This window comes from Pholcus phalangioides, unplaced genomic scaffold, assembly GCF_987345545.1.
Source record: "Pholcus phalangioides strain wild (caught in Gottingen) unplaced genomic scaffold, Ppha-v1.0 ptg000042l_1, whole genome shotgun sequence".
Taxonomy (NCBI): Eukaryota; Metazoa; Arthropoda; class Arachnida; order Araneae; family Pholcidae; genus Pholcus; species Pholcus phalangioides.
This window is the reverse complement of record NW_028301628.1, coordinates 29,333,598-29,621,955: the sequence shown is the minus strand read 5'-3', so window position 1 is coordinate 29,621,955 and position 288,358 is coordinate 29,333,598. Positions and strand designations below refer to the sequence as shown.

The window sequence follows — 288,358 nt, the reverse complement described above, 5'->3', positions numbered from 1 at the left end:
ACATTTACTGGACTTAAATGCATTTCATTGTAAAAATTATTTCTCATTATTATAATTAATGCTTAAAATAACTTCACGTAACAGTGATTCACGCAATCCTCTAAAAAATGATGCTTAATACATAAAGTTTTAATATAAATCATCATCTGAATCTGCCTTGTCACTACTGAGACTGTTGATATGATTAAATCCAGCCAGCTTCCAATCTTATTTGTTTTACACCCCTTGTCAGAATTTATTTACCCTATTCTGCCCTCCTTTTATTCACATAAGATACGTATTTTCATTAAATTAGTTTGTTTTTTTTTCACTTTTTTTCAGTGAACATTGGTGGATATGGCTATGAAATGCAAATTATATAAAAAAAACATTTAATCTCAGCTAAATGCTTTTATTATTTTTTTAAATTTCTATTTTTAGCAGTTGTGTTTGAGCCTACACATGCTGTGATCATGTGTAGGCTCAAACGCTGATGTATATTTGTGCATTACAATTTCTTTCAGGGAGATTGAAGTGTTTCCAAGAAATCAACCGATTCCAGTCTCCAAGTTCTTGACTTATTTCAAAACTGAAAATTTCACCCTAGATGCTTATTATGGTGAGGTGAGCGATACTCCCAACAAGGCAAACAAAATTGGTATGTGATTTGTTTCAATTGTCTATTTGACAATTTAAATCAAATAGCTTGATTTAAATCTTTTCTTTTTTCTTTTTGGTTTTTATAAAATGTTCTTTTTGATTTAAAATGGTCAATGCTAATATTTGTAACCAGCTAAAACTCCTGAGTCATTTGAAACATGAATATGTAGCTTATCAATTGAAAATCCAGTTATAGGAACACATATTCTTTGGGATGTCACATGTGATTAATTCCTGATATCCCAGCAGCAGAACAAATTCAGTTTATAACCCTGAAATCACAATTATTATGAATGTGCTGACAGATTAGACAAAATTTGAGTTCCATTACTTGGATTGTTACATTTCTTTTTGAATTCATTATTTAGGAAGCTTTACTGTCTGTGGAATCACTCGATCCCCATCAGGTGAAAGTTCAAAGGTTCAGATAAAGGTTAGAATAGATATTCATGGTATCTTCTCAGTACGTTCTGCGTGTATCTTAGATGCTGATGTCAATGACACTGAACCTCCGGACCAGAATGCTGAGAATCTATTTGATGTTCGGCAAGCAATGAATCCATCAGGGAACAATGAGGTAGTTTGCCATACCACACTCATGCTTTCGTAATTTCTTGTTGAGCTTTTTTAAATTTAGTTTAAGGAGGGTTGATATTCAGATATCATCCCTATCGTGCTAGAAGCATGAATATGGAAATTTTAATTTTTGGGTGTTTATCAGCTGGTTGGATTCTTTATTTTGCTATCTAAGTTTTATCAGAAACACGAATTTTTAACACCTATTAGTTTAAGGAGGGTTGATATTCAGATAATATTCATGTTACAAAGCATTTTAGGGAAATGATACTCATAGAGTAAACATTCAAATTTTTCACGTCATTTTTCCACGCTTTGGAAATTTGTATATTCATGCTTCTGACATGGGGGGGGGGGGATGATATGCCATGCCAATACTATTGGGGGAAAAATGTGTAGATTTTTTTCTATTAAAAAAAATTGACCCAGTTGTCTATTTTCTATAACTTGGATGCTTAAACCATAATTTTATAATGGTTATGTGATTTTATATTAATTTTACTTTCATGCTCTATTGCCTCAAATGCGTATGAGGTTTATCAATTTCAAACTTTCTTAAAGTAAAGCACAAGCAATAATGATAGTCAATTAACCCCTTCCACACTAGGAAGGGTTTAATTTATTTATCGTAATGATTTTAATACAGGGTAATATGGGGGAATAGAGGTAATTTAACATCACATAGCAGCATAGAGTTCAATTACATATGTCAATCACGTAATATACTCTCATTTGTATTTGCAGTGAAATATTCAATGCTTCCTGTCAACAGATATAACATACAATGTTGGCTTGCTTTATTTTTATTTTCTTCTGATATTTGCATGTGCATCCATGGTATTAATGCCCATGAACACTTAGACATATGCACATATGTCTGATGGGAAAGAGGCTAATGACTTGATTGAAAGTCAACTTGGATGTAGTACAATCTTACGCTACAGCGGGCACATTACGTTACTTACGCCTTCTCCCTTCTTGAGTCGCACTGCCGTGTCGGGATTGGTCTGTTAAGCCAGTCTGTTTTCCCCATTGGCGAAGTTGTTCTTACGGGCTCTGGATAGTGCTTGGGTTTCAATTTCATCATTTTTAAAATGGGAAACCAAGCACTGTTGATTTTCATCCTCTCTTCCTTTCTGTTGAAGCAGTTCTTGTGCCACCTACTCTGAAATAGATGTGTCATATTATTTAATAACATATTGTATTTAATTGTCAATATTTATGTTAATTTTTACAGATGCCTCCACTTAAAGCAAAATCGGACAAAAAAGATGGGAAGAGCCCAAAAATCATTGATCTCGCTATTCAATCCAATGTATCAGTCTTATCCAATAATGACATGACAAAGTTTATTGCTGAAGAGGTCAGTTGTTTTTGAATATGTTATAGGTTCACGTTCTTATCCAATTCACATTAAACTCTTTGTGCTATTCCCGCTGCGGTTTTCATAAAATAAAAATATCAGCTATCTTCTCTTGTCTAGATCATGGTTCCATAGAGATTTTTCTCAAACATATTAATGATTTCTTCGAGAAAATTTTCTTATAACCTTGCAACATGCTGATATGAAGTCAGTGATGAACAGGTTTTTAAGTTTTTAAGATTTTTTTTCCACTTATTCTAAATTGTTTGTCTACAGTGGAACAGGCATTCTGAAATGAATTTGCATTAACAAAGCAGAAATTAATGCAAAAATATAGTGAGTGCCTATGATTTACATGCTCTTTGATCAAGGATGCTGGAGTAAGCACCAATCAAAAATGTTGCCCTACTTAACAGCAAAAAATAGCTGATTGTATTGGAAGATGACTCTTATCTATTAAAGCAGTGTTTCTCAAAGTGTGTGTGTCGCAGCTCTTAGAGGGTGTCGCCAACCTTTGTCAGGGGTGTCACGGTGAGCTAGAAATATTAATTTGTGTTTTTATTTATGCATTGAAGTATTCTTTTATGTAGGAAAATATCTACCAAACTATTCTGGTAAGCCGCAGGAGATAAAATTTTAAGAACCACTATATTAAAAAATAAATGTCCATGAATATAAGGATTATAGCACAGTACTGCATATTTTTCTAGTAATATTTTTTTAGTAATATTTATGGAATGTGCTTGTGCATAATTCTTATTAAAATTAATGTGTTTGACTTGAACATTGAAATTCATTGAAAAACAATCTTCTGAAAATAGTTCCTTCAATGTATATTAATTCTTTATATCGAATGATGCAGCAGGTTAATTTATTTCTGTGTTAGATTAAAATATAAAAAAAAAGTTATGTTTGTAATTTGCAAAGTCAGATTTTAATTTCATTGTACATTTTCACCCGTTAATTTCAATACAGACGTCAATGGGGCAAATCGATAAACTTGAAGAGGAGAGAGTGAATGCAAAGAATGCTTTGGAGGAGTTCATATATGAAATTAGAAGCTCACTTGAACATGAATTGAAAGATTATATTGAAACAAAGGTATAAATTTATATTAAAATTGTACAATTTTTCTAATTAATGTCCCCAATTTCAACTGAAAAAAAGCTTATTGCATGCCAAATAGTGTGCTGTATTTAATTATTTTATTCTTGTTTTTCTTGTTTGCTATGCTGTCTGAAGGAGTATTGTTTATATTTTGATATGTGCATAATATATGTTGACAATTTTTTTTTCAGGACTCTGAAAACTTTATCAACAGGTTAGGCTTGGTAGAGAATTGGTTATATGGTGAAGGGGAAGAACAAAACAAAAACGTTTACATCAAAGAACATACAGAACTGAAGGTACAGAATATTAATTTTAGCATAATTTCCTCCATACTACATATATTTACATGATTTCCTAAATCCACACATGCAAATTTCACTACGTTGAGGGGGAAAAAGTCATAGTTCAAATCGCAGTGCAGTATAATCTGCATGTTCAGATTTTATTTACCAATAATATAATCTGCATTAAGAAATCAATATGGTTTTTAAATGTATTATCCGCAGATTACGTGCAGGAAATTATGATAATTATCGAATAGAGATACCAATATGCAAGTTATGAAATTTAAAATTCTTTTGAGTACACCAGGGGTCTTCAACCCGTTACCCTCAGGCGTAATGTGGCCCATCGAGCCTGCTGACCATTTATAGAAAATAGCTACTTTACATAGAAAAAATATTCCAAAAAACAAGTTAAATAGTTCTGGCCATTGAAATCTGTACGACTGCATTTGATACATTAAATTAAAAGGACTGCCGTAACAAATTAGGGGGACCCTGTGCCAAAACAGTTTTTGAAGCGTATGATTTCATATAGTCTACATGTTATTCGGCATACAAAAAGTATACATAATTACAGAATTTACAGAAATGCTAAAAAACACCTTAATGAAATAATTTCAGAATTATTGAGAGTAATTGATAAAAGTAATAATTCATGAAAAAATTAACAATTTTGTAAGAAATAATTTCATAAAATTATTTTAATTTCATAAATTTAATTTAAAATTAGTTAAAAAATCATTTCAGAATTGTTAGGCCAAATTTCAGGTTTAATGAAAGAAATAATTTATTGAAATTAATTAAGTAATTAAAGGAAATTATTTTCAAATAAACAGAGATTCAATGAAAGAAATTAATTCAGAGTGACTAAAAGTGTTCAATAACTTTAGGAAACCTGGTTTAATAACCGAGAATACCACGGTGTGACTGGGTGGCCCACAGGCTTCGTGGAAAGTTTAAATTGGTCCACAATGTCTGAAAGGTTAAAAATCCCTGGAATGAACTATTCCCCTTCCCTTTTCAAATACTTTCTTTGCTTTCAATTGTTCCATTTCTGCTTTGCTGATCATAATATGTTGTTTAATCTTCCTATTATGTGCCATTGGTCTTGAAATCCAAATTACTGTAATCTCTCTTATTTTCTGACTTTCCATTCAATGTCTTGCAGGGAGTATAATGTTTGTGCATAATTTTTTATTAAGCTTTTAAAGTTGGGTGTTTTATAGAAATTTTGTTAAATATTTACCCTATCAGAGATAAATGTTGATCTTAAAAAGGCAGGCATAATATAGATATGGGAGCAGTAGCCCAGAGGTTGATAAAAAACTCACATACTGTGCCAAAGGACGTTCAGAGGTGTCACAAGTTCAATACCTGAATAATCCTTGTTAGAATCATTCTTGATGCCAATGTACAACAGAAATTAGCGATAAAATGACCAGAGAACACATTGCTACTGCAAGAAAACCCCCCTCCTGAAATTAGTATGCTAACCTTTCTGCAAGGCATATGAAAAAAAGTCAAACCTTTTTCTTTGAATTTGGCAATAAGCTGTAGGTCTCAAAACCCTCATGTGCAAAAAAATTACCATTGGGCAACAAAAATTATCATATCGTAACTGAATACTCGCTAGTTTTTCTCTCTCTCTCTAAAAATATTATTCCAACATTTGAATGTCAAAAGTAGTGCATAATTCGTAATAAAAATAAGTTTTTACTAAAAGGGTGAAATTTGTGTTTGCAAAATTTTGGACACAAAGAATTTTCATGATTGGTTGGCAAAATAGGCAAATTCGCCACCAATGATGTAATTGCTGTTCAGTATTTATGTTCTCCATACAATAGCATCAGTTGTTTGAGATGCCTTGAGCCACAACAAGCAGCTCTGAAAAAGTAAATAGAATGTTAAAGTTGAAATCAGAAGGGTAGACTCTTTCGGAAATTGTAGCTCTCTCACAATGCTCTAAAATGTCTGTCTACCAAGTAATATCTGGAAATGGTATACGTAGTGCCCAAAATCAATCAGGAACACCACATGTTACAAATAAAAGAGATGATAGAAGAATCTAAAGACTGGTATTTATGCAAAGGATGACCACACAGTAATTTAAAAGCTTGGGTGGAGGAGAGAAACAGGTATGGTTGTATTTTTAAAAATTATGAAAAAACCAGCTTTTGCGCTCAGGTTTCAACTTGAACCCAAATGGTATTCAGTTATTTTCAGCGATGAGAAAAAGTAGAGCCTAGATGAGTCAGATAGATGAGGATAATATTTTTATGATGTGTGCAAGAAACCATGAACTAATTGTAGTCATAGACAAGGTGGTGGTTCACTGATGATTTGAGCAGATATCAATAGCCTTTCTTAGAGGCTATTGCCAAAATGCTCAGTATTACATACAGACATTAGGGCACGATCAATTACTATCTGGTAGACCTCTAACTGGTCTCCAGTAGAAGTTTCAGCAATAAAATAATGCAGGGAGGTTATAGTAGTAAGCAGGTTGGGCACACAGCAGGTCGTGCTAAAGTCTAGTTTAATGCATAAAATATTGAAGTTTTTGACTGGGCAGCATGTGGTCCCGATCTGAAATCTATTGAGAATCTTTGTGGCATTTTGTTGAGAGGTTTATGAATAACTCTTGACAAAGTATTTGTCTGTAAAAGATCTTGGAGCTTCCATTTAGAATTATTAGCATAATTTTGAGCTGCAGATAATGCACTAATTGATTTATTCAATGGAAAAGACATTAACTTACTTATTAATGGAAAGGGACATCAGACCAGATTTTAGGTAATTTTTATTTTTCTGAAAATTTGACTTTGTCTAAACTTTTGCGTTGATTGTTTGTATGCTATTTTTGTTCATCTTGTCATTATGTTGTCTATAAAATGTATTGTCTAATTTTATTACTTTAAAAATAAAGAACATGTTCACACCCTAATAAGTGGTAATTAATTTGTGATTTTGCAATTAGTAGTTTTCATATACTCTGTAATCTCCAACAGTATCTAAACTTTTGTGGTGCATTTTGATTACTAAAAGTCTCAGTGATGCTCGGGTTGTAAGTTTGAATTTGGTTTGTTTTTCCGAATATAATTTCAATAAACTTTTTTTTAAATTGTGATTTCAGAGTGTTGTGGATCCAGTGATTTTACGCAAACAAGAGTTTGAAAACATCAAAGATGCCATAAATGGTTTCAATCATGAGCTGCAGAATGCAGAAAGACTAATCAAACTGTACTCTGTAAAAGATCAAGAATATGCTCACTTAGACACAAATGAAATCGAAGAAGTAATTTTAATTCTTGAATACTTCATTATTATTCTGGTTTATTTTCAAGAAACATTTTAATGATGAAAGAAAACAATGTCACCTTCTGCTGTGCATACAAAGTAAGACAAACTGGTTATCAAGCAGAGATGAGTTCCAAAAAGAAAATTCACATGCTGCTGCAGGGTATCGAACCTCCATCCCTCCGCAGCAGTCTGGGCAAGTGCTTTACCATCTGGCTATAGAGGATGGATGTTTTCTTTCCTTAGAGCATATATGTACATTGAATGGAATCATGCACGGGCAGCTTCAGTGTAGTGAAAAAAATGTGTTGGTTAAGGCATTTCTGGCCTTGTTCTCAAATGGCTTGATCAGTTGCATCACTGTGTGCTCTGAAAGAGAGATTCATTGAAAGCTGATCCTTCTCAAGGTTTGAAAATTCGTTCAAACTGTATTTGGTTCAAGCCAGAATTTTATTCTTTTTCTGTGACATTGTTTGCCTACAGAAATTTCAGCGACACGTTTTCTCTAGAGTTACGCTTTTACTTTCCCAAAACCTTTTTTGAGTCCCGTCAGAATTCCAAGTATTCAAGTTTACAAAGGGAAAAAATATTTAGCTGTACTTGCCTTTTCTTCATTGAAGAAAAAGATAATTTCCTCAGACAAGAAACTGGCCCTGACCTTAAAAGACCATTATTCTTCACTATCTTCATTTAGAAATACTTTTTAGAAAGGGTAACTACTTCCAAGAAAATTATACACCCCTTTTTCCTATAGAATAGTACGTTGGTTAAAAAGACCCAAACCGCGGTTCTAGGTGTAAGTGCTTATAGCTTGAAACATGAAATGTGAAGACAATAAAATTTTCTTGAATTAATATTCATATGATATCATGAAAAGTCACAAAATTTTTTTATCATCTGAGCTTAAGTTTATGAGATAAATGAAAACGAAATTTGATTTGGGTCAAATTGACCTACTCTGTATGTTCTAGTGTTAAACCACTGTGTTTTCAATCTTGATGAGCATCTATCTGTCAGTTATGGTCCTTTATAAAAAGGTAATCTTGAATCGATGCAATTCTCATTCCAATTTAATTTTTCAAGATAATGCATCGGTATCTAAATAATTTTTTTGTGTTTTGTAAATGCATACAGTGTGTATTACATTTCATTTTGACTGTTATTTTTTATATTCTGATATCTCTTTCCTCTTTTTTTCATAGCTCCAATCAATCATCAATAGCAAGAGGGCATTTCTAGAATCAAAAATTTTGCAATTGTCACAAGCCATTTTGTACAAAGACCCACCATTTTTAGCCAAGCATTTATCAACTGAAAGAGAGGTTAGTTCTGTTTTAACTAAGTCTAATGTAAAACCAAATTGAAAGCAGAAAATGTATTGATTTTTTTTAACCCTTGAACTGGCAAAGCAGAAATCTCACTAACCCCCACCTTGCCCGTAAAGTGTCAAATCCCTTGTTATGAAATAGGTTTTATTCTGATTTTCATCAGGTGCAAAACAAGAGGAATAGGAAAATGTGTTCCATTGAGAAATCAGCTTTGCAAAATATGTGGGGGACTTGTTATTGCTGAAATAAAAAAGGCTTTTAGCCAGTCATCTGGCCAATTAATTTCTCTGTGTGTTACCAACGGTACCCCCCCTTTAATGAAGATGCACACGCTTTTTTCCCTTTTCTTAATAAAATATATTTTATTAAAGAAGCTGATAAAATATGTTTTTCGGTTGAAATTTTTTATGAATACATTATAATACATAAAGTCCTGTTTTTGTGAAAATGTTCTTTATTTTTGTGAAAAATAAGTAATTTTGTAGAAAATAAAATAATCTAGTTCATTTTTCACAAAAGAAATGTCAAATTTATATTTCCGTTAATTTGTATTTTGTGAAGGGTCTCGAAAATGGACCCAAGTTTTGGCTGGGCGGATGGGTCCCTGGTAAACCATTGATCATTAATGAAAAAAATTCATGACTTGTTGAGAAATATGATAAAAAATAAGTAAAAGTGGAGCTTTATAATCAGTACTGTTGAGATTTTTGCACTTAGTATAATATTTATGTATTTCAATCTGTTTTGTCTCATTGGTCTTTTCAGTCCATAGTACGCATGGTCAGTTCGCTGCTGAACAAAGGAAGACAAGATTCAACTGACAACGTAACGAAATGAGATGCGCTGTTCAGTATATATATTTGAAAGATCGAACTGTATATATACATATATATATTTTATTGTTTAGTGTTTTATGCTATGACATTATGTGATTGAAAGCAAATTTTAGTCGCACAGAATATTAGTCAAGACGAAAGAAAATAAAGGACTCTTGTTTGTTTCGTAACAAAATTGATTAGTAGCCTTTGCGGAATTTCAACATATCTATTTGTTGTTGATATACGTTGTTTTGAATTCTGTATTTATTGCATGTAAATAATGTACAAGTAATGTTATGGTCTTTAATATTTATTTAGTGGAAAATGCATGTATTCAAAGACAAAGACTCGCCACAATATTGGGTTCAGTTTGAAAGTGATTTTATTATGGTGCAGATGTTTGGATGAAGCTAAATCAACCATACATAATTATTATTAAATGTCCAAAGTTGATATGTGAAAAGAAAATTGAGAAAACATGCGTGTGCGAAGAAAATTATATCGATTCAAACATTAAATGTGCCTTATGGTTTTTGGAATGTGTTTTATTATTTTCATGCTTTTTTTTATTTCTTTTTGGAATTTTTTGTTCTGTTAGTGATAATGTTTTCTTTTGTATTTTGTAATGAAAATATCAAAAATATGAAGGTTTTTTTTTCAACCATCCCTAGTTATGTAATGAGAAAAATATGTAATAAGGGTTTGTTCTATATAAAGGAAGAATGAAAATATATCGAATTTATTCATCACTGCAGTTATAAGTATGCAGTTATATCTGGAAAGCTTTTTGGCAGTTGTGCAGGTAGCATATGGGCCCTCTAGGTTAGGTGGTCTGAGTTTGAATCCTAATACAGCCATGGACGTATTGGCAATCAGATTCTCTCGTCTAATTTATCCTTGTTTACATAAAATGGCTATGCTCTAAAAAATAGATCAAATGTTGTATGTAGAATGGTAATATTTTCAGGAAAAAGAATGATTGTTAACACCAATCAGAGAAGTGTATGTTGTTTTAAAATTATATTGTTATATACTGGCATATACTAATTTTATGGCATCACTACTAAATCTATCATGTAGGTGCCATTGACATAGTTGTTTGAAGAGCTTTTTTGATTTGAGAAATAACTTTTTTTAGAAATATGGTATTGATTGAATTTTTCGTCCGAGATGTTATATACCTTTGCTTGTGGCTCGAAGTATAACCAGACTGGTAATTTGAAAGTGTAACAGATATCATCTGTGGGTGTAATGATCTGCAATCAAAAAGCAGAGTGTGGTCAGATTTTCCATCTGCATTATGTGCTTTTGAAACTATGTTCGAAAATGTCTGTGGATTTTCATAATAAGTTGAGTGTCGTAAAAATATATAGGTTGGTTGTTCAGACCATTTATTTTTGAAGAAAACCAGTGGTTTTCAGAATGTGTTTTATTATTTTTATGCTTTTTTTTTTAAATTTCTTTTTGGAATTTTTTGTTCTGAAAGTGATTTTTTTTTTTTTTTTTTTTTTTTGTATTTTGTATTGTAAATGTGAAGTTTGTTTTTTTTCAACCATCCCTAGTTAACAAGAAAAATGTATGGGGTTTGGTCTGTATAAAGAAAGAATCAAACTATATTGAATTTATTAATCATTGGCACAGTTATAAGTTTGCTGTTATATCTGGAAAGCTACTTGGCAGTTAAGACAATTGAACAACCAACATTATTTGAACCCAAAATTTCAAAAGAACCATGGCTATACGCGTTTCGTATAGGAAGTTCCTTCATCAGTAGCAGAAACAAAACATAAGAAAAATATCGAAAAGGCACTCCTTATAGCGGGAGTTACTCGCTGTTGTAGACAAAAGAGTCGAATGGATAGCCGTGGTTCTTTTGCAATTTTGGGTTCAAATAACATTGGTTGTTCAATTGTCTTATCTAACCCAAAAGGTAATTCATTTTCTACTTGGCAGTTGTGTGGTTAACGTATTGGTCTCTAATTTAGGTCTTAGTCTGAATCCTGATGCAGTCTTGGATGTATTCAATGATATCCTCGCATTGAATTTAGAGAAATACACATGAAATGTTTATGCTCCAAAAAAAATTGAGCAAATGTATGTAGAGTCAGGGCCTTAACTAGGATTTTTGCCACCCCAATAGCCTTAAAATTAGATAATTCTATAATGGTGTTCTTTGTTCCCACCTCTAAAACTGCCGCCCCATAAATTTTGCTGCCCAGAACAGTTGCCCACCATTCTGTCCCCTCTAGTTCCAGCCCTGTGTAGAGTGGTAGTATTTTCGGAAAGAAAAATGATTGTAAACAATGATCAAAGGTATATATGTTGTTATGAATTGTTACGTACACACATTTTATGGTATTGCTGCTAAATCCATTGTGCAGGTGCAATTGATGTCTTCATTTAAAAATCTCTTGTGATTTTGAAATAATTTTTCTAGAAACACAATATTGATTAGATTTTTTTTTTAGATACTATGCCTTTGTTCGGGGCTTGAAGCATAAACAAAAATTTGAAAGTGTAACGGACATAATCTGTGGGTATAATGATCTGTTATTGAATAGCATTATGGTTAGATTTGAAATCTACTTTATACGTTTTTGAAGCTGTTTGAAAATATCTGTGGATTTTCATAACTTCGACGAATGAAATAGTGCGTTGAGTTCTGTATAAATATATGTTGGGTTCTGTTCAGTTGTTCAGGTCATATTTTTAAAGGAAGAGTGTTCAAAATCTGTTTTGAAGACACTATGTTTTCTCTATAATGGCATTCTGAATCATGCCGTAATCCATTTTTACATTGCGTTCCACTTGAATTCAGAGGAAGAACTGCCTGAACATTCTGATCCAGTACTATAGAAGGAAACTGTTCATTCATTCATCCATGTGGTTGATTGGTTCATGATTAGTTTATAACCATTTATATCTGGCATGATCCCGTATAATACTTTTGAAATTTTGATTATATTTCTACCTTTGGATCGCAGTGTATTACAAAAACTTGCATTTATTAGTATGCGAGCTATAAAAACTTAGTAACGCTTCAAGTATGATGTTAGCATTATCTGAATATTTATATGAAAAAAAATGTTTACTGAACTTTTTTTGTTTTCTTACAGTTTTCTTCAAGGTTTTTTAATGATTTGCATTGTTATTCATTAGTTAAATATGTTATTTTGTGTTTTTTAGACACATTTTGAGAAAAATATCTGAGATATATACAAGGTATTCATAGCTAAAATTTGGATATTCTGTAGCTTTGATAAGCTAATTGATTCTGTTAATAAAACTGACTATAGTCGAGTCCAGTAAAAATGAAATCACACAGGAATGTCAAAAGTTAGAAACATTCATAGCAGCTGATATTTGCTGTAATGAGACATGAGATAAATCAGGTTTTTTTGGGAGAAATATAATTGAAGCAGTGTTTCTTAACTTGTGGTCCGTGGACTGAAGGTGATTGACTTGAGAATTTAATTATAATTAAATTGAAAATGATTTACACGTGACATAAATATTAATGATATTCAAATGGATTTGAATCAAATCATTAATCAAAGTGTGCATTGTGGTTGTTAGGGGAGTGTCGCCAACTTAACCAACCTATGTCAGAGGCAAACTTTTGATATTGGTGTGTGCCTGTTCAGTGCTTTGAAGTGATTTTCTTTATTCTGGGGAGCCGCGAATAAGTGTTGACCGAAGCGAGGGAGCTGTATGGATGACAGAAAGTTAAAGAACCACTGCTGTAAATGGCTGTCGAATTGTTACAGATATTTTAATGGTCCTGAGGTTCAAAAGGAACTGAAAAATGCTGACATAAACGAAACTGTGGTTATGCCGATCTCTCTTAATCAAGTGGTTCTGAGCATTCACAAAACCAGAGCTATGTATAACTGAATGAATGATCTATCTGTAGCTAGAGATCGTCATCTAGCTATAGACTGGGACTGACAGAACATACCTATAGCCTTTCTCTGAATATTGCGCGGTAGTACTACTTCACAATCTGATTTCGTTTCTGAAAGAGAATTTCTGATTTTATTGAGCTTAATCCCATTAAAAAAAATTTGTTTTGATCAAAAACTTCATTTTATCTGATATTTATAAATATGGCAATTCGTTACAAGCAATATTTTTAACACTGTTTGGTATTGTAGGTTCACTAATATGGGAACTTTTTTTTATAACTGATACTTTGTAATATATGCCAGTGAGATTTGTTCTCGCAGCCATGGAATTTTCATACCGATGTAAACCATGTTGGATTTATTTTACAGCACCATATTTGTTTCACTATGTTTATTTCCTCCTGATATTGTCTATTCCCAGTGGAATTATTCATGATTGTTATGGACAGGGTAGCATACTGGTGATTTAATGGCTCTACAGTGAGTATCTGGGTCTACAGCATGGGTTCTTAACCTTGTTTTTAGCTGCCACCCGTGGAATTTTTTATACATGCTCTTCTGTCTTTATTCCATACATTTTTCTTATTAATACTTTGACTGCTTTATGATCCTCTCCGTTTCATTCCAACTGTCTCGTATGAGAATCAGCGATGTGAATGATGAAAAGAAAAAAAAATCTTCACAAAAAAATGGGTTAGTATGTTCTGTGGTTGTTTCCCCCTCCCCCCATGGTGCTAATAAAGGTGTTAACTCAGGCAGTTTTTTTTTTTTTTGTTATAGTAAATGTGAGTATCCTTTACTTTGATTTGAAAAATATCCTGCGATTATTATTATTATTTTTATTTCTTTAGATAGAAGAAATTTTCCCTATTTACTTTGTTTCTGAAAATTTTTAAAGTGCATAAATTTTTGAACAGGGTACAGAAAAGCTTACCAATAGCCTCTGAATAATCTTTACATTAATAGCATAATATCTGCTGTAACGTACATCAAACCTCATCTTATGCTGAGCTCCATGGAATCAAAATAGGTTTCAAATATTTTCCTATCTTAACATTTTACTGGCCAAATTCAGATTTGAATTGATTTTTCTTAATTTTTTCCTGATATTTTCCTTTCTTACCCTTTAGTTTAGAGATATCAACCATAAAATTCCGGGACTTTCCCATGTTCCTCGAAACAACATTAAAATTAGAAATAATGATAGGACAAATAGTGCTTTGGCCGAATATGTGCTTTTCAATAAACCTTGTAAAATGCCATATGCCGTGTTACCTGTGCATTCTGTATATTCTTGCTGACTTCCACCTTATTGCTGTAGGATTCTATTTTCAGTTTCATATTTTCCTTATCCTAGAAATTCACCCTGACATAACCTCTTTCAGAGAAACACACAATAAAATTTGATTAGTAAATTTTTAATTTATAAGAAAAATTCTAATTGTAATTTTTAAAAATTGTTTATTTACTTAGATTTATGCAAATATTCGGCTGAATACGAAATAACAGCCGAATATTCGTCCCATCTCTAACTAGCAACAAAAAATTAAATTTTATCCTTTGAAAAAATAGGTGATTTGAAAAAATCAAATTTATGGCACATAAGTGCTGAAATGAATGAAATTTTGTAATTAAGTAAATTTTTGTAAATTAAGTTTGGAATTTGACACATTCAAGGAAAAACAAGTGCTTTCATGTGAGAAACTTATTTCTTAAATTAATAAAACTGAATGTATATATGTATGTGTGTGTTCCCAAGGAACATTTTATCGTTAAAATGTTAATGAAGGATCGACAGAGTAATTCAGACTTATGAGTTAACAGTATTTCTATAGGTGTATATCTAAATTTTCTGCTTTTAGTACTGCTTGGGGTTTTTTGTTATCAGTTATCAATCCTGTATAATTATGTTAAGTGCTCATTTTCTGATTTGGGGGGGGGGGGCAGAGGTTGTATAGAGAAAAACTGAAATATTCCCCGAGTGTTATGCATAATTATGTGTAGATAGATAATTTTGTAATAATTTCTGCTGCTTATTTTATACAATATAATATTCCCATCCTGTCCTTCCGTTCAAAGATTAATTAATTAAAAAAAAAATCTCTTCACACAACCAAACCCTTTATTAAAAAAGTATTTTTATTCATGTTTGAAGTGATACGAAGATCCCAAGTTAAATACGGGGTGATTTGACAAAAAAGACTGATTTTTGTTGAAAGAACTTTTATTATTTCTCCCACTTTATTTAATACAATTTTTTTAAAGGTGTTAAATGGCAAACAAGCAAAATATCTGTATCATAGGCGAAATATGTATTATAACTAACTGGTTTTCACAAAAGAAAAGCTCAAAATGCGTGCATGTTACATAGATATTTCTATTAAGTCATGGTATTCAAAACATTCTACTTTGGAGGTTAATTTTTTTGTGAGTTTATCAAGAAAACTCCATAAACAGGGCTGTAACTAGGCACATAAACGTATCATTCAACATATTGCGGTCTCCTCTTCACAATGTGAAACAACTAGGCAAAATGTAAATCTGTGTTCCCTCATCAGCAGATCCATCCGTCTTCCCCCCAGTTGCTACCCTGTTCACAAACAGATTTTATCAATGTTGTATTATTTTCTAGATGGATAATATGTATGTATATAAACATAGAAATAGAGATATGTGAAGTGTTTTTGAAACCCAGTATTTTTACTTTTTTTATTTATTTATTATTATTATTTTATTATATATTTTTTTTGTGAGCTTTAAGCCACAGCCTCCTAATGTCCAGGGGTGAGGCCCTTTCCACTTGATTTCTGGGTAAATTTATAGTGTACAAAATTTTTTGTGAATACTGTAAAGTAAGTAATTGCCTGCTATGCCCCTCCCATAATATTTCAGGTGCTGCAAGGAGGAAGGTTCATATGGCTCCAGTTTAGCATTGAAATATTTAAAGTCTTTCTTTTGTGTTTCAGAATGCTGCCATCTATGTAATTAGTTTTTGCAAAGCATCTACGGTTGAGCATTTGTTTTGATATACACACATTTTAGTTTACGTATCTCTAACGTATTATACAACTGCCATCAGCGTTATTTTCCACTTTGGATTCTTGCTATAATTTATTGCTTTTTTGTTGTGCTATATATTATCATTGTACTGATGATCAATGTGCATATCGTCACCTTATAATGAAAATCTTGTACATCGAAAATTCCCAACTTCACTGGAAGAATAAAAAAGGGATGGGACGTCCCATTGAATACACATGTGGTACCTATTTTTCCTGCTTAGAAAGCAGATCATTGCCAATTATTTTTTAATAGCTGTAATTGGTGGGATATGATGTTCGCAATCTAAAACTAACAAAAAGTCATTTCTAAGAAGAATTTATTTATGTTTTCATTATTAGATGATGATATGTTGTGTTTAACGAGCCAAGAGAATTATCATTTGAAACGCTATATTTAAAAAAAAAAGTTGAGCTTCTAAAAATGTGAGAGATAAACGCTCAAGAAACCGAAAAAGTACTTATGTAGTTTAAATTTTTGGTTTTCTCCCCTATGTTTGTAGTCATTAGGACGCGGTTGTTTGTGGCGAAGTTTATTTATGTTTTAATAGCTTCTCTCTGGATTGACTGAAGATATTAATTATTGTTATCCTAATAAAGTTTGTTTACATTTGACACTATAGATGTGTGCATTCAAGTATTGTGTTGAAGGAAATACAGAGTAAAATTCCTCTTAATGGACACTTCTCAGATGTGGTAATCCACTCTTTTACGGGCAAATAATGTATAATTGCCCATCTATAATAAAGGTATGCATTTGAAACCCCTGATTAAGTCACCCCTCTTTTATGGATGAATTTTTTTTTGTCCCAGCTGGTGTCTGTAAAAGAGGTTGACTGTAAAATCTTTTTTTTGGAAGAAATCAATTTTGGTAAATGTTTTTGGAGATGCTAAATCGGCCCGTATTTACATTGCAAGCAAAAATTTATGAATGAACAAAAACAGCTTGAAAATTTTCAAAATACCTCAATACCATTCACACTATTGTTGAGCTGTCCATGTGTGTTTTTTTTTTTTTTTTCGCTCCAGAAAAAATTTAATACCATTTTAAAATTTTACAATTTTCTAGCAAAGAAATTGAAGTTTAGTTGTTTTAGTGGAGCCATCTGTAGGAGGCAGAGAAAATCGAATTAAGTACTACCAAATTTCCTCACTAATGTAGGTTACCAACCGACCTCCTTTTCGATGTCATTTCAAGCGTCCTCCTACGTTTCGGAAAATTCGACCTTTTGTTTCCCTTTTCAGGTTACCGGAATTATTTCATTTTTTTCTGGGAAATTTTTTTTCTCCACATTGATATGAGTGTTTTATTTTTCCTCCACGCATTCACCAATAGCCGTCGAAATTCCCAGAATTTTTTCTAGTTTTGCTTCTTTTTTTTTAGCAGCTCTGTTTTAGAGTTGGGAAAAATTATTATGACCGGTTTTATTGGTCGGAATAGTGGTGTCATCTATTGTGGGAATTGGGGAAAATGACGTTACTGAGGGTGCGTGCGCAGACATCTCAGTTTTCGAAACTGGCAACCCTAGAGTAAGAAAGATTACCAGAACCGAAGACAGAAAAGAGGCACTCATTTCAATGAAGAAATAAATAGATATGTTTCAAAGTGGAGGCGAAGGTAAATTTCCCCAGAAAAAATTAAAAATAATTCCGGAAACCTAAAAAGCAGTAAGTACCTTGTATTGTAAATAGTAATTTAACTATTTGCAAAATGCAATGATTCTGTAATATAATTCCAGCAGAATAAAATGTAGAATATACCAATATATTGAGACTGGGCGAAAATCTGTAGCATTCCCAGGACTTTTTTAAGGTGCAGCTTGACACTTGCGTACACTTCATAGTGGTGGTTGGTCACATACCACTTTCTGTGGTTTTTAGATTTCAAGTTCGCTATTCCTTTGAAAAAAATAAATAAAAGTTGCCATGGGAATCACAGCAGACCTATAACTTATCTATCGCTATAGCTTAATTGGTAGAGCGCTCGACTGGAATTCGAGTGACTCGTGTTCGTGTCCCGGTAGCGGCAGAGATGAAATTTATGCTAAAATTGCCCGGCGGTGATAGAGCATGGACCGTGTTCCGGTTCTAAAGAAAGCAGACCTTTAACAAATATACGCCCAGTTACATATCTTGGCATCGCGATTTGGAAGACAGGTGCAGGGCCGCAACTAGGGGGGGAGCAGGCGGGTCTAGTGCCCCGGCGCTGGACCCGAAGGGACTCCAAGTTCCCCCTTTAATTGCTTCTTCTACATTACAAAGGGCGCTAAAATGCCGGCTTGCCCCGGATGACAAAATATCTAGTTGCGGCCCTGCACAGGTGGCACCAACTACTACTGTACACAAAAGTATAAAAAATATCTAAAGTTAAGATTTTCTATTCAATAAATTACTAATTTAAGGAAGAAAAAATTCAAAGGTTATAGAAATGGCTATTTGGCTATTTTTTCAGGCTATTTTTTTTAAGCTGCTGCTGTTCTAGACAACAAATGATGCCCTCAAACAAAAACTTTTTCAATCAAAAAGCGTGAGTCATCTTTAAATGGACTAGTGTGGAAAGTTTGTCAAGAAAATATGGGCTGCTTTTTTTAAAAATATATTATTTTTTGTTGTTTAACAATCCCAAATATTCTGTTGCTTTAATTCATTCTTTTTTTTTTCTTCTAACAATAATTTTGTTGCTCTAATTTATACATCATTACTTCAAAACTTAATTTTTGCTGCACCGAAAACTGCTCAAAATGAACTTCATTCCTTACTCCCACCCCTGGAGATGATTTTAGGAAGAAAATTCATCTCTGCCTCCACGGGCGCTCGAACCCCCGGGTCTCTCGTTTGCCGGACGAGTGCTCTACCCGTACGCTATGGAAACATGAATTATTTCTTCCTTGGCGCAATATATATATATATGTTGAATACAGTAGCGGCTCGTGGTTGAATGTTCTGGAGGGCACCAAAACAAAATTTCATTCAAAGATACCAGTAGTCAATTTTCACAAATATGTTTTTTTTGTAATTTTTTTTTTTTATTTCTCAAATACAAAAATGTGTTACACAAATACAAACATAATACACAAAAAAAGAAAAATAGATGCACACATATTACAAACAAACACTTTATAGCCTCAAGGGACTGAAAAGTCCTTCCAACAGGCCTAAAAATATAAGCTATGGAATATTTTTTTTTTTGCAACAGCATTATTATATTTATTAGACGTGTGCAAATGTCTTTCCGCTTATTTATAATCTGAATAATGTTCACAATTAAGTTGCTTTCCATGAAGCTCAATATATGATGCTCTAACTCAGCGGTTCTCAACCGGTGCTCCGCGGCGACTCAAGGAAAATAAATATGTAAATTTGACAGATACATAAAAAAAAGAGGCCTACGGAGTTCCGCCATAAAAATTATATACAGAAAAGGCTCCTCGAGTCAAACAGAGCTCCGATGTAAAAACTATGTACCGAAAAGGGCTCCGCGAGTCAAAAAAGGTTGAGAACCGCTGGTCTAGATCGTAATCGAACACGATCCATTGAGAGGGAATGGCGTTTAAATTAATTTTACAAAATTCATAAATTATTAATAATAATCAGCGTGGTCCACCTGCCGTATTGTGGCTCGAACCGTATTGAACAGACATAAATTTTGCCATACTTGTAAAGCGCTTCATCATCTCGTTGTCAAATATACGTTGCAATTCGATAACTTTTACCATTTTTCGAATTTTTTATTGCTATTTTTGTTTAATTAATGTAAATTAATAGAAGTAAAGGGCAAATCAAGCAATGGAATTCCATGACCCCCTCCAAGGGTGGGGCTGACAGGCAGGATCGTCTTAGGAGCATCATGGGCCCCCCGAGCGAAGGGATTTTTTCGAGGCCCTATCTGAAAAATTCAACTACGTCTCGTTTTTCTGAGGCACCTCTTCTCTTGAGGCACTTCGGGCACGGCCGGGGGTGGTGGAAGCATGCGTTAAGACGGCACTGTCTAAGATTCGCACCAGGCGTCCTCTTTTTTCAGTTTTGAATCTGGTAACCCTATTTGAAGACCACATAATCGGTATTTGCACTTATTTGTTCGATCATCCATATTGTCCGAATGTTTTTGTGGAAAGAAATAATTATTTTTTCTACATAAAATCGATTGTTACAAATGCACAATTTTTGTTACCAAAATTTTCGTCTTAATGAAAGAAAATATTCCAGAGTTAATGTAAGAGATAATTTCAGCATTGATAAAAGTGATAATTCCAAAATTGATGAAAGAATTGATGAATAATAAAACTTATGAAAGATAATTCCAGAATGAAGGAAAGAGATAATTCCGAATTTAATGAAAGAGACAATTCCAGAATTAATGAGATATAATTTCAGAATCAATGAAAGAAATAATTTCAGCATTAATAAAAATAATTTCAGCATTAATAAAAAATAATTTCAGCATTAATAAAAAATAATTTCAGCATTAATGGAAAAAAAATCCAGAATTGATGAAAGCAATTACTGTAGAAGTAATGAAAGAAATAATAATTAATAAAGGAAAAATTCCAGACTTAATGGAGGAAAAAATTCCAGAATTAATGGAGGAAAATCCAGAATTGATTAAGGAAAATTCAAGAATTGATGAAAGAAATGATATTCCAGTATTAATGAAAGAAATAACTTAATCTTTTTTCACCTTTAGATGAGTTCCCAATCCTTTTTTTAATCTTTAAAACCTAATATTTAGAGACCGAACTGTACATTTCTATGTGTAAATTGCCAGGCGGGAACTTTGTTTTCATCGAGTCACGTGATTTCCTTGCATTTGATGTCGCGGCGGCTGGAAGCTCCCTCCAGTAATATATGCTCGATGCAAGCCTCGGAATCTCTGTCGTCTGCTTCTCTCTATGTTACTTGTTTTGGACGGCTCCTTGTGTCCTGAGAAAATTACTGAACTGGCAGTTCAAACTTCCAGTTCTGTTTGTGAGCTCAGCTTGTAGGGAACCGAACAAACCGTCTGTCGTCTGCTCATTAAGAGGTTCTTCGTTTTGGACGTCTCCTTATGCTCAGATAAAATAACCGAACTTTCAGTTTGAATTTCCAGTTCAGTTTATGAGCTTTGTTTATAAGGAACTGAGCGGAATAAAGAATGTGTTTTTTTTACTTTGAACTTCATTATCACCACATGAGTCACTTTTAAATTTGACATTAGATGGCAGCACATTATTATAAAGTAGAGTGTGGAAAAATTCATTTTTTACGATCTTACCTGTCGTCTGCTTGTGTGGAGGTCCTTTGTTATTACTGAAAATTACTGAACTGTTACTAATTACCACTGTTTGATCTTTCAGGTCAGTTTACAAGGAACAAAGAATTTAGTTTTTTATACATGAGCTTCGTCATCACCACATAAGGCACTTCCGATTTTCAAAGTACCAACAATATTTTTAAAAATGAATGTCTTAAAGTATTCTAGAGCAGCGGTTCTCAACCGGTGCTCCGTGTGCACTTCCCAGGGGCTCCGCGGCCACTCGAGAATAATAAAATAAATCAATAAATTCGATAAACAAACAAAAAAGAGGCCTAAATGGTACCGACATATAAATGATATACTAAAAAGGGCTCTTCGAGTTAAACAGGGCTCCGCCAGAGAAATTATTCACTGAATAGTCAGAAAAGGTTGAGAACCGCTGCTCTAACTAATTAAATAATCTGCGTATTGAAGTTTTATTTAAAATACGTCTGTTCAAATAGAATGTCTTTTCAGATAGATATACGTCTCAACCTGGCTGAATTGCATATTATGTTCATTTTTTTGCGTATGCAAAGGTTTTTAAATCAACTTCTATATATTTAAATTCTCACGGCTATATTTTCTATATCCAAAAAATGGAACAACCTCTGAATGAATTTTTTGAAAACACTGAAATTGAAAGCTTCCGTACTACAAGGTGGGCAAAAAGTCCGCAGAAACTTTAAAAATTCATAAAAACTGGAAAAATTAACAGAAATAAAAAACGGTTAGCACATCACTGTCACGGGAATTTTTTTGATGGGGGGGGGGGAAACAACTCAAAAACAGCCAATAGGTGACGCTGACGTACACAAGTCAAAGAAAAGATACGCAAATAACGAAAAGAATGCCTCCGAATCGTTTATTACATCAGTATGTGTTCCACATGACCACTACCACAGGGGATAACACATTGCAGGCGAGTCACACAAATCCAGCAACGACAGAGTGCAGCAGATCCACATACACGGTTTACAACGGTAAACTGATTGTGGATTAGGAGCGCAAGTTCTTATATCCGTCTCATTTGCATATTTCCACCGAAGCCGCTCGTACTAGCAGGGGCGTCGGAAGTGTTTCGAACCTGTGGGTGCCCGTCTTGAGATTCATGTAGGAAATTTCGATTTTGAATCAATTCTGTGGGTGCTCAAACCCGCTCTACAAACTTCCGTGGGTGCTCGAGCACCCACAGCACCCCCGGCTCCGACGCCACTGCGTACCAGCACCACCTATCGGCTGTTTTTGAGTGACAAACTTGTTTTTTTCGTAATATAAGCAAGGTCTCGGATTCAACTTATTTTATTCTGGAATTTTCATCAATATCTGCGATTTTTTTCTTTCATTAATTCTAAATATTCATTGGTGATAGATATTTTTCAGCGTTGCTGTATGTTCTGTGATAACTCATGAATATTTGGATATCCAATCCCCCCCCCCTTCCACAAAATATATGAAACCGTGGCTAGGGAACCCCGAAATTATCCTCGCGTCTGATAAGGACACCCTGTATGTCAGCAATTGGCGATGACAAATTAACGGCTCACCGAAGAAAAAACGTATTCTGACTATTAAAATTCCAAAGTCGGTAGAGGGCACCAAAATCATCCTGTCATCTTTCTAAGAAACAGCAGAAAAAAAAAAACAGTGAGTATCCTTCGTGATCTCTCAGGAATTATTCCATAAATGTAAGCAACCTCGTTTTTACCGGCGTATAAAGACGCACCCTGGTTTCGCCCGCCCTCCAGATCTATTTTCAAATGCACAAAAGAAAAGTCTAAAAAAGCCGGTAAATGCGACGATACTTCCCGTCGATCCCAGTAGATTCTCGGAAAAAGTTCTCTGCCTCCATGGGCGTATACTCTTCATTGTTTGTTCCGATAACACCCATTACATCAATTGACATTGAATTTGCAAGACGGCTACCCACGTGTTTCCTGTCATGAGATAATCGAATGAGCGAAATAAATCGCTTATCCTCTTAATATGAAACGATTATCAATCAATTTTTAGACTATATCACCTCTTATCATCTACATCAGGGGGGGGGGGGGTGCACAACCTTTTCAGTCCGCTGGGCCTGATATGAGGTAGTTTTGCCTCTCGTGGGGACCGAAACTTGTATATATACGGATGACTATAAGACCCGTATTTTACGGGACATTCCCGTAATTTTGTCCGTCCAAAGCTATTTTTATAAAATGTCCCGTTTGTTTCCGTATTTTCAACGAGGCTTGCTCTTTTGATCTTTTATTCTTCACTGAAATCTAGAATTAAGAATATTTATCAATTAATTATGACCCTATCACATAATTAACTTTTGCCATATAAATTTGTCATATAACGTATAATAAATGTTATGGTAAATGAGGTAAATCGGTTATAATGCATACGTGCCAATCGTCTTGGTAAGTTTGATAAATCTATCACCTTTACCGGCGAATATGCATGATAACCCAAGAATTGTTTGGTAAATTTGATAAATACTTGAAATTTATCTCATTTATTTGTGATTATGCGTAACATCTATATTGTAATTGGTGAGTTTTATAATTACAAAAAAAATATAAAATGAGTCTAGTATGTGTGATGAAAAAAAAAGTCGGACCAAGATACAATGATAACAAATTTTACGATCGTACCCCGATTTAGTGATGCAATGCATGTATTACCATGTATAGTACGATTTATCATGTTTGCCAACAACGCGACGCTTGGGTATTATGCATAATCTCCGGTAAAAGTGATCATTTTTTTTAGTGCTTATTAAATTTACCAACGACGCTTGGGTACTATGCACAACCGTTAGTAAAATCGATAAATTTTGGGAAATTTATGCTCGGCGATTATGCATAATAACCGATTATTATGCATTTAAAAAAAACCGTATATATGTTATGGTAAATGTTGTAAATCCGGTTGTTATGCATAATAACCGACTATTATGCATAACAACCGGATTTACAACATTTCCCATAACATATATACGGTTGTTTTTTTTTTGGGTGAATTACATTTTAACACATTACGAATTGCTGTAGCCCTCTATTTCCCATCACTGACGATTTTTCAGCAAATTTTTGCGGTAGTTGGCAACTTCACAAACTTTTAACAATTTTATTGGCTATAAATGACAACTTTACTTGCCTTTACCAAATTTTCTTGGCTATAAACGACAACTTTACTTTGCCTTCGACAAATCTTCTTGGCTATAAATTTTGGGAAATTTATCACTTACCAAAATGCTCGGCGATTATACATAATAACCGAATATTATGCATAACAACCGGATGTATCACATTCACCATGACATATATACGTTTTTTTTCTGGTGAATTACATTTTAATACATCGAGAGTATGTATTGATAATAATAATAATACTCTTGTATTCAAATTACATTTTTAATACAGGAGCTTACTTGACTTTGACAATTTTTGGCTATAATTGACACTTTTACTTGCCTTTGAGAATGTTTTTGTCGATAATTTGTGATTACTCGTACAGATCACGATTTCCCGTAGTTTTATCCCTTTTGCTGGCCGTATTAGGCCCACCGCGGGCCGGAGATTATGCATTTTCTGATATAAATATAAAAAATAATCAAAAAATTATCCTTTTTTTTTTCTATCTCGAGAGAGAGAGATTATCCATTGTGTCCATCTTTTCCAAAAAGATCATGTAATTTCAAATATAACCTGATTTTTAATTGGAAATGATTATTTTTTATATCCAATTCCAATGATGTGAGGGCTAGCGCGTTTTTGTGAGAAGGGCGTTTGCGTGTTCCTGTGGCGGGGCCACGCCGGTGCCCCAAATCAGTCAACAAACAAAAAACAACAATAGGGGGAGCTAAAAATTATATGCCTTTGTATTGTAAATTGAAAAGAGTTTTTATTACGCAATCTGTTTGATTGAGAATTCAGATTACAATGACGGAGACTTGATTTCTTTGAGTGTCTGTTTGCGTGATATGAGCTGGAATATACGGCTGATCCCGCCTATAACGTTCCCACTTTGAACGTTTTCCCGTTTAGAATACGCTTACGGAACCAACTCTCAATAATTCCAATATAATACTCTTATATATACAACTCTCAATAATTTCATTAAGATTTCCAGTTTGCAACGTTTTTCATGGGAGTTTTCCGCAAAAACGTTACAAGCGGGATCCACTGTATACGGGGTGCATAGCAAACGTGGGGTATAGATAGCGCTTTACCGGCGAACCGTTGATCCTACAGGTATACTCCAACTGGAAAGAGTTTTCAAATAACGTGTAATACTCAGATATGCCATTCATGTTTTAGGCCGGCATTACACTATAAAATTTTGATAAAACGTCTTTTACAAAACTTTTATACTATAACGCTGATCTGAAGCACAGAATCGCCAGGGGCCGGATATATTTTCAAAGTGGGACATGTTTCCGCATTATCAAAATTTTTCTATGAATAAAAATCAGTGGCGAGACAGTTCTTGGATTTATAATTCATGAAGATATCAATGTTTCCGAAAGAACAAAAAATGTGTGTGTGTGCGTGTGCGCAATCGATAAATAATATTAAATCCGCGTTATATGCGTATTTTAAACACTTTCCGCTATATACGGGGTTTTCTCTGTATCCAATTGCATACTGAAGGGAGAATGGGGAAGCTGCTAATTCCTCGATGAAGTTATGAATACACCTAATTTCGTTCAGTGTATGAAAAAATGTATTTAGTTGAATTTTCTCTCAATCAATCTCACGGGGACACCCCGAAATGCTCTCACGGACCCCTGGTTAAGAAACCATGGGTTAGATAGAACGCCATTTTTTCACAAATGGTGTGTCGGGTAATATAGAATACTTACTATATGTTATTATTTGAGTTTAGTGTTTCCCAAAGTGGGCAATATCGTCCCCGGTGTGTAATGGAATGGTCCTGTGGGGGGGGGGGGGGGGCGATAAAAGCAACTGGTTTAACATAGGATCCTATGGGTTCGCTTGAGTAGGGGGGCAATGAGAGAAAAAATTTCTGAAGAAGGGGACGATGGAACAAAACTATGGGCTAGAACAGCCGCTGTGGTGGTCGAGTGGTTATAGTGACGGACTCGCGATGCGAGGATCCGGGTTCGAACCCCACAGTGGTGGTCGGCTGAAGTTGGTTTTCTGTGGTTCCCAACTTCAAGGCGCAAATGCGAGCCGATCTCCCCGTTAAAAAGTCTCGCCACAGAGAGCAACAGTCCTACAACGATAAATCATTCAATCATAACACTTCACTCATAGTTAGAAAAACTGGTGGCAGATGGCAGCACTACACATAACAAGCATTACAGAGAAACAAAAAAAAACTTCACGTCAGGTTTCACTACACGCACATTCCGGTATGTACCGATTCGTTGGGGGGGGGGGTTCCGTGGGGGGAGTGCATGTGTGGTGTAGCAGTAATAGGTAGGGCCTCCAAAAAATGGCTCAGGGATCCATGATGTTCTTAAGTCAGTCACCTCGTTGGGCAATTTGCCTCTTGTGGCGTTGTATTTGTAACAGTGTTTCTTAACCTTCTTTTGCCCGTGGCCCCCCTTGAAATATCCCAGTACCACAAGGTGGGGGTGGGGCATATGGTCCTCCGTTAAGAACCACTGGGCTAGAATACCTTTTCAAGATGGAAAGTTTAGAACGATAGAAGAAGGAAGTTCTACAAAAAAACGTGTCTTGTTCCCTGCGGGCCCACCTTGGCGATTTTGGGGCAGAATAGGAAGACTGCATTTGTGACTCTTCTAAACGGACTAGAACAAATGCCAGAATTGGTGAAAATTCAGAGAATTAATGAAAGAAAAATGCCAGAGTTGGTGAAAATTTAGATTTTTATGAAAGAAGTAATTCTAGAATTGATGAAAATCCATAATTTATGGGAGATATAATTCCAGAATTGTGGAAAAATTCATGAAAAAAAAAAAATTCTAAAATAAAAATAATTATAAATATATTTATATATTTCCAACTTTTATCACAGCAAGTGAGAGGGCCATAGGCTGACATTGGCTCCAGCCCTATTATTATTGGCCAAGGACAATTATCATCATTTTTTTTTTGTTTTTCATAGTATAAATTCACTACGTAAATAGACTGGCTATGGGGTGGGGGCTGAAGATCCCAGCGTAGGGTCCCGCTCTAGGATTTGGGAGCCATGGTGGGGCCCCAGAAAACCCGGGGGGCTAGTGTGACCACACCTGCAGCACAGCGCGGCGGTTTTGCGTAAAATCTCCAAAAAATTTCTATTTGAGGTCCCACGCAGAAAATGAAATGCTCTTGTGAGATTCACGTATCTGTATAAAACGCACGATTCATCTTTAATTGGTCCCAAGACACCAATTGAAGTTGTGTATTGACTTCTCACGAGACATCGAAGCACCACCACCACCATGTGTTTGAACTCGACTCGAAGTGTTATTTTCCAGATGTGATGTGTTTGTGCATGTGAATCATGCCCGCGATCACTCTATATAGGAAAGTCGCCTCCAATGTTCTATGTACACAAGCAGTAAATCATCGTGCCAACTTGATTTCTTTTCATGTTTTGTTTGGTTCCCGATTGGAATTGGAGAACAGCGTGAAGTCCCCATGTTTATACTAAAAAAAAAATGAAATGAAAACATGGAAAATGTTCTTCTTCTTCACCCGAGGCGGGAATTAATCATTAGTTTGGAATTTTTTCGTCGTTTCACTATTTTTTTCTCTATCTTCGTCACGACATGATAAGGATGTTACACCCTCTTCAAGGGGGGAAAAAAAGAAAGATTGCTTTTTTTTCCCTTTTTTTAGGGAAAAACTTTCTAATTTTTTTGTCCCTAAATTTGAAAAAGTGGTGGGAAAAAGCGCGGATGCGGTGAAATTTTTTTTAGTTCACGGAAAATTCATCGACAGCAATTCAAAACTAGGAAAATTCACTGTTTAACTTTCACCAAATAGTTAGTGAATAAATGGCAGAGTGGTTTGTGCGTTGTGAGTGAGCCACCTAGAAATAGAGTAAGTGACCTAATGAGTGAGTGAGTGTCATGATGAGCGACCCAATGGTAGATTGAGGGATCTGGTCTTCTAGTGAGTGAGCGAGTATGTGCGTGACTGGGTGATTGAGTGCGTGGCAGACATAGGCGGATATAGACTTGAAAGTCTCCGGGCGGGGGTGAACGGTCTATATTGCTGGGGGGGGGGGCACGATGATGTTGTTGTGTGTGTCAATTCATATATACACATATGCATTAGATCAGTCGACTCCACCTTTGAAGCTGCCCCCCCCCCATAATTCCGCATAGTGACATTGTGAGTGAGTGAGTGACCCAGTCAGTGAGTAAACAATCTGGCGATGGAGTGCGTGTGACAAAGTGAGCGACCTAGTCGGAAAGTAACAGAGTGAATGACGTGTAGTTAGTGAGTAAACGAGTGAGACCGAGCGACTTAGTTGGTGAGTGAGAGATTGACAGAGTGAACGAACCCCCCCTCCCCCCGGTGAATTAGTGATAGAATGATTGACCTAGTCAGGGAGCAACAAAGTGAGCGACCAGTGATTGAGCGTATAGCAGTGTGAGCAACCTAGTGACCTAGTGAATGAGTGATGTAATTAGCGACCTAGTGAGTGTGAGCTACTTATATATACTAATAAATCATAGATATACCTCGTACATATTCCTCTGCGGAACCTCTAACGAATAGGCACACGTTGGAATGTGCGTTGGTGATAATACCTCGTACGTGTAGTGAACCCTGACGTGAAATTTGCTTCTTTGTAATGCTTGTTATGTGTAGTGCTGCCATCTGTCACCAGTTTTTTCTAACTATGAGTGAAGTGTAATGATTGAATAATTGTATCGTTGTAGGCCTGTTGCGTTGTCTGTGCTTTCGTGATGGGGAAATTGGCTCGCTTTTGCGCCTCGAAGTTGGGAACCACAGGAAACCAACTTCAGCCGACCAGCACTGCGGCGACGGTGGGGTTCGAACCCGGATCTTCGCGATGCGAGTCCGTCACTATGACCACTCGACCACCACAGCGGCTACTTATAAACATAGTGATTGACTGAGTGACATCGTGAGTGAGTAATTGAGAGCAAGCTAGCTCTAGGTTTCGCTCACTCATTGACTCACTCGATCGCTCATTCACTCGCTTATTCGTTCACTCACACGTCAACTCTTGTTCACTCGATCATCCACTCATGTTGAACTTGTTTGTCCGTGAATTATCCATTCCATGAATTGTTGGCCGATGTATTTCCCTGGCGGTGAATTTTCCAGACACGAATTTTCTTGGCAGAATTCACTCAGATAACAAATTATTCAATTAAATTTTAATTAATGAATAATTTATTCAATTGGTGATTTATTATTTTTGAAATTCTCATTGTCGAAATTAGTTGTAATAACCTAATTTCCGGATTAAATTTTAATTAATCAATTAATTATTTATTATAGTTAGTAATTGGAGGTTTCTTTAAATTTCACTGGCAAAATTCGTACAATTTCAATCAATGAATTGGTTATTAGCGAAACTGGTATTTAATTATTTTTGAAATTTATAGGCTACACGGCAAAGGGATAGACGGTCTCGGAGAGCACAAAGACAGAGAAATAATTTTATATATACAGGGTGATTCAAAAAATAATCATCGGATTTCAAAATAATATATTTATAGTATTACACAGATAGCACAAGATACAGTAGATAATACCTCGTAAGCAGCAGATATCATTTCAGTTTTTTTTCTCACTTCTTACAAGTGTCCTGTATGTCCTCCTTTTGTTACGCGGCACACACGCATATACACGGCACAGTTCAATTCATCCCCGATACAGCACGTCAGTAGCCTATCGATGTTCGCAAAAGCGGTGATAATTCCATTCTTGATCTCATTCAAAGTGCCTGTTGACCACTCATTTCCCAAATTTGCTGCCCTCTCCGATCTCACCGTCACCGTCCTGGGCCATTGCCCTTGGCCCCCTTCCCCGTAAATACGCCCATGGCCCCCACATCCTGATGCGGAGCCCCTAGGATGGGACCTTCGGCGGGCCCCCAGACCAGACTTTTCACGGGTCAATTTATGGTGAATTTATGGCGTGAAAAAACAAAAAAAAAAGATGAGAATCGTCCCGGGCCCCAGGGCTGGAGCCCTGTCAGCCTCCCCTTGTGGGGGGCCATGAATACGCCTCTGAATCCGGTACGGGTAAAGATATCACAATCAGTCTCCAGCTCTAATTAGTTTCCTCTTACAAGCATGTAAAATGGCCAGAAATGACAACTAAATGGAAGAAAATCCCCCACAAGAATGTCAAAAAAACCCGAAAAATGTCTAAATGGACTGGACGAAACTAGACACCAAAAAATAAGTCAGTGAGTCATCGGATCGCCATCATGACAGTAAAAAAATGGTGGTGGTCACCATGTTGCATAATAATAATGCACAATTGAAAGAGGCAGAAACGAAGTGATTTCTTGTATCTATTCCCGAGACACGCTTCCAGAGGACCCGACATTGATATGAGGGGCGCCGCTAGACAAAGCAGGAATTAGGGGACCTCCCTCCCTCCCTCCCCTCCCGCCGCGGCTGGTGTCAAAGATCTTTGGTTAGTCAGAAAAAATGTATTGTGTACATTTTAGGGCCTTGGATATTTCATTCACATGAGTGCACTGTTTTGTTCACTTCCATGCTTGTATGCTGTTTTGTCTAGGTAACTCATACGCTTGCGCACTCTCTAGATCACTCATACGCTTGCGCTCTCTATAGGTCATTCACATGTTTGCACACGTTCTTAGTCACTCATTTTGGTCACTCACATGCTTGCACTCTTTAGATTGCTCCCTGACCTAGGTCTTCACTCTGTAAATCACTGTTTTAGCCATTCACATGCATGCACAATCTCGAAGTCATTCTTTTGTCATTCACACGCTTTTGAACTGTTTTGTTTACTCATGCGCTTGCACAATCTCTATAGGACACTCTTTTGTCAATCACACGCTCGCACTCTCTTGGTCACTCATTGACCTAGTTCCTCGCTCTCTTGGCAGATTTATTTATGGTTTAGTAGCCCTTCTTCAAGTCTATTCTAATTTACAAGTTCGCCACCCTGAGCTATAAATCCCCCCCCCCTCCCGTATGCATCTGCACGGCCGTAGATCGCGCATAATCAGTTTCTTGGGGGGGGGGGGGTCATTCAAGTATTACGTCAGTATTGGGGGGGGGGGAGGTTCGGACTTGCTGACTTTTGATGACAAGGGGAGGGGGTCAAAAATGACCGAAAATCTGCTTACGTAATACTTGAATGCGCCCCCCGCCCCCTTATCTCCAAAGGCCGCTTCTGGACATGTAAGCGAATAATATTTTGGTGGGGAAAAAATCACCCCTCTCCCCTTCAGTTGGCAAACTAAAAAATCACCCCCCCCCCCCCACATCAGCTGGCGCCTTCTGCGGCAACGTAGTTCGCAGAGTTCAAGATCCAGCCCTGCTTAGCTCTAATTAGTCTCTCTCGCAAGTGCATGAAACGACAATTGAATGGGAACGAATCACCGACAAGAATGTCAAAACAAAAAAGGGGGGGGGGGGGAGTCTAAATGTGGACTGGACAAAACAAGACACCAACAGATCAGTCAATGAGTCATCGGATCGCCATCGTAACAATAAAAAATAAAAAAAAAATGGCGTTGGTCGCCATGTTGCATAATAGTAGCAATAATAATGCACAATTGAAACAGGCAGAAACGGAAGTGTTTTGTATCTTGTCCCGAAACACGCTTCGGTGACTCATGCCTTTATATTACCAATAATATAATACATATATATTACATTATTATATATTATTAATGTACTTATTTATATTTATTTCCGCAATATTTTTACGCGTGATCCATAATATAAAGATGACCTTCGCGATAAATACTTCGAATCTAATTTTCCGCGTAAAAAGAAAAATGGCGCCTGTCAATAATAATAATGTCTGCTGCGTTGCGCGACTATCCTAAAGAAATATTTTATTTTAGCCTATTATTTATATATCATTGCATATTTCGATTAATATTATGAAGTGTTAAAAGAAAATTGAGTCGTCAGTTTATGACTTTAAGTCACCCATGGCCCGCGGGCCAAATTAGCCCTTGGAGTCACCTGCTGTGGCCCGCGATTTATAATAATTTTGTAAAAATGAGCCAATCAGCACGTCTCCAGATCATTTGAGTGACCCCCCCCCCTCCCCCGTGGTGCCGATCCACATAACTTGATTGGCCCGCGACATATTCTTAGATCACTTAAGTAACCCGCGGCATATTTAAAGATCACCGCGGCAGAGTTCCACACCACTTAAGTAGCCACGTGATCGCTCAAATGACCAGAGGTATATTCACAGATCATCGTGGTCCAGGTCACTTGAGTCACCCGCGACGTATTTACAGATTAGTTGAGTGACCTGTGTGGCGCAGTTCCAGAGCACATATGGGCCCGCGGCACGGTTCCAGATCATTTAAGAGGCCCGCGGCTCATTTACAGATCATCTAAGAGGCCCGCGGCTCATTTACAGATCATCTAAGTGATCCGAGACGCACATTATTAGATCGCTTAAGTGGCTCGTGGCATAGTTACAGATCGCCACGGCACCCAAGTGACCCGTGGAACATTTACAAATCATTCAAGTGACCCGTGGAACATTTACAAATCATTCAAGTGACCCGAGACACATTCCCAGATCATTTTAGTGACCCACGGCCTACTCACAGATCAACGCGGCACAGTTCCAGAGAGCTTAAGCAATCATGGCGCATTTACACATCGCTTAATTCAAATCAGGCAAGCTGCCAGCGGTGCATTTCCAGATCGCCAAAGTGACCCGTGGTGCATTTAGGGGGGACCCGCAAATTCTGAAATTTTCATCATTTGAAATTTTTTTCTTTCATCATTTGAAATTTTTTTCTTTCATCAATTCTGAAATTTTCATCAATTCTGAAATTTTTTCTTTCATCAATTCTGAAATTTTTTCTTTCATAAATTCTGAAATTTTCATCATTTGAAATTTTTTTCTTTCATCAATTCTGAAATTTTCATCAATTCTGAAATTTTTTCTTTCATCAATTCTGAAATTTTTTCTTTCATCAATTCTGAAATTTTTTCTTTCATCAATTCTGAAATTTTCATCAATTCTGAAATTTTTTCTTTCATAAATTCTGAAATTTTCATCATTTGAAATTTTTTTCTTTCATAAATTCTGAAATTTTCATCAATTCTGAAATTTTTTCTTTCATAAATTCTGAAATTTTTTCTTTCATAAATTCTGAAATTTTTTCTTTCATCAATTCTGAAATTTTCATCAATTCTGAAATTTTTTCTTTCATAAATTCTGAAATTTTCATCAATTCTGAAATTTTTTCTTTCATCAATTCTGAAATTTTTTCTTTCATCAATTCTGAAATTTTTTCTTTCATTAATTCTGAATTTTCACTAAATATATGTATATACATATAAAAATTTCCGGAATATTTCCCTTCCATAAATTTAAAATTTTTACCAGTTGTTTCAGGAATTTGTTTCTTCCGTAAATTCTGAATTTTCATTAAAAAAAAAAACTCTCGAATTATTTCTTCCAATTATTTTTAATTCACATCCGTTGTGAAATTAATCATTATTTCCAGGCCTTGTTCCGCTCATTAGTTTAAAATTGCTTTTAGTGCTAAATTTTCATCAATTTTTGAGTTAATTCGCATTCAATTGTGTGGTTTAAAATTTTTTGCATGTATATTTCTCAGTATTCCCGTCTATTCTGAAATGATAGATGTCGATTCCTCGCCCCAGAAAATAAATAAAATTGGGGCAAAGGGGGGGGGGCCTAAGCATTTTTTGTGCCCTCTGCCATTTTGGTGAGACGCACCTAGCCAACACCTTCTAGAGCTTTAGAAGGTGTTGACCTGTCCCCGCGATTATTCTCGTACCGGGCCTCGCGTCTGGTGAGTGGGAGGGGGCCGGTTAACAACACTGATGTAAAGGGCCGCAAAATTGTTTTTGCACTGGGCCACAAACTATTTATTCACACAGCTTCAAAATGTCTAAGCCCGGCCCCATAACATGCCTATTCCCATAAAAAAAGAAACATCACTCTGTCCTGTTAACATTACAAAGGACACCGAAACAACCACATGCTTCTCCCGTTACTGATCACCAAAAATGATAAGAACAGGAAATGGGATTAAGGAAAAAATGGAGGGGTCCCCTTTTTTTTTTCTGTGAAAATTACGGACTTTTCATCATTTCCCCGCCCCCCCCCCCCACCAATAATTTTTTTCTGGCACCTCTCAATTCCGAGTATTCTGTGGTGGTCCCGTGTAATACGATAACCTTCAACAACGAACCGTTATTATACGCAAGTCCGCGGGATCGTGGTTTTTTCGCCCAAAAATGTCTTTTTGAAAGAGCCTTTTCACATTGTATAACTGTGCATATATGGTACAAAAAATTTTTGTGGGAGGAATCGATCACAAAATGGCAGCCAAATGCAATGGGGGAAGGGGGGGAGGGTCCCAAAAAAAAAAAGGTTTTCTCACCCTATTCATTTACATAGATACATATCAGCCAGCATTACTTGTATACATAAATACTAACGCTCGTTGTGAATTTATTTTTCACTGCGGTGCCGTAAATACTCAAAGGCGGTGCCAGTGGGAGACATTGCCCTCGATCGGACCTCCCGTGGACACCTAAGTGAGGAAATTGGTGCCTTTTTTTCCCTTTGAACCTAAAGCTTTACCTCAATATGGGGAAGATTTTTGACTCCCCGATGGGAACCGTTCGTGTACGTGTGGTCCTGGGATATTCTAAAGAAGCCCCGGGTGTAGTGGGAGAGGAGTCGTAAAAGGTGGTTAAGGGGGCTCACAGAGAACTGTGAAAAAATTAGGTTTTTTAGTGTAAAATTACCATAGAAAACCAGAGCCAGTTTAAAGCTCATCATTGGGGCTCGGATTTCTGTCTTGGCACTTTTTTTTTTGCTTTTTTCAAGTGATAGAGCATATTTTCATAATTTCAACACATATTTTGTATATTTCAATAATTCCAATTATATATTCCAATTCGATAATTCCAATCCCATTTCAGACTGGTTTTTTTTCAACGAGCCCAACGAGTTACGGCTACGATTTTTACGCACTAAAAGTGGAACATCGTTGCTGATTGGTAAAAAAATCCCGAATTTTTCAACCAATCAGCAATGACATCAAATTTTTTTAGCACAAAATACTAGCCCTTCAACGTCACTGGCGTGTGGCTGTAAATAGATTAATCATCTGAATCGGTGTCAGTGATGGTAACTGGTGGGGACAATCGGCTAAAATTGGTTCATGGGGGAATTTTTTAGCGTTTGTGGGAAATTTTTTTTCTGAGAGTTTTTATCAAATAAAAAAAAGAATTTTTCAAACATTTTTTTTTAATTTTGTGCAATACTTTTCTAAAGCTCGGTTTACAGTACTTACTCGGCTTACTTTCCTACAGTACTTAGCTAAGTACTTTTACCTATAGATGGCAGCACATTCATTCTGAATTTGTGGGGTGGGGGGAAACACTCTAAAGTTAAATTTCAGCTCGATGACATTATCATTAATTACTACATCTGATCATGCTTGAGCAGGTCCAGATATAAAAGCCATAGGGGATTTTTGAAGTTCTTCGAAAGTTACCCTTCTACTAACTCTAAATAATTTTTGTGTCGATTGTTAATGTTATATTGTGTAATCAAATTTTCAACGTGCCTGGAGAAATTCGTTTCTGACTATGGTGAGAAAAAATGCTCTGTACAGATGAAGCAATATTGTTTCTCTAACTGTGGAAAGGAAATTCCCTGTGTTGCTGCACACATCAACACCGAAATACATAAACATTTTAATTGATTTAATCAACGTTGCCGTTGCTAGTTGATGCGAAGTACCGAGCAATGAGCTCTCGTCTTCTTGGTCTTGGTTTCTCTACTTAGGTAGAGATATTGATCAGTCAATGGCAAAATGGTTGCTTAAAAACAACCACCAGTGAATTTTTTTAAAAATTATATATAACCCTTTATATATAAAATATTCTCACTAATACAAAACAATATCAATACACTGTTAACAGTTTTCAGGGGTTAAAAAATCTTATACCCCATCAGATTACACTTACTTTCAAAAATAAATCTCGTCGATTGCAAATATTCTCAATATCTACAATATTAAACAAATCAGTTTCACAAAGTGATGAACACAACATAAGTTTACAGCATATTTTGCAATATATTTCCATTTAGACAAAAAATGATATGTGTATATACATGAAAACTCCAACAATGTCACCAAAACCATTCAATATGATTGCTGAACATTTGACAAACATATTTAAAAATAAATGATTATAAAATAGAAAAATAGAGTAGAAGGTTACAAATGGTCATTAGAATTTACAGAACATTAATACACTCCTCATAGTCTCATCAGAATCATATTACGTAACTTTTGAACATCTGACAATTATATTAGATTAAGAAATCTGTGCTGATTAGGTCACATAACAAATGGTTATATAAATCATAAAGCGTTCATATCATATAACTTTCAATTAATATTTAATTTAAAGAATGACTGTATTTACATAAACTATTCTCACTCTACCAATGTTAAAAATGGAATTGACCGGTAATGATTAACATTTCCATCATTTCACAAAAATTTGAAAATTTAATCAATGAACATTAAAAAGTTTCTGTGTATGTGTCTGTTTTCTACACATATTAACTGTAAAAAAAAATAATAATAATTGGAAGTTATTTTATTGATTCTCTATGATTCTCGTAGTAAGGTTTTTAGTATTTGTGGGAAATTTAATTTCGAGATTTTTTTTATCAAAAATAAAAATAATTAATTATTTATTTATTTTTTAATTTTTATTTTGTGTAATGCTTTTCTGAAGCTAAATTCTGTAATTTGCTAAGTACTTTTACCTATAGATGGCAGCGCATTAATTCTAAATTTGTGGAGGGAAAAACTCAACCTACAAAGGGAAATCTTTGAGGGAAATTTTGACTCCATGATATTGGTTAGTAAAACGAAAATTTTTTGTTTTTACAATAAGGCCGGTATTACATTGTAAAAGTTTGATAAAATCCCTCTTATAAAAGTTAAAAAATCCAACCAATAAAACTCATAGGTTACATTCGAGCAAATGCAACACATAAGCTTATTGGTTGAATTTTTTGTTTTATAAAAGGAATTTTATCAAACTTTTACAGTGTAATACCAGCCTAAGTAATGGTTACAGTTTAGACTGCATCAACACTTCTCATTATCATGTTATTTTGCTGAAACTAATGTTATTTTTGAGATATACTCGGGCTTTAAGAAGAATTCCTTTTTTGGCCCGCAATGTTTGAAAGGTTGAAGAGACTCCCCAGTTCTAAAAAAATGTCTAAAAAACACTGCCCTAGACAGCGACCTTCAGATTAGGAATGGAAAAATTTTTAGGACATAATTTTTTGTTTTCTAGGGCATATCTACAGTTTTTTTAAGAGCATAAATGCTTATTTTATAGAGCATTTTTTTAAAGTTTTCAGGGCATAAAAATTCTCTAGTTCTATTCATCATCATCTGACGAACATCACGTTTGTTCGGAGACCCACTAGAAGGAAGGTCACTGAAGTTTAGCCCAGGGCGGTCCATCTTATCAGCATCGTGGGGCCCCCGGGTTCTGGGGTACTATGCCAGGATGGAAGTAATTATCTACTGTACTCGATTCTTAGTCTAAAAAATTACAGTATTAGAAGCCTCTGGGGGGCGTGCTCGGTTTGTTCCGTGTTTTAAGATAACGCTGGCCCAGGGTTCTCATCTCTAGAAGGGACTGAATTGTGGATTTTGAACTACTTGCAAAATCAACCAAAGCTACCATAGAACCTGGGCATTCTCAACGCATGAGTGAGTCCATCCGGACATGATTCGGTAGCGTACATGGTGAGATCTGGGTACTATGATCTTCGCGAGTGAGTTTGAGAATATAGTATATCAACTGTTACTTCCAGCAAAGTATGGGGTCTCTCCCCCCCCCCTCACCAGAGCATCACTTTGCCCAGGGACCACATGTCATAGAGAAGCCCCCCCCCCTAATAGCACTTAGAAACTTGGAATTTTTTTCTGTTGGCACCAGGAGAGACAGGGCGACAACTTTTAATCGGAAGTCAAGAAAACGGGGGACCGTATAAAAATTTAGATTTCTTATTTCGTGGTAACTGGTACAAAGTAATTTTTGAACGCATTTTTGAGCATTTTTTAAATTGGAAACTATACCTCTACCACGGACGGTTAGATAAAGGCAGCATACATTAGTACTTACAGTACACCCCTACTACAACTATTACTGAACCACACACACATGCACCTCGTTCATATTCCTCTGAGGAATTTCTAATTGGTGCATATTGGAATGTGTATATGTGTAGTGGTGGACCTGACGTAAAGTTTGTTTCTGTGTAATCCTTGTTGTGTGTGTAGTGCTTCCATCTGCCATTACATGACATCATGCAAATTTTTTTTTTATTTTCGTGATACATGCTTTTATATGGAACTGCTGTATTTTGGTTATATTTGACATCCGTATTTTTTATGGGCACGTTTTTTCAGCCTCCTCGTGGGACAATTTGGCTGTTGTGGCCTTTGTGTTTGTATTCGTATTCAATTCATATTTAATCTCAGAAAAAAAATAAAATTCTACAATAATATTAGATCCCATTGGGCCCACCCATCAAGACGCCACTTTGTGAATCTACATACCGCAATTGTTGGCCCCCCGGGCTTTAAGGGAATTCCTTTTTGGTCCGCAATGTCTGAATGGTCGAAGGACCCCCGCCCCCCCCAGGTCTAAAAAAAATGCTTAAGAAACACTGCCGTAGACTGCAACCTCCAGATTAGTTCTTTGTAGGAATTACAGTCCACAAGTCCACAAACACTTGAAGTTTCAAGGACGCCATCAGAGACCCCCAAGTAACCAGTCAGCTTGGAGACTCTCTACAAAAGTAGGGAGTACTACTTCTCCTATCTGAAGAAAGTCGTTCGATTCTCTGTGTTATCTTTCCGTAGAATTTCTATAAGTGATTGGCTTTCGGGCCAGTTGGTGTCAGACCCCAATATTCGTTCTTACCCTGAAGGTACTTAATGCACAGTATCTATGTAGGCCATAAATAAATAAAAAAGAAAGCTTTGGGGAATTCCCCGTGCATTTCTTTTTTTTTTGGAGTGGATACGTGACTTCTCTTTTTCCTTTCAAAAAGAACTACAACACACTCATTTATAATATACGTACTGTAGTTGAAAGGGAAGGACCTGTTGAAGATGGAAGAGGACTGTGTTGTGTGTGTGTAATGATTGGTTCGTGACTCGTGAAAGCTGCCGTGTGTGAGAAAGAAAAGTCACTATATATCAGTGATTAGAGAGAGAGAGTTGTCTGGAGCGTGCGTGTGTGTGTGTGTGGAGAGCTCCTCACATTTCTCTTTCCTCCTCATATCTAGTTTTAGGACCGTCAGCTCAGCTCCACGGGCAATGAATAGCTTATTTGAGACAGGGATATTATTTTGTATTATATACTCCTGAAATGATTATCATTATATACCAAAGAAATGATTCGTTTAATTGGTCATCAAACTGGGAAACCATTTGGTGTGTAAGTTACAGCAAGGGTGCTCAGCTTTTAGGAGAGCGCGGAGCACTTCATTTGTTTGAAAGCGTGCCGCGGGTCCCTTAAATTATCTGGAACAGCCCAAGTGATCTGCAAATGTGCTGTGCTGATGGCCGCTTGAGTGATCTGAAACTGTATTGCTGGTTACTCAGGCAGTGACGCGGGATCCTGTGGGTTCTCGGACCCCCCCGGGGATTTGTGACATGAGTCTAAGCAACCCTCCAATTGATTCAGAAATCAAAATTTCCTACATAAAACTCAGGACGAGGCCCTCGGGTTCGAAATACTTCCGACGCCCCTGTGCTCAAGTGATCTGTAATTATGCCGCAAGTCATTCAAGTAATCTGTAAATGTGCCGCGGGTCCCTTGAGTGATCTGGGAATGTGAAACTGTCGGTTCATTTTTACAAAATTGAGTTTGAGGCAGCGGGCTACATTTGGTCCAAGGGCAAGGCCATCTTAAGAGTATCATGGGCCCCCGGGCCAATTGATTTTTCTGAGGCCCTATCAAGCAAATTCTCGAAAATTTCGATCAGATCTCATTTTTGTGAGGCCCTTCTTCGATTGAGGTCCCCGGACCGTGCCCGGGTGGGCCCATGCCTTATGACGGCGCTGTCCACGGGCCACGGGTTGAGCATGTACGGGGTGTCCAATGAACTCTACCGTTAAATTTAGAGTAGGTGTGCGTGTCGAGAAAAACTTTTTTTTTGCAATGGAACCTTGTTTTTTACTTGGCGCATGCTGATATGATATTTCTGCTACGATGCCAAAAAGGGGAGGAACGGTATGGGTTTTAAAGTAACCCTAAAAGTGAGAGGGAAATTATGTTATTTTCTTTCCTCCGTGAATTACCTGTCGTTCGTCATGACATGAGCAAGGTTGCTATATTTCGGTGACTTATGAATTAGGTTATTACACGTATCTTCCGAATAAGTGGGTATCAATCTTGGATTTTACTAGAAAAATTGTTTGCTTCAGAAGTTGTACTACTTCACCAACTCTGGCTATATTGCAATTTACTGCCATTAATGAGATGGGTTGGAAATGAAGACGCTGGTCACCTCAAGTTCGTTACGGAAAATATCTATAGTCTTCCCTCGGGTTTGAACCCGTGACAGCAACCTTCACGGTGGTAAACGAGCACCTTACCGCCACGCCCCTCGGGCGGGAGAAGCTGCATTGTCACCTCTCTTTCACATCAGTGGTAGAGTGCTGGGACGCCCTGTCTTAAATAACCCTGGTAACCCCAAGATACGCCTGAAGTCCCGTTCTAAGATCCTAAAGCAAGAGTGCACAACCTTTGCAGTCCGTGGGCCAGAAACTTGTATGTATAAGGTGACCATATGGCTTGTATTTTACGGGATATTCCCTTATATTGATCATCCCACCTTTTTTTCATATAAAATGCCTCTTTTTCCCCTTATTTTCAACACGGCATAATCAAATTTTTGAAATCAAGAATTAAGATTGTAGCTTATACATTATATTATGGTAATTATGACTTGATCACAACTATTTGTAGTCATATAAATATATTTATTTCGCATATTTGTCAAACACATCACGCGTAGTTAGCATTTGTCTCATTTTGGCAACCTGGCACGGATAATGAGTAAGTACCAGCGTTTTTTTTTTCTGGTGAACTACATTTTTACCCATTTCGACCTGTAGTAGCACTATATTTCCGCCACTGACCATTTTTTTAGAAATTTCATCGGTAGATAGCAACTTCATTTGGATTTGACAATTTTTTTTTGGCTGTAATTGGCCATTTTATAGCCGATATATATATTTTTTAACGTTATAAGCAAAGCAATTCTGAAATGATTTCCGAAGCATAATATTTATCTAATATTTAAGTCATGGCCCCCACATCCTAGAGCGGGGCCCATAGACTTGAATCTTTTGCGGGCCCCTCGGTCAGACTTTTAACGGGCCCGTTCTGTAGTTAATTTATAGCGTGAAAAGTAAAAAATGATGATAACCGTCCCGGGCCCAGAGCTAGAGCCCTGTCGACCCCCATGTGGGGGCCATGATCCAAGTTGTAGAGAAAACTTTGACAATTTTTTTTTCTGCTGTAATTAGCAATTTCACTAACATTAAAAAAAATTTTTTTTTGGTTGTAATTGGCAACTTTACTTGTCTTTGATAATAGTTTTGGCTGTAATTGACAACTTTACTTGTCTCTGACAATTTTTTTGCAATGATTGGTGATATCCCGTTGTTGTACTACTTCACCAACTCTGGCTATATTGCAATTTACTGCCATTAATGAGATGGGTTGGAAAATGAAGACGCTGGTCACCTCAAGTTCGTTACGGAAAATATCTATAGTCTTCCCTCGGGTTTGAACCCGTGACAGCAACCTTCACGGTGGTAAACGAGCACCTTACCGCCACGTGGATCTTGATTTCCCACATTCTTATGAAGGAAATACCTATATACAATATAGGCATTCATCCTGTTTTGAGTATTGGCACTTTTCTACAGGAACACCTTTTGCGGGACGCATGGCACTGTACCCCTGGCCACATTTCGACCGTGGGCTGCGGGTTGAGCACCTATATCCTGAAGGGGTAACTCTGTGAAGTAAGAGAGATAACATTTCCTCCACACATAAATGATAATGTTACGTAATTCAACGTCATGTGAGCAAGGTTGCCATATTTTTGGCGACTTCTAAAGTGGGGTCAACGCACGTATTCTGCGGATAAGTGGGTTGTGACTCTGGGGGTTCCCATTACAAAAACGTTTTGCCTCGATCTTCTAGAATAGATTTCTGGGACATCTTTTGATTCTCATTTGCATAGCGAAGTACTCTGCTAAACTATCTAGCACTGGAATCAGTTTCTGCCGGTTATCTGACAATTTTTAGGACATGGACCTCTCGGGTAACATTTGATTATTTTCTTACGAAAATATCATCCGAATGATCAAAAAAAAGAAAGAAAAAAAGAAGTCAATACCCTGCTCCTCCCCGTAATTATAGGTAAGTATAAACCTCATTAGAACAACACAAAATTGTTAACGACTTTCCCCTTCAAGCATATTCGATTATCCCCCTCGCCCCAAACGTAACGGATGCATCATTGAGAATTTCGTGAAACGTCAGTGCAGTCGAACTCGGTTATAGCGATATTCAAGGAACATGTTGAAATCAGAAAATTTCGTCTTTTTTTTTTTCTCTAAGTAGAGGTCTCTATTATCAGATGCTATATCACGAAGTACATACTTGTTACACTCTAATATGAATTATAGAGAAACAAATTAATCAATTTCCACAAGGCCGTCTTAACGCATGGGCTTAATAACACGGCCTCGGAGGAGACCTGAAGTGCATGGGGGGGGGGGCTCATTGACGTACGCAAAAGGGCGGGAGGGAGAGGTTGACCGGGAAGAAAGAAAACGTGAAACCCCCCTGAGAAAAGCTTGCGTCCGCTATTCGGAGGGCCTCGAGATTTGTTAGTATGATTTTTCAAGAGTAAATTTGTGAATTGACAGGCACACAGTTTCAGCTTGGCTGAGTCCGCTTAACACAATTTTTCCTGGTCCTCTTGGAATTTCGGTGCAGACTGCCTTACTCCTGCTCTATACACAATGGTAGAAACTTAAAAACGATCTATGCAATCATGTAATTTTGTTGTCATATGATTTACGAAAAATTCACCAATAACAGTTCACAGAAAAAAAATTCACTGACAGCAGTTAGGCATGAGTGATTGAGCAAGAGAGAGAGAGAAAGGGCGAGTGAGAGCGAGTGACCACTTAGTGAGTGGATGAGAGAGTTAGTGACAGAGTAAGTACTATGCGAGCTAGTGAGTAGAGCCGACTAGCTAAGTGGGGGGGGGGGGGGCACAGTGTGTATATGCGAGCGAATGTAGTGAGTGAGATACCGAGTGAGCTATTAAGAGAGCGAGCCAGTGAGTAACAATGCGAGTGATCAAGCGCGTAGGTGAGGAGGCGCGAGGGATGGAATGAATGAGACAGTGAGTGACAGGGTGAATGATCAAACGAGTGACTAAGTGACAGAGAAAGTGAGAGACATAGCTACAGAATGAGCGAGTAAGTGAGTGACGGAGTGACTGAGTGAGAGATTGAGCGAGAGCGTGAATAAGTCAGTGAGTGATCGAAAAAGTGAGTAAATGACTGAGCGTTTTGATTGAGGCAAATGCACCGACATGATTGAAAACATTGGGAGAGGGGGACTGAGAGTTGCAAATCGTTGCGAATATGGTGACCATGCGGAAGGAAGAGAGTAAGCATTGAATTTTACGTATAGTCATTAATTATCATTCCCCCCCTCACAAAATTTGGGGCGAGGCTCCAACAGCCTCAGCCCCACGTTTCAGCGCCTATGACTGAGGGATTTTTCTAACTCGCTTACCTGCTGCTTGCCTCACTTGCTCACTCGCTCTTGCTCATTTGTTCATTCACTCGCTCACTTACTTGCTCACTCACTCACATGCTCGTTCAATAGGTCACTAACTATTGTCAATGAATGGTGTCGGTGAATTTTTCCCGACGTGGAAAAATATTTTTTAAACGTGTTGAATTCAGATTTTATACCAATCAGCTTGCTGAATGGTAAAAAATCTTAAAATTCAGGTTTTTCAACCAATGAACAATGACATTGAATTGTTAGAGCATGAAAATACTAGCCCTTCAACGACACTGGTGTATGGCTGTAAATAGATCAATCATCTGTATCGGTGTCGGTCATAGTAACTTGTAGGAAAAATTGGCTAAAATTGGTAAATGGGAAGGGGAGGGGGACTTTTTAGGGTTTGTAGGAAATTTTGAGAGTTTTTATCAAATAAAAAGAATTGTTTATTTATTTTTTTTAATTTTGTATTTTTCTAAAGCCGAATACACTACTTGGCGAGTTATTTTTACCTGTAGATGGCACTACATTAATTCTGAATTTGGAAGGAAAAACTTGCTCAAAAGGGAAATTTTTGAGGGAAATTTTGGCTCGATGAGGTTAGTTAGTAAAACGAAGAATTTCTGTTCATACAATAAGTAATGGTTCAAAATAGTTTAGACAGCATCAACACTTCTCTCATTATCACATTATTTTGCTAAAACTAATGTTATTTGAGATAGGAATGAAAAAAGTTTTAGGACATATTTTTCGTTTTATAGTTTTGTATAGTTGTATAGTTCGTATTTACAGTTTTTTAAGAACATAAACGCATATTTTATAGAGCATTTTTTACAAGTTTTTAAGATGAGGATCGTAGAGCATAATATTAATGTAATATTCAAGTTGAACAGATAGAGAAAACCAAGTTTGACTGAATTTCAAAGGAAGCTAAAAAAGGGATTTTTATTAATTGGCAAGAGAGGGAAAACTAATTAAGCTAATGAGCAGAAAAACCGACTCGTGATTCGGTTTTTTTCTGCAATGAGGTATGATGACGTCATTGCCGGAAGAACCCGAAAAAAAAAAATCAAAATTATCTGAACACAAACCCACAAAAAACAAGTTCACTTTTCTCCTAAAAAAAAAACCTATCTTTTTTCCCTACACTATAAGCAGCAAAATTTCCCTTTTCCCCTATTTGGGAAAAACTTTTTCCCTACGCTAGGGATTATTTTTTCTTCATCTCTCTTTCACTGGATCACTGTGTTAAAAACTTCTATCATCCAGTTGGGAAAAAAAGTCAAAGGACGTATAGTGTGTGTTCCGAAATATCGCGCGCTTATTGAACGGTTCTTTCACCTGGAAAAAGAAATTTAGTGATGTGATTTTTTTTTTAGTGATTTAGAAAATTATTCAAATATTCAGTGGATATAAATGTGAAAATAACAGTGAGTAGCTATTTCGTTATTATTATTTTTTTAAGTTCGTTGTAGATAGAATTATTCGAAAATTCTATAAAAGTATCTTTTAATATTTAATTTTTTTGATGAAATAATGTCAAAATTAGTTTAAAAATTTGAATTTTTTTTTTTAAAACGCAAATTTATTCGTTAGATATTCATAAAAAAGTATTAAAAATTTATGTAAGGTGACATTTAATCAGTTGATATAAATGTTAAAAAAAAATGCTTGTTCATGTAATGATTTCATTATTTTTAAACATCACCGTAGATAAAATTTAATTTAATTTCTGATAGAATAATGTCAAAATTATCGTCAAAAATTCAATTTTTTAAAACTAATTTATTCGTTTGGTGTCAATATAAATATTAAAAATTTAATTTTTGTGAGTTTTCCCCCCTTGAGCAGAGTTCCCCCCCATACCTTGAAAATTTCATTTTTATATTGTTTTAGATATTATTCAATAGGTGATTTTATTGTTTTCCTTTCTTTCCTGAGCCAGTTCAGATATGTCAGTTCTAGTTGTTGGGCTATTTTTCACTTTCTAAAGCGGCCCATTCCGGAGAAAGATAGTTTGTTACTTCTAACTGTAAATTTAGTAATTTTGTGGAAATGAACCCTTTTGAAAATAAGCTCAGCCCAACTATGGTTTTCAACCTCAAAGATAGCCTCTATCAAGCAAATTTCAAACTCAGATGGCGATTGTTTTCTTACAGATTTCTTGGACTATTGAAAATGATTTTCGGATGTCAATCGGATGGCTTCTCCTCCCTGCAGAAGTAATTATAACCAATAATGACTCAATTCGGATGACAATTGCCAGTTCTAGAACGATATTATACAGTGAAACCTCTCATTTGCTGTCACTGGCGGGGGTGACCATTAATCAGGGGCTTTGAAATGCAGTTTTATTATACTCAGTGAAATTATTATTCGGCCGTAAAAGAGGGATGAACGCATCTGTGGGGGTGTCCGTTTTAAGAGGGGGTTTTACTAAATACAGTCAAACCTCGTTAGTGCGTCACCCGGTTAACACGTGAAGTCACTAGGCTAACACGTCACTCAGCTTACCGGATCACTTTTTGGAAGTCCCAATTCTCCTCAGGCAGGAATTCGCACAGCTATGGCTTACTCTGTTCAACGAGTCACTCCGCGTACCAAGTCATATTTTTGCTCTCCCAAGAGTGACTCATTAACGAGGTTTGACTGTTCTCACTCACACATACAGGAGTCTTGAACATTTTGCGACTTAGTTATTTTCTTTCTTTTTCAATCAGAGCAAAACCAACCCCTTTCTATAGCAGAAAGCCTCCGCGCGAAGCTCTCGTGACGCCACTGAAGTCGTCCATTTCACCTATAGTCATTGAATTTACTGCAAAAAAAGGTAAAAATTTCGCGTACGTCGTACAGCTATATCAATGGCACGAACATCACTGTGGTGCCGGTGGGGTCCGAACTCGGGATTTCGCGATGCGACGAGTCCGTCACTATGACCATGACTTATGTTATTTCAGCATGAAAAGTTACAAAAATCTGGAAAGTTAAACCATTGGCGAAAAATGGCACTGAAAAATGTTTCAGTACAATTACAAAAAATGGCCGTATAGAAATTGTTATTTTCATATTTTCTCTCCAACTTTTTTACGGAAATGTCGCTATTATCTTCTCTTGGCCGATAATGTTTTTTAATGTTTTATTTTCTTCTTCAATTCTGAATTTTAGAATCAAAATTTTGATGATTCAAAGCTCCAGAACCAACCGTAGAATTTTTATTCCTCTCAGACACTCTTCGTGAAACACCCGGAATTCATAGCGTGTACAGGGAGTTTTTCGCATGGGCAAGTGGCGCTCGTGCTCTGGGGCCCACTTATTTTTGCGGCCCCAAAATTTGCTGACTTTTGTATTTTAGGCATAGCTCGCGTGACTACTTTCCCTGTCTCTGACTCAATGAAGAAGGCTGCATATAAAGGGCCAGAGCCGTCCTTAGGGGTGTGCGACCGGTGCGTTCGCACCGAGACCCGCACTTACGGAAACGGAAGTGGAAAAAAATATTATATCTTCAATTCTGGGATATTTTCTTTCATTAATTCCGAATTTCCATCAGCTCTGGCATCTGAATTTCGACGAATTCTTGGACTTTTCTCTTATTAATTCTAAGTTTCCATCAATTCTAGGATTTTTTTTACTAATTAATTCTGAATTTCAATCGATTTTCTGGGATATTATGAAGATATCCTCCTCCGCGACATTATCAGCTGGAGATGTCTGCCTTAGCTTTATTCGCAGCTGGAGATGTCTGCCTTAGCTTTATTCACAGCTGGAGATGTCTTCCTCGGCTACATTCACAGCTGGAGATGTCTGTCTCTGATACATTCACAGCTGGAGATGTCTGCCTCGGCTACATTCACAGCTCGAGATGTCTGCCTCGGCTACATTCACAGCTCGAGATGTCTTCCTCGGCTACATTCACAGCTGGAGATGTCTGCCTTAGCTTTATTCATAGCTGGAGATGTTTGCCTTAGCTTTATTCACAGCTGGAGATGTTTGCCTTAGCTTTATTCACAGCTGGAGATGTCTTCCTCGGCTACATTCACAGCTGGAGATGTCTGCCTCTGCTACATTCACAGCTGGAGATGTCTACCTCTGCTACATTCACAGCTGGAGATGTCTGCCTCGGCTACATTCACAGCTGGAGATGTCTACCTCCACTTCATTTTAGACTGAAGATGTCCGCCTCCATTTCATTTTTAGCTGAAGATGCCGCCTCAGCTTTATTTAGTATACTATTCATTCGTAGCTGAAAATATCTGCCTAGGCTTTATTTATTCACAGCTGAAGATGTCTGCCTCGGCTTATGCGTATATCCGGCGGGGGTGGCGATGGAGCAACCGCCCCTTTAAAGAGCCAAAAATTAGAATAAATTTATCTGTACCGTAAAATACGGGACGATTCAATGAACTGAACAATAAATAGCCCCACCCCACCCATTGTCCTAGATCCGCACCTGAGTGTGGGCCCAGCTTTAAGTCATGAGCACGGTGCACGGCTCTGGGTAACCATTTTTGACATTAAAAAATTGTCATCCGAATTGAGTCATTGTTGATTATAATTATTTCCGCAGGGAAGAAAAGCCATCCGATTGACATTCGGAAATCATTTTCAATAGTCCAAGCAATCTGTAAGAAAACAATTGCCATCTGAGTTTGAAATTTGCTTGACAGAAGTTATCTTTGAGGTTATAGTTGGGCTGAGCTTATTTTCAAAAGGGTTCATTTCCACAAAATTACCAAATTTACAGTTAGAAGTAACAAACTTTCTTTCTCCGGAATGGGCCGCTTTACAAAAGTGAAAAATAGCCCAATCGGTAACAGACGAGAGTGGTATAAGAGAGATTAAATATTATGTTTCCTGATCAACATTCAAGGTAGTTATATATCTACATTTTAAATTATGGAAATGTTCCGTCTTGAAAGAAAATTAGTGGATGTGTTACCTTTTGATCAAAATTGGAGCCGTTCAAGTCCGAAAAATTAGAAATTTATACCCCACCTGTTGATTCCTTCCTAGTCAAGGAAGGTACCCTTACTACTCTCTTGTAAATAACATAAAAAAAGCACGATCATTCTACAGTGGAACCTCTTATAACGGACACACTCCCGTTACCCGACACCTCCACTAACGGACACTTTTTTTAATCACATCGATGGGGGCTCAATGTATTTTATTACCCATTAACGGGCACTCCTCGTTAACATACAAATTGCCGGTCCCATTGGTTTCCGTCATCGTCAGGTTAAACCATAGTTTCCCAAAATTTTTGGTCCACCGCCCTGTTCTTCAAAAAGTTTTTCTTCTCATCGCCCCCCAACCCATAGGATCCTATACTAAACCCAAAGCTTCTACTGCCATCCTGGACCTTTCCATCGGCCCCTCTGACTTATCATGTGTATATATATATATATATATATATTTTAGTTTTTATAATTGAATTTTTAATTGGGTTGCTGTATTTTAAAAGTATATGGCATCCATATTTGTTATAAGCATCTTTTTTCAACCACCTCGTTGGACATTTTGCTTGTTGTAGCCTTGTATGTAAAAACATCGAAGTAAATTAACAAAGTGGATATGTCCCTTTTTGGTAGGAACGACCAACTTTGCATTGCAGTTTCTACCAAAAATATTCCCGTTTCAGTAAACCCTATTGCATAATCCGGCAGAGCTCATCCCAAAGATTCAGAAACCGTCGGAAAGTACATTTAAAAAAAAAGTGGAAATGTTCCCCTTCGAAAATGAGCTCCTGAATTACCGGAATATTTTCGTATAAGAAATAAATTGTAACTGTTAAGGAAATGTTGGTTTTTATTCCATGAGAAACGTCAACGGAATATCTTTCAAGGAAAAAAGTAGAATAAATAGAAAAGAATATCGTAGGAAAGAGGGAGAGAGAGAGAGAGAGAGAGAGAGATACGCGATTTTGTACTTACCGTAAAAATGCGCATTGCCAACTGCAATTACATCACTAGCCGCATACTATTTGCAGTTCAACGCGTGGCACTCACCTGAATCTTTTATCATTGAGTCACCGAGCGAGTAATGTTGATAACGAAAAACATACGGTAAATAAAAACGTCAACGTTTATATCCGTCCGTCGCGTCGGTCGTAATAAGAAATGGCGGCAGCTCCCGTGTGTGTTTGTACGGGACACAATCGTAACTATATTTGTAATCTACACTTTAAAAGTTGATAGCAATAAGGAAAGAAAAAAAAAATCTTAATGATGATAATAATACTCTTGAAAAAGAATTTTCGTTGTTTATGTCCCTATATAAACGGCTTGAAAATAAGTGTCAATTGTAGGAAAACGTTTTCGGAATAATTATGATCCAAAATAAATTATTAATCGTCAATGCTGCTTTCAAAAAAAGAATTTACAGGGTGCCCCTTACCAGAGGCGGGACCCAGAGCGTAAATAATAGCAAGGTCAGGCTGCGTCCCAACAGTTTCGGGGCACCAAAAATGTTTAGGATTCCCCTCTTTTCTCCGATTTCATATATTTTGTGTGGGGGAGAGGAATCACGGAATCCATTAATTCAGAATATATATGTGCAGGAGTACTGAGATATATCTACACAAAAAATTTCAAACACACAATTAAACATAAATTAGCACGAAAATTGATGAAAATTCAGCACTGAAGGTAATTTTAAACTAATGAGAGAAATAATTACCGAAATTGATGAAAAAATTTACGCTTGGTGAATTAAAAATAATTAAAAGTAATAATTCCAGAATTAATGAAAACTTAGAATTTAAGGAAGAAATAAGTTAAGAATTGATGAAAATTCAGAATTAACGGGGAAAAAAAATTCCAGAATTGATGAAAGTTCATAATCAATGGAAGTGATAATTCCAGAATGGATGAAAATTTTCAGAATTAACGGAAGCAATAATTCCGGAATTGATAAAAATTCCGCATTAACAATAAAAACAAATATCACCGGATAAACGGAAATTCAGAATTAATTAATGCAAGACATTTCAGAATTGGTGCAAGCAAGCCTCCAATAATTTAACGTGAGTGAAGGGCGGGACTGACAGGGCCCGGGACAATTTTCATAATTGTTTTGCTTTTTCACGCTATACATGAACTATAGAAGGGCCCGTGAGAAATCTGACTAGGGGGCCCGCGAAAGACCCGAGCCTAAGGGCCCTACTCCCGGATGTGGGAACCATAGCAGCTCCCCCCCCCCCCACAAAGCGCGAGGAGCGGTGCGACCACACCTGTCGCACACTTCTAAGGGCGGCTCTGAGAGTTGGCGGATATTGCTATGTAGTTATGACTTCCGAAGGTATCCTTGTGAACTTTCCGGCCCAAATGTTGAATGTATTCCGAACATATCCTCGGATAAGCATCTTCAATCTGTTGCTCTCGAGTACCATTGCTCACTTGCCCCACACGAGGCATCCACATCGCATTCTTCAGGAAACTTCTAATAACGCAAGGGTTTTTTACCTTTTCCAGCCGTTACTCAAAATCAACAAACAAATCAGCTTCGCGACACCAATGGGAATTGGTTTTTTTTCCTTTCGAAATTAGTGACACCAGTGACGCAACAGGTGCATTTATAACAGTAGGATTTAAGTGGATTTGTATGACTCATCTTGGAAGCTCCTGTGAATCAAGTTTGGGTCATGACCCATAGATCAGAAATTCCTGTCTGTAAGTGGATTTGTGCTACCCTTGTCATAAACCCCCCCCCCCCTGCGAATCAAGTTCGAGTCGTGACCCATAGCTCAATGCTCGAGAATCCCTTGCTGCGAATTTATCTCGGAAGCCACTGCGAATCAATTGTGGGTCAAAACCCATAACTGAAGAATCCTGACTTTGGGTGAATTTGTACGATCTATCTCGGAAGAGTCCACGTGTCCCATATTTCGACCCATAACCGGTAATTAGAGCGAAGCCCTGATTTATAGAAAACCATCTTTATCCGACACCATCGCACATTTCCATGTACAACAGAACCTCTGAATAACGGACACCATTGGGACCGAAAAAAGTGTCCGCTAACGGGGAATGACCGTTAATAGATAGAAAAGTACATTGAAGCCAGTTTTTTGACGTAATCTTTATTTCTTTTATATATCAATTCTAGAATTAACCGTTTTCCACACACAATATTTTCAACCATTTTCTAAAAACGATCGGTGGGCCACGACGAAAAGATCCGAGAGCCGAATGTGGCCCGCAGGCTATTCATTGGAGTTCCCCTGGTCTACCCCTTTCGCATTCGACAACAAACCGTAGGACTCTGGTCGCGATATTAGATGATTATGAAATAACTTCCATTTGAATGAAATCATCATTTTATTTTATGCATACGATGAGAGTTAATTAGAGCAGGTTATACAGGGTGTCCTGTAAATCCTAGTTCGGCCTTTATCTCGACAACCGTTCGTCGCAGAGGTATGGTTCCCAGTTTAAAAAATGCTCAAAATGTGTTCAAAATTCATCTTATAGTTTGGAGAGTGAAAATAGCGTCACTAAACAAAAAAGAAATCTAAATTTTCATATGGCCACCCTGAAAAAAAAAAAAATGTCCGTTAGTTTATGCTGTTCTTTCCCAACTTTTCTCCGATTTTTGAAAGCGAATATCTTAGCGGATATTGGACTCGCAAAAGTGGAATTTCTTTTGCTAGCCTCGGAAGAGACAGGGCAACAACTTTCTCTCTTTTTAATTGCGTTTTTTAGGATAGGGTGTCCATACGAAAATTTAGTTATTTATTTTGGTGACACACTGTATTTTCACTCTCAAAAATGGTACAAAGTCATTTTTGAACATATTTTGAGCATTTTGTAAATTTGAACCATTCGTCTGCAACGAACGGTTGATGAGGTAAAGGCCGAATCAGGACTTACAAGACACGCTGTCTACAGACTTTCCACTCACTAGAGAAAATCAACCAAAGGTTGATAAAATGAAGGCTTCCAAAGGTTGATAACCAAAGGTACCAAACCTACCTTCGATAACCAGTAGTCTAAACACGGGGTCCCTCCGGGTAAAAGACTTCCGGTATACTAAGTGGATGTGTAATCGGCCTCGCCTACGGGATCCCGTATTTTAAGTGTTTCGGATAGTTTTGAATTAAATTATTTGAACTCAGCTCTGGGTCAGAAAACCCACCTCCTCAAAACCCGGCACCAACTAGCACAGTGACTAGAAGACACTAGCCCGTGTTACCATTGCCACGACGATGTTGAGTGTAAGTGACTGAGCAACTGACCTCCAATGATGCGAGAGATATTCGAGAACACAAAGGGTTCTCGACTCAACCAGCCAGGAGGTCAGGAAACTCGGTACCTCGCTGATCCACAGAGCTGAGCCCCATCTAACAGGGACAAGACAACGAGCCACGAAAACGTCAAACAGAAACATTGGGAAACCCTTCCAAAGCTACCTAACCATGTCAATACCCAAGCCCAAGAAACTGTTATACTTACTTCAGTCTAGGTTAGACCCAAAAGAGAGGCCTTTCCTTGGAGGCCAGACGCGAACGCGTCTTGCCGGAGTGAAATCCGCAATTCGAATGATCTTCACAACAGACGTTTCAATACTACAGAACGCATTGTAAGATTTTACTCAATATTTAGAATGATGCATTTGTTGAATGGCATTGTTGCTGCCACCCGGTAGATGAGTGATTATCACTCGAACCTGAGTTTTATCTTTTTTTTATTCATTAGGATGAACTAATTCAGGGGTTCTTAACTTTTTTCAGTCACGTCCCAAAATCAACAAGATCAGCTTTCCGACCGATGGGACTGTTTGTTCTTCGAAATTAATGAAACCAGTGACACAGTGCATTTATAATAGACTGTGAATGGATTTGTACGACTCATCTCGGAAGCCCTCGAGAATCAAGATTTTGTAGGGACCCATAGCTCAAGAATCCCTGGCTGTAAGTGGATTTGTATGACCCATCTCGGAAGCCCTTGCGACCCAGTGCCTAATCCAAGTTGAAAGGGTTAAAAAAATGCTTTATCGAGATCGAAAAGAATGTAGTCAGGGGGCGCGAGAAATGGGTCCTGCACGAGTAGAGGTTTTTTGTTGAGCCGCCAAAGACGAACTGGTCTAATTAGCCTCGGGGGGTGGGGGCGTGCCCCCAGCGTCAAAGGTGAAGTCGACTGATCTAATGCATATATGTATAGATGAATTGACATCGTCATCATCGTGCCCCCCCCCCCCAGACTTCCAAGTCTATCTCCGCCTATGGCTCAAAGAAGCATCTAAGAGTGCTCGATGCTTGTACCTAATTGTGTTTTCTCGAGGTCTTGATCGACACCCAAAGTAACCAATTCTAGTTTCATATTTCGCTGATCTTCAGAAAATGCTTTTCAGTCAGCAAAAAATAACGGTCTCCAAGGCTTGACAGGGCCGTCTTTACCAGACGCGGGGCCCGGTGAGAAAATAATAGTAGGGCCAGATGCATCTCAACAATTTCGGAGAATGAAAAAATTTTTAGGATCCCCCTTTGCCCGATGTTGTATATTTCGATGAAAGAAATAATTCCGTAATTGATGAAAGAAATAATTTCAGAATTCATGAAAATTTCCAGAATTAACGGGAGAAAAAAATTCTAGAATCGATGAGAGAGAAAATTCGGAATTAACGGAAATAATAATACCAAAATTAATGAAAATCCAGAACCAATGAAAGAAATAATTCCAGAATTGATGAAATCAATAATTTCGCGCATTGATGAAATCAGAGAGATTCACCTGAGGTGGATTCGGGGTATTACCGATTGTGGCCACAAATTTCGCCGCTCCCATTCTACTAATTTTCTTAACCAATTATTCCTCAAATTTTCCGCCCTGGGCTATAGCCCACTAAGATGCCCCCCCCCACCCCCGTAAATACACTTCTGACCCTGGACGCAGGTTAATAGCCAAAACCTAGGTCCTGTGCTAGAACGCCAAGTCAGTAATGGGCCAATGTGCTACTGATCAATAGTATTTCGCTAGTCTGCATATAATTGTTACAATATTAACACTTTATTTTTGTGTTACCATACCCAAGGTCCCCCAAGGTATGACAGCCGTAAAAAAATTATCATGGACTTCACCCACACTGTTTTCAATGCACATTAATTGATGATTATTTCTCGTGTGTGTCATCCTCAGAGAGAAATACAGTACATGAAAAAACCTATGATAATCTTTCATTCAGATATTTCATTGAAGGAGAGTCAAAGCGTTCATTTCTCTCATTACAAGACGTTTTCGTGCGAATAGTGATAAACATCGTCGACGTCTACTTTCATACCTCACGCACGATGCATGTGTCACTCCATTGAGGATAATAATAATAAAATAAAAACAATGCGATTGTTATTATTATTATTATTATTTCTAGTTATCATCACCACCAATCTTGTATGGTCTATTTTCTCCCGTCTTTATAATCCCCCTTGAGGTCTTCCTTCAAATTATCTTCTTATATGAGGGCATTTGGATGCTTTCATTAGGATCTGTTTGAATAAATTGATCCGTATTGTAATCACACATATTTTCTCGTGTAATTTTCCAATGCAGCTGTATTTAGTCATTTTGATAAACTACTATGAGTAGCTAATCCGTTAAGGTCGTAAACCCGACAGTCTGAATTCCGACAAGCGATAATTTCGAAACTCTCCTTAATCCCTTCAGGGAAAATTCCGTCAGCCTGAAATCTGGTCCAACCAAAATTCAAACTGCCTGAAATTCCGTCTGGTCAAAGTCCATACAGCTCGAAATTTCGATTAGCCAAAATCCCGACGCTACCGGAATTCTGGCAAGCAAAGGTCCTGACACGAGCTGAATAAAGTCTAGCCGAAATCCCTACAGAAATCATGACAAACGAAAATCTTGGCACTACTCAGTAATTTCCCTTACAGCTAAAATTATTGCAGACTAAAATTCCAACATTATCGGAATATCGAGGCTAACTTTAGGTAATCCTGTCTAGCTGAAATTCGTAAAATCCGAAAATCCCGACACTAACTAAATACCATCAGGTCACAATCCTTACAGAATGAAATTCCGACAAGCAACAAATATCTTAACACCACTGAAATGCATTCAAGATGTTATTTCTACATCCTGGAATCCTGACAGGCAAAATTGAAAGATTCCTATAGCTAAAAATTTTACTTATTCACTAAAATTTTTACTTGACTAAAACTCCTACAGCCTAAAATCCCAGCAATATCAAAATCATCAGGCCAGAATTAGGCAATAATCCTGATATCCGTCTGGCAGAAAATTCCTACAGCCTGAAATGTCGTCAAGCAAAAATCCTGGCACTACCGGAATCCCGGTAACACCTAAATTCAATCTAGCTAAAATTCTTTCAGCCTAAAATCCCAAATATACCAATATCATCAAGCCAGAATCGAGAAAAATCCTGGTATTCATCATTATCATAAGTTATTCATCTAGCTGCAATTCCTGCAGCCTGAAGTTCCAGCAAGCGAAAATCGTGACGTTACCGAAATCCTGACATCACCTAAATTCCATCTGGATAAAATTCTTGGAGCCTGAAATCTTAAAATTATCAGGTCAGGATCAAGCAAAAAATCTTGATATCCGTCTGCACAGAAAATTCCTGCAGCCTGTAAATCCGGCAAGCGAAAATCGTTACACTACCTGGAATCCCGCCACTACCTAAATTTCATCTAGGTGAAATTCATTACAGCGTAAAAATCCCAAAATCAAAATCCCGACACTACTTACACTACTACTTAACCGTATATTCACATGTGTCGCGGGCCGCACCAGGAACAAAGCTTCGGCATATAAGCCGCACACAGTATGATTGCTTGTGTGGCATCACGGGCCACATTTTGACGGTATTTCTTAACTAATTAACAAACTCTTCATTCAATTAAATACTGATTATAAATAATTATTAATGAATTATTAACTGAGCTCTTCATTTTTTGGAAAAGAGTATTTATACGTTCTCTCGTAGACATTGGAATCAGGAAAGAAGGAACTGCGTAAACAGCTGCAGCGTGGACTACAACTTCTTACCAGACCAAACAAATGTTTGTCCCCATGCCCAGCTCTCAGGGATGATGGTGGGGTTACAGATGGGTTAGTAAACAGCCTAGGAAGGTGTATCTAATGTATGCCAGTGAGTATGTGCTTGTGATGCCCCCCCCCCCGAAAAGTGGGGCTGACAGGCTTCCAGCCCTGGGGCCCACGTCAATTTTCGTCATTTTTTGTTTTTTTTACGCTATAAATTCATCACAAAGGGGCCAGTGAAAGTATGGTCTCGGAGGCCAGCAAAAGATCCCCTACCAAGGGCCCTGCTGAAGGAGGAGCCATAGTGTGCATGAGAAATATATATAGTCAAAATCTCTCGGGAAATTGAAAATTATTGAAAATTTAGTGTCAAAAATTACTTAGAAGAAAAGTTTATAGAATTCAAATCGGCAACTCTTGGCTCAAAGTCACATCACTTGTCGAGAACAGTTCCAGCTACAGTGAGGAACTTGTCTAGGATAGCTTTTTTATCCTTCTTTGAGCAACACTTCATAATAACCTCCAGGCAGGACTTTGGAAACTCGAACATATGATATGTTGAGTTGGAACTGGACGCGGAATCATCAGCAGAGTCAAGAAAATGTGAGGAAAAAAAAAAAAAAAAAAAAAGAGTCCCCCCGTCATAAGGATTGCTGGTGTGCTAGTTACAGCTTTGCTGGTGTATTAGTTACAGCTTTGCTGGTGTATTAGTTACAGCTTTGATGGTGTATTAGTTACAGCTTTGCCGGTGAACTTGGTTTGGTTCTTAATGACCGGGCTGCTTCCGGCTAAGCTCTCACTGGATAGAATATTTCTAGAGTTTTGATCAAAGTCGGGAGAGATCCACTCCGCAAAACTGGACATGAGGGAAAAATTTTTGGGGTTTGTGTAAGTCTGATTTTTTCCAAGTCTCACGGCAACTCATTAGATTCAGCGAAGTCAGTAGATCCTTTACGTGCGGTCTCAGCGAAACTTTTCTCAAGCACTTTTCGCGATGGAAATGTGGTGTTGGTGTATCTTTCCTTGATTTTTTTCAAACGTGGTTGAACTTAATCTTCTCTCGAGATTTTCCTGGTTGAGGTTTTTAAGCTCTCGAGTTGATGTTATCAGTTGAGGCTCACAGCTCTCGGCCCAATATCTTTCGTGTGATTTGCATATTTTTTTTTTTTTTTTTAGTTTTGTTTTGACTACAATTTCTTAGTTGTTAAGAAAATTTTTCATCTTTCTTTTCTTTCAGCAAATTGTGAATATTGATGCTCTAACCAGAATGGGGAATGTGTTACTTCCTAAAACGTTTAAACTTTATCAAACGAAAAAAAAAAAATTGATTATTTTGAATTTTTTTTCCGAATCGTGCGATGCTTTTCTAGTTTGATTCTTTTCTTGAGAAGTACTTCACTGAATATTAGTATATTGCACATTAGTTTTGAATTTTTATGAAAAAACTTAAAAGGGAAAATTTTAAGGGAAATTTTGCTCCACGAGATTACCATCACTGACCCCTACGATATTTGCGCAAAAAAATTACTGCTACTTTCACGGCTGGTTTTTCAAATCAATCATGGGACTGACCTATGCGTTTAAAGAGTTTCGTGTGTTGAAAATACAATTTTTTTTTTTGTCAAATCAGAAATAGGTTTTTTTTTTCACATTAACTACAATTTCGTAAATCGAAACTAATGTCAAAAGAACTATATAATATCTTTCGTCCCGTGGGCCAGCTGTTGGTTACCCCTGATCTATTGGAATTGAAAATTCCAACACTACACCCAAATCCAGTCAGGCTGAAACTCGGACAGCTTGAAATCCCGATAGCCAATAAAAGTGTATATCGGAATACAGCCGAATCCCGTTATAACGAACTCCAAGAGACCGGAGAAATCACTTCGACGAAATTTCGTTATAAATGAATTCCAGGTTTTTTGTATTGTTTCTATGTAAACTTATCTGAGGGATTAGAAAAGTGTTCGCGTTAAAACGAGATTTTCACTATAACGGTATTCGTTAAAACGGGATTCGACTGTATTAGGAATTGGGCTTTCTTCACCTGGCGGCAGAAAGAAGAACGAACCCGACGTCAAAAAAAAAAAAAAGCCAAGAAACAACATATGAAATCCACTATTATCATTACTTTTTCCTCCCCTCAACTCACCACGGAATGCGCACGTGATCACACATAAATCCCATGTTATTTATTCGCCCCCAAAAAAACACATAGTTTCTACCCATGCGAAAAAAAGCCCCCCCCCCCTTCTCCCCATATAATAACACATAACTCGGAAACTACTTTCTAAAGAAAGTTCCAGAACACATATCGGCTATGCGTGTAACTAAAAAGCTGCTCTTTCTTTCTGGAGCTATTTTATCTCATTTCTTACATTTTTATCTTTTTCTGTTCTTATTTCTCCACCATTTTTTTTTCTTTATATATGCTCTCTCTCTCTCTTATGGTGCATTTAATTGACTACACACGGGTGTGCAAACATAAGTGTGTGCACACGCACACACATAACCGTTTTTATTTATTCACATAGTACATAAATTTTCCTTCCTAACTACATAAATATGCGTTTTCTGGTGAGAGGCCATTTTCTACATTTTTATTAAGTCGTCCCGAAAGTTCTCAGCGTTTTTTTTTTTCCTTCGGCAGACGTATGTTTTAGCTGTTACTGTGTTTTTTCATCAACATTAAATGGCAACGCGAGGAAGTTTTTATGGAAGTCTGGGAGTTTTTTTTTAATATCAAAACCATTATGTATTTAATGCAGTCAAACTTGGTTATAACGACATCGAAGGTTCCAGGAAATTTTGTCGTTACAAACGAGGGTGATGTTTTTAAAACCTTATTAATGACGAAAAAATTAATAATACTGTGCATTAAGTTTTTATTTCTTTTCTTAATAATTAGGGTGATCATATTCGGTCGAGAAAATACGGGAAGTTGGGGTAATTAATACTACTCTGCTACTAAACCCCACATGCACCCCTCGTCCATATTCTTCCGCGGAACTTCTTTCTGAATTGATATATGTTGGAACGTGTGTGTATGTGTTATGAACCTTGCGTTAAGTTTGTTTCTGTGTAATGCTTGTTATGTGGAGTGCTGCCATCTGCGGTCAATTTTCCTAACCATGAGTGTGAAGGGTAATAATTGATTAATTGCACTGTTGTAGGTCTGTTGCTCTATGTGGGTGAGACTTTCTAACGGGGAGATGAGCTCGCATTTTCGCATCGAAGTTGGGAACCACAGAGACCCAACTTCAGCCGATCACCACTGTGACGACGGTGGGGGATAATTAACGCAGGATATCACCGATTCTCGCTTAATATGTTGTCATAAATCAGCGAAATTGCCAAACATTGCTTATATGCAGGGCCAGGATGTTGAAAAAAAAATTTCTGCACTTTTTCGCTTCAAAATCATTTTCGAAGTTTTAAGGCATACATTTTTTCCCCTTTTTTTTTGGTATTTTAAGGATATTTTTTTCACCTTTTAAATTTTTTTAGAATAAGAAAAGGTTAAAAAAATTATAAATGTGTGCAATTAAAATTTAACTACTAATTATTATAAAATGTATGAAGTATTTTATAGTAATGAAAAACTAGACCATATATATATATATATATATATATACACACACACAGGGTGGTAACTATCGACCGCCCATTAATTACACACGTGATTCCTTGTGAAAAACTGATATGAAAAAATGTTCTCAGTTTTTTGATTTGACCCATAATTAATGAGTTATAACGCTTTAAAAATTGATGACGTCACTTCAAAATCCGGCCAAATTCACCAAACGTACACACCGATCAGATATCGAGGTTCGAGGTTCATCTTTTATTAAAACATGTCGTATAAATATTCCTACTAAATTTCAAAATTTTCGATGGAATAGTTTTTTTCCCCTCCTCAAAAACTGCAATTTGAGGAAATCGCGCTTAAACTGTTCACGTTTACACTATAATTAATTAATTTTTTTAATTTTATTTAAAAAAAACTAATTAACCCGATCGACACGAAATTTTTTGCATTTCATTTTCACAATTGAATGAAATATTTTTTAGTGTTTGAAAATCGACTTCAGTGGTCAATGACAGCCCTTAAATGAATAAAGTATAGTCAACAATTTTGAGATGACATTTTTTTTCGAGTTCCAATTCAGAAATTTTGGAAGATTTACATCTTCCATAACAGCTTTTGATTGTAATTCTGGAACACAATTCAATTAATTTGATTAACGCAATAAACTTGTTGAATGAATTCGACCACAGTTACAAATTGTAATGAGGAAGTCTAACGATTAGAGTTTAAAATTTTTACGGCATCTCAAAATGTTATGAATATGTGCGTATGAAACAGTAGGCCACTACTCAAAACTATATTTCAAAGAACACGCATTGAAGACATGGCTTTCATTTTGAAAATTGAGAGCTATGGGGTACGCATGATTTTTCGGGAAAAAAATTGAGAACCAAGAAGCCAAATACATAAAGGAGCAGCATCTCAGAGGGGAGGCAAAATTAGTAGTGCCTAGGATGGCGACACCCTAAAGTCCGTCTCTGTTAAGAGGAGCCCGGGGCAATCTTATAAATTCGCCCCATAATAAAACTTCATCTGAAAAATGGCCAAGTTCTGCGCGAATCATGCAGGCTGGAAAAAATCTTTCTTGTAAAAAGGTGAAGTGAAAATTTATGAATATTTCAGTGCAATAAAAATCAATTGCATTCAAAAGGAAATTAAAATATTCATTGCAACATGCAGAAATCGGTATGAAAATGCGACTCGATGAATGATCAATAGAAAAAACCACTAATTATTTTGAATATGTCAATTCATAAAATAATTTGATTGAATCGTTGCTATTATTTTACTGTTTCCACGAGTCACCTTCCTCAAGCTACCATTTTCGCAATCTTCGTTGAAGCTTTTTACACGTAACTGTTTCGATGATATTTTAAAATTACTCAAAAACTATTGCCCTGTTTTATTGATCAATATGTATGTAATTTGATTAACATGACAGCGTAGAAAAACGATCACGCATTAAACTCTACGCACTGTATATATATGCACCTTCCCTCAAGAAATATTCAAATTACCACATTTTGGACAAAAAGTGTTGATTTGGTTTTAAAAAAAATTCACATAGATCTCATTTGGCTAACACTTTACAAATGGGGTGATAAGTTTGCCAATATAGTTTATGAAGCTAATACATATTTCCACGTAAGCAAGACGTAATATCAAGGTTATAACATCATACTACATAGAGAGAAAAAGCGCCAATTGTGAAAGAAGAAGGCCGAACTTAGCTTTTCTAATGGGATTGAATATTTCAGTTCATTTTGAAGAAGTGACAACCCGCTGCTGGCGGACAAATTTACTTTCGTTGGGTTTTTGGCAAGTAACTAACCGTTAGAAAAATGACGCGCCACAAAAATTAAAAGCGTTTGTAACTCATTAAATATTCGTCGGATCGAAAAACGGAAAAAGTTTTCCTGTATTAGTTTTTCACAAGGAATCACGTAACTATTGGGCGGTCAATAGTTACCACCCTGTATATATTTTTAAAGATGCATTTTTTTTCATCACATTTGTATCCCTCTGTATACATAACAGGCAAAGTTTAGTAGTAGTATATACAGTGGAATCCCATTCAAACGAATACTGTTATAGCGAAAATTTCGTTTTAACAAAAACTTTTCTAATCCCCCAGATAAGTTTACATAGGAACAATGCAAAAACCTGGAATTCCTTTATAGCAAAATTTCGTTATAACGAAGTGATTTCACCGGTCTCTTGGAGTTCGTTATAACGGGATTCAACTGTAATTCAAAGTTAATTTAGTAAAAATTTCTAGAGTTAGCTACTTCATGAAGCAGTGAATAAAAATTAATTGAAGGAATTCTGATCCCATGAGAGAGAAGACCTTTTTAACTTATTTAAAACTATTTATAAGACATGAAAAATACATGCATGTATTACAAAAGAAAATTGTCAAATCTTCTCAAATTCATGTTAAATGATTTTAATACGTATGATGCTGCATGCATTGAGAATTCGCATTCTTTGTTTGGACAGGGTAATATAGAAGGGCAGTTGGCGTACAGTATTTTGGGGTTTCACTGTTCAATCCTTACAGAAAGAACGCAAGGAACTTATCGATGTTATGTCAGTGATGCTCTTCAGTTGTGCTAAAGCTATGCTAGGCCAATTTGCTGCTGCGCAATTCGACAAAATGGTTTAAAAAAAGTGGAAAAATTTCAAATGTCTTGACAGGAATAGCTAAAAATTTTGAAATTAAAGATTAGAATATTAACTTTGGATAATTTTTTTCAAGTGCAGTCGAATCCCGTTTTAACGAATACCATTATAGCGAAAATCTCGTTTTAACGAACACTTTTCTAATCCCTCAGATAAGTTTGCATAGGAACAATGCAAAAACCTGGAATTAGTTTGTTACGAAATTTCGTTATAACGAAATGATTTCTCTGGTCTCTTGGAGTTCGTTATAATGGGATTCGACTGTATCTCCAGTAGAAGAAATCTATGTTGGGAGAGGTTTATCTCGATATAAAACTTCACACTTGCAGAAATTTATACATTTTGTCTTTTAGATTTCCGAAATTCACTCATAAGTTAGAAATTTTTTATTTGAAAAATTCCACTGGCAGTTCTTGATGAAATTTTGTGTTGAGAAAGAATTTACGTGTGATTTTTTCAATACCATAGAAAGAAAATTTCCCTTTCACTTTGAAACATAATCGGCTTTCAAAAGAAATTTGTTTTGTTATTTTAATAGTAGATTTATTTCTTAAAAGTTTTTAGGGCATTTTTTCGAAATTTTCGGAGCATTTATTCGAGTTTTCGGGCCATTTTTTATGATCATCTTATGGGATTTTTTATGTCAACAACATCCGAGCCTTGTTTATAAGTAACCTTTGGCGAGAAATGCAGTGATACAGCAAGTTTGTTAAAATGTTTTTCACGAGATATACATGAACTTGTGTTTGAACCTTGGGAGGCTCTCACAGCTGCGACCGCCAGGTCGAGATTTCCGTGGGATCCCAGAGTTGAGGGTTTATCACAGTCATAATAAATTTATGATGTAAAAAAAAACGAAACAACAGAAAAAATCGATTGTTATGAATTATGTTGGGGGGCAATGAGACACTCGATTCCTACTTTTTTCCATAATGGGATCAAATTCGAAATACTGGCATTACTTATGCACCAAAACTTTTTCCAGCCGTAGAAATCCAGCAAAAAAACACACTGATAAATACAGTATTACTCTGATTACCACGTCATAATAATAATAATTATCATCAATATTACGATCATAATTATTCGGAAAGACGCAATTTTTCCCGTGAACATTGACCGCACCCGTGTTTTGTTTGATATTTCTCGAATATATATATATAATAAAAATATCGATTATAATAAATGCCCCGAATGACGTATCATGAATGATTACAGGGCGCGTATATAAATATTTTTATTTTTCACATTTATTACTTCATTTGCATATCCGTCGACAAGGTCCGGAATGAATTATCGGGTGAGGTGAGAGAGGTCGGAAAAAAATAACAATCGACGTCCAACAACAGCTGGTGGATGATCAACAACAACAACACGTGCAGCACAACAATCGGAATAGCTGATGTAATAATATGAAAAATGGTGTTCTTTAAAAAAACTCTTTTCCTTTCCTTAATATAAAAGAAAATAGAAGTATATTTTCCTCATCCGGAATGTTTGTTTGAAACAAAAGGCTTTTCTTTCAAAGAAAAAAGGAAAAATAAATACCGCAGCATATTTTTCTGGTTCTGCGAGTTGCAGATGGGCTTGCCTATTTTAATGACCATTTGATTGGCCCGGTGTAAAACTCATTCTCATTCATTGATCTCGTTTCCCTTCCTTATTTTATTGATTCTTTATTTTTTCTGTTCAAGTACGTGAATGCGCCACTCCCGTCAATGTCAATGAATGGTGCGGAAGAACTCCAGCGTACATTGCCTTTGTTTTGCTGTTTCTACATCAGAGGTTTCCAATGTAAGTAACCTCGTAGAGCCCTTAGTGGTTGTAAAGCTGTTCCGAGGAATCCTTGATGGGTTTGGTGCAGGGGAATCTTCAACCTATTGCCCGAGGGGCAAAATGTGGCCCTCCTAGCGTTTTCAGAAGATAGTTACTTTACATAGAAAAATGATTAGAGTAAAAAAATAATCCGTTAAAGAGCTTTGGCTGTTGAAATCTGTACTGCGTGTTTAGAACTGAGAGATAATTTCCAGATTCAATAGCAATGTATTTGATACATTAAGCCCTTTAACATCAGGGACGTAATACCGCGTCCAAACGCCAGTGGAATAAATTCAATCCAGCTGACTGTTTCCTATATTTTTTCCCTTGTGGCACCCCTATCTCAACTTCAAGGGCTCTATATCAATATTCTTAAACCGCTGGTCCGCCAAACATTTCGTATAGCAGCTATACATAATTTTGGTTGATGAAATAATTTCATGCCGTCTCTATATTGGTTTTTACTCCTCTTAACCGTAAGGGTCAGTGGATTATTTCTATTCATTCATTTTTTCCATCGAGTCATTTCATCTATTTATTTCATCTATTCATTTCATCTATTTATTTCATCTATTCATTTCATCTATTTATTTCATCTATTCATTTCATCTATTTATTTCATCTATTCATTTCATCTATTTATTTCATCTATTCATTTTTTCCATCGAGTCATTTCTCCTATTCATTTTGCACAACAGCTATGGGCGTGAGCGGTCATCAATCAATCCCCTATTCATTCATTTCTTTTTCCTCGAGTCATTTCCCCTATTCATTCATTTCTTTTTCCTCGAGTCATTTCCCCTATTCATTCATTTCTTTTTCCTCGAGTCATTTCCCCTATTCATTCATTTTTCCCCTCGTGTCATTTCTCCTATTCATTTATTTTTTGCCGATAGTGTTTGCAAACACTGTCACTGACACATCTCACAAACAAGAGCTGATGGGGGAAAACTCGCATCATATTTGTTTTTAGCATATGAAAGAAATATACATAAAATAATTTAAAAACCCCCGGGCACCAAATTATGTGTTGCCTTGTGTAATTGTTGTCGTCGCTGTAGCAATGCCTCAAAGAACGCTGTATGAAAAAAGGCCCCCGAAAATTCGTTTGCGCTAGGCCCGAACACTTATGTAGAACAGGCCCTGTCCGTGAGCTTGGACTGGAAAAAGTTTTATGGACTGAGGTAGCGCCCTTATAGATGTGAACTTATATATAGGAAGAACTTCCAGACCAGAAAAAAATGGCATTGTTTGCCTATGGCCAGTGGCGTCGGAGCTGGGGCTGTTGTAGGTACTCGGAAATTTGTGGCATGGGTCCGAGCACCCTCAGTCAGAAATAAAAATTTTCTACACTTAGCTCAAGACGAACACGCACAGAATGGGGCAGCTCTTGGGCAGTGTGACTCGTGTTTCTGCCGGGGGGGGGGCGCCACTGCGACTCCAAATCCGAACTGAAAGGGCCAAGAAAACGTAGACAGCGGTCGCCTAAAGTAGGCCCCGAACAAAGTAGTTTTCTCTCGAACCACCCCTGAGCACAAAACGCTTGCAATGCCCCTGCTTCTGACACTTTAATGAAGTTAGCCATACTGAGAGGTTTCATTCTAATAGTATAGGAATCACGTAAATGGCATCTGTTCGAATGTCGTAAACACACCCGACCTACTGTGTACCATCATCACCATCATACAGTGAGATACTGTTAAAAAAAACAGTAGCCAATTTGTCGTTTTTAACGACGTAAACACAGGATATACACTCAACAATAAAAAGATCGTTCATCCCTTGAGTTAACGACACACACACACAACACAGATTAGCCGACATGCTTACACTAAATTGATGTATAGAGTCATACACTTCTGGTATTAAATTTATTTATTAGTCTCGTCCAATTCGGGATAATCACCGCCAGTTGGGTTCCTCACTGTATATAAGAAAAAGAGTAATAATAAATGGCGATAGGGTGTCCACTGTACATGCGTGTGGGATCGGATTTCGCCATTTTGGAAGTTTATTGCACCCGTTTTTTTTGTTTTTTCTTGTGGGGGAGAGAGAGAGAGAGAGAGTGTCTGTCATTTTTTTCTTGAGTATCCGGTCGTATAGGAATCTTGTCTGTTTTATAATGTATGAAAAGACCCTTGTTTTGAAGGTTTTCTGCTGTTCGAAGAGAATACAGAGAAAAGAGAATAGCTGTAGAGATAATAAACTTGGAGTTAAAGAGCAATTGGAACTATAGTCATATTTGCTCTAGAAAAATATCGTGAATAATAATCAGATATGTAACTGAGAAATGGTCATTAATATTACTTTAAATAACTTATTTTAAAGTAATTTCACACATTGACAAAAATTAAATTTCAATTTACAAATCACAGTATAACACATACGCATGTATTTCGAACTCAAATTCAGAAATGGAAGATTACTCCAAATACTTTCCATTGCGGAAGGTATAGATTTTTCTCTTTATTTACACTATTGAATGGTCATCTCTCAGTGGCGTATACAGGATGTCCTATGAATTCGTATATAAATAGTTTTAAAAATTCATAAAAATTGAAGGAATTGGTGTATTTGAATGCGGTTTGTGAAAAAAGTTATCCTCACGAAGGCGGATTTTTTTTTTTTTTTTGTACATAAAATGTATTAGTTTAAATTTTTGTTGACAGAGGGTGCTGTACGATATAAAATCGTTTAATTCTGGACGAATCTTTCTCTTCTTCAGTCTCTTCTGTGTCCGAAACGTTCGTAATGGCCGGCGATTCGTGGCTGAGGTAAAACAACTTCACCAATAGTGCTTTATCTACCAAAAAAAATCACAATGAAAACCTTATGTAATCATCAGTAACATCAAAATTCAGAAATGAGCTGCTAATCGTACACCCTGCATTTTATATGACTCTAATTTGCATATTTCCAGTTATTTACTTCCATGCAGCGCTTTCTACCGATAAAAATTTGTACTACATTTTTTTCGGTACCAAAAAAAAAAATCCCCTCTTCATGAGAAAAACTTTGCAAACCACTCAAATACGCCAATTTCTTCATTCTTTAAATTCTTACGAATTTATGGGCCACCCTGTATTTCGAACTCAAATTCAAAAATGAAAGATTGTACTCCAAATACTCCATTGCGGAAGGATAGGCTTTTCCTTATTGCACCATTGAATGGTCATCATCTCTCAGTGATGTAGATATAAAAGGTGTATGATGCATATATGCGTGTCACGTTGGCGTGCGTGATGACGCGGATGAATCATCATTATCGAGAATGCCTAATTAGTTATGGAGAAGAATATAAAGAAGCAAAATACACTAAAATGGCCGCGGAGAATATATAAACCATATAAGTATCTTTGTCTATGGTGGACATCTAAAGAAAGAGAGAGTAATGACCATTTGCGGACATTAGACAGAACTGGATTGATGGAACTGGAGTGCGATGATCTCTGGTATGGAGATGGACTCGAGATAAATCTGTGGCGCCGCGCGATCCCGATCGCTTTCTCGCATCTCCAAAAAAAACGTCCGAATCAACCCTTTGTGCTCATTAATAGTAGCCCAGTAAGGAGTGTCTCATGAAAACATGCTCAATTTCATTTTGGGTTCTCAAATAATTATTGGTAGGAGGTGTAGTGGAGGGGGGGGGGAGAGAGAGGGCAGAACTTTTGGGCCCAAATCTCGGTGTGGATGCTGATGTTCATTCTTATGGCTTGACCACATGATTATTCATTTCGGGGTAAGATGACTAGTATTTCGGGGGCGATCAAATTGATAGAACAGTAGATTTAACCACGCTATTCCATAAGAATCAATCATTTTCTAACATTTTTGAGGGCGGACTCCCAGGTCCCTCCCCTTCCCTCGCGCTATGGCTTTGGATAGCCATACAATGAAGTTCACGTATAACGAATGTTTTAGCTGTTTTACCCGACTTCGTTATAGGTGGGTCCTCCTCCTCCTCCTCCTAACCAGATCATGGCCCACCGTTCTGTCTCAGTGAAAAGATTGTAGCAGGTGGTCGAAGAAGTCCTGGGCCATGCTACTTCGCCACACACCAACTCTATCGCTATACCGAAAATTACTGCCATTGACGAGTTTGGGTTGGAAATGAAGACACATGGCCCCCACATCCTGTAGCGGGACCCCTAGGCTGGGATCTTTTGCGGGACCCTCGGTCAGACTTTTAACGGGCCCCTTCTGTAGTTAATCTATAGCGTGAAAAAGCAAAAAAATGATGATAACCATCCCGGGCCCCAGGTTTAGAGCCCTGTCAGCCCCCCCCCCTTCTATGTGGGGGCCATGTGAAGACACTATCTGTCCGTGGTCGCGCTCAGGCTCGTCAGGGAAAATATCTTATTGCATATTCTTCCTCCGGCTCGAATTCGGGACCTGACGGTAACCGTCCCGGTGGTAGAGGGGAATTTTACCACCACGCCACTCGGGCCATGCTGGGAAATGTGCGCGTATGTACTTTGAACCTAACGTGAAGTTTGTTTCTGTGTAATACTTGTTATAGTGCTGCTATCTACCATCAATCATAAGTGAGCCCGACTGTATGATGTACTTTTTCCCAATCTTTGACCATTTTTCTGTGTAATTTTAACAATAATTGCGCGTGCGCGTGTGTGTGGGGCAACTTTTCCCACATGTAGCGCCATTTTTGGGGCGACAAATGGTGATTTTTTGTAATTTTCGCGGGAAACATAGTCAGCTTAGTTATTCTAGAATCGATCTGAAATCTTTCGGCTGTTGTCAATATTAATATCACGAGCATCAACAAGGGTGGGACTGACAGGGTTCTAGTCCAGGGAGCTCAGGTAGGGTATCTAGTCACTCTGGAACGATAAATTTTTTGTACGTGGCGTGCGTGATCTCTGTGTCCGAGAAGTCGGTGGTGGTTAGATAGCTTTGTAGCTATCAATTATGTCTTGTCTGAAAAAAACCCCTAAAAAATGGTCCACCAGATGGGATTTAACCAAATCCGGTGTCTCCTACCTAGTGCAGTCTTGACGAGTTCGGGGCGCCCTTTGGGCACCAATTTCTAATAAAAAAGTAGACGGGAGGTAAGTTAGCTAACAGTAGTCAATACATATACAGGGTGGGCAAAAAGTCCGTTGAAACTTTAAAAATGAATGAAAACCGGAAAAATAACCGAAATGAAAAACGGTTTGCAGGTTTAGCATCGCTAAGGTTAAGGGAATTTTTTTAAGGCAGGAAAAAACTCAAAAAACAGCCGATAGGTGTACGAACGATTTTGGTAGAAATATGCAAATGAGACAGTTATAAGAACTTGCGCTCCTAATCCACAATCAGGTCACCGTTGTAAACCGTGTATGTGGACCTGCTGCACTCTGCCGTCGCTGGATTTGCGACTCGCCCCGCAATGTGTTATCCCTGTGGTGGTGGTCACGTGGAACACATACTGCTGTAATAAACGATTTGGAGGCATTCTGTTCGTTATTTGCGCATCTTTTCTTTGACTTGTGTACGTCAGCGACACCTATGGGCTGTTTTTTTTCCTGTCTATTTTTCCGGTTTTTATGAATTTTTAAAGTTTCTATTGGACTTTTTGCCTCCCTTAATCCTGGTGAATTGTTGATCCAAGAAGCTTCGAGAGAGAAAGATAATCCCATGAGAAAAGTTACCCATATAACGAGAAGACTTCAGATACGTCATTCATATTGCAAGGGAATTGTATAGTTATTAATATTTGAAAAAAAAATTTTTTATTTGGTCAGTTCCTCAAAAATTTAGAAACTTGTTGACCTGTCTCCCCCCCCCCCCCCTGATGCCAACAGGGAAAAAAATTGCACGTTTCTAAGTGCACTATTCGCTGAGATATTTGAATTCAAATATCGCAGAAAAGTTTTGAGAGAACAGCGCAAACAAACGGACAACGCTTCATTCCCCTCATTTATGCCGTCCTTTCCCAACTTTGTTCCGATGTTCGAATTCAAATATCTCTGCGAATATCGCACTTTGAAACGTGGAATTTTTTTTTTCGTGTTAGCATCAAGGGAGACAGGACAGGACAACAACTTTCTCTAATTAGGATTTTTGAGAAAGGGTGGCCAAATGAAAAAAATTGTTCTTTTTTTTATACATATATTAATAACCATACAATCCCTTGCAACATAAATGACATATATGAAGCCTTCTCGTTATGTCTTTTTCTAATTGGAAGTATGCCCCTATGATTAATGGTTATACAGTAATTTGCTGCAAGGGACTTTCCTATGCACTCTTGGATATCTAAAGAGATATAGCCTATGTATACAGCATGGTTTCCCAAAAAAACTTTTCATTCCATCGCCCCCTTCTTCAGAAATTTTTTACCCCTTATCGCCCCCCCCCCAAATCAAGTGAACTCCTAAGATCCCATGTTAAATCCGTAACTTCTATCACCCCCCCCCCCCACGGATTATTCCATCTCCCACCAGGGGGCGATATTGCCCACTTTAGGAAACACTGGTATACAGGAATCCTGGGGAAAAAAATTCCAAATTAAAAAATATAAGCGTATTGAACGAAAGTTGATTAGAATTCAGAATTTATTAGGATTTATAAAATAAATAATTTCAGGATTAAAGAAAAAAAAAAAATTAATTTCGGGAATTTCAGGATTAAGAGATAAAATTTCAGGATTATGGAATGCTAAAATTCATTAAAGAAATAATATTAGAATTGATTGAAGTTGAAAAGTAATGAAAAAGATAATTTCAAAATTAAACCTTACAGCGGAAATCCCGAGATATTTCGTCAAACTTGATCTGCTTTATTTCGGTCACCCCGAAATATTTCGGGTTCGTAACTTTCACTGTCACTGCGAAATGGTGACTACATGGTGGCACCATGGTGATGCCACCATTGTCTTCATCCAGCCGGCGGTTGACGCCAACTGGCCATCGCGTTCAGTGCGCTTTGTTGTGGGACTATAAAATGCTAGCGGTTAGTTTCCGCAGTGAAAGTGAGCTTTTATTTCCAATGTGTTAGTTATAATGCGGTGCGGGAAAATTTTAAAAACTGCTTAAAGGGTTACTGAAACTTCAGAATTTATGAAACGATATTAATTTTAGAGTTAATGAAAAAATTTAGAATGGCACTCATTTGACTCGAACTACGTTGTGATCACTGCCCCCCCCCCCTCCAGACGGTGAGCATACTTATTATTTTTTGCTTTTCGCGCAACAATCTCACTATAGAGCAGTGCTTCTCAAACTTTTGTGACACACAGCTCCCTTGCCCAAGTTATCGCTAGAATAATCCAGTAGATATTCTAAATTCATAAAAGAACCACATCAAAGCACAGAGAACAGAACAAAACACAGAACACAACAATATGGACAGCATGTCGCGACGCCCCTAACAAGTATTGGCGATGCACACTTAGAGGACCACTGTTATAAAGGGAGGCCTTAGAGAAATTCTGATTTTAGATTGAACCAAAGATTCCAGCGAAAAAACTCAATGTGAAACAAATTAAAATGTAGCTTATTCAATTGTAAAAAAAATGAAAATTCTTCGGAAATTATTATTTTTTTTTTTTTTGTTGGTGGATATTGTTCAACTCAGAGTTGCCCTTAGGGGTGTGCGAAAGGTGCGATCGAAACGGGCCCCGTGGTTTGGGGGCCCCCCTCACTTATGATAATAGAACTGAAAAAATATACGTACATCAAATACCTTTTTTTCGCAGTTGAACAAGGAGTCCGAGCTCAAATTGATTTGATTTGGGAATTTTCATCAATTTTGGAATTATGTCTGTCATTAATTTTGAATTTCAATCACACATAAAATTCTATAGAATTATTTCTCTCTCATTAATTCTTGGTTCTCATCAATTCTGGGATTTTTTCTCTCATCAATTCTGGGATTTTTCTCTCATTAATTCTGGGATTTTTTTCTCATTAATTCTGGGATTTTTTCTCTCATCAATTTTCTGGGATGGTTTTTTCTTTTTTTTCCCCTCATTAATTCTGGATTTTCTTCAACTCGGATTTTCTCTCCCTTTAATTCTGGATTTTCATCAATTCTAGGATTTCTTGTCATTAGTTGTGGATTTTCATTGGTGAATATATACATCTTTTTAGCATTCATGAATATTTTGTGACAATACTAGAATCACTATGTGCCCGATTACCCTCCCCACAAAATATATAAAATCGGGGGCTAAGGAGCCTCGATATTGCTTTCGCGCCGGGGCCCCACGTCTGGTAAGGGCGGCCCTGGTTCTCAACTTGTACATCATATCTAAGTAAGATAGAGAACGTGGAGTTTTTTTGTGGCGAGGGTGGAAGAAGATCCTTGAATGGTATTAGTATGAAGGATGACGATACATAAGAAAAGAAATAAGACATACAAAACTCTCGCAAGTCTTTCTTTTATGTAGAGTGTTGACTTTTCTCAGTTATAAAAATCCTCCCAGTATGAGAAACTTTCTCTTTTCTCCATTTATGCGGATGATACTCAGCAAAGATGGTCATATCTCACCACTTGAATAGGTTGTTTTCATAGGTTTATTTCGCCAAGAATGAATGAATGAATGACTCAACGGAATTTAAGGAGTAAACGGCTTTCTCTCTTTCTCCCTTTTGATTTGTTCTGTGAATGGCAGCACTATGTTTGACAGTTTGGTGGGGAGGAGGATATGTTTCAGAGGTTATGCGAGGATATATCCGACGTTGTGTATGGCATAGCCCTTTTTTTTGCCTTCTCAAGAACCTCGATCTGTTTCTCATCACCTTCTTGGCGGCTGTTGTTTTTCCTCTTCCTCATCTCTTATTTCTTCTGTGTCTCAATAGTTGTTTTTTGCTCACGTATTTTCTCTGTCTTTAGGTCAGGGGTGTTCAACTGGTTTTTTTTTTGGTCCATATAGGCAGAAGAACTGTTTTATTGGCATATAGAAACTGTTTTGGGCTGCATTGGTGGGAACTGCTTCGAACCACGTTGGCCAGAAATGGGGTTTTTTTTGGACTGCATTGGCAAAAAATAATGTTTTATAGTCCATTGGCAAAAAATGCTTAATTATGAGTTATGACATATGAACAGTGCCGTTTTAACGCATCGGCTTACCCGGGCACGGCCCGGGGACCTCACAAAAGTGAGATCTGGTTGAAATTTTCCATAATTTGCCACTAGGGCCTCGGAAAAACCACTTGGCAAGGGGGCCCATGATCCTCTTAAGACGGTCCTGCATATGAATTGCGATTTATTACTCGGTAACGAAGATTTTTTCGTGATTTTTCTGCCTCGGCTAACGAATACGGATTCGGCTAACAAACATTTTCGTTGATATGAATGCATGCGCTAACATAAAATAGCCGCTCCATATGAGGTGAATATATTATCCTCCTCCAATCCGGGTTCTGGGAATTTTAAGGGTTCAATGGTGTTTGATCATGAGGAACCCCCCAAGAATACTGTCACGGAACCCCAGGGTTCCACGGAACACCAGTTGGAAACCTATACTTCAGAGAACTAAAGAGAAAAGTAGGAAATACCAGACACTAGCGATGACAGGCCATATTTTGTAAAAGTTTTATATTGCCTTCATGGAAGATTATTCCTTCAAAACGACGACAACGCGAAAATAGGCCTCTTCTTTATTCACAGGCTGGCATAGCCGGTAGTATTAGCATGTATCATGTGTATAACCGCCATCATCCTGTCACAACGATTTTGTTCCGTGTTTGTGTGATATATTCCAAAAGAGCCGGAAATTGCTATCCATATATCTAGAATTTTTATTTATTTTTTGGTCTCGTTTAATCCTTTTGGATCATTTTCCAGAAAAATAGATGGCGTGAAGTCCGTTTTGTTTTGGATGAATATGGAATGAGATTTTCCGTTAACTTCCTGCTTTTTTTTGTGAATTTTTTTGTGTTTTAAATGTCATTGTGATGCATCCGTCACAAATCTTTTTTTTTGCATATTAAGTGAAGGCCACCATGTTGGGATTTTCTTTTTGGGATTAATACGATAAAAACCTGGTGTTGCTGTTATTTTTTTAGTTTTTTAACCGCAGCTGCAGATGATTATCCTCCTCGTATTTGTGTGTGTGTGTGTATGATCAGCTGTTGACGTATGTGTCAGCTGTTATTTTCTCACAAGTACACCCCTGTGAGAGAAATGTTTTTTTATTTCTCTTTCTTAACACTGGTGCACAGTCAAACTCAGTTGTAACAACACCTCGGCTATAACGTCAATAGTTGGTGGTGGTGGTGCGGACTGATTTTCATAGAGCAGGGGTGTCAAACTCGCGGGCAACATGCTGTCCTGGAAGGAACTGTTGGCGATCCTCGACGATTATAGAAACAGAACGAATCGGCTACATATTTGCAAAAAAATTCCAAGTTCAGTTCCTTTTTAATGAAATGCTGCAGAAAATATCTTAAATATATGCAAGCATTTCATGATATTTTTTTATACCGAGACACATATTGTGGTACAAATAATAACAGCAATAGCTAATAATTTGAGTGACCAGTAGGAAGTAATATCCTCTAAAATGTACAGTGGTTTTTCAATAGGTCTCAACGAAATTTCGAGTATTCAAGACGTGGCTCGAATAACTCTGTTGCTTTGAGATGTGAACATCACTGAAGAATGTTTAGAACTGTTTTTCTATTTTTATGAAACTGCAACAAAGGGAGATACTTCTGCCATTGTGGAAAAAAAGTATGAATGAATCTATGCACTTGAGATAAATATTAATTTCTTTTGAACAAATTCGTAGCCGTGAGAAAAGGTCGTATGTCTGCAATGCCTGGCAAAAATATAAATTCTGCTTCAAAACTCCAAGCAAAATTGAAGATTTTGTATTTAGTGTTTGTAGATTATTTATGTATTAGATTTGTATTAGACTTTCTGTATGAATTTAGACTTTGTATTTAGACTTTCTCAAACTACAATCTGAACATTTCGTCATTTCTCAGCAGGTCCTTGTAACTGCAAAAAGTTACAAATAAGCAGCGTTCTCAAGTCTGTGACGAACACTTTGAACTTTAGCTGATCCAGGGGCCCCTCAAGCAGCGCTTATTCCCGCGATTTGTTGTAAACTTGGAAAACAAATTCAATGTGTTGCTTCATTACATAGAAATTCGTTTGTTGTCGTGTCATAAAATTCTAAAAATTATTTTTATTTTTAATTTTAAACGAGGTAAAACTGTTTTTATGGTAAGACACGGGTACGATAACTAGCATTCTTAATCTACATTACAGAACATTTGAATGATTTAAATAACAAACTTTAAGGGAAAGATAAGATGTTAACATCTATACACACACACATGATGTATTGACAAGTTTTAATGTGTAAACTGGATTCGCTAAAAAGCCACTCAGAGGAGAATATTTTCAATTAATTATACTTTTCTATACGTCAGCAGGTTGATCAATAAAAATTTTGCTCGGTAAGTAGAATTAATTTTATGGTTTTTATTTATAACTAGCTATAATACCCGGCGCTGCCTGGGTTTTCTTCAATTCGTGGGAGGATTGAAAAAGTGACAAACCATTACAAAGGAATGAACTATTATACATAATACGGGCAGCATTAAAGAAGGGACGAACCATTGTAACGACATGTGAATGTCTGAAACGTATTTTCAGACATTCAGGGAGCCACGGTAACCAAAGTAAACATTGCGAAAGTGATTGTTGAGGCTCAGAAACTGCTGTTGCCCGATTGTTTTTTTGCCCGTTTGGGGCATTTGCCCAGCTTTGAAGAACTTTTAAAATAACCTATCATTCAAGTCGGGTTCCGTTTCGTTTATATGCAAAATTTGACGACGATCGATCGAAAATTGTACATATGTATAGAAAACACACACACACACAGAAAAAAATCAATTTTATATAGATTCTCCTTTCACTTCCCTTCTATTAAAATTGAACAGTTTTTTAAGTGTTACAATTAGTTTTAATTAATATTAATAATTACTAATTAATAATTGTTAATTACTAATTAATAATTGTTAATTACTAATTAATAATTGTTAATTACTAATTAATAATTGTTAATTACTAATTAATAATTGTTAATTACTAATTAATAATTGTTAATTACTAATTAATAATTTTTTTTTATTAATTAATACGATTTTTTAATAATAAAATTTTCATAATTGGTGGCTCACTTGAGAGATAATTTTGAAGCAAAATGGCACATGGTCCGATTGAGTTTGACACCCCTTCCATAAAGGGTTGTTTCTCAACCTTTCTGAGAACAAGTATCAGAGAAATGTCTGAAAAAATTTGGCAGACCACTTGCGTCCTGTATTACGGGACACTCCTGTAATTTTCGTTGCTCAGGCTTTTTTTTTATAAATTTGTCCCATTCTCTCAATGATGCGTGTATGAATTTGTACAATTGACTCAAGCCGTGAATACACAGCGTTTTCATGATATAAATTATATTATGATAATTAGGGCGAAAATTAAAGTTATTCACACATTTGTCAGGGTCGACTTTTTTCCGCAATTTTTCAGCTATTTTAATTGCGATTGTGCTTATTTTCTGGCAATGTTTTGATGAAATTAACAATGTCCCGTATTTTATGGTTTATTATTTAAGGTCTCAGTTTCCGTATTTTTCTCAATGAAATATGGTCATCATATCATGTGGACATTCTTTCGTGAAATACATTTTTTATAGCGACCATTTCCCCCTTCAGCAATTTTAACAACAATTAGCAAATTGCATTTAAGGCAATAAATTGAATTTTTTGAGACGAAATTTAGTGATATCCCGTATTTAGAATCGGAATTTCCTATATTTTCCCCCGATGATGTATGGAGGAAAACCTTCATGATCATCGAAGGTTTTTTGAAGGTATACAAATGATACTCTTTCAAAACCTAAGTATTACATGTACGATTTTTATCTGAAGCCATATAAATACAATAAAACCCCTCCTAATGTTCACTCCCTCTTTTACGGCAAAATAATAATAACCCCCTTGAATAATAAAAGCACGTACTGCATTTCCAATCCCTGATTGACGGTCACCTCTCTTTCACGGGCGAACTTTTTTGTCTCGTTGGTGTCCGTAAAAAGGGGATTAACTGTATTATTAATAATTAATTACAGAAGTTAAATAAATTCTTATTCAATTAGAATTAAATTGTCAATTCTGCCTGCGGACCACCTATACCATCGCCTCAAATCTGTAATTCCGGCGTTTCGTGATTTTCAATGGGATTTTATACAACCAAATGTTATACGATTTTTACTTGTATTATTTTACATCAAATAAATATCAACTGTTAAAGTTTTGTAAAAAATTTACTAATTTAATTTATATTATTGCTTAAAAAAAATATTTACTAATACCACACTGTTTTTTTTCTAATGCAGCGCATTAATTGACAACTGGTCACCCATTTCCATCGATGAATTATAACAGTTTTTAATCAGATAGGTGACAGTAGTTCTAGTTCACTGATGTGTTTTTTACACGTAATACAAATACCTGTACTACATAGTTATTTTAAATATTTTCTAGAAGGCATATGATAAAATTTTATTATAACCCGTTTGCTGGTTATGAACAAAAGTAGCTAAAAAAGCGCCATTTTTTTTCATTTGGTGAATAAGTTTACCAAATTTGGGCATTTAGAGTATGAGAATGCTTCCGTATACATAGAGTTTTTTTGCACAGAAAAAAATCCTCAAATTGTATAAGGTAGTACATGTTATTTTTTCATTCCGCACAGAAATTGATTCTATGCGCAGAGAAACAGGTCTGTCCATATGACATAAAAGATAATGTGCTCCCTATTCCAGAAAAAAAAAATTACAGAGCGCATTTCATGTTGAAATAATTTTTTTCTTTCATCCGTGAGCACTCGGTGCTCATCATGCCCCCCTCTCTCCCATCGTGGAACCAGACCCCCCTCCCCTGACTGAGTTAATAGGTGGGGGGGGGCCTTCTATTAAATTTATAGTGTAAACAAACAAGAATAGTGCGATTTGTCCCAGACCCTCATGCTAGAGCCCGGCAAGCCCTACCCTTTGAGGAAGGGGGGGTTGTCATGGTGCTCACTTAACCATTAAGGATAGATACTTGATTTTGTACTCAGGAAATATTCACCGGCAACTGAGACGAACGCCTTGCAATTAAATGATTAGCATCATGATTATTTCAGTTAAAGCATGTCCCAGAGTTCGCTTGCAGGAGCTTTTCTGCTGTAGTTATGTTATAATCAGAGCCCTTGACTCGTGAATATGCCTCCCAATAGTCTGGCAGGGCTCCAACCTCATGAGTTCAACCGGCCGGGGCATGGAATCCCATAATTCCCCTACATCCCGCAGATGTGGTTGAGATCTTTTGGTGGTCAGATTCTTCACGGGGCCCCTCTATTATGAATTTATTGTGTGAAAAAAAAAAGTGATGAGAATCTTCACGGGATGCTGGGCTGGAGTCGGGGGGCCATGCGGGACTTCAGTTGAATATGGGCTTCCACGTAAGATCTGACACAAAGATTTATGACAATAAATGAGCGAGAGCCGTCGGCCTTCAATGTCTAAAACATCTTGATGAATCTATCCATCGTTTCATACGTATGTTACGGTAAATGAGATAAATCGGTTATTATAAACAATTACCGGCTATTATGCATACTTACCAATCGTCTTGGTAAGTTTGATAAATTTGTCATTTTTATACCGGAGATCACGCATAACACCCAAACGTCGTGGGTAAATTTGGTAAATACTAAAAAATTATAAATTTTATCGGTTTTATGCAAAATAACCAAGTATCGTTGGTAAACTTGATAAATGCAGTGGAACCTCGATATACTTATACTCTGTGAAACAACAAAAAATAAAAAAATAATCGCTGTAGAGGGATCATCGTTATATCAAGAGGCATTGTTATATAAAGATAGCTTCTTTTAACATTATACTATAGACATTTCTAAACAAGACTAAAAAAAAATATCGTTAAACAGGGATTTATCGTTATATCGAGTATTGTTGTAGCCAGCTTTCACTGTACTTGAAATTTATTTGTTTATCTGTGATTATGCATAACGCTCTACTTTAATTGATGAATTTTTTTTTTCAAAATTGTATGAATTATCATGTATAATGCATAGTACGATTTGTCATGCTTACCAATGACGCGATGATTGGGTATTATGCATAATAATAGGAAAGAGCAATTAATTTAGGGATATTTATCACATTTACCAACGACGCTTACGTGGGTACTATGCCGGTAAAAATAATTATTTACCATAAAAGTAATAATTTTATACTATTAAAAGTAATAATTTTATACTATTAAAAGTAATAATTTTATACTATTAAAAGTAATAATTTTATACTATTAAAAGTAATAATTTTATACTATTAAAAGTAATAATTTTATACTATTAAAAGTAATAATTTTATACTATTAAAAGTAATAATTTTATACTATTAAAAGTAATTATTGACTATCGCCGACAAAAGTAATTAATTTAGGGATATTTATCAAATTCACCACCGACCTTAGGTGCTATGCATAATCACCGGTAAAAGGGATAAATTTGAGGGAAATTTATCAAAATGTTCGGCGATTATGCATAATAACAGGTTGTTATGTATAATAACCGGATTTATCACAGTTACCGTAACACATATATTCAAAGATTAAATAAACTTTAGTGGCTTGCTTTCAAACGAGGGTCACGAACGGGGTCGCAGACGAATCTTTTGCTAGCCCCATGAGAAAGAAGGCATAACACTGTACCCATAATAATGAACACATATATCTATGGTGCATAAGATAAGTGGTTTCATGGATGGGAAGGATTTAAACTTGATGCATTGGTTACAACATGTCAAACCTCCCTGAAAATCGCCTCTCGATATAACGTCTTTTTTCTTTTTTTTATTCTATACAACGTTATAATCTTGAAATAATCCTTTGAAAGTAAGAAAGAAAATAACGGACTAAATATCTTTTATACTCTTTGTCGGTTTCTTAAGTGGTTACATGTGGTGAATGGTGTTTTTTTTTCTTCTCTTATTCCAGACTCGATCCTCTGATGAATCGCAAAGATTCGTGGTCTTCAGTGTTGAGAACCGTCGATTCTAGATTCTTTTGCGTGTATATACGCCATTCGGTTGGTTTGTCCGGAAATAACGGCCTCCTAGATGTTGGACATGCACAAGCCGTTGTGCGGGGAGCTGCGCAAGAACCTCGACAACACCGAATGGGGAGCCAAGGAGTTCGTGAGTCTGGAAGGAGTCGCTCTCCTCTTGGACTCACTGCAACGTCTCAAGGATAAGGAGAACGGTGGTGGTGGTGGTAGTGATGGACGGCTTTACATCGAGTCCGTGGATAACATGGTCATCATGGACAATAGGATCGAACTGGATTATATTGTCGAGAATCCTGACTACGTTGTCAAGTTGGCATCAGGTATGTTTTCGCTTTATTTTCGTGTTCAATTCTTTGAAACAGCTCGTACTTGAACATATCAAGTATGGATGGTGGGTAACCGGTGTTTAGTGCATGCTAACATGGGAATTTGAACCATTGGCGCCAAAAAAGGCTCCTGGGAGTAAGAGGATAAAAATGTCCTACTAGGGAAAAAAGTGTGGGGACGACGACACAATGTTTTCCCCTCAATAATTGTCAGAAACTGGAAGGAAGGAATTTTCCTGTCGCTCCTTATTATATTACGTGAGTAGGACTCCCATATTTTGGTGACTTTTAAAGTGATGTAATTCACGCATTCTCTGAAAAATGGATTGTGGCCCTGGGTTTCATTGCAAAAATTGTTCATCTTAGGCCGGATCCACATCAGCAGTACTGTGCAGAATTCGCCAGCTTAAAACCCGTATTTGAGATGTGACGGATGATTCTAATGCAACTCGATCGATTGCCCTCAAAATGGAAAGGTTGGAATTTTTAACGTGTTCTCGCAATATTGCCCCAGTCTGATTTTCGTCATCGTAAGTGGGGGAGATTTAAAACATTTCAAACATATTTTATATATATATATATATATAAGTAACTAGAAATCATATGTAAAATTTACGCGCAATTTGATGGAGAAATTGCAAAAGCGAACGAAATGTATTCACACGAGTACAAAGAAAAATGTTTTTGTTAGCGCTCTCTGCTGTTGAATTAAAACATTAATTTCTGAATTTATGCGTATTATAGGAATATGTTAATCTCTTTTTTGGAAAAATTTATGTGTTATTAGACACCACTATCTGTTAAGGCCCGTTTACAACGCATAAAGTACTTTACAATTGATGCAGACGTTAAGGGTCGTATTCGTATTCAGTCCAGTTGTCAAGTTATCAAGTGATTTAGTTCTCAAGTAGACACATAAGATAGAATCCGGTTTATTTTTGTGGTTAAGTAGGCTGTATGCTCATGCGCCAGTAGGTGAGACCTGGTATTATCCAATGAGTGATCACTGTAGACTCTGGACTATCCAGCGTAATGTGGCGGAAGGGCGGGACGGATAGGCCGGAGTTCTGTAAATGCTTACTTCCTACCTCCACCCATAAAGTCAAAAACACTCTTTTTTTATACCAAAACCCGCTCCTATTCATATTTTCTGACCTCTAAGTGCAGGCGAGTATTAAATTAATGTAAGTTATGTACTGAACTAGCTATAAGTTTTAAAAATTTACGACAGAATTATTGATCCGAGAATAAAACACATTTTAGGTTTAAAAATAAATTCTTTTGTGTCTATCTTGATTGCAGGACCCATAAAATGTACACTGTACAATATGAGCACATACCGTACGTTCAAAATAAACAAAACATTAACGTAAAGCACAAGTTCTCGCAAAAGTTAACTTTTTGCCACTCTTCATTGATAAATGATGATAAAAATGTCAAAAGGTAGGCCTAAGATGAGAGAGTCAAAACTCGCAGTTTTTAGTTTCCAAGTCCTTGATGTAGATGACTGAAAGCTTCTCCCTTTTAGCCCTCTTCCACCCTGTCGTTGCACTTACGCTCCAAGGCCACGCACATAGTGGGACGAAAATATACGAGGTACCAGATTTGGGAATAGGAAGAAAAAATCGCAAAAGGATGGAAGAACAGATATCCGCACGTAGTCAAGATGAGAAGGAAAGCTAAAATCAGCAGACCGAGGCAACAACAAACTTGTTTGTTCCAGTCGCGCATTTGGTGAAAAGAGTTGCCTCTCTCTCTCCTTAGTCTCGCTCTTCCTGTATATGCAATGTATAACAAAACAATACAGCTGTTTTCTCCACTAATCCCTATTATACACTCTCATACCTGTTGATCACCTCACTGGGTGCGCAGCCTAACCCACGGGAAAAAAACAGTTTTGAGGTGTGATTAGCACAGTGTGGGAGATTATAATACTCGATTTTGAATAGCCACACCCCATTTTTTATGCAGCTCGGAATCACGAAGAATTATTATGTATTAATTTCTAACCACCCCGGATAGTCGAGAGTCTACTTAACAATTTAATCACTTGACTAATAAACAACTTGACTCGTGTAAACGGACCTTTATGTTTCAATAAAATTTCGACTTAATTTACTTCTTCTGGAGAACACAAAGTAGTAGTTTTTGCGGACGATCGGTGAAGTTATGCCCCTGAAAAATTAACCTGTGATCAGAACTGTATCAGTTACAGCAACAAATGAAATCTCGATTGACTTAACTCTTTAAGTGCCATTGACGAGATATCTCGCCTTCTTAAAGGCTTCTTATTTAAGCATTGACAAACCCAGATATTTTGTAGAGTCGATTTCTCAATAGAAAACCCTGTACCCCTAACTTCCCATCTGTTGCAAATCGGAAGAAAGCCGACTTGATAAAAAAAGATATGGCACTCTATAAGGGCTTTAGTGATCAATGATATGCCGCTTAAAGGGTGAAAATGGAAATTTTCAGAACGTATTAGTCACGTGACCAATAAAAAAACATGAGAAATATCATTGCGAGAAACAGAAAAGAACAATAGCCTTTCTGCCAACCACCCGGTGGTTAATCAATCGATAACAAAGATACGAAACCATAACGTCGTCATTCGAGACAAAGTTAAAGGCTGAAACCATTCCGTAATATTATTGTAACGATACCAAGAAAAATGTTTAAAAAAAAGTGTTTGGGGTTCACGGTCGCGATATACACGCAAAAAGCAGGTGCAAAATGGCGTATTTAACTATTTTTTTTTTCGTTCTGTCGTCGTTATAATATAGAGAAGTCGAGCTTAGAATATGTATATTATAAGTTATTATAGCCTTGTGACCTTTTTGTTTTATGCGAGCATGCTATTTCGTGTGTACGCGATTAGGGTTCTTATGAATCATCACGATTCAGCTCGAGCATGAATTTACTTTCCTTTTGAAAGAGTCTCAGTCCACAATGAAATGAATATTACATGTTTAGTTACCATATCTGGTTACTTCGAAGAATTTTGCGAGTGGTAAATAGTGCTTTTACGTCACTGGGAAAGCTTTCGATGTCGATGACAGCCGTGGAATTCTACCGGAGATCATCGCAAATATAGATTAGTTTCTTTGTTGTTATGAATATGTAATGATTATTTGGTGTTGAGGATTCATTGGAATTTTTTGAAATCTGACTTTTTTTGCAAGAATTTTTTGAAGTAAAAAGACTCACGTGAGAGTTTTTAACATTTAGATATTTAAAAAAAAAAGAGAGAAATTATTATAGAATTTTTCGAAGTAAAGATTCAAGAGAATTTTTAAAATCTAGAAATTACGAGAATTTTTAAAATCTAGAAATTACGAGAATTTTTAAAATCTAGAAATTACGAGAATTTTTCAAAGCAAAGAGTTGTGAGAAATTTTGAAATCTGGAAATTACGAGAATTCTTAAAATCTAGGAATTACGAGAATTCTTAAAATCCAGGAATTACGAGAATTTTTAAAATCTAGAAATTACGAGAATTTTTCAAAGCAAAGAGTTGTGAGAAATTTTGAAATCTGGAAATTACGAGAATTCTTAAAACCTAGGAATTACGAGAATTCTTAAAATCTAGGAATTACGGGAATTCTTAAAATCTAGGAATTACGAGAATTCTTAAAATCTAGGAATTACGAGAATTCTTAAAATCGTGGAATTACGAGAATTTTTAAAATCGTGGAATTACGAGAATTCTTAAAATCGTGGAATTACGAGAATTCTTAAAATCGTGGAATTACGAGAATTCTTAAAATCTAGGAATTACGAGAACTCTTCACCATGTATAAAAAGCTATATCGATGCTGCAGCAATTTACATAGGCAAAATCTTGATGGCAAATGAAATTTCCATCTCCATGCGAGTCTTCAACTTCTGTAATCAAAGGATAGAGGGCCTAATTAATCTATCTACACCTCCATCCAGAGAAGTCTTCTGATTCGTTGGTCTCTATTTTTTTGGTTCCAGCAGCTGAAGGATTCATTTGGAGATGAAAAAACGAAGATTAGATCAAGAATTCCGCAATGTCCATCAAACATTGTTGTGCGTGATATCTGATGATTGCACCTACTTCTGATTCTACCAGGATATTGTGGAGTCGTGCTAAAAATAAGAAAGCTAATCAATTGCGAACCGGCTACGATCTGCTCTAAAATAGTAACGATGACTCATGGTTGAGGTTCAATCCAGATCTGTGCTGGAGACATCAATTCAATGTCTTGACGTCCAAAATCCATAGTCAAAGCCAAAGGTGGCCTCAATGTAATGTTTTCGTATGATTTCCTCACGTGTTTCCTCATACTGTCCTACAAAATACACATGTAATTTTGCGTTTATAATGTCCCGTTTTTCTACCTGTATTAAGAAGATTGAACTATTCTTGATTCGCATACATAACCAGGAAAGACAAAACAAAATTTATTCGATCAAGTTGATGTAAATTTGAATGAAAATATTTATGTAGCAATCCATTTTTAGTCAGATGTTCTAATTTTTTGAAACAACTTTCGGAAGGACGTTTACTCAATATAAAAGTATATATATGTATCACGAAAGAAAAACGAATAGTTAATACTATATAATATATTGCCTATAAAAAAAAACATTATGGATGTTTTATCTAAGATAGCTTCTCGATTTATCACATTGTGTTTATCGCACTTCTTTTCAAACGTGTCAATTGTGATCGAATTCACGACCACCGGAGTTGAGCTATTCCATTTATTAACAAACCTATTAGAGAAAAACTCGATACAACAACCTGTAGTTGCCCCTTACTAACGGATACTGGTGTCCCCTTGTCGAAGCACTTGATTGACGGTGTATTAATAACTCAAGAGTTCATCCTTTCCATCCCGTTGAAAACTGTAAACACTTCAATCTCATACCTTCCCCACCCCCCGCAACATGCGTTTTTCCAATGTGAACATATTCAAGAGATCAGGTCTTTTTTCATAGCTTAAGCCTTGTGTGCCCACAAATAGAGCATGCGTATATCTCTTCTCTGCAGCCACCATCCAACCAAGTCTATGTCCCTCTGTAGTTATGGTTTCCGAAACCTTACGGCCAGGACGGACTGAGCCTCAGAAAAGCTGAAGAATGGATTTATGGGAACGCGAAGAGACAAAAAAAATCTCAAAATTTTTTTTTTTTTAAATCAAATCAAATTTATTCATTTTCATTCACACAGAATTTTTGTTAGGATTTTCTGAAACAATGATTTTATGAGAGAATTCCCAAAAATTCTTGTAAGAATTTTCTGACATATCATCAGCGGATGCCGAAAAATTCGTTTATACGAGAGAGAACCAAACGCTAGCCTATTTTATGTAAATATGCCTTTAATTTTGGACCAGTTATCCCTTACTGTCCAAAATACAAAAGAGTGTCAATGACACAGTTTTTTTTTGACACAGGAAAATTTTTTTTCCTGCAATTATAGATCATAACAGCTCTTCAAATACTTAAAATTTTATTTTTATAATGCTGTTTTAATGGATAGACTCCATTAAAAACGAACCGAAAATTGAGATCACAATCTGTATTTCCAGAATTGTATTTCTATTAAGGGCTTTGGATTATTAAAATAAATATTTTTTGATAATTTAAATTTTTAATAATACTTTTTAAATTAAAATTTGATTATAATATTCGAATTCCCATTTTTAAATTACGCATTTATACTGTTTATAAATGAGCTTTTCTCAAGATGAATTATTCTTATGTGTATTTTATACGAAAGGGTTTTTTTCTTGAAAAAAGCTATTATTTAACGTTGATTCAGCTGCGTAAACAAAGGAAGTCGAACAGGTTTTCTCCAAGCCTTTATTGGTATTATACTACTGCTATATATTGTTATTCAAAGAGTGGGAACTCGCGCATATATACCACACATATTATAGGTACCACACCGCTTTAAACTACACCATATATATATAATTTATTACTCTTTTTTCTTTAAATCTATTTTGCTACTTCCTCGACTGGTGTCGAGGGCAATAGAAAATTCTATTTCCAGGTATGAAAGAAAAATTCCCAACCCTTGTGAACGTGTCTCTAACCAACACCTACGTATAGCGGTCAAACAGATGCTAGAGAAAGAGTTGTCAAATAATTCTTTAATGCTATTTCCACATACATTAAATAAAAAGAATGGTGCTTAAAAACCAGCAGGGAATGTCCTTTTTATTATTTCTCAGGGAAGTTCAACATTAGCGGTCATTGGCTGATACAAAAGCGCATACTAGCTATCACATGGGAATCCACTGACCATAAATCTCGATGTTATCCCCCCTTAGGGACGTTTGAAGAATATCTTCAGACATTGTATACACAAGTCTACTTTATATAATATAATACAGTGGACCCTCGTTTATATGACTTTCAAGAAGCCGAGTCAAAACGTCGTAGTGCAAATGTGTAACAATTGAATAACATAGACTTTTTTTTTTTTTAAATTACTTCGCCCATCCCACAAACATACAAAATATTATAAAATTCAATGTGTTTAATTGCATCTCACTCATTTCAATCATGAGGGAGGGGGGGGGGAAATTAATCGCATTTCAAATCACATAAAGAAGTAAAATTCAGTAGAACATTACCTTCGCGAGACATGACATTAGGTGAAAAAATTGCAACAAAAAATCTTCTAGACTTGGAAAAATTTCCCATCGTGGACTTTAATTCTTTTGGCAATAGATGATTTGCAACCAACAGCTTGGTATTCGATTTAATTTCTCTGCTTTATGATCGTTTTTAAAGTTGATACAGAAATATTCAACGGTTTTGCCAGATCAATTTTCGTCTTTGAATTGAAATTCTTGCCGGATTCTTCCGAAATTTCCAGTTTTCGTTTAGAGAAAGCGCTTTTTCGTTTTCTCAACATTACGAACGGCGGATTTAACACAGCCAGCAAGCAAAGCATCATTAACGGAAGAAAATTCTATAGGAAATGGTCAAAAGAATTTACTGTGTATCATATGTGTTTCCTATTAGCAGACCTGTACCCTCCAAATGCTTACAATGTGTGGACTTCCTTATCCTCTGGGGGTAACACTGAAAACAATTGGAGAAAAAATTCTGAAAGGACATATGACCGTCAAAACAATTAGAACCCGTTTCTTTGGGGCTTGCAGCGTCTGCGCATTCTCAGAAACAAGCAGTATAAACGAATCACTTAAGTGTTCACTCCAAATGGCCATCAGCTAGCTCAATGACTATTTTCGTATGCGAAAGCAATCAACCTAAAATTTATATCTTTTGCGGGGACAATATGCAAGAAGAACTGTGTGCAGTAACGCGTTTCAGTGAGTTCAAAAATTGTGTGTATTGGATGGATATAAATGACGTTCTTTTTCCAAAAGATTCGGGGTTCGAGTCGAAGTGAAAACGTCGAATAAATGAATTATTTTAACATTAAAATGTAGGAACCAATTGCGACCAAAGCCAAAGGTCTTATAAATGTGAAAATCGTATAACTCAGAGACTTCTGAACGAGGGTCCGCTGTACGATATACGGGATGAGCGAAAAATAAGTTCCCACTTCAGAGTGCTCTGGGGTGCGTTCTACTGCTCCAAATGAGACAAAATTTGTACTACTGATAATTAGTTCAGATAATTAGTACCTTATGTGAACCTAGTACACATTCCTCTGCAGAATTTCTAACGAATCGGTTGATGCCGGAATGTGTATTCTGAGTATAAGTGTGGTATCTAAAGTATGTATGGTGTAAAGTAGTGCTTGTTTCGTGCTCTTGCTAGTGCTGCCATCTATCTCTTATATTTTAAAGAGAAGGTGCCGGAAAACCAACCTCAGCCAATTGTGGCATGGCCATGCTGACAGTCAGCGCAATTGCTGCGAGAACCCTCTCAAAGCAGCTATCGACAGTGAGCATGCGTGACTTTGGTTAAAAACTTGAAGTAATCATCTAGTACCGGGGTTCCACACACGAAAGCACCTGCCAAAGATTACTTGGTGCACCGTGAAGAGATCGGTGCATATAAATGCAAAAATATATATTTTTAAAACCAACCATACGATTGAATGGAGCAAACGGCGAATAGAACCAAGGGAACTTCACTCTATGTATTGTGAAATGTTCATATCAGAACTACGAGAGACACTTTATCTGTCGCGAGATATAAATATACCAGAATGAGCATGAGAGCAATTCTCTATCGTGAGATGTACATAGCAGGACCACGGAAACCACACTCCATCTATCATGAAATGTGAATATAGCAGGAGGGAAGGGGCATGGAGAAGCATCAACATCTCTGTCCCACCCTTAAGGTTTTCAGGTAAATCAGCAAATCAGACGCCGCCATCCTACTCAGTACAGATCTGGCGAGACGGAAATAATTCCCATATCGAGAGCCAGTGGAGCCAGATTCGAGGGGTGGTGCTAGCCCTCTTAATGTCCGTCGTGTGGTTTTTAGCCATAGCTACAGAGCTACTGCCATTGACCAGCACAGGTCGATGGCACACGTAGCACTAAGCCCCCGTGCTACGTGCACCAAGCTGAAGCCTCACTACAGTGCATCGATCTGGAGAACCCCCACCAGTAGGATAAAACTGTCTCAAGACGGTCGAAAGGGTATAGTATTCTATCGGGATGTGAAAAGCAGAATGACTACGCGAACCATATTGCATCTATCAAGAGATTTATCTAGCAGAAGGACCACGGGAATCAAACCCTATCTATCGCGCGGTGCGTATTGCAGAAGGGCCACGGAAACCACAATCTATCTCGAGACATACATGCCAGAATGGCCACGTAGAACCCTACCTATATATCACGCGATGCGCATAGCAGAAGGACCACGTGAATCCAACCCTATCGATCGCGCGATACATTGCAGAAGGATCACGGAAACCACATTCTATTTTCATGGCAGAAGGACCACGGGAACCACACTCTATTTTCATGGCAGAAGGACCACGGGAACCACACTTTATCGCAACATGTACATGGCAGAAGGACCACGGGAACCGCCCTCTATCTATCGCAAGATGTATAGCAGAAGGATCACGGGAACCAGTCTATCAATCACGAAATGCGCATTGCAGAAGGACCACAGAAACCACACTATCTATCACAAGATGTATAGCAGAAGGTTCACGGGAGCCAGTCTATCGATCACGAAATGCGCATAGCAGAAGGACCACGGGAATCAAACCCTATCTATCGCGCGGTGCGTATTGCAGAAGGGCCACGGAAACCACAATCTATCTCGAGACGTACATGCTAGAATGGCCACGTAGAACCCTACCTATATATCACGCGATGCGCATAGCAGAAGGACCACGTGAATCCAACCCTATCGATCGCGCGATACATTGCAGAAGGATCACGGAAACCACATTCTATTTTCATGGCAGAAGGACCACGGGAACCACACTCTATTTTCATGGCAGAAGGACCACGGGAACCACACTTTATCGCAACATGTACATGGCAGAAGGACCACGGGAACCGCCCTCTATCTATCGCAAGATGTATAGCAGAAGGATCACGGGAACCAGTCTATCAATCACGAAATGCGCATTGCAGAAGGACCACAGAAACCACACTATCTATCACAAGATGTATAGCAGAAGGTTCACGGGAGCCAGTCTATCGATCACGAAATGCGCATAGCAGAAGGACCACGGGAATCAAACCCCATCTATCGCGCGGTGCGTATTGCAGAAGGGCCACGGAAACCACAATCTATCTCGAGACGTACATGCTAGAATGGCCACGTAGAACCCTACCTATATATCACGCGATGCGCATAGCAGAAGGACCACGTGAATCCAACCCTATCGATCGCGCGATACATTGCAGAAGGATCACGGAAACCACACTCTACTTTCATGGCAGAAGGACCACGGGAACCACACTTTATCGCAACATGTACATGGCAGAAGGACCACGGGAACCGCCCTCTATCTATCGCAAGATGTATAGCAGAAGGATCACGGGAACCAGTCTATCAATCACGAACTGCGCATTGCAGAAGGACCACAGAAACCACACTCTATCTATCACAAGATGTATAGCAGAAGGTTCACGGGAGCCAGTCTATCGATCACGAAATGCGCATAGCAGAAGGACCACGGGAATCAAACCCTATCTATCGCGCGGTGCGTATTGCAGAAGGGCCACGGAAACCACAATCTATCTCGAGACGTACATGCCAGAATGGCCACGTAGAACCCTACCTATATATCACGCGATGCGCATAGCAGAAGGACCACGTGAATCCAACCCTATCGATCGCGCGATACATTGCAGAAGGATCACGGAAACCACACTCTACTTTCATGGCAGAAGGACCACGGGAACCACACTTTATCGCAACATGTACATGGCAGAAGGACCACGGGAACCGCCCTCTATCTATCGCAAGATGTATAGCAGAAGGATCACGGGAACCAGTCTATCAATCACGAAATGCGCATTGCAGAAGGACCACAGAAACCACACTATCTATCACAAGATGTATAGCAGAAGGTTCACGGGAGCCAGTCTATCGATCACGAAATGCGCATAGCAGAAGGACCACGGGAATCAAACCCTATCTATCGCGCGGTGCGTATTGCAGAAGGGCCACGGAAACCACAATCTATCTCGAGACGTACATGCTAGAATGGCCACGTAGAACCCTACCTATATATCACGCGATGCGCATAGCAGAAGGACCACGTGAATCCAACCCTATCGATCGCGCGATACATTGCAGAAGGATCACGGAAACCACACTCTACTTTCATGGCAGAAGGACCACGGGAACCACACTTTATCGCAACATGTACATGGCAGAAGGACCACGGGAACCGCCCTCTATCTATCGCAAGATGTATAGCAGAAGGATCACGGGAACCAGTCTATCAATCACGAAATGCGCATTGCAGAAGGACCACAGAAACCACACTCTATCTATCACAAGATGTATAGCAGAAGGTTCACGGGAGCCAGTCTATCGATCACGAAATGCGCATAGCAGAAGGACCACGGGAATCAAACCCTATCTATCGCGCGGTGCGTATTGCAGAAGGGCCACGGAAACCACAATCTATCTCGAGACGTACATGCCAGAATGGCCACGTAGAACCCTACCTATATATCACGCGATGCGCATAGCAGAAGGACCACGTGAATCCAACCCTATCGATCGCGCGATACATTGCAGAAGGATCACTGAAACCACACTCTACTTTCATGGCAGAAGGACCACGGGAACCACACTTTATCGCAACATGTACATGGCAGAAGGACCACGGGAACCGCCCTCTATCTATCGCAAGATGTATAGCAGAAGGATCACGGGAACCAGTCTATCAATCACGAAATGCGCATTGCAGAAGGACCACAGAAACCACACTATCTATCACAAGATGTATAGCAGAAGGTTCACGGGAGCCAGTCTATCGATCACGAAATGCGCATAGCAGAAGGACCACGGGAATCAAACCCTATCTATCGCGCGGTGCGTATTGCAGAAGGGCCACGGAAACCACAATCTATCTCGAGACGTACATGCTAGAATGGCCACGTAGAACCCTACCTATATATCACGCGATGCGCATAGCAGAAGGACCACGTGAATCCAACCCTATCGATCGCGCGATACATTGCAGAAGGATCACGGAAACCACATTCTATTTTCATGGCAGAAGGACCACGGGAACCACACTCTATTTTCATGGCAGAAGGACCACGGGAACCACACTTTATCGCAACATGTACATGGCAGAAGGACCACGGGAACCGCCCTCTATCTATCGCAAGATGTATAGCAGAAGGATCACGGGAACCAGTCTATCAATCACGAAATGCGCATTGCAGAAGGACCACAGAAACCACACTATCTATCACAAGATGTATAGCAGAAGGTTCACGGGAGCCAGTCTATCGATCACGAAATGCGCATAGCAGAAGGACCACGGGAATCAAACCCTATCTATCGCGCGGTGCGTATTGCAGAAGGGCCACGGAAACCACAATCTATCTCGAGACGTACATGCTAGAATGGCCACGTAGAACCCTACCTATATATCACGCGATGCGCATAGCAGAAGGACCACGTGAATCCAACCCTATCGATCGCGCGATACATTGCAGAAGGATCACGGAAACCACACTCTACTTTCATGGCAGAAGGACCACGGGAACCACACTTTATCGCAACATGTACATGGCAGAAGGACCACGGGAACCGCCCTCTATCTATCGCAAGATGTATAGCAGAAGGATCACGGGAACCAGTCTATCAATCACGAAATGCGCATTGCAGAAGGACCACAGAAACCACACTCTATCTATCACAAGATGTATAGCAGAAGGTTCACGGGAGCCAGTCTATCGATCACGAAATGCGCATAGCAGAAGGACCACGGGAATCAAACCCTATCTATCGCGCGGTGCGTATTGCAGAAGGGCCACGGAAACCACAATCTATCTCGAGACGTACATGCCAGAATGGCCACGTAGAACCCTACCTATATATCACGCGATGCGCATAGCAGAAGGACCACGTGAATCCAACCCTATCGATCGCGCGATACATTGCAGAAGGATCACGGAAACCACACTCTACTTTCATGGCAGAAGGACCACGGAAACCACACTTTATCGCAACATGTACATGGCAGAAGGACCACGGGAACCGCCCTCTATCTATCGCAAGATGTATAGCAGAAGGATCACGGGAACCAGTCTATCAATCACGAAATGCGCGTTGCAGAAGGACCACAGAAACCACACTCTATCTATCACAAGATGTATAGCAGAAGGTTCACGGGAGCCAGTCTATCGATCACGAAATGCGCATAGCAGAAGGACCACGGGAATCAAACCCTATCTATCGCGCGATACATTGCAGAAGGATCACGGAAACCACACTCTACTTTCATGGCAGAAGGACCACGGGAACCACACTTTATCGCAACATGTACATGGCAGAAGGACCACGGGAACCGCCCTCTATCTATCGCAAGATGTATAGCAGAAGGATCACGGGAACCAGTCTATCAATCACGAAATGCGCATTGCAGAAGGACCACAGAAACCACACTCTATCTATCACAAGATGTATAGCAGAAGGTTCACGGGAGCCAGTCTATCGATCACGAAATGCGCATAGCAGAAGGACCACGGGAATCAAACCCTATCTATCGCGCGGTGCGTATTGCAGAAGGGCCACGGAAACCACAATCTATCTCGAGACGTACATGCCAGAATGGCCACGTAGAACCCTACCTATATATCACGCGATGCGCATAGCAGAAGGACCACGTGAATCCAACCCTATCGATCGCGCGATACATTGCAGAAGGATCACGGAAACCACACTCTACTTTCATGGCAGAAGGACCACGGGAACCACACTTTATCGCAACATGTACATGGCAGAAGGACCACGGGAACCGCCCTCTATCTATCGCAAGATGTATAGCAGAAGGATCACGGGAACCAGTCTATCAATCACGAAATGCGCATTGCAGAAGGACTACTACTGCTATATATTGTTATTCAAAGAGTGGGAACTCGCGCATATATACCACACATATTATAGGTACCACACCGCTTTAAACTACACCATATATATATAATTTATTACTCTTTTTTCTTTAAATCTATTTTGCTACTTCCTCGACTGGTGTCGAGGGCAATAGAAAATTCTATTTCCAGATATGAAAGAAAAATTCCCAACCCTTGTGAACGTGTCTCTAACCAACACCTACGTATAGCGGTCAAACAGATGCTAGAGAAAGAGTTGTCAAATAATTCTTTAATGCTATTTCCACATACATTAAATAAAAAGAATGGTGCTTAAAAACCAGCAGGGAATGTCCTTTTTATTATTTCTCAGGGAAGTTCAACATTAGCGGTCATTGGCTGATACAAAAGCGCATACTAGCTATCACATGGGAATCCACTGACCATAAATCTCGATGTTATCCCCCCTTAGGGACGTTTGAAGAATATCTTCAGACATTGTATACACAAGTCTACTTTATATAATATAATACAGTGGACCCTCGTTTATATGACTTTCAAGAAGCCGAGTCAAAACGTCGTAGTGCAAATGTGTAACAATTGAATAACATAGACTTTTTTTTTTTTTAAATTACTTCGCCCATCCCACAAACATACAAAATATTATAAAATTCAATGTGTTTAATTGCATCTCACTCATTTCAATCATGAGGGAGGGGGGGGGGAAATTAATCGCATTTCAAATCACATAAAGAAGTAAAATTCAGTAGAACATTACCTTCGCGAGACATGACATTAGGTGAAAAAATTGCAACAAAAAATCTTCTAGACTTGGAAAAATTTCCCATCGTGGACTTTAATTCTTTTGGCAATAGATGATTTGCAACCAACAGCTTGGTATTCGATTTAATTTCTCTGCTTTATGATCGTTTTTAAAGTTGATACAGAAATATTCAACGGTTTTGCCAGATCAATTTTCGTCTTTGAATTGAAATTCTTGCCAGATTCTTCCGAAATTTCCAGTTTTCGTTTAGAGAAAGCGCTTTTTCGTTTTCTCAACATTACGAACGGCGGATTTAACACAGCCAGCAAGCAAAGCATCATTAACGGAAGAAAATTCTATAGGAAATGGTCAAAAGAATTTACTGTGTATCATATGTGTTTCCTATTAGCAGACCTGTACCCTCCAAATGCTTACAATGTGTGGACTTCCTTATCCTCTGGGGGTAACACTGAAAACAATTGGAGAAAAAATTCTGAAAGGACATATGACCGTCAAAACAATTAGAACCCGTTTCTTTGGGGCTTGCAGCGTCTGCGCATTCTCAGAAACAAGCAGTATAAACGAATCACTTAAGTGTTCACTCCAAATGGCCATCAGCTAGCTCAATGACTATTTTCGTATGCGAAAGCAATCAACCTAAAATTTATATCTTTTGCGGGGACAATATGCAAGAAGAACTGTGTGCAGTAACGCGTTTCAGTGAGTTCAAAAATTGTGTGTATTGGATGGATATAAATGACGTTCTTTTTCCAAAAGATTCGGGGTTCGAGTCGAAGTGAAAACGTCGAATAAATGAATTATTTTAACATTAAAATGTAGGAACCAATTGCGACCAAAGCCAAAGGTCTTATAAATGTGAAAATCGTATAACTCAGAGACTTCTGAACGAGGGTCCGCTGTACGATATACGGGATGAGCGAAAAATAAGTTCCCACTTCAGAGTGCTCTGGGGTGCGTTCTACTGCTCCAAATGAGACAAAATTTGTACTACTGATAATTAGTTCAGATAATTAGTACCTTATGTGAACCTAGTACACATTCCTCTGCAGAATTTCTAACGAATCGGTTGATGCCGGAATGTGTATTCTGAGTATAAGTGTGGTATCTAAAGTATGTATGGTGTAAAGTAGTGCTTGTTTCGTGCTCTTGCTAGTGCTGCCATCTATCTCTTATATTTTAAAGAGAAGGTGCCGGAAAACCAACCTCAGCCAATTGTGGCATGGCCATGCTGACAGTCAGCGCAATTGCTGCGAGAACCCTCTCAAAGCAGCTATCGACAGTGAGCATGCGTGACTTTGGTTAAAAACTTGAAGTAATCATCTAGTACCGGGGTTCCACACACGAAAGCACCTGCCAAAGATTACTTGGTGCACCGTGAAGAGATCGGTGCATATAAATGCAAAAATATATATTTTTAAAACCAACCATACGATTGAATGGAGCAAACGGCGAATAGAACCAAGGGAACTTCACTCTATGTATTGTGAAATGTTCATATCAGAACTACGAGAGACACTTTATCTGTCGCGAGATATAAATATACCAGAATGAGCATGAGAGCAATTCTCTATCGTGAGATGTACATAGCAGGACCACGGAAACCACACTCCATCTATCATGAAATGTGAATATAGCAGGAGGGAAGGGGCATGGAGAAGCATCAACATCTCTGTCCCACCCTTAAGGTTTTCAGGTAAATCAGCAAATCAGACGCCGCCATCCTACTCAGTACAGATCTGGCGAGACGGAAATAATTCCCATATCGAGAGCCAGTGGAGCCAGATTCGAGGGGTGGTGCTAGCCCTCTTAATGTCCGTCGTGTGGTTTTTAGCCATAGCTACAGAGCTACTGCCATTGACCAGCACAGGTCGATGGCACACGTAGCACTAAGCCCCCGTGCTACGTGCACCAAGCTGAAGCCTCACTACAGTGCATCGATCTGGAGAACCCCCACCAGTAGGATAAAACTGTCTCAAGACGGTCGAAAGGGTATAGTATTCTATCGGGATGTGAAAAGCAGAATGACTACGCGAACCATATTGCATCTATCAAGAGATTTATCTAGCAGAAGGACCACGGGAATCAAACCCTATCTATCGCGCGGTGCGTATTGCAGAAGGGCCACGGAAACCACAATCTATCTCGAGACATACATGCCAGAATGGCCACGTAGAACCCTACCTATATATCACGCGATGCGCATAGCAGAAGGACCACGTGAATCCAACCCTATCGATCGCGCGATACATTGCAGAAGGATCACGGAAACCACATTCTATTTTCATGGCAGAAGGACCACGGGAACCACACTCTATTTTCATGGCAGAAGGACCACGGGAACCACACTTTATCGCAACATGTACATGGCAGAAGGACCACGGGAACCGCCCTCTATCTATCGCAAGATGTATAGCAGAAGGATCACGGGAACCAGTCTATCAATCACGAAATGCGCATTGCAGAAGGACCACAGAAACCACACTATCTATCACAAGATGTATAGCAGAAGGTTCACGGGAGCCAGTCTATCGATCACGAAATGCGCATAGCAGAAGGACCACGGGAATCAAACCCTATCTATCGCGCGGTGCGTATTGCAGAAGGGCCACGGAAACCACAATCTATCTCGAGACGTACATGCTAGAATGGCCACGTAGAACCCTACCTATATATCACGCGATGCGCATAGCAGAAGGACCACGTGAATCCAACCCTATCGATCGCGCGATACATTGCAGAAGGATCACGGAAACCACATTCTATTTTCATGGCAGAAGGACCACGGGAACCACACTCTATTTTCATGGCAGAAGGACCACGGGAACCACACTTTATCGCAACATGTACATGGCAGAAGGACCACGGGAACCGCCCTCTATCTATCGCAAGATGTATAGCAGAAGGATCACGGGAACCAGTCTATCAATCACGAAATGCGCATTGCAGAAGGACCACAGAAACCACACTATCTATCACAAGATGTATAGCAGAAGGTTCACGGGAGCCAGTCTATCGATCACGAAATGCGCATAGCAGAAGGACCACGGGAATCAAACCCTATCTATCGCGCGGTGCGTATTGCAGAAGGGCCACGGAAACCACAATCTATCTCGAGACGTACATGCTAGAATGGCCACGTAGAACCCTACCTATATATCACGCGATGCGCATAGCAGAAGGACCACGTGAATCCAACCCTATCGATCGCGCGATACATTGCAGAAGGATCACGGAAACCACACTCTACTTTCATGGCAGAAGGACCACGGGAACCACACTTTATCGCAACATGTACATGGCAGAAGGACCACGGGAACCGCCCTCTATCTATCGCAAGATGTATAGCAGAAGGATCACGGGAACCAGTCTATCAATCACGAACTGCGCATTGCAGAAGGACCACAGAAACCACACTCTATCTATCACAAGATGTATAGCAGAAGGTTCACGGGAGCCAGTCTATCGATCACGAAATGCGCATAGCAGAAGGACCACGGGAATCAAACCCTATCTATCGCGCGGTGCGTATTGCAGAAGGGCCACGGAAACCACAATCTATCTCGAGACGTACATGCCAGAATGGCCACGTAGAACCCTACCTATATATCACGCGATGCGCATAGCAGAAGGACCACGTGAATCCAACCCTATCGATCGCGCGATACATTGCAGAAGGATCACGGAAACCACACTCTACTTTCATGGCAGAAGGACCACGGGAACCACACTTTATCGCAACATGTACATGGCAGAAGGACCACGGGAACCGCCCTCTATCTATCGCAAGATGTATAGCAGAAGGATCACGGGAACCAGTCTATCAATCACGAAATGCGCATTGCAGAAGGACCACAGAAACCACACTATCTATCACAAGATGTATAGCAGAAGGTTCACGGGAGCCAGTCTATCGATCACGAAATGCGCATAGCAGAAGGACCACGGGAATCAAACCCTATCTATCGCGCGGTGCGTATTGCAGAAGGGCCACGGAAACCACAATCTATCTCGAGACGTACATGCTAGAATGGCCACGTAGAACCCTACCTATATATCACGCGATGCGCATAGCAGAAGGACCACGTGAATCCAACCCTATCGATCGCGCGATACATTGCAGAAGGATCACGGAAACCACACTCTACTTTCATGGCAGAAGGACCACGGGAACCACACTTTATCGCAACATGTACATGGCAGAAGGACCACGGGAACCGCCCTCTATCTATCGCAAGATGTATAGCAGAAGGATCACGGGAACCAGTCTATCAATCACGAAATGCGCATTGCAGAAGGACCACAGAAACCACACTCTATCTATCACAAGATGTATAGCAGAAGGTTCACGGGAGCCAGTCTATCGATCACGAAATGCGCATAGCAGAAGGACCACGGGAATCAAACCCTATCTATCGCGCGGTGCGTATTGCAGAAGGGCCACGGAAACCACAATCTATCTCGAGACGTACATGCCAGAATGGCCACGTAGAATCCTACCTATATATCACGCGATGCGCATAGCAGAAGGACCACGTGAATCCAACCCTATCGATCGCGCGATACATTGCAGAAGGATCACGGAAACCACACTCTACTTTCATGGCAGAAGGACCACGGGAACCACACTTTATCGCAACATGTACATGGCAGAAGGACCACGGGAACCGCCCTCTATCTATCGCAAGATGTATAGCAGAAGGATCACGGGAACCAGTCTATCAATCACGAAATGCGCATTGCAGAAGGACCACAGAAACCACACTATCTATCACAAGATGTATAGCAGAAGGTTCACGGGAGCCAGTCTATCGATCACGAAATGCGCATAGCAGAAGGACCACGGGAATCAAACCCTATCTATCGCGCGGTGCGTATTGCAGAAGGGCCACGGAAACCACAATCTATCTCGAGACGTACATGCTAGAATGGCCACGTAGAACCCTACCTATATATCACGCGATGCGCATAGCAGAAGGACCACGTGAATCCAACCCTATCGATCGCGCGATACATTGCAGAAGGATCACGGAAACCACATTCTATTTTCATGGCAGAAGGACCACGGGAACCACACTCTATTTTCATGGCAGAAGGACCACGGGAACCACACTTTATCGCAACATGTACATGGCAGAAGGACCACGGGAACCGCCCTCTATCTATCGCAAGATGTATAGCAGAAGGATCACGGGAACCAGTCTATCAATCACGAAATGCGCATTGCAGAAGGACCACAGAAACCACACTATCTATCACAAGATGTATAGCAGAAGGTTCACGGGAGCCAGTCTATCGATCACGAAATGCGCATAGCAGAAGGACCACGGGAATCAAACCCTATCTATCGCGCGGTGCGTATTGCAGAAGGGCCACGGAAACCACAATCTATCTCGAGACGTACATGCCAGAATGGCCACGTAGAACCCTACCTATATATCACGCGATGCGCATAGCAGAAGGACCACGTGAATCCAACCCTATCGATCGCGCGATACATTGCAGAAGGATCACGGAAACCACACTCTACTTTCATGGCAGAAGGACCACGGGAACCACACTTTATCGCAACATGTACATGGCAGAAGGACCACGGGAACCGCCCTCTATCTATCGCAAGATGTATAGCAGAAGGATCACGGGAACCAGTCTATCAATCACGAAATGCGCGTTGCAGAAGGACCACAGAAACCACACTCTATCTATCACAAGATGTATAGCAGAAGGTTCACGGGAGCCAGTCTATCGATCACGAAATGCGCATAGCAGAAGGACCACGGGAATCAAACCCTATCTATCGCGCGGTGCGTATTGCAGAAGGGCCACGGAAACCACAATCTATCTCGAGACGTACATGCCAGAATGGCCACGTAGAACCCTACCTATATATCACGCGATGCGCATAGCAGAAGGACCACGTGAATCCAACCCTATCGATCGCGCGATACATTGCAGAAGGATCACGGAAACCACACTCTACTTTCATGGCAGAAGGACCACGGGAACCACACTTTATCGCAACATGTACATGGCAGAAGGACCACGGGAACCGCCCTCTATCTATCGCAAGATGTATAGCAGAAGGATCACGGGAACCAGTCTATCAATCACGAAATGCGCATTGCAGAAGGACCACAGAAACCACACTCTATCTATCACAAGATGTATAGCAGAAGGTTCACGGGAGCCAGTCTATCGATCACGAAATGCGCATAGCAGAAGGACCACGGGAATCAAACCCTATCTATCGCGCGGTGCGTATTGCAGAAGGGCCACGGAAACCACAATCTATCTCGAGACGTACATGCCAGAATGGCCACGTAGAACCCTACCTATATATCACGCGATGCGCATAGCAGAAGGACCACGTGAATCCAACCCTATCGATCGCGCGATACATTGCAGAAGGATCACGGAAACCACACTCTACTTTCATGGCAGAAGGACCACGGGAACCACACTTTATCGCAACATGTACATGGCAGAAGGACCACGGGAACCGCCCTCTATCTATCGCAAGATGTATAGCAGAAGGATCACGGGAACCAGTCTATCAATCACGAAATGCGCATTGCAGAAGGACCACAGAAACCACACTCTATCTATCACAAGATGTATAGCAGAAGGTTCACGGGAGCCAGTCTATCGATCACGAAATGCGCATAGCAGAAGGACCACGGGAATCAAACCCTATCTATCGCGCGGTGCGTATTGCAGAAGGGCCACGGAAACCACAATCTATCTCGAGACGTACATGCCAGAATGGCCACGTAGAACCCTACCTATATATCACGCGATGCGCATAGCAGAAGGACCACGTGAATCCAACCCTATCGATCGCGCGATACATTGCAGAAGGATCACGGAAACCACACTCTACTTTCATGGCAGAAGGACCACGGGAACCACACTTTATCGCAACATGTACATGGCAGAAGGACCACGGGAACCGCCCTCTATCTATCGCAAGATGTATAGCAGAAGGATCACGGGAACCAGTCTATCAATCACGAAATGCGCGTTGCAGAAGGACCACAGAAACCACACTCTATCTATCACAAGATGTATAGCAGAAGGTTCACGGGAGCCAGTCTATCGATCACGAAATGCGCATAGCAGAAGGACCACGGGAATCAAACCCTATCTATCGCGCGGTGCGTATTGCAGAAGGGCCACGGAAACCACAATCTATCTCGAGACGTACATGCCAGAATGGCCACGTAGAACCCTACCTATATATCACGCGATGCGCATAGCAGAAGGACCACGTGAATCCAACCCTATCGATCGCGCGATACATTGCAGAAGGATCACGGAAACCACACTCTACTTTCATGGCAGAAGGACCACGGGAACCACACTTTATCGCAACATGTACATGGCAGAAGGACCACGGGAACCGCCCTCTATCTATCGCAAGATGTATAGCAGAAGGTTCACGGGAGCCAGTCTATCGATCACGAAATGCGCATAGCAGAAGGACCACGGGAATCAAACCCTATCTATCGCGCGGTGCGTATTGCAGAAGGGCCACGGAAACCACAATCTATCTCGAGACGTACATGCCAGAATGGCCACGTAGAACCCTACCTATATATCACGCGATGCGCATAGCAGAAGGACCACGTGAATCCAACCCTATCGATCGCGCGATACATTGCAGAAGGATCACGGAAACCACATTCTATTTTCATGGCAGAAGGACCACGGGAACCACACTCTATTTTCATGGCAGAAGGACCACGGGAACCACACTTTATCGCAACATGTACATGGCAGAAGGACCACGGGAACCGCCCTCTATCTATCGCAAGATGTATAGCAGAAGGATCACGGGAACCAGTCTATCAATCACGAAATGCGCATTGCAGAAGGACCACACTATCTATCACAAGATGTATAGCAGAAGGTTCACGGGAGCCAGTCTATCGATCACGAAATGCGCATAGCAGAAGGACTACGGGAATCAAACCCTATCTATCGCGCGGTGCGTATTGCAGAAGGGCCACGGAAACCACAATCTATCTCGAGACGTACATGCTAGAATGGCCACGTAGAACCCTACCTATATATCACGCGATGCGCATAGCAGAAGGACCACGTGAATCCAACCCTATCGATCGCGCGATACATTGCAGAAGGATCACGGAAACCACACTCTACTTTCATGGCAGAAGGACCACGGGAACCACACTTTATCGCAACATGTACATGGCAGAAGGACCACGGGAACCGCCCTCTATCTATCGCAAGATGTATAGCAGAAGGATCACGGGAACCAGTCTATCAATCACGAAATGCGCATTGCAGAAGGACCACAGAAACCACACTCTATCTATCACAAGATGTATAGCAGAAGGTTCACGGGAGCCAGTCTATCGATCACGAAATGCGCATAGCAGAAGGACCACGGGAATCAAACCCTATCTATCGCGCGGTGCGTATTGCAGAAGGGCCACGGAAACCACAATCTATCTCGAGACGTACATGCCAGAATGGCCACGTAGAACCCTACCTATATATCACGCGATGCGCATAGCAGAAGGACCACGTGAATCCAACCCTATCGATCGCGCGATACATTGCAGAAGGATCACGGAAACCACACTCTACTTTCATGGCAGAAGGACCACGGGAACCACACTTTATCGCAACATGTACATGGCAGAAGGACCACGGGAACCGCCCTCTATCTATCGCAAGATGTATAGCAGAAGGATCACGGGAACCAGTCTATCAATCACGAAATGCGCATTGCAGAAGGACCACAGAAACCACACTCTATCTATCACAAGATGTATAGCAGAAGGTTCACGGGAGCCAGTCTATCGATCACGAAATGCGCATAGCAGAAGGACCACGGGAATCAAACCCTATCTATCGCGCGGTGCGTATTGCAGAAGGGCCACGGAAACCACAATCTATCTCGAGACGTACATGCCAGAATGGCCACGTAGAACCCTACCTATATATCACGCGATGCGCATAGCAGAAGGACCACGGGAACCGCCCTCTATCTATCGCAAGATGTAAATGGCAGAAGGACCACGGGAACCGCCCTCTATCTATCGCAAGATGTATAGCAGAAGGATCACGGGAGCCAGTCTATCGATCACGAAATGCGCATTGCAGAAGGACCACGGAAACCGCCCTCTATCTATCGCAAGATGTATAGCAGAAGGATCACGGGAGCCAGTCTATCGATCACGAAATGCGCATAGCAGAAGGACCACGTGAATCCATCCCTATCTATCACGCGATACATTGCAGAAGGACTACGGAAACCAGACTCTATTTTCATGGCAGAAGGACCACGGAAACCCAACTCTATCTTTCGCGAGATGTACATACCAGAAGGACCACGGGAACCGCCCTCTATCTATCGCAAGATGTATAGGAGAAGGATCACGGGAACCAGTCTATCAATCACGAAATGCGCATAGCAGAAGGACCACGGGAACCGCCCTCTATCAATCGCAAGATGTATAGCAGAAGGATCACGGAAAACTAGTCTATCGATCACGAAATGCGCATAGCAGAAGGACCACGTGAATCGAACCCTATCTATCGCAAGATGTACATGGCAGAAGGACCACGGGAACCACACTTTATCGCAAGATGTACATGGCAGAAGGACCACGGAAACCACACTCTATCTATCGCAAGATTTATAGCAGAAGGTTCACGGCAACTAGTCTATCGATCACGAAATGCTCAAAGCAGAAGGATCACGTGAATCCAGCCCTATCTATCGCGCGATGCGCATTACAGAAAGACCACGGAAACCACACTGTATCTACATCTACCACATCTGGAGATGTACATGGCAAAAAGACCACGGAAACCACACTGTATCTACATCTACCACATCTGGAGATGTACATGGCAAAAAGACCACGGAAACCACAGTCTATCTATCGCGAGATGTACATAGAAAGACGTGAGCCATACCCTATTTATCTCGAGATGTACATAGCAGAAGGACCACGTAAACCCCACTCTACACTATCGCGAGATGTACATAACAGAAGGACCACGTGAACCTTACCCTATCAATCAAGAAATGCGCATAGCAGAAGGAAAACGAGAACCACACTCTATGACAAGATTGTGATTAATTGGTAGGCAAAATGATTGCGTCATAAAACCTTGTAATGTGAAATCGTGCAAAGGGATGGTCACTCATAACACAAATACGGGACATAGGAACAAAATTGCGCATAAATGGAGGACCGGAATTTGTGTATCAAAATGAAGATCGATCTGAACTGCTTCACGGCAACTAAAAAGTGGGGTGGTGGAGGAGAGACAGAGTATCGGAATAGATGATGATACGAACTTCGAAAGTAGTTATGGGGCGGAGTGTCAAATGAGAGGAGTTTAGGAGCAACGCTTGAGATAGCGCTACGAGACTCGAAATTGTCAGACTTTCTCTATTAAGATTCGTGCCAGGACCGTCGTAATAGCGTCATTGACCCCCGGCCAATTGACTTCTTTGAGGCCCTACCTGGAAAATTCTCGGTCCCTCTCCTCTTGGGTCCGCCGTGCCCGGGTGGGCCCTTGCGTTAAGACTGCACTGGTTCGTTCTGAACTGCAAGCCCATCATATCTAAGGTTTTGATAGTGTGCCGCCTCCGCTAGTTAGAATGATAGTTGCTGTGCAGTCACGCATAGGAGACTAAAAAGTCGCCCTTAAGCGGCTGTCGGAGCCTTTCTAAGATGAACGGTAGTGCAAGCTAGCACGGAAGGGTCTTTCCGAAGCCCTTCCATATAGAAGCGGTTGTCCTAGCCCTTCGAACCCGAATGGAAGCGCTTGTCCCAAGACCTTGCAAACAAATCGGAAGCGCAAAAATAATGAAAGCAGCTGTATAAGCTCTTCAGAACGGTATTGTAAGCCATTTAAAATTGCTGCAACTTATTGATTACCGTGGGGCTCTGTCACTTTAAAGGGGAAACTCATTGAGAGGTGCTGGAAATTTTCGGAGTGGCCCTCGCACACGTGTACAGAATTTTTTCACTTTCCGATGCTTTTCGAGGAACACCTTGTATATGTTACGGTAATCTGTAGATGCGTATAATCTGCGATTTATATGCATAATCATCGACCATTTTGGTCGGTGGTTGTGCATATAATCACCGAATTATCACATTTACCGTAACATATACGCGAGACAACGTATAAGTGTTGTCGAAAAATTAGTGCTCCGGGATAAAATTTTCTTCTGAAAAGTTCTCCGTGACGTAAAATGTTTAGGATCCACTGCTCTAATGACATACAGTAAAACCTCTCTTTTGCGGAGTCCAGTGGGACAAAAAAAATGCATCCATAAAATGGGGGTGACGATAATCAGGGGTTTGAAATGTCTACTTTTATTATATTGAGGGGAATTATTATATAGCCGTAAAAGAGCAGTGACTGCATCTGAGGGGTTGTCCGTTAAAAGGGGGTTTTACACTTCCATCACTTAGCGTGTGTGGTTCTCTCAGTATACGTCATTACTTTTGTATACCTTTAGCCCAGACAACTTGAATTGAACTGAAAATTTTATGGCAATATAGGGAATTCACAATTCCATTGAGATATAAAGTTCATCTTCCATCGTAATTTGTGAATTTCGATTTCGGCAAAATATCTCCGAAGGGCCACCTCTATTAAGAGGCCGCCATTACTTTTTCCAGTCTGGAAATTACTCCTATAGATACATGTGTTAGTTTTCCTTCCATCACAAGGATACCTGTTTTTTCCATTAATAGCACTTTCATTCTGTTTTCTCGTTTAACCCTTTAAGAGGTTTTTAAAATTTTCCTGATCCACATTATAACCGCCACAATAGAAATTACTAAACTTTCCAGAAATTGACACCTATTTTCAAGAAGAATTTCTTTTCTGATTGCGAGCTGATAAATGTTCCCTCACCCCCAAAACTGAGAATAATCATAATAAAAAAGGAAGATGAAAAAAAAAATATCGTTTTCTGTTATTTTTGCTGTATGGAATAATCCTATACTACCTCGAAGGAAGAGGAAAAACATCGTCTTCCTCCCTTGCTGTTATCAGACTTTGACAAAAGCTGACTCCGCCCACTGGCATTTGAAAGACAGGACGAGGTGGGGGAGGAAAACGTGCTATCAGGAGAAAAAAACCTTACAGAGCTATGTGGGCTTGTGGTTGCCGGAATGAGAGCGTTTTAAGAACCCGAGATATCTTGGAATTGCCACTGTTAAGCTGGGTTTTCCTAGGAGCAGGTTTCTACAGCGCGCGCAGTGTGAAAACGCTGATTGGTAAAAAAAAACCTGAATTTCAGGTTTTTAACCAATCAGCATTTTCACGCTGCATACGGCGCAAAAGTTCTACTCCTAGGAAAACCCGGTTTAAGGGTTAAGGATCTGTCGTGAAAAAGATTTCACAATCAGATGAAGACTATGTATGCTCTTCAGGCTTCTAGATGGTATTTTACGCTGAGAAATATACCACTGGTTACTTTCGTGATGTTGTATAAATATCATGTACAGAATTATATGATGGAAATAATTCATTTTGTATATAATGTATGGGTGCCCAAATATATATATATATATATATATATATATATATATATATTTGGGCACCCATACATTATATACAAAATGAATTATATATATATATATAAAATTGGGGCTAAAAAGAGGCCCTAACATTTTTGATGCAACAAAATTATTAAGACGTCCCCCTTTTCCCCCGCTATTGTTTTCGCATCGGGCCTTGTGTCAGTTGAAGATTTCTTTGCTTTTATGATCCTTTTTAATGTTTAAATTATCCAATTATTCTTCAAATGTTGACAGAACGCTTGTGATTATCAATTATTTTGCATTTTTGAGCAGATCTTCTCATAAGATTCAAACTTGTTCAGAGTTGGAATGCTTTCATTGTTGTTTTCTATCTGTTGATCAGTGGAATTATTGTTTTCGTTTTCTTCTCTATCCATTGGACCATTTTTTGCGACTCGTTCCATATATGTGTCATCGCTGTCATAATCAGTTTGGTTTTCACCGAAAAGGACCCACTTTTGAGGTCCTATTTTTCTTCAGTCTTTCCAAACAGATTTCATGAGATAGGATATGGGATGCTTTATCAAATTCACAATACTAACCAGACATCGCATTGTTTCACTTTCATTAGTTTCACTCGATTCAAAATGGAAAAATCATTCTCTAATGTAGATGCTGCCAAAAATCCCCGTAATTTATATCATTCAATTCTATTTATTCATTTATTACTTCTTTTTTGTTGTTTAATTTTGCCTCTAAACTAGCTACCTGAATATAATACGCATATGCGAATTTCATTCACTGTATATGAAAATTCATTAAATAAGAAATCTCAAGGAATGGAACGGGTTATTGAGTCACATATGTGTAGAAAAAAAAAATGCCCATTATGTGGAAAAAATACCTACTTACATGTATACGCCATCTATAAATTTATAAAAAAATGTATTTTTGAATATTAAATTTTGAAATATTCATTTCTATTCCGGCTTCTCAAAGAAAAAAACAAGATTTTTTACAAAAAAGGAGTGTCATATTATTCATTTTTCCTTTTATTTCCCTTTCTTATCCATTAGTTTAGAGATATCAACCAAAAAATTCATGGGGAAAAAAAAATTTCCAGTATGTTTTCTGGACTTGCCCATGCCCATCGGAACAACATTAAAATTGAAAACAAAAAAAATATGTTTTATTCTTCCGTAAAAATAGGTGATTTAAAACAGTTTTTTTTTTAAGATTGGTTTTCTTCGGATTTTCAACGGGTGCAAAAAATAAGGAGTATAGAAAAATGCGTTCCATTGAGAAAATTTTATGAAATACTATCTGGGCGTCTCATTGTGCTGACATATAAGGCTTTTAAGAAGGCGAGATATCTCGTTAAAACCAGTGAGACGGTTAAGAAACTTTGATGTATTTTTAACTTGTTCCGGGAATTACACGCAAAAACTGCGGAATGCAATGATAGAATTTTCGAAAATGATGAACAATGATAAAGTCCATGTGGAAAAAATATACTACAACTTCGAAGAATGCACAGGCTGTCCCAAATTGTTTGTACAGCGGGTATCTCCGCAACCGTTGGCATTAGAAACATACTTTCGGTTACAATGAGTTTTCATGTGACGTGCAGTTACTTGAAATTTCAAAATTTGTTTGAGGGGTAATGCATAAAAAGAAAAAAGGGATTAACTTTTTAACCGATCCCCATGTGCTAAAACTTCCAGTTATTGACGCGTAGATAACGCTCTGAAAAGTCATTTGCAAAAAAATTTATATTTTTTAAATGCCAATTGATGATAGTTTTATTAAATGTAATATTTATCGAGCTATTAATTATATAAAATCACTATATTTTGGCAACTTATCACTGTGCTGGCAAGTCTTCATTGGCTTAAAAGTTGCCATTTTTAGGGACTGTACACAAATAGAATGGACACGACAATTTTGTTTGTTTTTTCACAATAAAAAGACCAATTACATTTTTTGACAATTATATAGATTATTACTTAATTTTAACAACTTTGAATGAATTAAATTTATGTTTCATGTATATAATTTGTGAACCACATCCTCGGTCATTAGTGATAGTGACAGGAACCGAGAGACACCCAGGCTTTGTCACATTCAGTGATATAAGCACATTGTCCCTGGGGACTCGGGTGCCTCCGGGGAAACCTAACCATTTATTGATCTTGAGAAAGATATATTACATACTTGGGCAGGTGCCATTACGCACCTCGCCAGTAAACAAGTATAAAATTTGTAATCGAAAAATGGTGATTCATGTAAATAAATCACAATTGTAAATCACAGGTTATAAATCACATAATAATCGTGATAATCGGGAATAGTTCTTGATAAAATTTGATCTGCTTCTCTTCAGGGATTTTCATTGGATCAGTAACTATCACATCAATGAAAGCTGTGAATCTACTGCTGGGTTGATCTAATCGCTGCACCGTGTAGTTTGATTTGGTCCAAAGACATTCGTCAGTAATTGCTGCCTGTATCCAGCTTTTCGATAAGCCAGCGTGGATCAAACTATTCTCGACTACTCAGGCTCCTCTTCTTCTTCCTCCTCTCTAAACAGATGTACGAGATCGCTGTCTGGGTGTAGTTGACGTCGTAGTCTAGTGGATCTCCTAACTGGCATAGGTGGCTCTCTATCTGGTTCTGGCTCCGGGACTGTAGTTCTGATATCCTCAGGGTGCTGCTCTAGAAAGCGGACCAGTTTACGTATTTTACTTTTCGAATCCTCCCGCTTCAGGATGCACTCAAGCCAAGGTATTCGCAAATGTTCAGCTGGCTCTCTGAAGTGGAAAGCCGGTTCTACCTTCTGGCAAATCTGGTACTACCTTCAACTATAATTGGGCGTTCTAGCACGCATGGTCTACATGAAAAGTTAATTTATTTTTTCTTGTATACGACCCCTTGGAAAATTGAAAGTATTTTGAGTAACCGCATTTCATTTGGAAACTTAACAGGTCCACAGAAAAACACTGTTTGAAAGCTTTTTTAGTTTTGATATATCTGGATTTCTATATTATTTTCAGTGCTGATTCCGAAAATGCGATCCATTTTTTTTTCTATCACTTAGGGTTTTCCCACGAAACGATTTCATATGCTGGGGAAAACAACTCTCCAAATATTTTGAAATTTTTATTTTATCACCTCATAAATGCATACTTCACATTTATATCCTAGCTCTGTCATTATAATGGTAAGCCCTAAAGTCAATGAAATATCTTTCGCAATGATTTACTATATTTATTCATAACGCACAGTTTCAATGTGATTTGCGGCGTGCTCCTTATACTATACAACTTAACAATTGAACGTACCATTGAAATTTGATTTTTGCTTTATCTCAAAAATTAGGGCCGATCTGACAAAACCTATGTCAGATTCCGAATCAACGCCCAAATATCACCCCAAAACTTTTGAATAATTTTTGGCAATGATTTGCTTTATTTGTTTATTGCTAACACTTTCAATGTTATTCATATGCTGCTTATGAATTACCATTGAAATTTGAGATTTTGATTTTATCTAAAAAAAGTAGAACCAATATGAAACAAAGTACAAACCAATACCGGATTCGGAATCAGAACCCCAAAATGACTCTAAAATCACTGAAATATCTTTGGCCATGATTTACTATGTTTGTTTATAACGCACAGTTTCAATGTGATTTGTATACTGCCTATGCATTGCTATTGAGAAATTTAATTTTCATTTTATCTCAAAAACTAGACGTGATAGACTTTAATAATCATGTTTCCAGTAATCAGCACTGAAAAAAACTATAAGAAACAGTAATTATTTTTAAGAAAGCTTTTTTTTTCATCGCAGTCCTGTGCTTTTTTGTAATTGAAAGTGCCTTTCTAAAGCCAACGATTGCAGACATATTCACTGCGCAAACAATTTGTGACAGCCTGAATTTAACTTTTCCTCTTTCACTCAAAAAACTTACTAGAAAATAATATCAGGAATTTCAAGACGGTCCAATAGCGTTCGTATTTGACCACCAACGGTCTCACCGTCTAGGAAAATATCTACGGAGTAGCTCAAGGCCTTAATCTAGTCAATAAAACAAACAGACTTTATACTATGTATAAAGAAAAGCCACTATATCTAATCCCATGTATGCGAGGTTTTACCATGACGTATCGAGTAATAGACATAACAAAACTCTTCTCTCTATTTTATTTTTTTTATTATTGATGTCTATCGCTCATCAGTATTCACAAGAGCTTCAAAAATGGAGATTGAATAAATTCTACGAGAAGAAGAAGAAGACGTTATAGGGCGTTGTATGTGAGTAGATATTTATCAGCGTGGGAAACTTCAACCATTACAAGATGGTACTTTTTTTTACATGTATATATTCGTATGCGTATATCGTTTTCTTGTCTTGTCGAATTATGTAATCTTATTTTGTTTTCTTCTTCTTGTACGATGATGTACGATAAAAACTTTAGAAGATCCCTCCGAGCAACAAATGGAATCTTTTGATCCGTGAACGTATTAATGTGCATACCGCCATTGGGTAGGAGGGGGTGCCGTTTCCATTGCCCGCAAAAGCGTAATTATCTACAGTCCAATGGTTTTGCTTATTCTATTTACGAGTTAATGTGAGATGGTATAACGAAAGTGGAAGTATTGTATCTCGTATTGCCTGTAGTTGTTGAGTTTGTACTGATGCTATGTTGTTGCCACTGAGTGGTTAGTTTGACAAGTCAGGGTATAATTATATCAGAAGATTGTTAGAAGTCAATTTGATATTGTTGGTCCCGGTCATGGTATTTTTACGAGAATTTTAGGATTGAAAAGAATTTTTTTTTTAAATCCAGAAATTACGAGGTTTCTCAAAAACTTAAGATTTATACCGAGAATATTTTCAAATCAAAAATTATAGAGCGTGAATTTTCAGAAATGAGGATTTTTTATAAGAATTGTTAAAAACAAACAAAGGTTTCACAAAGGTTTTTTTGTGAAAATATTTTTGAAATCAATAATTTTATCGTTAATTTTCGGAGATTTTAAGATTTTATAAGAAATTTCGGGAAAATAATTGTGTATAAGAATTTTTAAAAACAGTTATTTTATGAGAAATTTTGAATATAAGAACTCTTTCGAGAATATCTTCAAAATCAAAAACTCTCAAGTGTGAATATTTAAAAATAAGGATTTCATGAGAATTTTCAAAAATAAAAATTTTATAAGAATTTTAGAAAACAAGGATTTTATGAGAACTCTTGAAAAGAAAGATTTATGCAGGAATATTTTAGAAATCGTGAATTTTAGCTTGAAGTTTCGGAAATAATGTTTTTTTTTTTAAGAATTTCTCTCGGAAACAATGACTTTTTAAACAGTTTCAGAAATAACAGTCTTGTAAGAATTTAAAAAAAAATTCGAAAAAAATTTTCTAAAATAAGATTATAAAAGAACTTTCGAAAACATGATTTTGTAAGAATTTTCGAAAAAAAAAAAAGATTTAATAAGACTACAAAAACAAAGATAAAAGAAATTGAAGAATAAAAAATAAATTAAGACCATTAAAAAGAAAAAAATCGAGAAATTCGATTGAAAAAAAAAGGGAAAAGGAATGTAAGAAAACAAAAAAAAAGGTGAAAAAAAATTGACAAAATTGAATGGGAGAACTTGCAATATTTAATGAAGGAAAAAAAAATGAATTAGAAAAACCAAATTGCTTAAATTCTTGAATTTCATGTAATGGTTTCAATATAAAATGAAAAAAATGTATTCAAAATTATAAAAAAAATTTGCAAAAATATAAATTTAATTAATAAAATTATAAAATTAAAAAGAAAATGATGGTAGAGATAGAATTGAAAACTAATGAAATAAAAATAGATGAAATTAAACAAATAAGAGTTGGAAATGAAATAAAATTCAAACTCAAAACGGAGGGTAAATAAACGCCTCAACAAAGGACAAATTAAGCTTCTCGCAAATTATTCTGAATAGCGTAAGAACTAGAAAGTATTTCCTCTTATTTCTTTTTCACGCATACATTACGACACCTTCTTGTAACACATGGTATCTCTGAAACCGGGAAAAAATCTAAGCAAAAGGATTCAAGAAGAATCTAAGCAACAGAATTCAATAAGAATCTAAGAAACAGGATTCAATAAGAATCTAAGAAACAGGATTCAATAAGAATCTAAGTAACAGGATTCAATAAGAATCTAAGAAACAGGATACAAGTAGAAATTTTAAGAACAGAGTTTAAATAGAAATTTTGAAAACGATTTAAATGGAAATTTTGAAAACAGGATATAATGAAAAATTTTCAAAAAAATATTTAATGAGAAGTTTTGAGAACAAAGACTCAAAGAGTATTTTCAAAAGTGAGAGTATTTTCAAAATTAAGAATTTTAGCGCTAAATTTCGGAAATGCGCGGATTTTAGTGTGAAATTTTCGTAGCAATAATTTCATAAGAATTTTCGCAAACAAATATATAATAAATTGAAGAATAAAAAAATAAATGAAGAACTTTAAAGAAGGAGAAATTGAGCAATTTACGTGAAGAAAAAAAGAGGAAAATTTTCGAATGGAAGAAAAATAAGATGAAAACATTGACAAAACAAGAAAGAAATTGACAAAATTGACTGGAAAAAAAAATCCAAAAATTGCAATATTAAAATATTAAATGAAAGAAAAAAATTGAATTACAAAAACAAAATTTTTCTGAAAATTTTTAACCAATCAATATCTTGAAAATGGAAAACTAATGAGATGAGAAAATAGATTTATCAACCTAAATTAAATGATAAAAACCTGAAAAAAGAAATCCAAAATCAAAACGGAGTGCAAATAAACGCCTTTCAACAAAGGACAAATAAAGTTTCTCGCAAATTATTCTGAATAGCGTGAGAACTAGAAAGTATTTCCTCTTATTTCTTTTTCACGCATACATTACGACATGGTAAGACATGGTATCGCCGAAACCAGGTTTTGTTTTTTGTTTGTGTGATGCATTGAGGTCAGTGTCTAAAGGCGAAACTCTCATTGCAATTAAAAACTACTGGTTGTGGTTTTGTCATCATCACCGCACGCAACCCTTGAAAACGATCAAAACGATAAGAAAATAATTCTTTCTTTGAGAAAAATAATATTGAAAAGTCATTCGTTTTAAAAGAACTTTCATTTATACTTTTCTATATCCGACCTCGCCCTAAGATAAGATTATCTCAGATCAACGTCGGATAATAACTCTAGATTGATTAACATCTGTGTGTGTGTTGGTAATATTTTAACTACTGTACATGTTTTCTCATTCTTTGCTACGGTGGTTTTATAATAAATACTTATTCAATGCATATCCCGAGAAAATTATTTTAAACTGTTTGTTTTTGACGTGGTAATTATCATCTCTAGGTGAGATAATTAAGTTTTATCCCAGACTTTAATCAATATGTTAATGTAGCATTATATTCGGATTATGTTCGTGTCAAAAAAAAAAAATTATCAATTACGATGTTTTTACATTTTAATTACAATTCTCGCAAGATAAGTTTGAACGTTTTAGACGAAATCAGATGATAAAAATTTTCAAAATTTAGTCGAAAAAGTGACGAAATTGGATGGGAAAAAAACTGATAATATCGAGAAAAAATTAGCAAAGTTGGATTATTGATAAAAAACGGACAAAATTGAATGAAAAAATTGACAAAAATGTATAAAAAATTATGAAAAAATTAACAAAATTATAGAAAAAAACGATGAGAAATTGACAGATTTGGAGAAAAAAGTGATGAAAATAACAAAATTGGATAAAAACCTGATAAAGAAAATACAAAATTGGATAAAAAAAGTAATGAAAAAAATTGACAAAAAATTATGAAAAAGATTGTGAAAAAATTGACGAAATTGATGAAAAATTGACAATATCAATCAAAAAAATTGGCGAAATTGTATGATTGACAAAAAAAAACTGACAAAATTGGATAAAAAAATTAAGAAACAGATGTATATGTACGTAAGAAATGTGAGACAAATAGATCAGAAATATTAAAACAGCAGGTGAAAGAAGAATCGACAAAAGTATATTTCAAAACTGCCGAAATTATGTTTAAAAATCTACGATATTATACTTAAAATCCAAAAAAATTAAATTAAAAAAGTGATAAAATAAGACAAAATTAAAGAATTTGGAATGATGATGATTGAAAGATAAAATTTGATGAAAATTTGTATTTTCATCATTGAGTGTAAACTAAATTTTTTGTTGAATATGTGTAATGACTAATTAAATACACAATGACTATGATTCATTGTGTAATTATTATGAATATTTCAAAAAAAAACTATTTGTTCTTCAGATAAAATTTTTTTTTTTAATTTTTCATCATGTAATTAATGATGATTCTTCTTTCCCATTAAAGCAATCGGTAATGAAGACAACATTTCGAAGAAGCAAGTATTTGATTTACTATCAGCCTTGTGTGTCTACAGTCGTGAAGGCCACGGACGTGCTTTGGAGACGTTGGAGCAATACAAAGTAAATCATCCCGTTATATCTGTAGTAATGGCTTTTATTCGTAATTTTGTGATAATTATTATTTTTAAATTCCAATTTTATGTAATAGAGAGTATAAATCGAACAAAAGAGTTTCTGTCAGTCAGAGCCGAAGACTCACTCTTATAAACGCGAAGAAAGTCCTGGAAAACAAAGCAAGAGTGGTGAGCCCCCAGTGACTCGACTCAAAGATGTTTTGTTAATTATCGGATATGATGTTTAAATTTGGGGGCCCCTGAAATAATGGAGAGTCCAGTACCCAGCGTCTCACTTGCTCATGAGGAAATGCCTGACTTGGGATATGAATCAAGCTATGGTTTCAGCTGGGGTTTCAACAGGGCCGCGCAACTAAAAACTGTTGGGGGGGGGGGGGTAGATGGAATTTTTCCGCCCCCTCCCTTGACTCTCTTGACCGCAAAAAGACCTTACTCTGGCCCATTAAATTTAGAGTTCAACTTCGACTGCTGGGATATGAGTCGCTCGAACATGAATATTGAAAAAGAGCCCTAGATAGAATGGCATCTTTCTCCCTTGCATGTGTGGGCCATGATCAAAGTGATATATTTTCATTTTAATTGGAAATTCCTATGACGTGATATTGTTCATCTATATATATATTTTTTTCCTAATAGATTTCGAAGAAACTTCGTTACAGATTCCAAGTGGTTGTCGACGAATTGAAGAAATCGTCGACCGACGATAATTACACGACATCTCTGGTCGCTTTCGTCAATTGCGTCATCATCTCTGCGGCTTCTTTTCGAGACCGCATTCGCATTCGTAACGAGTTCCTCGGTGAGGCATTACATGCAACTCTTTCGTTTTCTAGATCTTTTGGCATTTATATGCGTTATTATACTTCTACACTAATACTATTATTATTACGTATGATACGGTTCATGAATCCGTAATGTCGGTTTCATAGTTCCGATCCAGGCATTTTTGTTTTCTTCCGATTCGTGTGGTTTTCGGTTACACTCATCCTTAATGTCTGAATTCCTGGTAGCAACAGTTGTCACAGAGAGGGAATTTCAAATACGTATTTCAATTTCACAACCGTGAATATGACAATACTTTTTTCGTTTTCCGATTTAGCAGCGAACCGTCGTCCCCCCCCCCCCACCCCACATCCTCTGGACTTATGTTCCTGGGTTAGGATTTCTGACGTTCCCTCATAGTCCCTTGACCTTCAGCCGGTCTTAGATTCATGCTCCCAATGTAATTGGGGGAGGCTGTTGTGAGGAAAGATTAAAAATTGAAATTTAAATTAGATTATTGTATTGTTTGAAATAAGGGAAGAGGGAAAAATGGAAGACAAAATGCATAGATCGAGTGGATCGAGTAGATACGGAGTACAATTGAAAGTTATATTTTATTAAACTCATAAGGGACGAAGTTTACTTAGAGAACAGGTGCTTAGATGTATTACGCGACCTTCGCAATACCACAGTACAAAAAATATTCCTTGCAAAAAGACAAACTTTGATGCAAATATTAAATGCAAAAAATATTATAAAATTTAACGCGGATAGATTTAAGTTTGCAATACTGCTCATTGCCGTTATCTAAATTGCGCACAAAGATGAACATAAAATTAGATGAAATCATAGGCGTGAGCAGAATTTTCTCAAGGGGGGGGGTGGGTTTCCGATTTTTCCTGCAAAATAACACTATAATTTCAGCTTGAGGGGAGGGGTTAGAACCCCAACCCCCCTTTGCGTACGCCAATGGATAAAATGATGCATAGCTGACGTTTTGAAAAGAGGAGAACCAGCCCCCCCTCGCTACGGCCTTGAGGACCCATTCATACAGATAGTGTAGAGGGGTATAACATTCTCATGTCCGGCCGTGTCTGTTATTATATTATTCTCTCTCAATTTCCTTTAAGGGTACGATGGCAACAGGTTCTTACTTCGAACCGAGCACTTTATAAAGCGTACATGTCCAACCCATGGCCATATCAGGCCAAATGTGGCTCTCGGAGTCACCTGAGTAGCCCGTAAACTAGAACCAAATTTTCGAAAAATGAGCTAAGATTTTTATGTTTACAGATCACTTAAGTAACCCGCGGCACATTTATCGATCACTTAAGTGACGCAGCTCCAGAGCACTTAAGCGGCCTGTGGTGAAGCTCCATATCATTCCAAATGGCCCACGGAATATTTACAGATCGCTTTAGCCCGCGACACGTTTTCAAACCAATGAAGTGGCCCACACTCTCCTAAAGATTGAGGCACCCATTCCCTAAAGGATGAGGCGGTTATGTCGCCCACACGAGACATGACCGAAAACTTACCACGGAACGTTCTACAAACAAAAAAAACAACGACAACCACTTCTCCAGCAGATCCAAGTCCGGTCTCAAGCCTAATTAGCCTTCGCAAGCATAAGCACGTAAAAAATGAATGTGGCGTGACTGAAATAGTGATATATCATATTTTAAACATGACCGATCTTGAAAAATAATAGCCTCCAAAAATATAGCCGCTAATTCTTCACGGGGATAGGTGAAGAAAAGACAGCGGGGCCTAGTTAAGAGAGAAATTGCCTACCTGATGACGGCGATGATAACCTTGGACATATAATCCCCCAAGAGAGAGAAGGGCCATTGAATACCTCAACCAGATTAATAAAAGACGGCCATTTAGGTGTCTGACAAATGAATACAATAGAATATCGTGTCAAGGTTACTATCAAAATGTACCTCTAATAACAAGCAACGCAAATCGTACACGCCCATGTTTTGTTATATTTATAACAATAATAATAATAATAATCGTAACATGGAGTGTTGTTAAATAATGTATGTATCTCTCTCTTCTTTAAAGAAAGGTGGGAGGTTTTAAAAAAATAATAATAATAAAACTGCGAAAAAAATGGCGGCATGTCATTATCTTATGGAAAGCTCACACGGTATTGCCCTGTCAATACGAATTAGTATGAGAAATGGCTGAAATGTATTTCCATGTAAATCATTTATTTTACATGAATATTTTTATAAGTGGTGGAGAGGAAAAGAGAGTCCTTGATATGTTGAGACCTTGATTATGTGTATCATTATGTAATTTTTTTCCGAATTCCTCCGGATACAATCACACGAGTGTGTCTTGTATATTCTGTAGCGATGCCTCGGGGTACTGTTCTTGATAAGGTACATTCCTATTTTTATGAATTTTTTTTTTAAAGTATTTATTAAGTTCTCGCATGTTTGTTGCGCCCATACTGTCTGTTCACTCGTTTGATGTGGGACTCGTTATGAATGTAAAAATCCTCTGTACCAGGGATTGCCCAATCTCATAACTCTAAAGATTACTGTATGTTACGGTAAATCTGATAAATCCGGTTATTATGCATCACACTGCTCAAAAAAAAAATTAATGTTCTTGAAGAAATTCCGATGGTTTTAGGCTATATTGGGGCCGCCGATTTAAAAACTGGTCTAGGTTTTGCTGAATTGGCTTTAGTTTTCGAGATGATGGCGAAATGGCGGCATTATGAATACAGTGATAAATATAAGGTAGAAATATCATTTGATCATTTTTGTCGCACCGCGGTCATGTTCTGCACAATTTATTGCCGATTCCGAACGGCTGCCTGTTTTATACTCACCGAAGGATTAGCGCACCAATTCCTCGATGTGGGACTCCCTGCGGTAGCAATCTTTTACTGTGGTCATGTCGTGCCGCTGTGGTGGTCGAGTGGTCATAGTGACGGACTCGCATCGCGAGAATCCGAGTTCAAACCCCACCGGCGCCACAGTGGTGGTCGGCCTGAAGTTGGTTTTCTGTGGTTTCCAACTTCAAGGTGCGAATGCGAGCTGATCTCCCCGTTAAAAAAGTCTCGCCACATAGAGCAACAGGCCTACAACGTAACAAATATTCAATCATTACACTACACTCACAATTTGAAGTATAGATGGCATCACTGAAATATCAAGCACAACACTAGCTACACACTCAGACTGTTAGGTGCACTCACTTTGTTCCAGACTCTGCCACGAAGCTGGGCTGGAAGAGATCTCGGCAACGGGATAAGTCTGGTGGCAGAGCCCCTGGCATCCATTCATGTGGTCATGTCGCCGTTTCTGTTGTACCCGTGTGTCAGGAAAGTTTGTGACAAGGACGAACCCCGGGTATCGAACTCGTGACACCTCTAAACATCCTTTGGTACTTTAGGCGAGTATCTTATCGATCTGGGCTACCGCACCTAAATATAAATATGGAACAAGTGGTACGTTTGATGTACAAACATGGAATTTCAAATACACCGCTTTGGAGAATTAATTACAATTTTAACTAACAAATGCATCGCAGTCGTTTTATTTCACTATTTCTTTCTGAGGGGCTATTTGGTGGTCATTGTTTACAGCAGCGGTTCCCAAATACTTTTAGTCGTGGAAATCTTGTCTGCCATGGACCTCCCACGCCTCAGCCAAACGACATCTTTGAGCTTTGACAACTATTGCAAATAAAATAAATTTGAGTTTTATACATAAAGGATATATTATATACATGATAGAAAATAGAGATTGGGTATGAACGATGAATTTACATTTCTGTTGTAAGTTTTCAAAATTTAGTTCTACAGTATATTTTTTGACAATTTAACACGTAGCTCGCTGTCCAAGTTGAGCAGACTTTCTCCTGATTTATTTTTTACCTGGAGCAGTGATAAAAAATATTGCTCACAAAGGTAGGTAGTTGGGAATGGAATCAAATTCTGCAAAGCCTTGTTCACGAGTCACGGCAGTTCATTGGCTACATGAGCCCCAAAGGTGAGCCAGGTTCCTTCCATTGAATGTCATTTGAGGCTTTTCCAGAGGTAGCTAAGTCAATCTATAATGAAATGATGAAATAACTCTGAAATAATGAATATCCCTTATAATGAAGTCTTCTTCTTCCCTCCCTTCCAAGGGCATGTCTTCTTTTACGGTGAACGGATTCCGAATCCATGACTCAATTATGCCGGGAAAGTTTCCCTTAGTTTTTGCAAATGAATCATGATTAGTTAAGCTTCTGCTTTTGGAAGTTTCTCCAGTGGCATTTCTAAAAAGCCTTGACAAGTTTACAACGATCCCGTATTTTAACTTGTGAGTCGTTCCTCCCACGATTTCAATTTTAAAATCAATTGCTTTAATTTTTGCCCTCAACATGGAAACAATTTATATTAGCTCCTTGCAATTTGCTATTCTGATCATTTATGTGGTTGAAGATGTCGGATAGATGAGCTAATTTTGTAAGAAACTCTAAATTGTGTTCAGGTTTTTCTGAAGAGAATTTTTCAGAGTGGTAGGATTGTGTGGGTGCTCTTCAATTAAATATTACAATTTATTTGTATCATTTTTTTTAAACTTAGCATTTTTTTTTAATATATAATTCTACAATTGGGCCGTTAACCCTTCAGTAAAAAGACCCTAGCAGCTGTGCGGTCGTGAAGGTTCTCTGACAACATAAATACGTGCGGAATCATAAATTAGCACCATGCATATATGCACACTCAACACCTTCCTACATGTACCGATTCGTTAGAAATTCCGCAGAGGAATGTGTAGGAGGTGCATGTACGGTTAAGTAGTAGTAGTAGTAGTAAAACACCGTGGGCCCCTGGGGGTTTCGACTGGGAACCGTTGGTGTAGAAGACGACATTAAAATATTCTTACCTAATGTCATCGAAGTGTTAAGAAGACGCGAAAGAATATCTGTTTCGGTGTGTGAACCCTTTTAGTTATCGGTGAAAAAGTTCACAATCGATCAATCATCAATAACTTGACGCTTCCGGAGAGAGGGGAGAGAGAGCGAGAGAGAGAGAAGAGAGCTTTAAAATCCTCTTTATTTTATGTGAGAAAGACCGCAACATAACTTTCCTTTCGCTGATAATGCATAAAACAACAAAGATAAGCGATAGGGCCACCCTTATAATGTATCTCTAATAATGTTTCTTTACGGCCGTGGTACTTGACCAGATCAAGAGATTTCAATCAATGACCATCGTGTTAACACATCAACGCTTCCCGCCGATATGTTTTCTCTCACAACGGGTAAGAAATTCTCATCGTAGAATTTAGACTGTTCTCGCGAGAGAAGATAGAGCAACAACATGCGCTAGCCCTTGGTTTGTTTCGTGCGAATTCGAAGAAAATGAATGGAACATGAGGAATGAATTTTTCGTTCGGCGGTTTTCAGGTATTTATGAATTTATTTAATGAAATTTATTTGATTTCCTTATGGTCGTCATTCTCTCCGAGACCGTCCATCCCTTTGGGAAAGAGCGCAAACCATCCCAAAATGGTCTCTCTGGGCGGTCAGCGGTCATGTCTGTCTGTCTGTCTGTGGTCGTCATTTTTCCGTATTTACGCTGTTCGGATACTGCAATTAGCAATTGGTTTCCCAGATATAACGTGTATTAAATTACTCAATATAATTGTATGAAATGACTTTTTTTTTCTCTAATACCGTATAAAAAATAAAGGTTGAAATTTCTTAAATAACAACATAATTTTCTTCTAGATAAATGTTTTCTGTATAATCAACGTATAATTTTTTTTTTCAATAATCATCGCAAATTTTTTTTATGAATAATCAAAAGTTTTTTTTTTATGAATAATCAAAAGTTTTTTTTTTATGAATAATCAAAAGTTTTTTTTTTATGAATAATCAAAAGTTTTTTTTTTTTTTAAATAATCAACATATATTTTTTTCACTAATCAACGTAATTTTTTTCACTAAACGTAATTTTTTTTCATTAATCATCGTAATTTTTTTTTCATTAATCATCGTAAATTTTTTAACATAACGTGAATTTTTTTTTGTTGCAATAATCAAAAAAATTTAAGTAGTTGTTTTCAATAATCAAATCAAAGTTGTTTTTTTCCAACAACTACAACGTAAGAGTGTTTTTCATTCACCAACTCAAATTTTTTCCCAATAATCAACGTGTGAATTTCTTACACAAATTGAAACAAAGTAATTCATTTTCAACGTCATTTTTTTTCTCTTTCCCCGTGAATTGAATTTCAATCCATTTTCTGTAGCGTTCCATATCCTAAAATTGGCAATTTTTTAGTGAGAAATTGACAAAATTTTGATCATAATTGGCGACGCACCGTACTTTCCAGTAGGAATCGATTTCTTTCATTTTTATCGAGGGAATAGTCAGCATAGATAGTATCGTGTTGTATATGTGTGTTAATACTTTTTTACCCAAACACACACACACCTTTCATTAGCCGGATGGGCCACATTTGACCTGCTCCAGCCGGAGGTTAAGAGCATTTTTGGGGAGAAAATATAGGTTGTTTTTTTTCCAGAAATGATCGTAAATTTTTTTCGTCAATGTTTATGAAATTTTCCAACAGATCCCTTCAAGTTTTGCAACAGTATTTTCTCTTGCATTTTTTTACAAAAGCGCAGTGCGCAGAATATGTTGTCACTAAAATCTCATTCATTCAATTTCTTAGAACATTTTATAATTAAACATTTTCCCAAACGAGTCCCGGTAATAAACTTTATATGTATGTATCCGCCAATAATTCACACCGAATGCCAAACCTATAAGGAAATATTCGAACACTGGCCATGAATATAGATGTAGTTGGTAGTCCTGAATGAATGGCTCTCTCAGGCAATATGTGGAGGATTACTTATTAACCTGCACCTGTTCCTTATGGAAATCAACCGGTTCTGTAAGGTATAATAACCAATCTGAATATAATTATGGGAGAGGGAAAAATCTACAGATATAAATGCCGGACACTGAAATGTTATTACGACCACCTATTATTACACACATTGCCGACGAAACAGCTCCACTAACTTCCTAAGACGTGAATGACATTAAAAAGCCATTCTGATATTCATAAAGGAAAACATAAACGTTCGTCCTGATTGTAATGTGTTCTAAATTTTCCTTGATATAGTGATTCATATTAAGTGACGTATTTGATATCATAAGATCTGTATATCAATGTTCTTCATTCTTCAACCTTTTTACAGCTGCGGACCGATGAAAGTTATTGAAAAATTTTGGGGACATTATTAAAAATAAAGAAATGTAAAAATAAAAACTGCGGCAAAAAATAATTGTGGAGAAATAATTTGCAGACCGGCAAAAAATAAATAAAGGGGAGCAGTAATTTGCGGACCGACGAAAATTCATTAAAGAGGAGCAATAATTTTCAGACTAGCAGAAAACAGATAAGTGGGAGCAATAATTTGTGGAGTGGCGGAAAACAGATAAGTGGGAGAAATAATTTGCGGACCGGCAAAAATTAAATAAAGAGGAGCAATAATTTGTGGACTAGCAGAAAACAGATAAGTGGGAAAAATAATTTGCGGACCGGCAAAAATTAAATTAAGAGGAGCAATAATTTGCAGACTAGCAGAAAACAGATAAGTGGGAGCAATAATTTGTAGAGTGGCAGAAAACAGATAAGTGGGAGAAATAATTTGCGGACCGGCAAAAATTAAATAAAGAGGAGCAATAATTTGTGGACTAGCAGAAAACAGATAAGTGGGAAAAATAATTTGTGGAGTGGCAGAAAACAGATAAGTGGGACCAATAATTTGTGGAGTGGCAGAAAACAGATAAGTGGGAGAAATAATTTGCGGACCGGCAAAAATTAAATAAAGGGGAGCAATAATTTGTGGACTAGCAGAAAACAGATAAGTGGGAGCAATAATTTGTGGACTAGCAGAAAACAGATAAGTGGGAGCAATAATTTGCGGACCGGAAAAAATTAAATAAAGAGGAGCAATGATTTGCAGACTAGCAGAAAACAGATAAGTGGGAAAAATAATTTGCGGACCGTCAGAAAATAAATAAATGGTAAAAAATATTTGTTGGGGCAAAAAATAAATAAATAAACAAGGAAAAACAATTCACGGATCGGTAAAAAATAAATGGGAGAAATAATTAGCGGACCTTGCTGATGACGAAGACAGATATATAACCCAATATAAAAATGGTATAATGTTTTAAATAAATCTAAAATATTGTGTAGCGGTTATGTTATTATTAATATGATAAATGTGATAAATCCGGTTATCATACATAATAACCGGTTATTATGCATAATCGCTGAGCATTTTGGTAAGTTGGATAAATTTCCCTAAATTTATCACTTTTAGGTGATTATGCATAGCACCCAAGTGACAGTAAATTTGATAAATTTCCCCAAATTAATACTTTTACCGGCGATTATGCATGATACCCAAGCGTCGCGTCGTTGGCAAACATGATAAATCATACCATATGATATACATGATAATTCATACATGAATTGTTATCATAACATCGGGGTAGGATCGTAAAATTTGTATATTATATCGGGGTAGGATCGTAAAATTTGTATTTTATATCGGGGTAGGATCGTAAAATTTGTATATTATATCGGGGTAGGATCGTAAAATTTGTATTTTATATCGGGGTAGGATCGTAAAATTTGTATATTATATCGGGGTAGGATCGTAAAATTTGTATATTATATCGGGGTAGGATCGTAAAATTTGTATATTATATCAGGGGTCTGACTATATTCATATATATATGATTCATCACACATACCAAACTCATTTGAAATTTTTCCATATCTATCAAATTCACCAATTATACTAGGGCATTATACACATTCGCCGGTAAATGTGATAAATTTATCAAACTTACCAAGACGATTGGTAAGTATGCATAATAACCGGCGCATTTACCGTAATAGTTATATAGAAATTGGTCGAAATGTTTCGCGGACCGGCGGAAAGTTCTCACTGACCCACACCGGTCCGCGAACTAGTGGTTGAAGAACACTGATCTATATAACGTTAATCGACAAATACGTGACGTGACTGAGTGTTGAGTTTAAATGCAAGATAATTAAATGACTAACGGAGATTGAACAGTAAATTGATTATATTGTACTAGATTTTACCTTTATGAAACATAAAACTGCAGTTTTATTTCCCATCAATTCTCACATGTGTATAGGCATATAATTTTCTAAATTGTCTTTCAGGTTTGAAAATTCTGGATGTTATCGATCATTTAAGGTGAGTTCGGATAGTTCTGATTTCTTTTGTTACGTTTCTGGTCTAAAAGCTGATAAAACTCATCATTTAAAGTAAATATGGGATTCCCATTTGCTATCAACACCCCAAAAAAATAGATTTGGTTTACAAATATTTTCGATTTCTCTAATCTAATTGTATCTTTCAGCAATTATAATTTCAATTTTTATCTTCTTTTGTCTTTATTTTTATTTTTATTTGATTGGTTATTTTTTTCCCTTCAAATATCAAGAGCTTTCGTGATAGGTAGATGGTGAAGACGTTTAAATTGAAACAATTTGCTGAAGGAAGTTCCCCAATTTTTTGTTCCCATCCATTCCGGCTTACAGTAACCCTATGTTTCCCGTCTCATTGGCGATTTTTCAGAAATTAAAATGATAGTTGGAAGTTGGAAGCTTTTACGAACTTTTGACAATTTTTAGGCTGTAAATGGCAACTTTCTTTTCCCCGCCTCTACAATTTTTTGACTATAATTGGCAACTTTACCTTCCTTTGATAAATTTTAGACTATAATTGTAATCTTTTTTTTACTTCCCTTTTGAAAATTTTTATGGCTATGTTTGACAACTTTAATTGCCTTTGACAATGTTCCTAATTGGTGGTATCCGTATAAGTATTTATCGAGGTATGCATTGATATTTTTTTCTACCGCATCACTTTTCAAGGGTCGGATGGAATCCTTCGGCGGGCCACATATGGCCGACTTACCACAGGTTGTGCACCCCTGTTTTAAGGAATATTAGGAAGATCTGTGGTTACATTAATGCTGTATAAAAAGACTATGAAGGAAACTTGTTCTGTTCATGCCAGAGACGCGCATCCGGTACAAAACATTTTTATTTCAAGGACTGTCATCGAGGATAAGGAATCGCTATCAGAAGTCCTTAACGAGCCCTCTTATCACATACACTTCAGTATATGCATAAAGTTATACGGTCATAGTGCATTATGAGATAGTAAACCCGTTGAAAAACTTATAGTTATGATTCTGGAGCATCACTATATGTATATATCTCTTCGCATATTCGTCTTCTACTATCAGAGAATGGCCGAGACGTGTCACGATATCGTGTTTTAATGTTGCTCGGATGACGCGTTTACTTTTCCGAGGCATGAAAAACTATATTCTGCGTTGTTTAACTAACTGCTCGTCAACGCAACTTCTCGTTGTTTTTTTTAATGCGCCACGTTTTCAATTAACGCTGTTTAATAATCACGAATCGAGTCGTGTTACCAATCGCTTTAATGCGTATCCGATCTCGTATTGATTACTTTTCAACGTCTTTTCATTACGGTATGCTGATATCAAAGTCCATCAATCACGATGCGTGTGCGAAAAAATTCATCGCCAACAAGTCACTACCCAAAAAATTACCGACGAACAATTCATCGGCAGTCACATAGTGAGTGAGTGAGAAAGTTAGTGACTGTGCAAGTGATTGGGTGAATGAGCAAGTGAATGAACAGATGAGCGAGTAAGGGGACAGGTGAGCAAATTAGTGAGTGAATAAGTGAATGAGTGAGAGAGTTGGAGTGAGTGAATAAGTGAATGAGTGAGAGAGCAGGTGATCAAATGAGTGTGTGAATAAGGGGTTGAGAGTTGGAGTTAGTAAGTGAGTGAAGGAGTTGGTCCAATTTAGTACATGCGAAATTTAATGGACTGTAAACCAGGTCCATAACTGAAGCTAATCATTCACTCTGTCACTCGCTGGTTCACTCACGCATATGGTAAGTCACTCAATCGCTCGCTCACCCGCTCATTCTGTAACTCACACACAAGTTATTGTGTGTTCAATAACTTGTACTCACACACACTCCGAGTCACTCACTCGGTTATTCACTCACTCACTCACTTGGTCACTCACACGGCTACTCATTCACTCGGTATCTCACACACTCACTTGGTCATTCATACAGCCACCTACTCACTCGGTTATTCACATGGTTACTCACTCAGTCACACAAAAAACGGTCAGTTACTCAATCGCTCGATCACTAGTTCATCCACCCCAATTCATTCGATCACTCCCTCACACATTCACTCAAATTGCTAAATAATTCCGTCACTTATTCACGTACTGTTGTCGGGGAGTTTTCTGTGAATCATCAAGAACTTTCATGTTATTCATGTTGAAACCATGACCAATATATTGAGATTCGTCTCTTTTAAATGCTTTGTTATCGTGCCATTATTCTTCCAGGAAAGAGTGCGAAGATGGTAAAAACACAGACCTTGCAGTTCAATTGGACGTCTTCGACGAACAGAGGAAGTCCGACGAAGGCCGGTTGCTGTCCAGTCCGGACAGCGTCGACCTCAGTTCACACATGGACATCTTTTTCGCTATTTTACGGCAGGTATGTCGGACTACCGAGAAATGATTTGAATCTGGGTTGGTCAAATGAGAAGGTGACAAGAGCTTTTCCAATTAGAAAGTTGTTGCCCTTTGTCCTTTCCGAGGATACCAAAAAAGTCCAAGTTTGTAAGTGCAATATTCACTGAGATATTTTTTAATTCAAAAATCGGGGGAAAGTTATGAAAGAAAAGCAAAAACTAACGGTCAGCGCCCCTTTCCCTCATTTTTATGCAGTTCTTTCCCACCTTTTCTCCGAATTATGAATTCGAATATCTCTGCGAATACTGCAGTTAATAAGTAGGATCCTAAACATAGGATCAAATAGGATCAAATCTCCTAAAAAAGAGATCCTAAATATAGGATCTCTTTTTTTTGTGGGACTCAGAAAAGACGGAGCAACAACTTTCTAATTGGAAGTAAGATGACAGGGGGACCGTATAAAAATGTAGGTTTTTATCTTGTGACCACACTGTATTTTCACGCTCAACGCTTAAAGCCGCAGAGTAATTTTTGAACTCATTTTGTGCATTTTTTAAATCGAAACCATGTCTCTACGACAATCGTTCGATGAGATGAAGGCAGCACATTAGTACTTACAGTATAGTTTCCCAACCTATTTTGTCCTATCGCCCCCCCCCTTCTTCAGAAATTTTTTTTCTCCCATCGCCCCCCAACGCAATCTAACCCATAGGATCTTATGTTATACCCGTAGGTTCTACCGCCCCCCCTGGAACATTCCATCGCTTCCCGGGGGCGTTAGCGCCCACGTTAGAAATCACTGACTTACAGGATACCCTGTATATCTCAAATTGTTTGTCAATAGGACTATATCTGCAACCGCTGACTTTAGATCATGGTCTCCCAAACTTTTTGTTCCATAGCCCCCTTCTTCAGAAATTTTTTCCTCTCATCGCCCCATAACTTAAGTAAGCCCATAGGATCCTATGTTGAATAAGTAAGTTCTATCGCCCCCCTTGGACCATTCCATCGCCCACCAGGGGGTGATATTGCCCACTTTGGGAAACACTGCTTTAGATACATGCTTAAGTACAAAAAGTTCCCAAATGGCGTGAATTTCAATGATTCAATTTCACTTGAAATCTCAGTTTGTTTCAGGGGTCGTATACATAAAAAATAAAGAAATTTACTTTTTTTTGTACTTGTGCGATTCAATTACTGACTTTCAATTACATTGAAATGCAGATCCCGCTCTAAAAAATCATTTGCAAAAATTTTCATAATTTTCAATGCAATATTTATCGAAAAATGAAATATATATAATGTAATCTTACTATGTTTTGGCTATTTATCACTGTGTTGGCGAGTTTTCATTGGCTATTACAACTATTTAACCGTACGTGCACCTCGTACACATTCGACTAAGAAATTTCTAACGAATAATTCGTTATAAATTTCATTGTCGAATGTGCACCAATTATTGGTACATGCTGGAATGTGTGTTCTGAGAATATGTGCGGCCATAACATATTTATATCGTCAGAATTGTGCTTTTTTTGGGTTTCTTTGGTGCTGTCTTCTATATTTTGAGGTAAAGTTGGTAAATGTTTGAATTTCCATGTTATGTAAGTATTGTGTTGTTGGTCTGTCCGCTCTCTCTCTCTCTCTCTCTCTCTCTGCGGAGATACCTTTTTAAATGGGAGATCGACTCGCATTCACGCCTTGAAATTGGAAAACCGTAGAAAACCAACTTTGGCTGACGTTGGTTTTCTGCTGCCTGTCTGTTTTCATTGGCTGAAAATCTGTCATTTTCAAGGACTGTGCACAGATAGAATGAAAACTCGGCCATTTTTCTATATTCACCATAAATATCAATTATAATTACATATTTTGACAATTACAGAATTTTTACAACTTTGAATTTAATTTGTATCTTGCAATTTGTGAACCACGCCCTCAATCATAATTGATGATAGAGGCTGAAAACATCTGAGCCAAAGATATTCATTAATTTAAAAACATACAGTTTTTTTTGCAAATGAGTCGCATCTGCATTTCACTAATTGGAAGTTTTAACACGCATGATTGCAAGGTCTACATAAAAAGTTAATTTTTTTATCTTTTTTTACGTATACAGCCCCTTTGAAAATTTGAGATATTTTGACCAAACTGCACTTCATTTGAAAACTTTTTGCAACTGGAAGTATGTTTCTAAAGTCAACGGTTGCAGAGATATCTACTGTGTAAATAATTTGGAACAGCCTGTGTATCTATACGGAATAGAAGTAACTACCGCATTTCAACGTGTATATGGAACCCACTGATTTTTCGGAAATAAAATTTGGGAAAAAAGTTGAAAAGGTGCATCTATTTTTCTATCCATTTATAAGAAACTCCCTCCCCCCCCCCCCAGTTCTGGGACCCAATTTTTGCTAAAAAAAGGGACTCTTTATACACGTTAAAACACGATACTTTGTAGAGAAAGATGTCCTCTCCACTTGTTGACACAAGATATGCAGGAAATCGGTTGATGTGCAGAGATAATGACCACGAAAGAAAAATTCACATTTGCCTCCACTGGAACTCGAACACAACAGTCCTCTCACCATAGGTGGAGGTAGACTTGGAAGTTTGGGGAGGCACGGTCATTATTGCTGGGGGGGGCACAATGATGATGTCAATTCATATATACATTTATACATTAGAGCAGTCGACTCCACCTTTGACGCTGGGGGGAGGAACACCCCCCACGCCACGCCCCCCGGTATCTCCGCCCATGCCTCTCACATTCCACATAAGTGCGCTACCACTACGCTATGGAAGCAATGAGAAATTTCTTCCTTGCAGCGTATATGCTGAACACTACCATACGATGTACCAACTATTTTGAACCTGAAATCAGTCTTGTATCTTCTCAATCAGTACGTGAACTTCTCAAAGAGCAACCAATCCTTCACGGTGTCCTTCAGCTTAGCATCTGAGACTAACACTGGTACTTTCGGATGTTCTTGTGAAGGGGGTAGGGGCAAAGAAAACAAATGAAAGTCACTAATTCACTAGTCTGGGCTGTAGGGTGATTGTTTAAGTACTTCTCCTTTCGCTGTGAGGTTAGTTGTTTTCTGGGAAACTATCATGCAAAAATTCAAGTAAAAGTACAGTGCATGTCAGTATACTCTTAACGGTCATCCCTCTCTATGGGCAAATAATAATTTGCCTTCCATACTAAATGTATTCATTTCAAACCCCTTAATTAACGGTTACCCTCCCCTCTTTTTATGGAAGAATTTTTTTTGTCCCACCGGTGTCCGCAAAAAAGGGGGTTTCACTTTACTCTCGAGCACACACGACTAACTCAAATTTTTAAATGTAGGAATAGGCTTTAGTCAGCCCTCAGTCGGACGACACCTGGAAAGGTGATTTTGGTTGAAAATTTGGTTGAAAACGAATAGCTTGGCTCCTACATCTCGTTTGTAAAGGAAATCTTTTTTTTCTTCTCCCCTAGGTAACAGAAACGTCGATGGAAGTGTGTTTCTTAAACATCCTGCAGCACCTACTGCTGGTCGATTCGACGAACCCCGTTTACGAAGTCGTTTGGCAGACGGCCGAGGTTCTTGTCCACCGAGCCACGCTCTTAGAAAACGCCCAAGATTCCGAGAGGCTACTGAGAGCTTCGACGAGCGGCGGTCTACTCCGATGCCATTGCTCATGTCATTACCGTCCTACGACAGCAAGCGAAGACGCCGTCGATGGCATCATGAACAAGAATAGCGGCGGCAATAGGAGGCCGAGTCAACTCCCGTTGACGTCGTCGCTGAATTCCCAAATCCTTTCATCTCCGAGCCAGAATCTCCCGCCACCTACCCCTTACGATGTATCTAGTCCCTGTAAAAACGAACGTTTGTTCTCCGATTATTCATCCGATGCCGTCAAACGGAAAAATTCGACGAACCTGATCGGTCCTGCTGGTGTTCAAGTCGGTAGTGTGACGCAGGGACAGACTCATTCACGGTGCTCCAGTGCCCTAGAATCGGACAATTCGTGCAATTCCGGTTCCGCTTCGACCATTGGCAATTCATGCTCTCGAGATCCGACACAATCTTCGTCTTCAGAGGACAACAGAGGCAATAGTGCGACGATGGTGGCACCCCCTCCGCCTCCCCCTCCACCTCCACCACCCCCGCCGCCCCCTCCAATGATGCTTACGAAGGGGTCGTCGATGCAGGTCATGAACGGCCCCTCGTGTCCTAAACCGCCTGACGGTGTCAGCACCGTCAGTTCGCCGTCGTCATTACCGTCCACAGCGAACCAAGTCAGCGCCATAGTCTTGCCACAGCAACGGACTCCCAAGCCAAAGATGAGGATGAAATCTTTCAACTGGAGCAAGATCCCCAGCTCCAAAGTCATCGGCAAAGACAACCTGTGGGCAAGGGTCGCCAGAGACCACGACGAGAACGATGCGGGCAACGACATGGATTTCGAGACGATGGAGGGCCTATTCTGCCAGTCCACGAGTCCAGGACAGACTTCTCCGAAACTCGGGTCGAGGGAAACCCCCGAGAGTACAGAAAGGAAGAAAAAAGAAACGCAAGAGGTACGTATGTGATTGCAATGTACAAGGTGTCCCACAAATTCGTAATTAGTTTAAAAATTGAAGGAATTGATGTATATGAATGCAGTTTGTGAAAAAAGTTATTCTCACGAAAGGGAATTTTTTTTCGGTATGGGGGAAAAAATTAGTTTCAGTTTTTGTCTATATAGGACACGGTGCACAAAATTCCAGCAGGAGTGATTGGACGTAAATCTTTCTTCAATCTTTTCCGTGTCTGAAACGTTCGTAAAGCTTCAGTCTGCGATTCAGTGGCTGAGGTAAAAAAATTTCACCAATACTGCTTTATCCACCATTGTCAACACAACAGTGAAAACGTTTTGTAAGCGACAATATTGGGAAAATTGAGAAATGAGCTATTAATCGTACACCGTGAATTTTATAGGACTCTAATTTGCATATATCCAGTGATTCGATTTCGTGTAGCGCTCTCTATCGACAAAAATCTGGACTAGGTTTTTTTTCTGTACCGAAAAAAAATTCCCCTTCGTGAGAATAACTTCTTCGCAAACCGCATTAAGATATACAAATTTCTTCAAGTTTTATGAGTTTTTAAACTATTTACAAATTAATGTGACACCCTGTATGTCCGAAGTCTGATCATTTCGCGAACTGGTCAGACCTCTGACATCGTGCCCATAAGCACATCGACATCATCATTAATACTGTATGATATCGCATCGGTTATTGTAACTGACCAGGATCTTTAATTTGATTCCAGATAAACCTTGTGGACGGGAAACGAAGCCTCAACATCAATATATTCCTCAAACAGTTCAGGAGGTAAGCGGATAAAATTCACATTCCCTCTTCATGAATGTTCAGTTTGACCATTGATATTTAGTCGATTCCACAAATTCATGTACAAACTTCTAGAAGAGGTAAAATGCACAAAGGTGCGTGCGTGCGTGTGTATGTAAATCGAAATCATACAATGCAGGGTTACAAACGCAGTCTTCATACACTTGTAATGGCATGGTGATGAATTATTTTAGGACACGGGTATTTGTACCCCCGACTCAAATAGTAAGATGACCGAGTTCACAAACGTGAAGATGGCTGGATATGTAATTCGCAAGCTGAGCAGCGACAAGCCTCTGTGTGATTCTCACCCCAGAATTAAACGTACTCGCGTCTTTATCGGATTCCATTCCTGTTAGTACCAATATTGATTCTCATTTCATTCCTTATACCGTACCATTCCCGAATCCATGTACTACCATTCTTGATACCATCGTTCTCGATACCACATGAATCATCAATCCCGATACCACGCAGTGGCATTCCTGATGATATAGTCATTCCCGGTACCATTCAGTACTATTCCTGATACGATCTCTCTCATTCAGTTTCTGAGATATACATTTATTTTTCTTCTCCTCTCAATTAACAAGATACAGTCGGTCCCGCCTAATCAGATATCGACGATTAAAGCGCATGCAATATCCGATTACGCGGGGAACAATTCAACTGCCATTTTACAACGTTAGCATGGTTTGTATATTGAAAGCTGATGAAAGATGAATATCAATGAAGCTTTCTCGAATAAATCAGACATCAAAAATGAAATGAAAATTATATCAATAAAACTAAAGTTTTAAAAAAATTGCCACATTTTTTGGCAAAAAAGTGCTGATTTTGGGAAAACAATTTTTTCGATAGATCTCGCTTTGCTAACGCTTAACAAATCTGCTGATGTATTTGCTAATATAGTGGGGGCGAAGGAACACGTAATAGCAAGCACCAGGGGGTTCTTAAGCTTTTTAGTTCCACGGACCCCTTGTGTCAGTGGAGTGAAGATCACGAACCCCTCTATGAAAAGCACTTTTAAACACATAAAATATAATAAAATAAAAACCAGGAAACAGTCTTGCAACGAGTATGTGTTTCTTCTTCGACACCTTTAAAATACACGGTAAAACTTGTTTTAAGCCGGCATTATACTGTAAAAGTTTGATAACACATCTTTTACAAAACTTTTATACTATAGCGCTGACTTGAAGCATAATCGCAAGGAGCCGGGTATAATTCAAAGTTTTACATGTTTCCGCAATATCAAAATTTATTTATGAATAAAAATCAGTGGCGAGACAGTTCTTGGATTTAAAATTCATGAAGATATCAAATGTTTCCGAAAGAACAAAAACTGTGTGTGTGTGCGATCGATAAATAAAATTAAATCCACGTTATACGTGTATTTTAAACACTTACCGCTATATATACGTTTGTTCTTTTTTACATAAACAAAATCTTCTTAAAATTCGGTGACTCAAAGACCTGTTTCTGATAAATTTAACAACTTTTATAGTTATTGACGAAATTAATTTCAGAGTTAGTGGAAGTATCTTTATTGCCAGTGCATATCTGTGCAAAAAGCAATGAATGATGACTGGAGCAAATTTTTTTTTTTTTTTCACCAAAGTATTTTCCAGTGCAAATTGAATGAAGTTTCTCTTACCAATCAAAATTTTGCCTGTGACAAAATGTTTTTATTATTTCGAAAACAACAATAGCCTTTGCAATTTCCAAAAGACGCTCACAAAATAAGAGTTCTACTTTGATGACTCCACGTAGCGAGTAAAAACAAGAAGCTGGCAGCATTGAGCAATGTCTCTACCCAACTGCATACTGAAGAAAAAATGGGGAAGCTGCTAATTCCTGGATGAAATTATGAATACACCTAATTTCGTTCAGTGTATGAAAAAATGTATTTACTTGAATTTCCAGGGGTCCATGGACCCCTGGTTAACAGGCCCGTCATTTAGGGGGGCAGAGGGCCCCGTTGCCCCCCCCCCACCTGGCTTTTGAAAATACACTAAAAATGGTATATATATATACAAATATATATATACATTGGGTACATGTGCTTTGCCCCCCCCCCCCCCAGAAAAAGTTGAAATGACGGCCCTGCGCTGGTTAAGAAACCATGCTCTACGTGAAGAGGAAAAAGCGCCAGACGTGAAAGAAAATAACTGAACTTTACTTCTAACGGAATTGAATATTTCAGTTCATTTTCAATTAGTGGCAACCAGTTACATGGGAGTTTTTTTTTTTTTTCCGTTAGGTGTTTGGCACGTAACTGACCGCTAGAAAACTCATACGTTACAAAATTTCTAAACGTTATAACTCCCTTAATATTCGTCCGATCCTAAAACGGAAAACACTTTTTATATTAATTTTTCACAAGGAGTCACGTGTATAATTATTGGGCGGTCACCACTCTGTATAGTATTAATTGTTAGCTTTTTTTTTTCTTTTGTGATATGGGCTTTTACTTTGGTTTTCTGTATTTTGGTTATATTTGACATCCATAATTTTTATGGGCATCATTTTCCAGCCTCCTCGTTAGGCAGTTTGCCTCTTGTGGTCTTTATGTTTGTATTTGTATTTGCATATACAGAAGCTTTTCTCGCTCGGGTTGTTTCTATGAAGATGATGAGTATCTCTATCGCAAGTGTTTAAATCCTTTCCAACCGATACGAGAAGAGCTCGTAACTTGAATAAATAAATGACCGTTGTGTTCGTCAAAATCAAGGCCATCGCAACCACAAAGAAGTGAAGACTTTATCCTCTGAGAATCATCTCATTACGCAATTAGGAACTTAATTTGACAGGAATCGTACGTACGTGCGACAGACTCAAGGTTCATTATCATCATCATCTTCACTTCCTCTTGGGAGGATGATTTAGCTCAAGATTTATTGCAACCGACGACGTAGTTCGTTAATATTCGTCGTCGGCCTCTAACGCTGCACTAAAAAAGATGCCTAAACACCTGCTAAGAAAAGAAATCCATCTATCGGAAAAACTCGTTAACCATGATTACGCTGTTATTTATTGCGTCTATATTATCAGTTCTCGTGAATGCTCATGAGCCGATTTCACCGAGCTCATGGAAGTGCAATCTGAAAAATATACTATCTTATTAAGCAAAGATGCTTCGAGATAATCTGTGAATTTGGTCATTTATGGGCACTAAGTGCATTTGATCGACGGATGACGCAGTGTCCTGCAGCGACATGCATTTTGTACTAGGCAATTTTACTTGGCTTTGAGAATTATTTTGGCATGTAATCGGCAACTTTACTTGCCTTTTGACGATGTTTTCGGCTTTAAATGGAAATTATACTTGCTTTTGACAATTTTTTTTTGGCGATGTCCCACATTTTTATGAAGGAAATATGGTCAGCCTAGATATTTATCATGTTGTGTATGTTGATACTTTTCAACTTTCGCTGACTGTTGTGCTACTCTGCTCTACATACATATCAATTATAGATCGTTTATATACAACGACTAGCTCATACCATAACATCTCTGAATATACAAGGGAACGGGGAAGAGGATATTTCACCCCCTATATACACAAGCGCTCGCGCGTCATTTTCACACATGTTGCATGGGGTTATATAGTTATTAAAATATAAAAATTAATTTTTTTATACGGACACCCTGTCCTCAGAAACCCAGTTAGAAAGTTTGGCCTTCCCCCCCCCCTTCTGCAGCGCCCGGAAGCACCAGACTTCCCCCTCCCTTGATTGTGGCCCTGTCAGCTTGAAGCTGTAAAATGTATCTATCGCTACCACAGAACATTTTATGCGTGTTTTTTCTCGTTTTCATGCATTTAAAAACGCAACCATAACCGAAAAATCTGCGTGCGCAATCTGACTCAGTCACCTTCTGCTTTAACAGTTTGTTTGCGTGACAAAACGCCCTTCGTCCAAGGCCAGTCGTTTCTTGTTCGTTCGGTTATAGCGAATATGTTTCCCTAGTGAAGCTACTAAACCTTCATATTAAGTGGGGAAAAAAAAGAGAAAAATCTTATCGAGGTAACCATTAATATTCGATATAACGCATCACGCATTCTCAGGCTCAAAAAAACAATAAAATATTTCTTTAAACGGTGTCAAAACCTTTTGTTCCGACGGGGGATTTCAATGTCACAAGCTAATAACTCCCTCAATGGAAACGCTTCTATTGTACATACAGTATTTATATCACACCGAACACTTATAACATCAATTCATTGGATAAATTATATTCTCTTGAATAATGCCTGAAAGTCCTTAATAATTTTTATGAATTCCCTACTTTTTAGTGAATCAAATGTGATTTGCAAATTTGAGGTACGCCTGCAACTCACGAATTTATGAAAAAACAGAATTAATGCAAGGAACAATTTTTAAGGAAAGGAATTAGTTCAGATTAACACATGAGCAATGATTTCAGAATTAATGAAAAATCATCAGTAATGTAAGGAATTCTTCAAGAATTAATGTGAGAAATTTTTTCAAAGTTAACGTGAGCAATGATTTCAGAATTAATGTGAGCAATAATTTTAGAATTAATGTGAGCAATAATTTTAGAATTAATGTGAGCAATAATTTTAGAATTAATGTGAGCAATAATTTTAGAATTAATGTGAGCAATAATTTTAGAATTAATGTGAGCAATAATTTTAGAATTAATGTGAGCAATAATTTTAGAATTAATGTGAGCAATAATTTTAGAATTAATGCAAAGAGCAATTTTAAGAATTAATTAAATAAATTAGTTCAGAATTAACGTAAGCAATACTTTCGAAATTAATGAAAATCAGAATTAATGCGAGGAATGATTTCAGAATCACCGAAAATCGAAATTAATGCAACGAAACGTTTTAGAATTAGTGCAATGAAAAATTTTAGAATGAATGGAAATTTTCAGAATCAATGGAAATTTTCAGAATCAATGGAAATTTTCAGAATCAATGGAAATTTTCAGAATCAATGCAATGAACATTTTCAGAATCAATGCCATGAACATTTTCAGAATCAATGCCATGAACATTTTCAGAATCAATGCAATGAACATTTTCAGAATCAATGCAATAAAGAATTTAAGAATCAATGCGATAAAGAATTTAAGAATCAATGCAATAAAGAATTTAAGAATCAATGCGATCAAGAATTTAAGAATCAATGCGATAAAAAATTTCAGAATCAGTACAATGAAAATCTCAAAATCAATGCAATGAAATTTTTCTGAATCAGTGCAATGAAAATCTCAAAATCAATTTAATGAAATTTTTCAGAATTAATGCAATGAAAAATTTTTTGAATCAATACACGGAAAAATTTAAGAATGAATGTAAATTCAGAATTAATGAAATAAAGTATTTCACAATTAATTCAAGAAATGTTTGTCGTGTTGGCTGTTAGTTGCGCTACAAGATCGCATATACCGTTGACTGCTCATCCCTAATTCTGCAGCATTTCAGTGTATAAGTCTGGATATGACTGAAGTCATTGTGTAACGATAACCTCTCGTAACATCTTGAAAGTGCTATTTCTCGCTCTGTTATCGTCAATGATATTTATTTACTTTAGTAAATTGATCGTTCGTGTTTCTTCTTATCATATTTAGTTTTAATAAGATAAGAAACGAGTGTGATAATATCACTTTTCTTTGTTTTTTTTTTTTCTCTTATGGAAAGTTCGCACGAACAAATCGTAAGGATCCTTGAAGATGGGGCTCATGAGAAACTCGGAGCCGAGAGATTAAAAGGACTCCTGAAGATCCTACCAGAGCCTGATGAAGTATGGAAAAGCACAAATTTTGTTACTACATGTATTAAAATATTAAATACTAGACGCGTTGAAATACGAATGATAATTCCTCAAAGGCCTTTAATTCGAGCATGCTTATCATTATTTTTCATCACCCCCTGGCTTTAAAAATGAGGGAAAAACAAAGTTCCATGTCATCTATATTTTGAATAATTAATGATGATTATATTTGTTTTGCCAGAAGCATAAAAAGGAGTGATGCATATCTCCAGTTTTGCAAAAGGTCTTTATAAATGAAGGATAGATTAGAGGGTGGTGCCCTCTATATACGACGTTAATTAATCGTTTTATTTCGATTCCATCGGAAAACGTTACGATGCCAATTGTGGTCATGGCCCTTTGAGAAAGAGATGTAAAAACATTTTTCATGTTCTCTTTTTGTCATGTTCTGATTTTTCGTGATAAATTTTACGAGTCAATGACTCAAAGAATGAGAGCTTATATTGTTTATATTGACGCGGTTTGTTTGACATTTTTTGGTCTAATTTTGCTTGATTTGTTTCTGTTTCCCATCTTTTGATCTTATTTTAGCTTCTCTGAGTCTATTTGGGTTTTTATTTACATATTTTGACTTCTGTTGGTCCTATTTTAGAATGACCGGCAACACTAGTCCTTTTGTGAAATCGCCAGTAACTGGTCAGTCATTTCGGGAATTAGCCAGTGTGGGAAATATGCGAAATGATCGGCCACCTCGCAAAGATTTCGGACTTCAGACCATAACAGTTGTATTTTTTTACTTTTTTTTTTTTCTTCTCTTGGCTTTCAACCGATTCTGTAGTTCCAAATGGAGACAATTGGAAATCATGTCAGAATTTTTCATTTCTCGTTTACGTGATAAATTTTACGAGTTAATGATTCACTAGAAAAAGAATTTACATTCGTGGTTTTGGGCATTGTTTTTTCTGTTTGACATCTTTTGGTCTTGTTTGGTTTGATTTGATTTCTGTTTGGCGTAATTTGGTCTTATTTCAGCTTTTTTTGGTTCCATATAGCTTTTTATGGACTTCTGTTGGTCCAATTTAGGATGATCGAACATTAGGGACTTCACGATTGATCGGTCACTTTGGGAAGTTGCTATTCTAGGCGAGGTGATTCGCCACTTCGCGAAAAAATTCGAACTTTAGACTGATATTTTTACTTTGTTGGCTTTCAGCCGATTTTGTCGTGGTAAATGGAAGTTATTGGAGATCAATCAGCTTTAAAGCCAAAGATAATTGCAGAAATCTTTTAAAACATGTAATTACTGCATTAAGTATTATATAGCCTCTAAAAAAACATGTTATGGATTTGCACACAGGTTGAAATGCTGAAAAATTACGAAGGTGAGAAAAACAAACTTGGGAATGCCGAGAAATTTCTGCTCCATTTAATGAACGTCCCCAGGTAAGTCTAGTGAATATGATGAAAATTTTTATTAAAATCTTACAAATTAGATACCGTTTATTGAACCTGAACACTTTTTTTTAAATTTACAGAATCGAAGTAATTTTCAAGTGTTCATAATGTTCAGGTTATACTTCATAACCTAGATATGATCTGATATTCAGATAATGTTTCGTATTTTGTAGTTACAAATTGAGGGTTGAGAGTATGCTGCTCAAAGAAGAGTTTCCTCCGTGTCAAGAATTCCTCGAATCAAGCATCGCTACAGTCAAGAACGCTGCTCAAGGTAAACCATATGCAGTTGATCGTATTTTATAATACCTGGAATTTTGGGGATGAGAGAAACGTCGAGCACCCCCTCTCCCCACTCCCACAATCAACGGGCTTTAAGACAGATATGATTCCTTGACGAAATCCTCAATTTCTTCAGATATTTTGCTGTTCAGCAGCAGAATACGTAGCCGCTGTGGTGGTCGAGTGGTCATAATGACGGACTCGCATCGCGGGGATCCGGGTTCGAACCCCACCGTCACCGCAGTGGTGGTCGGCTGAAGTTGGTTTCCTGTGGTTCCCAACTTCGAGGCGCAAATGCGAGCCGATCTCCCCATTAAAAAGTCTCGCCACAGAGAGCAACACGCCTGCAACGATAAATTATTGAATCATTACACTTCACTCACAGTTATAAAAACTGGTGGCAGATGGCAGCACGACACATAACAAGCATTACACAGAAAAAAAACTTCACGTCAGGTTTCACTACACGTTCACACACACATTCCCGCATGTACCGATTCGTTAGAGGTTCCGCAGAGGAATATGGACGAGGTGCATGTGTAGTTTAGTAGTAGTAGTAGCAGGATACGTAACGTACGTGTAGATGAGGTAGCCATGCAGTTATGATTAATTTCACCAACCACTGGTATATTTAGGTATCTGTTTCAACCTGGACTGTTGCTCGCAAGGAAAACGGTGCTCACTTGGTTTGTATTTTATGCTGCTCGCTTTGACCGTGGGGAATAAATACGCCGCAATTTTGCTTTTATTATGTTTTAATTTTTTATTTAAATAACCAGAACCACTCTTAGGGGTGCTTCGCACAACCACGTTTTGAGGAGGCACCGCAGTTACGGTAATCTATTACATAAATTCTGAATTTCCATCCATCCTAGAATACTGAATTTTCATTAATTCGGAAAATTTGCATTTTCATTAATTCCGGAATTTTTTTTTATTAATATTCCGGAAATTTTTTTTTTAAAAATTCTGAATTTTTATCCGTTCTGGAATTCTGAATTCTCATTAACTCTAGAAATCTGCATTTCCATCTGGAAAAAAATAATTCCAGAATAATTCTATAAATTTTTAATTTCTACCAATTCTGGAATTCTGAATTTTCATCATTTCTGAAATTATTTCTTTCATTTATTCTGAATTTTTTTTATCAATTATTGAATTGTTTCTTTCATTTATTCCGAATTTTCACGGGGCCTGGAACTATCTCTGTCAATTATTTTTCTTATTTTCAATTCATGGATTCTGAATTTGCATTAGTTTTCAGGCAATTTCTTTCAAAAGGTCTTAATTTCAATTGGTTTTGAAATTGTTTCTTTCATGAATTAAAAATTGTCTTTCCGTTCGAAATTTTCGCTAATTTTTTTTTTTTTTTTTTTTGTTAATTTATATTAAAATTTGTGTCTTTCTTTTGTATGAACATTCTTCAGCGTTCCTGTATAGTATTAATAATTTATAAATTTTTTGGATGCCGATTTCCCCTTTCCTACCCAATATATAAAAATCAGGGCAAAGGGGTCCCGAAATTGACGTCTCTAGCCCCGCTATAACTTTCGCACCAGCCCCCTCATCTGGTAAGGGCAGCCCTGAGCTATGCCACATTGAATGATTTGAAGGGTTACATTTGACTCATTCTAAGTTTTGTGCATTAGTTCTCAGATTCCTATCCGTATTTTTGCTTCATATTACTTACCTGTTTTTGTTTCATCCCAAACTAGAAATACACGAGTGCAAGAAACTTCACGAAGTACTTTACATGGTCGTTGTTGCCGGGAATTTCTTGAATTCGGTAAGATCGTACATAGCATTAAATGACGTTAGCTTATTAAATGCGTAGTTCCTCTTTTTCTATGGAAAACATTGGCGCAATTCATGGGCATTGTTATTTTTCTTCCAGGGTGGTTACGCGGGGAACGCCGCTGGATTCAAGATGATGTCCCTGATGAAACTCACAGACATACGGGCCAATAAACCGAGTGTTACGCTCATACATTACGTTGCTGAGGTGAGAAAATTCGCATTTTTAATTAAGCATTAAAACCGTGAACATCTCTTTCCGTTTGGTCCTTCCGAGATGTACTGATGTGTATGTTTCAGCTAATGGGATAAATCGGTTATTATGCATAACAACCGGTTATCATGAATAATCGCTAATAGTCTCGGTAAGTTTGATAAATTTATCACTTTTACCTACGATTGTGCATAATACCCAAGTGTCATAAGTAACTTTGATAAATGCTAAAAAAATTATCTCTTTTTCCGGTGATTATACATAATATCCTAGTGTAAGTGGTGAATTTGATAAATATGAAAAAATACAAATACTGTACAAGGCCACAACGAGCAAAATCTCCAACGAGGTGGCTGAGAAGAAAAATTCCCAAATGATATTTATGTTTGATAAATATTTTCAAATGTTTCGTAAATATAGTCGAACCCCAATATAGCGAACTCACGTTTAATGAATTTAATGATTAAAATCGTGATTTCTTGATTAAAAATTCGTTAAATTGAAGAATTTGTTCAATGTAAGTTCGTTATATTGGGGTGCGATCATATAAAATTTGTTTACTAGGAGCTCGTTACATCGAGGTCCGCTTTTAGAATTCGTTAAGTAGGAGTTATTTCGGAAAAATTCATCAAATCAGAGTTCATTATGTCAAGTTCAGACTCTTTCTCGTAAATGCGTCATCTAAATGATAAATATCATCACTGCAACGGGACCAATTTATCATATTTATCAATACAAAATAACGGATGTCATGAATTCAGTACGATTTATGATGTTTACCAACAACACTTGGGTGTTACGCATTCTCGCCGGTAAAAGTGATAATTTTTCTAGTATTTATCAAATTTACCAACGACGCTTGGGTATTATGCATAATAGCCGGTAAAAATGATAAATTCAGTGAAATTTATCAAACTTACGGTAATGGTCGGCGATTATGCATAATAATCGGATTTATTATATTTACAGTAGCATATGTGAGGGGTCTAAAGCACAAGGGGGAATGATAGATATAAATGCAATGTTTTATATGGATAAGTGCAATGTTAAGTGTGTGTGTATATATATATATATATATATATGTTTTTTAACCTTTGTGCTTTTGAACCCCTGATACATTTTGTACCGTTACAGCAAGTCAACACGAAACGACCTCATCTACTCGGGTTCTTGGATGAAATGCAGAACCTCGAAGAAGCATCCAAGTGAGTAATAATTTCGTCTCAATATTGATCCGATTGATCCATAATGGGAAGTCGATTATAATTTATTTTTTTTCTCGTCATTCACAGGATATCTATCGAGACCCTCAAGTCCGACATGGCATCTTTGTCACAACGAGTCAGTAGGGTTTCCGGACTGATCGCAGCTGGACAAGCGGAGATACAAGAGCAGATGCAGAGCTTCTTGCTGGTAAGTTGTCAAATCGTCACGATCAGCTTTCGTGCTATCGATCGCCGTTACGTCGAATCATACCGAAATTTCACTTCCAATTGTATATCCATCGCCCTTGTACGGGTGAGAGGTTAAGAATGTGTGAGTTCAAAGGAAATGAAATTCCACTGCACATTCCAGAGTTATTGTTACACGTGAAAAACTACCAGCTTAAATTCAGTTGTAATCGTTTTACCTGTGTAAAATTGAACGTAAAAATCGAAGATTTTATATGGTTTACAGTCAGAGGTGCATTTATGGTTTTTTCCGCCAGCGCGCTACATGAATTTTGCCGCCCTTCTCCCATTTTAGTCTAATTTTCTTGACTACTCTTTCCCCGAATGCGCTACCCTGTACTATAGCATCCGCACCCCAACTCCTGCAAGTACACTGAATCACTCTTTTAGTCACTCCCATGCTCACTCATTCTTTAAGTCACTCTTTTAGTGATTCACATTTTGCACATTGTTTTGGTCACTCACATGCTTGCACACGCTCTAGGTTACTCTCTTGATTGCTCACTGACATGGTTCCTTGCTGGGTCACTCCTTCGATCATGTGTACCTTTACACTTGCTCTAGGTGATTCTTTTGGTCATTCACATGCTTGCACACACTCTAGATCACACTTTTGGTCATTCACGAGCTTGCACATGCTCTAGGTCACTCACTGACCTGGTCTCTCGCTCTGTAGGTCATTCCTTTTGATCATTCATGTGCTTGCTCACGCTTTTAGTCACTCTTTTGCTCACTCATGTGTTTAGAAACTATCTAGGTCACTTTTCTTGTTACTCACTGACCTAGTCCCTAGCTGTCTGGGCAGAGGTGGATTTTTTGAAGGATATACAAATTTTGCCGCCTTTCTCCCATTCTACTAATTTTTTTGGCCAATAATTGCTCAAATTTGTCACCCCCTGAGAACTTGCCATCCTGGGTTATAGCCCGCTGAGCCCCGCGTAAATAAGCTACTGTTTGCAGTCAAAAAATGCTAATTTGATTATTTGATTAAATTTGCAACTATCAGTTTTATAACGAAAAAAATTATATTTAATCTAATATTATATTGCATTACGCAAGGTAGCTCTGCGGGTGGCCTTGCCGTTGAGAGGGATTTTACCGTTAGAAGGTTTTATCATCTAATTAAATAGACTTGCAGAAATTTAGGCCTGTAATTTTGTTAAAAATCTGCTTATTTGTCAATACAAGATTAAAAAGTTCAAGAAATTTCCTCTGGGGGCGTTTCAGTTGTTGTCGTGAAGGGCTTGTCGGATTTAGTATACCTAGAAACTTTTTCCCATCGCTCTATCTTCATTCACTCAAAAGGTATGCCCTCTTGAACTTCTCGTATACAGTGACATATGCGCAACCTCTTACAACCATTTTCCCCCTCTAAGAATCATTTTGGGATGCCCGGGAGCAAAATAGTATGAATGTTTGAGAAAAATAAAGAACATTGGAAATTACACGTAACCTTAAATTACTCTTAAAATATTGCAGATAGAATCATTGAAGTAGCGTAGTGGTATAGCAATACGAGCTCGCGCCAAATGATAAAAAAGGTTAGAACGGCACCTGGTGGAAGATTTAGGAACTTTTTTTGCTATCTTCAACTCTAAGCAAGATAAACAAAAATTTCGAATACCAGGTCGTACAAAGTCATTCATTAATAACAAACACACATGGATTTGACCAGGAAATTTAACAGGGTCGATTTTTTGCATCGTAACACAACCAGGCTCCACTAGTTAAATCCCTGGAAGAAAAGTTGGTGAGATTCGACGTAAACTTACATTATATATAAAATACCCCTTTCTCTTCTTTTTTTAAGTTTGCTGAAGACAAAGTTAAAGAATTACAGCATGAAATCGACGAACTCGGCAAAGTCCAAGAAAAATTGGCTGATTTCTTATGCGAAGAGATAGATTCATTCAAGCTCGAGGACTGTTTCAGGGTCTTTCACAACTTTTGCCGACGCTTCATGGCGTCACTGAAAGTGAGTCCGGATGCGAATTTCATCTCTGCAATTTAATTCTGGATTTCTGTCCTCGATATACGTATTTCTTTTCTAGATTTTAATAGCCTGTTTTCGTATTCGTAAAGGAAAACGAGAAATTGCACCAGCAGCAGAGGATAGCAGAAGCCAGGAGAAAGCAAAGAGAAGAACAGATGGCTTTGAAGAGGAGAAGCGCAGAGCGTGAGTATTTCTTTCACATACCGATTTATAGACATTTCATGACTAGTCTCTATGTCTGTCCGTCCGCTACGAGAAAAACCTTCACCCCACCTTGTCAGGCTGGAACCTGGAGGCTCGGGCTACTCCACTAAATTTTGCGAGGTGGGGGGAGGGCAGAGTCTGTGCCCACAGTAATTAATGGATATACAATGCAACGTAATCTAATTCTTCCTATTACTACTCCTGCGTACTCTTGGGTCCCGTATATTATTATGCGACGACACAAGAGGCAACTTTCTGCTCCTACCAATACTTTCTTCATGTCCGTGCCTCTGACACTGGTGATTGGTTTAATGTTCAGAAGATTCTCTTCTCTGTTCTTGAAACTTTTGCTACTACCACTTTACCATACAACAGCTCCGGTCATATTATCTTACAGCAATTTACTACCGATCGAGTTGGGTTTCTTGAATATTTATAGTCTCATCTATGACACCCCCGATATACGAATGAAGATTCAAGGTTTCTTAGGTTTCTTGAGTATTTCGCGACGGCATCAAGTCTTCAAGCAATAGTTTTCGTCTCGAAATGTGGCCGAACACAGGGGTGTCAATTAATCCTTCACCAAACGGGTTTTGAATATTACGCGAATGTCAACTCATCTCTGGGGGTCGCAATTATAGGTTCCAGTAAGTTCCTTTACAGGAAGGTGCGTATCCAAGGAAGCGGAGGAAAGTAGGAGATTGCTTTCTCTAAGAGCCGAAAAATACAAGCGAAATGGTTGTCTCGCGAGGTACGGGATGCAGTGAACATTAGTGCACCATTAGTTGCCCCAATTTAAGATATATTTCTGGATCCACACCTACTTCCAGGACAGGATTACCCTATTTTCATTTGGTGCCACCATTTTTGAAACAGAAGAAAGAGAATTATCCTATACGTTTTTTTTTATCTCACCAATATTACCAAATTGTATAATTTAATAAGTTGATTATGTTTCTAAATTCTCAAATACTTAAAATACTTATTCAGGATTTTTTTTTTTTTTTTTTTTTGGCTGGGTTTTGATGCATTTCAAATTATATCTTTCTTTCAGTTGGTGATATCCGTTCCAATAGTCTCAACGGAGACTACGACGCCATCATGGACAAGATTCTCGGAGATATACACGGTGGGTACCCGGAAATAAGACAGGGTGAAGTGCATAGAAGGAGTAAGAGATACTTGAACGCGGATGAGAACCGCAACACGACTACCAGAAAATTAATCGACAGCGAGGTTTGCGAGAAATTCAAGCGCCACAGTGATCCCGCCCTGTCTTTCTCGACGGCCTCCAATCCCAACAACAAAGAACAATCCACGGACTCGAATCGCGTCGAATTTCTAAGATCCACTTTCGAATCTCAGGGTAGAGAAAACAACGGGGAGGTGGCACCGTTCTCTGACGAAGGCATACGGAGATCGGGACGAAAGAAACGCCACGAGTATCTCCTGAATGGTGATCTCCACGAAAGAGAGAGGCCGCCTTCGCCACCGCCAACACAACCGCCTGCGGGTACGGAGTCCAATGTCCAGCGCGAGGAGAACAACGGTAACAACAAACTCAGGGCCAAGATATATGAATGGTACTCTAGAAACGAAGAAGAGCAAAAGAAAGAGATCATGCTGCAAGAGAAACTCCTCTCCGAAAGGCGTCGACGAAGGAACGACAGTCGGGCGGCCAGGGTCGAGTCCAAGTGCAGCGACGTCACCGAGCATTGCAATCAAGAACCTAATATCTCTTCTGGCTCGTCTGAAGATGTCACTGATTCAACCACAATGGAGAATGTCCGACAGAAGTCGTCCAAAACGGATGAAGAGACGTCAAAGAATGACTCGATAAAGTCTTTCGGATCAGAAAAGTTCATCCGCGAGATTCAACAGTTGGTGGATCCTAGAAAAGATGATCATATCGCTTCTGAAATACAAACAAACGTCAATGGTCTAGAATCCACGGAGCTGAACGGAGATAGATACATGACACACAAAATTGAAAAACCAACTGAAACACTCGCGAACGGAACTCACAAAACCGAGTGGATTCAACTCAACGACGAGTCGAAAGTCGGTCATTTCGACCGATCTGAACCGGCTCGACGGACACAACGTCGGATGAAACTTAGGGAGCGGAGACTTGAAGCGGAAAACATCAGCCGATCGTCGCCCGGTAAATCGATCGAAATCGGTGTCAAAGAATCGCAGGTGCTCTCGGGATCGATAGATGATCCGATTTCAAGGAGCGATCGTAAGCTATCGGAATGCTCAGCACTTTCGGAGGACGATGGCAGTACGATATCCCCTCAGTGCGATGAATTCGACCGAAGCAATGACGCGATGAAATCGCACGGTAATCCAGAAACGAATATCCGTGTAAAACCGGAGATAACCAACCTTCCAATAAATTCAGACATCAGACAGAACTCACCTCATGCGAACCCTGAAACAGTGACTGAAGTCTCCCGGGGATCAACCACGGAGATTAGTAGGTCCAGGAATGCATCCTTTAGGTCTCGACAAGCTAGACTTGCTCGTAGGATAGTTTCATTGTCAACAGCCATAAGTCCGACTTCACCGGTCAGTAGCGAACCAACGTATCCAAAACTGTCAGAAGAGAACTCTTGTCACGACGTACCTTCCGTCGACTGCGGAGAAACGTCCGAACCGAAGGACGAATCGCAAGAGAACAAGGACCCTATGGCCGGGAGAGGTTCCAGAAACGCAAAGAATGATCCTCCTTCTACTTCCAGGATAGCTGGAAGTTCATCTCAGTCACCGCCACAAGCCCAAACTAAATCAACCCCACCAGGAAAGCAAAGTTCGGACAATAGGACTTTCAAAAACGGACCTCTCAAAACCCTGAACGGTGGTCACTCGCTCCACAAAGTGACCGTGAGCACGGAAACCAAAAGTAAAGTCACCATCCCGAAGACGTCCATCCCGAGGGTACCGAAAGGATCTCCGAGGCAGCAGATCCGAAACTCATCCTCCGGTAGATCGACACCAAACGGCTCCGTATCGGACATACACAACGTCGTTAACAACAACGTCAAAGTGACGCACACCCTCCACAAGAAACTTTTGAACGATAAATTCAAGAAATCCAATGGTTCGGACGCCAAGACGAATAGTGTCAAGTTGGATTCGCCAAAGAATGGTTTCATACGGACTCCAAACGGTAGCATTAGGGGTAGTGGTGGTAGCAAGAATGTCGCGAGACCGACTCTCGATACCACCGCCACAACCAACGCCAAATCGAACGGGGCACGCAACTTCAACAACACAAACCACCAGCCACCGATGAAAAAGACGACGACTACTAATGTCACCGCGACCAGCAAAATCCGCCAGTATCCGTCCAACAAGGCGGCGTCCTGCGCCAGCGGACAAAGCATTTTGCCTCAAACTGCTGCCGCCACCACTTCGACAAGGAATGGACCTTTGAACAGGAGTAAGTTAAGAAAACCGGTGTGAAAATCACTAATATACACAACTGAACACCTTCGAATTGGTGTTAGGATTCAGGGAAGGCTCGAGAAAAAAATTTCTACCCGTGTGGGACCTATTTTTGGTGACCCCCCGACCACGTTTTCTTGGGTGAACAAAGCTTTTTTTCGTTCTTTCAACTCGAATTTGGTGCCCCTCCTATAGAGGCGCCCCGTGTGGCCGCACGAGTCTAACTGCCCAAGAGCAGCCCCTGCATCGGTTTCTCCAAACGTAAGGAGAGACATTACGACCTCGAAACTCTAGAAGCCATAAAAGCAACATTTCCGACCATCTAGATAGATCAGGATGGACGTCGTCGTTTATTTTTTTTTTTCTTTCGAGTAGCGAGCACCGCCTGTGCCTGCCGGTCATCAGAAGATCACCCCATAGGACCAATCCTTCGCTCAAACACAAATCATCGCAAAGTAATCCTCGAATGCAACGGGATTCTGGTGCTCAATTGAAGAGTCAATCGCGAGTATGAAATCGGACATGACCATTGGCTCTTACAAGGAAAGGGTCCCAAGGGGGAAGTCTTCAAAAGGTCTATCTATCTATCATTCAAACACCTGATCAAATACAGTTTTTGAGGACGACACCGTGGGACCACTTTCCTTGTTTGGTGCTTCTTGCGAGCAACACACATCGAAGATGACTGATCGAGATGAACAGGATCATCAATCACCATTGAATCACTGTGCCATAACGAAAACTGTATTCATCATGATCAAGGACCTGTTGTTTTTCTCTTGCAATCAGTTGAGAAATGTATTGGTATATAATCATTGTGTTAATCAACCTCACATTTAGAAGCACGTAAATTGGTTCAAAAAGAAGGTTAGGGCAGCTGTACACCGGGTGTCCCAAAACTAATGGGCTGTCCAATTTGAAAAATTAATTTTAAAAAAACGGGTGAGAGAGGGAAAAATGGGACGCGGTAGCCCAGGTCGATAAGATACTCGCCTAAAGTACCAAGGGATGTTCAGAGGTGTCGTGAGTTCGGTACGCGGTTCGTCCTTGTCAGAAAACTTTCCTGACACAGGGGTACATCAAAAACGGTGACATGACCGCAGAAAAAATTGCTGCCGCAGGGAGTCCTCTCACATCGAGGGGTTAGCGCACAAACCTCTCGACGAGTATAAAAAAACAAGCCTGCCGTTCGGAATCGGCAATAAATTGTAGGTAGCGGTCTAATTAGCCCTCGTGTGTTGAAAATGACCGTGGTGCGACAAAAATCATCAGAGGGGTAAATGGTAAATTTTCAGTCAGATAATAATTTCGAAATTAGTTGCAAATTTTTGCAGTAGATAGCACTGTAATCCTAGAAAAAATTTCGATTCCCGCTATTTGACAATTCGTCAGTATTTTCAGTCATGCCCCTCCCCAAGTGAATATGCTTCGTTAAGCAAGGGCGTAGCCAGGGGGGGGGGACCAGACCCCCAAGTCCCCCCCCCCCGAAATGTGAGAAAATGACCAAAAAAAGGGAAAAAGATGGCCAAATCTATTGTTCTGTCACTTTGGTCCCCCCCCCCCCCCCGAAATGAAAGTGGTCCCCCCCCCCGAACGAAATTTCTGGCTACGCCCCTGTCGTTAAGTAACTATTTTTCCACATCCACAAGATTTCAGGTGCTTCAACCTTCTTTTTAGATCAACCCTCCACATTTATAGAATCAATGTAAATTATGAATTTGTATATTTCATTTATAAAGATGTATTTTCTCAATGTACCGATCGGAAATCACTGGAGTTTTTTATACAAGTGCAATTCGAATTCTCTGATCATGGAATCCAATAAAGATATTTTTCAATAATAAAAAAAAGCAGGAAAATATCAAATTTTTTTTATTGATCAGCTTCACATGCACGAAATTGCGCGCGTGCGCTCGCGTAATCTGCAGCAGCAGCGTGACAGGACTGGACCTGGAAAAGTGTGGAGTGGGGGGGGGGGGAAGAAGAGGCTCTACTTCCTATACTTCTTCAGATGAGCTAGTTCTTGGTCCTTTTCTATGGCAAACATGATGTCGTCCATGGTGATCTTGGCACCTGGATCGCCTGTCCTGGTCCGAGCGAAGTTGCCGGCGGTCTCCAATATCTCTGCTGCGATGTATTCCATGACGGCCGTGATGTAGATGGAAGCCTCTACCTTGACGGTCCCGTCCGGGTTGATGCGCTCCAGCAGGTCGTGGATCTTTCGGATCGGGAAAACGGGCTTCGTTACTTTCTTGGGCAGAAGATCCATCTTTTACTGTCTCGCTCTCTCTCTCCCCTTTCTCCGTTTTTTTTTTCCTCCTCTCACTCGACTTCTAGAGGATGCTGCTGCAATTTCAATGAAAAGCCATTAGATGAGTAATAGCAAATACTATTCGTTTATACTTATACCACAATCACTAGAGAGACTTTTAGTACATTACTACGGATGTCTTTAGGCTGAGCAATTAGTACCTCTAGATATATGGCCATAGTACTTTACTCAGTCGCCCTCCTCCCGTAATTCTGAACGAAGAAAAAGGAACTCAGCACCCAGTGGATACCAGACACTCCCTTTCCCCCCCTACCCCACTGTCCATCCCTAGTTGCGGCCCTGGCCATGCGCACCATTCTAAACGCCCATTGCAATTAACGCGTAGTCTTTCAAGAACGGCAATGGACTTGGATTCGTCACGTGACAAGGACGACTCTATTCTGTCGTCTTTTACGTTCATAGGTAAGCGGTTTTAAGAGATAATTCAGCAGCTTCACTTCGAATATTGATCGTTTATCCCTGTGGTTCTGAAACTTTTGTGACCCGTGGCTGCCTTGCCAAACCAATGCCGTCTTAACGCACGGGCACAGCCCGGGAGGTCTCCTGAAAATGAGATCTGATTGAAAATTTCGATAGTTAATACGCAAAAGGCATTTCTAGCCGGGGGGGGGGGGGAAGCGGCGACTCAGAAAAATCACTTCGCCCGGTCTAACAAAGAACCGCTTCAAGGTATTGAATAGGCACACTAAAGTTCACCGCGACGCCCTTGGCAAAAGGTTGGTAATGCCCCCGTCTAGAAGACACTACACACACACACACACTTTGAGAACCACTGCTCTAGATATCTGGTTTGGTCACTCACTGGTCCATTCTCTCTCTAGCAGAGGCAGACTTGTGGTTTTACCGCCCGTGAGCAAAAAAAAAAAATTGCTACCCTTCTCCCATTCCATACAGTAGAGTCTCGATAATTCGAGATGAAAGGGACCGAGACCACACAGGATTACTGAAACCTCGGATTATCAGAAGTGATAGGGAACGTCTTTCTGGGTAAGGTTGGCCAGACGTCTCGGTTTTTCGCTATTATTCAGTCCCAAAAAATTAAGTCCCGAATTTTTTAAGAGGAGTCCCGAAATTCTCTCTCTCTCTCTCTATTTGTCCTGGTTTTTCTTTACACACTCTAAGATGGAATTAAACAGCATTATTTGCAAATACAGTCGGTCCAGCTTAATTACGTAATGGATAAACGAATAAAATCCTCTGGGATAAAAATTTCTCCCATAAAGGCAACGTTAAGGTTTCCCGCTTATAGAATATCAACTTTTCCCCGTTTAATCGAACATTACGATTCAGTCGACAACTGTAAATGTATATTAACCACTATGCACATAATATTTATATTAGATAAAACCTTTGAAAATTATGGCAAACATATTGCCAGTTACAACTTATAAACAGCCCTGACTTGGGGATCGAAGTGTCTGTCTACAGTACGTACATTCAATTACTTTATTTCACTTTTCTTCTGTGTGAAGCCAACAGAGGGCGTTAACATTTTGAATGAAAGTAAAAGTCTGAAAAAATTTTACACAAAATTACCATGGATTCGTGAAATATCTTGAAATTAGAGAAATAATCGTGAAAAGAAGGGTTTCTGTCTGTCCAACAAATTAAAAGTTTTTAATGCAATAAAATAATTCTCCCCTCATGGTGTACGCCCTTCAATTCCCTGTATATACGGGATGTCCGGCATCCGTTGCTTCTCTCCTGATGTTTTACTAATTTTGGCACTTTTGTGTAGAAGCAGCAAGCATGAAATATTTTCGTAATACATTATAAATTTACGATTTTATACCGTGATGTCCCCCAAAAGAGGATTTATAAAATGTCCCGGTTTTATGAATGAATTGCCTGTTTTGTCCCAGTTTATAATATCGAATTCCGGGATTTGTCCCGGCTTTTTTCTCAGGTACCACATCTTGCCACCCTATTTCTAGGAGGGGGGGTCTTACTCCTACTTATATCTTGCTCTTCATTTAACGGTTTAATTCATTACACAACTGCCACTACCCATAGACTGGTTGATGGGGGGGAGGCGATATTTTAGTTTTTCTGCACTATCAATTTTACTGTAAAGGGGGTCTGGGGATCAAGACCTACTTCCAACTAAAATTGTTTACATTCTTGAGAAAAACGGGACAAAATTAAACAAAACTTGTGCTTGGCGAAAAACAGAGATTTCAAAAAGGAATTTTGAAAAATTCCAGCACCTCCGATTATTCGGAATTTCGGGACTCGAATTACAGCGACTCTACTGTAATTTTCTCGGCTACTAATTTCCTTAACTTTGCCGATCCTCCAAACTTACCGCTCTGGAATACAACCCGCTAAGCCCCCACCCAACCCTGTAAATACGCCAGTGGCTGACGCTAGTTCCCGTTCGGATCGCGAAACGGACGACGTGACATGAGTCTTTTTGAATAGGTAAATATTGAAATTACTGTTATAAGTGCGCTATGAGAAACATGGGGCATGATCATAAATAAATAAAAGGATGAAGAAAAGTAAACAGAAATTCTAAGTAAACAGAAAAATAGATGATTATTACCTGAAAAATTTTGAAAATTTAGCGTCTGAGGAGAACTCGTCGAAATTGCTATGGAAGTGAGCTTGTAATGATAAGCAAGATCGTACCATGAGAAAAAAACAATTGCTTTTTACCACGTGACGCGTGGAGTAATTTAAAATACGAAACAACATAAATTATGTATCGTTAACTAGCCGTTATTCATACTACGAAACTGAAAAACATATATCTGTTAAAGCAGGAGGAGTTCTCAAACTCTGCCCAGTGTGCGATTTTAAGGAACTCTGCGACCGTTTAAGTTTATAACGCAGTAAATTTAGTACATAAATTAAAAAAGAAGCCTTAGTCGCAGAAATGGATTTCTTTCACAAAAAGGGTTCCGGACGTATGGATATTGTTTTCGGAAAACCATAATGACGTGGTTTTTCAATTACGTGAGTTAGAGGTCTTTTCAACCCGTTTCCCGCCAACCATTTATCAAGAAAAACTACTTTTTCGAGGATGATGTCACTATCCGCTACGGAAGATGCGAAGATATACTTAGGAAAGAGAGAAAATTCTACTGCCCTTGCGGGGGGAATCGAACCCACATCCTCTCTTCCCGGGAGAGCACCCTAGACTTACAAAGGCAACGAATATCTCAATTTTTCCTAGAATATCCTTATAGTCGCGTTAGCCTGACGTTAAATTGAATTAGGTCCGACCGTCTATGTTCGGTCCCATTCAGTGCACACGAGCTCCAAGGAAAGATATTCGTTGCCTTTATAAGTCTAGAGCGCTCTCCCGGCAAGAGAGGATGTGGGTTCGATTCCCCGCAAAGACAGCATTTTCTCTTTCCTAAACAAATCTTCGCATCAGCCAACTGTTAAAAACCTTCGCAAATAGCTAATTTACATAGAAAAACGATTAAATTCCAAAAAAATAGGTTAAGAGAATAACTTAATGGGTAAAGCCCCAGAGCTAGTGAAAACTGCAATAGCAGTTTCGGTTCGACGCCGTTATATCTATAGCAGGGATCAAGGCTGTGACTACTACTGAACCGCACATGCACCTCGTCCATATTCCTCTGCGGAACTTCTAACGAACTAGTATATGTCGGAATGTGCGTGTACGTGTTGTGAACCTAACATGAAGTTTGTTTCTGTGTAATGCTATATTTGCCATCAATTTTTCTAACTATAAGTCAAGTAGAATGATTAAATAATTCTACCGTCGCATGGCCTGTTGCGCTGTGGCGAGAATTTTCACTATTTTTACAAGGCCATGAGCAAGAGAGAGAAGTTTTGAGTAATTTTTATACCTTCAATAACTTTACGCCCTTGCCAAAAAAGCTGCCCTTAATGGAAGAAAAAATTGATACTTATATATAATCCTCAATTCATAATTACAGCAGTATATCCAATTCTCACCCAAAATACATATTAATAAGGTCCAAAAAACAATTTCAAACTTAAATATTTTAATATTTAAATATTGTTTTGAGTAAAATTCGAAAAAAGATCACACCTTGGGCAAAGAAATTAAAATGGAAGAAAGGACACCGTAGATATCAGGCCTGTCATTTGGGGAGGGGGGGGGGTGTCCCCCGGCTTCATAAAATACACTAAAAATGGTATATATATATATATATATATACCATTTTTAGTGTATTTTATGAAGCCGGGGTATATATATATATATATATATACACACACACACACACACACACGGGGTGATTATAAAAAAACGATCCCGACATATGGGCCCCTAACTATCATACCATTCACAGAAACTGAATGAAATTTTGGCATAAGGTATTTTGATGTATGCGCTCAAGAATGATATGGAAAACAACAGTGTCACTCTAACAGTTACGGTTACAGTGAGAAAATTTCGAAAATATTAAATGGCAACACCAAGTTTTTTGTATTGGAATGCGATCTCCATACTGAAAAACACTAAATAGCGTTGGAATGGCACCTGTAGCACGAAAATCCCCGGAGCTAGGCAAGGAAAAATTAAAAAGGACTTTGCCGTGCACCAGAGCATTAATGTTCGTTTTATTCGTCACACCGTTTCTTCGGCTGAGATCCCAGCCTGATTAGTCCTCCACAAGGTCATGTGGAAAATTTGTGAAACACAATAAAATGCTTTATTTTATGCTGCTTCTCTGTCCTTATTGGTTGTCCTCACTTTTAGCCTATCTACCGCCGGTGATTTTCATGCTACAGTTGCCGTTCGAACGCTATTTAGTGTTTTTCAGTATGGAGATCGCATTCCAATACAAAAAACTTGGTGTTGCCATTTAATATTTTCGAAATTTTCTCACTGTAACCGTAACTGTTAGAGTGACACTGTTGTTTTCCATATCATTCTTGAGCGCATACATCAAAATACCTTATGCCAAAATTTCATTCAGTTTCTGTGAATGGTATGATAGTTAGGGGCCCATATGTCGGGATAGTTTTTTTATAATCACCCTGTACATATTGAGTACATGTTCTTTGCCCCCCTCCCCCTGGGAAAAGTTGAAATGACGGCCCTGGGGTGGTTATACACAAAATGTGATGAGAACGATGTCTTCATTCCCACCATATAACCTTGGTATATATCAGACCTTTATTCATTTTTTTTCCTGACAAAACGATAAATTTTGCTTTATCAGCTATCGTTTGCATTTTAAAAATGTGGCCCAAAACAGGGTTTACCCATTATCCTCAATAAGTGCCAAAAATTTTTCTTATTTCAATATGTGAAGCAAAAAATATTAAATGCAACACAATTTCGAAACTTGCTTGATGGTGATGACACCCCCCCCCCCAAATAAAAATACATTTTCATACATCAGTAGAGATATGTAATTTTCATATTCATGAAATAGATGTGATAAATGCGAAATTCGCTATTTTTGATTAAATAAATGTAAAAAGTTTAATACATTTTCGCGAAATCTTCATAATTTACACTTTTTGAAGTGAAAATAGGTAATACTGCTGAGCAATTGTGTTCCCTGAACTTATATAGTTGAAAGTTCACAACAGAGTATAATACTTTAATAAGTACACTTTTTAAGTACAATACTTGGTCAAGTAATTAAACTATTGAAAAAAGAATTGCACCATTGGTTCAGTTTCCTTCTGCAAATGTTTGAAAACATTTTTTTTTTCTGCATATGAATGCAAAATTTAAATAAAAGAAATTGAGAGTGAATGCAAAAGTTTTGTGAAAAATTTTTTTGCAAGAGAATGTAAAACTTGAAAAAAAATTTTAAATGCAAAGATTTTTATTTGAGAAATATTTTTGCTTTTGAATGCAAAATTTCTGATTTGGAATTTTTTTTCCTTCAAAATGTAGATTTTTTATTTACGAAATTTACATATCTCTAATCATTACACAAAATGAATTTAAAAAATATATAACACTGAAAAAAATTGTCCAATGCACAAAGAGAACCAAATAATGTTTTTATTGATCATCAGTATAGTAATAATCATTAAAATATATTTAATCCAGTAAAAATTCCATATAACAAGTATGGCTTGTAACGGGAATCTCACTATAAGTAATTTGCATTGCACCGAGATAATGAAGATACTTATTGTTTATAATGACAAGTCCATTAAAACAAAAATTCCCCTCACTATCGTAAGCTCTCATTATAGGGGGCTTTAACTGTATTTCTATTCAAATAAAAATTGCCATATTTCTTGGGATAAGAGGCATAGTCGAAATTTTGAACAGTTGAACATACATAATTGAATTAGTTGGTACTTAAATGTTGTGCGATAATATTCATACTTAAATTTCTTGGAGATTGTTTTGTAAAACAAAAACCAGCCTGTGTAGAGGCAAGTCAGTGTCAGTATGTTTTGAATTTTAAGTGCAGCGGGGGGGGGGGGGGCAGCAGAAAACATGTTTCTTCATTAAGAAAAAAATAAACACAACAAGGGATCTAATTTGATATTTCCTAATTGAATCAATGAAATATTACAGATTCCAAATGAGCACATATTTTTGAATAATGCAGTCATAGATAAGCATTGTGTTTATGCAAAATAGCCCATAATACCAATAAATCTAATCAAGCACTGTATTTGTGGGCAAAAAAACCTCACTTTTTCCTACTCAAAAAATAGGATTTGAAATATCATATACGTTCCATATGCCAAAGTACATAGTGTTTTATAGAGTATGCAGAATATGGATGTAAGTCTAATATGCCACTCATATTTATAACTAAAAAAAGGCAATATGGATAAACATTTTCACATGAGACAAACCATATAAATGATTCAATTACAATATTGAAAAACATTTCAATATGAAACGAGTTACATATTTCAAACATTGCACTTGCGAAAGTATCTTCAAAGTAAATGTTAAGTGTTAAAACACATGAGATAACTTTCATATAAGTACAGCGGTACCTCAATTTACAAGTTTAATTCCCTCATGAAAGTTATTCGGCTTGCAAATCTTGTACCTTAAATCAAACTTTACCATATAAAATGATACAGATTGTTAATTTATTTTACATATCAAAATACATAAAATAAGTAAGCATGGTATGATGCATCTCATGCAGAATAAAAATAGTTTTGATTATAAGGAAAATGCAGTTCTTATAAATAACCTCACTCCCACAAGACTTAAGTAATAGTTACGAAGTAACCACTTTTGACAATAATCATGGTCAGCTGCACCTACTGCTCAGGTATAAAAATCACAAATGTAAGCTTTGACTTGCTCAGAGCACTCAAGTGCTTACATGTAGAATGAGTTCATCACAATTATTTCATGCTTGTTAGCTAAATATTTACTCATTAGCTGCCACAATTTTAGGACATGTATTTCACTCTCAACAGGAGATACTCATAGGTTGAGGTACGGCTGTATAACAAAATGCTAGAGGTCAAGACACAAACACATGCAACCAAGTTAATAATAACAGTGGTTACCCTAGTAGTTACAAATCATTGATATCAATAAAAATGTAGGCAATCCTTATGCACTAAACATATCATTTAGTTATCCCTGAGTACAAACAAACGTTAATTCATCGGTCACAAAAGTTTACTTGAAAAAATTAACAGAGAAAAACAAATCTTTATCATTTCATTTTTTTTTTCCAAAAAAGCAATATTAATTTGGGAAATGTAAAAGAGCAAGCCTAGCATTTCAAAGCTCATAGCTGAGATGTGATGTTCTAATTTTGATACATTGAATTTGGATAAGAATCTTTCTCATCAAATCGCTTCACAGATTATTTTGTTTAGGTCTCACCTCAGCAAAATATCAAAGGAAATAAACTTCAGCAAATTATTTTTACGCATAAACATTTGATAATATAAACATGTAAAAATATCACCCAGAAAATATTTGCACTTGACATATATTTTTATAGCAGCACATTGACAAAAACTTCTCTTAAAAACCTCTCGGCACTTATAGCCATATATATTTTCAAGAAACTTATTTCTCAATAACATATATATATATATGTATATTATCACCAATTGAAATCATGGATAACATATGCAACACCCATCCTTTCTTTTCCATCTTATTTTTTCGGTAAGTCTTTGGCATAATCCTGGAGAATTGCCTTCCCGGCATCTTTTGCGGTTCTCTTGGCAATGGGCTTAATACCAAGTGTTTGAACATTACGAGTTGTAAGAGCCAAGTTCCCAACTGCAAAAACAGCATTGCCAATTACTTCACCGGCATCATGACCATACCTATAAAATAAATTGATCCCATTTTTTCATGATTAAAATGCAGAGAGAAGATAAAAAGAAATAAAAATACATGAAACAAAAAATCTAAAAAGACATTCATGCGGCAACATGGCAATAAATCACTAGGCTGTCTCTTGCCATTAGATTTATTAATAAATGATGGTCATGTACCTCACAATTCACTAACTTGAGTTGGTGAATTGTGTGGAAGCTTTAACTGAGATGGCTTTTTCTCAGGAAATAGACCTTTTCTGGATATTATGCCAAGGTGAACTTGGAAAGAAGTCATCTGGTCTCTGCTGGGAAACGAACTCAGGTCCTCTTGCAAACCAGGCAAGTGCACTACCATATACACCATAACCCTGCCTTCTTTATTTCATGCACTATGGTGTGTGGTCTATTTCCTTGATGTATTGGGTTAAGGAAAAAACTGTCTCTCTCATTCTCTACTGTCCACCTGGGAACCATTTCCTGAAGTTAAGGGAGGCTGCTAATGTCCCAACTTCAGCACATCATGCCACAGTGCATGAAAAATAAAGAAGACAAGGTTGTGTCTCCAGTGGTGTATGACCCAGTTTGCAAGAGGACCTGGGTTCGAGTCCTTGTAGAGATGGGTTACTTTTCTTTCCAAGTTCACCTTGGCATAATTTCCAGAAAAGGTCTATTTCCTTAAAGTTTTAACTATTTATAGCTCTATTTTATTGACCCTGTAGTATGAATTTATTAATTTTGCAGCTTTAAAAAATTCTTTTGGCTAAAAAAAAATAAGTGTTACGAAACAAGATTTTATCTATACTCACTTGTGATCTACAATGTTCACAGTTTCTGTGCTGAGATGATGTGCCAGAATACGGGCAGAATTTTCCAAGCCCATATATACAGTCGAGAAACCTACGTGAAATCAAGTTCAAAGCTTAACACTAATTTTGGCAACTCTTGAAAAGAATCAGAATATGAAACAATTTTTCTCATGTTTAAAATATGCTGTTGCTGTCAAGTATTTTATAATGCTGATATACATATATATTTTTCCAATTTTTTCATAAAGAATTAAATAGTGGTAATTTGGGATGAAATATCTGAAGAGAAGAATAACAGCATACACTGACAATATTTCAGTTCCACAAAGTCTGACTTGTATAAGGTAAATATTTTACACACCAATAAACAAACTTTTCAATACTCTTCATACTCAAAATACGAGAAAAATAATACCTTGTACACCGCCGGCAGCAACTTTGAGGACATTATCCATAGTTTGTTTAGCTTCATCTGGGTTGTGATTGAAAGTATTTGTCAACACCTTCGCTCCTTGATCTTTAACATATGGACCAATTTTCTTACCCAATGATATAGTCAAGTCACCAAGTTTATTTACTAGAATAAAAATAGAAAGTATTGTGATTCTATTTCTATAGTAAGATTGAACTTTCACAAATATGAGTGATGGGATCATATGGTTATATCTGCATGAACTTGATAAGACAAGCAATCTCCAGCAATTAGCTTGAACTTTGTAGCGCCCCTTGCTGAGAGTGTCTATTTTATTGTGGAGGCAAATGGAGAATTATCAGGGCAATTGCTAATATCTGTCTTGGCATAAATTGGCTTTTGTTGTAAATCCCTTTTTCTTATGTTTGCCTGTTTTCTGTTGTTTTTTGCTTTGGAATAACAAAGCACCCACAAGTTTCAAACACTTCATGAACCCTTGTCAATTGAGCATTAAACGGTAAAGGATTCTTCCTCAGTGGTTTTATATTGTGAGAATCAAATACTTTGGATTTACTACTGATATATATTATGATATATATCACTTTCACTTTAACAGATAATATAAATATAAATTCATCTATTCCTCCCATTCTGAAAAGGTTGCACCTCAAATACATCCTACACAATATGAACTATAGCTAGTGTAGAATGTCACAAATTTCTTGATAAAGGATAAACCAAATTCAAGACAGCAGATCCTGCTTATAATGTTTCCACTTAAAACCATTTCCCGCTTGGTAAGACTTTTTGTGCTCTCGGCTTTTACTAATACTAATTGAGATTCCGTTTAAGCATTCTGTTCAAAGCATTTCCCCCTTACACTTTTTCATTATGGTTTCTTTGAAAAAAATTTTAAGTGGGATCCACTGTATATTGACTTTAATTCTTAACTTCTACAACCAGCAACAATAAGGTGAAAAAAAGGGAGGTTTTTTTTTTGCATTAATTACCGAACTGAATGGGGCAGAAGTTATCTATTGTATTATTACTCATTTAGAAAACAATCAAGTTACAATGATAGTGAAGACACTATATCTATAAGGAGTTTTGGGAAGATGAGACAAATTCAGCCAGGTAACTATGGCTATGAAAACCTTGGGACTTTAAATCCCTCCCCATTCTTTGATTTTTATGAGAACATTTAGGAATGTATTAGAGGGATTTATTATATAAAAGTAATTCAACTGAATACTCATGGTCAAGTCCACACACAAACAGGAAAATTTTATATTGATATAGCATTCTGCTAGTAAAACATGAGCAGAGAGAGATTGTGAAGAGGTCAGCCCTAACAAAAATCTTGAAAAAAATAGTTCCTAGTGCCAGTAAATTTAACTATGCTGACTCTGAAAATGTTACAGATTCGAGTTTGACCAAAGGACTTTTTATGTACACACAAGTAATCTCAATTCTACTTTGTCCTAGTCACATTAAAAGTATTAACTTAATTTGCATGTAAATGAAATCTGAATAAGTAGGGGAGAAAATTATCCATACCAACAAACCCACTGACTTTCAAGGCAACATTTGAGGCACCTTTGGCTATTTGCAACCCCTGCTTCACTCTTGGGTCCACAGTCACTGGTTCAAGATCTGGTTGGAGACGCTCTTTTAGCTTTGAGGCTCCTTTATGTATGTATACCCCAGTTATGGAAGCACCTTTTACTAGACCAGCAGAAAGGTATTCGGCACCTGGAAAGTGATAAATTTGTCAAAACTCAAAGTGACAAGCAAGATAAAAGTTTATATATGTGTATGTTACAGCCCAGTCTGGCCACTCTACTATACTCTACAACGTAGAATTAGTCTGCTAACACACATAGGAGTTCAACTTTTATAGCAACAGAAAAGAAAAAATTGACTGTGGGCTTCACTGACAAAGCATATTACAGGCCATTTTTGCTGGCAGAAAAATCGCAGAATTATTATGTTTTCGGGTTCAGGAACATTTTGGAAAGCTTAGGCTACATATAATGCTACAAAATGAAATTTATAAAAAGTTGCATTTATTCTTTTTCACCAGTGGATGGTCATGTAATGAATTATTTTTCTTTTTCATATACAATAATTTCAGAAAACACAGCTTGTGAAAAAAAGTAGATTTCAATTTAATACTAACCAGTTACTAAGCCACGTGAAAGTGTGTCACTGAAGCTTTCTGGTTGTGGTAGATCGATAGCATATTGGTTTTCTTCTTCTACCTGCGTTTCTTCTTCAAAAACAGTGAAATTGTCCAATATTGATTCAAAAGTTCTCCTTGTTTCTGCATCAACTGAAGCAGGCAATATTATTCCAACAGATGCTCCATCTAGTGACAAAGATTTGAAAGAATTTTTTTCAATTAGGAATTTCTGAAGTAAGCTTTTACCAATTTGGTTTAAATTTACACATAGCAACTGTCAAAAATCTTTTAAATAGCTTAAAACAATAGTACTCTTATGCCAAAAACATTGTTCATTATAACTCTAGTTTTATAATAATTTGGAGGTTTGTTATAGCAGTATTTGGCCGCAATTCACTAAATTAAATTTTTTAATAGTTTACAATAAGTTAATGGAGAAAAACTTTTTTTCAGATGAATCAAAGATATGTAACAAGACATAAAACAATGCAGCACATCAATGGGTCATTCTCATGAAATTGGACACAACAATGAGAAAAAATATTAAAAATAAATGTCAACCAAAAACATTCTTAGGGACACTACCTGCTGATAAATGAAATATAGTCAGCAGCAGTCTGTTCGAAATTCAAGATGAAAAAATTTAAGTTTAACATTGTTAAGAGGCAGGCAAATCTAACTTGGCATTCTGTTTGTTTCGGCACTTAACTTGATATTTATGCTTGACAATTGCAACATGTAACATATATTTTGGTTTCTCATTTTCATTTTAAACAATTGTTTTACTAATTGCATTTTTATTTCTTTTTTTGTGTTTCTCGCTCCTTTTTTTTGTGAATTTCATGGAGAGAAATGATTTAATTTGTCTTTGTTTTGCTAGAGTGTGAAAGGCACTCTCAAAGCAAAATCTTCACATGAAAAATTTGTGCAGCTTGATGTTGTAAATAAGAAAAATCTAAGTTTTTTATTTTCTCCCCTTCCCCCAACTTATGATGAAACCTTCCTTCTGGTTACCTAATGCCAGGAGGAAGACATTTTTACATGTTTTGCAACACTGATAAAAAAAAACTATGCATGTTGAAAATGTGTACTTTTCAGAAATAATAGAAGTCTTCACAACAAGAGGTAAATAATTTTCAATTATGCATTTCTCACAAAAGTAGCTGCCATAAGGAGGGCATTTAATAAAAATACTTGCGTCTTTTTTCCTAAATAAGCCCAATTTGTAAATTAATTTACAACTCTAATTTATTAAAATGGAAGTTCGAGCGATGGCTACATTCTTTAACCTTTTCAACACAAAATTTGATAGGTGGCAACTGGTGTTGTAGGACTTGAATCAATGTTTTCCTAATGTCATAAATGGAAAAAAAAAAGCTGGGAAAAGTTTTCATTTGGCTATAAACTGCTCATAAAAAATGATTAAGATTATAAAAAAGATGAAATGAGAAAAAGTATACCAATCCTGAAAATATATATTTACTGAAAATAAGAATACATTTTTGTTTTACAATAGAAAGTTATTGTAAAGTTTGAAAAATGGGTTAAGGATATTTCTTTAAGAAATGAAAATTTGTTCAACCAAATTTAACCCTTTATATCCAACACTATGAAAAGTAGACTAAGAAGAAAATTATAATAAACTAAAATAAAAATATAAATGCAATGCTAATAATAGCTATCATGTAAATTATTTGGTAGGTCATTTTAGTTCTAATTAAAGACAAAAAACAATGTGTTTAAAACAAACTATCTAACCTGGTACTTTAAAGTGCCATCGGGCAGTGCTGTAACAAGGCAGATGCAACAAATGCACCTGCACAGGGCCCACTTGGAGGGGGGGGGGGACCCAGAATGGGCCTAAATGTAAATTCTTGCGCAGGGCAAAGGAAGCTAGTTATGGCACTGCCATCAAGATACTTATATAAAGGGTTAAAAAATCTGTTGATGGATGAAAAAATTATAGAGTGGTTATTTATTTATATAATATTGTTGGCACAGGAAAGCAATTGAAAATGAAAAAAATATTGTTTGAAATTTGACAAAAAACTAGTGATATAGGATATTCGACAAAAGAGCTGGGGAGTTTGTTCCATTCACCAATGGTATGAGAAAAGAAGCTATATTTAAAGCAGTCAGTAGAAGCAAAAATAAGTTTTATTTTAAGGAAATGGTAGAGTCTTCTGGAGATGTAGGATGGTTTGGCTAGGATACCAGAAGTATCAAAGTTGAAATGACCATGGAAAATCTTATATAACAGAGTTAATCAAGAAATGAGGCGAAGAGTGGAGAGAGAGGGGCAATTAAGTTTATTTTACAGAAACAAAAGATGACCAGCAGTTGTGGACAAATCAGGTGGATTTATTTTGTCTATATTACTGGAGGTGTAGGGATCCCAGATTTCAATGGTGTAAAAAAAAAAAAAAATGGGGAGATATAAGTTTGGTAAAGGTGGTGACTTATCAGAAACAGGAATAAAAATAAAAAGTGACAAAAAAAAGAGTTCTGTGCCAAGTAGATTTAATATAAACTGCTGGGGACATAATTTAGTCCAATTTCATGAGAATGGTCTTATATAAATAAATTGTCACAGTTCCAAAAACATTGAATATTTGTAAAAAGTATATGATATAGATTATATGACCTCGATCATCTCCAACATTCGGGAATATGAATGCCCCATATCCACTTTCCAAAGCAGGAGATTGCCCTGGAACCAGAGGATATGTCCAATTTCCCACCTGAAGCCAGGCAGTTGGTAATACAGCTCCGCCTCTATTTCTATTAGCATCATCAAGAAACTTGTATATGTGCAAAGACGTAGACACGGATGATGTGCTGACTGTGTTTTCAGGAGAAACATAAAAAAGCTGAACACCATCAGCAATGGCAAAAATTTCTTCAACTTCAGAAACCTCGCTTTCAGATGAACCTGGTGTATTGGGAAACTGTCCAAATGGGTTGTAATTCCTTAACACACTGTTTGGGCATGAACCGCTCTTGAAAGTCTCTTGTTCACATGCCTCAGCATAACTCGGTGGAATATCATTCCTCTGATCGGCTGAATGACCATTTGTTTTCTTCTTATCAAATTCATCTAGCTGAGCCCAGATCATCTGCACAGTTTTACGCATTTTCTGTTGCATTTTTCTAGCTTTATCCCATTCAGAACCAACACAATATGGACGGTCGCATCTTACATCAAGGGCAGTGTCTATTTTTTCTAATCCTGTACGATACTTCTCTTGAGCTAACTCATACTGTTTCTGTTCTTGATAAGACAGTGCTTGAGAGATATACAAGTATGCTTCATCATGGTTGACCTGTATAATACTAAGTGCTTTTGCTGCCTCCTCGGCCACAGCACTACTTTTCTTCGAGTCAACTTCTGCCATCTTTCAAAACTGAAAACATGGAGATCAAAATTAAATGCCAGAAATGCTTTTCATTTTCAAGATACATATTAAATATACAGTCGGACTCACTTATAATGAACAGATATTACAAACTTTTACACATAACAAAGTTTTTCCCATTTCACCTGAATTTTGTATTATTTGTCTACAGGGCACAGGGCAGGACAAATTCCAGGCACCACATCATCATGGCAACTAAAAAATTTAAATTGGTGCCTAATATTTTTTTTTTTTACGCCTATGATAACTCAATTGAAAGACAGCACAACATTATCGGAAGTTATGCCAGCATGTCTGCTATTACATAATGGGGGGGGGGGGGGAGTCCTTAAGTCCTAGACAACTAAAAAAATACACTATTTTGGACTGAGTCAATCAGGAAAAAAACTGCATGGAACCTATGAAATTTTAATGGCACCTACATTTTTTTCTGATTTGTCAAGCCCTGCTTATCTATGCTTACCAAGCCAGTAGATATAACAAAGTATGTGTACAATAAATGTTTTTGCTGTTTTTTCAACTTTTTTTTAAGCAGGTGCAACTGTATAATATCATTCATCATAATTTAACTATTCACATCAAAATTAAACTTATGTTCCTTGAAGGACATCACCTAAAGTGGCACCTCATTCACTGCTATGTGGGGTTGTTATCAAAGATTATGGCTTCTTACAGACATGTGTGAGACGAGCAGCAAACAGTTATCTGGTTTTGCCAGTAAAATAATACTCATACTATTTTGGCATCTTAAAAGCCCAAAATAGAATATACCAAAAACTGTCATGTACATCAGAGACCAATCTAGAAGAATTTTTAGAAAAGTGCAGAAAACGCCATTATGGAATTTTTTACTGCAGAATATTTCCAGTCTACCGAGGGATAGTTGCAAAACAATGCAAAAAATTCTGCTTTTGCCTTTTGGGCTTCAAGTATGATCCGGGGGTACGGTAAAATACAAACAGTGGGATTCGGTTCAGCATTTTGTTTTATTTTAAAGTGTACTTGAGAACTCTATTTGATGCCTACAATCGAATACAATCAGATCAAAATGTCATGGTTTGCTCTGGTAGGCGATACTTTTCAGCACGATAACATGACGGCCCATTAGCTTACATGCAAAACAAATAAATGCCACAAAAATTAACTTTGTTTTAGGTATATACATATTCCCCAAATCTAGCGCAAAGCAATGCCATCTTAATTAGGACTGGTCCGATTAATTGGGTAGGTTCATTGATCAATTGTTAATCACAGTTAAAAATTTTAATTGAGTTAATCAACTTGATCAATTCTATTAAAATTTCTATTAAAAGTTTGTAAATTAACTTGATTTTTTAATTTTAGATGTCTTATAAATCATGTTCTATACAGAACATTTTGTATAAGTGACCGTATTTAAAAATATTTGAATCAATATATTTGATCAAATTAGATTCAATGAAAACTGATTTCAGTTTCAAATTGAGTTTGATGGGAGTTTTAGAAGACAATCAAAATTTATTGTTTCCACTATGTGAACAGTAGTTTTCCATATTCCTGGAAGTATCAGCTCATCTCCTCACAAGTATCATTCGAGAAGATTTTCTAGGAAAACAAGCAACACAGTATCATAGAAAGCAGTTTCAATATCAGTGAATAATAACCAAAAATAACAGTTTTTTTTTTTTTAAATTACAAGATCCAAGTGAAGAAATCATAGGTTTCACATGGTATCACATGTTCAGCATATTGAATTGCTCAAAGAAGACAGCCTTAATTTCTTAATCTATTCCTATATTTGTTTAAATATACTGAATAAGTGAGTGAAATGAATATTTTATAGCATCTATCAATATTATATGCTCGCAAAAAATATTAGATTAAAATTTGATTAATCGATTAAAATTTTTTGATTAACAAGTCAAAAATTTTAATCGATTCCCAGCCCTAGTCTTAATGCATGTCCCACCCAAGGACCTCAAGTGTAGACAAAGCCCCATCACCATGAGATCTAATCAAAATTTTCTAAAGTGACTATGTGAATCAGAAATTTTTCCCCTTTGCATGTTTTGTCCCCGGTTCATTTCGTCTGTCCTGACCATATGAGTGACAGAGTATTTGCTTTAGTGACTGTAGTAAGAGTGGGTATTCCGCCTCTTGTATAAAGATAATGAGTTGGCTGCAAAAATGTGAATACATATAATTCTTTTAACACAGTGAAATCACGATATAACAATATTTTATTAATTACGCACTATATCAAGATGTCATACAGTTACTCACTTGGTCACTAATAGTCACCCATTTGGTCACTCATACCATCAATTGCCCAGTCACTTGGCTACTCGCGTGGTCACTCATCCATGCACTTGGTCATTCATATGGTCTCTCACACACTTATATGGCCATTAACTTGATCATTCTTATGATCACTCACTTGGTCACTAATACGTTCACTCACACACTCACTTGGTCACTCCTACAGGCACTCACTTCATCATTCAAAAATGTCATTCACTCAACCATACAGTCACTCACATGATCAGAGCAGGCAAAATGTCATGAACGAAACGTCTGGGGAAAAATTTCCAGGTCTGTGAACTGGTTAGAAGGTATTTTTAACAAGGTAGGGCCTCAGAAAAACCACTTGCCCAGGGACCTATGATGCTGTTGAGACAGCCCTGGTACTAAGTGACCATCATGTTTGGACATTTCAATGATGATAAAAAAAATTCTACAATGATAAAGTCAAAGAAGTGGTGCATCAGTGGGTTCACAATCAGTCAAGAGAATATTTTTTCAGTAGAATCGCAAGTGCATTGAACATTATAGGGGAACTATGTTAAAAATAGATTGAATGTTTCCGCTCCTACCGTACATACTTTGTTAATAAGAACCACAATAACATTACCATTTGTCTCTGCCCTATTCATATCAGTTACTATATACAATGCACATATTTTATTTTTCTAGAACTGTGAGCAAACCAACCGTACACATAGCAGAGGATTTATCTCTAGTTAATTCATAAAGTAATGATAAAGCACTCTTAAATTGCAGTTGATATCATAACAAGAAAACTTACGTAAACAAAGAGAGGCTCTTATAATTTATGACCAAAGAAACAGTTGGTATTATCACAATTTTTGTTTGTTTGTTCGTTTCATTCACAATTCTACAATGGTGATAACTTTAATGGGAATTCTGATTACTACTGGCCAAATTATTATTATTTTCTCAAGTTGACCGAAATTAAATGTTATTTTTCCTTGATGAATAAATGTTTGGACACCCCTGAAATATTTATATATATAAAGCTGTATTTAGTTAATAAAACTTGCTCTAAGAAATTGAGTTCAATATGTAAATAAATATTACAAAGACACTTACAACAAATCACTGGGGTGGAGAAAACAAGCTAAGACGTTTTTCGTTAAAAGGAAATAACATTTGAGTATATAAATGGCATGTTGTCTCGCCGCAGCACGACGTCAGCTGTTTTCAAACACATCTCACATGATACGATTTGACGTCACAAGTTTTTTTTTTCCTGTAAAGATTATAGACGGCTTTGACCAAATATCCGGCTTTAACTTTCTTTTTTTATTAAAAATGGGGAAAAAAAGAGTTTGCAAAAATTACACTGTTGTTTAATAATTTATAATTTCACAGATATGAAAGAAAAAATATTATTTTTGTTTTTATCAATTTATTAGTCATATCAACCCGGGGCCATATGGCCCTCTTACGGTTTTGATCTGAGATACTCCAAGGAGAACCACAAAGCGCCGTGGGGGGAAAAAAAAATTCCGATGTAAAGGAATGAAGCTTCAAGTGAAATATGGTGAAAAAGAGTTCGACTACTCTCAGAATGATGTGAAACTGCCCATAGAAAAAGGGCTGTCTTAACACGTGCACTCTTGCACAGCCCGGGGCCTCCCCATGACAATGAGATTTGACTTTTTTTTCTTCCAGAATAAGTATGTAAATTTGTACTCCCAGCAAAGTGGAGCGCCCCCTCCCCCCGATGCTGCTAAAATAGCCCTGTATAACGTGGGAGCTCTAGGTGTCATGGGGCCCCGATGTCAGCAGGGGGTCCTACATGATGAGTTCCGATACTATGATTTGCAAGAGTAAGTAAATATGGAAGCTCTTGTTTCCTGCTAAAGTAAGGAGCTGAGCCAACACTGCGTATATGTAAACCCTCACTGTATCAGGGGTCGACCTAGTTAGTGAAATTTTTCTCCTAAATGAATTCGCTCACTAATAAGGGTCTCTTCCCCTTGATGGGAGCGGTATCTGGATAAGATGGAGCCATGGGCGTAAAAAAGGTAAGAAACACTGCCACACACATAATGTACTACTGCATAATAGAAATTTGCATTGAAACCCTTCTGCCACCTGCAAAAATATAAAGACTATATAATAGTTTGTCAGCCGTTAAAATGCTCAGTAAGTTCCTCAGGGTTCAACTATTTCTTATTCTCTGCACCAAAAATAAGTATAATTGTTGAAATTCTTCCATGAATGCAGAAACATGCGATAGTCTCACAGAGTAATAATACTATAGAGTGCGCGCGAGGGGTTACAATGTGAAGCAAAGATCCGGAGTCACGTGATTCCGGTCGAAAGGCTGGTCAGGGAATCTCGCTGGCAATGCTTTCCTTATGGCTGTTCGTATAACGATCTCCAAGTGCTGTCTTATTTTTCATTAGAATGGTCACCACGTGTGCAGCTTTCGGATGTTCTGAACGGTTTAGGAAAGGAGGAACATTATCCTTTCACAAAGGAATACTTTTTTGCTTATTCCCCTTCTTATAAATTAAAAATTGGAATATTAAATTGACGATGCAATGGATTTCTGACGTAATCTCAGTTTCTAACGACTCCATTTTGGATTTAATTCAATTAAAGTTCCAAGTTTTGGTAAAATTCAAATGGCATGAATCATTATTAAATGTTTTAATAGAATTTTTGGCAATAAATGATTGAAATTGTGAGTTTTATGAAGTTTTAACTGAAATATACGTCTCCGTAAGATTTGGCGAGATTTGGCGAGCTAGTGAGTTCATTCGAGTTTTGCTCAACTTGGAAGAAAATATGCTTTTCAGATGGAGAAATTTATGAAAAATATTCTATTTAAATAGAATGTGAGGAAAACTTCCCCCCCCCCCTCTAGACAATTGCAGTTTTGCATAAAAATGCATAACAACCTCTAAAAATAATAGTATTTTTACCCCTCTTCGTAACGGTTATGTTTGCATATGCTGATAAATACAGCAAAAGCCAACATGAACTAAGCCGATGAAAAAAAATCTCTCTCTATCTTCGCATTTATTATTAATTTAATTTTTATGGCGAAATATGTGTAGTGCACGCATCTCATACGGACAGAACTAAGTTGTTGAAATAAAGTGATATTTCAGCATGGATTTTTTCCATATTCATTAAACTTACTAACTTCATTTTGAGAATTATTCGATTCATTCGTAAAAAGTGATAAATGCTACGAAATTCATCAAACTTACTAAAAATATTGGTAATTATGCATATATTTACCAACTATTATGCATAATTTCTGAAGATAACGCGCACTACGGATTTATCAAATTTACAGTAACATAAACATTATATATTTGTTGTATACAATATTTTGTTTCCTGTGTGTGTATAGATATTTAGAAAGCTATTAAAAACTGTGCCAAAAAAATTTATTTCATGAAATTTATACTGTTTATATTCACTTCCTTCAAATATTATATATTCAATTAAAATTTAAAAACCCATGTGTTAAGAAATTATTAAGAATTATCACTTAATGGAAAATAAATAAATTCCGTTTTCCAATATTTGTTTATTTTATAGAATTTATTTTTTCAAATCTGATACTCCCTAAATATTTCACATAAAAATGAGTGAAATTCATTGAAAAAATGAAGGAAAGTTTTCATCAACTTGATCGAATTGAGTCAAATTTCGTTACAGCAACATCCTAGCTTCTGCGAAAACGCGCCAAATGTAATAGCGCAGAACCTGTTCTTTCCCCGACAATACTGCTCATCTTTTCTTCACGTTCGACAAGTTTTATGAATAGCGTGCGCGGTCTATTTATATCTTAAGTCTATGGATAGTCTCATGGTGTAGCATCTCTCATTTCACATTCTTCCAGAGCACAGCTCCGGTCTATAGCCATAAGCAATTTGATACTAAGATTTGAAAGTATGCCTAACAGTTTGAGGAAAAAAAACAGCCATCTATTTTTCAAACTGAATTAAGTGAAGGGTTTTTTTTAATGATTGAATATGTGTATGTTATTATGTAATGAGATTCCTTCCTAATGGACAGATCAGCTCACATTCATGCCTTGAAGTTGGGAACTACAGAAAATTTCAGCCAACCGCTACTGTGCTGTTGGCAGGGTCCTCATGCTGAGAGTCTGTCACTATGATCACACTTAAAAACATAACTAGTATTACAGCGCACTGAAATTAAAATAGAAGAATGCTATGCCAAGATCTGGCCTCGCCTATTTAGATCGGCTTAAAGGTAGCCTCAAAATAAGTGGATATACCTCAATTCCCATTGATTTGAAAGAAATAACCAGTTTTACTTTACATAATCATGGCAAATAATTTTATTTTTAAGGAAACATTTATTTTCTGGATACTATGCTGAGGGAACTCTGAAAGAAAAGTCATCTTGTCTCCGCCGTGACAAGTTTTATTTTTATTCGATAAGTGCCAGCAGGAATTACATTGCAGCAGTTTCTCACATATACACCTGATTCTGAATAGAGAAATGAGGATATATATACCCCATTGTCAGCATTACTTACATTTGCTCAGCAACAGATTGCACCCCCTATATATCAACAATGAAGTACGATTGTTTCCCAACCAAAACAGAACCACTCATAACATGTCCTGCAATTTTATGTTGGTTCTTTTCAATAAAAGGTATACAGTCAAACCTTGTTAATGAGTCACTCTTGGGAGAGCAAAAATATGACTTAGTAAGCGGAGTGACTCGTTAAACGGAGTAAGCCATAGCTGTGCCAATTCCTGCCTTCCTATGGATGTATTCGTGCAGGAAATACCAAATTTTAGTTATTTAAGCTTGCTCAATCATGAAAATTGATTACTCGAGTTTCTTAATTAATTAATGTTTATTTGCTACATAATTATGCGTTTGAAAACACAAAAATATTACCTTTTCGATATTCAAAAATTTTTCCTTGTACTCCCTTCATCTTAGCGAATGCAACTTTTGTCATTCCCGATTTTTCATACTCAACCAATAACGCTGCTTTGTTTTTAATGGTGAACGAATTTTTTTAAATTTGAAGAACATTGACAGTAGGAGAGCGGACACAGAAAACTATATTGTGTGTCTGGTGAAAACTAGAAAAATAAACTTCATGATTTTTTTTCTGTAATGACACCAGGGTTAATAGATGCTCTACAATCGTCTAGCCAAGATTTGTTTCAAACGTCAAAAAAGCAGCCAAAAAAACTAAATGTTTTTTCCCCGTTGTAAAAAAAAAAAACAACACTGGCGAATTTCTGCCATGGATACTGTTTTTTCAGCTAATGCTGCCCAAAAACCGAAACTTTCTAAAAAAAAAAAATTCTTGCTCAACCATTCCCAAATAAGAAACAGCCTAATGTTGACAGAAGTATTCTGTTAACAAGCCTGTAATAAAAGGTATGGGAGACTGCTTCAGTGGCTTCTGCTTGAGAAAAGCTATAGATATAATAAATCTTTGACACAGCAAGAGTGAACGACGAACTTTCGTGTATATTGTACGAAGAGTTTCGGATTTGAATGGTAATTTCCGAAAGGTGACTTATTAAGCGGAGTAGAGTGACACATTATCAGGAGTTCAATAACATTAGTACCCCATAGAGGACAATTGAGACATCCAAAAAGTGATCCGGTAAGCAGAGTGACGGGTTAACCGGGTGACTCACTAACGAGGTTTGACTGTACTTATTCAGGAATCGGGCTCAAGTGTTGTTTCACCCTGTTTTTTTGTATTTCTGAAAAGAAGGAAGTGTCCTGGGCTATCCTTTGAATTCAAAATGTTTCAAACCCACGCGGTTGATATACAAAATTCTACACAGATCTCATTCGAGAACTGAGTGCCACGTAGCAGACATAATTTTTTACACCATAATATTAAAACAATGGGCAAAATGAAGTTTATTAATTTGAATAGGAGGTGGTGTTACAATTTATATTTGCAATGAACATGTATTTATAAAAACATATCTTGCAATAAAATAAATCGTGCAACAAAGCTTCGTTCATGATCATAATAAAATATACAATATTACAATCGCTGAATTTGAATAATCAGCATTAAATGTCAATGTTCAGATAGTAATACAAACAAAATCTACTCAATTTTATACAATGACTGAAAGAAAGACAGGATAAATAAACACATGTACATCACAAACGTTGAATATAACATACATAATGGTGGAACTGCATATAATCACAAAGAAATGTTTTTTTTTAGAATTCAGCATCAAGAGTGAATTTGTGTCCTTCATTGCTGGCCATTACACCGCATTTCTGATATTCTCCAACTTTCTTCTCGAAGAAATTTGTCTTACCTTCCAAGCTTATGAATTCCATGAAATCAAATGGATTTTCAACATTATAAATCTGAAAGAAATAATACAATACTTACATAAATACAATATCTTCAATAATTATTATCTTATATGTAACTACCATATTTTCCCGAAGCAATGTATTTTTCGTTGAAATTAAAAAAAAATTAAAAACTAATAAAATAGCTGCCAACTTTTGAGGATGAGCATTAGGGAGATATTTGCATGGATTCAAATACTCTACATCAACAAATATACAATAGATTTTTGAATAAAATTGGGGACTTTTTCACGGATGAAAATAAAATTGCAGGGATTTTCTCCCCTTTGTAAAAACACGATAAGCGACTAATCACTGCCAATCTTTTAGATTGAAGAGCCTGTCTTTACTACTCTCATTTCCATCGAAACTAAAAACAGGACATAGAAACTTGATAAGACATATCGCACACCTGTAAGAATAACACAACTCAAAAATTCACTAATTCGAGTAAATTCCAACAATATTTTTCTCTACGAGTAATATTGACATTCCTGTAGCTACAAAACTGTCTGCTAAGCAGCAACAGTTTCATTCTTGTAGGCAGCCTTTTTGTATTGAAAAAGTCAAGTTTATTTTTGTTATTCTGCAGTTTCATGTTTTTTGAGTTGTAACGCTATTCTTGCGGGTATATGATATGGTCATTCCCAGTACAGGCCATCTTGCAGATTTGGCTACCAAGAGGCTAAACTGATGTTTCTCAAAGTTTGCGTCACAGCTCCTAGAAGCATCACCAACCCATCTGGGGTGTCGCTACAAACTGGAGATATTTATTTGTATGCTTTGCAGGAGGGGGGGGGGGTTCTTTTATATGGGGGAAAATATCCACCAAACTATTCTAGGGAGCTGCAGATGAAACATGAATTGGGTAAGGGAGCAGCGGGTGACATAAGTTTGAGAACCACTGGACAAAACTGATGCTTGCCCGTTAGTAAGTTTTGTCTTTTCTCACAAAAATGAAAATTTATTCATGATTTGACACAATAGTGACATTTAACATTACATTTGTGATCAGGGGCATATGCAAGATCAACCTTCGGAGAGGGCACAAAAATTCTTTTTTTTAAGAAATTTCAAATTACCACCCTTCAAAAAAGCATTTAAATTAACAGAAATTAATTAATATAACATATAAAGGGTTTTTCTTTTGATATTAAACTTTTTTTTTTGGTCAGTGGGGGGGGGGGGGCTGTGGACACAGGCCTCCTGAGTACCTACCTCCTCAAGAGACAGGCCTCTGCCTGTGATGTCATTTTGGAGGAGAAAACAAGTCTTTTTTTGGGTGAATTATTTAGGAATAATTCCCCGAAAAATAGAAATTTGTGATTGCTATTGTTATTCGAGAAATAATTTTTCAGGAATCCAGAAGAGAGGCAGCTACGAGTTCTGAAAAAAAAAACTGATGACAAGCACAGAAGGTACAACTGCAATCCAAGAGAAACTGAAACAAGTATTTTCACCTTTTTGAATCCTAACTCAACAAGAAGTCTGTCAGCAACAAATTCAATATACTGTTTCATCAGATCACAGTTCATGCCAATCAAAGCAACAGGAAGAGCATCTGTCAAAAATTCTTGCTCAATCTGTACAGCATCAGATATGATTCGAACGACTTTTTCTTCTGAAGGTTTATTCACCAGGTGACTGAACATCAAGCAGGCAAAATCACAATGAAGACCCTGAAATATTGATTGCAAAAACAAGATAAATATTTTTTTAAATATAAAATCAAGTTGTGTAAATCCAAATGCACACAAAACCTTTTCTTTATTCAAATATATATATTTTTTTCCTGTCTGTAAGTGATATACCGTGACACCCAACTCACATCAGTAATTTGTTCCAAGGATACTGATGTATAAGTCAAGGTAAATATTTCCACAGAGATATTGTTAAAATAATGAGGCAACTAAATTTCATCAATATTTAATCTCCATAATCTGTTCTAGTTAACCATCATAATTCACTGTACTTATCCAAACTGATGCTGAATTACAGAAATTATGGGAAGTACAGAAATGTCCAGTAAATTATGGTCACTCCTATTCACCTCTTCGATTTGACATCTGAGAGGAAACATTTCCCTTCTGAGAATATGGCATGAAAAACATTCAAACTTGGGTTAAAGTGTGTCTTGGATTTCAAAAAAAAAAAAAAAAAATCACTTTTAGGACGAGATGACACAAAGGTTGATGCAAGTCAGGTATTACTGTATTAAACTGAAGACTAATACAAAGGAAGATTTCAGGCTTAACATAATTTACTGAATCCAAGAATGAATACAATAAATTTAAATGACGTTCTGTCAAAACCATTGAATTTCATAATTAAATTGAGGTTTGATCAGACTTTTTGATTGCTATCAAAAAGTCTTTGTTAAAATTAAAAATGAGGGCAAAAAAACTGAAAAGGAAATCCTACCTCATCCCTACTTATCAACTCGTTGCTGAATGTCAGTCCCGGCATCAGGCCACGTTTCTTAAGCCAGAAAATGGATGCAAAAGATCCAGAGAAGAAAATTCCTTCAACTGCTGCAAATGCCACAATTCGTTCTCCATATGATGCATGAGCGTGATTTATCCAGTGTAAGGCCCAGTCTGCCTTCTTCTTCACACAAGGCAGGGTGTCGATCGCATTGAATAACCTATTCCTATAAAGCAAACAGATCAATTGTAAAAAAAGGTTAAGGTGAAACAATAACCAAAATTTTCAACCTATATTTAATTTTTTTAGACCGCAGAGTGGTGTTACTTTATGACAAACACATTTTTAAAATTCAAATTTCAATGCTTGGCATGAGCGGAAGTTTTTAAAATAAACTTCATGGGAAGAAAAATAAGCAGTTTTGGTGCCATTTTTTGAAAGATTTAATTACCACTGGTAACAGATAATTGAGACATTTCGTGCACCTCCAGCTAACTTCTACTTGTTGGGGATGGTTCTTGCAAAATGTGAGTATTAATTTTACTTGCCGAAATTACTGACAATGACATTTATAGCTAATTTTTAAAAATCCATTCACCATTGGAGGTACCACAGGTACTTAAACAAAAAAACTCTCAACTATGGGGTAACTCTGTGATAAGTGTTTTCCAAACAATTGACACAGTTCTGAACTTTTCATTGCAGTGATAAGTGGGTATTTGTGATAAGTAATGTTTCTGAGAATCACTTCACAGTGGTGAATTATGAGTGACCTCTATCCAGGACATCTGACTAAAGTCAACACAACTGCTGATGTCAACTAAATGACAAAGAAGGGGAGGAACACTGTGGATTTTAACCCCCCATCGCCACAGTGGTGGTCAGCTGAAGTTGGTTTTCTGTGGCTCCCAACTTTGAGGCACGAATGCAAGCCCCAATCTCTTGCCACAGAGAGAAACAAACCTACGAATGTAATTCAATCATTACACTTCACTTCTGAAATATAAATGCCAGCTCTTTTACAGACAAATTTTTTTGTCCCACGGGTGTCCTTAAACAGAAGTTTTACTGTATATTGTTGTATAATTTTTACATGTATGGCTGCCAAAAATGTTTCATTTAACTCTGTGTGCAGAGTTCAATGTTACTTCCTACTACCCAGATATGAAAAAAAATTATATGTATGTAATGACCTAAACCTAATATTAAATTGATCATAAATAAATACAATTTTAAATTTTCAAAACCCATATGGTATGTATTTCCAATAAGTTTCAGTAAGTGTCAATGATTATCAACTACAGTGAAACCTCGCTGCAATATTTTTCCGTCTTGTTTGAAAATGTCTATACTGTAATGTGAAATTGCTGCCTCTCTACATAATGATAATCCCTCTATAACGATATTTTTTATTGGTCCACAGAGTATCATTATATCAAGGTTTCACTGTATATACAATTATCAGTGCATTTCAAAGAATTGAGCAAACCAATCACTATTAAAAAATATTACACAAACCTCTCAATGGGATCTTTAACATAGGTGTCTATTAACAAACTGTACATCTCTGAATGGACATTTTCAATAGCGATCTGAAAACCATAAAAGCATCGAGCCTCTGTCACTTGCACTTCTTGACTGAATCTTTCGACCTTGAAATAATGGAGAAAAAACATTAAACCAAATCTAAGAAAATACTTTTCCTGAAAAGAAAGGTCCATGACATTAATTTGTTTGACTCTTAGTGACACCTCTGTACATTGGTAGGTATACTGACATAAAATCTGAAAATATTTTTAGTCCTTATGCTGTAATTTAATAACCCAATGCTTACAAATTTTCACACCAGGGAGATAAACTGCCAGTAATGGTACCAGCGATAATGTTAATTATAACCCCCTTTTTTTTCTAGGAGAAAACCATAATAACCATAGTATCTTTTGCATGAACACTTTCAACAACATTTTGGAAGTATTAACCTTTAAATAATTGTCTGAATGGGTCCACACTATTAGGTTTCTATGGATTTGGATAGAAATAGAACAATAGGGACAAGAATTTTGATAATGTAAGATAGGTAAGGAAAGCTCTGAATTTTATGCCATAGTCTACATTCAGAGACCCTCTTTCTCCATATCACATATGAAATTCTTGTCTCTATGATCTCTATTGGGCTACAGAAATATAAAACTGTATATTCATTTAGACATCCTGTAGGCCAACACGAAATAAAATTAGATTTATAAGAAAATTTATATCACTTACTAAATTCTCATTAACGATCCCATCACTCGCAGCAAAAAAAGCTAAAACATGAGAAATGAAATGCTTTTCATCTGGTTTCAACTTGTCCCAGTCAGCAAGATCTTTAGATAAGTCCACTTCCTCAGCAGTCCAGAAAGATGCCAGAGCTTTTTTGTACATGTTCCAGATATCTGGATACTCAATGGGAAAAATGACGAACCTGTGAGGATTCTCTCGCAACAGTGGTTCATCTTCAATATTTTGCTGCAAGACTGGCTTCACTTTTTTCTTTTCTGACTTCGTAACTATTTCATGATACTAGAAAATAAGGGGGGGGGGAATTCAAAATGTATTACCAAGCAAACAAATACAGCTTAGAAACACTACTGAATTAAAGGGGGGTTTTTTCCCCCCTTTCTATGTGCAGTAAAGCAATATGAGTTTCACCTCTGCTAGATCATTTTCATAGAGCACAGTATGGAGAAAACATTGCTTGATAATAAAGCAAAATAAAACTCAAACCTTCTTTTGTTTTAGTCCAATTTTCTTATTACCCATCATGCACGGGTGCAGCTAAATCATTGCCCCACCACCAAACACATAATACAGACCTTACACAAGCTAAATTTTAAGTTGTCATGTAATTTAAAAGCAAAGGGCCATTCACACTACTACTACTAAACCAGACGTGCACCTCGTCCATATTCCTCTGCGGAACCTCTAACGAATTGATACATGTTGGAATGTGTGTGTGTGTGTACGTATAGTGCTGCCATCTGCAACCAGTTTTTTAAACTATGAGTTTTTCCTCAACTCTCATAGAGTTGGCCATTAGAATTAGTTGGAATTAGACCACTCACACTGGTTTAGTTGATAAGCGATTTAGTGGTTAAGTAGAATAAACAGGTCAATTTTTTTTTAAGCAGGTACTATACAAATACACTAGTGGCCTCCTATAATCCAATTAAGCATTTTCAACCTAATTACTTATGTTCAAACAATTTTTTAAAGCACTTGACTAAAATTTGAATGACTATATCACTTAATTTGTGTAAATGAGCCCTGTATCAAAACTTGTCCACCGATTCCCCTAATTTGCTGCCTTAAACTAGGGTTTTTACCACGACCCACTTTTTAATAACATTTAATTTCGCTGAATGGCCAGCTTAACACACCGATGTGTCTTGCACTGTGTCAAAGGTTGAAGACACTATATTGCTCTAGCTAGCTTGCTTCATGGTCCCATTTCTGGCATAGGCAAAAGGGGCACATGCCTAGGGCCCACAAATTGACAGTCTTTTGTTTTAGACACAGCCCAATCTCCCCCCCCCCCCCTGCTCACACCTCATACATGGGGCCTCCAAAAATTTATACCTGCCCAACAGTGTCGTCTTAACGCATGGGCCCAGGGGCCTCACAAAAATGAGATTTGGTTGAAATTTTCTAGAATTTACCTGGTGGGGCCACCAAAAACCACTTGGCCCAGGGGATCCATAATGCTCTTAAGACGGCCCTGCTGCCCAGGGTCCAAACTTATGGAGTGTAACATCTGTGTAAACATCCTTCGGCCCTGCTGCCCAGGGTCCAAACTTATGGAGTGTAACCCTGTGTAAACATCCTTCTATTCAATGTTAATTTTTATTCCTTGTCCCTTGTAACCATTCAGCTATTCTTTTGAAGGAAAAGTGACTTCAAAGTTTAAAAGGCATTCCAGTCACAAGCTGTTTCTTTGTTACCCAGCTAATTCACACATACGTCTTGAATGATTCCTCCGAATGGGCTCCACCCAGGCATCTCGTATTGAAGGCACTTCCTACTCGGTAATGGGCCTCGAACATTGTAGAGTTCCCTGACGTTAAGATGGCCCCCCGGATCATGATTAGGCTGAAAGGGCTCCAACCCAGTGCCGTCTTAACGCATGGGGCCACACAAAAACGAGATTGTTTGAGTAAACTTTCCAGTAAAATTGTAAGCAAGCAACTTTCAGCCCGGGGGCACGATTGCTTCTACGACGGCCCTGCTCAATCTCAATAATTTTTTTAGTTGATATGAAGCGGCTTGTGAAAAAATCTTGGCCAAGGGAGCCCTTGGATCTTTATTGATATGAAGAGTTGATAAATTGATGATTTTGATTAACGGAAAAAAACAACTCACATTTTCCTTATCTGCTTTCAGTCCGTTAATGCTGTTGATGTTTAGAGTTGAAAGGCTTTGGCGGACACCAAGTACTGAAGACATGACTCAAATATTCAAAACTATTCTATAAAATCTTCCACACAATAAAATTCAACAGAAGCGCGTTAAGACTTGCTTTCTGAAGCAATACGCAATAACTGAATGAATGAATTGGCGGTAAATAAAGCCCGCGTACATTTTCCCGCCTGATTTCTGTGACCTTTGACGTTGACCAATCAAATACAACAGTCGTGTACGTAAGTTGGAAGAATTATCCAATAGAATACCGCTTTACATAAGATTACAAAATCAAAATTTTCATTGAAAAAAATCGATGTTTATCATTACAGAGCTTTGACCACCCCAGCATATTTTTTGTGGAAATGTCCCGTTTTTTTCCGTAATCCAAGGAAGTGTGATTGAATTTATATTCTTTAATGGAATAAAGGATAAAGATTATTTCTGTGCATTATGTTAAGATATTTACGACTTTAGATGTAATTTTTCATCTCACATGTTTGCCATGAAATACATTTAAATAATCTGAACAGCATTCAAGACAAGATTGGCAACTTTTCCACGGTTTTCAATTTTTTGGCGAGATTTGGCAATTTCCCGTATCCAGAATTTTTCCCATACTTTTCTCCATAAAATATGGTCAAACTAAAGTCAATTAAATATTTCCACATTTTAACTTTTAAGAATATTTTTTATCGATGAATCCTTTTATGCCTTTTATAAAAACTTCAGAGTCTGGTACGAATTCATTTTTGATATCCATATGATTTTTTAATTGAATTTCCACCTGAATGAATCGTGATTCAATGTTTCGAATATATATGATATGAATCTTTTCTTATGGAACGGGAGAAAAGGTACAATTTGTATAACCACTCCTTGTGTGAACGCATGTAAAAGTGTAAACAAAACACGAATTTTGTTATTACAGCGCGAAATCAAGTTCAGAGATGAGTGGAATAAGGTTTTTCTGTGAGGATGCCGAAGAAAATGTGGAAACTGGACAGTTAATCAACTTTGTAACCCCTGGTGATGTGGTTTCTTCAGACCCTACATTCATGAGGTAAAACATAGGAAGGGTCCGATTTTAAATTGACTGTGTGCCCCCATAACTTGTGTAAAAAATGCGTGTTAGTCATAAGCGAGGGGGAGGAGCCCCCCCTCCTCAATAATTAGTATAAAATGCAACACACCCCTCCTATATAAGGGCTTGAGTGCCGTATATATGGGATGACTAACAACTTTCGGCCTCTCCCCCCCCCCCCAATGTTTTTTTTCATGTTGGTGCCTATATTATTAGTGCATATTTGTTGTTTCCATTTGGGGGTTCATCAAAATATAGGGACCCATGAGAGTTGACAAGGAGCCCCCCCCCCCCCAGGCTTTCTCTTTACTTGATGCCTGCCACCAAGGGCGTAAAGTTATTGAAAATGTTGGGGGGGGCTCAAGCCCCATACAATGGAACCTCGTTTATTCGTCGCGTCGTATAAACGAGGTTTTTAAGCACGTCGTCGAACAGACGGGTCAAAGCGTCGTATAAATGCAAAAATCGTATAACTGAAACGTTATCTCTATCTTACTCTTCCGCAAAAATTTCCCTAAGAAAACTAAAAATTATTGTAATTCAAAACCATATTTCATGAAATTGAAATCAAGAAAAAATTATATTACAAAAAAAATTACTCGAAATACAGCACTAAGATTGACATAACATTGCTGTTTCATAAACCTCGAGCACTCTTATGATGTTCCTTTCAAGATTTGAAATACAAAAATGCGTTATTTATAAACTTAAACAAAAAATTCGTCTGTGTTGTTCGATTTCTATATTCAAGAAAAAAGTCAATAAAGCATCGAGTTCAGCTCTTCTGAAAAAAATCAGTTCTGTTTTAAAGAACTGTTTTTGCGTGCATCTACGGTCAACAATCAACCTCCGTTAGCAGTCAGTTCATTTCGGAACTTGCAACAGATATTGTTGAAGCCACCTCCATTCCGTGGTCACATCCGCAGGAACACTTTGAAAATTATTATAATTTTTTTCAAGGACTTTTAAAGACTTGAAAATGAACTTTTTCTCCAAAGATTTTCAAGGAGGGTACGAACCCTGTCCCTATATATCAGGGCTTGACAAATCTCGGGCTCCAGGTCACCATGGCGACTAGAAAATCGGTATCGGCACCAAACATTCTCTGCATGTGATTGCTAGAGTGGAATCATAGGATGACGAAAACAGTGTGGCTTTCAACATGGGAGGGGAGGGGGGTCTCCGTAAGTCCTGAAAAAATCTAAAAAACATCATTTCGGACCGTTTTTCTTCAGCAAAAACCATGCTTGGCTCTTCAGGAATATGGCTGTTTCCTACATAGTTTTTGATTTGTCAAGATCGGCTATATTCAAATGACATCAAAACAGGAATCATTCAATGTTTTAAAACAGTATTGAAATTTATACTCGATGAAAAATTCAAAAAGCATGGTCATATAGGCTTATGCAGCCAGAGCCGCTATCCTATAAAATGTTTGACAAATGATTTTACTTCATGTTCATTTCCTTTTCGCTTTAGAGGTGGGGGGGGGGGGAAGAGGACAAAATCACTGAAAATATTACGATTTGATATTTTGGTTTTTTGTTGGTCGACATTTCTTCGAGCAGAAATACTTAATTTCGTTTCATTTGTGTTCAATAATGTGCATTTCAATATAGTACAGGAGTACCGTATTTGATTTGCAAAAAATTCAATATAAACAAACAAAACAAAAATATTAAAATGTCTGAGTGAGTACAGTGTTTAAAGAGAGGAAAAATGCAACACCATACTGAGCTTTCACGTATTAATAATGAGAAAATTATTATTGCGTAATTAATGACAAAAGTTCGGTGTAGATAATATCTGATATGGTGATAATCTCATTATGAAATCAATGATGCAATAATTTTATTGCATCAATTAAAAAAATGTGAAGGAAGAGCAACTTTTTTGCGCATTAACCCTATATAGTCCCGTTGATTTTTGAATAGACATGGTAAATGGTCAAAAAACACAAACAGGTTTTTTGGTATTTCAGAAAGTACATCCTTTAGTGTCATTTCAGTAAAAGGTACAGCTATATAAGTACAATAATTTTTATCTATCTAGAAAAAGCTGATTCCTTGTTGGTGTCGTATTTGAGAGCTGTCCCAATTTTACATGCTCAGAGATTTATATTATAGCACCAAATTGAGGGAAATGGAAATAAAATTCAAGGACGAAACTATTCAACTTTGCTGAGCAAAATTCTATCTGTTTATAGATAACATTAAAATTAAGGCAGACTATATTTTACCCTTAATTAATTATTTTAGCTAGTTAAATCCAGTATAATTAATTAAATTGCTGTTAACATATGCTAACAGTGCCAATTTGCATCGGTTTCTGGAAAAAAAATAATTTTCAATACGTTTTATGGAGGAGAACCATAGAGGGTATAAAAACATTGGTTTCGATTTTATTTGGCCAACATAGGTGATCAGTTGCTATTAATATCAAACCAAAAAATTTGGGTGTCATAAGATGTTTTTTTTACACAAATTATTTTCGACTTATTTTGTTCCTTGTTATTAGAGACCACTGTTTAAGCAAAACAAATTTGAATAATCCAACTCGCAGTTTTCCAAACTTTTTGTTTCATCGTCCTCCTCTTCAGAATTTGTTTTTTTCTCAATCCCCCCCCCCGGACCTTTCCATGCCCCCAAGGGGCGATATTGCCCATTATAGGATACTCTGATCTAACTGATCATAACTTCAATAACAATCTCTGTTCCCATTCTTCTAATCACTATCACCGAATATTATTACCAAAATCTCTTGTGTTGTCTGATCAATAATTTCATGGTCGGTTTTCTTTCACCTTTCGTAGTTTTGTAATTTCTGAACTCCGGATAATCCACGCTCGGATAATCGAGGTTCTACTGTACTTTAGATTTCTTTAGCAATCTTGTTCCAAACAATGTTTGTCGTAAAAGCTTTTGGCCTCAAGAATATCTGTATAAACATTTTATGCAATCGCAAAATTCCCAAAAAATTAGAGAAACTGCTAATGAGGTTGTACTTACCAAGATTATTGTTGCTCTGCTACAAATTGGGCTTTGATGATGATTCCTTCATCATGAAGAATGAGTAAGGATGCAACGATCGATCAGCGTTGACTTGAAAATTTGTAACATGAACACTCAACGATGACACTTGGATTCAAAAACAACTGGATGTTTCTTCCTCTTCTTATATGCTATAGTTAATATGACAATCCTGTTTTCGGTATTGTCAACTCTGTACAGAAAAATTTCTCACGTCTTCGTGCGCAACCATTTGTCGGCAATTACCTTTTGTAACTACTATAATTCTGCTGGTCAAATGGTGATTTGACCAGCCGAATTCATCTTTTGTGACCATTTCGGATGTCTTTTATTCTTCGTTCTTTTCTCATGGTTAGTACATCTGGACAACATAAAAATGTAACACTGTGCTAGCTTCCTGAAGGAGGGACACATAGATGTGTGTTACTTAAACACCTATAAACACATGATTCAGTTAGATGGCGGTATCCATGACTGAAAATTTCGGGAAAGTTCTCACGCTTCCTCAGGGAAAAATTTCCAATACATCTGGCTGCCCATTCGTGTGTGTCTTTGTTCGGAATTCGCCTATATATATGTGTGTGTTTGTGTATGCTCCGCCTCGCTTCAGGGCAGTTGTATGCTAGAAAGGCTACTAAATTTCTACAGTGGAACAAAAATAGTCAAAGCGCCGCTGACAAGAAAACTACAACATCGATCTCGTTATTGCTATCATATAATACATTGCTACCTCCAGAGGGGTGTACAAACAATGAGGAAGGAGATCGTACAGGAAGCGATATAGACCGGTCAACCAGTTCCCAAGTTAACAAGTGAGGGGGGAGTTGGGGTGTATTCTGTTGAACAGTTTTCTCCTTTTTTTTTTCTTAACTCATAATGGGTATCTGTCACAGGCATAGTACAGAAGTGCATTCAAGAGGATTCATGGCATTTTGGTGGCATTTTCTACTTCTGTCGCCAGCCGATCTACAGAGACAGTAAACAATCCTCAGCTAAAATCCTAAGAAAAAATAAATTAGTGATTGCTCTTTTCTGATGCCCGTGTCAGAAGTACGGGCTTTGTTGTCCTCAATGGTTAATGCTGATTGCGACCCAACGCTTTTCTTTGATCTTGTCCCAAAGCGATTTGCCTTGTCCTATCTACCCGCGAAAGCTGGTTGTCTGGAATAACTACTATATGGTCATACAGGCCCCCTAACTAGGCTGGGGCAACCGGGGCATTGCACCAGGGCCACATGCCTAATTGGGCGCCACAAAATAATGTACATTTATTTTGCATAATAATAATCCTTTCCAAAGGCCCCCAGAAAAAGTGTGCCCTGGGGCTCCCGAAAAGGCACGCTATGGTCCTGTGTTCATAGAAAAAGAATTTTCTCGCTAAACATGGAAAGAAAACCTATAATTTTTTTCTTTGTTGAATTAATTTTCAATTTGAAATCTTATAAACGGATGACCGACCGAGAGAGAGGCTTGAAAAGATCTCTCGACCAAAGATCTCGTTGTAAAGTCATAACTATTATCATCAGAATCATCAGACATACATTGCACTATAAACATGCCCCCTCCCCCCCGCTCAACGGTTGGACTAACCAACACCTTCTAGAGCAAGCTGCTTTAGAAGGTATTGGACTAACAGGGCTCCAGTGCGGGGGGACGATTCTTCCCCCCCCCCTATCATTTTTTGTTTTTCACACGAAAAATTCACTGTATCCACCAAAGGCCCTGATGCAGGATAGGGGATGCCTATAACATCTCTTTTATAGTCCTTGCCAACAAAATTAGTGAAATGGGATTACTCGTTATCAAGTTATCGCAGCTTCCGGTCATTTTCATTTGGTCCCCGAGGACTGACTATTTATGATTTATTGAATTTTAAATAGATACATTTTGCGGCACTTACATACCGATATTGTGCATGCATTTCACTATTTATAAAGGGGTGGCCAACCTGCTTCCTTAGGTAATTGAAGATTAATTTTTACTTTTTAAATTGAAGAAATTCTTTTCAATTTGTGAGCGATATTTTTCTTATGAATGAATGAGTCTTGTAGCAAACTTGTAGGCTATCTCCCTCCCCCCCACCGATAATGTGTAGTAGGCCATCTTTGCAATGACCTAATTAATAACTTTTTATTGAATTAGTTTTAGTTTCGTTTCTCATCTTCGAAATTCCCAACCAGATGGGGAGCAAAGCCGCTTGAAAGATAATCTTAATGCAGCTCTTAATGCAGCTTTGATGGGGAGAAAACGTTGAGGGGGCGGGGATATCACATACCTCATTGGCGTTGCTGTCACTGCCTTTTCAGTCACCTCATCAATAAAAATTATACAGTTTGTACAATTTTTGTTGATACACATGCACAATTTAGATTAGGATGTTCAGTTTTCCTACTCAAAAATTCAAAAAAAAATTCTAATTTTCTTTCCTAAATGAGCATTCTTACGAAAACGAAGAGCCAGTCAAATTATATTAGTGGAGGGTGCAAATCTGTTCCACAAAACAAGGGTTATGGTGTTGACTACACTCTTTAGGAAGACGTTGGCTGAGGTGTTGGTTTAAAATTTCCATGAGTGCTGCGAACGTAAATAGTTCAGGAATCCCTTAGTTATAAAGATAATATTTTGTATTAATTGTTAAAATGTAGTGGTGACTTAACGAATGGGCCAAAAAAGCCCGGTCGAGGGGTTGGTCTTGGACCTTTGAAAAATTATCATTTATTTTTCATTTCCTTTTTTAAAATCAATATTATAATTCACTTGTTGTTTATTTGATTCTATGTTCTACCCCCCCCCCCCCTAGTCAAATTTTGTTGTAAAGGGGCTTGAAAAATGTTTCGGCATCGGTCCTCAAGATCTGTTATGAATGGGCATTTAGAATGTGCTTTTTTTCCCCAATATTTTTCAAAAAAACATTGGGGGGGGGCCTAAAAGTTATTGGTCCTCCCGCATATACGGGACTCAAGCGTGTACGAAGGAGAGGGAGAATGCATTGCACAATGGTTTTTTTCAGTAATTACCTCTAGGTTCTGGCACCTATTCTTTATAGAGTGCAATTTATTTCGGTTTCAATATCATTGCTTCCCAATGTTCAACCTCCCCCCCACCATGCATCTTTGGGCTTATTTTCATGTCGGCGCCATGGCCGTCCTCCGGTCGCAGTGAACAAAAGAAGAGACACTCAGTTTTTGCCACAGGCAAAGAAGAAAGAGCCCCCTCAACACCTCAAAGAATCTTCCTCTCAGCCGTGCCTTCTGGCAGTAAGGATTGGAACCGATGGAGGGTGCAATTGGGGATTCAACGGCAGGGAAGAAATGAGATAAACGTATTGTCATGGAACAAAAAAGCCAAAGACCATCCAGATTTTTTAAAAGAACTAAAATTTTGAGCAGATTGTTTCCATTAACTAATTCATAATTAGGACAACTTTTGGTTAAAAAAAAAATTTTCATCATTGCAAAATGAATAAGCCATATTCATACGAATTTTTGGGGGGGCTGAGCCGCGTCTTCAAAAATGTTGGGGGGGCTCGGGCCCATGGGCCATATAGAAGTTTACGCCTATGCCTGCCACTCTGTCTCGAAGGAGAGATATAAGCAGGTTGTCGAGGAAGACCTGGGCCCTGCCAGACTTTCATGGGTCCCTGTAGGCTTATAGTAAATTTACAACATTACAAAAGACATAAAATGATGATAATAATCTGAAAATTAGGTTTATCTACCCTTCTGGGTGTCAAATTGGTGCCAAGACCTCGAATTGCATCGCCCTAGTGCATCGCAAAGTGTAATGTAGAAAAACAAAAACCTTTTTCATTCTCCATAGTACAGCAATAATCCAAGTGAGAAATTGGAAAAAATTCTTACACCCCCATATTTTAATACACACTCTAATACATACAATAATCTATAATCCACTTTATAAATTGAATAATCCACACAGAATTTAACAAACGTTGCACTGATACTACCAAATTTTTTAAAAAAATCACGAAAATTAAAATTCACCGAAAAATAAATTCTGCAGCGTTTGAACTTGCTAGGCTCCAACCCAGCAGAACCAGTTTAACATCTTCAGTAATGGGGGGGGGGGGGGGAATTGGTGCTGAAATGTGATTGTGAGCAGAATATGCAGCATCTCGGCACGATCAAAGGAAAATGCAAGAAGTTCAACAAGGGCAGAAAACGTTTCATCCAATTGCTAACATAGGTGCATGCGAATATGAAAATAAAACATGAGGGAACATAGTAAAATTTGCTACACCTATAACCGTAGTTGTGATTTTGCTTTCACTTTGTCATGACCCCTCACCCCAATTATAAATAATAAAGCTAATAAGAAATGCTGCAGCTTACGGCAATGCAAATATATTGTAATATTTGTGAATTGCTGTAGTAGGGCCCAGCTTCACTAGTCGCTCTCTTCGTTAGCCCTTATTATTGTCAACTTGATGCACCTGAACCGCATTGATTTAAATCAGAAATAAAATTTAATATTTTTATAACGCCCCTATTATTAATATTATTTCATTTTAGCAGGTTCGAAGCCCTAGCAGACAAAGAAGGCAGTATAATCTAGTTGGAGCAGGCAAGCACAGAGGAAATAGACGTTTCCAAGGTGCCACAAAAAAAGGGATAATATGGCTGTTGAAACAAAAAAAAATTATAATAAAAAATGAACGATAAAAACAATAAAACATTTTCAGACTAAATAAGGGATCAAGATTAAAAATATAATATCCTAGACTAGATACGAGATTGAAAATAATAAAAACCTGGACTTATTTGAAATAAAGGCCCGGGTTCTTATTATTTACAGTCTCTTATCTGGTCTAGTCTTTTGCGGACTCCAGCAGAACAGAAAAATTTGTCCATAAAAGAGGGGTGACAGTTAATCAGGCGTTCGAAATGCATACTTTTATTATACTGGGGAAATTATTATTTGGTGGTAAAAGAGGGTTGACACTGTTGAGAGGGGGTTTCACTATATAAATATTCTCTGGAATCGAAATAAAAACCTGGACTCTTTTTTAAATAATATAATAGTCAGGGCAAAAAAAGCTCTGAGTTTGGTCAAGGAAAGTCTCTGGGGTCAATAAAAACATGATTGTAGAATTGCTAACAGCTAGTATGTAAAAAAAGTGAATAAAAATGGAAATATGAAATTTACATTCTGTTAAAACAAATCTCTAGCAGAAAAAACAATGTAACGTGCTGTGAAAATGGCATATAACTATACAACTTATAGACAAAGGTCTAAAATGCTAACAGACTAGGTTCAAATGCATATTCTACACAAATGCCTATTATTACCAGCGACTTCTAGCAGGTGACATCACCTTCAGATGATAGCCAATAGTAAAAAAAGAAATAAAACCCCAGAAGCCTAGGGAAATTATAATAATGGGGGGAGGTGGGGGGAGATAAACGCGCATGGAAGAAAATTGCTGACTAGGAAGAAAAGCGCTAACACACTAGAAAGGAAATCGCCGAAGAAGAAAAAGATTACATTTTAGCTGCACCTCAGTTTCTAAACTTTAAAGTTAAACTCTTTCAGATGTTTATCGAAAAAATGCATCGACTGTATTTCGTCATCGTATGTTATTGCTATTTTGTTTCTTTAAACATAAAAATAACATGGATGTTTTGAGTTAACTTAGAAAGGTTTGTGGCTAATTGCTCTCTCTCTCTCATAGTTTCTTTTGTTCGTAATTTTTTTTTTCATTCCCTTTCAGAGGACATGGAACATATCTTGCAGATGGAAAGATCAATGCATGTGTTGCTGGCACCATAGAACGTGTTAGTAAGCTTTATTCTGTCAAGGCCCTGAATTCAAGGTATAACTCAGTGATGTTGTATTCATTTTTTATTTCTTGTCTCACCATGGTCATTGTAATCAAATTATTGAATGATAGTCTCATTTTGGATGAGGTGATCAAATTATGGGGGTCTGCCATGACCTTAGAGGAGAAAACTTATAGAATAGTGATGCCACATGATTTTTCAATGCATTTGACCTACACTATGAACTTTGATGATGAAAAAAAAATTAGGAGTATCTAGAGATATCTCATTATACAGGGCGAACAAAACCTTGACTGCCAAACGAAAGGAGGTGATAGAGGAGCCCAAGTGGATTATAGAAGAAAAATGCGTTATGTCTGAAAAAACAAATTTTTGAAGTTTCTGAGAGACCTTCGCACAAACTAAGTGCATATTTAAAAAGAGTCGAAAAATCTTATAAGGTCACACCAATTTCATCAAAATATCTCAATTTATTGGCCAATTTATTGGCAAGCTACAAGTGTTAAAACATTAGCAAAATTCAAAATTGAATTGTTGCCAAATTCTGCAGACACACTTCTAGCTACAAACGTTCAAATTTACTAAAAAACTTATCCACTGCAAAAGCTTTTGAAAGAGTCTGCAACAAATTATAACAATGTTCTAGTTCAGGAGAAATTTAGCCTTTTGTGCCCCAAAGCAAAATGTTTTCCATTGTTCTGCAACAAGCTCTCGGCTGACTGACTGGAAATGTTCTGTGGTAAATATTCCTACGATAGTATTTTCTACACTTTTCTTAAAGTTCTTTCAAATTGTTCTGCAGTAGCATTGATTGTTCTGTGGTGTATGTCGCAGATTTCTGTATATTCTGTTTGTGGCTTTTGTATATGCAATACATCACTGAAATCAGCATTTGACAAAGAAAAAATTTTGGTAGATTTTAGTGACAATTCAATTTTGTGCATTTCGTCAGTCTCTCAGTGCTTGTAGTTCGCCACTAAATACAGATATTCTGACAGAGGTGGTGTCACTTTATAGAATTTTTTATGCAAAATCAAATTGGTGCCAAAATCTGTAACCAACAATTTCAAATTTTTGTTGAATATCTATTTCGACAAAAACAGATTTCAGTGATGTATTGCAAACAAAAGGCTAAATTTCTCTTGAACTGAACACTGATATAATTCATTGTAGACTCTTTTGAAAACTTTGCAATGGACAAGTTTTTTGGTGAATTCAAACATTTGTAGCTAGATATGACATGAATGTCGCTCTAATGTAATTTTTTAAGGAAGGAAAAAACCCATCTCTGCCTCTACCGGGAGTCGAACCCGGGTCCCTCGATTGCCGGACGAGTGCTCTGACCACTAAGCTACAGAGTAGATAGAGATTCAGTATCATTGACATAAGGCTCCACTGTATTTTGATGGAAATGACGTCACCCGTTATAAATCTTTAGTTTGCATGTGCATCTCAGAAATTTCACAAATTCTTGGTTTTTCAGTCTTGACACATTTTACTTACATAATCGATTGTTCACCCATGACTCAAAAACGGGAATAGGACATGGTTCATGCCTATAACTAGGCTGGGGGAACCAAGGCGTGGTCCTGAGATCCTGAGCCTAATGGGACCCCACAAAAATGTACTTATTTTGCATAATAATAACCCTTTTGATAGAGCCCCAAGAAAAAATCCAAGACTGCACACTATGGCCCTGACAGGGTTGATAGGTTGTTTTATGTTCCACTTGAGCTCGTATATCATCCCCCCTTCATTCGGCAGATTAGATCATGTCCACTCTATATGTGTACAGTGAAATATCTCTATAACAGACATCCATGGAATGTTGAACTTTTATCCTTATTAAAATCTTTTTTTTTTTTAAATCTTTGTAGAGAAGCCTCTAAAAGTCCTTGATGTGCTTTGCAAAAATAAAGAAACCCTAAAGAAAATCCCCGGTCTTTGTAGTCATAGGCTAACTACATTTCCTGGACAAAAGTACATCAAACTGGGATTTCATTCAAGAAGCTGGAAATTGTTGATTGTTGCCAAAAATTATCAATTTTTTAATTATTACCAAAATCAACAGTTGCAAGACATAAAGTGCTACATCACAGTGTGAAAATCACTAGATTAAAATGAATTCTACAAAAAAAGAAAAAAAATTTAGCATAGCAAATATGTGAGATATTCATATTTATAGTCAATTATCATATCATAATTTATAAGTTGCAAAATAATTTTAATCCATGGTTTTAGTGAAGAAGAATAAATATAGGAGTAGGTTTCATTGGAAATATGGTTAAAACAGGGCATTTTTTAAAAAAAGTCAGGACAGCTATAATAAGGGAAATATGGGAATGATCTGGTAAAACACAGGTTATATGGTCACCCCATGCAATCCCTCAAAAAATCCTCATTTTTTCCTATTTATTTGTGTGACATTTTTTTTGCAAAATACTTCTTCCTGTGGCAAACTACAGATTTTTTAAGATGGAATCATCACCTATGCATGATGGTTATGAGACTGTTAAATAAAACCCAAACAAATATTTTTTCAACATAGTTTTTGTTATGACAGCACATTTGAAATATTTCATCATTTTTGATGCCACAGAAGTTTCACCCGAAAAAAGCTCACATGGAACTCGGGGTGCTACAAGACTATGGGCACAGACCTAACCTGAGCCAGATCTGATGTGACTATTTGCTAGGGTTACAGGTAGATTACAATAGGAGCATACAAAACTTTTAAAAACACATGAAATGAAGTAAAAATATATATTTTTACCAAGTATTTAAGAATAATAGACATGCATGGTATATTTTTTTTAATTTCACTCAAAAACATTTGAAAATAAATGCAATGGAAAAGCACGTGGCAACACCATCTACATTTTAGCCCAGGGAGGAGATATTGACAATATATTGCTACTTTGGCAATAGTTGAAAACAAGACAACAAAAAAGGTTCGCCATATATTTGGGATTAAACATCGAAGTTCTATTCTGCAGTATTAAAAAAGTGCTGCTATGGCTAGACGTGGTCATGGATTCACGAACTTCCAATTTCAAATTTGTAAAAACGAGTGTCAACTATATATTGTACTGTTCCAGATAATGTCTCTGACAAGCACTCGAGATGGCAAAGCACGAAGCAATTTCACGGACAACACAAATTTATTTTACAGAACAGCTATGTACACATGTTCACAAGCAGCGGTTCGAAACACAACCTACAAATAAAAGACTTGTCTTCAGAATAAAATTCTACAAGCTGCTCTTAGTTCTTCTGTGGCGGCCCCTCTATATAGGTGGAAATAAACCTTCTAGAATAATCTCTACAGTTCTCGCGATATATTTACACTTATTTTAGCGCTGTGTCATTGACAATTTGCCAGACTTGCCATTGTTTTTTATCCCCTGTTATTTTTTTCTTATTTTATCCTCAGTTCATTTAGGTTCTGCTAGGGTACTGTTGAGTCTCACCAGATTAAATAAAACTAATGAGAGAAAGATTTTTTTTTTAATTGTCATTGTCAAATTGACAAGATTTACAGAGTGGTGCATTAATGGTTATTGACATGTCAAAAATTACATGATAAATAATGACTACTTACATAATTTTTATAATATTCTACCCAAAGTTATTAATATGAATAACCAGTTTATGATCGTATTTGAGTCAAAAGCTGTCTATGCTCCCATTCTGGAGACCTGATCCGAATATTATATTTGTTTTTTAAGGTATGAAGGTGAAGTGGGAGATGTTGTTGTTGGTCGGATTGTTGATATACAAGACAAGAAATGGATGGTTGATGTAAATGCAAGACTAGATGCTTTGCTTAGTTTGTCTTCTGTGAATTTACCTGGAGGGCAGCATGTGAGTATGAACTTTGATTTCTTTTGTTAATTTAAGTGCCTGCAATATCTATTTGGTAGGCCTGTTATTGATAACCATTAAGTAATGACATCAAATAAAAAAAATTTAATTTTTTTTCTTTCATTTATTACATTTATTACTTGTCAAAGAAAATTGTTTAACCTTCATGCTTTTGAATGTATAGAATAACCTTGATCAAGCCTTTATCAACTGGGCATGTGATTTTTACCTTTTGCTTGTGCAGTGCTGCAAGTAAAATATTTTCTGGGATCATCTCTATTAACTAAAAATTACTATCCATGGTTACTCAAGAACAGTGTTTCTCAAAGTGGGCAATATTGCCCCTGGTGAGCGATGAAATAGTCTGGGGGGGGGGGATAGAAGCTGCAGGTATAACAGAATCATGGGTTTGCTTGAATTTTGGGGTGATGGAACAAAAAGTTTAGAAAACTAAAATGCCCAAGACCTTTTATCCCCGGTTAATTTAGTTTTTGTTCTGCTGTAGTCTAGCTATTAAGTCTTATTAGATTAAATGAAATTAATGGGAGAAAGATTTTTAAAAACAAAACTGTAGAGTTGTGGTTCTCATACCACTCTTAGAGGCAACACCAACCTTCGTCAAGGGTGTTGCAGCAAGCTAATAACATTAATGAGTGCCTGTCCAACAGTGATTTGAAGTGGTTTTTTTTCTAGACTATTCTGGGAGCCGCTGATGGCTAAAGTTACTTACCTACTTTAAAGGATAGATTTAAACCTCCCCCATTTATCATAGAAGAATGTTGTTTGATGTGGTTGAAAGATTAACAATCATTTTCACTATCAAAGCTTGATGTTTATTTGTCAGATTAAACAGTTTTTATTACATGTATAGATCTATCTACTATAGTTTTGTTTAGCTATGCATCATTTCTATACTCATCCGATATTGAAGCTGAATTGTTAAATTTAAAAACAATCTTTATTTGATGTATGAATGTACTGTATTTTAACATGTTTAAAGAACCCTCGTGATTTTTGAGCTAAATTCAAAAAAAAAATTTCATCAAAGGTATTTTTTATATTATTAAAAAAAGATTTTCTATTCATCCTTATAGAAACCATCAAATTCTCTCCATCACTCTTAGTGGATACATCACAATCAACATCTTACATCCACTCACTGCATTTCTCCCTCATTAGCACCTTGAAGGGTTTGTTGATACTGATGTCCAGAAGTTGAAATCTGCTTATAAGGCCAACTGCCAATTGGGTTTCTGATTTTTTGCTATCTTTGTTTCGTCTATAACATGTGCTTGGCAAACACATGCACTTCTCCAATAGGACGGCGTAACCCGTTAGGTGTCAGTCAGTCATAGTATGTTGCAAGTTATGAAAATTTGAGTTTTGAGAGGAATTAAGTAATTTGTTAATATCCATAAACTATCCATGTACAGTGAAACCTCCCAACAATGGTCACTAATGGGACCGAGCAAATGTGATTGCTATTGAGAGGTTACTGTTGTTAAATTGTTAAAAGGTTATTAAATTTTTTGATTGCATTCAAAATTATAATAACCCATACTGTAACTAGAAGAAGCGTTCATTATTTATTTTCATTTCAAAGTACTTTATTTTCATTGAAGAAGCACGATTTTTTTTATGAAGGGCCTTACTTTCGATTTTCTATTGTTAATTTCATGAAGAAAAATGCTTACAGCTGCGCCATAATCCTTGTATCCTGGGACATGTATTCTTCAGATTAGATTCATCCTCCAATGTAATCAGTTATTTTTTATCTAAGGCAGTATTTTCAATTAGTGCTTACCCAGGACTCTCTGGTCTATGACATAGCCACTTGCCGAATTCTAACCCTAAATTCTGCTTTGTCCTTTATGAAACGTTTAGTGCACCAGTTAGCATCAACTTGTGGGACCTCCAGACCATATTTTGGAAACCACCTAGGTAGGAAAAGTGCCTGTAGTTATTTTCATATTTGAAGGGCTCAAGGAAAGAAATAATTTTCAAAGCAAATCTTTGGAGTTATTTTTCTTTTATGATAATGTATCACTTTTCTTTCATTTTAATGTCCAAAAGTGGTCGTTATTCAGAAAACATTGTTTAGAAGTTAACCTTAATGTTAATCCAATGGGATGCGTTCTGTTCCAAGAAAATGTGGCCATTGTTCAGAGGTAATTATTATGGGAGGTTTTACTGTATAAGAAACACCCTTATTTTGGAACTTAATTTTTGGCAAAAAAGGGTTCCTTACACATGTTAAAATATGGTAGTTTCAATGTCTTTCTATTTATGTAATGCGAGTGTCATTGTATATTAATATGTTTTTAATTTTTTGAAATAGAGGCGAAAAACAAAAGAAGATGAGTTGAAGATGCGTAACTATCTCAAAGAAGGTGACCTCATCAGTGTATCCTTGCAAAAAAAAAATCAAATTCATAATGTTTGTTTGTTTTAAATGTATCATCTAAAAATCACAGTGTTAACAGTGGCTATGTAACTTAGTACACAGTTATGAAATTTTAACTTCAAATAAAGAAAAATATTGCACTTTGCCTGTAACACTAAAAAAATTAAATTAAAAATAATATTTGAAGAGGCCTTTCTATAAAAGGCCTGATTTATTTCGGTGCTCCTGAATGCCATTATTGACAGTTTAAATGCATATCTGTCAGTTTTAAATCTGCAGTGAAATGCTCATTGTGATTCCCATATTTTGTCATACTTTGCCATAGCTACCAAGTTTGGCGATTGTGATATTTTTTGTTGGCAAGAGTAGTGATGACAGGTAATTTAACCTACTGGTTAGTGATGATTGATGACTTCGCGTTAATCACGATGGCTTGAGTGATATCACATCACATTTTTGTAAAGAGAAGAATCTTTACTACTTTACTTTTATTAATGAAAAATCTCTACATTGTTTTCCAAAAATCTCTTTTATATTTATTTTTGTATGGAATTTGGATCCGTAAGAAAACCTCCTTAATTCTTATTCTGCAGAGTTGGCAGCTATGCTTTGGCATTGTCTCGATTGCCTAGTCAGTTTGTTTGGATTTGACTGTATAATTCACAACTCTGTAGTTGGTTCTGGCAATCAAAGTTTGCTGTAGCGATAGAATTGCTGGCGTTTATTTCATGCTGTCATGTGGGAGGATTAAATGTATTCTTACTTTGGCTACCTTTGCATAATATCTGGGTTTGCATCCTGACACACACAAAAAAGTATTTTAAAAAATAAATCAGAATTTCTTCCCCACCCTTATCAATAAACTATTTATTTTTTATTTTTTCCATAATAATAAATAAATACAGGCAGAAGTTCATTCAGTTCTTCAAGATGGCACTCTTCGTCTCCATACAAGAAGTTTGAAATATGGCAAAGTAAGTAATAAATTTCAAAATTTAATTTGATGCCAGCCTAATTTCACATAAGACAGTCATTTCATTAATTTTTACATTTTGTCCAGTGTCAGGTTTTTTTTTTTTGAGTCCAATTGTTATCATTACAATCAATCATTTATTTTGCCTTACAATTTCATTGATAATTATGATGCATCTGAAACTTAGTCTTTAAGCTCGGACACAGAAACCCTAAGGAATCTAATTGCAATCTCCTCTAAACTGTAATCATGTCCTAATTAAACCTGCATGCATAAATGTGAGGTTGTAGGGCAATAAAATGTGAAAACTTTATTAATATCATTTATCTACATTTATATAAAACAGAAATAAGAAATAAACTTATTCCTGTCTGTTCCCTTAGCTGGGACAAGGAGTTCTTGTTAAAGTCCCTCCATCTCTTGTTGAAAGGAAAAAGACACACTTCCATGATATAGTGAGTGGTGTGCAGCTCATCCTAAGTAATAATGGGTACATCTGGATATCGCCTACAGTTTCTGAGGGTATTAGCACTGGGGGTCATGCCCAAGATTTAGAGGTAAGCTACATATTTTCAAAGCGAAAAGCATATATGTTTTGTTTCTTAGCATTTCAAGTAATGATAAAATATGAGTAAATAAGTTAAGCTTAAGGAAAGCTGAAATTCATTTCACCAGACACTTTATTTAGTGAGGTTATTAAAATTACTGGTTGTGTTTTTTTTGTTTCACTTGAAATTTCGTTCACTTCAGTAGCAGGCATCTTGAGGAGTCGACTACTACTTAACCATCCATGCATCTCATACACGTTCCTCTGTGGAATTTCTCATAAATTGGTACATGTAGGAATGTGTTGCATGTAGAGATACAAAATTCTCTGTAATCTTTTTTTTGAAGAATATTCTAATCGAGGGGAATATTCAAGAATATATATATTCTTGATAGAACAAAATATTCTCTTAAAGGGCTATAATAATAAATAACTTCACCTTAAAGATTTTACTTGTGAATATCTAAGAATATTTATAAAATGCTAGTTTCAAAAAGGCCAGCAATTAACAGTAAATTTATTACATTAGTAAAAGAAAGCTGTATTTTATTTGATTTTTCTGCTATAACTGTGAAAAAAATCAAAGGTGAACATCGTTATTCTCAGAGGATACAGAACTGCTCTTCAGTAGACACTCTGACTCTCTAAGCATATTCACAATAGTTTGAATAGTAATTAACTCTAGCATTCGAGATTGAGATAAATATTTTAGCAGTTATGTCTAGAAAATTTGCAGAGTCCTATTGTGAAATTGATTAGACCATTTATTACATTTGTGAAAATGCATTTTTTGTGAAATTAAGAAAAAGCTTGTGTGAAAATGTCTATTAACTTTACTCTTGCAATATAAAGAGAAAATCGCATACTTGAAGTTGTGCAAAAAAAGGAAAAACTACGATATGATTTTCAGCAAAGATAAGCACAGATCAGAATTCATTCATCACTTGGCAACTACAGAAGGTACATCATTACTAGGAATTCTTTCAGAACTTGCCCAAATATATAAAAAATAGAACTTCGTAGGAAAGACGTGATATAAAGGGTGCAGAAAATATTAGTGCTGTTGTGTGATGGGAGCTTGCCATGGAATGTGTTTAACAAAAGTTTCCTTGCAATATCGCTGCAACAAGAAGCTTTAGTGCTTTTGTATATACTTGAAGCAGAAAGAAATTCATTGCTTATTGAAAGGAAAGGGAAAAAGTTAGTTTACAGCCCATAATAAATTTTCACAAAGAACAAACAAATAAAAATAAATAAAACCAACATGGCTGAATTTAACAACTTGCAAAAAAATAAAAGTGACATAGAATTTTAGTATATGTCATTGAAGAAAATAACAGTTCTGTATATTTTTAGAGGAAAATAATTGTAAGAATAGCTCTTTTTGTGTGTCAATCTTTTTATTTTTTGATCTGAACTTATTTCTAAAATGTAGCTCATTTTGAAATGATTTTTATGATCTGTGAGGGTTTCAAAGAATCCTCACTGAAAAACCTTTAATAAACCAACCCAAAACTTCGCAAAAGCAAGAATATTCTTTAATCAGAAATTATTATAAAGTGATTATGAATAAAAAAATTTCCTTTTAAATTTTTCAGGCAATGGAAAATGAATTATCCATTATGTAAAAAAATTAATTTTTTTTTTTCATTATTTAAAAGAAAAAGGGATATTCTCAATTATTCTCCAAAGTTTACATCCAGAATATTCTCACCTCATATCTCTAGTTATAAGTGTGTAATGTCAGAAGCAAGTTCTTTACCTAGGGCAACCACCGATGGATGGAGCATTCATTTCCCACCCAACTCCACTGGTTGGAAATTGCCATAAGACGATATATGACCAGAGTTGGTGTGCAGTAAAGTAGTGGTTATAAGTGTGTATATATGTATATGTTGTTGTCAGCTGCCATCTGTTTTCCATATTTTGAAATATAGATGTCTAATGCCTGAATTTCCATGTAAGGTGAGTGTTGTGTTAAAGGTCTGCCTGCTTTCCGATGAGCACTTTTTCAAAAGCTGAGGAGTCAGAGGATGCAGCAGAATTGGATGTTAACTATGGGTCTTAGAGAGTCAGATGTCAAAGGATCATCCTACATTTTATACATTTGCTTGATTTGGATTGTAGTTGCAAAAAAATAGAGTTTTCCATTATTTTGAAAGAGTTTTTTTTACGAGTTTTCATGCTACAAGTAAATTTCATGTTTTTTTTGTTATAATGTTTCCCTATTCATAATTGCATTTATAATTGAATATCTTCCAGCCTGTTTCAAAGGTTGACAGAGAAGCAATAGTAAGACTCAAGAACTGTGTTAATGTTCTTGCGCATCATCAGAAGCAGCTTCTCTCGGACACTGTTGTCTTATATGCTTATGAGGCATCGTTGAATCACTTGGTAAGTTATGACATACCAATGCTCAATATAGATATGTCATTGCCTCATGTTTTGGGTTTTCAGCAAAAACTGTGCTGTCATTAGACTCCATTGTTAACGTACATAAAAAAAACTTTGGTGCCAAATTTTTCACCATGGCACCTGGGATTTGTCAAGGCCTGAAATATATACTCTTCTAGATCAATGATGAAAAGTTTTCTTGCTTAATGGCATTTAATTGTATGGGCATGACAATGATTTATAATAGAACCTCAACGTCTCAAAGATTTCCCTACATTTATTAAATCGATGTATTTTTGCCTTTATATCTCAAAGCATTTTCTTTGTTCTTGTCTGTGACCTGTCTTGGATGTCAAATCATGGTAATAGTGAATATGAAACATGAAAATTCTTTTGCGTGCATCTTGCTTTCTTTCAGAAATTTGTGGTAGATTCATAACCCATTCTGAGGCCGGGATTACACTATAAAATTTTGGTAAAAGATCTTTTATAAAACTGAAAAAATTCAACCAATAAGCACATCGGTTACATTCGAGAAAATTCAACCAGTGATCTTATTGGTTGAATTTCTTGTGTTTTATCCTTTTAAGCCTTTACAAAACTTTTATAGTGTAATCCCGGCCTGAGATAATGCAAGTAGGTAAGCAAAACTGATAAAATATGGGGGGGGGGGGAAATTGCCACTAGAAACAAAAACTGACTGTTCGGGCAAGTACCAATTTCGGTGCTTTTCCTGGTCTAGAGTCAGATGCATCACCCCCCCCCCCCTTCCCAATTGCAGTCCTAGAGGGAATAATCCAGAAGCATATCAAGGTTGACATTGAATAAAATGAAGGGAGTGGGATGGGATGTAAATAGAGATAAAGAATTAATATGCCACGTAGAGGTGAAAGAAATGCTGCGCTGTTGTCAAAGAAAAGTCTTGGCCATGCATCAGTTATAGTTGTGAGTAAATCCGTTTTGTTTGTTCTAGGTCGAAAAACGGTTGGTCAACACAAATTTAAAAGGCTTTCAATAAAAAAAAATTGATTAAATATTTTTTACAATATATAGAAATAAAGTTTTCATTAGTTAATTCTATCATGAAGTAAAGTCATAGCTAACTTTTATAACACTCTTTCAACAATAATCAGAAACAAACTATTGATATCAGCATTAAGAAAAGCAAAAAAAAAAATTCCAGAAAACTACTTATCTTGTGGAGCATATTCAAAAATAGTTCATGCTATGCCGGGGGGGGGGGGGGAGAGGCGGGCTAGCCATGAGTTTGAAACAGTGAAACAGCCAAAGACTATTAGAACCATGGCAATGTGGGTATTTTTTTTCTGGAAAAATAAATTTTTGCTTTTTGGTTTTATTAATTTTTTTACATAAAATCTCCACCTGTTATTTTTCCTCCAGTCAGTTTCAAGATAGAGATTCTACTTAACACTGGACTTAATTATAAAAGTGCTTCAGATTCTTTTGTGTTACATTTCTATATTTCTTGTAGAAAATGAGATGCGCCTCAGTGCTTGTAATAATTTATTTAGTTTTCCTCTCTAATAAATGTGATTGTTATATTCATGAATTTTATTAAGAATTTATAAATTGAGATTTATGTATTGTGTAGATATACAAGCTTTCACTGTCTGTATTTTCAATGAATACATTACCATTCATTCATATGTATCAGTTTCTAATTTTGTTTTTCCCCAGGCTAAAGACATTCTTTTACCAGAAGTAATGAAAGAAATAGCAGAATCAGTATCTCAAAGGATCAAAATGGAATCTTAATATATTTTTTGCTCACCACATTTATTTGTTAATAAATTTTTACATTCAATTTTCTTGTACAGAATATAGAAGTAAATACCGTCTGATCTAATTATTTAATTAGTATATTATTTAGGCCAATCAACATAGTATGAGATATGCATTTAGTCAGTGTTTTAAGAGCAAAAAAAAAAGGCAGTGACGAGATAGAAGTTTTAAAATATGCAAATACATTTTAAACCAATGTATAAAGCCAGGATTACAATATAAAAGTTTTAAAAAAGTTATTTTATAAAACTTGAAAAATGCAACCAATAAGTATATTGGTTACATTCGAACAAATATAACCAATAAACTTATTTTTTTTCCAAGTTCTGTAAGAGGTTTTTTTATAAAACTTTCCAGTATAATATCTACTTTAGGCCATGATTGCACCATAAAAGTTTTGTAAAATATCTTTACCATAGTATAATGCAAGACTAAAAATATTTTCCTTCATCTCACACTACAGCAACTCTAGTCATAATTAAGTTGGATTAGAAATCTTTGAAATACCAGAATTACATCTACAATTTAGTAAAAGGAAATTTTAGGTACCAATTTTTTAGTGAACCTGGTTCCTGTGATTTGTCCTAAAACACAAAGTTTTCATATCATGGGTTTTGGGTCAAATCCATGGATTCACAGACTGATCAAAATCAATGGTGCAGCATAACAGATTTTACCAACAAACTATACAAAATTGAGTAATTTTGTGTGTGTATTCAAACGATAATGTGAACTAATTTCCTTTTGATCCCTTCTATTTCCTGTTAACAAGGTTTGATTATTTTTTTTTTTAGATATAAATTTGATTCATATTATAAGGGAGTGAGCAATGAAATTGTGCTTGTCTTTATTACTGTTTTATATTAACCCAGCGGTTCTTAAAGGGTGCACTATGGCTCCTTGGAATACCACCAACCATTGTCAGGGGATGTTAAAGACTAAGGTGAATTATTAATATGTGCCTATTCAAATACCATGAAGCAATTTTTTTGTTATACTCTGGGATACATACATCGCAGATATATCATCTACCTCACGCCGGAAGCACGAATATGCAATATCCTTGGGAAAAAAATAACATGGAAAATGAACGTTCAAATGTTTATTCTACCTATGGATTTCCCAATTATGGAAGTTATTTTTCTAAAATGTTTAGTGACATGCTTCAATAGGGACACACATAAGGGTTTCAGGCAAAACTTGAGCCGGGTTTTCCTAGGAACAGGTTACCTGCAGCGTGAAGAAGCTGATTGGTTAAAAAATGTGAATTTCAGGTTTTTAACCAATCAGCGATTTCACGCTGAGTGCACCGTAGAAAACCTTTTCCTAGGAAAATCCAGCTTTAGACATTAATACAAGATATCCAACCAGCCGATTTAAAAAAAGTGGAAAAATTACACATCCATGGTTATGGCATGTGGGGCTTGATATGTCTACTAAGACAAGGGAGCTGCAGAAGACAAAAGTTGACTCAATGTCCAATTCATCAATGCAAGAAACAGAAATTGCTGAACTTATCTAACTAGTACAGAAAATAATTAATGGAAAAAAAAAAGAATATTAGGCGTAAATAAATTGTAATGAATTCCACATGGAAACAAGGTCATGTTTCTCTAAAAAAATAGTTTTCAAAACACAAAGAAGACACTTTAATGATTACATGGTTCCATATTCATTTATGACAGAGCCATTCCCTCTCACACTGTCAATTATTCATCATGTAACTTGATTTACAGTGGATTATGAACTCTGACACTGGATCACTATCTCCCTCCACCCTCATGTTACCAGTTATTTCATCATTTTCAACAAGCGGTAAAAAAAGATTAACAAATTCAGAAGCATATGGAGCAGCGATAACATCCAAAACTTCAGTAACAAAGTAACGAATCAATGAGATGTCCGTATCCTGACGCTGCCAACACAGTTTGATGTAGTTTACTACAGGAACAGCACAGCCTCTACTTAGCAGGTGCACCATGCGGTCAAGAAGCATTTTCTTCATTTCCAATTGAACAAGAACGTCGAGCTCTTCTTGCGGAGATTCAAAAAGTCGAATCAACAGATCCAAAACTGTCTGGTGCAATGTGTTGTGACATGTAGCGACTTCATCCAAGAGGGCTAAATGCAGAGGTGTGTGCTCCGTTGACAATTTGAAATAGCTTTTTTCTGATACAGTGAAATCAACCCAGCGTACAACACCCAGAGCAACTACTGGAAATCGAATACACTGGTAGAGTGTATTCAGTTCAGGTATGAGTTCAGACGAACCCTTTTTCTCATTACATATAACATGCACTTTTTCTATGGCTTGTGAAGTTGGCTTCAGCTCTTCTTTGTTTATACTTTTTCGAATTCCTTTCTTGTACATTTCGTAAACGCTGACGACATATGCCAGGAGAAATATGTATTTAGGTTTATGTTCCGGGTTCAACTTGGTACCTGGTTTGAAGAGAGAGTCCATCAACAGATCTATGAACTGAGGAAGTCTGAGAAGTTCTACTGGGGGTGGTTCCGGAGCTTGATACAGTTTGAAGAGAGCTGTTATATCAGCGGGATTCAAAGCATTTTTGCACAGCATGGCTGAAAGTGCTTGGCAAACTCTTGGGTATGCAGCAGCTCCATTCAAAGCCATAGTGATTGGTGTTGCATTGTGATCTGTTTGCTGAATGTACTTGCTTGTCTCTTGCGATAACCGTTTGATATTAGACCCTCCTTTCGGTTCTTGAGCAAGCATATGCAACAAAGTCTGGCTATACAGGTAAGTGTGTTCACCGTGGCATACCATTCTTGTGAACTCATGTAAGTTCTTCTGCATATCTTCCTCACCACCTTCCAGAAAATTTGTGATAGATGTCTTCAATATCCTTGAAAATACTTCGATCTGTTGTGAAGCTGTCGAGATGCTAGTGATTTCTCCCTGAAACCCGGCATCTGATATAAGCTTTATGGTGAAATTTAACATAAGACAATCAGGATAATCTTCAGCTAGCTTATAAATCAGTGATCGCCAAGTGTGATGCTCAATCATTTCTGTTAACCAACTTGGCGTTTCACCTTCTTCTGTGAATATTGAATCAGCCTTTTTCGGATCAAAATGTTTAATTATGACTTCCCTCAGGTGGTCTTCAACAAGAGCTTGCACCTCGGCGATCTTCATTCCAGCCATAATCAGCCACTCAGCAAGCAGATTGGCAGTCTGTGCGACAGCATGATAGTTTTCTGATAAAAGGTCTACTACCTGATCAGGATTTCCCCCAGCTTGGAAATAGCGCTTTAACTGAGTGAAGATTTCTGGCTCCATTATGAAGTCTTGACTGCTGAATCTTTCCAGACATTCCTGTCGTACGACCTCTTTATGAGCTTCTATGTCTTCGTGAGAGGGCGAATCGCCTTCATGCTCCATTTCCACGTCATCATACCACCCTCGTTCATTATCGATTTCATCTTCATACTCATCGTCCATCATGATGCAGCTAATTTGGTCAAGAACAGGCCCCGACCTACAGGTGGACAACAGAAACAATTTTAATTATATGCTTCTAGAAATGTATTTGATTGTCCATAATTGGAATTACAATATTTGATAAATTTAAGATAATGGTACAGTAAAACCTTTCTTAACGGACACTCCCCCCCCCCTTTTATGGTCAAATTATAATTTCCCCCAGTATAATAAAATTATATTTTTCAAACCGCTAATTAAAAATTTTTTACTTTTTTACTGACAATTTTTTTGTCCCACCAGCATCTGCAAAAGAGGGAGTTTTTGGAGAAAAAAATGAAGGAATTTGGGATATATTGAACCAATGATAAAATGGGTAAATACACTAGAACCTTGATTATCCAGGTGGGGAAGGTGAACACAGATAATCGAAAACCCAAGGTTAAACTGCCAGGAGTAAAAATAAATAAATTTAATAAAATTTGAAAAAGTATTTAACCTGTTTAAAATGGCTATCCACTGTATATATTCATAAAGTTGAATCCTGTTTTAATGAATACTGTTATAGCAAAAATCTGGCTTTTCAATGAACACCTGTTAATCCCCCAGATAAGTTTACATAGGAACATTGCAAAAAACCTGGAATTCCTTTATAACGAAGTGATTTCTCCGATCTCTTGGACTTCGTTATAACAGGATTTGACTATATATTACCCATGCTAAAAAATTATACTTATTGAGGAATGGCGACACTTCTAATATACTGGCAGAAATACAGAAGAACCTCAGAAAAACATGGTTACCCTTTTCCTGTCAGCCATTCTGCACAGTTATAAAATGTACTACGAGAATGACACAAACGAGGAATAACACTGGTCCAGTAGATGAGCCATGCGGTCACATGGCTGTGCATTCAAAGTATACTATCCTTATACCTTATCTTTTAGTTGTAAAAAAAATCACATTACTGCCCGTTCTGTGGCAGTAATGTGATCGGCATTGGTTGTTTTCATATGTCTCATTGTCTGCATCTAGTGTTCATCATGCTACAGGTACCGTTCCTATACCATTCATGGTTTTTTACTGAGCAGATCACATTACAATTCATTATATCGAGTGTTACCATTTGAATTGTTTAAAATTTCGTTACCATAACCGCGAGAGCTAGGTTTCTTCTTATTCTCGAGCACATACTCTGAAACACCTATATCTCAAATTTCATTTGCATTCATTGATTTTTATGGCAGCCGTATATCAGCAAAGTTATTTAATGACCAGCCTGTATAACAATGTTTCCCAATCTTTTTTGAATGACATGCCACCCCCCCCCCTTCAGCAATCAATTTGGAGCACTTCCTGGTAAATTTTCAAACGCCAATGTAGTAACTTTTTTTCATGGCAGCAATTCAAGATGGCTGACGAAGAACACATACAATTTAATTTATTACAGGAAATCAATCTAATATGTGGTTTTATGAGCATAAAAATATGGCAGGAAATATAAAGAATTATAAAAAATCAACAAACAATTGAATGAATGAAATACAAAGTTAGTTAATGAGGCTGCAGAACCTAATTTTGAATCCTGTGAACTACACAGCCACAAATGATGCCAACTGAAAGGGGTTTTTTTTCAGTGACAAATGGAGCAGAACAACAATTTTTTTGAAAAATATCCAGAACAGGCCCTGTATTTGTGTCGGGGGGGGGGGGGGTTGTGCTAATTTTGACTGACACAAAAAAGTCACTACTATTAAACCACACATGCGCCTCGTCCATATTCCTCTGCAGAACCTACAAAAAAGTCACTGTCTTGGCACTGATTACGCTTATGGAAATTAACCTTCCAAAATGCATTATTTTGTTTAATTTGCATATTATAAAAAAATGTCACGGCACAAAATGCGTTCAACTACCAAGGAGCTGGGCTGGAAGAGATCTATGCAACAGGATGTCTGGTGGTAAAGTTCTGGCATCCATGCAGCAATAAATGTCATTTCATGCAATGGTAGTGAATGAAAAAATGGTACCACAGGTGGGAAACATCGCAGTACATCATAACTGGAAATAGTTGCTAAATGTCCTTATCCTGCCTTCTCCATGTAACTGATTCTTGCCACCAAATTTAAGTTTAGTATGAAACTGACTTACACGAATTATCAGAAAATACAAAATGATTGGGAAAAAATTACATTTTTAAATGCATATATGTAATTTATCTTTTTAAAAATTATTAGAAAAATATTACCTTGATTTAAATCTTTTTTCTCAAGTATTCTGATAAAATTGTTTCAAAATAATATTTTTTCCAAGATAAAACAATATGAAAAAAGAAAGTTATAAAGTTTTTTTCGAAGCAGTCTTAAATCATCATTTGTGGTGACGATTGATAGTCATCAGAGTCATTTATGATGACTGGTCTCTGCATCTGACCAAAGCGGTATGAACAGAGTTTAGGTCCTTGAAAGTTTCTTCATTATTTGCATGGAAAACAAGAAACTTCTGAAGGGTATCTATAGCAAGCTCTGCATCTTGGAAAGAAGGAGAGACTGCTGTTTCACCATCTTCATCTTCGCTACTTGAATTTTCATTTTGCAAACTTCGTTGTATTACTCCTTCCACTGAAAACAAATGTGATGTTATTAGATGTGCATCACAATTCAAATAATCCTCAAAAGTTGAGTTTGTACCCAACTGTTTCCATTCATTCATATCCAGATGAGTTTCTTCATCATTTTCACAATTTGCACTTTCATACGTGCTCGGAAACCCAGCTTTCACAAAACACGTTTTGATCGTTTTTGGCTTGACTTGAAACCATGCGAACGAAATGATATTCATTGCTTCAAGCACATTTATCTTTTTATTAACGTTTCCACTGGCAATGTTTTTAAGGAAAAGTTGAACCAACCGCTTTCGGTAATAAATCTTGAAGTTTTTAATCACACCTAAACCTAAAGGTTGTAGTTGATTCACAAAATCCCGTGGGAAGAAAACAACTCTGACATTTCTTAGAAAGTCTGTGTCATCAGGATGGGCTGTGCATTGATCCATGAACAGCAAAATTTTACGATTCCGTTTTATCATAATTTTATCTAGATTTTTCAACCATTCTGTGAAAATTGTTGCCGTCATCCATGCTTTTGAATTTGCTTGATATGGTAATGGGAAACTTTTAACATTTTTAAAACAAGAGGGTTTTGGAGACTTGCCAATAACTAGAGGAGTCAATTTTTCCGTTCCATCGGCATTAGCACATAGTAGAATGGTCAGCCGATCCCCAATTCTTTTTTCTCTGTTACACTGCTCCCCTTTCGATGCTTGGGTTTTCTGTGGTAGCATGTGGAAGAACAATCCTGTCTCATCAACATTAAAAATATCTTTCAGTTGATATCCAAAAAGTTTCTCCGATAACTTTTCGAACCATACATCTACAGACTTTATGGAAACATCTTTACATTCTCCACTCATGGATTTATGTGAAATTCCATGTCGCACCTTAAATCTGTGTAGCCATCCAGATGAAAAATTAGCATTTTTCAAATCCATTTCCTGCGCAATCTCCTTTGCCTTGTCTTGCAACATTGGTCCTGTTACAGGTATGTTTAATGCATTGCACTGGGCAAAAAACTGCAACAAAATCTCTTCAACTTGGCCGAATTTTCCATCTTGCATTCTCAACTTCTTGGCGGCAGATGATCCACAGGCAACGGCTCTGTCTTGGATTTTATCTCTCTGGTGTATAACCGTTTTCAAAGTTGACACCGGGATATTTAGTTTTTTTGCAAGTTTCACTTTCGTCATCGACCCGCAACAATTGTCAAATTCCTCCAGAATTTCCAGTTTATCCTTCAGCGAAAGCGCCTTCCGTTTCCTCGACATTGTGGACAGCGTATTTGACACAGCCCGCAGAACCGAAGTAAACTCAAATCGCAATGCAAGAGAGTTGATTAATCTCGTTAGTAGATCTATACCTGCATGGATAACACCGGCAACAAAGCACAAACTCGAAGACGTTTCATCACCCTCTCAAACTTCAGCTGTTTCTTATAGGAACCCGCTGCACCTCTAGATTTCTGAGGAGGAAATAAACAAGTCACTTCAATGTTCACACTTAATAAGACAATAAGTTGCTCTAATCAGTGAAATTTGAGCCTTTCTCAAGGAGATAACATGCAAAGGCGATTCTTAAAAAAAAACGCATTTATGCCACTTTTAATTTGAAATCATATGCTGTTGAAGTTGCACGTGGCTTGAATGATAATACATACTTCACCATTCAAATGTAGGACATGTACTTGAAACGAAAGCGAACCTCAACGGCGGCTCCACGGTATATTATCTCGCTCACAGATTACAAAAATTTCATTTCCAACAACAATATTAAACAATCTACCGCTAATACTGAATTTAAGTGATGTTACTGATTCATTCAGTTATATCTTGTATATATACACATATTTATACTTTGTCATCGAGATAGATCGTTACGAGTATGACATAGCTTTTCACATCCACAATATGAATAAAACTCAGGTTTTTTTTTTACCTATAAGTTCTAGAGTTAGGAAAAGCCAGCTGCCGCAGGAGAAAACGTTACATTTACCGGTAATAAACGCAAAAACACGTGCAAATTTGATAAAAAAACCACCGTATAACTACGATCTTCGAAATTTTCAACAAACAAGTAGAAAAAAAAACATTCACTTTTAAATTCGGGACTTTTTGCAGTTTTGCTCTTATCGCCTTTTTGTCGAGTAGGGTTGTCAGAACCGTAAAAAATTTCCAGCCAAAATCATCTGCAAAATATTAGAACTTGTGCTGCCATCTTTAGAACAACATACAAACTACAGTTTATCGATAGTTCGTTTCAGGTTAACTTTGCAGTGAAAGGGAAGCTACGAGGGAACCGCATCACACGTTGCTATGACAACGAAAGCCTTTCAACCAATGTATCGATGCGCAGTCGCGGTAAGGTATAGCTGATTCTCGCCAATCTCACTGAGAAATATCTTTTTTTTACGCATAATGGTGATCATTTTTTTTTTCTATTTTAAAATTCTTAAACGAATAAAGATCGATTCAGAACACTATTTTTTCAGTATTCATTTTCAATCATTCAAAAAATTGAAATATTCTGCATAAATGATCATCGTAAGCCTCCGATATATGGGAACTATATTTTGTGGCGAAGGAATACACTCTCTACCTTTCTCTGCACTGCAAAGTTAACCTGAAACGGACTATAGGCAGCATTGGATTATAAACTGAAGAGCCAAAAAAACTGGTGAAATCATGCGGATGCAAATAAAGAGATATGGTACCGATCAGAGTACGGCGCTGCTATCGGCAACGCCTATATAACACAACAAGTGTCTGGTATAGTTGTTAGATCGGTTACTGCTGCTACAATGGCAGGTTATCGAGATTTAAGTGAGTTTGAACGTGGTGTTATAGTCGGCGCACGAGAGATGGGACATACCATCTCCGAGGTAGCGATGAAATTTGGATTTTCACGTACGACCATTTCACGAGTGTATCGGGAATTCGGTAAAAAATTAAATCTACGACATCGCTGTGGCCGGAAAAAGATCATGCAAGAACGGGACCAACGACGACTGACGACAATCATTAAACGTGACAGACGTGCAACCCTTCCGCAAATTGCTGCAGATTTCAATGCTGGGCCATCAACAAGTGTCAGCGTGAACGTGTCAGCATTCAACGAAACATCATCGATATGGGCTTTCGGAGCCGAAGGCCCACTCGTGTACCCTTGATGATTGCACGACACAAAGCTTTACGCCTCGCCTGGGCCCGACAACACCGACATTGGACTGTTGAGGACTGGAAACACGTTGCCTGGTCTGACGAGTCTCGGTTCCAATTGCTTCGAGCTGATGGGCGTGTACGGGTATGGAGACAACCTCATGAATCAATGGACCCTACATGTCAACAGGGGACTGTTCAAGCTGGTGGAGGCTCTGTGATGGTATGGGGTGTGTGCAGTTGGCATGATATGGAACCCGTGATACGTCTAGATACGACTCTGACAGGTGACAGGTACGTAAGCATCCTGTCTGATCACCTGCACCCATTCATGTCCATTGTGCATTCCGACGGACTTGGACAATTTCAGCAGGACAATGCGACACCCCCCCACACGTCCAGAATTGCTACAAAGTGGCTCCAGGAACACTTTTCTGACTTTAGACACTTCCGCTGGCCACCTAAATCCCCAGACATGAACATTATTGAACATATCTGGGATGCCTTGCAACGTGCTGTTCAGAATAGATCTCCACCCCCTCTTACTCCTACGGATTTATGGACAGCCCTGCAGGATTCATGGTGTCAATTACCTCCAGCACTACTTCAGACATTAGTCGAGTCCATGCCATGTCGCGTTGCGGCACTTCTGCGTGCTCGCGGGAGCCCTACACGATATTAGACAGATGTAACAGTTTTTTTGGCTCTTCAACAGTTTAGTTTCTCTTATAGTCAGAAACCCGAAAAAATCAGTATTGCACGAAAAAAAAATAATTTTGAAGAGTATAATTTGCACTCCGCAGAATTTTAACGGGTAATTTTTTTTGTGAAGAACAGAGAAATAACTCTATTAAAAATAATTATCTAAAATTTGAAGTAGTATTTTCACTTCTCAATCAAATTTGGAGTGAAATTTATCATTTTGATGCTTGAATCACGCATCTGTTTTTTTTTTAGATGCGTATTGGTTTGCACTCAGAACCAGGGCCGTCTGAAAGGCATCATGGGCCCCCGGCCAAGCGATTTTTCTGAGGCCCAACCTGGCAAATTCTCGAAAAATGCAACTACACTGCTGGCCACCGTAAATGCAACACCCTGAAGGAAGCATGCAAATAATATGAAATTTACGACATGCATTAGCGGAGGTGAGATATGCAAATGATTAGAATTTCAGCGCAGACGCACATCACGCGCGCCTGTGGCGCCACTTCAAAGCGCTGTTTAAGGCTTGGAGATTTCGACGATTTGAAGTACGGCAATTGTGTTTTTCTTGTGGTTTTTTCAAAAAAACGATCAATTATGCCTCGTAGAAAACAGCGATCATCTTTTGATCAAGTATCCAAGTTCGACAGAGGAAGGATAGTGGCCTACCGAGATTGTGGATTATCTTTCAGGGAAATCGGTAGTCGTGTTGGACGAAACCAAACAACTGTAATGCGGATATGTGATCGTTGGATGCAGGAGGGTACGACGGACCGGCGTGTTCGATCGCATCCACCTCAGTGCACCACTTCACGTGATGACAGGCGTATTGTGCGTATGGCAGTGACGGATCGCTCAGCCACATCACGAACCATAGCACAGCACATTCAGTCTGTACCGCATCATCCAGTGTCTGCGCGTACCATTCGACGCCGTTTACAGCAGAGTGGTCTGTCCGCAAGACGTCCATTGCTTCGTCTACCCTTGACGCAGAACCACAGACGTCTCCGCCGCCAATGGTGCGATGAAAGAAGGATGTGGACGGAACAATGGAATGAAATTGTCTTTACTGACGAGTCACGCTTCTGTCTGCAACACCACGATGGTCGGATTCGAGTCTGGAGACACCGTGGAGAGAGGATGCTGAAATGCTGCGTTATGCACCGCCACACTGGTCCTGCGCCGGGTATTATGGTATGGGTACGCATTGCCGGTACTTTAAAAAGCCAGCGCTACATCTCCGAGGTGTTGGAGCCAGTTGTCCTTCCTTACCTTCAGGGCTTGCCCACAGCCATATTTCAACAGGATAATGCGCGACCACACGTGGCACGCATTGTCCAAAGGTTCTTCGTCAATCGCCAGATTGAATTGCTTCCCTGGCCAGCTCGCTCTCCGGATCTTTCGCCGATAGAAAACATGTGGTCCATGGTTGCTCAACGATTGACCCAGATTACATCCCCAGCTGCCACACCAGATCAACTTTGGCAACGCGTGGAAGCTGCTTGGTCTGCTGTACCCCAAGAACACATCCAAAGTCTCTTTGAATCAATGCCGAGGCGTGTGGCAGCGGTGATCTCCAACAATGGCGGCTACTCTGGCTACTGATTTTGGCAGGAACCACACTTCACAGAAGTCTATAAATTTAATCATTTGATGCTTGGTCAACATGTTATCTACAAAATAAATATTGTTGCGATATCTCTTGTCTTTCTTGGTGTTGCAATTTGGGTGGCCAGCAGTGTACTTTTCATTTTTCTGAGGCCCCTCATCTCTTGAGGCCCCCGTGCCGTGCCAATACCTTCTAAAGCAGAAGGTGTTGCTCTAGAACAGTGATTCCCAACGTGGGCGTTAACGCCCACTGGGGGGGGGCGATGTAAGCTACAGGTTTAACATAGAATCCTATGGGTTAGATTGCGTTGGGGGGCGATGGGAGAAAATAATTTCTGAAGGGGGGGGGGGGCGATGGGACAAAAAAGGTTGGGAAACTATGCTCTAGAAGGTGTTGGCCGTGCCCGGGTGGACCCATGAATTAAAACGGCACTGCTCAGAATCCGCCTCCTTTCCTTATTCAGGGGGGAAAACTTTTTATTAAAAATACATTTTTTTAAACTTTTTGGAATAAATTTAATCTGGGGATGGGCTCTCTCAAAAGCGGAACCGGAACTAGACACTTTATCAGACGGGGCGAACGCACATATTGGTGCCCCCCCCCCCCATAATGTTGAAGAAGTTGTTTTTTTTTTCAAACCGAGCACAACTCAGGTCTATTGCCATAGGCAATGTTGGAGAAGGTAAAGGATAAAATTTGAGCCCCCATCCCTTTGGTACGGGCACGACACCCGCTTGCTCCCCTTAGTTGCGGCTCTACCCACATTTTTTTTTGTTTTTTTTTCACTCTATAACTTTTCAGTGGGGTCCCGTAACCCAGCCTATGCAGGACCTCTTGAGAGCATCATGGGCACCGGGCCGAGTGATGTTTCTGAAGCTCGATCTGGCTAAAAATTATCGCTTATAAATTTTTTATACGAACTTGAAAATTTCAACTAGATTTATTTTTTGTGCATCCCGCCCCCGTCCTTTTCCCTCTTGAAGCACAAGGTGGGCTAATGCATTAACTTATTCAGATGGGATGTCTGTTCCCCCATCTTTCCCGAAACGTGAGAAAATGACTGAAAAAGGGGACGAAATGATGGCCAAATCTATTGTTATATCACTTATTATTTGTTTCCCCCCGAAATACAAGTGTCCTCCGGGGACGGGTTTAAGTATTTTTCGGCTCTCTAGAACGTGGGGTCTCCCCTTTTCAGGTGTCCATGAATACCCTGATGCACGCCAATTAATTTAAATGACAGTACTACATTTCATGATAATGAAAAATCATTCGATAATAAATCTGGACGATAGTGCCCGCAGCTCAGCTAAAAAATTTCAAGTGTGCCCCCCCCCCCAGTCACATAAAGGAGGGAGCTTTCGGGGCTAAAGAACCGGTTATTTGCCCTCTGTCAGACCAGACACGACCCAGGTACTCATCCAGCCGGTCAAGCATTCACTATGCCTCCTTTGTCGTGTAATTTGGAATAACTTTAAAAGGGTAATTTAGCGCCCCATCTGGTCCAGCTCCCGTGGCACTATTCCACCAGCATTTTTTTTCTCTGTGATGTGGGGGAGGGAGAGTTCTGTGAAAAGCCTTAACCAGCGGTTCTCAACCTTTTTTGACTCGCGGATCCCTTTTAAGTAAAAACATTCTATGGCGGAGCCCCGTAGGCCAATTTTTTAATTATTCATCAGAGTTACTAATTTATTTTAACTATTTGAAAATATTTATAATTATTATATTTTTTAATTTTACCATTTTTTTTTATTTTCCTCGAGCGGCCGAGGAGCCCCTGGAGAGTATACAAAGAGCACCGGTTGAGAACCGCTGGTTTAGACCAAAGGGTAAACGTGCCTGAATTTTAGAGGTCTTTGGCAGAGCCCCTGGCTAGGATCTCTAGCGAGCCCTCGTAGTGAATTTATAGTATGAAAAAACAAAAAAGTGATAAAAGAATCGTCCTGGCTGAAGCTCTGTCAGCCTCATCCTTGTGCGGGACATGGATGTTCAATAGAATTTTAAGCTATACATACATAGGCTATTTAAGGTCTGGGGGATGATGATGATGATGAGTCAATTCATATATGTATACACACATACATTCGATCAGTCGACTCCACCTATGACCCAAACACGGGGCATTGCCCCCCCCCCCCTTACTTACCTTCGCCCGTGAAGCTATATTTGCTTTGTAAGGCAAACGTCAAGAATGTTAACGTGAAATCAAATTTTTATCCCGGTTTGTGGCTCCTAAAATTGAGTGGCCCGGTGCGGCCGCAACTGGGAGGGGCTTCCCGGACTAGAGAGAGGGCACGAATTTCACTCTTTAACCTCGATTTTTCAATGAGGGCGCCAAAATGCGTGCTTGTCCCAGCTGACCAAACATCTGGTTGTGACCCTGGCAGCACCCTTCGCACCTGCCCAAGTCTGGCCCTGGTTCCGCTTCAGTACGAAATTTCTGGAAAGGGGTCATTCAAGTATTACGTCAGCATCGGGGGGGGGGGTTCGGATTTTCTGACTCTTGATGACAAGGGGGGAGGGCATAAGAGGAGATAAGACTTGGAAGTCTGGGGGGGGGGCGCACGATGATTATGATGTTAATTCTCTCTCTCATACAGTGCCGTCTTAACGCATGGGCCCACCCGGGCACGGCCCGGGGGCCTCAAGAGAAGAGGGGCCTCACAAAAATGAGATCCGGTTGAAATTTCCTAGAATTTACCTGTTAGGGCCTCAGAGAAACCACTTGGCCCGGGGGCCCATGATGCTCTTAAGACGGCCCTGTTCTGATATACATATATACATTAGATCAGTGTAAGACAACTTCATATACGTATTAAGGAGTATATCAAGGAGTTCTAGATCAGTGAATTCTACCTTTGACGCTGGGGTGGGGGAGGGGGGTTTGACGGTTGCTTACTTAAGGGTGGTTGATGACGTCACCCTCTTTGAAGATATGAAATATTCTAAGCTGCTGACGAAATTTTGCTGACAAGGGAGTCAGTGTTTTGCTGACTTTTGCTGCAAGGGAGAGGGGAGGGGGTCAAAAATGGCTAAAAATCTGCTTACGTAATACTTGAATAGCCCAAACGGGCCTGCTACCAAAGCCAAAAATTTCTCGCTTTTTTTAAAAAAATTACTTTTTCAAACTCGGCCTAATTTGGCGAAAAATTGCCAATCTGGCAACTCACGTTGGATTTCTTTGCTGAGGAGACAATCAATATTATCCATTTAAGAAGACACCCTCAGAGTTTATAGTAATTATTCTCAGAAATTGTGATTTTTAAAGGTGATTATATGAATAAAACAATAAAATAATTATAATTTATTTATTTTTTAAAAAAAAAGCTTAAATAAAATTGGTGACGGGATCGACGGTCAATCAAAGCCGTCCAGCGCATGCTATTATTGTTTTGTAATAAGAATGGCGGAGAAGTCGGAAAGCAACGCTGAAGGTTTGAGAGAGTTTTAGTAATTTTCTAATAAAAGAATTGAGTTTTTCAATGTTTTTTTTATTAATTCTATAATATTGTTTCGGTTGAATATCAAAATAAAGCCATTAGTTTATAAATGATATTGTTATTTATCGCTGTGCAGTTAAAGTATTTGCCTCCAGTTTGCTGTGGGTTTTAGTATTATTATCACGGAGACAAACGAAACTATTCCGTGATTTCAATTCTTTATTTGTGTAGTTAACTTATTAGTAGGGAAAATAAATCCGCTTTATTTAGTTTTCTTTTGTATGTGCGACTACTTGAGTTTTCCCTGGGTCCTTGTTTCCAATGGTTACAGCTGTTTTGGTTGAAATGATTGAATTTGTATTTTCTCGTTAATGGAAAAGTTATTGCCCGGATACTATCTCGATCCGTAATCAGTAGTTAGAAATTGTGTGAGCCAACGCTGCGAAATGTGTTGTGTTCTGAAAATTGACTGTTTCTCGAGTTTCAAATTTCTGGGATATGTTGTTTGTGCGTTCACCCCGGAAGAAAAATATTTCATTATCGGGATGTAAACAAATGCCAATCGAATGAAATTTCTTGACTCTCTTGTGGAAAATTTGTGACGTCTCTGAAATTTTGAAATACAGTTGAATTCCATAAGAACTAAGATTACACCATTGTAGTGAAACGTCTTGTTGTAACAAAAACTTTTCCAATCCTTAGAAAATTTTGTATTAGAACAATGTACTGTGAATTTCGATACAGTTGGCCCTCTATTCGCTGTGTTTTTTCCCCCATGTTTTTGGAAAACACTGTTCCTGTGTTTTTCTTTTGGTATCGGAAGAAAATATGAATTGTACGTGTTAACGATTGCACTCCAGGGTAGGGTTACCATCAGTCCTCCTTTTTGGTGTCATTTCAAGCAAAGCCACAACTAGATGCTTGGTCGCCCAGGGCAAGTGCACATTTTGACGTCTCCCCTTGTAATGTTGAAGAATAGGTTTCGGAATGAAATTTGCGTCCCCTCTGGTCTAGCGCTCGGGGCTTGAGATCCATATGCTCTCTCCTAGTTGCGGCCCCGATTTCAAGTTTCCTCTAATATTTTGGAAAATTCGTCCTTTTGTCCTCTTTTTAAGGTTTCTAGAATCACTTTTTTTTTCAGGGGAATTTTTTTTTACTTTGATTGACATGAGTGTTTGCGTGTGTGTGTATTTTTGTTTTCCCGTGGATTTTTACTCTGATTGACATGAGTGTTTGCTTGTGTGTGTATTTTTGTTTTCCCGTGGATTTTTACACATTTTGACTAACGCTTTTGAAATTCCCAGTTTTTCCCAAGTTGCTTCTAAGCAAAGCAGGTCAAGTGCCATTCTAACTATGCCTAGTTTGCCCCAATATAAAATGGAAAAGGCAGTCAGAAAAAACAATTCTGGTAGAAGAAAACAGTAATATCGATTTCGAGAATATCATTGTTCGTTCACCAACAGCGGATGTACTGAAGTTAGAGGAGATGGCTTTACCTATTCCATTCAGAAATAAAGAGTGTCCCTATCTTGTTTCAGGCAAAGTAATAAAACTGACCAGAAGCCAAGCACAATTCATTAAAAACAAGGGGAGACGGATCATTATTATTTTTTGGCTTCAACTCATGTCTGTGCTAGACATATACATCAAAATGTGGAGATGCTTGAAGTATGGACTATTGTATAGCTTTTTGGCCACCATCATCCTACTCCTCTTTCCGCCTGGTTTAAAATTTTGAAGGGAAAAAATTAACCAATGCATGTAACATTGAATAAGCTCAATTATGCGCAACCACCAATTGTTTGAGTTTACGCTTTATACATTTTTCACTTTTCCAGTAATTATGCGTAATTCTTGATTGAAGTTGGTAATTGCAAAGTATGGTAAATATGGAAAAAATCTTACGAAAATATCACTTCAATTCAACCAATTTTCAGTGTCTCTCGTACGTAATAGGCGCACTATACGTGTTTCGGCATAACTAAATTACTGCATGTTTTAACGTGTATATAAGAAAGCCCCTGATTTTTTTAGGCTAAAAATTTGGAAAAAAGTTTAAAATATATCTAATAATACCCATGTATAATACCCTTCTTATTTTTGGGGCACAATTTTTGGCAAACAGGGTTCCATATACACGTTAAAATACTGTAAATTCAAATATGTGTTATAAGAATATATATATTAAACAATGTATGAATTATTATCAGCATTGTATTGTTAGCTTACTTCACATTTATCAATATTTTTATCAAGCCATCACTGATCAAATCCATCATCCTAGGCTGAAATTTGAGCAAAAGTTACAGTAAATTTAAATAATTAACGATTTATCATATTTACCAATATAAGCTGGGGGTTACACATAATCACTGTTGAATATGAAAAAATTTATTAAACTTAGAAAAATTGTTGGTAACTATGCTTTATAGCTAGTGATTATGCATAATAACAGGATTTATCAAATTTCCGTAACATATATAGTGGTTCTGTTTTAATTGAGAAAAATTATTGTATTGATGGGTTTATTTTTTTTTGGAAGAAAGTGACATCATCTGTTGTGAAAATTGGGAGAAAGTGACATCATCGAGGGTGCGTCCACAGATAGAAAACTAAGAAAGGAGCACTCTGCTTTCTCAGTTTTCTAATCTGGTAACCCTACTCCAGGAGTTGTGTTTGTTTCCTATTATTGCTGTTGCTGCCATCTGGCTTCCATATTTTGAAGTGAAGATGGTTAATACTTGAATTTTCATGGTCTGCCTGGTCTCTGCGGAGAGACTTTCTAGTGGGTATACAGCTCACATTCACTTGTCAAAGTTGGAAAATCACAGAAATCCAACTTATGTGTCAATATTGTTGAAAAAAAATATTTTAGTCTCTTATAACTACTTTTACGTGTAAAACTTGTTTACGATATTAAAGTATTATATAATAGTTTAATGAAAGTATGAGGTCACTCTCCGCTATACATACGAAGGTTTTTAACTGCTGGATGTTGTGAAGGTGAATTTTGGAAAAACAGAAAATTCATCTGCTTATGCGGGGAATCAAACCCACATCCTTCAACTTTCCGATTGAATGCCCTAGACTACAAAGGCAACGAATCCCTCAATCTTACGATTCCCTGCAAAGGCAGTTGAATTTTCTCTTTCCAAAATTCGTCTGCTCAACAGCCATTTGTTAAACCCTTCGTAATAGCTTAATATCACATTCATAATTTGCATACAAAAGTAATAATTTGCTGTTTTGAAAGTTTCTGTACTGATATCCCACATACACATTCATCTGAAAAAATATCTAAATATATTTCCTTTTCTCACATTTAACCATTTCTGACGCTATTAATTTTACCAGTTTTCATTGTGAATCGTACGGTGGAAATAGTTCACTACACCCTCTGTAAGAAAATGACTTATCAGGTTTTGTGCAGGTGGTAGAGCCCCACTCCCACAACACAAGAAAAATAAACTCAGGAAAAGAAATACTTTATCATGTTATATTTATGCAGTGATACCTGACTTACGTCAGTAATCCAAGACTGGCATTGTTAGTAGGAGAAGACTCAAGTTGAGGTCAACTTTTCCTATGATAATGCCTCTTCCTCAGGAGGAGACTAGGTAAATTAGCAGATTTTCGTTACTTTTTCGTATCTATTCACATGGTTCACATGGTGGGGGGATGTAAGTAGGGTTTTTTGTGATATACACATTCCTTTATTTACTGACCCAAAGGAAAAAAAAATGAATTTCAAACACTTTCTTTTTCTCCATTGTCAAAATGTGAACTAAAAATGGCTCCGGCCACTAGCAGCTGATCTGAACCTTGTTATTTTTAAGCTTTTGGTAACTTCCGGATAAAATTACATTTTTATTTACAGCATCTGCGAAAGAACAGAATTCGCATATCCATTCGTTGGAGCAACCTTCAGAGCAGGCAGCCAAGAAACAAATGCTAGACACAGAACCCACTGCAGTATTGCAGAACCAGAATTCAGTGGATGATGCCCAAGCTCCCGATACTGGTGGTGGTGGTGAGACTTCTGGATCAGATATGGAAGTTGGATCTGACTGTTCTTCAGATAGCGGTAGTTGCTATTTTATGATTTCCTCAATGGTTTTCATGCAAACTTCTGTTTACTCTTAAATATATTTCAAATCTTTTGCAAAATAAACCAGTGCTCTATCCGGAACATTTTCTTAGGTGAAGAAAGATTCTCTTGGGAGCTCTTGTAAACGGCAGGATGAAAATACGTACAAATTTTGATTCATCAGTTTAAGAATGAAATCCCAGTTGTTTTCTTAACAAGAATTTCTAGGTTATCCTCAGAGAATTACAGTGAAACTTCGGTATATGAGCATAATTTGTGCCATGAATAGGCTTGTATAATTGGAATAGCTCTTTTTTTGAATTTCTATTTATCGAACTTTCCCCTTAGGACATAATGTAAACTTGTTCAAAAAATTATTCTGAGCTTACCCCAATTATAATTAAATTTAAAATAAAAAATAATCTTGTGGAATGAAAATATATATCTTTTTTTGTGAATTTTCATTTATTTTTAATTTTATTTTTTGTCAGCTGTACCAGGTAGCAGTAAGGATGGCAGCTCTCCAGATAAAAAACTTGAAGAATTAGTCGAGTTTAAAATGGTTTTCAACAAAAAGATCCATGAAATCTGTTTTCCTATTGACGATACCATTGCATCTCTGAAGAAGCACATTGAAGCACTTACCAGTAAATTTATTTTTTATTCTTTTTTTGTGTGTGTGTGTGAATACATCTTATAGTGTTCATAGTCTGCAGTTTAAGCATAGTAAAACTCTGTTATAACAAACTTCATGGGCCTGAAAATTTTTTTTACTATATCCAGTCAAATAATATAAGGGTTGGACTAACAAATTTCTTTCATTATATTTGGAAATTTATTATGAGCCAGGTTTGGTTATAACCAGGGTTAGTAGACAAATCTGTCACCCTGACATGCTGGGCATGCATTTTTTTCAACCCCACACCCAATGATAACATACAAAATATTGATTCAGACATGTATTGAACAAGTTGGGATGTTTAATTGTTCAAGATTTGTACAGCTTTGGTTGTAGTGTACTTTTATTGAAAACAGTATTAATTTTTCTTATCATTAAAAATCAATTTCCATTGGAGGAGGCTCTAACTGATAAAAGATAAGAATTCTTGAAAGTGGCTTCAATTATTTCACATAACCTTGTCATGCTAAATCTGTATTTTTATTTTATTTTGGCGGATTCATGTCAGCGATAGTTTCAATAATTGTTTGCTGTAGAAAAGTTCTCTTAAATGAAGCCTCTCATTGTATTGTCTAAAATAATAAAACACTTTATGCAAAAGAACAATCTATTTTTTATGCTTTAGTTCGTACCGTCACGTCCCAAATTTGAGCATGGGTCTGTAACGTATTTTATATTAAGGCTGGTAAAGAAAGATGCGAGACTTGCATTTGATTTCAAAATCTCTAAATAAATATTGTACCTTTTTTTACCAAAAACACCTTTGATACTAAGAAATCTAAAAATTAAAATCATTCTCAACCCTTTTAGATCCTGGTGCCACAAATGTATGAGAACTTTTTCTTACTGTAGAATATTTTATTTTTTGCTTCGGGAAGTTAAGCCTTACTTGAAGAATTGTGCAAGTTTTGAGTTAGAAACATGGTGAATATGAACTTTAAGTGCTGCCCTCTGATGCAAGCAAGCTCCAAAGTTGAACTTTCTCAGGGATTTAAGATAGCTTCCTGGTCTGTGGGAAAAGTGTGATTTATTACATAAAATTTAGCAGTAACATACTGGAAAAAATTTTATGTTAAGATAAACATACTCTGCGTTATCTTGGCTGAAAAAATTGAAGTGAATTATTTCTTTACAAAAAAACGAGCATTTCAAATTAAAACAATTTTATTTTAACAGAATTGTAATTATTTTCAATTCTTTTAATTATATTTAATATTATAATTTTTTTTTGATTGCTCTGAGGGACCCCCTTCATATATCTCTCCCTATGCAGGCATCTGATTACCATAATTAGCCATAGAGAAAAATAAGATAAGCATTTATTCAGTATGTTTAGCCGTAATTTTTTCATAGCTGCTTGTAAAAACATCAAAATACACTAAAAGGTTGAAAAATATGGCAATGTGTATGAGGTCATTTGATTTTCTGGGGCTTATTATTCTCACTAAGCCTGATCTGGTTATTTTTTTAATTATAGTCTAGTTATCATAAACCGAGTATGAGTAATTTTACACCTCAGTATTGAGTTTTCTGGATATTTTATCACCTCATTACTCAATTTGCATGTGAAAAAATTTTAAACTTATGATTATTTGTTCTCAATTTTGTTTTATTTTTTTCTTTGCAGAAGTTCCACCATCAATGCAAAAAGTCATGTTCAGGGGTTAGTAAACAATATTTTGTGTTTAAAAAAACCAAAAAGCATAGTGTCTCTTGTTAAGGAAGTTTTTTTAACATAATAGTTCAGGAGCGTTATTAACATCTGTTCTTTGCTCTCGAAATGCTATTAAATTGCATAAAGCTGGCATGTTCTTCTACCTGTTGCTCTCCAAAAAGCCACTTAGTGGTCTTGGCATCATGCTGTACTCATATCCATGATCATTGATATCTCATTGATTTCACAGTGGTGGTTGGCCAAACTTGCTTTTTTCTCAACTTTGAGTAGGGAATGTGATATTATTATTTATTATTATGATATTATAATTACATTATAGTTATTTCCTGTCTCCCATTTCAAAAGGCTTTCTACAGAGAGCAGGCAGATCTTCAACAGGGTACTTATATTGCATGGAAATTCAGGCACTTGCTATTTTCACTTCGAAGTCAGATGGCAGTACCAGTAGAACATGAAATAGTCATATTTCTGACAACATAAATATATTAGGGTCACTCAGAACCCGATTTGGCATTTACTAATTGATTAGAAGTTCTTTAGACGAAAATTTACAAATGCATGTACTATTAAGTTATGGTAGTAGTTTGTTGTTTCATGTATTAATTTCTGAGTAGTGAAAGTACTGTTTTCTGATGCTGCTTTTACAAATCCAAATCCTTTAAATCATTTAATAACAAAAACCATGATTTTTTTCTCTTGTAGGTCTCTGTAAAGATGATAAGACACTCAGAGAAAGCGGCTTCAGTAAAGGAGTCAAAGTAATGGTTGTCGGATCTACGTTGAATGACATAATAGCTGTAAATACCCCAACTGAGCAAGAAGTTAAAGATGAAGAAGCATCAGGTCAGTCTTGGCTGTCATTCAGATAATGCAGTTATTCTCTAACTTTTATGATTCATCAGTCAGGACATAGACCTCCGTAATGGTTACACCACCTCAGATTGATTGATTTAACTTAGTTCACTGGCATAGTGTGTCTATTATAAAAGGCAAATTAAATCTGACGTATACAGTTGATTCCCATTTTAACAAATACTGTTATAGCGAAAATCTTGTTTTAACAAAAACTTTTCTAATTCTGCTAGATAAGTTTGTATAGGAACTATATAAAAATCTGGAATTCCTTTGTACAAACTTTCATTATTATAAAATGATCCTATCTCTTGGAGTTCATTATAATGGGATTCAACTGTATTTTTCCTTGTTTGGGTAATTTTCCCCTTTCTTTCTTGTATCTATGTAAATTAATTCATATTGCAACTGGTTATTGAAGATAACATTCAACATTTGTTATTGGTGTCATTTTTTGTGTGTGAGGAAAATGAAAATTTTTATTTTTACAGTTGTCCTTTACAATATTACTTATCGCAATCCAATATATAGACTACTAAACTATTCTGGATATTGGTTTATATTGTTTGGTGAAATATAGTTTGTGAGTTAGACATTGTTGCCAAAAAATGCCAGAAAGTTTTCGGTTCCCCCTGCCCCCATTAATTATGTTTAGTAATGTTTATTTTTTTCAAGTTAGTATGACTTTCATATAACTGAATCAGTGAATTTCAATATTATAAATGTGGGACATCTACAATAACTGAAATTTGTATACGGTCAACACTCATTATAATGACCCCGCGTTGTAGCGATCGTTCCATTACAACGACTGGTAGGGTAGCCCTCAAAATTTTTTTTTTCATATAATGACTATCTTATTTGTTTTCCTTTCATTATAGTGGCATCTAATATAACATCTGTTTCTGACAGAACGATGGGGGGGGGGGTGTCATTGCAACGAGTGCGACTATATTATGTAGTGAATACTACAACCAAGTACCATAGTGCATCAGCTGGCATGCTAGAAAAATCCATATTTCCTGTCATGCCAAAAAATTTGAATGGCAGATTCAGAGTTATTCTTTAATACCTGCACTTTAAAAATTAATTGAATTGGCTGATTTCAACTTTTTTTCTTTGCATTTTAGGATCCTTTTTTTGTTTTATGAACTACTAGCTCTAATACCCAACTCTACCCCATATACTGACAGAATTAAAGAAGTAAACCATTGTAAAAACATATAAATGTCTAAAACACATTTATAGGGAAACTACAGTAACCGAAGTAAACATTCTAAAGGTCATTGTTGAGGTCAGGAAACCATTATTGCTCGACGGTTTATTGTACAGCTCTGACAAACTTTCTAAAGTAGACTGTTGTTCAATGCGGGTCCTGATTGGTATATAGATATAAAATTTGGAGGATTGGTCTAAAATTGTAGAATTGTATAGAAAACACACACAAACTCAATTTTATATATAGTAAAACTCCCTCTGATATTATGGACACCTCTCAGATGCGATCACTCCTCATTTATAGCTAAATAATAATTTCCCCTTATATAATAAAGGTATGCATTTTAAACCCTTGAAGGCGGCACCCCCCCCCCTCCCTTTAATGGACAAATTTTTTTGTTCCCAATGGTGTCCGCTAAAGAGAGGTTTTACTATTTGTGGATGTTCAGATAATTTGACCCTTATGTTTGTTTTTGCTACTGCAAAATATTTATATTTGACTACTACTTGATTAAATTCAAATTTTGATACTAAGTGTAATCATTCTCATTGATTATTTGAGTTAAATGGTAAATAAGTAGACATATGGATAATTTTTGTATTCCTTGATCATGTGTGCAGAACAGAAAAATTAAAGAATTGACATTTTTAATTGAAAGTTAATTTATTGATTTTGCTGTAGAACTTGATAATAACAGAATCGTCATGATCAGCAATTCAAATAGCTTATTTATATTATACCTGTATTTAAATGTATATTTTTCATTGTGGTTCGGATAATTTTCTCCCTTTCTTTCTTGAATCTACGTCAGTTAATTCTATTTGTGACTTGTTATTGAAGATAATATTTAACAGTTGTTATTGGTGTCATTTTTTTCCCCAGCCAAGATTAGAATCAATTGTTGATCTCGCAATAATTCACATTGATATGAGTTTTTTTTTTCAAATTGATTGATTCAGTTTTGTTCAAAATTTTTATATAATTTTTTCTTCCCACAGCTTCTCAGAAAGAGCCATTATGCAAGCAAAAGGTTTGTTCTCTTTTAATTACATTCTATTAAATATTTTATTTTGCTGCTTGAAAATTTGAAATTTTTTTAAGGAATTATTTTATACCTTGATTTTTGCCATTTATTTTGATGACAAAGATTTTGATTTGATATATCAAAGAATTGGTTACTATTGAATAATTCAGTCATAGTTCATTTGTTTTTATTTTGATAATTTTTCAGATGCATAAAAAGATCATAGATAAGGGCGTTCCGGAAGATTCTCAACCAGGCATAAAGAATGTTAAAGTAAGTATTTAAGTTCGTGCTTATTGCATCATTTACTATCCTATCGGTTTTTATTCATATTCGTATGACATGATTATAGAAATAAATTTTTCATATATAAGCCATGTATCACAAAATATATATTTGCTATATAACTTTTTTAGGATGCTCTACCTCCTTATCCTATATCAGGTATGGTGAATAAATCTGGTGGCAAAGTTAGGCTTACTTTCAAATTAGAACTTGATCAAGTATGGATAGGAACTAAAGGTTTGTATGTGTGTATGTTTACTTATGTGTGAAGTAAAACCTTGATTATTGTTTGACTCTAGTTTAACTTAAAATCTTTTAAAAAATTTCTCAGTGATGAACAAATTATCCCTGAAGTCCAAAATTCTCTAATAAATGAGAATTGAATATGTAAATACAAAGAAACAATGATACTTTTGGGCAGTGATCTGGGGGTCTGTGCAGGTACCATATCCATGCGCTTGATTGGCTCCCAGAAATAACAAATTGTTATGTTAACAATATCAAATATTATTATTAAAATAAAACACCAATATCACAAATATTCTCAGTGACATTTATTCTGAAGGGTTGCAATGTTCTCCCTGTTCCAATCAAACAAGACCTTTTAAAAAACACTTGAAAGTATCATTGCTGCTAAGTTACACTGGCTAAGTCTATTCTTTTTCATTTTCATCAATAAGAAAATTTTGATAGAAAATTATAATTTCTTCATTACACTAAGAAATATTTGCTAAGGAAACATTATATTTGTTAACAGAGTCTGAAATAATTGAGAAATTGTTATTATAATTAGCATTAAAGCCCAGATTATATGCACTAATAAAATGCCAAAATATGCACTAATAAAATGCCAAAATATGCACTGAAAATCCTTTAAATATACACTAAAAACCCAGAATATGCACCAAGAAATCCCAACAAAAATGTTAAACATTCTAAAATATGTACTAAAATTGAGAAAATATGCATTAGAAAAATTAATCGCCACTATTCAAAAAAGTGATCATTAAGTCAATTCAGAAATAGCATATTCATATTTTCTATTACTTAGTGCACGTTCATATTCTAGTCATCTGGGTGAATAACGTTTGACCATAAAAATTTGAGAGAACATGTTTAGAAAAGTTTTTGCAATTTTACTATATTGGTTGAACAATTATCCGTTTACCGGCCAAATTAAGATTTGAATTGATTTTATTTTTTTTACTACTCCTAATCCTTTAGTTTAGATCAACCATAAAAAATATTCAGGAAAAAAAAATTCCTATGTTTTCTGGACTTGCCCAATTGTTCAATTGAAAAAACAATTAAGTTTTCTCTCTTTCTTAAAAATAGGTGATTTAAAAAATTTAAATTAATTAAATGCTCTGAAATGAATGAAATTTTTGTTTTGCAAATTAAGTTTGGAACCGCATTCAGGAAGAAAATATCAAGTGCATGTAAAAAATGTTTTTTTCTAATTAATGAAACCAAAAAGCTAATATTAGGAATATATCTTGAAAATGACAATTTAGACTACACCACATCAAGGAAGCTTAATGTAATTTCAATTATATCAAGAATAATGTATTAAAAAGGTAAGACAGTCCAAAAAAAGTTTGCAAAAAAGATGAGATTTTCTGGGAAACACAGGTAAGTTGACCACACTATTACTGGTGCTCACCATAATTTATTGGTCTAATCCATTCCGGCGCTGTGTCCCCATAAAGAGACCACTTGTTTACATTGCTTCATATGGGTTTGAGAAAATGTCTGCCCTTCAAAGGGTTAAAATCCAGTAAAAAAAAAACTTTGCAAGCTTTTAATTTATTGAGTTTGCTAACGTAATCTAAGAGTGAACTCAGATTCATTGGCTCTATAAGGAAGATGAAAAAATTTAAGCCTGACACCCTGACCTCTAGATTCCCTGTTTAAATAACTGATACCAGGCTATAAAAACTATTTCACTAAAATCACCTCTCTCTCTCTAGAAATTATCTTTTTGTGTAGGTAAGATAAAATACATTTTTACCAATAATTGTTTGTGTGCCAAAAAAAAAAAAAAAAAGACACACACACACACATATATATTGCGCAACATTCATTCAAAGAATCATGAAAATATGATTGAGGTGTCATAAAACTGAAAATATGTACCTAATCTGAAAATACCTGAATTTGATGCATTTATATTCATTAATATTAAAAAAAAGTCAATATATACTCATGCCTACCACTTGTTTCCGCTTTCCCAAGACATTTTTCGTCATGATGTTGCTGCATTAAGAGGCATATGGAAGGGTTTCTCCATATACAGTCAAACCTCGTTAGTGAGCCACAACATATATCAATATAACTCAACTTAATCAAATCTTATAAAAATGAATCCTTAATCTGAGGGGTCATAAAAGTATTGTGTCATCATCGAGGGGGGGTGTCAGTGTTTTGCTGAGAAGGGGGGGGGTCAAAAATAGCTAAACATCAGCTAACATAATACTTGAATGGCCCTTTACCAGCCATAATTAGTGGTATCATTACATATGTACACACACACTCAAATGCGTATAATCTCGCCTCATTATTGTGATTTTTTTGACATTGACTTTCACCCCTTCCCTGTGAGACAAAAATTTGTTTATGCAGGAAATCAACTTGTTTAATAATTACTTTTAATAAAAAATTTGAGATCATGTGAAATAATAGCTGAATGTCTGCTGGCTTTCATGTTTATAGAATGTTAAAAAATGTGTATTTATATTGCTTGCTTGAAAATGTTGATTACCGGAAAAACAAATCAATGTTTTTTGTTTTTTTTTAATTTACAATCAGAAAGGACAGACAAAATTCCCATGAATTCCATAAAAAATATTGTGAGTGAAACAATTGAAGGGCATGAAGAATACCATATAATGGTGAGTTAACCCTACACTATTCATTTGCTTTAAAAACAAAAGTTGCCTTTTTCCTTTTGCGATTTGTCTGATTTAACATCTCTTTTCATGCTGAAACTTTCATAATAGTGCTTATTATCGAGACTTTACAATCTTTATCTATCCAAACAGTTTTTATGGGTCATTTCCCAAAAAAATGTCACAAAATCTATTTGACATTAAATATATAATCTAGGGCTATATAGTAAGGGCTGTTTCATCTCTTTGATGTTGCGCTTGGCAGTTCGATTCAGTGGGCGCGGTCTGGCAGGCGTTGTGTGATATCACTACCTTGCTGCTTTTTTATAGCAGACGACATCAGCATATGATTGAGAGAGATTTCTCTTTTATGATGGTGTTTTATTGTCCCAGGTATGAGCATGTAGTATTTTTATGATCTTTTTATAATCTATAAGCTAAGAAATGGATTAAATCAAAGCAATAGTCGGTGAGTTATAATGTCTTTTGATATTAACATTCAAATAACAACTTCAAACATTGTATATTAGAAATGTTTTTATCTGCTTCTCACAGGGCATCAGAAATGTTTGGAACTTGTGGGTGCTCGTCTTGATTTTTACATAGGAAATTTATAGATTTCTGAGTCACTTTAGTTGGGTTCTCAGACCTATACTATAAATTACTCTGGATACTTGAGCACCCCACAGCATGCCCTGCTCAGACTGCGCTGGCTTTCCATGTGTTTGTGTTGCAGTTATATTAATAGCCATTGTGGTGGTCGAGTGGTCATAGTGACTGACTCAAATTACGAGAACCCAGGTTCAAACTCCACTGTTGCCACAATAGCGGTCGGCTGAAGTTGGTTTTCTGTGGTTCCCAACTTTGAGGCACAAATGCAGGCGGATCTCCCCATTAAAACGTCTCACCACAGAGAGCAACAGGCCTTCAATCATTGCAATTATAGTTTGAAAAATAGTTGATGGTGGCACTACACATTGCAAGCATTACACAGAAACAAACTTTGTGTCAGGTTCACAACATGTACCATTTCTTTAGAAGTTTCGCAGAGGAATGTCAACAAGGTGCACGTATAGTAGTTGTATTGGTAATAACGAAGTCTATAATTCTAGAAGCTAGACCTATTTGAGATGAAAACAAAAAATAATTAAAATTCTAGAAAGGTCAAAAGCTTATTGACATTATCTGTCTCAAGTTGGCTTTCAATTAATCCAATGAAAGTTAACTAACATGCGTGATTCGCTTGAAATAGATCTAAGAAAAATATTTTTAGGGAAATCACTTCATAAGCAACTGTAAAATTTTTTATTTTAAAATGTTTAAGTGGATGAACCAAGCATTTAAATGCTTAAATAATTGCTTATGAGTAAAGAATAAATTTCTCGAATCTATTTCAGTTGCATCACATATATTAGTTAACTTTTTCAATGGTAAGTTACAAGCATTGAAAGATTGACAAAATGCAAAATCGAATTGCCACCAAAATCTGCAGCCGTCAATTCTGCAAACACCCTTCAGCCTGTCGAATTTTCCAAGAACGTGTCCATTCCATCAGCTTTTGAAAGTCTACAATAAACCATGTGGGTGTTCTACTTCAGGAGTAATTTAGCTTTCTGTTTGAAATACATCACTGAAATCGTTCATTAAAGTAGACACTCGACAAACATTCAGAATTAGCGGTTACTTTTTTTTGACAACAATTTGATTTTGCAGAAAGAAATCCTATAAAGCAGTGTTTCTCAACCTATGTGGACGATGGCATAAGTGGTCCGCAGACAGACTTGAAAATTCCAAATGAACGAAAAATTATTAATTTCTTGTAATTGATGTTAATAATATTCATATGGGTTCAAATAAAAATTGCACCTTCATATTATTAGGTTCGTCATACGTCAAAGAAAATATGGGAAATTGTGATCGTAAATACAGGATGTCACTAATTGTAGTTAAAAGATGCAATTTACAAGTTGGCTAATTACTGCAAATATGGGTGAAGGGTGAGGGAAATAAAGAGCTGTTACAGATCACAGTAAGCAAAAATTTATTATTTATGGTCATTTATTCAAAGGACTAGATGACAATATTTCATTGAAAAAAATAAGAACAGGATCTTTTTTTTAATAAGGCAAAATATGGGACATCACCAATTGTCATCATAAACTTTGCTATAAGTCGACAAAATCCCCCATTGCAGTTAAAATTGCTGAAAAATTGAAAAAATGTTGTACCTGATAAAATATTCAAGATGAATATTTATATACAGCTATAATTGTAATAAGTTATGAAAATGCTGTTTTTGTTCATTACATTAGAAATTCAGGTGAGCATCATTAAAAAATGGGACATGCATAAAACAATTTGGAGCAACTAAAAATACAGAAATGTCCCATAATATGGGACACAAGTGGTCCGTTGAATTGTTTCAGACATTTTACTGGTCCTTGGGTTGAGAAATGCTGCTATAAAGTGGCACCATTTCCATTAGGATATCTGGATTTAATAGTGAGCAACAGGTGCTGAGATATTGTCAAAGTGCAAAATGAAATTGTTGCTAAAATCTACTAAATGTCTACTTCACCGAACACAGATTTCAGTGATGATAGCAAAAGGCTAAATTATTCCTCAAATGTAATATTTATATGGTTTATTGTAAACTCTTTCGAAAGCTTGTGAAATGGACACATTTTTTGTAAATTTGACTGGTTGTAGCTAGAAGAGTGTTGGCTGATTTTGGTGACAAATCGATTTTGCACTTCGCCAATCTTGCAGTGCTTGTAACTTGCCATAAAACCCAGATATTCTGATGAAAATGATGTCACCTTATAAGACTTTTTCTGTCCTTTCCAAATATATATGCTTAATTTGATTTTTTTTATAAAATACAGGGTGAAATCAGGAGGTGAAACCAGGTCTCTCAGAAACTTGACAAATTTAGGTTTTTCAGATTTGACACATTTTCCTACTATCCACCATAACTCAGAAACGGTTAAAGATAGGACAGGGTTGCTATGGTGCTTTATGCTTCACTCAGGCTCATCTATTTGTTTGCCGGATTAGGTGAAGTTCACCCTGTATGTTATGGCCAATGTCGAAAGTCTGAACTCTTCATGGAGTGACCTGACATAACATATACTGTATATACTCGGGTACAGTGTTTGCCAATATGCATCTAGATGCGTGATTCACGCATCAAAATTAATTTTACTCTCCCGAATTCCATTGAGGAGTAAAATTCGCTTTCCAGTTTTTAATAGTATGTGATTTCTCACTGATTGAAAAAATACCCATTGTTTTAGAAAAGATATCCCTTAAAATTTTGGAGGAATGAAACTACTCCCCAAATTTATATTTTCGGATAACACTGCTTGTGTATAAGCTGACACTCTCACTTCAGGAACACCAAAACCACAATAAATTGAGAACAAGTGTATAAGCTGACCTCTACAGGACCCCCACTCGTCCTACTTTTATCTTACTTTCTCGGTTTTTTCCTACTTTCTAGTTTTTGTCTTACTTTTCTGCCAAATCCTATCAATAAAATTTGTGTAATTGATTTTAATTGAGCAGGGAATATAATTGATATATTGCCAAATATTACAAATGTTGTAGATTGTAATTAATGATTTCTGCCAAAACAGAAATTGTATCGTTTTTAAGGTTATTTTGGGGGGGGGGGGGTTGTATGGGGACCATTTGGTTTATTAATTTTTCATTTGCTTAGTTTGAGGGTTCAACAAGTATAGTAGTCATTAAAAACATCTGGTTGGGAAAAATAATTTTGTATTTATTACTTCATGGTCTTGGACAGTAACTAACATTCATCATTCACAATTATGGTGCAAATAGGTGAAACAACATGTTTGCATTACAAAGCAGTTACATACATAGGCCTATATTCTAGGTTCGGTGATTCTGATGCTGCCCAATAGCATTCAGTTGTCTTCTGTATTTTTGAGGCATGAAGAGGCATAAACGATGTTTGCAATGCTCAGCAAAGAGCTGGAAATGAAAGTGCTTCATTTGTCAAAAGTGATTACACTAGCATTGAACAATAAAATGTAAACAAATCCCTTTAAAAAAGGATTGACAATGCAGTAAAACTATCTGGGTCTCCTTGCCTTATTTACATCGGATCTTGTAATTTACACATTTTGAACTGTGCTTTTGAAAGTGGTCTTGAAGGGGCATCATTCTTAAAAAATGTATGCCTTCAAAATTTTCTGTGCATTGTTGAAGAGAGTTGACAAATTCCACTTTGGAAGACTACAAAAAAAAAAAAAATATATATATATATATATATATATATATGAGGAGACAGCAAGAATTATCTGTGGTTGCTAGTACACTGTTTTAGCCGAAAATTGGTTTAGTAACCAAGTCATTTTGCGCTTTGGCTTGAGTCAATCTTATAGGATACTAAAATAGTGCTATGAAAATTTTTTTTTTTTTAAATTATGCTATGATTGTTTCCTAAGGGGGTTACCCTCCCCATCCTACATTTTAGTCCTGCGTTTTCCTAATTTTTTGAGTGGGAGCCCTGTCTCTAAAAAAACAGTGTATTTTAGGGGGGGGGGGTAATTTTCATGTAGCCTTCAGTTCCATTCATCACATTGCTGATACAATAATTTCTAAAAGATTTGCATTTGGTGGAAAGAATTCCACTCCCCATGAATCCATTGGTACTCTAAGCCAATGTCTGATTTCATTGAGGCAACACTTTTTGTTGTTTCTTTATCTTTGGAACTCATCCATTTGGCCCATAAATTCCTTGATTCCTTTGATAATCTTTGTTGATGCTTGCATCTAAAAGCTGTAAAATCAACAATAATCCACCAGGTATCAAAGCCAACAACATTTTTTTGTTTTATCATTGGTTCTGTTGGGTTTGAGCATAACTAAAAAAATTACTGATTCAGTGACTTCATCTGAAGTACTCCAATAACATCACAGATCTTCAAGCTAACTATGCGGAGGCCATGTGGTTATAGCCATATAAATTTGGTAAAGTGGGGGGTTTGATATTTTGTCTAAAACTGACGCATGTATAATCCAACCCCCCCCCCACCCCAAATTAAAGAACAAATTTTTCATTACAAAAAATTGACTTACACACAAGTATATATGGTACATAAGCCTTAAAATTTACTCATGTTAAAATTCTTTTTAAGCTGTGATTGTGTTTTCCACTTTTTCTAATTGCTATACAAGTTTGTTTTAATGATACTCATTTTTGATCTAGGGTATACAATTGGGAACCACTGAAGCTTCAAGGTATTGGCTGTACTGGGTACCTGCACAGTATGTGGATGCTATAAAAGATGCCATCCTCGGCAAGTGGCAATATTTCTGACATTGTGTGTGGAGAAAAAAAAAATCATTTTTTTTTATCGAACATTTGTTTTTCTTTTCATTATATTTGTTCACCATTTGCGAATTAGGGATCGTGACTGGAAAGCTGAAAGTTCCGATTTGCTGTTTGTGCAGACTTGTTTGTGAAATTTAAAAAAAAAGAAGCAAGGTATATGTGTTGGTATTTTTTTCATTTGAACCATTGAACTGGCCATCTTTTCCCTTCCTCTCATCATCGTGGGAACCTGTTTGCCATTAAATGTGATATAAACACTACTTTATAGTTAGAGTTGTGAAGTTTTGATGTGAAAAAAAATCTGGTGGAAAGAAATCGCTGTTTGGTATATAAATTGTATTGTTTACTGGAAGGGGTTGCAGAAAAGGATTCTGCTTTTTGTAAAGAGAAATGTATAGGAAGCCATTTAAAAGTTTAAAAAAAGTATCAAAAGGCTTTTTCTATTTGTTACTTTTTTTAAAGATTTGTATTCAGTGCATGGGAGATAATCAGGGTTCTTTTGAAAAATGGCGTTTGAATTTTTTTTAATCAGTTGGATGTGTTTGGTTTCTTTTTTTTGGAAAGAAATAAAGTTATGAAATTTTTCTAGTGTTGAATTTTTTTTTTTGGTTATGTGTATTATATTATACCAGGTGTTTCTTAACTGTACACCCTGATCTCTAATCTTTGTCAGGGGTGCCGTGGAATTGTGGCCCTAACGTTTCATTTTGAAATAAATTTTTTCATCCCAATTTGAATTTTTTCTTTGTCATGAATCTACTTTTAATAATTATGTAATTTTTTCATTACGTAATATAAATTTTTGTAAATTCTATAAATATGTATGCTTAATTTTGCCTTTTAATTTACTGTGTACGAAATCCTAGGTCTTGAACAGTGTCTTGTCTCTGGGTTTTCCCGAATTCATTTTGACACAGCCCTTTTAATCTATCAAATGCACGACATTACTATTGAATCTGGAAAGTATCTCGTAGGTCTAAATACAACAGTACACATTTCAGTGGCCAGTGTTCTTTAACAAATTTTTTTCTATCTTAATCTTTTATGTTAAGTAGCTATTTTCCCCAAAGTGGTTGGCAGGTCACAGCAAGAAGCCCGTAGAACCACGATTTACAATTTAGTTTTTTTCTCTCCATTAGTTGATACCACTAAAATACTGGAGACAAGTAGAAAGCAAAGTAACAAAACGCTCATGAAATTATCTACACTTTATTTGCAAGGCAAATATTACGAATGACATTGATATAAATACAAACTATTTTCTATTTTGCACTCGAGTCACTGATCATTAGCAAAATCCTCAGGACGTTTTCTTTGAAGTCGCGCATGCTCTTTGACACCCCAGTCGTAAGCGAGATATCCTACAATGAAAGCTGAAATAAAAGAGACCAAAATTTATATTTCCACAAACAAAATTCTAATCAGCTTCCCAATTTGATATTCATGGCCTGGCACTAGGCTTGTCATTTCAAATTTTTTTTTGGGGAAGCATATATATATACCATTTCTAGTGTATTTTTTAAAGTCCCTTCCCGAGTGACAGGCCTGTCAGACCAATTCTAATATGATCAAAAAAGACTAACATTAGAACGATTGCAGTCAAAATGCTTCAAAGCAACTGACATGACATCAAAACAGTTTACATCAGATGGTGAGAAATGTCAAGAAACTTAAACATTGTCAAGGCTCTTAAATTCCTATAATATAAATGCTCTAGGTTTCTTAGTTTAGTGGTAAAATGTTCTACCTAGAACAACGGTAGCGATCAAAATGACTGCTATAGAGATATTCAACATGATTTTAAAACATGCTGAAATGGACATTTTTCTTATGTAAACTGATATGGTTATAATGAAATAGACTCGATACTAAGCAGATATATAAATTCTCTTTCTAGACGTCATTTTCATGCTTCTGCAAGGAATCAAACCACCAACCCCTTCACAATCTGGCGAGTGCTCTACTATTTAACTACAAAAGACTGACATATTCATTCTCATTTGCTTGCATATTGACTCATGTTATACGAGGCATGATAAAAAAGTATCCATAATTTTTCGTGTGTTAACTAATGAAGCTAGGGAGGAGTGATTTGGTGCGCACACACATAAATAATCCTAATACGCATGGTTGAATTTTTTCCTGCCTATAGAAGCTACCAGTCACCGGCAGATTGCTAATGAATGAGGAAGGGTAAGAGTGGTTTCACATTTTCATTTTTGACAAAGTAGCAGGGAAAATTGCAAAGCTCCTGACTTTGACACTGCATCTCTCAATGACCAAATCGGTAGTCAAACAAGGAATGAACAGAGCTAATGCTTACCTCATCTGCAAGTTTTCTGATGATGATTCAATGATCTTGCATCACAGAGTCCTCATTTAGTCAATAACGATCTCATTTCTGGGTGTTGAGGGTCTACCAGAACGTGCTTCTCTCCATCGATGTGCGCCCATCTTTGAAGCAGTTGCACCACTCCTTTATTTGTGTGGTGACCATTCCTTCATCTCCAAAGATCTATTAAATCTTGTTTCCTTCCACTCAGAAATCAAAAAGTTTCATGCAAAATTTAATGCAGCAATTGTTTGTTTTTCCTGCGATTTGGTCAAAAATGTGACGCCGCTCACTTACACTTCCTCACTCAGCGGGCAGGAAAAAATCAAGAATGTCCACACGGATTGCTTACAATATGTACACCAAACCAATCCTCCTTAGTGTCATGGTCGGATACTTTTTTGAACAAACCTAGAAGGAATAGGCCAGTCCTCTGTAGCTTAATGGTAGAGCACTCGCCTAGATTGCAGGGAGTTGGTAGTTTGATTCCCCTGCAGATGCATCTGAATTTTCTTCCCAAACCTCACATCTTTGCTTGGTATCCAGTCTTTCGAACTTTGTGTACAAACTTTTTACCCAACACAACTTATGAGAAATAAGGTAAATAAAAAGTATAACTCACGTGGTGCAACGTGGAAAATCCTTGCACGAATCCTTCTAATCCAGTTTGGCAGAGATACAGTGATCAATCCAGGATAAAGTTTTTGCTCATATGGTGACAACCTGAACTGTACAATGTGCCGCATCTTATACAGCTGTCCCCAGGGCTTCATTTTAGTATTTGGCGAACTATTAGAGAGAGAAAATAAATTAGCAGGACCATAACAAAAGTTATGATTCCATAAACATGGTTGCAGTCAAACTGGCTAATTTTTTCTCCAAGTATACCTTGGTGTTTTAACTCCTTCAAAACTTTTCACTGGCAACCAGAATTTTTCTCAAGCTATATTTTTAGCTCATCCCTATATTTTTAGCGGCATTTTAATTTTTTATCATCAGTTCAGCGCTCATGCGCTAGCATGCTTGTTACTTAAATACGCATGAAAACTCGTCTTGAACGGAATAAAAAAATAGTCTATTCGATGAAGGCTCAGCGAATAATTTTGGTCGTGTGACCCCATAGCTAAAAAATCCCTGGCCGCAAGTGGATTTGTATGACCCATCTTGAAGGTTTTGCAAATCAAGTTTAGGCCATGACCCATAGCTAAAGAATCCCCATCTGTAAGTGGAGTAGTATGACCCAGCGAGTCAAGTTTGGGTCGTGACCATAGCTAAAAAATCCCTGGCCTCAAGTGGAGTAGTATGACCCAGCGAGTCAAGTTTGGGTCGTGACCATAGCTAAAAAATCCCTGGCCTCAAGTGGAGTGGTATGACCCAGCGAGTCAAGTTTGGGTCGTGACCATAGCTAAAAAATCCCTGGCCTCAAGTGGAGTAGTATGACCCAGCGAGTCAAGTTTGGGTCGTGACCATAGCTAAGAAATCCCTGGCCTCAAGTGAATTTGTATGACCCATCTTGAAAGTTTTGCAAATCAAGTTTGGGTCATGACCCATAGCTAAAAAATCCCCATCTGTAAGTGGAGTAGTATGACCCAGCAAGTCAAGTTTGGGTCGTGACCCATAGCTAAAGAATCCCCATCTGTAAGTGGAGTAGTATGACCCAGCGAGTCAAGTTTGAGTCGTGACCATAGCTAAAAAAATCCCTGGCCTCAAGTGAATTTGTATGACCCATATTGAAGGTTTTGCAAATCAAGTTTGGGTCATGACCCATAGCTAAAGAATCCCCATCTGTAAGTGGATTCAAACGATCCATCTCGGAAACCCTGCAACCCAAGTTTGGGTCTGGACTTGCAGGTTAAGAACGCTTACAGTGGATAACTGAAATAATTTCCCACAAATGAAAATAATCAGGCTTAGCAACAAAGGTGCAAATTTATTTTTTAAGAGAAAAATAAATATATTCAACTTCAATATATATACATACTTAAATCAACGGAGAGGACAAAACTGAAATATCTGTGACCTTTCTAGCTCACAGCTTTAGTTCAAGATTTGAGGAGATAGCATTTAACGAAGATCAATGAAACTTTTTTTTTTTTTGCAATGAAAAATATTAACTCTTGTTAAAAATATTAATTTAAATAAAAAAATACATCATACACCTGCAAAATCACTAATTAAGGTAAGTATTAATTATAAAAATGAAAACATTGATATTAAAACTAAGTGATGACCCAGGAATATTGAGAATTATGTCGGTTCAGGTCGTCTCGATCTATAACAGAAGCTTTTGTTTACATGTGTTACTATTACCGTTAATCTATCTGTATCTGACATGTGTTAGTTGTATACATGAGGTATGTTGACTGTTGAGTCCTAAAGCACAAAGTAGGGGAAAAAACACCGTTAATTTGTACTATAGGTATGTTTTCCTTTATGTCCTAAAGCTCTAATTGTTTGTGTTTATTGTGCAATGTGGGGATTTTAATGGTTTAATGATGAAATAAATTTAGAAACTGACAATTATGTTTTAAGTGGCCTTCTCAATTCTAGTTCAAAATTTGAGGATATCATAGCATTTTAACGAAAATTGCGGACGATTTATTTTTTTCAGAGAAAAATATCAACACTTTCACGGCATGTAAATCATGAATTGAAACTAAATTGCGTTATTTTTCAACAAAATTTCAAATTATGGGGGGGGGGGGGATATTTAAAAAAAAATTGAAAGTGATAACAGACGAGAATATTAAGATTATGTCGGTTTCGGTCATCTGGATCTTTAAGATACACTTTTGGCTTATATGTGTGTGAGCCGGGTTTTCCTAGGAGCAGGTTTCCTGTTCCCCGCGCATCGTGATTCGTCCACTCACCAGTAAGAAAAGCAGCATGACTGTTTTCCTACAGAGCGCAATATGGCTCACGACAGTGCTTTACGTTGGGCATTATTGGCTGACTCCTTCTGGAGGAGCCAAATGCGTCGTGCGCAGCGGTTTTGCCGATATTCTCTTCACTCTTGTGTGTTTTATTTCCCTTCCCTTCAAACCGGAGCATGCAGATGACAGAGTAGCTGATGCCAAAGCCATATACTTTATATAGCCGCCCTGATCTGATGCGCCTTGCTAGGAAAACACAAACGCGTAGCATGATTATGTAACTCGTTTCTGTCGGCGCGAAATAGTCTAACACGCTGCGCAAGAAACCTATTCCTAGGAAAACCCGGCTTTAAGCTCAAGGAAGAAAAAAGGACGCTAATTTCTACAATAGGTGTTTTCTTTTCCGTCCTTAAGCTCAAATGCAGGCAGTAAAAAATTTAAAAAAAAAAAACCATTTTATTAGTATTTTATTGGTGATATGTGTTTTAATAACACACTAAATTCTTAACGGACACCTCTCAGATGCGGTAACCCCTCTTTTATGGCCAAATGATTTCAAACGTTTATTACTTGATGCATGTACCTAAATTACCTGTGTATAACCCACATGCGAATATTCCATTCATCAATAATGAATTGCACAGGCTGGTCATAAAATAATATTGCCGGGATATGAGCCCCTAGCGGCCACAAAAACCAACAAAATGTGAATAAAATTTCTAGATATAGGTGTTTCAGAGTATGCGCTCGAGAATGAGATGGGAAACCATGACCTAATTCTTGCGGTTACCCCAACGGTGCTGAAATTGGTTTTCCCAACTTTGAGGTGCGAATGCAAGCTGATTTCCCCATTATAAAGTCTCGCTGCAGAGAGCAACAGGCCTACAACACTAAAATCATCAAACATAACAGTTCACTCATAGTTTGAAAAGTGGAAGAAACAAGCTTCACGTTAGAAGTTCTGCATAGGAATGTGGACGAGATATGTGTGTGGTTTAATAGCTCTTGCTGTTACATTTACAGCAACAAAATTTCAGAAACTTCAAATGGCAGCACTCACTTCATGCATTGTAAAGTAATTGGCACAGTAAAACACCATAAATAGCTCTGAAACAGTATTTTTTATTGCAAGATAAACACCAGTGCTAGACACAGACAGAGAAACATGTAGGAACAACTAATACAGAACTGTGAGAAGTTCTTCACTGGGGGGGGGGGGGGTTTGCGCATAAACCCTTCTGTGAGATCTTCTTTCTTTACCTGTGTCTTGCACCAATATTTGTGGTGCTATAGGTACTGTTCTAATGCCATTCATGATTTTTCAATGCACAGATCACTTGACAATGCATAAAAGTGAGTGCTGGACGAATCCACTTTGAGAGGAAACATCTGAGCATATTAAAAAGTTGAGAAATTCATCAGTAATGGATGAATTAAATAAAAATCGTCTTACCCGAAAAAAAAGTGGAAAATGAATTTGAAGCTGCTGACAAATAAGCACATCGATATTCAGTGTTATAATATTGTTGGCGTGAAACAGTTGAATAGCTATATTACTTTCCGTTAATGGCTGAATGTTAATTATTTTCTACAATTCATTAATTGACTTATAGACATTGGCCCCAAAGCAGAATGCTTTGCAATGTTCTGCAGCGAGCCCTCAGCTGACTGAAAATGTTCTATAAAAATTCGAATATACATAATAGCATTTCTCTACCTTTTTTCTTAAAATTCTTCCAGATTGTTCTGCAACAGCACTGGTGGTTCTGCGACGTACGTCGCACATTTTTGCATATTCTGCTTTGGGGGACATTGGTGAGCTTTTAAACCTGTAAAGCAGTGTTTCCCAAATTGAACTATATCGCCCCTGGTGGGCGATGGAATGGTCCAGGGGGTGATAAAAGCTACAGGGTTAACATAGGATCCTATTGGTTCGCTTGAGTCGGGGGGCAATTGAGAGAGAAAAAATTCTGAAGAAGGGGACAATGGAACAAAAAGTTTGAAAACTGTGCTGTAAAGCTTTCAATAAGTCTTCATATTGAATTTTCATACAATGTTTGTTGTAAAAGTATCCGACCATAATTTTTTTTTATGAACCAATGAAACCGTGGTGGTTTGGTGCATTATATATAAGGAATGCTATTATGCATGCTTGAATTTTTTCCTTCACGCAGAATCTGCCTTTCGCCAGCAGACTGCCAATGAGTGAGTAAGTGAGCGGCGTCGCTTTGGTTTTCGACAAACTGGAGGGAAAACTTCAACAATGCTACTGAATTAAATTTTGCGTAAAGCTTGGTGATTTCTGAGCAGAAACAATCTGCAAGATTCAACAGACCTTTGAAGATGAAGAAATGGGCACCACACCAATAAAGGAGTGGTACAACCACTTCAAAGCCATTCTGGTAGGCCGTCAACATCCAGAAATGAGATTGTTATTGACCAAGTGAGGACTCTGGTGATGCAGAATTATCGAATCACGATTACAGAACTTTGCAGACGAAATTAGAATAGCATCGGATTTGTTCATTCCATTTTGAGTGACGATTTGGTCTTCAAGAGATGCTATGTCAAAGTATGCTGACAGTTTTCTTTGACTTGTGGCGTGGTTCATCACAAGTACGCACTGCATGGCATAAGTATCACCAAGGAGTGCCAAGAGGTTTATAATGTTACTGTCAATCCCCGGCACATCAGATCCAGGTCTGGTTTTTTACATATTTCTTCATTTTTGCAGTTTAAACTGTGACTATTTACTGTTTAGTTTCATTTGCTGTTGGTCATGATAGTTGCTTGCTGACAATCGCAGCCATTACTTGCCATGATCACGGCCGATCTCAGTCATGGTCGCTACTTGTCTGCAATCTCCTGCACTATTATTATTATTTATTTAGTGGAAAAGGTTGAAATCTAGTTAATATGTAAAAATTTTGAACTTGAAAATGTTTTTGAAGGATCGATCATTATCGAATTAACTCAAGGTTATAAATTTAACTTGAATAAATGGTTTGCGGTGAAAATTTGTATTGTATATTTTTTCATTTTGTTGTCTGTAAATTGGGATGTGAAAACAAAACCTCTGTATGATACAGTGTCTGCTTCTTAAAGAAGCAGCTCCATCACAATTAATGCAGTGGCCTTGTCCATTTCCTGCCATTTTGTCGAAAACCAAAATGTGACTGCACTCACACCTCCTCACTCATTGCCGATCTGTCAGTTTCTGTAGGCAAGAAAAAATTCAAGCATGCTTACTAGGATCACCTATATATGTGCATCAAACCACGCCTCCCTATACCTTTATTGGTTCATGCATGAAAAATTATGGTTGGATACTTTTTGAACAAACTACGTTTATAGTTTGTGGACAATTAGAAATGTAATTTCAAATGTAAAGAATAGTTTTTTTTTACAGGAGGAGTTTTGAAGATAAATCATGGACATTTTGAAAAACATGTCTCTATCGTCGATCACATCTCAAGAAGACGTAGCAAATTCCAACAACACTTTCATAGTCGACGTTCCTGAAGAATTCCGATCACCCGATGAACCTAGATACTTAGTTGTATGGCCATCGATATTCAAAAATGCAAAAAATACAATACCCGTGAAAGACTTCCTCGAACAGATAAAGTCTAATTATGGTGGTGAAACGGGCAACTGTGACTTATGTCAAGAAGATAAAGACTCTCCACCCATCCCAAATAGGAAAGACCATTCTCATCTTCACCACAAAGAATCAGGTACGTCAAAGAAGAAACAGTCTGGTAACTTCAACCACAAACACCATTATGAACCTCGCTCGTCATCGAGAAGAAACCCTTATAAAAAAAGGGATCGTAGAGAAAAAAATTCGAGAAGACAACCTGATACTTCTTTCGAACCCTGGCTTCATAATCCTCCTCCTGTCCTGAATCATAACTATGCGATGGGACTCAATCCACCATTCCAGCAAAACTATCACCAAAACGCTCCTCTTTTGCCGCTGCCGCAAACGAATTTCCCTTGTCCAGATGCCCAGCAGTATCACAACCCACATAGAAGTTTCCATTATTCGCCATGTCCGCCACCAGGGCCAGTGTATAGCGAGGATGCAAGGTATGCTCAGGGCATCAATGGTGCACCCGCACAACAGGAGCAAAGCAACCACATGCAGTTTAATAGACAGCATGGGAATAGAAACAGGCGGCGTTTCAATGTTCGGAAAAATATGAATTACAGAAGATGACAACGACGACAAATCGGTAAATTGCGCCGTAACTGTTCATTATAGCTTTTGGATTTGTTTTGTTTTTTTTTGCATGAATGTACATAAGTCTGTATGTGTATTTCATTTTGCTGTTTTTTCTTCCTTTTGTGTTTAATCTTGTTCATGTCTGCGGAATATGGGTTTTGCATGGAAAAAATTGTTATACAGTAAAAGCCTCTCTTTTTGCTGACACCGTTGGGACAAAAAAAATTGTCCTTAATCGAGGAAGCAACCGTTAATCAAGGATTTGAAATACATACTTTTATTATAAAAGGGAAAATAATTATTTGACTGCAAAAGAGGGGTGTCAGATAAGAGGGCTTACTGTATTTTACTTTTTTGACCATGCACCGCTTAGGCTCTGTCTGCAATTTCGGTCATTGCTTCGATTAAGCGGCTGGACGGTGTCAGGGGCTTTTGTATTCATGTAATACAATATGTTACATACACCTCAATAAAACACATTACAAAAAAATATGAAGACTATTTACAAATTTTGACACATTGCATACAGACTACAACGAGACATCGACAAAACAAAAAGAGTTGAGCTGCCACACGACACCAGCACATTTTGACCCAGCTCACATACAGAAGCCTCATTTGGTATGGCTTCATTGGTTTATTGTTCGTGGCCGCACTGCTTATTAGTGACCTAGAGAGTATGCAAGCATGAGAGTAACCTGGGGAGTGTGCAAGCATAGGAGTGACTTATAAGGCGAGCAAGTTTGAGAGTGACCTACAGAGTGTGCAAAAATTTGTCATCAAAACTGTGCAAGAATTAAGAATCACTAAAAGACTGTGCAAGCATGACAGTCACCAAAAGAGTGACATAGAAAGTGTGCAAGTATTTAAGTGACCGAGAGAAAGTATATGTATGGGAGTGAGCAAAGTGTGCAAGCATGAGAGGGATCTGGACAGTGTGTGTCCTCATGTAAGTGGCCAAGAGAGTCCAAGCAGTGAGCTATATTTGTCATTAAACTTTTTTCTTCACTGCTCTCTGGCCTCCTTAACCACTTGTCAAGGTTCCTCTTTCATCTGATTTTCACTCGTGGTCCCTCCCCTAAAATATCCCAAGACCGCAGTGAGAAGGGCATATGGGCCCGAGTTGAAAACCACTTATCTAGATAATGTGTGAGTATGGACTGGCTTAGAGAGCTTGCAAGCAGGAGAATGATCAAAACAGTGTATAAGCAAGGGAATGAGCAGAAGAGTGACCAAAAAGTGACTTAGATTGAGTGACCATGAGTGATCCAAAGAATGTGCAAGCATGGTAACAGAGCCGCAACTGGGAGGTGAGCAGGCTGGCCTGGTCCTTTGGGCGCTGGACTAGAGAGTGCACAGAATTCACCCTTTGACTGCTACTACATTACAGGGGGGGGGGGGGGAGGTGAGCAAAACACAAGTTCTTACTCCAGTTGACCAAGTATCTAGTTGCAGTTCTACATGGGAGCGACAGAAAATAATGACCTAAAAGAAAGATGGGGAAAAAAGTAATTTAGAAGGGGAGAAGGTCGCACGAGTGGGCTATAACCCAGGAAGACAAATTTGAGGAATGAGTGGTGAGGAAAATTAGACTAAAATGGGAGAAAGTGCGGCTAATGAATCTGCCTCTGGGAGGAGAAAGGGGTGTGATAATTTCTTTTTTTTGCCTTGTACTTCTGAGCACTTCATATCTCACCACTCCGCAGAGTGAGAGATTTATCAGGGATCGGTCGTAATTAGCAGTTATTGAGCAATTTTTGTTCACCTTTGGCAATAAAATTTTTTTTTGTTGTTTCAGTTGCCAGTGTTTTCCCGAATTTGAGATCCCTAATTCTCTTGGGGATGTATGGTCAGCTCTAGGGTTACTATCCATCCTCTTTTTTTGGTGTCATTTCAAGTGCTGTCCTATGTTTTCGAAAATTCGTTTTTATCCTCTTTTTCAGGTTTCCGGGGAACACATAGGCGGAGAGACTTTGAAGTCTGGGAGGGCACGATATATGATGATATCACTTCATTTATACGAATATGTATTAGATCAGTTGACTTCAGCTTTGATGCTGGGGGCATGGTTTCCCCCCCCACCTTTCCACCCATGCCGGGGAATGGTTTTCTTTTTTTTATGGGAATTTTTTTTCCACTGAAATATGTCTCTTCATTGGCATGAGTATTTGCATGTGTGAGTTTTCTTTCCCATACTTTTTACATGCTTTGACCAATGCCTTCGAAATTCTCAGACGAATCTAAGTTAGCTTTTTTTTTCACATTTATCAATATTTTTAAACAAGCAATCACTGAACAAATCTATCATCCTAGACTGAAATTGGAGCAAAATATCTGGTAAATTTAAATAATTTATTGATGATTTATCATATTTAAAATGCAAGTTGGGGATTACACATCACTTGTAAATGTGAAAAATAATTTGTTTAACGTACAAAAATGGTTAGTGACTATAATAGCTGGTGATTATGCATAACAACAGGATTTTTTCCAATTTCTATAACATATACAGCGGTTCTATTTCAGTTGGGGAAAATTATTGTGGGTTTTGGAAGAAAAGTGGCGCTATCTTTTGTGGAGGTTGGGGGAAACGACGTCATAAAGGGTGCGTGCGCAGGCGATCTCCTTTCTCAATTTTCGAATTTGTTAACCAGTGTCAGCTCAGTGCTAAGCATCAAGCCGCTGCAAGGGGTCCAACATCAAATGCAAGGAAATCATGTGACTCTGTGAATAACAGTTCCTGCCTGTGCAATTTCCCCATTGAAATGTACAGTTCAGCCTCTAAATATTACCTTTTAATAACGATAAAAAAAGATAAAAATGAAATTTATTTCATTAATATATTGGAATCATTTCTTTCATCATTTCTGGCATTCTCCTTCATTAACTCTGGAATTAATTCCTTTATTAATTCTTTCATTACTTCTGGAATAATTTCATTGATTCTGAAATTATCTCTTTCCTTAATTCTGGAAACGTCTTTGATCAATATAGGAATTATCGCTTTCATTAATGCTCATCTGTAGCATAGGCACAGATAGACTTGGATATAGCCACTACAATAGGGGCCTTATACCCTTATCAAGTCGCCTTAGACTTGGAAGTCTGGGGGGGGGGGGCGGGATGATGATGTCAATTCATATATATATATTAGATCAGTCGACTCCACCTTTGACGCTACGGGCGCCCTATACCGACTGACATGGACTAGAAGGCTACGGGCTTCTTATTTTAATGCACCCTCGTTCTCTTCTAGTGAGCGGCCAACTTATACTGAAATTATTTCTTTTCAACTCCTATTTATGCCATTTGTAAACAACAGATTGCGCCGATGTTAAACGAGTCACGTGATCTTCCGCTCAGCTTTTGCTGCCATCTATCCACGCTACATAACTTCATTAATAAATCGCAGAAAAATAGGACCTGTGCTGCTGGCTATTATTAAGAAAACAAACTAAAAATTGTCAAGTAGTGTTATTTCTGAGCCATAGATGGCACCACATTCATCTAGTCACAGCCGAAATACGTATATGTCGACAAATGGCAGCCCCCCTTGTTGAATTTGCTAAAATGATACTTCGAAAAAAAAACTCTCCAATGGTCACTCATAAACAAAACGCCGAAAGTATAAATGACATTAATATGATCGGTCTTGACTTACAGCAGTTATCCGAAAGTAGTACGGCTTTGACCTCTAATTTTAGAGTGAAACCTTGATGAAAGTTTCACTGCCGTCTAGTTTTCAAGGTTGATATCAGATGGCAGCAGCTGTTTCATAATCTTTTTCGGATGATGGGTCTGTCCATAGATCGCACAAAAGGTCCCAATGTTTAAATCAGTGATTCCCAACGTGGACGTTAGCGCCCCTGGGGGGGGGGGCGAGCGATAGAATGTTCCGGGTGTAACATAGGATCCGATGGTTTAAATGCTAAATTAAAATTCAATAACTGATTGGATGCCGATACCAACCCCCAAAAAATTCTTTTCAAAGATTTATGCATTATGTGCTGTTACCACAGAATATACAGGAATGCTGAAAAATATCAACAAATCAATGAAAAATTGGAATCTAATAAAAAAAAAAATCCTAAATTGATGAATATTCAGAATTGATTAAAATTCAGAATAAATGAGAAAAAATGCCAGAAATGATTAAAATTCAGCATTAATGAGAGGAAATGGCATATCAACCATGAATTGTGCAAGGGAGCCGCAGGTGACCATAGTTTAAGAAACACTGGTCAATGCGCACAGCTAATATTCTATACATGGCATATTCTTGGAGCATTACTAATATAGTTTACTACCTGGCCCTCAAGGTAGGGTAACTGACCGTCCTCCTTTTTGATGAGCGTCTGATTTCAAAAAAAATCACCCCTTTGTCCTCCTTTTCACATTTCCGGAATTTTTTCCCCCACTTTGAAACACGTATTTCTTCATTGATACGAATGTTTTCGTGGGGTCCCCCCCACATGCATTCACCAATAGCTATTGAAATTCCCAGAATTTTTTGTTTCTGCTAGTTTTTTTTATTCACTAAGATATTCGAAATAAAGGAAATTGGGGGGGAGCTTTAAATGCGGAAAAAACCATTTTACCCTCACTTTAGAATCATGGAATTTTTTTGTTGGCATCAGGAGAGACAGGTCAACTTTTTAACTGGGCTTTAGGGGCACACAGTGACTAGATAAAAAGTTTTTTATTTTCATTACTATACGACCCTTTGAAATATGAATGACATATCTGAGTGTTATACATTATTTGGAAACTTTTTCTAATTGAAAGTATACCTCTAGGATCAATTTCTCGCCAGTAAAATGCCATACTCCCTGTTTGCTATGCACTCTATATGTCTTCATTAATGAGAGCTTTTGTTTCCCCCCCCCCCCCCACACGTTTACATGATTTGACCAATCACTGTCGAAATTCACATAATACAAGAATCGAAGTTGTCTCTATGCAGGACAAAAGCTAGTCTGAATGTCCCATCTTGCCCCAGGATAATGTGAAACTGCAACATGCATTATGAAAATACCATCGTTTTTTCAACAACAGCTAACTGAAGTGGAGAAAGAGGGAGTTGTTACTTCTTCCGTTCAGAAACAAAAAAAAAAAAAAAAAAAAAATAGAATGCAAACACACACACTCAGTGCAGATGCCTAAGGCAATATACAAATTGTTTCTGGCAAAAAAAGCTATGCTCCTGAAAAATAGAAAACCTGAGAGTAGAGATTATCAAGGAATTAAGAAGGCTATATGAAAGCGTTCAAAAATGTCAATAAATGTAACAAAAGACAAAGCGCTTGTCTAAAGAAAAATCCCTCGCCATACTCCAGGTGAAGCAATTAAACTGACCAGAGAGACGGTGGGAACAATGCATCATAAGGGAAGTAGACTTATTTATTTTGTTTTTTTCCCTGGTTCTGTTTTAGATGAGAAAAATTATTGGGGAAAAGGTGTTTGAAAGTAGTGGCACCATCTTGTGAAAATTTGGGGGCAAATTACATCACCAAGGGTGCGCTCGTAGAATTCTGTTCATTCACTGATATAGAAACGAATTGATGTGAAAGACAATTATGCAGCAAAAAAGTTACAAGGTTTCACCTGACAGAGTGGTACTACTGCAATTGCCAGGGTGGGAAGCAGGCGGGTCTGCTGCCAGTGGGGGCACAAATTTCATACTTTAACCTCTCCTTCTACATTACATGGGGGTGCCAAAATGCATGCTTACCCCGGCTGGCCAAGCATCTAGTTGCAGCCCTGGCAATTGCATTGGGCTAAAATAAATTTCGTGAAATAAAATGTTTAAACATAACAAATATGTGAGATGAATATTCCTATTCATAGTTGTAATTATCATACTAATTTATTAGTTGAAAAATAATTTCAATAAAAAATAAAGATTCAAATAGGCTCGTTGAAAGTATGTGAAAAAAACCGGTACATTTTTGCAATAAAAAGGTCGGAAGGGGGCCATACAGGGTGCATTCAATCATGTTTGTCACTTTCAGCGTTTATTTTTTCTTGTAGGATTAATTATAATTAAATTGACTATGATGACCTATACGTTCCAAAACATTCCCGCTTTTTCATATGATTTATTCATTCTGACATTAAAAGAAATTCATAAAAATGATGTTTTTTTAACGAAGCCTGCTTGAATTTTTATTCTTAATTTTTGAAACTATTTTTAACAGTTTTTATCTCCAACAGGTGTGAAATCGAAATGCCGCCATCACTAGGGATGAGAAATTGTCATAAATTGATTGCAGAACATTCACATCGTTTGCAACCTAATAGGTCAAAACTCAAAATGCTGCATGAAAAAAAGTATACAAGAACTAAAACACAAAGAATGTTATATGTGTATATATAATAAGTGGATGTCATTTGCGAATCTAGTTTCTGGATTAACTGTTTTGGCAAGCTCATCTCTTGCCCGACAACTGGTGGTTTATCACTTATTGTTGGAGGAAGTGCGGCGCTATTTGGTTTTGGAATTACTACAGTGATTGGGACGGATGTAGTTGAATATGAAGATGTAGTTAATGAAGTTAATGAATGACCAATATCTGAGATATTTACGGGAAATCTGAAAGACAGCCTTCTTCTGACGGCATTTAAATTGTTGATAATGCAGCTGATTCAGCTTTTTCAGTGGAACTTTCGAAAAATATTTCAAAGCTCAAAAGGCTTAAAAACTTTACGTGGTCTCAGTGAAAGATCTTATCACAATTCGCCATCATTATAGCCGTACAAAAAGATGCTGATAATGTGGCCAATAGAGCTTGTGAATTGACAAGTGAGGGTATGCCGGAATAGAGGGTTTGAAAAGGCTTCTCTCTCTCTCTCTCCTATGAACTGAAATGACAAGAAACTTAAATGAGAGCAGTAAATAAAAAAGGATGAGAAGGCGAAATCCCTGCATGGAAAGCCCATTTACAGTAGAGCTTCAAATAGGGTAGGGGTTGCGAATGAAATTCGAGATATAGGTGTTTCAAAGTATGCGCTCAAGAGCGAGAAGAAAAACAAAACCTAGCTTTCTTGGTTAAAGTTATAGCAACAAAATTTGAACAATTTCAATGGCAGCACTCAGTTTTTGTAAAGTGATCGGCTCAGTAAAAGATGATGAATGGCATTGGAATGGTCCTGCAGCATGATAAACGGTGCTAAATGCAGACAAAAAAGAAAACATTTGGAAACAATCAATTGAGGTCACAGAAAGTCTCCCACCGAAAGGTTAGCGCACCAGCCCCTCAGTGAGATCTTTCTTTGTCTGCATCCTGTGAAAGTGTTTATGGTACAACAGGTACCATTTCAATGGCATTCATGATTTTTCACTACGCTGATCACTTTGGAAATGCATAAAAGCAAGTGTTGCCACTTGGAATTTTTTAAAATTTTGTTACCGCAAGAGCCAGGGGGTTTGCTTTTCTTTTCATTCTTGAGCGTATACTTTGAAACATCTATATCTTGAATTTCATTCTCATTCATTGATTTTGCGACTGTAAGAAGCTCTTAAAGTTATGACGACTCTGTACATTACATACATCACTGGAGGTATTTCCTCGATATATTGGACTGAAGGGAAAAAACCAGTCTATTTATTGTGCCACTTGGGGATGGTGGGGGGCATTTGCTGAAGTTAAGAGAAGCTGCTAAGTCTCTATGTCAGCGTGTCGTGCTAGTGTGTATGACACGGAGAAGCAGGGTTGCGTCTCTAGTGGTGTGGATGGTAACACATTTGTCTAAGATTGCAAGACAACTGGGGCTCGATTCTCGGCAGAGACCAGAAGAATTTTTTCCCCTGAGTTCAGCTCGCATAATATGCAGAGGGAAAAGTCTTTCCTTACTATATTTTACGAGCATGTAAAAATTATAATACAGATGAATTTCCAGATACGATTCCACTAGGTACTGTACATATCTCTGAGTGTTTTGCATCATTTTTTTTCTGTTGTTTTCATATTAATTTCCTTCTGTTTACTTATCTTTGTATTTTGTAATTTTTTAAGCAATTCATCTATTTTTCAGTATTTTACTTTGGATAGACATGGTTTTGTCTTCCTTGTATCGGATTGTCAATTTGTATTTCCGTTATGTATATATATATTTTGCATCATGTGTTTGATTTATTTTTTAACGCGTAAAAATTTGATGAATTATTGTGTTTTTATTTTACTTTTATCTTTATTACTTTATTGTATTTTTGGATTTTTTATGTCTGTAGTGGTTTTTCATCTCTGTAATTGGGCTCAGGCTGTTGAGATGCTTGCTCTCTAGACTGAATCCTATTATACTTAGCCACTAGTTCATTAACTTGCAGAAGAAAATCATTGACCTGCAGCTTCATAACTTAACACACCATTTACACCAGCAGTTCTCAACCGGTGCCCTGTGGCCGCTCGAGGGAAAAACCCAGTAAATTTTTAAATAAAACTAAATCAGTAACTTTGATGGATAAATAAAAAACACGCCTACCAGACTCCGCGAGTTGGTTTACACCATACGTGCTTAACCCATATCCCACTACCTCAAACCTAATTTTGTAAAAATGAACCAAGTTACCCATATCCCACTACCTCAAACCTAATTTTGTAAAAATGAACCAAGTTAGCCATTTCCACATCACTTCAGTGACTTGACGTATTTACAGATCACTTGAGTGACTTGCAACATAATTTCAGATCACTTGAGTGACTTGCAACATAATTTCAGATCACTTGAGTGACTTGCGACGTAATTTCAGATCACTCCAGCAGCCCACTGCACATGTACAGAACTTGCACATTACTTAACGTGCCCGGGAAAAAGGTCTTCAAATCGATAAAGTGGCCTGCATTCTTCTAGAAGGTTACCCATGGTTTACATGCTCTGAACTCACTAAACACTGAGTTGAAATTTAGCTGACTACTAAAAAGTTTTTAGTTACCCAAGTGAGCCTTAACTCCTGGATAGAACCATTTGAATTGTTTTTGGCCGGGAAATAAAAGAATCCCAAGAACTCCTAAAAAATTTGGCTGGTGTCTAATTTTTTTTAATTTGCCAAGTTCTGATTTATGGGTATGAATTCAGAAAGGGTGTGCATAGCGATGTCCTCCTCCTGCTATATGCCAATGAAACAATTTTTTGCGAGAGAACCCCAATCACAAGAACTTTTTCTCAGAAATATTTTTTATATCTTTAATACATTCTATTTTACTTCATTTCAAAACTTAATTTCAAAGCAACCGGGATCAGTCCGGCCCTAAATTTAGCCTGCACTCTAAAAAGTTTCACCAAAAGTGTGACTCACCTAGATTTCGAGCACTCATTAAGGTGCTATTTTTCTAATTGCCAGTGGAGGGATTATGGTACTTCTGTAATCTCGTCCAAAATTAGAATGTTTATAATTTGATGGCAGTCGCCAATTAAAGAGTCCAGCAGCACAATATACTCTCCAGGCAATTATTTTGGTCACTCTCATACTTATACTCACTCCTAAGCTTACACGTTATCTAGGCCAGTGGTTCTCAACCCTTGAAAGCCTGCGGCCCGGTTGATTTCATTTTTGTGAAAGGCCCAGACATACATATGATTAATGAGAAATAAATGTGTAAAAATGGAACAATGAACCACTCACGGCCCTGTTTGATGTCAGGGCCCTGCAGTTGAGAAATACTGATCTATGCCACTCATTTGATTGCTCGCTGACTCAATTGCTCACTCACCAACCTGGCCACCCTCATGCTTACACATTCTCTGGCCCAATATTTTAGTTGCTCGCTCCCATACTTTTTCCTTTGGTTGTGCATTGACCTGGTCCCTCAATCTAGGTAGAGGCAAATTTATGGTTTACCAACACTTCTCCTATTCTAGTATAAGGGGTCATTCAAGTATTATGTCAGCATCAATGCGGGGGCAGGGGGGGGGGGGTTTGGATGATGCTTAACGTCATCAACCACCCTTTATGAAGATATGAAATATTCTTATTGGCATCTTATTCAGTGCGCCAAAAATGAAAAAAAAAACCTTTCGATAGTTATGGGGCACCTGAACTAACATTCTCCCTACAGAGCCACTTTAGTTATCTCTGTTTCAGAGATCCTTCAAGTGCTCTGGAACTGGGCCACGCATCACTCAAGTGATCCGTAATTATGCCACTGGTAATCTGGGAATGTTCCACAGGTAACTTGAGTGATGTAGAACCGCACTGGGGGGGGGGGGACGCTTAAATGTTCTAAAACTGTGCCACATGTCACTCAAGGGATATAAATGTGCCATGGATCGTTTAAGTGTCCTGGAACTGTGTCCGGGTTACTTAAGTGATCTTTGAATGTGAAAGTAATCTTTGAGACCTACTTCAGTGATCTGAAAATATGCCAAAGGCCACTTAAATGCTCCGGAATTGTGCCATGGGTCATTTAAGTGATTTGTAAATGTGCAGCTTAGTTTATTTTTACAAAATTAGGTTTGAGGGGGCAAGTCACATCAGATAACCTTCAGGGGCACATTTGGTCTGCGGGTCAAGGGTTTACCGTATATGGCTTAAAGGGTGGGTCACAATGAATTTCTTAGAAGAAAATTCATTGCAACCCACCAAGAGTTCTTACTCTTCAAATATCATTGAAATTTACAGAAAAATTGGTTATAATAACACATATAAAGGTATTTCCTTTCGAAATTTTTTTAACAATATTTTTTACATTAAAAATGTTTTTTTTCATTTGGGGGGGGGGGGGGGGAGACGCACGAGCCCCCTATTTACTCTATATTGTTTGGCGTACTTCAATATTGAAAACAGCTTTTGATACTTCATATTTGTACTTCAATATTGTACTTCAATATTGTACTTCAACTATTGTACTATTGTACTTCAATATTGAAAACAGCTTTTGATATAACATTTAATGAAAACATAACATAGAAAAGGCCATTCATGTAGCAAGCCAGGGCTGAAGCTACATGTTTCGCAAAATGCAAAAGAGAATCTTAGAATACAAAAGTAGTAGCTATATTCACAAAATGCATACAGGAGGTATGAAACAAGTAGACATCCAACCATCAATCATTAGCATCGTAGCAGTTTGCTAAAGCTTCCCCCTCCCCATTTTTGATTTTTTGCTAAAGGAATTTTTTTTATCTAGCTTGAACCCTGAAGCAAGCCCATAATCAAATTGAATCTGGCTGGAAGATAACTAAAATTTAAAACTCACTTTAGACTTCACACCATTAAAATTTGCCGCATCATTTTTAAAAATGTAATAAACTGTGAATAAATCTCGACTAAAAAAAAAAAAAGTTACGCAATGACAGCTGCTTGGGTACAAAACAAATTATGAGTTCCCAGAGCTCTGACGAATTGACAACTGCAAGAAAATTGTGATAGCAAAGAAACACGTCATAACCATTGGTAATAACAATTATTAACAAGCCATCTGGTTACGATGGTATATGCAATCAAATTGGTGATTCAAAAACACAGTTAAGAACAGGAAGTTTCAATGTATTCGTAAAAAATTTTAGTAAGGAAAATATATTTTATTAGCTTTCAAACTTTTAAAAAAGGAAAGAGGAGAAATTAATTAGCCAGATGACTGGTTAAGCGGGGAAATTTGCAATGTATATGATGATAACAACAAAGATGTGTACCAACATTACCCATGATGAAATTTTTGTTGACTTGCAGCAGTCCCCTCAGGCAATAAAAGAGAAGTATGACAATGATGAACCACAAGTAAATCAGCCAGCACTTGATTGTGAATGTAAAGCTATCAAAGGTACTCTTTTTCATAAACGACTTAACTCTTTCCAGTGATTGCTTGTGTTGAGTCTTCCCTGTATAAACTTTCATAACTTCCTACCGCACAATTACTACAGTACTATGTTTTTTACCAAAGTGCGAGATGCCAGTTGCTGTATAGTAGCTGTTCTCAAACTTTGGTCACCTGCGGTTTCCTTGCCCAATTCATGATTCATCTGCTGTCCCCCAGAATAATTTAGTAGGTATTTTCACTCATAAAAGAGTCACTTCAAAGTATACATAGGCATGAAATCTCCAGCTTGCCATGAGAAACACTGCAGTACAGTATTAAGAATTTTTGACGTAATCATAAAAACCATGTTCTCTTCTTGGAATTTTATGAATAAGACTTCATAAAAATCAATGAAAATACTATTTTCAAATCGATTAATAACAAAAATTTCTGCATCTTTTCAACATAAAAATCAAACTGTCATTTTTTTTGACTTGACATAGTGCTCAAAATTTGTAACCAGAAGTCCAGTGTCAAAACGGCCAAATTCTTTTTCTTCCCATGGTTTTTAATGGATCTCACATTGAAAATTACGCAATTCCAATCGCACCTGCTTATAATGAGCCCGCATTTGGAGTGGGTCTGAATTAAATGAGCAAATTAAATCATTTGGTTTGGTGTAATGTTGATAGTATAGCAATTATAATGCTTTTGGCAAGCAAGATTTTCTCCATAGTTCGGATATAATGAGGAAATACAAAAGAAGGGTAAAAGAAAATTAAAAGTAAATCTTAGGAAAACAACAAACAATTTTTTTACATTTCACTGAGTTTTTTTTTTTACCATTCCTGCTATAATACACTTAGATACACTAAGATATAATACACTTGACGAGGAATGAACATGCCAATCTTGGTTCAACAAAAGACCTAGCACCATAGCCTTGCCACTAAGCCTAAGGTTTAATGTAAACAGGGCTCCCACTCAAAAAATTAGAAAAGGATGGGGGAGAATACCCCCTAATGTGATCAAAAGTAAAAGAGATTTTGACCAGAGATTTATATGAAAAAGCAGAAAAAGAGGATTTGGATAGCTGCCAACTTTGAAGAATGAGAATTAAGGAGGTTTTTGCGCAGTTCCAAATTCCGTTCAAAAACTAATGTGAACAGGATTTTTCATAAAAAAGTAAAATTGTAAAGATTTTTCCTGTTTGCAAAAACGTTTCATTATGCAAGCCATCGCCAACCAGTAGGCTAAATTATGTCATTACTATTCTCAAATTAAAACATGGCAACAAAAAAATTGTTACCTGTCCAAAATGGGACAGGGTCAAAGCAGATAAAGTCATCTCGCCAATTTCGGATGTCGAAAGGCCAAATTGACAATCGCTGTTTGGCAAATTTTGTCTTCACCGCCCAAAAAATAAAATATTTTTTTGTGATACAACACAATTGTAACAATTTACGCTTGTGACTTTTTTTTCTGGGTGGATTATTTGGGAATAATTTTTTTCCACAAAAGTAAGGATTTTTTAAAATCAAAGTTCAGGAAATATAAGAATTTTTCAGGAGTCTGAGAGATGGAGTGAGAATTTGGAAGCCTTCTGGAAAATCCAAAAGAATTGGCAGTTATGCTTTATTAAAATGGGATGTCAATCTACTCGTAAGTGGAAAATTAATGAAAACTCGAGCAGAGATACATTCACTATTCAGTTAGGCTATTTATACTGTATATTACAAATTTAAATTTTTGTAAAAAAAATGAAACTGTTACACACCATATTATTTAACAATCATAAGCACATCAAATATCGATATAATGTTATACTTGCTATAAAAGCACTTGATTTCGGAAAGTTCATTTGTTGACCTAAAAACGGATGAGACAAGCTTTTTTTGCTGAAAATTAGCTCATCACTATAAGTGGGTCCCACCATAAACTGTATTCAAATAAAGGTGCAAATTTCTCTGAGCAACATTTGCCAATAGCAAATACACATAATTTGTCAAAGCAACTAGCATCCCTTTCCTTTACGAAATTTTCCCTATCATTTTGCAGTAACTTATTATCCTGTCTTAATTTCTCAAGAAATTTAGTTTTCTCAGGCACGAGATTGAAAAAGTATCGTAAAAATTCTCCACATATTGAAGACGTTGTTGGGAACTTTCACTTTCTCGCTTCCATTACTGCCTTTCAGTAATGCTCCTTTTAAATGGCATGCACGTAAAAATGCTCCTAGATAGCCCTATTGACATGTGCAAATATTGCGCTAGCATTGGGAATTCCAGCACCCGCTAGACAACTTTTTTCCTTCTTAAGGAAAGAAATGTAGAGCAGTCATTGGTGAAAATTCTTGAAGCGGGTTTTAAACTTGCTTTTTCTATTTCCCATGTGAACGGGGCTTATGTGTACTACCATAAATTGGGGGAGGGGGAAAGAAAAAAAGTTCCTTGGACAATCGAAATCCCTGGATAGCTCTTCTCTAAAATGCGAAAAAGAATCGTTGCTTCACCTAATAATATAATGAATATTTATTTTGCAGGTATATATATTTTCTCACATGCCAATACTTAAAAAAGTCATTTATGATCAGGAATTATCACTTGCAACATTCTCAGCGACTAGAATATTTCGAACAAACTCCAATCAGCCTTTCAACTTAAAGCGCGTCCGGCAACCCCTGGTGCAAATAAAATCAAAACAAAAAAATGAAACCACATAGCATTGGCTTTGATGCAGAAAGAATAAAAAAAATTAGCAACACCACAAATAAAGAAGTTTTCAAAAGATTCAATTTTGAAAAATTGAGAAATGTACTTAAAGTTTCACAAATAGCCTAAAATTTGAGATTACCAGCATGAAATTGGCCCACGAGTCTGAGATTGTGACACCACTTATATTCATTTCCACCCCCCCCCCTCATTCAATGAAAAATCACTGAATTTGTGACTAAAGCTTACATAGTATCCCCAAAGCAGAATGTTTAGCACTGTTCTGCAAAAAGCCCTCCGCTGACTAGAAATGTTCTGAGGTAAAAATCCCCATCCATGTAATAGTGTTTTTTGCACTTCTTAAAATTCTTCCGAATTGTTCTGTGATGTATGTCACAGAACATTCACAGATTTTAGCACATTCTGCTTTGGGGCATAGTATTAACCTGCACGTGGGGTGCACAATCTTTTAGGTCCACAGGCCAGAAACTTAAAGAATGATCATATATACACATGGACTGTATTTTACAGGAAATCCCAGTAATTTTGGCCATCCCAAATTTTTTATAAAATGGACTTATTTTCAAAGACTTAATGAAGAATTTTGTGATTATTTTTATGACTTACAAATTATATTACAATTTGTGATCAGTGATTTTTCAGCAATCTTAGCAATAGTTAACAATTTTATTTGCCTTCAACAATTTTTTTGGCCATAATTGACAACTTTATTTGTCTGACTGTAAATGGCTACTTTTTTTTGGTGGTGCCCCTTATTTTTATGAAAGAAATATGGCCAGCCTAGATATTCATCTTGTTGCATGCATTGATACTTTTTTACTGGAACCGCTTTAGCAGGCCGAAGGGTACCCCTTGACAGGTTGCATTTGACCCGCGGGCTGGAGGTTTGTACACCTGCTATTAACGTTTCAACTGAAAATGAACAGATTGAAATCGAAAAATATCTCGAAGTAGATCCACCAATAACTCGCCGGAATATATGTTTAAAAAAAAAGGCATAGTATAATTTTTTTCAGTTTATTTTTGATTTTTTAAAGCATAACTTTTTTTTAATTTAAAGCATACAAGATATTACAAGTATGTAAGTAAAATGTCGCTAGGCTTGCAACAAACCATTCCATTCAAACAAAATGGGGGATTTTTCCACATGTTGGAAAAAAATATTTTTCGATATAATTTTTCATAAATATTCAGATTATTTGTCGTATATGGCTGCACTTTTTTTTCTCTTTTCCGACGAAACAAAGAAAAAAAACAAAACAGCAATCAATCAACAAAAGAAAAGGCATACTTCGGTGTTAATTTGAAGTCTAACGGACAGCCCCCTTTTTTCTTTCTCACAAAGCAAAAAAAAAAAACAAAAGAAAAGTTCATAATATCTTTCAAGAAGGGTTCTAAAGACTCCCTCCCACACAAAACGGAATCAAACGATGAGCGAATCTCAGTGAGGCGGAGGTGGTTCAGTGGTTTTGTTTTTTTCATCTACTTGACGATGCGGTTTTCGTCTACTTGGGGAAGAGCTCTCCCGGTTACCAGTCCGACCGATCTGGCGATTACCACCAGTGTGGCTCTCACGTGGGGAATTACGCAAAGCATTACTTCCACGGTTGTTCAGCGAGTTTGGGTTGTTCAACATGCCGCCTCGGCTTGATGGCCTTCCATATAATGCCCGCATGGGAGGATTCAATGCATTCTGCAGTTGACCAGCTTCCTGGTTGACATTATACTGCACGTGATTCATATCACCGGCAGCAGGTTCAACTTCGTTTATGGCACTTACTGGATCATTACCAGCAACATCATCAGAATTTGACCTCGCGGCCATGGCAGCCACAGACGAAGCAGAGGGCGATGCTGCCAGAAAGGATTCACTGTCGGAGAACAGCCCCAACTTCCTGAATATCTCATCCCAATCTTCCGAGTCATAATCTTGTCCGAGTGAGCTCAACAACAGTTCTTGAACAAATAAGCTTCGGTCAGCACGCTCGACATCCAAGGCTTGCAACTCATTTTCGCTAAGGACTGGTTCTGTACATCTAAAGAAAATATATACATATACACATCAACTCAAGTAAAAGCGATAAACTATACAAAAACAAACATTCAGCGATGTTTCTAATAACAGTATGAATGCCTGGAACATTTAATGAGAAACACACAAAAAAAACACCATCTTCACAGGAAATATATCACACCATGTTTGGAATGTCAAAGCAGTTTTGGAATTCAATATGCTTCTGATATTGTTCTATGAGTATGATTATTTATGTATGTGACGCTTCATTAAACTACACGTGTCTCTCGCTTTACACAATAAATTGGTTCTAGAAAATGATCCCACAAGACCAAATCACGTAAAATGAATGGAATTTAACATGGTTAAGATAAGAATAGTTAGTGGGTAGTTTCTTCAAGGCAAAAAAACATCCAGCAGTAAAATATTTTTTGTGAGTTTATTTAATTATCCAAAAAATTATATAAATTTATTTCAAAAACTTACTCTTGATGAATGAATTTTATTGAAAATTTTTTTACTTCTGCCCGTCCTCAATCAGATGACGAATAGATTGCTCGTTCTACCAAGAGAGGATGTGATGATAGGCTGATTATGTTTCAAATGCAACAGTCAAGATTCAGGTTTTTTTCTTTGTTTCCTCTATAAAAATTACTATAGCGAGCCAAAGAATTCTGTGTGAATATCTTACAAATGGAACGATTCTAATCACATCAAGATCATTTTCTCAGATCACAAATTTTGATGACATTGTCTATGCAGATGTGCCAACTTTTGAAATCCGGAAATTCTTCCAAGATTCCCCCCGACACTCATAGACTTGATCAAAAAAAATTTCGAAAAAAAAAAATTAATTAAGGAAAAGTTACATTTCTCCTCCCCCCCCAAGGCAGGTTCTGCATTGTCCCTGAACAGAATATAATTCCATATCAGTCTTTCCATGCAGAGTAGAGAAATCACATCGATAATCTTGGGTATATTAAGTTTTCTATTTAGCTTTATATAGCTTAAAGTTTTATATTTTCTTTCTGAAGATGTTTAATCGGAAGAAACAATTAAAAAAAATTCAAATTACAAAGCTGTCGACGAAAAAACATATTTACCGCACGGCTGTTGATGGAATACAATAACGATTATACAGGAATTTCGGCAACCAAGGTCATGTCCTTGATAAATGATTGCCGATAAACGCTACGAAAACGAAGTAGCGTCTTTGCCAGTTGCTTAAATGCGATCACACACTTTTTTAAGGCTGCTCGATGGAAATGACTACGGCTGTCCTCTATGGGTGTTTTCTCTAACGACTACAGTAATTATTGATGCCCGACAACGTGAAAGCTCGCGTAAAATCTGATTTTCCGCCAAAATCCGGAGAAATTTTAACAAATCCGGGGAGCAGGAGGAAGGATGAAAAATCCGAAGTCTCCCACCTAAATCGGGAGAGTTGACAGGTCTGGTCTATGTTACCAGAAGATGTTTATTAATGATTCCTGGTGAGTTGTATTTGAGGTTTCATCCACTACATTCGCCTCATCCTCAAATCGAACAGATTTAACAATGTCATAAATTTAATTTTCAAGCTCATTTTCAGATATAAAATCATTAGAATCAATCTCTAGGCCAAATTATACAGGTTGTGATTTTTGAAAAGCGAGATCGTGCAAAGTGAGAGATATTTGCACTGTTAATTTTTTTGGGTGAGAACAATGTGGTGGGGAAAAAGTGTTTTAACATGTAATTCAATATGTTGCAACTTTTCTAAGCTGAATAATTTTTGTCTAATAATAATCCCCCTTGAGTTATATTATTCACCTAATGATGGCTCAAGTTGGGGTAATGTATGTTAATCATTATTTCTCATCTCTATTTGTCTTACCCAACATTAGCATGTCAAATTTTTCCATAGCTTAAGAGAATACAGGTCAATTACTCTGCGTAGACAAAGCCATGAGTTTAAAATACATCATGTAATATCAGATATCTTACTGTTTTAGGTAAGGTGGTTGCATAATCCAATTAACCCTTTAATCTAATTTATATTGACCCACTGGAAGGACTTGTAGTTCCTTGGAGTCGGTGTCTGTGCCATCATATATAATGTCATTTTTTGTATCTTTCTCAGTTGTTTTGATTGTATGTTTTATGTGTTGTTGCTCAGTCCAATAAATAAATAAAAATAAATAACCAGTTCAGCTTTTACACACAGTGCACTAGATAAGCTAACTCCCAGTTATCTGACCAATGAACTTACAATTTTGAATCCAGCAGATGACACAGTCTTGAGATTTTTCAATTTTTTTTCATTTAAGGTATAAATATTTATAAACTATAGATCATACACAAGTTTTATTTATCAATATGGACAGCACAGACCTGACATTCATAGTTTAGATTTCTTTCTTAGCAGTAAAAAGTGGTGACATTCCTTTGGATTTATTTATGCATTTACATAGCACAGATATGCCAACTTTTGGAATCTAGAAATCCTGAAATTCTCCAGAGAGGAAGGGGCTGTTCATCAAGTGCTGCATGATTTTTTTGCCTATGATTGTGTGCCAACTCTAGTTTATTCTTTATCCCCCTAAAGCGTACACCAAAAATGACATACATGCAGTTAATGCTCATAATGTTTCCACTAAAATCGATGGTGTAAAATCTAACTTTTGGAGATAATCTGGAAAATTTTCCAATAATTCCAAAGAGGGAGAAAGGGTTAAAAATCTCAAGTCTCCCACCTAAATTTATAGAGCTAGTTAGGTCCGAGTGTATTAGGGTCTACTGTTGTCATTTCTTTCAAATTTTGTGTATGCTTTTCTTCCTCCTTCTTGAGAAGTATTAAGGGGATTTAATTTTGTGGATATTTTTATATAGTTTAACAGTAGTAGTTACGATTTTAATTTTTTGGGGTTTTTTTTTAGAATTTCACCAACAACATGCAACTTTTTTGAAACTAAAATTTACCCCATTTTGTGTCATAAAATTCATTTAAATCGTTTTAATAAGAAATTCTATTGTTATAAAGAATGTAATACTTTGGTGCAAAGACACACATAGTTTCAAGAATTTGAACAAGTGGTGTTTGAAAAAGATGTTCCTCATCTGACAAAAAATACAGTTTTCAGAAAAGAGAATTTTAATAGAAATTATTAACATATATAATGCCTGACAGCAGTTTATATTGAAATATCTTAAAAATACTTCTAGTGCAGGTAAAACAAAAAGTCAGATGCAAAAAATTTTATAGTATTTAAAAATGTTTTTGGGCAATTTTGTGTTACCATCAGGAGAGTTAACTTGAAAACCAAATATTTATACCTTCACTATGAACATTATTTAACTACATATTCTGTTCATGATGCATACATATTCTAAAAGTGTTTACTTTGCACATTATAAGATTAATTATAGATATCACTCATAAAAATATGAAATGAACATGATAAAATATGAGGAATAGTAATATCATAAAGAAAGGAAAGGGAGATATCAACCACTGAGGTAGTGATGGTATGGTGATTTGTTTGAACAGATCGTAAATGATGCATTTTAATTTAATCAAAAATTTAAATGGCATTTCACAACATGGCAAGCTTTTACCTAGATAACAGGAACTGTGGTCCAGCATTGACCGAGGAGAGACTAGAAGAAGGCTCTAAGGACGCAGCATAATTGGACTGAAGGGTAGCATTTGTAGCATTAGATGCACCTGAGACACTGGTACCAGTGGCCGCAGCCTGACGACGGGGAATTCTCTCCAGCTGTTGGCGGGCAACCTGTGCCTGCTGACGTTCCATGTGCAGTTGCATCTGCAACTGTTGTAGTTGAGAAGTGGTGCTGGACTGAGCTAGATTTGCTGAGCGCCTGACATTGGATAATTGAGATAAGAGTTCTGAAAATATAAATGTACAACCATTGTGGGATATGACTTGCACAAAAATAAACAATCAAATTTTAACATTTATTAAATTCTTTTCAAACAAATATTACCATCTTTGTACTATTGGTTAGCATTTATGTTAAAAATCCACAACCATAATCAAAAATAAAAAACTGTGTGCAAGAATAACTGCACTGCAGTCATTAACAATCTATGTGTAGAAGAATCTGGAAGTTTGTGAAAACTTCCACTATAGAGTCTCCAGAGTTTGATATTTAGGATAATCCGAAGTGTTAGGGGAATTTTTCGAAATTCCTTCTCAAACCTCGTTTTTTGCTATATATACCACCGGAATTTCATTTTGTTGGATTCTTCCCAGCATGTGAATAATTTCAGCACTAAAGTGTCTTGATACTTAGGCTGGGAAATTCAATGGTCCCCCAATGACAATTTTTCCCAGTCCCTCTGCAGTCAATTTAGAGTGAAAAATAACATCCATATCAAGTCTCAGAAACACAAGAGCCACTTTTAGCCTCCTTTCATAATGAAGCCATCGTTCTTAGCAGCCCTGATCTTAATGAACTGAGCAGTTCAATTGAGAACAAAATAGGTAAGAGTAAGATATGAATACATGGGTTTAAGCTTCTCCCTCTTAAAAAACTGGTTCCTATTATTTTATTGGATAATCAGAGTTTTCAATAATCCGAGGTAGCCTCGGTCCCATTCATCTCAGATTATTAAGACTCTACTGCACATATTTGTATGCCGGAGGTTAAGGGCACTATGTCAATTTTTGTCAATATTAGGATAACGCCATTAATTTGCAGTACTTTTGTTACACTACACATAGTTACAGGACACCAAGTCCTTATTCCAAAAAATAACAGATATTCACTTCATAAAACAAGCAAGCTCTACATTTAAGTGAATTTTATTCATCATGTCAACAAACACACTGCATAAAACGAAGGAAATTCATCCAAGGGATCACTGTCGATCCATACTGGTAGACAATAATTTTTGGGTTAATTTTCAAGCTCGAAAAGTAAATAATAAACTAATTATAATAAAAAAAATAAAATAAACAAAATAAAAAAACGCACGACAAAGAAATCATCTATGAATATGAGATACATTGAAATATGGGAAAAATATATTGAATATTAAAGACAGCTTTCAATATCATTATGGAGAAAATTATACAAAAGAAAAGCATGGGAACACAGAAAAGGGTACTCAAAATACCTGCAATGGGATCCATTGAATCTCTAGTATTTGGTGAAAGTGAAGAGAAACCACAACCTGAAGAAAACTGCATCTGTGATCGCCGTGGTCGTGAGGTATTCATACCTCGACCAGAATGGGGTATTCGTCTGTGCCTTGAAGTCGATGGCTCTTCATAAAATAGTTAAGGTAATAAATGCAAATATATATAATGAAATATTGCTAATAAAAATTAATTCTAGCATTTCAAGAGCTCGTAATGATTTCCATGAATAAATTTTACCTGACTTTTCCAGTCAAAATTTTAAATTTCAGATAGCAATATTTAAATTGAAAGAAAAAGAATTATGACCAAAAGGATGCAATTGATATATAAGATAATTTTTTTCATGATTACTCAATACATTCATACATCTTTTTATTCAAATCAGTAATTGTTTTTTTATTTCTTAGCTTAATGGTTTCAAGGACACTCAACACCAAAAGTTTCTTTTCTTTCTCCATAATATTTTTTATCTGATTTTGTACTTCATTTTCCCCCTCCTTTTTCATTTGTTAAAAACAAAATACTGATTATGGATAACTTTACACTAGCATTTCAAGATTAATTTATATCAGCAAACACTTCATTCATGTTATACGAAGAGAGACATATATGTGATTATTTGTGAAGGTTTTCCAAATTTATTGAAAAGACCTGATTCAGGAGATTCATTACTGTGTGAAAGAGCAAGAACAATTCTGCTAACTTGCACACCCTTAGAATAATCTTTGTTGAGATAAGTTGAAGGGAAAAGTGGTTTTGTTGAACTGTATTAGGTGGTTATTCAACACTCTCATGAATGACTAATAAAAATCAAATCAAATTTAAAGAAACTAAGGTTCAATCAGGCAAAGACTATTCTTTTAATTTGATTTTACAGAGGCATTGGAAATTTTAAAACACAAAAACTACTTTAACAAAATAAAATTATGTCAAACTTGAAACCCTGTCCTAATTAGGTCCCTCTTACAACAACGAACAAAAAAATTAATTAAATGACTTTACTACTGCCAACAGGGAGAAACATTCTGGATGTGCAAAAATGATCAAGCTAAACAAGCAGCATTTATTTATGATTCAATCAATCAAATAATAACAGTTTTTATTATGTTCGTTGCAGAAGGTATCATCTGATATATCTTGATGTCAATCGTTGGTGTTGGAGTAACATCAAGTCGATACACAAACCTTGGCCACTTAGCTGAAGAAAATCTTATACATCAAATCATAGATTATTTAATTTGAGAATGTATCTATGCCATTAAACTTCGAACAAAATTCAAACATACTCCACAAAAATTACTAGATACATGTCCATAAAAAATATTTAGTCCAAAAAACATTTAACATGAAAGTACATTAAACATATCACGGGCCACAAATTTTAATAAATTGCCATCAAAACAAATAAAATTATTAAAGTAAACTAGAAGGATATTAAATCTCTACTCCTATGATCTAAAGCTAAATGAGCAGAAAAGTCATCTGTCACGTGATTCGGCTCTCCACCGGGTTGGGAAGCACATATTGGGCATACCTAAAAAAGAAAGAGAAAAAAATTAGATGAGACTGAACTTTTATATAGAAATAATCAAATAATGCCTTCAAGGCAGGGTTTGGCAAATGTCAGGCTGCCATGGTGACTAAAAGATTAGCATGGGTATATGAAATTTTTTATGTGTGGTTCCTAAACTGGATTCTGATGACAATACAGTATTTTTAAAATTTATGTCAGTGCACATTCTATGGCTACTAGTATGAAAAGGTTATGGAGTCCAGGGTGCTTGGTTGCCATGGCAAATACAAAATTGGAGCTGGCAACTATATATATGTGATCACTAAATTTTAACCTGGGGACAACACAATTTTTGAAAGTTTCACAAGCACGTTTCCCTGCACGGCAAAGGGTCACCTAGATTGGCTCATACAAAAAATTTGGTTGACATCTAATTTTTTTTTCCTTTGATTTTTCAAGCTGAAGTCATAGAATAGCCACAAAATAGAAGGCAACAGATTCCTACAATTCTCTGTTGATTGGTCATTTCTCACCGAATCTCTTATCTTAAAAAAAAATCCATGATTGATTTTTTCAAAGGAATCACTCCAAGTTACCATTAGGGGATGTAGTGCAATAGGTATAGCCACACTGGACAACATTTACTGAAATCGAAATGAAAAATATATACAATAGGACCTAAATTGACTAAAGTTAGGGTTATCCAAGGTGTGTTTCATTAACCATTTGACTGGGAAAGGATGTATATATCTGGTCAAGAAAACTATTTTATCACTGACAAGCCCAGATATTTCATATATCTGGTTTCTCAATGGAGCACATTTTCTCATCCCCTTCACTTTGCACCTGTTGAGAATCTGAAGTCTAGGCCTACTTCATTAAAAAAGATATGGCATTTTAGAGGGAGGTTCAGTGATTTCTGCTGTGCCAGTCAAAAGGATAATTGATTTTGAAAAAGTTAAGTAAAAATGCTTTGTATTGCAACAAATTGCTTCAACAATCACCTCAACATATGTAGAGAGAGTTTTACATATTATATGCAATTGTACTGCTTTCAAAATATGCATAACAATATTTGAAATTTTGTAAATTGCGATTAAAGTATTTTAAAATAATCTTTGCAGAAACACATCATTCACACCACATATTTTATTTACTCTTATAATCAAATAAGGCCTATATTATCAGAGCCTTTTGATTATTCACAGCAGGTTCAGTCCACATTAGTTTAGTCAATTAGGATCCATCATCCTATACATAGAATGTTATATTTTTTGCAATGAGCCTTTAGCTGACTGAAAACGTTCTATGAAAATTCCCATAATGGTTTGTTCTCTACAAAGAGATAAGTTCTTAATAATTATTTTCTTAAAATTCTTCTCAAGACTGTTGAGCAAATGTGTTACAATTTTTGGTATATTCTTTCTATGGCAAACTCTTATTTTTTAAATACTAAAATAAAATGACTGTGCTTCAAGTATGAAAGTACAAATATTAAAACAGTGGGATGGGGAGGAACTATAGACAATATTCAGCTACCTATAATCTGCACTAAGAAATTCATGTTTTCCAACCTACTAACTCTTATGTAGACTAACTTTTTCTTTCATATAAATACGTATGAATATAATCAAAGTTATTGCATACCACTTCCATAGATGAATCAGAATGTTCAGCAGATACATGCTCTGTCAGAGTAGCTTCAGTAAAACCCATTTTCCCACAGAAGGGACAAGTGACAGATTGGGGATGTTCCACAGACACTGCTTCACCACCATAATATAAATCTGAAAAACGCATTAGATAAGTAAATACTGGGACAGAAAAATATAATGAAAAACTCTGCAAACAATGAATCATAATTTCTTGAGGTGAGATGGTCTATTTTTTTATGATTAATATTATCTGCCATTTGGATCATTATGACCCTTATTTTCCTTCATAAAAAATGCAAGCTTACACTCAGGTATATATACAGACCATATTATAAATATATATCTAAGACAAAAGACTGAACAAAACATAAGTGATATAAAGTCCCCCCACCCCCCGTATTCACGATTTTTTTCCTTTATTAGAAAAGTTTTTTGCAACACTCAGAAATCGTCATTCATGTGTTTTGTTTACAAAATTTGAGTTGTGCATGTTTAAGACGGCTCATTTTTGAATGAATCGCTAATGACATTATTGTCATCACTAGAGCCATGGCAGCTCCTGAGAGAGAAACACCTGGGGTTGTCCGAATGGCATGCCCACTTTTGGTCCGAATTAACCTTCCGCCACAATGTGCGTTCCACGACACAACCATTTCTACAGAGCCAACTGAAGAGATTATAAAATACATTGTCACGTGAGTGAAACAGGTGGGTGGAGCAGGGTTCAATGATATGGATATAGAAGTCGAACAGCTAATAGCAATTCAAAGAACCGAGCAATTCAGTACTGACCGAGAAGAAATTAATGCAGTTGACTGCTCCTAAGTGGTACCAGATGAAGATCAAGATAAAGAAGCAGACAACACAAGTTCACCATGAATAACATAGCGGAAGAGCTTCGCAAGTTCAAATCAGCAATAGATTGTTTTCATGACAGATCCCTCTATGGTACGTTCTTCACATGTAGAAAAATTGATAGAAGAAGCAGTCATCATATTTCAACATACTTGATGATATGAAGAAGAAACAGCAAACAGAAATCATGTTATTTCAGAAAACATCGGGAACAATCGCTGCACCCTCTTTTACATTCCCTTCTACATTTGCTTCATCCTACTCTTCTCATGCTGTTCAATAAACAGATATACCTATGGTTTTGGTTATTCACGGATTTCTGGTATTTGCGGTCACCCCTGGAATGTAACGCCAGCGAAGAATACGCATAATTAAAAATACATATTAAAAATTATTGTTCTACTACTTTCTCATGTGGGTTACACCGGGGGGAAAAAAATTCATACATTTTTTAAGATACGCGTAGAGGTCAACTAACAAATCTGGATTAAAAATTACTTCAACCATCCAAAAAATAAATACAACTTTTGTCACTTGATAAATGAACTGAAATGTATGACCTTACCAAAATCTGATCTAGTAAGAATGCACTGCATCGGATGGTCAGCATTATGACGCGTTGTAGATGCCCCCATTTCATAACAAGTGGCGCAAAGATCATAATCATAGCATATCAAGCATTTATAACGTTTTCCTCTAAAATTTCCCTTGAGGCAGGAATCACAGCTAACACCTAAGATGATTGAATACATTGAAACATTATCAACACAATTCTGAATATAGAATCTTTCATTACAAACACTGATCTTTTATTTACAACCCCACTGAGTTTTAGACAGTGAACAAAGTTCAAAGCATCAAACACAGAAGCATTATACACGAGTACCCGAAGACAAATAATCAGAAGTAAAAAAAAAAAAAAAAAAACGATTGAGAAATGCAGTAATTATTGAGATTTTTACATAAACAGCAGCACTGAAAAATCAGACATAACACTAGACACACTCAGAATGTTAGGTACACACTTTTTTTCAGACTATGCTATGAAGCTGGGCTTTTAAGGTCTCAGCAATGGGAACAGTCCTGGTTTTCATTCATTTATGCATTCCTTAGAATCAGTGATGGTGTTAAAAAATTGTGAAAATATGTTTGTGAAGTTAACAAAAAAAAAATTTTCCGCCACCTTTCCAGGTTAAAATTAGCTTTCATGTGATTTCTATTTTCTTATAAATCACAAACAAATATTACACAGAAAATACCAAATGATCAGAATCATTTCTGGATAGTTAAGATATCCATAGTTAACAAACATTTTAATTAGCGTTTGAATTATTATGATCTTGTTCATAGTCTATTTCATGAAGATAACATTAAACAAAAATATATAGACCACATCAGTGTAAGCATCAGAGCACAGTGGATTGGCTAAAAAAAACATAGGCTATTTATTGATAATATAGCAAACTTGCTAACACATCTCATTCTTTGAGATAATATAATCAAACAAATCAGAAAAGCATTATTTTTAAATTAATAGATTGGCTATCAGATAACTTAACCTCCTAAAAGAATAAATTAATGTACAAATATAAATTTATTGCTTTCATAAGATTTATAATCTAATAAAGTTCACATGCTGAAGTGATGTTTCCGAAAATCGCACAGAATATTACAAATACAAATGCCACAACAGGCAAACTGCCTAATGAGGTGGCTGAAGAAAAGATGTCCATAAAAAATATGGCTGTCAAATATAACTAAAATTTGTATGTAAAATACCTGCATCATTGAATAATTTTTAAAGAAATCTCAATAACCAAGTCACAAGTTTAGTAACCATTTATAATATAGTTCACAATGAACTAACTATATAGGCCTATGAATGACATTAGGTGTTACATTAGTGAAAAGCCTAATAAGGTTTTTAATGTGTTTTATTTGGTGTTAAAATTTGGAAACAGTTTTTTTCCAGGCTATTTCAGATGGTGTCTGATCACAAGTGGAGATAGACTTAAAGGACTTTTTGGGGGGGGGGGAGAGAAAGGGCATGATATTAGTGCATAGGTTTTGAGTATGTCTATGGGGGGTCATTCTAATAAAATTGAAAAAAAAAATCAAAAATAAATTTCAACCAAATTATCCAAAATTTTATTTTGTCAATTGCATTTTTATTATTTTTTTTCATTTATATTCCTTGTTCATTTTTTTTTTTTTTTTGTCAACTTCATCGGGGACAACAGATTTCTAATGAATTTGTTTGTCTTGCTAGAGCACAAGAGGCACTCTCTAAACAAAGTCTTCAGATGAAAAAATTACTGCAGCTTGATGTTGCAACCAAAAAATATCATGATTTTCTTATTTTTATCGTCCCAAACTTATGATCAAACCTTCCTTCTGGTTACTTAATGCCAGGAAAAAAGCATTTTTACCTGTTTTTCTTTCAACACTAATAAAGAAACTATGCATGTTGAAAACATGCCTTTCACAGAAATAATAGAAATCTCTAAGCTTGAACAGGAGGTACGGTGAAAATAATTTTAAGTTATATTTATAAAAAAAAAGTACCCAGAAGGGCACTCGCCTCTTTTTTCCTGAATAAATATAATTTGTGAATTTAATTTACAATTGTAATTGATTTAAAAAGAAGTTCAAGTGATGGCTGTACTCTTCTCTCTCTCTCTTTTAAACACAAAATTTGATAGCTGGCAACTGGTGCGGTAGGATTTGAACTGTTTTCCAAATGTCACAAATGGGGGAAATTTTTTATTTCACTATAAACTATTGATAAAAATATTTAAAATTTGAATTTTAAATATGAAATAAATAAAAGTATACTGATCCTAAAAGTATATATTATTGAAAATACGATCATATTTTTATTTTAAGTTAACCTTTATAGCAGCAATCTCTATATCTCATCTAACCTGGTTCGCTTTATTTTGGCAATCCCAAAATATTTCGGGTTCTTAACCAGTCTCAACTGAAGGTTTTTTAACAACTGGCCGTTGCAAAGATATATTTTGAAAAGAGAGAAATTCAACTGCCCTGGTCCTTTCACTTTCCGGGTGAACGCACTAGACTACTGAGGCACCAAATCTCTTAATCTTTCCCTGGAGCTCATGTACACTGAATGGGACCGCACATGGACGGCCGGACCAGACTCAGGCCAAGCTCACAACTGCTGACGCTGCCACCAGATGGCGACTGCCCCTGCGGGGACAGTTGAATTTTCTCTCTTTCCAAAATATATCTTCGCAAAAGCCAGTTGTTAAAAAACCTTCGTATGGTAGCGGAGAGTGACGTCATCCTTGTATACAGTCTCAACTGGTTATGACAGTATTGTCATGGTCAGGATGATACCAACGACGGCAAATGCTGTCGCACTGATTTTTTTTTTTTTTGTCTTTTTCAAATGGATATGACGGAATAATTTCTCATATAGCTGATGCCACCTGAAAAGCCATCCTTCTACTTTATTATCTTACCACAAGATGGGGTTGGACAATCAATATTTCAAGGTATATATAAGGTCTGTGATTATTACTACACTGCTCAAAACAATTAGGGGAACACATGGTTTTAACAAAATTACGCAAAGATGTATACCGATAAGTAACGTAAAATGAATCATCCATAATTTAAAGCCTAGCAGGAAATGGAAGAAGAAAACTTCATATGCAAATCAAAGTTCATGACGTCAAAAACCAGAAAAAGGAGATAAGGACAGAAATCGGGATGTCGCAGAAACGTCTGTTTTACTGCCGTAACTGCGAAATTCGATTGTGCAGTATTTTTTTTTAAGACAAGGTGACTTGAGGATGTCTCAACAACGTGATTTACAGGAATCCATGGCATGGCGTGTTATAGGCAGACTGGAATCTGGGCAAACACAACGTAGTGTCGCAGACGCTGTTAGAGTCGCCAGAAGTGTTGTTGCAAGGCTGTGGAATCGATTCCAAGAAACAGGAAATGTTAGACGTCAACCAGGGCAAGGTCGGCCACGCACCACTACAGCAACTGATGACCGGTATATAAAGTTAACAGCCCGTTGAAACAGAACATAGAATGCAACGCAGCTGCAAAGACGGTTGCTCTTGGCAACAGGACGAAGGGTGTCCAGCCAAACAGTACGTAATCGGCTTCATGAGGGAGGGTTCTATGCACGTAGGCCAATGGTCTGCATTCCGTTGACCCCACGCCACCGTGCGGCCCGAAGAAGATGGGGCTGCTGAACATCGAGATTGGGAGCAACATGATTGGAGCCAAGTGCTGTTTACAGACGAGTCCCGATTCAGTCTGGAGTGTGACACCCGACGTGTTCTAGTATGGAGGGACAGGGGCACTCGAAATAACCCTGCATTCGTTCGTGAAAGGTCACAATACAGACGAGCTGGTTGGATGGTATGGGATGGAATCAGCATAGGCGAACGTATGGACCTGCATATCATTCGGAATGGCACTTTGACAGCCCGAAGGTATGCAGACGAGATATTGCGACCTCATGTCATCCCTTACGCTGGAGCCCTTTGGAGATTCCTTTGTTTTCCAGGATGATAATGCCCGACCGCATAGAGCTCGTTTGGTGGAGAACATGCTTGAAGCTGAAACAATACAGCGTATGGAATGGCCAACGTGCTATCCTGACCTGAATCCAATCGAGCATGTTTGGGACATGCTCGGAAGAAGCATTGCTGCGCGACCAAGGCCGCCTGTTACTGTCAGAGATTTGCAGATTGCACTTCTTGAGGAGTGGAACAGTATTCCCCAAAGTCTGATCGATAACCTCATCGCATCCATGGCAAACAGGTGTGCAGCAGTCTTAGCTGTTCGAGGAGACCACACGCCCTATTGAAACTCATGCATCATGTCTAAACAGTACTTTTTTTTTATCGTTTACATGTAACCAAATTGTTGCCCTAAATCATCTTTTCATGTTTTTTCCATATTTTCAAAGAATTAAAGCTTAATTCCAAATTTTTTTAAGTCTTTTTTCTGTATTGCGCATTGATACGCGTGTACTATCCATTGTATGCCAATACGTGGCTGTCTCGCACGGTTTGCTTCACTTTTTTGCTTGCTCCCCTAATTGTTTTGAGCAGTGTATATTCCTCAAAGCTGCATTCTAAAGAGCCTTTTTTTAAATTAATTTCCTTGCAAAGATACATCTGTTATATTTTACTCATATATCTTTAAGCAAAGGTTCTGCTGGTATGGATCCACATAAATTCATCAGCAGCATTTCTTATAATCACAAAACATACTATAAATCCAACCCTCACAGTCCCCCACAAGGGTGGGGCTTTACAGAGCTTAAGCCCTGGGGCCAGGAAGGATTCTAATTTTTTGTTTTTTCATGCTGTGAAAACCCCAAGGGCCCTTCTCCAAGATGGGAGGGTCATGCTAATCCTCCTTTACTTTTTGGATGTCATATATATTATGTCTCTCAACACAATTCTCTGTTGTTGATATTTTTTGCAAAGGACCCTCTCCCTAGCAGTGCATTGCATGGATGATTTGACACTTTCTACCACATAAAACACATATAAATACACTTTTCTTGTTTGTAACTTTTCAGTTCAACAAGTTTGCCTTTGTGCATCCCATTTGAAGGTTGTTGGTAATTTTGTAGTTTGATTGTCTCTATTAGGTCATTCAAATTCATTTTTAGCCTTTTGGTTGTATTTGTTTTGACTGCGATAATGGCTGACTGATAGGCCTAAGAAAGCTCTCTTATAAGGAGGTCTGTTGTGTGCTCTAAAGCTGAAAAACAAAAAGAAAACCCTATATTGGTGCTGTAATTGTGATTTTGATTTGTGCCCAGCTCAGTGTTTTGGAACATATTACATACTGAATACTAGAGTAAGAAAATAAAGTTTTCTAAGTCTACCTTATAATTAGTAGCATACAAGGAAAAAATATTCTATTTACATGTCATTTTAAATTTCAATACATTTTTCTTAATTATTTTCCTGCATTCATTTTGAACTCAAACAACTCATGCTGTTATTACATTTATTTATTTTTTATTGTAAACAAATACACACACATTACACAAATACTGGACAATAACACAACACACAAAAAGGAATACAAAAGAAAAAAAAGACATACACATATAACAAATATACACTATGTGGCCCCAAGGGACACTAAGTCCTTCCAGGAAGCCAAAAAGACATCGTATTACAATTTTTTTGCAGCCATTGTGAGCCGCCAAGTATGCAGTGTAGTTATAGAAAAAAACGTATAAGAATTTAAGACATGATGTATAACAGTTCAATGTAAAATGACAATCCATATTTAGTGAAATTTAAACAAGATGATGTGAGTATGTTCTGGGTACAACATTAATACACATAAAAATATATAGTTTTAAGTGAGTTCTATATGTAAAAAAAATTGTTGATTTTATATTTATCTAACTTTTTTATGAATAGTTTCAGATATAGAACATATCATAATTTTGAATGTTTTTTGCATATTTGTAAATTTCATATTTGTGGTTAGTAGTATTTGTAGTTGATTTTTTTGACTAAAATGAATTCATGAGTAGTTCAGGAGCAGTAATGAGAAACACTTTTGAAAAAGATGTTTTTTTTGTTTTCGGCACTACAAAATCATGTTTGAATCTTGCTGTTCTATTTGTTTTTCTCTGAAGCCAATTTTTATTTTTCGTTGCAAAGTTTATCGTTCTGTAAATATTTCCAGTATAGGCCTGTGTTAGCACATTTCTAACCTTGTTATATGTGTTACTTGGTTGTATGATATTACAATGATATGCTCCACCCCACGCACACAAACCATAAGTTATAATTGAGAAAACCCACGCATAAAAGACATCTTTCAAAAAATCCTCCCTTATCAAATACTTGAGTTTGTACAAAAGAACTGTGTAAAATCAAAATGTTTTTGTTATTTTATCGCAATGAATATTCCATTTCAAGTCATCCTGTATTGTTACCTCTAAGTATTCATATTCATACATTCTTCGGATTCCTTGGCAGGTGCAGTTTTGTTGTACTTGAGGATGATATATGAATTTTAATGGGGGATTTCTGTGTCAGACTTTAAGCCTCTCGTTTTAGTAATCTGATATTTGGTCTTTTTGCACGTTCAATTCAAGTTTGTTTGCAACCATCCACTGATTAATATGTCTCAAATCATTTTCTGTCTTTGTTATTAAAGTTGATATGTCGTCATCCTCTATGTACAGAGCGGTGTCATCGGCAAATGAAATTGACCGTTTAGATTCAGTTTACAGAAGTCGTTTATGTAAATGAGAAACTAATTAATTAAAAATTATGTAAACTTCTATTTAGAACACTAATTTTAATTACTTTTATTATTATTTTTTAAATGATGATTTTAAATACACAGCAAAGAAGATGATAAACTGAGTTTTAATGTTTTCATAAAAAATTCGACCAAAAAATATTTTGGTAGCTTCAAACTTCCAAGAAAAGGGAAAAAGTGTATGCATCTTCCAAAAAAAAAGGGGGGGAAGGGGCACAATGGGTAGCACTTGGAGAAATTAAATAATGGCCAGTTGACTGGTTAAAATTCTCTCTTCTTGGCATTGACAAGCCCAGATACTGTTGTAAAGTTTTCTTCTCCTGATAACAAGTTTTCCTTTCCCGTCCTGTCAGTCAACTACCAGTGGGTAGAGATACTTTGCTCACAGTCTGGTAATGGAAAATGAGAGAGGGAGAATGTTTTTTCTTTCTCTTCAAAGGTAGTATACAATTAAGTGTGCAGCATAAACAGAAAATTATAATTTTTCTCTTCATTTTTTAAATTATTGTGTTGGGGAAAAGCATTGCTCACGCAATCGAAAAAAAAAAATCTTAAAAAATATATGTAGCAATTTCTAGAAGGTTTATTGATTTTTACAGTGGCAGTTACTATGTGGATCACGAAAATTTTAAAACTGCTTAAGAGGTTAAAAAGTTATTTTCAAAATTTAAAATGGGCAAAAGTTAAAAATGGACTGGGGACAGCCAGGAGAAGGACATTCCCTTAAGAAAAATTTATTCAAGCAAATTCTAAAAACCTATTGACAAATAAATTATAAATAAAATGGCTACTTGTCAGAAACAGGAATGTAAGTAAAAAGGACGAAAAAAAGTTCAGTGCCAACAATGTTCTGTTAGAATATTTAATGTAAACTGCTAAGGACAAAATTTAAACCAATTTTGTGAGAATGACTCGTATAGGCTACAAAGTCAAACCTCTGTTTAAGGAATTGATGTTCAAATCTATGTCCCCTTGAATAGGAACTCATTTACCCTAAGATACACTATTTAAGGGACAATGTCTGGTCATGGGTGCCCCTTGTTTAGAGGTTTTTCACTGTGTATTAGGTCACCCACACACACCATTAATGGTGGGGAAGGAAAGCAATGCCCCCCTCATGGGCACTGCATCTGATCAGTCAAACACGGAGCAAGAATAGAGTCAAGCTTGAAAAATCACAAAAAAATCTAGGCAATTTTTTTTAGGAAAAAAACTTTTTGAGAAAAAATAGGTCCAAAAATAATGTGTCTCCAAACTTTTTCAGGACATAGCAACCTTCATTCCACATATGCTGGTATGTATTCCAAAAAATTTTATGGAGCCAAGAATATATTTTTTTCTAGTAGAAAAACAGCGGAATCTTTTTAGGTGTTTTTGGACTGTGGTGATCATTTCCAATATAGGTAGAAACACATAAATTTTGGAATTTTTCACATCGTCCTCATTTCAATTTAGTCATCACATGCATAAAATTTTAGGTGCCAATGCTGATTTTTTAGTCACTGTGGTGACCTGGAACTTGTCAAGCCCTTGTCCAGGGCTTGACAAGTTCATACAGTATATAGTCATATACAGTAAATTTTAGGGATTTGGCTATAATACCAGAAGTATCAAAGTTAAGATAACCATGGAGAAATTTACATAACAGGAAGAGTGTAGAGAGGGTGTGGAGATTGAATTTTTTTAAGTTTGGACACAGAAGCAAAAGGCGATCAACAGTTGTGAATGAAACAAGATTTATTTTAGATAGATTTGAGATTTTACCTAAATAACTAGAAGTGTGTATGGGTTCCAGATTTCAGCAACGAAGGGAAGTTTGTGGGGAGATATGTTTCGCAGTAGAGTAGTCTGATATCCCGAATGGAGTGTTTAAGGTTGTGGCAGAAAAAGAAAAGTTTGAAACATTTCTGGATACATAATCAACATGTTTGTTCCAATGTACGTCAGCTGAGATCATGACGCCAAGGTATTTAAAGTGAGAAACTTGGGATAGTTAAATTATTGATCAAATATGAGAATTCAAAAGGAATTAATTTACGGGAAGCTCTCATGAGCACTGTTTTTGAATTGTTGATAGGCATCTGTCATAATGAACACTAGTCATAGATGGAAGCCAGATTGTGTCAGAGAAGTTCTTGATCAGACGCAAGATTAATGTGATAAATTACAGTCATCTGCAAAAAAATCTAGTGGTGAAGTTAAAGATTTTCGGGAGGTCATTGATGTAAATTAATGAAGGGAAGAGAACTGATCCCAAAGGAGTACCAGACTTTTATGAAGGCAGATGGGGAATTATAATCTTCAAAATGGACAAACTGTTTACGATTTTTTAGGAAAGCCTCTAACCATTTAAGTAATTTTAAATTATGGACAAGATATTAGAAAGTTTAAGGAGAAGTTTATCGTGGGGAAAATTTGCAAGATTTATAGAAATCCAGGCAAATGATATCAGTTTGTATGTTTTATCAATGGCTTCCGAGAGGTCATGGATGAAGAGGCCCACTTGAGAGATAGTGGAAATTGTCTAAAGCTGTGTTGATCGAGGGAAAAAAAATTTGAAAATTGATGGAGTCAAACAAGTTAAAAAAAACCAACCAACAGTTCAGCAAGTGAAACAGATTTTACAGGATCTTTTAAAATGTTCTGTACTCTATTGTTTTCAAACTTCTTTTTGAATTTGTTACAACTGATTTTTCATTTTGTAATATCGGAATTTGCAATACATTGCTCCTATTTAACTTTTTTCAAGGATTAGAAAAGTTTTTGTTACAATAATATTTTTGCTATAATGGTATTTGTTAAAGCAGAATTCTACCATAGGCCTATAACTGGAAAGTGATTCTGAGGCAGACATAAATTAATCAGGCTCCAGCAACAATAATTCGGATGGTGATTGGCATGAAATTTCAGTTTGCAACATGTCAGTGCATCCAACTCAACAGAAATAGCTGAATCCATATTTATCAGTCGAGGCTGAAAAACTGTCAAAAACAATCTGTTAGGGAAAATAATTCGTAAGCCGAGGCATTTGTTAGCTGAGGTATCACTGTATAAACAGGCCTAGAAATCTGATTCTTACAAAAAATGATTTTTTTTACTTTAAAACGTTAGATTTTACCGATTTGATTCTTATAAGTGGTTGCTACTGTTTCATTTTACTACCAAATAAAGTTACCGAAGCCACCCAAGTAACCACTCGTAGAAAATTTTAGCTACCAAATTTCACCGTAGCAACCTGCTTTATTGTGAAGCACTGCATTAAGCTACCTCTTCAGGCAATAAATTTTCATACAGTAAAATCCCTTTCAGCGACAATGATGGAAAAAACAAATTTAGAATACCCTGTGAAAGTTACAAATCATTTGCAACTTTCAGGGGGGTTGATGAAAAAGTTTGTTTTTAATTTTTCGTCTGTCCCCTGAAAATATTTTTGACAGAATCTACACTGGAAATAAAGTAGTCAAAGCTCTTTATAGTGACCCCATGTTATATTGACTATTCCATTACAATGTCCAGTAGAATAGGTCCTAATTGTTTTCACATAAAGACTATGGGGTCATTCAAATGTTAAATCAGCATCGAGGGGTTTTGGATTTGCTGACTTTTGATGACAAGGGGGGGAGGGGGGTTTGAAGGTTGCTTATGTCATTATCATTTGGTTATTGGAAGGGTGGGGGTCATTCCCATTGCCTCCCTCTGGATCAGTGCCTGCACGAAGGCAGACATCTTCAGCTGCAAATGGAATGGAGACAAGCATCTTCAGATTTTAAATAGTGGAGACAAAAGTATCTTCACAGATTTTGAATAGAGTGAAAGCAGCATCTTCAGCTGCAAACGGAACAAAGAAAAGTGAATCCAGGACAATGTGTTGCAAAAGCGACCTTACTATGCAGTTGCATTAGATAATTTTTTATTTTTCGAGACAAAATTTCACCACTGAACCAACTTTTGAGAGGGCCAATCATTTCTATTGTCCCCTCCTCTGGGTCTATGCTTGATTTTTCATAGAATGAAAAGGACTATTATAACGAGGCATAACTGCAACGAGAATTAACCGAACTACGGTTTGCCCTAATGTTTCTACAATTTAATGAAGTTGTCGGAGGAAACAATTGTTCCCAAGGGGGGTTTTCAAGAAGGGAGTTGGTGAGGGGGGGTGTATCACAATCTCAAGTAACACCCCACCCTATGAGTGTTCCAAATCAACAAACATCAAATCGCAACGGCTAGGCACCGAATATCCCGTACCCCTGACCCTATCGTCACCAGAGGTCGCCTACACTACAGCTGTTAAGTTCGCATCAGACCGTGACTGCCGTGCAACCTTGAAAACTCATAGGCATTTGGAAAATCTACAAAAACTCAACACATGCATTTATAGGTCATTTAGAACTTAAAAACTCACTGGCAGGATGAGGGGAAAACCCCCTATTCATCCAACGCATGAAACGCCTACGTTATCAATACATGATGCACTCTAGTAAATAAACAAACCTGTACTACGAGATGGAAGCCACATATATAAAAATTTCGCAGCGATTGAAAGTTGCAAATAAAGAAGCACTCGCCGGATATTAAAAAATGATAGCGAATGATAATAGTAGTAGTAGTAATAATAATAACCCCTTGATGAACTACTCACCATCATGCCGAGACATACTACTGCTTAGGGTTGGGCTTAGCGGAATGCCACGTCGGAGTATTTAAAAAAGAATAACGCGCCCTCGGTGCAAATAAAATCACGGGTAATATTCTATAGTCATAGGCGAATTATTAGTTGGATCGATCACATCATAGAGATTCACGCCAATATCGAAAACAACATTACGCTTGCTCTCGCACAACACTATCAATTCCACCATTGGCCCTTCGCTTTGCGCAGCTGCGACGCCCCGTTGCCAAATTGAACTGTCATAAAAATAAAAATAAAATATATCCATTCAACTCATTTCCAGAATGTTCACGTAAAATTAAAGAAAAAAAACACAAAAACATACGACAAGCAAAGGAATAAAAACAAAAAAAACACCAGCAGCAACAACAACAAATATCTTTCTAACACTTGTGTAACTTTAACAATATAGCCTTCTAACTTATTATGCTTATTTCACAAAGGAATTCATTAATAATTATATTCTATGCTTTGTTTTAAAAAAAAGAAAAAAAATATATTGGTCGGCGGCCATTTCTATTCACACTGTATCATCTTATCGAAGCTAATTACCATATTTTTGTAGGTTTGTTACTCGCACTTCGAAGTTGGAACCACAGAAAACCAACTTCAGCCGACCACCACTGTGGCGACGGTGTGGTTCGAACCGGGATATCGCAATGCTAATCCGTCACTATGCAGGGTCGTCTTAAGAGTATCATAGGCCCCCGGGCCAACTGATTTTTCGGAGACCCTACCAAACAAATTCTGGAAAATTTCAACTACATCTCATTTTTGTGAGGTCCCTTTTCGCATGAGGTCCCCGGGCCGTGCCCGGGTGGGCCCATGCCTTGAGACGGCACTGTCACTATGACCACTCGACCACCACAGCGGTGACGCCCGGTACCAATTAACATACCCCGGTAACCATGACTACTGCGAGGTAGTAGGACTGGTATCCAGAGCTGTCTTAACGCATGAGCCTCACCCTTTCGGGGCGGGGGGGGGGGGTCTCAAGAGAAGGAGCGGAGGCTCACAAAATTGAGACCCTGTTGAAATTTTTGAGAATTTGCCAGGTAGGGCCTTATAACAAGCATTACACAGAAACAAACTTTACGCCAGGTTTCACTACACGTACACACACATTCCCGCATGTATCAATTCGTTAGAGGTTCCGCAAAGGAATATGGACGAGGTACATGTGTGGTTTAGTAGTAGTAGTAGGTAGGGCCTTAGAAAAATCACTTAGCCCGGGGCCATGGTGCTTTTAAAACGGTCCGCATGCCCCACCATTATGCAGCCGGACACCCTTTTGGCTGAGATCTCTGATGGGCCCCCTCTATAATGAAATTTATAGTGGGAAAAATAAAACAATGATAAAATCCCGGTACTCGGGGCTAGAGTCCTGTCAGCCCCCTTATAAGGGCAGGGCTCCCAGGACTGTAGCCCGGGAGGCCTGCCGCTGTGGTGGTCGAGAGATCATAGTGAGCGACTCGCATCGCGAGGTACCGGGTTCAAGCCTCACTAGCGCCACAGTGGCGGTCGGCTGAAG

The 288,358-nt window shown here is 37.0% G+C and overlaps 10 protein-coding genes across 13 annotated transcripts in view; 5 read left to right on the top strand and 5 right to left on the bottom strand.

The window, feature by feature from the left end:
- The window catches only part of LOC149064769 (heat shock 70 kDa protein 4L-like), a 22,201-nt gene extending 11,009 nt beyond the window's left edge, over positions 1-11,192 (top strand). Inside the window, exons 10-17 of the mRNA XM_089254661.1 lie at positions 504-637; positions 1,008-1,216; positions 2,453-2,578; positions 3,554-3,679; positions 3,877-3,984; positions 7,106-7,267; positions 8,472-8,591; positions 9,363-11,192. Coding sequence (XP_089110787.1) covers positions 504-637; positions 1,008-1,216; positions 2,453-2,578; positions 3,554-3,679; positions 3,877-3,984; positions 7,106-7,267; positions 8,472-8,591; positions 9,363-9,434 — 1,057 coding nt within the window. The 3' untranslated portion in view covers positions 9,435-11,192. The remainder of the gene's footprint in view (positions 1-503; positions 638-1,007; positions 1,217-2,452; positions 2,579-3,553; positions 3,680-3,876; positions 3,985-7,105; positions 7,268-8,471; positions 8,592-9,362) is intronic.
- Positions 11,193-45,997: 34,805 nt separating this feature from the next.
- LOC149064768 (inverted formin-2-like) lies at positions 45,998-152,134 on the top strand. Of its 2 annotated transcripts, XM_089255252.1 has the most exons (18): positions 45,998-46,146; positions 81,847-82,236; positions 117,462-117,577; positions 118,228-118,390; positions 127,599-127,632; positions 129,852-130,005; positions 133,465-134,553; positions 135,290-135,351; positions 141,044-141,146; positions 142,474-142,559; positions 142,745-142,845; positions 144,569-144,639; positions 144,748-144,855; positions 145,996-146,066; positions 146,154-146,274; positions 148,123-148,287; positions 148,395-148,488; positions 149,564-152,134. In XM_089255252.1, the coding sequence occupies exons 2-18, from the start codon at positions 81,969-81,971 to the stop codon at positions 151,975-151,977; spliced, it is 5,220 nt and encodes a 1,739-aa protein (XP_089111378.1). In that variant the 5' UTR covers positions 45,998-46,146; positions 81,847-81,968; the 3' UTR covers positions 151,978-152,134. The 2 variants fall into 2 exon arrangements, with proteins under 2 accessions (XP_089111378.1, XP_089111380.1); XM_089255254.1 differs by lacking the exons at positions 45,998-46,146; positions 81,847-82,236; positions 117,462-117,577; positions 118,228-118,390 and adding an exon at positions 123,617-123,777.
- An 8,101-nt stretch (positions 152,135-160,235) lies between these two features.
- Positions 160,236-172,888, bottom strand: spartin. The gene is made up of 7 exons (XM_089255251.1): positions 172,712-172,888; positions 168,571-169,330; positions 165,924-166,112; positions 165,302-165,496; positions 163,748-163,909; positions 163,333-163,423; positions 160,236-162,532 (listed from the first exon to the last, which is right to left on the bottom strand). Exons 2-7 carry the CDS (start codon positions 169,319-169,321, stop codon positions 162,358-162,360), a joined length of 1,563 nt encoding a protein of 520 aa, XP_089111377.1. The 5' UTR covers positions 169,322-169,330; positions 172,712-172,888; the 3' UTR covers positions 160,236-162,357.
- A 4,611-nt stretch (positions 172,889-177,499) lies between these two features.
- On the bottom strand, positions 177,500-185,042 carry RnrS (ribonucleoside-diphosphate reductase subunit M2). Its single transcript, XM_089255006.1, has 6 exons — positions 184,805-185,042; positions 182,672-182,968; positions 181,925-182,058; positions 180,404-180,632; positions 179,443-179,661; positions 177,500-177,994 (listed from the first exon to the last, which is right to left on the bottom strand). The coding sequence occupies exons 1-6, from the start codon at positions 184,886-184,888 to the stop codon at positions 177,842-177,844; spliced, it is 1,116 nt and encodes a 371-aa protein (XP_089111132.1). The 5' UTR covers positions 184,889-185,042; the 3' UTR covers positions 177,500-177,841.
- Positions 185,043-185,717: 675 nt separating this feature from the next.
- On the top strand, positions 185,718-207,567 carry Rrp4 (exosome complex component Rrp4). Its single transcript, XM_089254583.1, has 8 exons — positions 185,718-185,906; positions 194,685-194,786; positions 198,483-198,618; positions 200,957-201,022; positions 201,928-201,996; positions 202,379-202,552; positions 204,805-204,936; positions 206,635-207,567. The coding sequence occupies exons 1-8, from the start codon at positions 185,794-185,796 to the stop codon at positions 206,710-206,712; spliced, it is 870 nt and encodes a 289-aa protein (XP_089110709.1). The 5' UTR covers positions 185,718-185,793; the 3' UTR covers positions 206,713-207,567.
- A 259-nt stretch (positions 207,568-207,826) lies between these two features.
- Positions 207,827-214,922, bottom strand: TH1 (negative elongation factor complex member TH1). Of its 2 annotated transcripts, none has more exons than XM_089254582.1 (2): positions 214,734-214,922; positions 207,827-210,242 (listed from the first exon to the last, which is right to left on the bottom strand). In XM_089254582.1, exon 2 carries the CDS (start codon positions 210,206-210,208, stop codon positions 208,445-208,447), a length of 1,764 nt encoding a protein of 587 aa, XP_089110708.1. In that variant the 5' UTR covers positions 210,209-210,242; positions 214,734-214,922; the 3' UTR covers positions 207,827-208,444. The 2 variants fall into 2 exon arrangements, with proteins under 2 accessions (XP_089110708.1, XP_089110707.1); XM_089254581.1 differs by lacking the exon at positions 214,734-214,922 and adding an exon at positions 212,433-212,554 and having other exon boundaries at positions 208,325-210,242.
- Positions 214,923-221,602: 6,680 nt separating this feature from the next.
- Positions 221,603-240,515, top strand: LOC149064763 (ubiquitin domain-containing protein UBFD1-like). The gene is made up of 10 exons (XM_089255070.1): positions 221,603-221,698; positions 225,582-225,788; positions 226,283-226,438; positions 228,098-228,133; positions 228,848-228,988; positions 231,215-231,246; positions 231,448-231,513; positions 231,657-231,762; positions 234,334-234,416; positions 239,653-240,515. Exons 1-10 carry the CDS (start codon positions 221,668-221,670, stop codon positions 239,761-239,763), a joined length of 969 nt encoding a protein of 322 aa, XP_089111196.1. The 5' UTR covers positions 221,603-221,667; the 3' UTR covers positions 239,764-240,515.
- Positions 240,516-240,971: 456 nt separating this feature from the next.
- UQCR-Q (Ubiquinol-cytochrome c reductase ubiquinone-binding protein) lies at positions 240,972-244,191 on the bottom strand. The gene is made up of 3 exons (XM_089255250.1): positions 244,092-244,191; positions 242,733-242,899; positions 240,972-241,151 (listed from the first exon to the last, which is right to left on the bottom strand). Exons 2-3 carry the CDS (start codon positions 242,881-242,883, stop codon positions 241,057-241,059), a joined length of 246 nt encoding a protein of 81 aa, XP_089111376.1. The 5' UTR covers positions 242,884-242,899; positions 244,092-244,191; the 3' UTR covers positions 240,972-241,056.
- A 193-nt stretch (positions 244,192-244,384) lies between these two features.
- LOC149064761 (uncharacterized) lies at positions 244,385-257,253 on the top strand. Of its 2 annotated transcripts, XM_089255187.1 has the most exons (3): positions 244,391-244,529; positions 248,393-249,221; positions 255,425-257,253. In XM_089255187.1, exon 2 carries the CDS (start codon positions 248,414-248,416, stop codon positions 249,203-249,205), a length of 792 nt encoding a protein of 263 aa, XP_089111313.1. In that variant the 5' UTR covers positions 244,391-244,529; positions 248,393-248,413; the 3' UTR covers positions 249,206-249,221; positions 255,425-257,253. The 2 variants fall into 2 exon arrangements, with proteins under 2 accessions (XP_089111312.1, XP_089111313.1); XM_089255186.1 differs by lacking the exon at positions 255,425-257,253 and having other exon boundaries at positions 244,385-244,529; positions 248,393-249,310.
- A 7,428-nt stretch (positions 257,254-264,681) lies between these two features.
- On the bottom strand, positions 264,682-287,065 carry LOC149064760 (E3 ubiquitin-protein ligase KCMF1-like). The gene is made up of 7 exons (XM_089254734.1): positions 286,798-287,065; positions 275,428-275,595; positions 274,000-274,139; positions 272,275-272,373; positions 270,815-270,968; positions 269,290-269,581; positions 264,682-265,714 (listed from the first exon to the last, which is right to left on the bottom strand). The coding sequence occupies exons 1-7, from the start codon at positions 286,811-286,813 to the stop codon at positions 265,120-265,122; spliced, it is 1,464 nt and encodes a 487-aa protein (XP_089110860.1). The 5' UTR covers positions 286,814-287,065; the 3' UTR covers positions 264,682-265,119.
- Between the last annotated feature and the right edge of the window lie 1,293 nt (positions 287,066-288,358).

What these genes read in the sequence shown, in the direction of transcription:
- LOC149064768 (XM_089255252.1), top strand. Translation starts at nt 81,969, where the DNA reads ATGTTGGACATGCACAAGCCGTTGTGCGGGGAGCTGCGCAAGAACCTC. An exon ending in CATTCGTAACGAGTTCCTCG is followed by an intron (nt 118,391 to 127,598) that starts GTGAGGCATTAC and finishes ATTGTCTTTCAG; the next exon opens with GTTTGAAAATTCTGGATGTT. An exon ending in AACCTCGAAGAAGCATCCAA is followed by an intron (nt 146,067 to 146,153) that starts GTGAGTAATAAT and finishes CGTCATTCACAG; the next exon opens with GATATCTATCGAGACCCTCA.
- spartin (XM_089255251.1), bottom strand. Translation starts at nt 169,321, where the DNA reads ATGGCAGAAGTTGACTCGAAGAAAAGTAGTGCTGTGGCCGAGGAGGCA. An exon ending in GAATGTTGGAGATGATCGAG is followed by an intron (nt 166,113 to 168,570) that starts GTCATATAATCT and finishes CTTTGTCACTAG; the next exon opens with ATGGAGCATCTGTTGGAATA. An exon ending in TTCACGTGGCTTAGTAACTG is followed by an intron (nt 165,497 to 165,923) that starts GTTAGTATTAAA and finishes ATCACTTTCCAG; the next exon opens with GTGCCGAATACCTTTCTGCT.
- RnrS (XM_089255006.1), bottom strand. Translation starts at nt 184,888, where the DNA reads ATGTCTTCAGTACTTGGTGTCCGCCAAAGCCTTTCAACTCTAAACATC. An exon ending in GGATCGTTAATGAGAATTTA is followed by an intron (nt 182,059 to 182,671) that starts GTAAGTGATATA and finishes CATTATTTCAAG; the next exon opens with GTCGAAAGATTCAGTCAAGA. An exon ending in AGTTGATAAGTAGGGATGAG is followed by an intron (nt 179,662 to 180,403) that starts GTAGGATTTCCT and finishes TCAATATTTCAG; the next exon opens with GGTCTTCATTGTGATTTTGC.
- Rrp4 (XM_089254583.1), top strand. Translation starts at nt 185,794, where the DNA reads ATGAGTGGAATAAGGTTTTTCTGTGAGGATGCCGAAGAAAATGTGGAA. An exon ending in ATTTACCTGGAGGGCAGCAT is followed by an intron (nt 198,619 to 200,956) that starts GTGAGTATGAAC and finishes TTTTTGAAATAG; the next exon opens with AGGCGAAAAACAAAAGAAGA. An exon ending in GAAGTTTGAAATATGGCAAA is followed by an intron (nt 201,997 to 202,378) that starts GTAAGTAATAAA and finishes CTGTTCCCTTAG; the next exon opens with CTGGGACAAGGAGTTCTTGT.
- TH1 (XM_089254582.1), bottom strand. Translation starts at nt 210,208, where the DNA reads ATGATGGACGATGAGTATGAAGATGAAATCGATAATGAACGAGGGTGG.
- LOC149064763 (XM_089255070.1), top strand. Translation starts at nt 221,668, where the DNA reads ATGGCGGAGAAGTCGGAAAGCAACGCTGAAG. An exon ending in GCACATTGAAGCACTTACCA is followed by an intron (nt 226,439 to 228,097) that starts GTAAATTTATTT and finishes TTTTCTTTGCAG; the next exon opens with AAGTTCCACCATCAATGCAA. An exon ending in ATGAAGAATACCATATAATG is followed by an intron (nt 234,417 to 239,652) that starts GTGAGTTAACCC and finishes TTTTTGATCTAG; the next exon opens with GGTATACAATTGGGAACCAC.
- UQCR-Q (XM_089255250.1), bottom strand. Translation starts at nt 242,883, where the DNA reads ATGAAGCCCTGGGGACAGCTGTATAAGATGCGGCACATTGTACAGTTC. An exon ending in GATTTTCCACGTTGCACCAC is followed by an intron (nt 241,152 to 242,732) that starts GTGAGTTATACT and finishes CTTTTATTTCAG; the next exon opens with CTTTCATTGTAGGATATCTC.
- LOC149064761 (XM_089255187.1), top strand. Translation starts at nt 248,414, where the DNA reads ATGGACATTTTGAAAAACATGTCTCTATCGTCGATCACATCTCAAGAA.
- LOC149064760 (XM_089254734.1), bottom strand. An exon ending in TCTTACTAGATCAGATTTTG is followed by an intron (nt 274,140 to 275,427) that starts GTAAGGTCATAC and finishes TGCGTTTTTCAG; the next exon opens with ATTTATATTATGGTGGTGAA. An exon ending in CTGATTCATCTATGGAAGTG is followed by an intron (nt 272,374 to 273,999) that starts GTATGCAATAAC and finishes TTTCTTTTTTAG; the next exon opens with GTATGCCCAATATGTGCTTC.